At 46.3% G+C, this 281,793-nt stretch overlaps 14 protein-coding genes across 34 annotated transcripts; 3 read left to right on the forward strand and 11 right to left on the reverse strand.

Moving 5' to 3' along the window:
• The first annotated feature begins 1,349 nt into the window (after positions 1-1,349).
• Positions 1,350-4,866, forward strand: MARCKSL1 (MARCKS like 1). Its single transcript, XM_060142719.1, has 2 exons — positions 1,350-2,776; positions 3,597-4,866. Exons 1-2 carry the CDS (start codon positions 2,690-2,692, stop codon positions 4,104-4,106), a joined length of 597 nt encoding a protein of 198 aa, XP_059998702.1. The 5' UTR covers positions 1,350-2,689; the 3' UTR covers positions 4,107-4,866.
• Positions 4,867-5,059: 193 nt separating this feature from the next.
• Positions 5,060-45,417, reverse strand: HDAC1 (histone deacetylase 1). 4 transcript variants are annotated; one of them, XM_060140702.1, is made up of 14 exons: positions 45,308-45,417; positions 38,665-38,777; positions 22,705-22,822; positions 12,989-13,063; positions 11,118-11,256; positions 10,516-10,657; positions 9,319-9,411; positions 8,044-8,152; positions 7,822-7,962; positions 7,164-7,272; positions 6,941-7,071; positions 6,534-6,686; positions 5,948-5,996; positions 5,505-5,669 (listed from the first exon to the last, which is right to left on the reverse strand). In XM_060140702.1, exons 1-14 carry the CDS (start codon positions 45,354-45,356, stop codon positions 5,642-5,644), a joined length of 1,449 nt encoding a protein of 482 aa, XP_059996685.1. In that variant the 5' UTR covers positions 45,357-45,417; the 3' UTR covers positions 5,505-5,641. The 4 variants fall into 4 exon arrangements, with proteins under 4 accessions (XP_059996683.1, XP_059996684.1, XP_059996686.1 ...); XM_060140700.1 differs by lacking the exon at positions 5,948-5,996 and having other exon boundaries at positions 5,060-5,669; XM_060140701.1 differs by lacking the exons at positions 5,948-5,996; positions 12,989-13,063 and having other exon boundaries at positions 5,060-5,669.
• Positions 45,418-48,976: 3,559 nt separating this feature from the next.
• Positions 48,977-68,245, reverse strand: LCK (LCK proto-oncogene, Src family tyrosine kinase). Of its 2 annotated transcripts, XM_060142720.1 has the most exons (13): positions 68,154-68,245; positions 57,124-57,233; positions 56,745-56,826; positions 56,465-56,555; positions 56,120-56,218; positions 55,864-55,967; positions 55,516-55,665; positions 55,098-55,250; positions 54,777-54,956; positions 52,513-52,589; positions 52,268-52,421; positions 52,055-52,186; positions 48,977-49,615 (listed from the first exon to the last, which is right to left on the reverse strand). In XM_060142720.1, the coding sequence occupies exons 2-13, from the start codon at positions 57,226-57,228 to the stop codon at positions 49,413-49,415; spliced, it is 1,530 nt and encodes a 509-aa protein (XP_059998703.1). In that variant the 5' UTR covers positions 57,229-57,233; positions 68,154-68,245; the 3' UTR covers positions 48,977-49,412. The 2 variants fall into 2 exon arrangements, with proteins under 2 accessions (XP_059998703.1, XP_059998704.1); XM_060142721.1 differs by lacking the exon at positions 68,154-68,245 and having other exon boundaries at positions 57,124-57,254.
• A 1,810-nt stretch (positions 68,246-70,055) lies between these two features.
• Positions 70,056-71,628, reverse strand: FAM167B (family with sequence similarity 167 member B). Its single transcript, XM_060142722.1, has 2 exons — positions 71,165-71,628; positions 70,056-70,543 (listed from the first exon to the last, which is right to left on the reverse strand). The coding sequence occupies exons 1-2, from the start codon at positions 71,423-71,425 to the stop codon at positions 70,313-70,315; spliced, it is 492 nt and encodes a 163-aa protein (XP_059998705.1). The 5' UTR covers positions 71,426-71,628; the 3' UTR covers positions 70,056-70,312.
• A 3,663-nt stretch (positions 71,629-75,291) lies between these two features.
• On the forward strand, positions 75,292-85,203 carry LOC132514997 (myotubularin-related protein 9-like). Of its 4 annotated transcripts, none has more exons than XM_060140704.1 (12): positions 75,292-75,623; positions 75,766-75,913; positions 76,086-76,211; positions 76,327-76,500; positions 76,981-77,207; positions 78,518-78,679; positions 78,867-79,008; positions 79,090-79,310; positions 80,992-81,143; positions 81,225-81,518; positions 82,327-82,530; positions 84,545-85,203. In XM_060140704.1, exons 1-10 carry the CDS (start codon positions 75,439-75,441, stop codon positions 81,353-81,355), a joined length of 1,668 nt encoding a protein of 555 aa, XP_059996687.1. In that variant the 5' UTR covers positions 75,292-75,438; the 3' UTR covers positions 81,356-81,518; positions 82,327-82,530; positions 84,545-85,203. The 4 variants fall into 4 exon arrangements, with proteins under 4 accessions (XP_059996687.1, XP_059996689.1, XP_059996688.1 ...); XM_060140706.1 differs by having other exon boundaries at positions 84,621-85,203; XM_060140707.1 differs by having other exon boundaries at positions 75,295-75,623; positions 75,805-75,913.
• EIF3I (eukaryotic translation initiation factor 3 subunit I) lies at positions 81,585-89,796 on the reverse strand. Its single transcript, XM_060140708.1, has 11 exons — positions 89,726-89,796; positions 89,546-89,638; positions 88,176-88,263; positions 87,812-87,877; positions 86,508-86,657; positions 86,293-86,420; positions 83,386-83,496; positions 83,189-83,278; positions 82,795-82,868; positions 82,015-82,107; positions 81,585-81,885 (listed from the first exon to the last, which is right to left on the reverse strand). The coding sequence occupies exons 1-11, from the start codon at positions 89,726-89,728 to the stop codon at positions 81,804-81,806; spliced, it is 978 nt and encodes a 325-aa protein (XP_059996691.1). The 5' UTR covers positions 89,729-89,796; the 3' UTR covers positions 81,585-81,803.
• Positions 89,797-89,822: 26 nt separating this feature from the next.
• TMEM234 (transmembrane protein 234) lies at positions 89,823-102,520 on the forward strand. Of its 8 annotated transcripts, XR_009539008.1 has the most exons (7): positions 89,823-89,863; positions 90,153-90,304; positions 91,107-91,173; positions 93,657-93,749; positions 94,399-94,748; positions 99,164-99,256; positions 101,633-102,447. XR_009539008.1 is itself a non-coding variant. In XM_060140710.1 (5 exons), exons 1-5 carry the CDS (start codon positions 89,848-89,850, stop codon positions 94,581-94,583), a joined length of 513 nt encoding a protein of 170 aa, XP_059996693.1. In that variant the 5' UTR covers positions 89,823-89,847; the 3' UTR covers positions 94,584-94,785. The 8 variants fall into 8 exon arrangements, 3 of the variants coding, with proteins under 3 accessions (XP_059996693.1, XP_059996695.1, XP_059996696.1); XR_009539011.1 differs by lacking the exons at positions 94,399-94,748; positions 99,164-99,256 and adding an exon at positions 94,029-94,179 and having other exon boundaries at positions 101,633-102,520; XR_009539007.1 differs by lacking the exons at positions 99,164-99,256; positions 101,633-102,447 and adding an exon at positions 95,815-96,120.
• On the reverse strand, positions 95,098-99,457 carry DCDC2B (doublecortin domain containing 2B). Its single transcript, XM_060141950.1, is given in 12 exon segments — positions 95,098-95,144; positions 95,147-95,192; positions 95,468-95,571; positions 95,748-95,818; positions 96,029-96,114; positions 96,737-96,791; positions 96,896-96,950; positions 96,953-97,032; positions 97,342-97,473; positions 97,715-97,791; positions 98,204-98,255; positions 99,192-99,457. Coding segments are annotated over 12 exon segments (1,071 nt in total).
• On the reverse strand, positions 99,960-102,635 carry IQCC (IQ motif containing C). The gene is given in 7 exon segments (XM_060140709.1): positions 99,960-100,343; positions 100,345-100,421; positions 100,423-101,085; positions 101,202-101,320; positions 101,554-101,818; positions 102,039-102,182; positions 102,594-102,635. Coding segments are annotated over 7 exon segments (1,407 nt in total). The 3' UTR covers positions 99,960-100,246.
• Positions 102,636-102,935: 300 nt separating this feature from the next.
• Positions 102,936-107,344, reverse strand: CCDC28B (coiled-coil domain containing 28B). 4 transcript variants are annotated; one of them, XM_060140715.1, is made up of 6 exons: positions 107,214-107,289; positions 105,774-105,961; positions 104,466-104,632; positions 104,154-104,347; positions 103,908-103,930; positions 102,936-103,131 (listed from the first exon to the last, which is right to left on the reverse strand). In XM_060140715.1, the coding sequence occupies exons 2-6, from the start codon at positions 105,935-105,937 to the stop codon at positions 103,077-103,079; spliced, it is 603 nt and encodes a 200-aa protein (XP_059996698.1). In that variant the 5' UTR covers positions 105,938-105,961; positions 107,214-107,289; the 3' UTR covers positions 102,936-103,076. The 4 variants fall into 4 exon arrangements, with proteins under 4 accessions (XP_059996698.1, XP_059996697.1, XP_059996699.1 ...); XM_060140714.1 differs by lacking the exon at positions 107,214-107,289 and adding an exon at positions 106,993-107,207; XM_060140716.1 differs by lacking the exon at positions 107,214-107,289 and adding an exon at positions 106,993-107,207 and having other exon boundaries at positions 102,936-103,363; positions 103,880-103,930.
• Positions 107,345-109,897: 2,553 nt separating this feature from the next.
• TXLNA (taxilin alpha) lies at positions 109,898-125,538 on the reverse strand. The gene is made up of 11 exons (XM_060140718.1): positions 123,148-125,538; positions 122,399-122,608; positions 120,988-121,326; positions 119,583-119,674; positions 118,819-118,989; positions 117,222-117,416; positions 115,329-115,448; positions 115,019-115,093; positions 114,412-114,504; positions 114,001-114,096; positions 109,898-113,271 (listed from the first exon to the last, which is right to left on the reverse strand). Exons 2-11 carry the CDS (start codon positions 122,574-122,576, stop codon positions 112,945-112,947), a joined length of 1,686 nt encoding a protein of 561 aa, XP_059996701.1. The 5' UTR covers positions 122,577-122,608; positions 123,148-125,538; the 3' UTR covers positions 109,898-112,944.
• Positions 125,539-130,360: 4,822 nt separating this feature from the next.
• KPNA6 (karyopherin subunit alpha 6) lies at positions 130,361-177,091 on the reverse strand. Its single transcript, XM_060140720.1, has 14 exons — positions 177,032-177,091; positions 143,482-143,615; positions 142,589-142,681; positions 142,084-142,183; positions 140,770-140,864; positions 139,850-139,981; positions 138,242-138,330; positions 137,236-137,335; positions 136,559-136,722; positions 136,301-136,379; positions 134,600-134,725; positions 134,156-134,283; positions 132,952-133,130; positions 130,361-131,002 (listed from the first exon to the last, which is right to left on the reverse strand). Exons 1-14 carry the CDS (start codon positions 177,033-177,035, stop codon positions 130,815-130,817), a joined length of 1,611 nt encoding a protein of 536 aa, XP_059996703.1. The 5' UTR covers positions 177,036-177,091; the 3' UTR covers positions 130,361-130,814.
• A 2,887-nt stretch (positions 177,092-179,978) lies between these two features.
• On the reverse strand, positions 179,979-197,327 carry TMEM39B (transmembrane protein 39B). 2 transcript variants are annotated; one of them, XM_060140721.1, is made up of 10 exons: positions 197,216-197,327; positions 195,430-195,556; positions 194,699-194,918; positions 194,029-194,112; positions 193,555-193,709; positions 192,724-192,804; positions 186,481-186,817; positions 185,385-185,572; positions 181,951-182,071; positions 179,979-180,434 (listed from the first exon to the last, which is right to left on the reverse strand). In XM_060140721.1, the coding sequence occupies exons 1-10, from the start codon at positions 197,217-197,219 to the stop codon at positions 180,192-180,194; spliced, it is 1,560 nt and encodes a 519-aa protein (XP_059996704.1). In that variant the 5' UTR covers positions 197,220-197,327; the 3' UTR covers positions 179,979-180,191. The 2 variants fall into 2 exon arrangements, with proteins under 2 accessions (XP_059996704.1, XP_059996705.1); XM_060140722.1 differs by lacking the exons at positions 192,724-192,804; positions 197,216-197,327 and having other exon boundaries at positions 195,430-196,396.
• Positions 197,328-205,587: 8,260 nt separating this feature from the next.
• KHDRBS1 (KH RNA binding domain containing, signal transduction associated 1) lies at positions 205,588-240,793 on the reverse strand. Of its 3 annotated transcripts, XR_009539012.1 has the most exons (11): positions 240,270-240,789; positions 228,041-228,165; positions 227,300-227,416; positions 225,796-225,942; positions 223,087-223,220; positions 222,105-222,306; positions 221,567-221,634; positions 220,710-220,768; positions 218,263-218,455; positions 215,596-215,655; positions 205,588-205,898 (listed from the first exon to the last, which is right to left on the reverse strand). XR_009539012.1 is itself a non-coding variant. In XM_060140723.1 (9 exons), exons 1-9 carry the CDS (start codon positions 240,649-240,651, stop codon positions 218,358-218,360), a joined length of 1,332 nt encoding a protein of 443 aa, XP_059996706.1. In that variant the 5' UTR covers positions 240,652-240,788; the 3' UTR covers positions 217,109-218,357. The 3 variants fall into 3 exon arrangements, 2 of the variants coding, with proteins under 2 accessions (XP_059996706.1, XP_059996707.1); XM_060140723.1 differs by lacking the exons at positions 205,588-205,898; positions 215,596-215,655 and having other exon boundaries at positions 217,109-218,455; positions 240,270-240,788; XM_060140724.1 differs by lacking the exons at positions 205,588-205,898; positions 215,596-215,655; positions 218,263-218,455 and adding an exon at positions 218,496-218,630 and having other exon boundaries at positions 240,270-240,793.
• Positions 240,794-281,793: the final 41,000 nt, after the last annotated feature.

The raw sequence follows: 281,793 nt of genomic DNA on the forward strand, positions 1-281,793 counted from the left end.
CAGACACAGTCACCAACACAACCTCAAGGACAGACAGGCACATACCCAGAAAGACTCAGAAAGTCATCACAAGTCACCAAGGCTCTCTCTCTCACCCTAAATACACATCGCCAAACAAAGATGCAGACTCACACAACTACAAAAGTACACACCTGGTCACACACACATACACAGAGTCACAAAGTCTCTCACACACAGACAGATACCGAGCAATACACAGTCACACACAGAGAAAAACAGACACACACAGTTGCACACAGGCCCCTGGAGATACAGAACAATGGGCGCATTGTCTGGGCGGGCAGCAGCTGGGGAGGAAGGAGCCGAGTGTGGATGGAGGAGGCCGTGGGGTCTGCGATACCACCCCCACTCACACCCACAGCATCCTAAGCCTCTTCCCTCTTCCAGAAGCCGGATTCGGCTGGGACCTGGATTTGCTGAGGGATTCAGCTCCCAGGTGCCCCCTCCCCAGCCTCCTTCGATGTCTGGTGGGGGACGCTTGGGCTCCCCTGTGGACCAGCCTCCCTCTGGGGCTCTGGGGACACGGGATCCTTTAGCCCTGATGCTCCTCTGTCCTCCTGGAATCATCCTGGCGATTTGCCTCTCATCCCCACGGGGCAGCGCCTGGAAATCGGGAGCCTTAGCATCTGCTCCTAACCTCGGACTCCAACTCCTCCAGGACTCACACACCCTCCATCTGAGCCCTGCCAGCCGGTGCGGGCCGCGCCTGGCAGCATTGTGGGCTCCCTATTGTGGCCGAGACAGAGACGTGGGTCACAACGTCCATCCCTTAGTGGCCTTGGGTAGAGAAGTCACCGTCCTGTCAGTGAGTTGCCGTGGGGCATGGTGTCCCTTCCTCTCCCCAAAGCTAGCTCTTCTCACCTCCCACGCTAACCAGGCAGCCCCAGATCTCAACAGAGACTCCTTCCAGGACTTTCCTTACAGCCCCCAGCCCCTTTTTGCAGGTCTCTCCAAACTCTTAGCCTCAGCTACTGGTATCTGCTATGTGCCCTTGGACATGTCACTTTCCCTTTCCGAACCTCAGTGTCCTAGTCTGTAAAATGGGGGGTGCTAATGAAGCCGAGAGTATTCTGTAGTCTCAGAGTGGGGGTGGGGATGGAGGCTACAGGAGTGAGTTGGTATGTAGAAGCCACCTCAGCCCGCCCCGCCCCTCTGTTGTCAGATCTGTAGGAGTTCCTGATTTCTCAGTCCCTGGGGTGTCTCCACACCGCACAGCCTCAGGCCTCCCAGGAGGCCATACCTGTAGGAGGGAAGGAGCAAGGGAGCGACGTGCTGAGCTGTCCCGGACACAGCCTTGCTTTTGCAACACTTTGCTTCCTCCAGCCCCCATCCCCTTCCTCCTGGGGGCCGAGGGGAGGCAGCCAGACACACAACCGGGGCCAGCCAGGACTCTGGGATTCCCCCTGGCCTGGGCTAGGGGGAGTGGCAGGAGACTCCAGCTGGAGAGTCTCCAGCCTCCTCCCCCCTGCCCCTGTCCCCGGGCTCCCCTACTCAGGCGGGGCTGACGGCTGGACTGGGCAGCTTGGGGGCTGTCCTGAAGGGGCCATCCAAGGCTCCTCCTCCTCAGGAACTGGAGTGTTTTAAGGGTTGTTGAGCGCCCCCCCTTCGGGGAGCTCTGATGTAGGGGAGCAGATGTGAAGGGAGAGCACCGAAGTCAGACAGGTTATGTCCAGGTCTCTGAGCCTCAGGCTCCTCGGCTTTCAAATGGGGATGGAGATGCCCCTCAAGATCACGGCACCACCCCAGATGGGACTTTGTCATGGTTCAGGCTGAGAACAGGAGGGACCAAAGGTGAGCTTATCTGTGGGGGCTTAGTGTGACGGGCCACCAAGAGACTGAGAGGAGGGATGAGGCACGACCTCACCAGTCTGACCAGAGTGACCCTGTGGTGGGTCAAACCTCCCAAGCTGCCCTGGACAGGCAGGCACGTGGGCGGGACCTCGGACCGGTCTCCCGGCCTGAGGGGGCACAAAACCCAGCTGGGGCCCTGAGACTTCCATGACCATATTCTCTGGAGCATAATAACTCTGGACCAGCCGGCTGACGAGTCTGGGCATGTGAGCCCTTCGAAGAGTTCTAGGGGGAGACTGACAGGGGCTGCCAATGCGGGACCAAGGCGATGGGGGCCACTCCAGGAGCTGGGGCGTCCACCTGAGAGATGGGCGGTGAGAGGAAGGGACGACTGCTCTGTCCTCTTTCCTCTAGGAGCCCCCCTCCACCCAGCTCGCCTCTGGGCTCGCCTCTGGGCTCGCCTCAGGCACCCGCCTCTCCCCTTCCCACCCTGGAACCCACCTGCCCCCGGTAGCCGTGCGGGTTGGGGAGACCAGACCGCCAGCGTCGCCCACCGCTCAAGTGGGGCCCGCGACTTGAGCCCGCCTCCGCCCCTCGATTGGGCGCTCATTTAAATGTCCGGCCCCGCCCCGAGCTCCGGGCGCATATATATAGGCGGCTCGGCGGGCGGCGGGCGGCATTCTGGCGCGGAGCGGAGCGGCGGCGAGTGTTGCTAGCGGGTCCGGCACGGAGCGGGGGTGCAGCTAGGTTTCCCCCCGACACCCCTCCCCCTCAGGCGCGAGCCCCACCCCTCCGCCGGCCAGGCCCACCCGACCGAACTATCCCCTGCGGCGCGAGCCCGGGGCGGCTCCGGGCGCCCCCCAGCAGAACCCCCACCATGGGCAGCCAGAGCTCCAAGGCTCCCCGGGGCGACGTGACCGCCGAGGAGGCAGCAGGCGCTTCCCCCGCTAAGGTCAACGGACAGGTGGGTGCGCTCGGCACGGCCCGACTCGTCCCCCTCCTCTCGTACCTCGCCCCCTCTAGGGCCTCGGGCCGGGGCCGCGCGCTTTGTCCGGCCCGGGACACGCGGCGCCCCCTCCCCCGCCCGGTCCCTTTGTTCTCGGCGCCGCAGCCCCCGCGGGCGAAGCAAGGGGAGGGGCGGGGAGGGGGCGCCGGCCGGGTCCCGCCGCCTTCTTTGTTCGCGGCCTCGGCCCCCGGCGCTGCCCCCTGGCCGCCCGGAGTGCCGCGCGGGGAACAAAGGCGCTGCTGGGCCGCGCCAAGGGGGCGCCCGGGGGCCGCGGGGCGGGGGCCGGAGGGGAGGGCACTCCCCCCGCAGACTCGACCTCGATAGCCCACGGCTTTTTTTAGGGAGGAGCCGCGAGGTGGGGAGAGCCTGAGGTGGGTGGGGGCCGTTTACACAAAGCAGGAGGCTGGGAAAATAGGCCGTCCAGGTGTGGGGAACAGCGCCCCGGGGCGGCTTCCCGCCCAATATCGGCTGCACGGCTCGCCCGCCAGCCCGGGATCCGCGGCCGCGGGCGGCCCTGCGCGGAATAGAGAGCGCGCCCCGGGGGAGGTGGGTGGGGGCCCCGGGACCCCAGCGCCTCCTGTCGGCCGCGGCCCCTGCGCGCCTGTGCGGGGCAGGAGGGAGAGGTTTGACGGGATGCCGGCTGTGGGGTGAGGTTACAACCAGGCTCTGGGGGTGCGGCGGAACGAGTCGGGACCCCGTTGCGTGGAAGAGGTCAGAGGCGGGCTGGGGGAGGGGAGTAAGAGCCCCGGCCCTCATTGCTGTCTCCTCTGCCCTGCAGGAGAACGGCCACGTGAAAAGCAATGGAGACTTATCCCCCAAAGGTGAAGGGGAGTCGACCCCCGTGAACGGAACAGAGGAGGCAGCCGGGGCCACTGGTGATGCCATCGAGCCGGCACCCCCTAGCCAGGGCGCTGAGGCCAAGGGGGAGGTCCCCCCCAAGGAGACCCCCAAGAAGAAGAAGAAATTCTCTTTCAAGAAGCCTTTCAAATTGAGTGGCCTGTCCTTCAAGAGAAATCGGAAGGAGGGAGGGGGTGATTCGTCTGCCTCCTCACCCACAGAGGAAGAGCAGGAGCAGGGGGAGATCGGTGCCTGCAGCGAGGAAGGCACTGCCCTGGAAGGGAAGGATGCTGCCACCCCTGAGAGCCAGGAGCCCCAGGCCAAAGGGGCAGAGGCTAGCGCTGCCTCCAAGGGAGGAGACACAGAAGAGGCAGGGCCCCAGGCCGCAGAGCCATCCACTCCCTCGGGGCCGGAGAGTGGCCCTACACCAGCGAGTGAGCAGAATGAGTAGCTGGGTGGGGGCAGGTGGGTGATCTCTAAGCTGCAAAAACTGTGCTGTCCTTGTGAGGTCACTGCCTGGACCTGGTGACCTGGCTGCCTTCCTGTGCCCAGAAAGGAAGGGGCTGTTGCCCCCTAGCCACGTTCCCTCTCCTCCTCTCCCTCCTGTGGATTCTCCCATCATCCATCTGGTCTTCCTCTTAAGGCCAGTCGAAGATGGTCCCTTGCAGTTTCCCAAGTTAGGTTAGTGATGTGAAATGCTCCTGCCCCTGTCCCTGCCTCCTTCCCTGTCCCCACCTGTGCAGAAGGCAGTTGCTGGTTTTCTTCCCCAGTTCTTTTCCAAGTAGGCTTTGTTTACTCCCCAAATCCCTGAGCCAGAGGTGGGGGTGCCTACTCCCACGCCCTGAGTGTCCACCTTCCCCTGTTGTTTGTAGTCTCCTGTGCTGGGCCTAGTGGCCCCTGGGCTGGGGAGGACACTGCCCCTGTCTAGGTTTTTCTAAATGTCTTACTCAAGTTCGAACCTCCAGCTTGTGAATCAACTGTGTCTCTTTTTTGACTTGGTAAGCAAGTATTAAGCTTTGGGGTGGGGGGGAGGTATGTAATGTGAAACAACTTCTTGTTGTCTTTTTTTTTTTTTCCCTCCCATTGTTGTAAATAACTTTTAATGGCCAAACCCCAGATTTGTAATTTTTTTTTTTTCTAACTGCTAAAACCATTCTCTTCCACCTGGTTTTACTGTAACATTTGGAAAAGGAATAAATGTCGTCCCTTTAGTGGTGCTTTTTAATGAGTGGTCTTCTGGGGTAGGGTGAGAAGACTGGTCTACCTCAAACCTTGAGGGGGGACTGAGACAGGTAAGTTTGTGGGGTTCTTTTGTTTTTGAGGGGTTGCCCAGATCCTCATGGACACCAGAAGGGCAGGGAAGTGGAGTCGAAATGAACCCAGGGATACTACTAGGAGACAAGCTCAGGAGGGTGTAGAAATGTACCATTTTATTACAAAGATTCTCACAAAAATGAAAATAGTATCTCAAAAAGGAAACTAGACTACCAATCTTCATCTGCAGAATTGGGGGGAGGACAGAGAGGGCAGGCAGTGTGAGTTTCTTGGCTCACTGGGGGCCAGTGGGAAGGTATGAGAACAGAATCAATCTAAGAATGGCTGATGACAAGAGCCTGAGAACAACAGGGAGTCCCTGAAGACCCAGCCACCCCTTCTAAAATGCTCAATAAGGGCACCTTTTCAAAGCAGGCACTTCAAGATTTTGTCCTATGGCTGCTTTAAGTGTATCCCTTCCACCCAGACCTGGCATCCGTTATGGTTCAAAATTAAAGAGTTCGGGAGGGATGGGTGGCAAGGCAGCTACTAGAAAAGCTCACCTAACACGTGTGCCCTGAGCTCAGGGCCCTGGTTCCTGTCTAGTCCCTGGGGATATTTATATTTAATATATTTTTATATAAATACACAGAGAAATAGAAAATATAAAATCTGAGGGGTTGTGGGATAAAGGTGGGGAACTTGGCAAGAAGCCAGACTGGAGAGGTCTGTTCAGGCCAACTTGACCTCCTCCTTGACCCTGTGGAGAGAGCAGAGATTGGCATGAGATAACCCACCCTAGAGGCTTTAAGGCAAAAGTGTGGGTACAATGACTTCCACAGGACCCCGGCTGCCCAGGTGACTGCTAAAGGCTGGGGCTTCCTAGCTCTGCCTAGAACTGCAGAGACAGACAGACTGGTCCCTGAAAGAGGCCTTTGTAAGCTGGACCAGCTGTCCCTGCGCCTTCCCTCTCAGCGTGGTGGGACAAAGGGGCTGGTGCTCCAATGCCAGGGAGATGATAGACAGCTCCTTCCTCACCCTTTGGCTTCTTGCTTCTCCTCCTTGGTTTTCTCCTCTTCTGTGACTTCTAGAACATAAGAGTGCAGGGATGGCCAAGGGCAGCCCCTCTGGAAAGACCCATGGGATCTCCACTTTGAAACCCCTTCCCCAACACTACAGCTCACTGGACATACAAAAGAGAGAAAAGCCCATCCCAGGCCCTCCCAGCGAGCCCTGCAGAGGACAAACAGGTTGGACCGGTTTCCCAGCCTGCTAGAGCCTGAACCCGGTGGGTGGAGGCAGCCCCCTGGGAAACTGGGGTGAAGCACTGAGAAAAGGTCTTGGGTGGTATGTGAGAGCCATGCTCCCGACCACGGGGAGCCCAGGCATGTCCCTGGCTCTGGAGCCTGGCAGGGCTCAATCAGCCAGTGAAGATGACGAATTGAGTTTCATTCTTTTGTGGGCCCTGCCACTTCTGGGAACCAGTGAAAGGCCCAAGTAGCTAAGGAAGAGCCCTAAGGAGCTGGCAGGGCCTGAGTCAGCTCCCTCCTCCCAGTGCCCTACATAAATTCCTCCTCCAGGGCCTGGGGCTCAAGATCCAAGTCCTGGCCCAACCCAAACCCACCTTTCTTCTCTTCTGGGTCTTTCTCTTTCTCATCTTCTGTTTTGACTCTCTTGGCTTTTTTGAAGTTGGAAGAGTTCTTGCGACCGCCTTCTCCCTCCTCGTCAGAGTCGGAGAACTCTTCCTCACAGGCAATTCGTTTGTCCGAGGAACAGACTGGGAAGTAATGGAAAATATGGGTGGGAGAGCAGATTCTTTATCTCAGGGTCTGCCCAGCGCTTTCTTGCATGTTCCCCCAAAAGACACCAAGGGAAGGGGACCTGGACCCTCTAAATTATCCCTACAGGCACAGGTACTTGGGTTTCTCAACAGGTGGGCAGCTTGGGGAGAATGTGGAGCCAGGAACAGTGGAGGGAAGTCAGAACTGCCTGCGGAGTAGGAAGGTGGAGGCCCCTGGGTCTCGGTCTTACTTGAAATGCGCTTGTCAGGGTCTTCTTCATCCTCATCGCCACTCTCCTCTGGAATGGCATCCTCAGGAATGGCCTGCATTTGGACCCCAGGCGCGTGGGGCAGCATTCTCAGGTTCTCAAACAGTCGCTGTCTATGGCCAATGGTAGAGAGGTGGCTGGGCTCTGGTCAAGGACCAACCAGAGCCTGGAATGTTGTTAGGGGTGTGGGGGAGGATATACTCACTTGATCTTTTCCAGGTACTCATTAGTGTTCTGGTTAGTCATATTGGAAGGACTGATGTGAAGTTTGAAATCTGGTCCAAAGTATTCGAAGTAGTCGTTGTATGGAAGCTCTAATTGGGGCAGAGGGTGAGAGAGTTAAGAGACTGGCCACCATGGGACCCTGAGAAAAGCATCTGTAGGTTTATCTGGACCTGTGAGCCCAACTATCAAACAGAGAAGCATGCCTCCAAGATAGGGTGAGGCTTGGGTACCTATAGGATTTCAATTTTTTTTAAAGCCATTCTCCAGTGTCCACACCAGTGGTGTGTTTGTGTGCATACGTGCACGTGTGTGTGTATGAAGCAGGCTGAATCCCCTGGTTTAGAAAAATTTAGGCAATATTCATTGCGAGCACTCCCTCAGTCACTACCCCAGTTACCCTACAGAGTATGAATTCCAAAGCTATAGATAAGCACTGATAATTTTGTCCAGACCAGCAGCTGAGGGACAGGGGACAGGGTCAACTAAAGGACTCAGAAAAAAACTGACAGCTACGGTCTGAAAACCACAAGAGGATAGCAGGAGAATCAGACTCTGAAGAGGAGAGGTTGTAGAGCCAATGGGAAAGGGGCACGTGAGCTCCTGCGCTGCCCAGCCCAATCTGGCCCTGCAGCTATTACCATTAGGGATCTCTGTGTCCAGGGCCACAGCTGTTTCGTATGTCCAGCACCGGGCGACATTACGAATGGTGTAGCCACCTCCTCCCAGCATCAGCATAGGCAGGTTGAAGCTCTTCACAAATTCCACACACTTGGCGTGCCCTTTGGTGGGAGAAGGTGTGCCAAGTTGCAGGAGCACCCAGCAGGACCCTGCCCTCCCGTCTCTATGCTACCTGGCCTCACCTTTGATGGTCAAATTGAAGCAACCTAACCGATCACCAGACAAGGAGTCAGAGCCACACTGTAAGACGACTGCACTGGGCTGGAACATCTCCATTACTTTGGACATGACCTGAAAGGACACAACCTGGTCACTACCAGCCTCAAGAAAAGCTATTTGAGGTTCAGGCTGCAAAGTGTGGGTGCAGCACTTTCTTCGGCTCCTTATCACTCACTCCTACCTTTCCACTCTCCCTCAGAGAAAAGGGAGTACAAGCCTGGGCTTCTCATTTCCCCAATTTCTTCAGTTTTCCAATTTGAGAGGATCTCCAAGAGCCTTCTAGCTCTAATAAGGAGCCTAAGACAATCTCCTTATCAATTCCCTAAATCTTTCCCTCCTTTCGTTGCTCCAAGAAGCCCTTCTGATGCAGCCCTTAGCTGCATCTGCTCTACGCATTTGGTCCTGCAGACTTTGAGCCTTATACTGTGAGGAGGCACTTCACTTTTGTTTATCTCATTCTCACTAGATTCTAATGTAACTGAGGACAGAGACCATAACTTAGGCTTTTCTGTTGCCCTTACTACAAGGTACATAGTAGGCACCTGGTGTTTGCTAAACGACTACCTAACCTAACCTAACTAGGTTACTACTCTAGTAATGGTTCCTTATTGCTTACAGGTGAAGATTTAACTCCTCAGCATGGCATTCAAGGCTACCTTTGAAATACTGACCCCGACAAACATTTCCCACCACATCCTTCAACACTCCTCCCTCACATCATACTGGCCTACATACCACGTATTGGCACCTCTATGCTTCTGCTGGTGCTGTTCCCTCTGCTGAATGCCACCCCTCCCCTCCAGCCCCCGCCTCCTTCACATGGGTAACTCCTCATTTCTCAAAGTCCAGCTCAAATGTCACTACCTCTGTGAAATCATCTCTGAATACGCTTTCCCCAGCCCATGTTCATCCCTCAAAAACAGCACTGACCACATGCTGTCAGGGATGTGCTTGCCTCCCACACCACAGACTGTGAGGTCTTCAAGGGCATGGATCATGTCTTAGCTATTCTTATATCCAGCAGAGGGCCTGACCCACAGAAGGCATCAGTAAATATCTGGATGAATTTTGTTCCCCTAACTGGCCACACAGCATGCAATCCAGGGTTCAAACACATCTCATTTCCAGCCAGCCTCTCAGTGGGGAGACATCCCGAAGTACACTGGAGGTGTTTTGCTACCCCTCCCTTAGATCAATCCTGTTTATAGCCCAGTGGTGGATAAGCCTAAGCCACTTACCGGCTTGAAAATGGCCTCATAGGACTCGTCATCAATCCCATCTCGGAGCGGGTAGTTAACAGCGTAATACTTGCCTTTGCCAGCTCCAATATCCTAATCAAGAAGCACATTAAAGTAAAACTGAAAGATGATGAAGCTAGGAGGAAGTTCAAGGATGAGGGCTGGAAGGCTAAGGAAAGAAGCAGTGGTTCTAAGAGAGATAAGCTGGGCCCATGAGGTGGGCCAGGGACAGAGCAGGTTAGCACCATTCCCCTCACTGGTGGAACAAGTCTAGCTCACGTCTCTGGACACACCACTGAGTCTGCACCCAGGCTGAGAATCATTTATGGAACCAGAGACTGAATATCCTACCACACAGCATGAGACCTCTCCCCCTGGACTAGGTTAAAGGTGGCTGGGGGCTGGACCATAGAAATAACACCCACCCCACGACAACCCTTTCCTTTCCAGAGCGCTTTACTGCTCACTCCTCTACCCACCACTCTCCTCTCTAGGGAGGTGTGGAAGGAAAGCAGAAACGGAAGAAGAATTCTTCAAAATTGGAAAGGCTCAGTTATTATAATGCTTGCCACGGCAAACAACTGAATTAGTGCCACTTTTTCACCCAAGGGCCACTGGCATGGCAAAATGGCTGGTTTCATTGTATTCATGCTCTCACAAAGCAGAATAGTTTAATGAATCAGTTTCCAGGGATTCTTATCCTGAGGTCCATGGATGGGCTTCAGTAGGAGGAGGCATCTATTAACTATTTGATAACAAATGTAAAATTTCATGTACTTATGGGGAGAGAGTACATAGCTTTCAGTCAGATGGTCAAAGGGGAGGGTAACCTAAAAACATTAAGAACCCCTGAGATGGTCCATAAAGGTCCCAATTCCTAGCCCGTGGGAGAGAACCTGATGTTTCTAGCCTAAAATTCAAGCTGTCTGGGACATGTGAATAGTGTAATGCAACTCAGCTGTGGCCAGGAGGGAAGTGCAATAGTCAGGAGACCCCCATCCCTTCCAACCCTTTATGTACCATCATTCCCTTCCTCCAGAATAAGAGAGGGAAAGAGACCATGGCAGGTGTCCCAGGCTGGGGTGTGGTATTCTGAATGGCAGAAGACGCAGGAAGTGGTTTTTGGTGACATGAGATAGGAGAGTTAAGAGCTGGCAGCTGAGGGTGAGCTGGTTGGCCCCTGAAGGGAGTTCTCACCCGTAGGTCCCCAGTTCCTGGGAAGTACTCTCCATATTTATGAAAGGACACAGTCATGACTCGGTCTGTGGTATAGAAGGCCTCTTCCACGCCATCGCCGTGGTGAATATCAATGTCAATATACAGCACCCTCTGGTGATACCTAGGATCAGAAGGGGGTCAGGGGGTTCTGGGGGCTCTTTGGGAGTGGGACGCGCCAAGGGCGCCAGGTCCCAGCTTACCGGGCTGGCTGCCTCCCTCAGGTATCTCTAAGCACCAGAGACGCGGAAACTGGCTGAAGGAAGGTGGAAGAGCGGCAGGGTGTCTCCAGAGGCCTGACCAAGCCGATCAAGTCCGATCTTCCTACTCTACAGCCAGGGTCAACTCCAGCCACACAGGGACACTCTGGAGGCAGGATCTGAGCAGCGCCTGCCCCTGATCTTGCCGTGGGCTCAGATCAAATCAAGACCCCGTCAAGGAGAGGATGGCCAGAGACACTCACCGAACACATCCTAGCCAGCACACTGCTAGGAAAAGCAAACTAGGGAGGCAAGCCCGGGGGAGGGGGAAATGGGAACCTGGCCTAAGGTGCTCCTCCAAGAGACAAGGCCAGGAAGGCATACTTTAGCAGTTCCAGGATGGCCAAGACGATATCATTGACGTAACAGAAGCCAGATGCCTCGGACTTCTTTGCATGGTGTAGGCCCCCAGCCCAATTCACAGCGATGTCCGTCTGCTGCTTATTAAGTTTCACGGCACTTGCTGGACGTGGGAAGAAAGAACACAAGCCTGTTATCAAGCCACTCTCTCCCTTTCCTCCAAGAAGCCAAGGGAACCCAGTGAGAGGTAGGACCTGCCTATTCAACAGCTGTATTGTACAATTCACAAGCCAGTCCTCTCCCCCTACCCTATTCCAACAGGAATAAACATGATATTGGCTACTCTAAAAAAACTGTTTTCCAAACTGAAGGTGGTAACTCACTAGTAGGCCTTAAAATTGGTTTAGTGGGTTATGATTAGTATATATATTTTTAAATGAGACAGACTAGAATAAAAATATCAGAATAATAGTAAAGGTAACCACTGTTTTGTGAAACTGGCTTCAGAGTGAGAGAGGGTGTTGTGCACGTGCATGCATAACCTGGATTGCAAGTGTAAATACTTCTAAATGTGGTTCATGGTCAAAACGTTTTGAAGAGGGGCTTCCCTGGTGGCGCAGTGGTTAAGAGTCCGCCTGCCGATGCAGGGGACGCGGGCTCGTGCCCCGGTCTGGGAAGATCCCACATACCGCGGAGCGGCTGGGCCCGTGAGCCATGGCAGCTGAGCCTGCGCGTCCGGAGCCTGTGCTTCACAACGCGAGAGGCCACAGCAGTGAGAGGCCCGCGTACCCCCCCAAAAAAAAACAAACAAAAAAAAACATAGAGGGAATTCCCTGGCGGTCCAGTGGTTAGGACTCCACGCTTCCACTGCCGGGGACCGGGGTTCAAGCCCTGGTCAGGGAACTAAGATCCCCCAAGCCACATGGAGTGGCCAAAAATAAATAAATTAAAAAATTAAATAAATAAAAAGATTTACTGAGTAAAAAAGTAGGCACAAAACTATACATATATATGACACATTTTTTGTAAAATACAGATGTATATATGTTATGTCCAGATATATGCACACAGAAAAAAGCATGGATGTACAAACACCAAAATGGTAACGATGGTTATCTGTGGACAGTGTGATTGTAGTCAGTTTTTTTCCCTGTGCACTTCTTTGTTTTCTGAGATTACATTAGGAGGTGGTAGCGAGGGGGGAGGAGAAAAAACAATGATCATAGAAAAATAAACATTTGTTAAAAAAGGGTAGAGTGGGACTTCCCTGGTGGTCCAGTGGGTAAGACTCCACGCTCCCAATGCAGGGGGCCCAGGTTCGATCCCCTGTTGGGGAACTAGATCTCGCATGCATGCCGTAACTAAAGATCCCGCACGCTGCAACTAAGACCCAGTGCAGCCAAAATTAATTAATTTAAAAAAAAAAAAAAAAACTTCCTAAATTTTAAAAGAAAAAAAAAGAAAGCGTAGAGTGATCCTGGAGGTAATCTAGACATTACAAATGGAAGTGGGAGATGCGTGGGGAGTATTTCTGACCTCCAAAGGTAATTACCATACTCTTTTGTAAGACAGATGATGACACTTCCCATTTTTATAGCACTGTGCAGTTCACAAGTTACTTTTATGTACAGCATCTCAACAAGCCCATAAGGTCTGCAGAGAGTTCCTGTATATAGGATGTCTTGGTAGGAGAGGACAGCCAAGGACACCTGTCTGTACCATGTCAGATTGAACCTGGACTGGGACTAAACCAGGACATTTTCAAGACCTAAGGTAAAAACTCACAGGACCATTTTACATGGTCACAGGTCAGCCTCACTGGGATAGTGGCCTAAAAGACAGACCTCACTAGTACAACCCAGCACAGCCTTTAAGGAGGGATGTATATTCCTTACCCACAGAGCCACCAGTAGATAGCTGACAGAACTCAAAGAGGCCATCAAATACCGGACAGTCCTCACCAACGTTAACTTGAAAAAACATAGGAAAAGGTTAGTTTCCACAATTTCCTTTAGTTTTTGTTTACATATTTATGAGCTGATGAAAAAAATGCAGAATTTGGATTCAGAAGGCTTGGGTTCTTGTCCAGGCTCTACTACTTACTGGCTGTGTGACTGGGTCCAGTCACTTAACTTTGTTGAGCTTTCGTTCATTATCTATAACTAGCAATAATGACATCCACCTTACCCAATTGTTGAGAAGATTGATAGAAATCTTATATGGGGAAGCATTTAGCAAGTAAATACTTGGAAAATGTTGGTTCATTCCTGAGGGAGAAAAATACAGCCTCTTATTCCAGCCTGGGTTTGTTCCTGGACCTCACTCCAGCTGGCCAACAAGGAAGTGAAGAACAGAGACCTATACTGTCATCCACTGGATGCTTAACAACGTGCCGGACACTATGCTCAGTGCTTTAAGTACCTGGTGTCGTTTATCCTCACACACCTGAGGTAGGGTTTGGTCCTATTTTATAAATGGAGAAACAGGCTCAAAGAGGTGAACTGTCAGTAAATGGCAGAGGCGGTATTCAAGGATTGGTCTGCCTGTCCTAAAAGCCTACGAAAATATACTCTGGCCTCTTCCCCAGTAATTTCACATACACAGTCTCATTTGATCCTAACAAGCCCATAAAAGCTGGACGAGACAAATATCAACCCCACTGTGCAGAGGAACAAACAGATGTGGAGAAGCTAAGTGACTCGCCCAGGGTTATATAACCAGGCAGTGGTAGAACCAGAGTCCAGGTGTCCTGACTCCCACAGTCCAGTGCTCTTCTACTATACCAAGTGACAACTGGAGGAAAGTTATTTCAGGCCTAAGGGGTAAAAGTACAAACTAACACATAATGTGGAACCACATGCAAACAATAATGCAAATAAAATGAAAAAGACAGGAAGGGAAGCACACCTGAAGGCTGCAGACTCAGAGCTACAGAGGAACCTTATGGCTCCAAGTCTGCTCTCACAGAAAAGGAAACTGCTGAGATGTCAATGATATACAGAAGTTAGAGGCAGGGGTGGGGCTAAATTCTCGTTCTCTTGTCCCAGTCTTCCCATTGCATGCATTATTATCAACAGGGGTTCCCAAAGTAGAGCAAGGAGGAGGAGCCCTAGGATGAGGAGGGTAGGAGAGCCCAGCTTAGACTGTGGTGACCTCTTGAGACACAGCTGAAGCTCAAGGTTTGCAATAACCACAAGAGTTACCACCTCTGGCACTGCCCTAAACTTGGGAGGGTGCTCTGATCTGGTGCCCTGCCAAGCACAGTGCTCCGAGGAAAGGTGGCGTGTGTATGGGGGTAAGCAGTAGGTGGCTCTCTCCCCCACTTCCCAGGTAAACACTGGGAGGCTGTGTCAATAAGAACTTTGGTCCCTGAGGCCAGGCTATTTATTTATCCATCGGCAATTGATTTCCCTCTCTGGCTGCTTCCTCCTTCAGTGGGCTTGGTCTGTCTGGGTTCCCAAACCTTTGCTTATACTCCTGTTTGAGATGTGGAGCTCCCATGACAAGAAATTGGTATTTTAGAAACGAGAAAAAATATATTCCTTCAGGCCCCAAACCAACATGTGGCTCAGATGGCCAGTCCATTATTCCCAGCTCAAGGGAGCTGTGTGATTACAGATGGAAAAGGGGTAAAATGGGAGAGCAGACCCTCACTTGGGACTAATCTGTGAGACTAGGGAGGACTTTTCTATGGGTTTTCCCTCTTCCCACTATAAAACTTCTCTCATTCTTAGGCTGGCTTTAGACTGATGGGGAGCAATACTGGGTGAGAGATGGGGGAGCAGACGTAGGTCAAGAAGGCACTAAAAAGCATATACTGCAGCAAGAGACACATGGGATTAAACACTGACTTCAGGATAGTGCTTACACCTTGGTGGTGGTGGGAATGGGGTGGAGAGGGGAGTAGAAGAGGAAGGGCATGTGATCAAAGAGAGGTGCCCAGGAGGGCTTCAACTGTGCTGGCAATGTTTTCTTTCTTAGGCTGGTTGTAGGGACATGTTTGATCATTGTATAATTTTTTATAGTTTTGTGTGTGTGTCTGAAATATTTTATGTGCAACATATTTTAAAATAGTCCAGAATCAGGAAACCAGAGTTCCATTCTCCATTCCACCACTATCTTGCTGTGTTACCCTGGGACAGTCATCTCACCTCCCTGGGTTTCAGTTTATACATCTACAAAATGGACAAGAATGCCTCCAAATTTTACCAGCACAAGTCCCTTTTATCACGTTTCTACCATAAGCCTCATGTTTTGATAGACTATCTGCCAAAAATAAAAATCGCATTTATTTATGTTCCAATTTTAATTATTAAAAATTATGTCAGAACTTCTGCTTAAGATTCTCAAATTCTCAAAGTGACAATAAAGCATTTAAATTACATCCTAGCAAGAGCAAGGAAACCAGACTTATTTGGTCTTATTACATGTATTAACTTCCTAGGTTAGGTGTTGGTAAATACTGAAAAAAACTCAGCTCTTCATCCCTGTTATTGTCCCTGTAGACACCCCTGGTTATAAAGCACTGCACTAGTGACATCTCTCTGAATCAAGTCAGTAAGGTGCCTTGAAGTACTTAGAGAACCTCATCCTTTTTTTAAAAAAAATTTTTTAATTTAATTTTATTTTTTTATACAGCAGGTTCTTATCAGTTATCTATATTATACATATTAGCGTATATATGTCAATCCCAATCTCCCAATTCGTCCCACCACCACCACTCCCCCGTGCCACTTTCCCCCCTTGGTGTCCATACATTTGTTCTCTACATCTGTGTCTCTATTTCTGCCCTACAAACCAGTTCATCTGTACCATTTTTCTAGGTTCCACATATATGCATTAATATACGATATTTGTTTTTCTTTCTGACTTACTTCATTCTGTATGACAGTCTCTAGATCCATCCACGTCTCTACAAATGACCCAATTTCATTCCTTTTTATGGCTGAGTAATATTCCATTGTATATATGTACCACATCTTCTTTATCCATTCGTCTGTCGATGGGCATTTAGGTTGCTTCCATGACCTGGCTATTGCAAATAGTTCTGCAATGAACACTGGGGTGCATGTGTTTTATTGAATTATGGTTTTCTCTGGGTATATGCCCAGTAATGGGATCGCTGGGCCATCTGGTAATTCTGGTAATTCTAGAATTCTAGAAATCTGGTATTTCTATTTTTAGTTTTTTAAGGAACCTCCATAGTGTTCTCCATAGTGGCTGTATCAATTTACATTCCCACCAACAGTGCAAGAGGGTTCCCTTTTCTCCACACCCTCTCCAGCATTTGTTGTTTGTAGATTTTCTGATGATGCCCATTCTAACCGGTGTGAGGTGATACCTCATTGTAGTTTTTATTTGCATTTCTCTAATAATTAGTGATGTTGAGCAGCTTTTCATGTGCTTCTTCTCTCTTCTTTGGGGAAGTGTCTATTTAGGACTTCTGCCCATTTTTGGATTGAGTTGTTTGTTTTTTTAATATTGAGCTGCATAAGTTGTTTATATATTTTGGAGATTAATCCTTTGTCCTTTGATTTGTTTACGTATGGTGTTAGGGAATGTTCCAGTTTCATTCTTTTACATGTAGCTGTCCAGTTTTCCCAGCACCACTTATTGAAGAGACTCTCTTTTCTCCATTGTATGTTCTTGCCTCCTTTGCTATAGATCAGTTGACCATAGGTGCATGGGTTTATCTCTGGGCTTTCTATCCTGTTCCATTAATCTATATTTCTGTTCTTGTGCCAGTACCATATTGTCTTGATTACTGTAGCTTTGAGGTACAGTCTGAAGTCAGGGAGTCTGATTCCTCCAGCTCCGTTTTTTTCCCTCAAGACTGCTTTGGCTATTCAGGGTCTTTTGTGGCTCCATACACATTTTAAGATTTTATGTTCTAGTTCTGTAAAAAATGCCACTGGTAATTTGATAGGGATTGCATTGAATCTGCAGGTTGCTTTGGGTAGTATGGTCATCTTCACAATATTGATTCTTCCAATCCAAGAACATGGTATATCTCTCCATCTGTTTGTGTCATCTTTGATTTCTTTCATCAGTATCTTACAGTTTTCTGCGTACAGGTCTTTTGTCTCCTTAGGTAGGTTTATTCCTAGGTATTTTATTCTTTTTGTTGCAGTGGTAAATGGGAGTGGTTCCTTAATTTCTCTTTCAGATTTTTCATCATTAGTGTATAGGAATGCAAGAAATTTCTGTGCATTAATTTTGTATCCTGCAGCTTTGCCAAATTCATTGATCAGCTCTAGTAGTTTTCTGGTGGCATGTTTAGGATTCTCTATGTATAGTATCACGTCATCTGCAAACAGTGGCAGTTTTACTTCTTCTTTTCCAATTTGTATTCCTTTTATTTCTATTTCTTCTCTGATTGCCGTGGCTAGGACTTCCAAAACTATGTTGAATAATAGTGGCGAGAGTGGACATCCTTGTCCTTTTCCTGATCTTAGAGGAAATGCTTTCAGTTTTTCACGATTGAGAATGATGTTTGCTGTGGGTTTGTCGTATATAACCTTTATTTTTTATTTTTTCGGTACGCGGGCCTCCCACTGCCGTGGCCCCTCCCGTCGCGGAGCACAAGCTCTGGACGCGCAGGCCCAGCAGCCACGGCCCACGGGCCCAGCCGCTCCGCGGCATGCAGGGCCCTCCCAGACCGGGGCATGAACCCGCGTCCCCCGCATCGGCAGGCGGACTCTCAACCACTGCGCCACCAGGGAAGCCCCGTATATGGCCTTTATTATGTTGACGTAGGTTCCCTCTATGCCCACTTTCTGGAGAGTTATCATAAATGGGTGTTGAATTTTGTCAAAAGCTTTTTCTGCATCTTGAGATGATCATATGGTGTTTTCTTCTTCAGTTTGTTAATATGGTATATCACATTAATTGATTTGCGTATATTGAAGAATCCTTGCATCCCTGGGATAAATCCCACTTGATCGTGATGTATGATTCTTTTCATGTGCTGTTGGATTCTGTTTGCTAGCATTTTGTTGAGGATTTTGCATCTATATTCATCAGTGATATTGGCCTGTAGTTTTCTTTTTTTGTGACATCTTTATCTGGTTTTGTTATCAGGGTGATAGTGGCTTCACAGAATGAGTTTGAGAGTGCTCCTTTCTCTGCAGTTTTTTGGAAGAGTTTGAGAAGGATGGGTGTTAGCTCTTCTCTAAATGTTTGACAGAATTCACCTGTGAAGCCATCTGGTCGTGGACTTTTGTTTGTTGGAATATACATATATTTTTTAATATGTGATTCTTTTGTGGGTTTTTTTCTCATTTATTTTTGGCTGCGTTGGGTCTTCGTTGCTGCATGCAGGCTTTCTCTAGTTGCGGCGAGCAGGGGCTGTTCTTTGTTATGGTGCGCAGGCTTCTCATTGCAGTGGCTTCTCTTGTTGAGGAGCATGGGCTCTAGGCACGTGGGCTTCAGCAGGTGTGGTGCACGGGCTTCATTGCTCCGCGCCATGTGAGATCTTCCCAGACCAGGGCTCGAACCTGTGTCCCCTGCATTGGCAGGCAGATTCTTAACCACTGTGCCACCAGTGAAGCTCCTGTTGGAAGATTTTAAATCACAGTTTCAATTTTATTACTTGTGATTGGTCTGTTCATATTTTCTATTTTTTCCTGGTTCAGTTTTGGAAGGTTATACCTTTCTAAGAATTTGTCCATTTCTTCCAGGTTGTCCATTTTATTGGCACAGAGCTGCCTGTAGTAGTCTCTTACGATGCTTTGTATTTCTGTGGTGTCTGCTGTAACTTCTCCTTTTTCATTTCTAATTTTATTGATTTGAGTCCTTTCCCTCTTTTTCTTGATGTGTCTGGCTAAAGGTTTATCAAGAGAGCCTCATCTTTTCTTTTTTTTAACATCTTTACAGGAGTGTACTTGCTTTACAATGTTGTGTTAGTTTCTGCTTTATAGCAAAGTGAATGAGCTATACACATACATGTATCCCCATATCTCCTCCCTCTTGCCTCTCCCTCCCATCCTCCGTATCCCACCCCTCTAGCTGGTCACAAAGCACCGAGCTTATCTCCCTGTGCTATGCAGCTGCTTCACACTAGCTATCTATTTTACATTTGGTAGTGTATATATGTCAATGCCACTCTCCCACTTCATCCCAGCTTACCCTTCCCCCTCCCCACGTCCTCAAGTCCATTCTCTATGTCTGCTTCTTTATTCCTGTCCTGCCCCTAGATTCTTCAGAACCATTTTTTTTTTTTAGATTCCATATATATGTGTTAGCATACGGTATTTGTTTTTCTCTTTCTAACTTACTTCACTCTGTATGACAGACTCTAGGTCCACCCACCACACTACAAATAACTCAGTTTCGTTTCTTTTTATGGCTGAGTAATATTCCATTGTTTATATGTGCCACATCTTCTTTGTCGATGGACACTTAGGTTGCTTCCATGTCCTGGCTATTGTAAAAAGAGCTGCAGTGAACTTTGTGGTACATGACTCTTTTTGAATTATGGTTTTCTCAGGGTATATGCCCAGTAGTGGGATTGCTGGGTTGTATGGTAGTTCTATTTTTAGTTTTTGAAGGAACCTCTATACCGTTCTCCACAGTGGTTGTATCAATTTACATTCCCACCAACAGTGCAAGAGGGTTCCCTTTTCTCCACACCCTCTCCAGCATTTATTGTTTGTAGATTTTTTGATGGTGGCCATTCTGACTGGTGTGAGGTGATACCTCATTGTAGTTCTGATTTGCATTTCTCTAATGATTAGTGATGTTGAGCATCCTTTCATGTGTTTGTTGGCAATCTGTATATCTTCTTTGGAGAAATGTCTATTTAGGTCTTCTGCCCATTTTTGGATTGGGTTGTTTGTTTTTTTGATATTGAGCTGCTTGTAAATTTTGGAGATTAATCCTTTGTCAGTTGCTTCATTTGTAAGTATTTTCTCCCATTCTGAGGGTTGTCTTCTCGTCTTGTTTATAGTTTCCTTTGCTGTGCAAAAGCTTTTAAGTTTCATTAGGTCCCATTTGTTTATTTTTGTTTTTACTTCCATTTCTCTAGGAGGTGGGTCAAAAAGGATCTTGCTGTGATTTATGTCATAGAGTGTTCTGCCTATGTTTTCTTCTAAGAGTTTTATAGTGTCTGGCCTTACATTTAGGTCTTTAATCCATTTTGAATTTATTTTTGTGTATGGTTCTAATTTCATTCTTTTACATGTAGCTGTCCAGTTTTCCCAGCACCACTTAATGAAGAGGCTGTCTTTTCTCCATTGTATATTCTTGCCTCCTTTATAAAAAAATAAGGTGACCGGGCTTCCCTGGTGGCGCAGTGGTTGAGAGTCTGCCTGTCGATTCAGGGGACGCAGGTTCGTGCCCCAGTCCGGGAATATCCCACATGCCGCGGAGCGGCTTGGCCCATGAGCCATAGCCGCTGAACCTGCGTGTCCGGAGCCTGTGCTCCGCAACAGGAGAGGCCGCAACAGTGAGAGGCCCGTGTACCGCCAAAAAAAAATAAAAAGGTGACCATATGTGTGTAGGTTTATCTCTGGGCTTTCTATCCTGTTCCATTCATCTATATTTCTGTCTTTGTGCCAGTACCATACTGTCTTGATTACTGTAGCTTTGTAGTATAGTCTGAAGTCCAGGAGCCTGATTCCTCCAGCTCCGTTTTTCTTTCTCAAAATTGCTTTGGCTATTCAGGGTCTTTTGTGTTTCCATACAAAGTGTGCAATTTTTTGTTCTAGTTCTGTGAAAAATGCCATTGGTAGTTTGATAGGGATTGCATTGAATGTGTAGAGAGCCTCATTCTTTTTACCCCCACCTTCAATGACAAAAAAATCTCAGACCTCATTTTTCAATGCACAACTTTAGAATGCTGGTTTCAGGAAAACTGGAGCAAACTGGGAGCCAGAACCAAACCTGCGCACTCCTGAGGGCCTAATATGTCGTCTGTCATGATAGATTTGAAAATAAAAGCAATAAGTTATAACAGCAAAAGCTACTATTCACTGCTTTAAATACATTATCTTGGGCTTCCCTGGTGGCGCAGTGGTTAAGAATCCACCTGGCAATGCACAGGACACAGGTTCGAGCCCTGGTCCAGGAAGATCCCACATGCCGTGGAGCAACTAAGCCCATGCACCACAACTACTGAGCCTGCGAGCGTGCGCTCTAGAGCCCGCGAGCCACAACTACTAAGCCCGCATGCCACAACTACTGAAGCCCACACTACTAGAGCCTGTGCTCGGCAATAAGAGAAGCCACCACCACGAGAAGCCTGTACACCACAACGAAGAGTAGCCCCCGCTCACCACAACTAGAGAAAGCCCTCATGCAGCAACGAAGACCAAACACAGCCAAAAATAAATAAATAAATATTTTTAAAATAAATAAAAAATACAGTATCTTACTCATCCCCCCAAACTCCATTATGAAACAGGCACTACTGTCTTCCTTTTAAAGAAGGTAAAACAAGGCTCAGAAAGGCTAGGGGACATACTCAAGAACACAGAGCTAAGTGGCAGAGCTATGGGATTCAAACCAAGACATCAAAGCTCATTCTCTTGCTTTAATACCAAGCTGCTTCTCTAATGAGAGCCCTCTCTACTGAGAGTAGAGCCTTATCGCTAGAATAAATAAGTTATGGAACGGCCCTAAAGCCATCTAAAGCAAAGGAATGAATCTGTCTCACCTGAGAAGGAAATAAGACCCTGTCAATTCAGACAGTAAGTACCTCACTTAGATGGGGCAGCAGCTCCTGGAGTTGTGCGTGGCAAAGAAGCTTAATGCTTCATAAAAGGTCTCTGTGGTTCTCTAATCATTACCAGTGCACAATTATTGTAACAAATAAATTTCTGCCTTGGGAATCAGACTACCTTGTGGCCAGTAGCAACAAAAAAGTGCCATAGATTTCCTGGTATTTCAAAATAAGCTGTCATAAACTATTCAAAACTTCTTCTAGACAATACTGTTACATTGTTTTATTATGAGATCTTAGGTGCTAAGGGATAATTTCTAAAATAACACAAGTGAGAAATCAGGGATGATAGTTTCTTCCCAAATTTGAACATAATTTTTCCACACAGCTAAAACAATCCCCATAATTCCTATAAGCTGAGTGTGGCTTCTGAGATGTGACCTGTTCTGAGTTTCAAGTCCCAAGGGGCAGGGGCAGAATCACCTTAACTCAAAGATTACATCACCTAGAGTCTAAATGGCTGCTAAGTTCTTAACTAATACTCACATAGTGAGAGCAGTTACAGTTGCATGGGATGACATCCAGTCCATTTTACAAAAGAAAAATCTGAGGGGAAGTGACTTGCCCCAGTCAGTTAAGAGTCAGTGCCGGGACCTATATCACCTGTCTCCCCAACCCAGGTCAGTGCTTTTTCCATTACAACAATTACAGTTTGGTGGGGCGGGGATAATGTTGTGAACCTAACTGGACAAAGTTCAATCTATTTCTTACAATCAGGAAACAAAGAAAACCAGTCTTGAGACAAAAGAAACACTTTGGTACCCTCAGGAAGCAGGGAAAATCAGGTGTCAGCTGAATGGGGGATACAAGGGAAGGTAGGGTGAGTCTCTTCAACTTGAAGGGAGATCCAACTGGGGGCTTGACAGTAGGGAGGGAACAGAATGGACTTACATCTCTGCATCTGCTTGCTGTACTCAGACATGTTATCTGGGCGGATGGAGCGCAAGAATTTAATGTAGTCATCACTGTGGTACTTGGTCATCTCCTCAGCATTGGCTTTGTGAGGGCGCTAGAGGGCAGAGGGGAGAAAAGAGCATGTTATTCTTGACTACTGCCAGTCTTCACTCAGCACTGAGCTAGGTGCTGTACAGAATAAAAAGAAGTGACTGATTAGATTCAGTCCTCAAGAAACTCACAATCTAGTTAAGCAAATAAGATTATCAAAAGAGATTCCGTATCTCAAGACCTAGACTGCATCTCAAGCTCTATTGCCTAGGCAAGTCTATATTTTTTTTCTTTTTTTCCATTTTTTAATTTAAAAAATTGTTTTAAGTATTTAATTATGGTGGCAAGTCTATCGCTTGAGCCTCAATTTCCTCATTTACCAAATAGGGATAACAACATCTACTTCACAGGGAAGTGGTGAGAATTGGATGAGACTGTTAAATCTCTTTGTAAATTGTTTTACAAATCACTTTCTTTTTAATATTCAATATAACAATATATAATTATGGGCCAAATGGCTCTAAGAGTTCAAGAAGAAGGGGTGACTAGCAACAACTGAAATAGATGGGAAATCCTTTATGAATCATCATCACACCAACAATTCTGATCACATCCTCCCCATAATAACTTCCTTGACATAGTAATTTCCAGGTTATCCCAACATTCTGATTCAGCCTGTCCTCTTTTTAAAAATTCTCTTCCTCTCCTGCCTTAAAGGTGGGTCTCCTTCAAAGACAACCCTCTTCTTTTCTAATAACCAATACTTTTATAGTTTATAAAGCATTTTCAATACAGCTAACATTAATTATTTACTCTGTGCCAGTCACTGTTTTAGGCACAACCTTTTAAAGTCCATACTATTATTACCTTCACTTTGCAGTAAGGAAACTACAGCAGAGAGGGGTTAAACATAATTTGCCCAAGGTTACATGGCTAGTAAGCCGGAATAAGAAAGGTCTGGCTCCAGGGACTATTTGACTCTCATTTAATCCTCACTTAATATAACGAGAAATACTGAAATTGAAAGACTGATACTGTTTTATTAAAAAACACCCATAGAGGGCTTCCCTGGTGGTGCTGTGGTTAAGAATCCGTCTGCCAATGCTGGGGACACGGGTTTGAGCCCTGGTCCGGGAGGGCTGCAGAGCAACTAAGCCCGTGCACCACTACTGAGCCTGCGCTTAGAGCCCATGAGCCACAGCTGCTGAGCCCACGTGCCACAACCACTGAAGCCTGTGAGCCTGGAGCCTGTGCTCTGTAACAAGAGAAGCCACCGCAATGAGAAGCCTGGGCACCAAAACGAAGGGTGGCCCCCGCTCGCCACTAGAGAAAGCCCATGTGCAGCAATGAATACCCAACGCAACCAAAAATAAATAAATTAAAATGCATAAATAATAATAAAAAAAGACAGCTGGAGGAGCAATACTCATATCAGATAAAATAGACTTTAAAATAAAGAATGTTACAAGAGACAAGGAAGGACACTACATAATGATCAAGGGATCAATCCAAGAAGATATAACAATTATAAATATATATGCACCCAACATAGGAGCACCTCAATACAAAAGGCAACTGCTAACAGCTATAAAAGGAAATCGACAATAACACAATAATAGTGGGGGACTTTAACACCTCACTTACACCAATGGACAGATCATCCAAACAGAAAATTAATAAGGAAACAAGAGCTTTAAATGACACAATAGACCAGATAGATTTAATTGATATTTATAGGATACTGCATCCAAAAACAGCAGATTACACTTTCTTCTCAAGTGCACACGGAACATTCTTCAGGATTGATCACATCTTGGGTCACAAATCGAGTCTCAGTAAATGTAAGAAAACTGAGATCATATCAAGCATCTTTTCTGACCACAACGCTATGAGATTAGAAATCAATTAAGGGAAAAAAAACATAAAAAACAAAAACAGACGGAGGCTAAACAATACATTACTAAATACCAAGAGATCACTGAAGAAATCAAAGAGGAAATCAAAAAATACCTAGAAACAAATGACAATGAAAATACAATGATCCAAAACCTATGGGATGCAGCAAAAGCAGTTCTAAGAGGGAAGTTTATAGCAATACAATCCTACCTCAAGAGATAGCAAACATCTCAAATAAAAAATCTAACCTTACACCTAAAAGGACTAGAGAAAGAAGAACAAACAAAACCCAGTTAGCAGAAGGAAAGAAATCATAAAGATCAGAGTAGAAATAAATGAAATAGAAACAAAGAAAACAATAGCAAAGATCAATAAAACTAAAAGCTGGTTATTTCAGAAGATAAGCAAAATTGATAGACTATTAGCCAGACTCATCAAGAAAAAGAGGGAGAGGACTCATATCAATAAAATTAGAAATAAAAAAGGAAAAGTTACAACAGACACTGCAGAAATACAAAGCAACCTAAGACAGTACTACAAGCAACTCTATGACAATAAAATGGACAACTTGGAAGAAACAGACAAATTCTTAGAAAGGTATAACCTTCCAAGACTGAACCAGGAAGAAACAGAAAATATGAACAGACCAATCACAAGTAATGAAATTGAAACTCTGATTAAAAGTCTTCCAACAAACAAAAGTCCAGGACCAGATGGCTTCACAGGTGAATTCTGTCAAACATTTAGAGAAGAGCTAACACCCATCCTTCTCAAACTCTTCCAAAAAATTGCAGAGAAAGGAACACTCCCAAACTCATTCTATGAGGCCACCATTACCCTGATACCAAAACCAGACAAAGATAGTACAAAGAAAGAAAATTACAGACCAATATCACTGTTGAAAATAGATGCAAAAATCCTAAACACAATACCAGCAAACAGAATCCAACAACAGATTAAAAGGATCATACACCATGATCAAGTGGGATTTATCCCAGGGATGCAAGGATTCTTCAATGTATGCCAATTAACCAATGTGATGCACCACATTAACAAACTGAAGAAGAAAAACCATATTATCACCTCAATAGATGCAGAAAAAGCTTCTGACAAATTTCAACACCCATTTATGATAAAAACTCTCCAGAAAGTGGGCATAGAGGGAACCTACCTCAGCATAAAAAAGGCCATATACGACAAACCCACAGCAAACATCATTCTCAATTGTGAAAAACTGAAAGCGTTTCCTCTAAGATCAGGAAAAGGACAAGGATGTCCACTCTCGCCACTATTATTCAACATAGTTTTGGAAGTCCTAGCCACGGCAATCAGAGAAGAAATAGAAATAAAAGGAATACAAATTGGAAAAGAAGAAGTAAAACTGCCACTGTTTGCAGATGACGTGATACTATACATAGAGAATCCTAAACATGCCACCAGAAAACTACTAGAGCTGATCAATGAATTTGGCAAAGCTGCAGGATACAAAATTAATGCACAGAAATCTCTTGCATTCCTATGCACTAATGATGAAAAATCTGAAAGAGAAATTAAGGAACCACTCCCATTTACCACTGCAACAAAAAGAATAAAATACCTAGGAATAAACCTACCTAGGGAGATAAAAGACCTGTACGCAGAAAACTGTTAAGACACTGATGAAAGAAATCAAAGATGACAAAAACAGGTGGAGAGATATACCATGTTCTTGGATTGGAAGAATCAATATTGTGAAGATGACTATACTACCCAAAGCAACCTGCAGATTCAATGCAATCCCTATCAAATTACCAGTGGCATTTTTTACAGAACTAGAACATAAAATCTTAAAATGTGTATGGAGCCACAAAAGACCCTGAATAGCCAAAGCAGTCTTGAGGGAAAAAAACGGAGCTGGAGGAATCAGACTCCCTGACTTTAGACTATACTGCAAAGCTACAGTAATCGGGGCTTCCCTGGTGGCGCAGTGGTTAAGAATCCACCTGCCAATGCAGGAGACACGGGTTCAAGCCCTGGTCTGGGAAGATTCCACATGCCGCGGAGCAACTAAGCCCGTGTGCCCCAACTACTGAGCTTGCGCTCTACAGCCCATGAGCCACAACTACTGAGCCCACGTGCCTGGAGCCTGTGTTCTGCAACAAGAGAAGCCACTGCAATGAGAAGCCTGCGCGCTGAAACGAAGAATAGCCCCCGCTCGCCACAACTAGAGAAAGCCCACGCACAGCAATGAAGACCCAACGCAGCCAAAAATAAATAAATTTTAAAAAAAGCTACAGTAATCAAGACAATATGGTACTGGCACAAGAACAGAAATATAGATTAATGGAACAGGATAGAAAGCCCAGAGATAAACCCACGCACCTATGGTCAACTAATGTATAACAAAGGAGGCAAGGATATACAATGGAGAAAAGAAAGTCTCTTCAATAAGTGGCGCTGGGAAAACTGGACAGCTACATGTAAAAGAATGAAACTAGAACACTCCCTAACACCATACGCAAAAATAAACTCAAAATGGATTAGAGACCTAAATGTAAGACTGGACACTATAAAACTCTTAGAGGAAAACATAGGAAGAACACTCTTTGACATAAATCACGGTGAGATCTTTTTTGACCCACCTCCTAGAGAAATGGAAATAAAAACAAAAATAAATAAATGGGACCTAATGAAACTTAAAAGCTTTTGCACAGCAAAGGAAACTATAAACAAGACGAAAAGACAACCCTCAGGGGGCTTCCCTGGTGGCACAGAGGTTGAGAGTCCGCCTGCCGATGCAGGGGACACGGGTTCATGCCCCGGTCCGGGAAGATCCCACATGCTGTGGAGTGGCTAAGCCCGTGAGCCATGGCCACTGAGCCTGCGCGTCCGGAGCCTGTGCTCCACAACGCAAGAGGCCACAACAATGAGAGGCCCGCCTACGGCAAAAAAACAAAAAAAAACAAAAAAACGACAACCCTCAGACTGGGAGAAAATATTTGCAAACAAATCAAAGGACAAAGGATTAATCTCCAAAATATATAAACAGCTCATGCAGCTCAATATTAAAAAAACAAACAACTCAATCCAAAAATGGGCAGAAGACCTAAATAGACACTTCCCCAAAGAAGAGAGAAGAAGCACATGAAAAGCTGCTCAACATCACTAATTATTAGAGAAACGCAAATAAAAACTACAATGAGGTATCACCTTGCACCGGTTAGAATGGGCGTCATCAGAAAATCTACAAACAACAAATGCTGGAGAGGGTGTGGAGAAAAGGGAACCCTCTTGCACTGTCGGTGGGAATGTAAATTGATACAGCCACTATGGAGGACAGTATGGAGGTTCTTTAAAAAACTAAAAATAGAATTACCAGATTTCTAGAATTCTAGATTTCTAGAATTACCAGAATTACCAGATGGCCCAGCAATCCCATTACTGGGCATATACCCAGAGAAAACCATAATTCAATAAAACACATGCACCCCAATGTTCATTGCAGAACTATTTGCAATAGCCAGGTCATGGAAGCAACCTAAATGCCCATCGACAGACGAATGGATAAAGAAGATGTGGTACATATATACAACCGAGTATTACTCAGCCATAAAAAGGAATGAAATTGGGTCATTTGTAGAGACGGGGCTGGATCCAGAGACTGTCATACAGAGTGAAACAAGTCAGAAAGAAAAACAAGTATCGTATATTGACGCATATATGTGGAACCTAGAAAAATGGTACAGATGAACTGGTTTGCAGGGCAGAAATAGAGACACAGATGTAGAGAACAAATGTATGGACACCAAGGGGGGAAAGTGGCATGGGGGAGTGGTGGTGGTGGGATGAATTGGGAGATTGGGATTGACATATATACGCTAATATGTATAATGTGAATAACTAATAAGAACCTGCTGTATAAAGAAATAAAATTAAATTAAAAAATACTTTATGGGTTAAACAAAAATGTTTGAGGTGTTGAATTTATCTCATGAATTAATTGTACCAATCTACTGAGCACAATTTTACTAGCAATTCTCTAAGGGAATCCTCTCCCATCTTTAGGCCTTTGCATATACTACGGCCTAGAATACAGTTCTCTTCACACCCTCTATTCAATCTTTAAGTTGCAACTGAAAAGTTAATTTCCCCAGAAAGCTGTCCTTGACCCCCAGAGTCTCCGTTAAGTAACTCTCTGAAGTGCTCCCCTGAGAACCCTGTACTTCTCTTGTCATTCAAACTGCAAAGAAATTGTGCTTGCTTGCTCTACTCCGGGAGGCCAGGAGCAGGTCTATCTTTATTCTAAGAAAATAGCACAGGGGAGTTCACAGGTGGCTTAGTGGTTAGGATTCTGGGTTTTTACTGCCATGGCCCAGGTTCAATCCCTGGATGGGGAACTGAGATCCCGCGCGGCTTGTGCACAGATGCCCAGCACTTAGTAAGTACTCAATAAAAATCTGTTGTCATAATAAATTAACTCTCATTTGGATTATTTTTTGGTTTCCTAATTGGTTCCATTTATATCCAGCCTTACCCTGTTCCAATCCATCTTCCATAACGGTGTCACAGAAATCTTTGAAAAAGTCAATGCCCTCCTCTAGAACATTCAGGACAAAAGAAAAGATTCTAAAGACTAACATAGTAATCAAGGAACTTTGCAAGGTTCCTTTTCCAATCTAATTCTCCCCCTACCCTCTTTCATAATATTATACTCCAGACAAACAACTCTTCTGCAACAAGACCTACAGAGCTTCCCACCACAGTGACTGTAATCAAGCCTTCCTACTATTTGAAATTCATCCGTATCCTAAATCTCTGAAGGACAAAGCCCACCTCAAAAGCTGCCTCTTTTACAAAGTAAACACAAATCTCACCCTAAGAACCCATCTTTATCCCAGGCCACAAAGTTCCAAGAAATATGACCTCACAATCAAAAATCACAAAACACACAAGGAAACAAAGCACCAGAGGTAAGAGTCCATAGAAACAACTAATAGCAGAATCAGATCCTCAGGGACCTTGGAAATAAGTTTAAATAAAAAAGAACAGCACTGAATTTCTATACACCAGTAAGCAATTAAAAAATAAAAAATTCAGAAGATACAATTTATGATAGCATTAAAGAAATGAAGTACTTGGAAAAAATCTAATAAAAGATGTACATCAGCTTTATAGAGAAAATTACAAAACTTTATATTGATAGCCAAAATCTCAACTGCCCATCAACAGTGGAATGGATAAATATAGTATATTCTACAATTAAATAGTACACAGCAATTAATATGAATCAGCTACACACAAAAATGTATATTGTATAATTCCATTTATATCAAGTTCAGCAAAATTAAACTATATTATTTAGGGATGGGTAATTAGGTAATTAAATTATGATGAAGAGCAAGGAAGGATTAACAGAAAAGTCAGGATTCTAGTTACCTCTGGGGGAAGAGAAGAGGCTGTGATCAGGAAGGGACATATGTAGGTTTCTGAGGTACTGGCAATGTTCTATTTCTTGAACTAGTTTGTGTTTACATGTATGTTTACTTTATATCAATTTGTTAAACCGCATATTTGTTTTATGCACTTTTCTGTGCATGTGTTATATTTCATAATAAAGAAGCTAAAGGAAATCTTTATGTGAGACATTTAAAAAGAACTAAATAGGGACTTCCCTCGTGACACAGTGGATAAGGCTCCGCGCTCCCAGTGCAGGGGGCCTGGGTTCGATCCCTGGTCGGGGAACTAGATCCCACATGCATGCCACAACTGAGAGTTCACATGCCACAACTAAGGAGGCCACGTGCTCCAACTAAGACCCGGTGCAAATCAATTAATTAAAGACCTAAATAAATGGTGATATACCATGTTCATGGATTCAAAGACTTAATATTCTCAAGATATCAATTTTCCCATTTTCCCTAAGCTGAGGCACAGAGTCATTGAAATTTCAACAAAAATCCTAGTAGATTTATTTGTAGCACTTGATGAGTTAATTCTAAAATTTATACAAAAGTACAAAGCGCAAGGAACAAGTCACTTTTTTTTCTTTTAAAGAACAACAAAGTGGGAGGACTTAATACTAGATACCAAGACTTCATAAAAAGCTATTATAATTAAGCCACTGTGGCAATGGCATATAGGGCAATAAACAGACCAAGTCAAGAGAACAGAGAGCCCAGAAACAGACTCAAACATAGTACCTGGCACTAAGTAGGTGCTTAATAAGTATTTGTGGAATAAATGAATAAATACGGACATTTCAGACACAAAAGTGGTGGCACTTAGCGGGGAGAAAACAGACTTTTCAACCAATCAGCTGGGACAATATGGGGGAAAAAGTTTCAGTGGATTCCCTACTTCAAATCATTTTAGGGAACTCCCTGGCAGTCCAGTAGTTAGGACTCCACGCTTTCACTGCAGGTGGCACTCCTGGTCGAGGAACTAAGATCCCTCATGCTGTGCAGTGCAGCCAAAAAAAAAGAGATACATAACAAACCATATTACAAAATCAATTCCAAATACAGTACATATCTATATGTGAAAGGGAAACCTATAAAGATTTTAAAAGATTAATATAGGATCATACTTTAAGGGTTGGGAAGGATTTATTAAGACATAAAAAGCACTTATAAAAGAAACAACAAATATGACTATGTTAAAATTAAGAATCTCGGGACTTCCCTGATGGCGCAGTGATTAAGAATCTGCCTGCCAATGCAGGGGACACAGGTTCGAGCCCTGCTCCGGGAAGATCCCACATGCCGCAGAGCAACTAGGCCTGTGCACCACAACTACTAAGCCCGCACTCTAGAGCCCGTGAGCCACAACTACTGAGCCCACGTGCCACAACCACTGAAGCCCACGGGCCTAGAGCCCGAGCTCTGCAACAAGAGTAGCAACCTCAATGAGAAGCTTGCACACCATAACGAAGGGTAACCCCCTCTCCACAACCAGAGAAAGCCCGCGCAGCAACGAAGACCCAACACAGCCAAAAATAAATAAACGAATAAATTTTTTAAAAAAATTAACAATCTCTGTTCACTAAAGATACATTAGATTGAAAAAACAAAACCAAAGTAGAAAATACTTACAGCAATATACTGACAATGAACTATATATACCAGAATATATAAAGAACTACTACAGGGCTTCCCTGGTGGCGCAGTGGTTGAGAGTCCGCCTGCCGACGCAGGGGACACGAGTTCGTGCCCCGGTCCGGGAAGATCCCACATGCCACGGAGCGGCTGGGCCCGTGAGCCATGGCCGCTGAGCCTGCGCGTCCGGAGCCTGTGCTCCGCAACGGGAAAAGCCACAACGGTGAGAGGCCCGCGTACCGCAAAAAAAAAAAAAAAAAAAAAAAAAAAAGAACTACTACAAATTGTTAAGAAAAAGAAAGTCAAACAACCCAAGAGGAAAATGGGCAAAAGACATGAAAATACATTTCACAGCAGAGGACATACAAATGGCTAATAAACATATAAACAGATGCTCAGTTTCACTGGTCACTAGCAAAATGCAAATCGAGACCATAATTACATATTGTTTTTTTTACACCCATTTGATTAGTAAAATTTAAAGTCTGATTCTAAGTGTAGGAGAGGATGTGAATCACGGTATCTCTTATATATTGCCAGTTCATTCAACCACACTGAAAACCAACTTGGCATTTAATATGCACATATTCTACAGTCCAGCAATTCCACTCCCAGAGAAAGAGCCATAAGAAAATTTTGCCTATATGCACTAACAGACATGTACAAGAATATTCATAGTAACACTGGTCCTAACATTGAAAACCTAGATACAAATTCAGACCACAGGAGAATGGATAAATTGCAGTATACTGACATCATGAAATATTATTCAGCAGAGAAAAATTAAAGAATTATAGCTACATGCAACAAGGTGGATGGATTTTAGTAGTTATAATATTGTGAGAGATAAGCAAGTCCCCAAAGACTACATGTAGCATGATACCTTTTTTAAAGAATTCAAACACAAGTAAATAATTACTATAACTTGTTTAGGCACGTACATACATGATAAACATAAAAATATGATAAGCAAGAGAATGATAAACACGAAATTTAGAAGAGTGATTGGGTTGTAGGAATATGGAAGTTCACAGCATTATTAAAATATTTAAGTAAAATGAATGAATAAACAATAAAATAACATTTTTAAAAAGAAGACCAAGCATGAACCTTCTTTAGATGCTTATAAGCCAAGGATAATGATTAACCCAATTCTGTGTATCCAAGGTCCAATTAAAAGAGAAACAAAACAATAATCATACAATCAAAAAGAAAAATGGGCAGAAGGCTTGAATAGGAACTTCAATAGGGAAACCTGTAAAAAGATCCTCAACCTCACCAGTAACAAGCGAAACATAAACTGGCAAAAAAATTTAAATATAACAAAATCAAGTGTTGGCAAGGACTTGGAGCAACTGTAATTCTTCTACACTGGTGGCAACTGGAAACCATTTTGGCATTATTTAATAAGGGTGACTGTGTACCAATGTCCTGACCCAGCAATTCTACTCCTAGTACATCCCCTTCTGAAACTGTAGCATATATGCATCCAAGAAACATGCTCAAGAATGTTCACAGCAGCAGTGTTTGTAGCAGCTCAAAACTAGAAACAAACCAAATGCCCACCAATAATAATAAATAGACAACTTGTAGTATACTCTTTCAATGAAATACAGTGAAAATAAATACAGCTACATGTATCAACATGAATGACTTTTAGGAACATGTTGAGCAAAAAAGGCAAGTCATATAATACTGTATGGCTCCACTTATGTAACATTCAAACATGTAAAACATGTACTATTTAAGAATACATACGGGTAGGGACTTCCCTGGTGGTCCAGCAGTTAGGACCCCACACTTCCAATGCAGGGGGCCCAGGTTTGATCCCTGGTCAGGGAACTAGATCCCGTATTACCAAATCCCACATGCCGCAACTAAAGACCCTGAGTAACGCAACTAAGACGCAGCACAGCCAAATAAGATAAATAAATAAATATTTTAAAAAGAAAAAAAAGACTACATAATGGTAAATTTATAAAGACAAGCGAGCAAATAATAAATCCCAAGTTCACGGCAGAGGTTAACTCTGGGAAGAAGACAGGATCAGGGAAGGGCATACAGGAGCTTTAGCAGTCATGGAAATACTCCTTTTCTTAAACTAGGTGGTATTAATAATAATGTGGGGCTTCCCTGGTGGCACAGTGGTTGGGAGTCCGCCTGCCAATGCAGGGGACGCGGGTTCGAGCCCTGGTCCGGGAAGATCCCACATGCCGCGGAGTAGCTAGGCCCATGCGCCACAACTACTGAAGCCCGCGTGCCACAACTGCTGACGCCCGTGCGCCTGGATCCCGTGCTCCGCAACGGGAGAGGCCGCTGCAGTGAGAGGCCCATGTACCGCAATGAAGAGTGGCCCCCGCTTGTCGCAACTAGAGAGGGCCTGCGTGCAGCAGCAAAGACCCAATGCAGCCAAAAATAAATAAATAAAATAAATAAATTTATTTAAAAAAAAAAATAATAATGTGATTCTTTATACCCTACATATATTTTATAAAAATTCTTTCATATCTATTCAATATTTTATAAAAACATTAAAAAAAGAACAGAAGGCAATGAATAAGAAGACTGGGACTATACAAAATTAGCATCCAAGGCAAGGAAGAGAGCAGGATTTTTATTATGTAAATAGGAAGATACCTGGATGAAAAGTGAAGATTTAGATTCTGGGACAGATTAATTAGACGTGTAGAGACAGAATTGGAGAAGGAACCAAAGAGGGTGAAATTGTGTGAAAAAAACTTCAACGTGTCTCCTTCAGGTACAGAAACTTCTATGAGCAGTCTAGGGAACTTCTTTCAAGACTGACTCTCAAAAGCCATTAATTGGGCTTCCCTGGTGGCGCAGTGGTTGAGAGTCTGCCTGCTGATGCAGGGGACGTGGGTTCGTGCCCCGGTCCAGGAAGATCCCACATGCCGCGGAGTGGCTGGGCCCGTGAGCCATGGCCGCTGAGCCTGCGCGTCCGGAGCCTGTGCTCCGCAACGGGAGAGGCCACAACAGTGAGAGGCCGGGGTACCGCAAAAAAAAAAATAAAAAGCCATTAATTTCAGGACAGACACTAAAATAAATGGCTCTCTTTGTGCTTTGGGAAAGGGATGCTAGAATCATAGCCCAGAGAAAGGAGAAGAAAGAAGGGATGAATGCAAAGAAATACTGCTGAGGGGAAGAGGACTAACGATTCATACTCAATAAAGAGATAGAGCCAGAGAAGGAAAAAGATCACATGAAAGAGAAGGAGGTCTAGAGATTTCAGAAAGAGATTATACTAGGGTTTTGCTTTAGAAGTTTACAATAAGCATACCACACAGATGAAGTAATCTCCAATCATCTCTATTATCTCCTATGATAGCTGTTGGTTGCTTCCCAAAGAGCCATTCTTTCCCTTCTTTCTTGTTAAGAGATCTCAATTTGGTTGCGTGTACCCAGCCCCAAGAATCAAATTGCTGGTGAATGGTCTAAGGACAGCAAATGACCCAAGGAGATTTAAGGGGAAATCTGTTAGAAAGCTTCTAGGATGAGTTTTCCTCTTTAATAAAAAATAGAGTGTGGGGTGAGGACAATGGAGAGTGATCCAAATTAGGGTTGCTGTAAACATTAAGGAAATAACAAGTAGCTCTGGCTTGGTACCTAGCAATCACCAATAAATGTTAGTTAATTTTTCTTCTCACTTAAAGATAGGATCAATTTTTTTTTTTTTAATACTTTCTTGGGGGACTTCCCTAGTGGTGCAGTGGTTAAGAACCTGCCTGCCAATGCAGGGGACATGGGCTCAAGCCCTGGTCCAGGAAGATACCACATGCCGTGGAGCAACTAAGCCCATGGGCCAAAACTACTGAGTCTGCACTCTAGAGCCTCTGAGCCACAACTACTGAGCCCGTGCACCACAACTACTGAGGGCCACATACCCTAGAGCCCACGCGCCACAACTACTGAAGCCCGCATGCCCTAGGGCCTGCATGCTGCAACTACTGAAGCCCGCGTGCCTAGAGCCCGTGCTCCACAATAAGAGAAGCCACTGCAATGAGAAGCCCGCACACCACAACAAAGAGTTGCCCCCGCTCGCCGCAACTAGAGAAAGCTCACGCACAGTAACGAAGACCCAACACAGCCATAAATAAATTTCAAAAATATATATAAATATATATATATATATATTTTTTTTTCCTTGGCCGTGCCGTGTGACACGTGGGATCTTAGTTCCCCGACCAGGGATAGAACGCTTGCCTCTTGCATTGGAAGCCTGGAGTCTTAACCAGTGGACCGCCAGAGGCGTCCCAGGATCCATTTCTTTTTTTTTTTAATTTATTAATTTATTATTTATTTTTGGCTGCCTTTGGTCTTTGTTTCTTCGCCCCTTGGAGGGAGGGGGGGCTGGGGAGGCTACTTTACATTGCGGTTGCGCGGGCTTCTCATTGCAGTGGCTTCTCTTGTTGTGGAGCACAGGCTCTAGGCACATGAGCTTCAGTAGTTGTGGCTTGTGGGCTCTAGAGCGCAGGCTCAGTAGTTGTGGCATATGGGATCTTCCCAGACCAGGGCTTGAACCCGTGTCCCCTGCACTAGCAGGCGGATTCTTAACCACTGCGCCACCAGGGAAGCCCAGGATCCATTTCTTAATACCTCAATATCATTCATGGAGGTTGATATAGTCCCTGGGGTATGACAAGTACTCAACAAAAATCTGTTAAATGAAAAAGAGAGTGCTTAAGGTAACACTTGAAAATGAGTAAGATATAACTGGACAGAGTAAATAATCCTCCCAATCAGGATGGGGTGGAAAAAGGCAGAATCGGATCTGGCTGACTTGGAGAGGTTCTGAGGAGGGGAGTGGCAGGAAAGGAGGCAAGCTGAGGCCAGGTCAGCATGGTGTAGGTGTGCAACAGGAAGCGCCATAAGGCCTTGATGCTTACTATTCCACATTCAGGTAATGTCTCTTTATCTAAATGCTAGTCTGCTCCCTAGAGTTCCTGGAAACCTCTGCTACCTTTTATGTTTTTCATTCCCAGATGCCCTTCACACCTGAAAATGCTCTCTAGTTCCAAGATCCGTCTGCTCCTCTATCTACCTTCCTTCCTTGCTTCCCCAGCTGCCTCCTCCAGTGGCTCTAGAGACATGACACAGCCATCTGGGACAGAGTCTTATCTCCTTTCAGTCTCTGGAATGGTGAGGAAGGATACTGCTGTTGCTAGGTTACTTAAGCTGTCAGCACAGACTTTTAACAAGACTCTTATGCTCTAACTGTAAGACAACATAGGGGGCTTCCCTGGTGGCGCAGTAGTTAAGAATCCGCCTGCAAATGCAGGGGACACGGGTTCGAGCCCTGGTCCGGGAAGATCCCACATGCTGCAGAGCAACTATGCCCGTGCGCCACAACTACTGAAGCCCACGTGCCACAACTACTGAAGCCCACGTGCCTAGAGCCTGTGCTCTGCAACAACAGAAGCCACTGCAACAAGATGCCCACGCACTGCAACGAAGAGTAGCCCCTGCTCACCGCAACTAGAGAAAGCCCTCGCGCAGCAATGAAGACCCAATGCAGCCAAAAATAAATAAATTAATTAAAAAAAAAAAAAAGACAACATAGGCCTCCAGCCCCTCTTTATTTTCTCATTTGGACCCTTGTGACAGCCTCCTAACTGGCCTCCCTGCTTCTAAAATGCATGCCTGTTCCTATCTCTCATTTAAAATACTTCACTTGTGGAACCTTCTTGGTGGTGCAGTGGTTAAGAATCCACCTGCCAATGCAGGAGACACGAGTTCAAGCCCTGGTCCGGGAAGGTCCCACATGCCGCAGAGCAACTAAGCTCGTGCACCACAACTACTGAGCCTGCACTCTGGAGTCCGCGAGCCACAACTACTGAGCCCGTGTGCCACAACTACTGAAGCCTGCGCGCCTAGAGCCTGTGCTCCCCAACAACAGAAGCCACTGCAATGAGAAGCCTGCACTCCACGACGAAGAGTAGCCCCCGCTCACCGCAACTAGAGAAAGCCCGTGCGCAGCAACGACGACCCAACACAGCCAAAAATAAATAAATTAAATAAATAATAATAAATAAATAAAATACTTCACCTGCTCTTCACAGCTTCCAGAAGAGGTTCAGATTGGGAACCTCTGGACCAAATTTGGTCCACAGATATGCTCATGTGCTTTTGTTTGCACACATTTAAAACAAACAAACTTGGGCCAATATTTTAAACCTGAGAGATTTTACATAATAATCTAGAGTTCTGGCTTCTCTTTAAAAACTGATAGATGGGGCAAAAGTCATCAGATGGAGCTGAGTCAAGATGTTAGACAGTCCATACTCTCTAGTAACTAGAGACTTGGCATCTAGTTCAACACAGTTCCAATCACTCTTTTTTTTTTTTTCTTCTCCAGCCATTGGATTTTTTGACCCTGGTGCCACAGAGTTGCTTAGTACATCCAATCCTTGCTGACCTCTCCAGCTCTAGCTCCCCTCTCTCACACCTGTGAACTTTATACTACAATACCTGCACACTGAACTACTTATATTTTCCCCAAACACACCATATTGTTCTTACCTCTCTGCCTTTTTGTGTATGTTCTTTCCTCAGCCTAGAATGCCAGTCCCCTCCTGAACTCCAGGCTAAATTCTATTCAACCTTTAAAACACTGCTCAGATATCACCTCTAGAGAACATTCCAAGGCTCCCTTCCACCTTCACACCTTATTATCTCTGCATCTTATACATTGTTTCATTGTTGCACTTACACACTGTACAATTTATTTGTGTACGTGTTAGTCACCAGCACTAGAGTGAGCTCCTTAAAAACAGAGAATCTCTATCATTTACAGTGTCTGCCATGTAACAGTCACTCAACACATTTGATAAATGAGTAGTTGAAAAAATGAGATAATGAGTGACATATGGGGAACCAGAGCTGACGAGGTTAGGGAGGGGTGACGCTCCCAGTAACTCACATAGATTTCCATCTTTCGGTAAAGACCATAGTTAAGGAGCAAATTGTGAGTCATGCGGATTCGGTGAGGCTTCATTGGGTGGCCTTGTCCATAATAGTAATTTCCAACATCCCCTGAAGAAGAAAGAGTGACAGTTTCAGTGACACAGTTAGACATACACTTCCAGGAGAACACATGAATATTTACAACAAATTTCTAGGCAAACTCTCTTTCTGGTTCATCCTAGACTCCAAGATTCTCTCCCACCTCAAGGAAGGGTAACTCCAAAAGAAAAAACAAACAAAAAGCAGGGGACCTTGGTGAGATGAGCATTTAAGGATGTCTGTCTAGCCCAGTTTTTTCCCCTGGAGCCTACAGGCACTAGGATAGTGTGAGGAGGTCATTCCAAATCTACTGGGGAACAGTAGCGAGTGAGGTGACTCACCTCACTGTATCTCCAAGGAATTCATTCCCACAATAGAAAAATAACCATCACTACTTAGAATTACTGTAAGTCACAGTTCACCTCTTGCACATCATGACACTTTATGGTGTCAACGTACATTCGCATTCATTTTCCTACTGGATTCTCACAAAAACCCTGTAAAATAGTTAGGATAGGGAGTATTATTCCCAGTTTATCTATAAGAAGACTAAACTCACCATCTCTTGATTCATCTATAGCAATAACCTTCTAATTGGTCCCTCTGCCTTCAATTCAAACTATCTGCCACACTGTTACCAGTTATTTTCCTAATATACAGCTTTGATAACATCACTCGCCTACTCAAAAATCCTTAATGGTTCCCCATCCCCTACAGGATAAAGAATAAAGAACAACTTCAGTAGCCTGGCATTAAAGGAGTTTCTTAATCTACTTTTCCAACTTCCTACCACCACCACCTTGCCCCAGCACGCGCGTGTGCGTGCACACGCACGCGCGCGCGCACACACACACACACACACACATTCTCTCTCTCTCTCTCCCTCCCTCCCTCCCTCCCTCCCCTCTTTTTTTTTTTTTGCGGTATGCAGGCCTCTCACTGCTGTGGCCTCTCCCCTTGCGACTCCCCTACGCGCAGGCTCAGCGGCCATGGCTCACAGGCCCGGACCGGGGTACGAACCCGTGTCCCCTGCATTGGCAGGGGGACTCTCAACCGCTGCGCCACCAGGGAAGCCCTAGCTGCCTGTTTTTTGTAAATAAGATATTACGGCACACACAACGATGCCCATTAGTTTATATATTATCTATGACTACTTTCACATTATAATGGCAGAGTTGAGTAGTTAAATAGTTACTACAGATACCCACCCATATGGTACACAAAGCCTAAAATATTTACTCTCTGGCCCTTTACAGAAAGTTTGCCAATCTCTGCTATAAATGCACTAGATTATTACCAGCTTCCTGAACATGGCATTCATCTTCACACCAAAGTATCCTTTGTTCAGACTGTCCCTCTGACCTGGAATGTCATTCCTTCTCTGATGATCCTCATACTACAAAGCCCAGCTCAAGCTCCAACCATAGTCTTGATCAGAATAAATGGTCTTTTCCTCTGCATGCAATTTATATATGGCATGTAATTTTGTTTTGTATCTAAATTATTTACATATCTATTTTATGTCTACAAGACTAGCTCCTTGAAGGCAAGGACAAATATGCCCTGTACATCATAGAGGCTCAATAAAGATTCAAGGAACTGAGGTGAGACTCAGAGAAGTTATGTGCCTGCTCAAGATCACACAGCTAATGAATGATCTGGGAGCATTCCGAATCCGGAATGCTAAAAACTACATTGGGTTTCCCAGGTACCTGCTTCAGTTCGCACTTAATCTAAAGGGCTCTGTGAGTCTACTTGGTAGAAAGTTCCTGGAACAATATTTCAAAATCACGTGAATTGCACACCCAAAGTTCTCTCCTTGGAAGTCCATCAGGATGAGGCAGATCTTTCAGCACCAGTGAAAAAAAGGCCCCAACCTCTTAATCATTGATTTGGTAGTGCCAGAAACAGGCTTCATTCCAGGGAGCAACGCACTGTGGGGAATGCCACCAACAGCATCCGAGCCACTCCAATTCTCTTTGGCACAGACAGGGCCTGGGATAATGGGAAGCTTCTAAACAGTTGGATATTTAGGATCTCATCCTCTTCTCTCTCTTTTTAAATAAACTTTATTTTTTAGAACAATTTTAGATTTACAGAAAAATTGCAAAGAAGTACAGAATTCTTAGATACTACACTACTATTTCCCCACTACTAACATTTTACATTAATAAAATAAAAAGTATTTGTTACAATTAATGAAGCAATATTGATACATTATCATTAACTAAAAGTCCATACTTTATTTAGATTCCCTTAGTTTTCACCTAATGTCCTTCCATCCTCTTCTCTTAATCTTAGTGAGGCCTGTGCTCTCAACCAGAGCCACAAGCCAGAGCACAGCATGTAGTGGCATTCAAGAGGGACCATTGTCCCATACAGACACAGACTTTGAGACGCAGTAGCAGGGAAGGCAGGCAGAAGAGTTTGTTCCCAGGGCTCCTCAGACAACCTTATCAGCCATGGGGGGGGGGGTGGTGGGGGGTAGAACAGGTTCTCAAGGCATTGGCAGAGACATCCAGATGCAGACCCAATTTGTGGGCAGTCAGGAGTCGCAAGGTCATTACTATGTGATATAACTGGCTTCCTGCTTACCCATATCTCTGGCCTATCAACCCAGAATCCAGCCAAAGTTTAGACCTGGGGAACTAAGATAACTTATGTAGAAAGCTAAGGGAGTACCTGAGGGTGGGGTCCAAAGATACCATTTTCCTTAACAGTTTTTAATCAGGTTGCTGAGAGACTTTAAAAGAAATAATGCTTTTTGGGCTTCGCTGGTGGCACAGTGGTTAAGAGTCCGTCTGCAAATGCAGCGTACATGGGTTCCTGCCCCCGTCCGGGAAGATCCCACATGCCATGGAGCGGCTAGGCCCATGAGCCATGGCCGCTGAGCCTGTGCGTCCGGAGCCTGTGCTCCGCAACAGGAGAGGCCACAACAGTGAGAGGCCCACTTACCGCAAAAAAAAAAAAAAAAAGAAAGAAATAATGCTTTTTATATAGAATTGGCCATCCCCATCCACTAACCCTGGCTAAGGAAGGCCTACTATACTATGCAATTTTATGTAAGGAATTTGAGCATCCTTTTGATATTTGCACTGGGGTCGTGGAACCAATCCAGCTTTTTTAAACTTTTTAAAACTTTTTTAAAAAGAGCTTTTTGCACTGTTCTTATAGTTTCTCAGCTTTATAGGGGAGTGACCTGAGGCCCGGTAAGGTAAAATGACTTCCCCAATACTTCAAAGCTTCTGAGTGGTAGAGACAAATCTGAGCCCCAAACTAGTGACCTCACTGCAAAACTCACAAGTAGTTTCTCAAAAAGTAAGAAATCTCCCTTCTCTAAAGACTGATGTCTTTCCACTTTTTCTCTTTTTAAACTGAGAGTGTAGAGATCACAAAACTGTGCAAACTGATAAGGCTACAGAGTCAGACGCCAGCCTCAAATGGGCCCTCACCACTGTCCAGCAATCCTTCCAATTTTTTTTCCTGGCTCCCTCTTTCATAACAGCTATCTCTCTTCAAGATTCCTACTCTACCAACTGCCCTCCCCCACTCTCAGGAAAAGGAATATTCTCTTACCTCATCTTGAAAACTCCCTCCACTTTCTCCCCATCATTTCCCCTTCAAACTTACCTATCTCTGAACTTTTCCTTGCCACTTAACCTCTCTGTCCCGGAGGAACTTCCCCTTGCAAGACTAGTGTCCCTACCTGTGCTCTGGTTTCCATCTCACCTGGTCTCTTCTCAGGAATCTCCATCATTACTAGCCCCTCTCTCCAATATCTGGCTATTTTCCTTAAGAATTTGCATATACTCAACTCTCAGCCACTACATCTCCCCTTTATCAACAACCCTCTCTCTCTGTCCCAACAAGCTTCCTTTAAAAGATCGGCCTAGGGACTTCTCTGGCAGTCCAATGGTTAGGACTCTGTGCTTCCACTGCAGGGGGCACGGGTTCGATCCCTGGTCAGGGAACTAAGATCCCGCATGCTGCGCAGCGCTGCCAAAAATAATATATAAAAATAAAAAAAGTTCAACCTAATGTCTCCTCTTAACCCATCCATTCATTCTTCAATCTACTGCAATTCAGCTTCAGTTCCAAACCCTGCACAGGAAACAGCTGTTGCCAACACTTGGCCACTCCCTCCCTCTTTTGGCTACTGTAACCCAACACTTTTTGGTTCACTTACATCTCTGGTCGTTCCCTTTGTATCTTTATTCATTTAATCAACAAGTATTTCTTGAGAAAATATGTGCCTACTATGAGCTAGGCACTGTTTTGGGGACTGAGCATACAAAGGTAGACAAAACATGATCCCTTTCCCTAAGGACCTTACTGTCTTTAAGAAGTATGAACAAGTAAATGGGCAATTCCAATACACAGTGACAAATGCTATGGCAAGAGAGTGCAGAGCATGAAGAACACTAGACTTTTTCTCAGTCCACTTCCTTAGAATTCCGCCCTGGACCCTCTTCTCTTTTCACCCTATACAACTTCTTACATGGGATGCGAGGGTGACTGCATCCTCTCCTATAAATAAAATTATCACCTGTATGTATGTATTCTGACAATCACCAAAAATCTCTATCTTCTTGTTTGTCTTCTAAACTGCAGACCTGAATGGCCAACTGCCTACTGGACACCTCTACTTGGATATCCCCCAGACATCTCAACAAACATTTCTTCAAAAAACAAAACCCGGGGCTTCCCTGGTGGCGCAGTGGTTGGGAGTCCGCGTGCCGATGCAGGGGACACGGGTTCCCGCCCCGGTCCGGGAAGATCCCACACGCCGCGGAGCGGCTGGACCCGTGAGCCATGGCCGCTGAGCCCGTGCGTCCGGAGCCTGTGCTCCGCAACGGGAGAGGCCACAACAGTGAGAGGCCCGCGTACCGGAAAAAAACAAAAAAAAACGTAACTTCCCTGGTGGCGCAGCGGTTAAGAATCCGCCTACCAATGCAGAGGACAAAGGCTCGAGCCCTGGTCCGGAAAGATCCCACATGCAGCGGAGCAACCAAGCCCCCGAGCCACAACTCCTGAGCCTGCGCTCTAGAGCCCGCGAGCCACAACTACTGAGCCCGCGCCCAGAGCCCGAGCCCCGCAGCAGGAGAAGCCACCGCAGTGAGAAGCCCGTGCACCGAACGAAGAGTAGCCCCCGCTCACCGCAACTCAAGAAAGCTGGCACACAGCAACGAAGACCCAAAGCAGCCAAATAAGTAAATAAATAAATAAAACAAAACCCAAAGTTATTAACTGACCCTGCCTTCCACAAACACTCAGCATCAAACTGCCCAAACCAGAAACTTGGGATCCTTGTCTTCTTCCTTACTTCTCCATTCATGCGTTTAATTTCTGTCCCAGAGTGACAGTTCCAAGGTATAAATCTGATGATGTCACTAACCTGCATACAACTTCAATGATTCACAAGTGCCCTCAGAATAAAGTCCAACTTCCTTAGGGTGGTATGCCCAGCCTTTCATGATCTGGTCCCCATTTACTTCTCCAGCCTCATCACTTGCAACCTTTCTCTCACTCCTGCTCTCTACCTTCTAACACTGTGCCCTCAAATCTATGCCTCCACCGTTCTGCACATAGACCTGCCGTTTTTCAAACGTGCTGTCCTTTCTCTTACCTCTCAACTTGCTGTTATCTTTGCCCTGCCTGGGCCTGGCTAATAACTCCTGTTCTTCAGGTCCTAACTGAGACGGCACCTCCTTGCCTGACTCCTCAGGCTGGGCGGGTGCTTCTTCTCTGTGCTCCCAGAACACTCTGAGCTGTCCTTCCTCCCAGCCTGATAGTGGAGAGCAATTCTTTGTCATTGTCTACCTGCTCCTCCGGACTGAGAGGAAGGTGGCAAGTGCTTTGATCTTCCCATGGCCCCAGCCCCTAAATGCTACCTAGAACAGAGGAAGCTGCTGCTCCACAGATCTCTGTTCAACGAAAAAGTTTGTTCTAACAAGTTGCATCCTTCTCCTTCCAACCTCAGGGGTTCCATTTCCCAGCAGCAACTACAGGGCCCGCTGGGAGATGGGGAGGGATGCTGGTGACCTCTAGGTGGTGAGCTCTGATGGCCTCTCACCAGAAGAGATGAGGAAGGAAAGGGGCAGTGAGAGACCTTCGGATTCTCAGCAGTAACATGTAACCCTGCAACCTTCTCCACCAGATTCTGCCTCCCCCCTCGAACTCTGCCTCCCCTCTAGGAGGCCGCCGCAAACTCCACATCAGACTTCAGAAGTCCCCTCCAAAGTGACCTCAGGCTTCCCCAGGCGACCCTCTCAGCCTCGGACTCCTCCCTCAGCATCCCCTCTCAGCCTCGACCTCCTTCCCCTTAGCCTCCACCCTCAGGCTCCACCTCCTTTCCTCTTAGCCTCCTCCCTCAGCCCCAACCACCTTTTTTCAAACTCCGCCTCAGCCTCGACCTCCTTCTCTCAGCCTCCTTCTCTCAGCCTCCTCCCTCAGTCTTTCCCCAATGCCTCAGCCTTCCCCCTCAGATCTCCTCGGCTCCCTCTCCCAGATGCCGCCTAGCCCGGCCCCGCCCCCCACCCCGGCGCGAGGACTGTGCTCACCGTCGTAGTAGTAACAGACTTTCCTCCTGGTGCCCTGAGTCTGCGCCATCTTGCTCGCCTCCCGTCCCTCCCGTCAGTCTGTCCGTCCACCCTCCCGCCCGCCGGCAGCTCCGCTCAGCGTCAGACCCAGCAAAGAGGGGGCGGGCCTCCAGCGCGTTCCGCCCGTCCCCGCCCGGGCTCACCTATAGCCGCGCAGCCCGGGCACCGCTCCAGCCAATCAGAGGCGCCGGGACGGCCCGGAACTCGGCGGGGGGCAAGGGCAGCCCGGCGAGGCCTCGGAGGGCCCCCTGGGCCTGTACCAAGGTCCGCGACAGGGGGTGGGGCTGCCCCAGGACCGTACCATTCGTCCCGGGGGAAGAAAGACGGACTGCAAACTTCGCTGTCCCATTCGGCTTTGGGAGAGTGCTTGGAGATCAGAGACCAACTTTGTCATTTGACAGAGGCCTACGGTGGAAAGTGACTTGCGCAAGGTCACTCAGCTGAGTTTGGAGCAGGAGAAATAAATTGACAAAGGACAGGAAACTGCTGTAGGCCAAACGCTGTGCAATAGCTTTACCGACATTATCTCAGTCATCTCCATTATTCTTCACAACGGCTCTGGAGGGGGCCTTTTTATCACCATTTAACAGACAAAGATAACGAAGTTCGAGTTCGGAACTTTGTGGCTTCCTCAGAGTCACACAGTAATTACGTTCAATTTTCAATCGTAATTTTTTGAATGCCTACTATGCATCAGAGGCACATTAAAAATGTGTCAGAACCCAGCCTTTCTTACTCTAAAGCCTACGTCCCTGATGCAGTCACCTAGGAGAACTGAGTGCATTTAGATGGGAGGCAACTGATTGTCCCCTTATACTGGGAGCAGAGTTTCTCAGGATACTGAAGCTACTGATATTTTGGATAATTCTTTGTTGTAGGGGACCGTCCTGTGCACTGTAGGATTTTTAACAGCATCCTTGGCCTCTCCTTATTAGATGCCAGTAGTACCCTGACCCACCCCCAGCTGTGACAACAGAAATTGTCCTGGCAAAATGTCTCCAGGGCAAGGGGGAGGGGATTGGAGGGAGTGTAAAAGTGCCCCCCACCCTACCCTTGAGAACCACTGCACTAGATCAGTCATCAACTAATCATTATTGAAAGCTACAGACTGAAAAGCACTGTGATGCGCTATTAAAATAGCAACACAGGGCTTCCTTGGTGGCACAGTGGTTGAGAGTCGGCCTGCCGATGCAGGGAACCCGGGTTCGTGTCCCGGTAAGGGAAGATCCCACATGCCGCGGAGCGGCTGGGCCCATGAGCCATGGCTGCTGAGCCTGAGCGTCCTGAGCCTGTGCTCTACAACAGGAGAGGCCACAACAGTGAGAGGCCGGCGTACTGCAAAAAAAAAATAAAATAAAATAACAACACAGGGCTTCCCTGGTGGCACAGTGGTTGAGAGTCCCCCTGCCGATGCAGGGGACACGGGTTCGTGCCCCAGTCCAGGAAGATCCCACGTGCTGCGGAGCGCCTGGGCCCGTGAGCCATGGCCGCTGAGCCTGTGCGTCCGGAGCCTGTGCTCCGCAACAGGAGAGGCCACAACAGTGAGAGGCCCCACGTACCAAAAAAAAAAAAAAACTACAACAATATTAATATTTAGTGAGTGCTTACTATGTGTGAAGTAAGTTACTCGTAAGCCTATAGATCTATAGGATCTATAGATATATGCTTTATGCCTCTTTACAGCTTAAAGACTGCTTGGGCACTTGTGTTCCTCACCTGGGAACTGCATTTGGGCCACTAATTACAAACGTAACAGATCTAAGACTGGGCACTTCTATTATAGAAGCAGCAAAAGACCGTGGAATAAACCCTATTCCCAGTTCTGTGTTGCTGCTTCCTAGCCAGGAACCTTTCTGGGCCCCCATTTCCCTCTTAGTAAAATGGAGAGTGTAAGAAAACAAAGTTCACCAGCTCTGTGTCTGCAGCAGTGTCCAAAGGAGGAGGAGGGTGGGGATCAGATGAGGTCATGGGTGTGGCAGCATTTTATAAAATGCAGAACAGGAATCACAAACTCAGACGCTTTCAGAGGTCACACAGGTGATGTAAATGAGTGGATTTATATTTATATTGGTTTGATTCAGGTACTTTGCTTGTTTTTAATATTGGATTCTTTTTCACTTTCTAAAGAAATATGTTCTTCTCCCCATCTTTCTTCAAACACACTGCCATCTTCAGGGATCTTTAATTTTCCCACTTTTTAATGGAAATATGGGTGCAAAAAATTTTTCATTTTCCTCTTTTTATAAAAACAACAGCACGAACATGATGATAAATAACCACTAACACTCAGGTTCATTGTCTGGGAGCAATAGGGTGTGAAGGGGACTCTGGCAATGGGAGAGCTCATACCCCACCTGAAGGCATTAGCCACTTATTCAGCTCCATGAGGACAGGTAAGCCCAAAAGAGCCAAATCTTCCTATTTTTTTCAAGAGGAGGCAGAAATCTGGAGTTTTATGCAAAACTACCTCAGTTTTATAAACTGACTGCTAACTCAGTCTACTTTCAAGACAGCAGTAAGAGCCATCCTTTTAAAATGTAAGTCAGCTCAAGTCATGGCTCTGCACCCTGCAAAGTCTCCTCAAAATGGCTCCTGCAAAGGCCACAAGGCCCCAGGCCCCATAGGATCTATACCCCTCCCTCAGGCTACCTTTACCTCTGAGATCTTGCCAGGCAAGCTTCTGCCTCAGGCTGTACCCTCTGCCTGACTGCTCATCCTGCATACCACGTGGCTCACTCCCTGACCTTCAAATCTTTGGTCAAAATTCACCTTCTCGGGCTTCCCTGGTGGCGCAGTGGTTGAGAGTCTGCCTGTCAATACAGGGGACGCGGGTTCGTGCCCCGGTCCGGGAAGATCCCACATGCCGCACAGCGGCTGGGCCCGTGAGCCATGGCCGCTGAGCCTGTGTGTCCGGAGCCTGTGCTCCGCAACGGGAGAGGCCACAACAGTGAGAGGCCCGCGTACCCGCAAAAAAAAAAAAGAATTCACCTTCTCAATGAGACCTTCCCAGACCACCCTCTTTAAAACTACAAACCTCCCTCAAACATGACATTCCTAATTCCCCTTACCTTGTTTTTCTCCCCTTAGCACTATCACCTTGTAGCATACCATACCATTTACTTCTTTGTGATGCTTATCACAAAGCTCCAGAGATTTTATCTACTGCATATCCTATGAACCCAGAATCATGCCTAGCACACAGTAGATGTTCAATAAATATTTGTTAGGTGAGTGAATAAACTCAATGTTTAAAAACACCTTGAAGGTGAATCAGAACATATCTAAGGTCAAATATAGTCCTTGAATCAGTAGCTCTCAAAAATGCTGTTGCATTTATATAATGGGAGGGGGGAGTGTCTTGGGACACCTACTCTCTAGGAGGTTCTGGGTAGGGATTGCCCATAATCCTTTGGGGTGGGGGTTTGAAGGTGTTCAAAGAACCCATACAGCAAAGTATAGGGACCTCCTCTTGGCCCCCAACATCAGCAGGGCTGGAAAAAGTTCAGACATCCCTTCACCCCATCTTTCACCCCAATTCAGGGTGCCCCAGTTTCCATCTTCTGAACGCTCACTCCCAAGGAAAAGGAGATTGGAGTGGGGAGCAGAAAGATGTGCAGTCTTCACCGAGAGACATTTATTGAGCTCCTTATGGGTGCCAGGCACCAAAGAGGAGCGCACAGAGGTATTAGATAAGGTCCCGGCCCTCAAGGAGCTTCTTGATGACCAGGGGAAAAGAAAAGGGGGTGGGGAGAAGCTGGTGTCAATCACAGGCCTCTCTCCTTTCTTTGGTGGTCTCAGAAGTGGCCGGGCCCAGAAAGGGACAACTTGGACGAGTGTCCAAGACATATATGCACAGGCCACACATGTACAAGACACATGTGCAGAGCCCACCCAACTACAGAACCCGGGTACAGGATACGAGAAGTGTATGTGTCGCACGTGGGCGGGATTCACATGCAGAGTCCATATGTGCATAGGCCACATGGGTGTAACACAGGAACTGCATCTCCCCAAGCCGGGTTGGCTAGGTAGGGGGAGGGCTCCAAGCCCCAGCCAGCTAGGCTCCTCAGGGCTGCGGCTGGTACTGGCCCTCTGTGGCTGTGAAGAAGTCCTCCAGCACGCTGCGCAGGTAGTCAAAGGTGGGCCGGTCCTCCGGGAGCTCCTTCCAGCACAGCATCATAAGTTGGTACAACTCATCGGGACAGTTGTCAGGTCGTACCATGCGGTAGCCTTGCTCCAGGTTCTGAATCACCTCAGGATTGGTCATCCCTAGAGGTTGATGGGAGAACTGACATCAAGGCTCCAGGCTTTGGAAGCCCACAGGCAGGGGTGATGGTCAAGATATTTGACAACTTGTATAGTGTGAGCACCAATCCAAAGGGATCTTGGTCTTCATCAATGGTAAAGCTATACTTGCGGTAATTGCTAAATGTCAGTCGTGCCACTTGTAGTGTCTGCTATAGCTTAAACACTCAATAATGCACACATGTGGCTGTGAGACTTTGGGTGAGCCACGGCACCTCTCTAAGCCTCAGTTTCCTCATCTGGAAAATGGGATAACAGTAGCTCCTACCTCATAGAGGTGTTATCAGGATTGAAAGAGAAAGTGTATATATAGCATTGAGAATGCTGCCTGGAAGAGGAGATGCAGCATAAAGAGTACCTGTAATGATGATTATTTGGTAGGGAAGGATGGAGTGGTCAGGGCCCAGGGCAGGATGGGGGCCCACAGCCAGGACAATGGGGAGGCTTCTCCAGCTTTTAGAACAAGCACGTGAGATGCTGCATCAGGAATCCAGATGGACCCTGGACCCCAGCAAGGCAGACCCTGCATGGGACACAGAAGATTCACTAGGCACCTCCATGATCCAGATGAAATCATCTTTGGACCACTTCCTTCCCTTGGTGCTGATCCTGGCCCCCAGAGTAGGCTCTTTGCATGTAGACCCCCAAGAGGAGCTGCTCTGGAGAACTGCATGGTCACAGCAGAAATATAGCTCCCTGTTTCTAAATTACCTGTATGGCCTCTGGTTTCTCCTTCATTCTCCTGAGAAGAGACTGTGACAGGCAGTCCCCAGAGTCTAACCCCTAGAGGGTCCTAGCAAAACAGAAGTTTTACTTCTACAAAGCTTCAGACTGGACCCTAGTCAATAGAGACCTCTCTTCCCCAGGCCTTTCCCCAGGGGGGCCTCTAGCTATGTGTCACTCAGATTTCAAAATCAGGACACTGAAGGACATAGGCCAGGGAACAAGGGTACAAACCTATTGGCTACACCCAGCCTAAATACAGCCCACAGCCCTACTTTGGCTTGGCCCCTTATAGTGGTTTTTTTTTTGTTATTGTGTGTGTGTATATATATATATTTTTTTCTTTTTTTGGCATGTGGGATCTTAGTTCCCCAACCAGGGATCGAACCCGTGCCCCCTGCATTGGGAGCATGGAATCTTAACTGCTGGACCACCGGAGATGTCTCCCCTTTTGGCATTTTTAAACAATGTGAATCATCACCAATATTTGGAAATGGGAAAATTTTCCTAAAACTCCAAGTTTTGGCTTCTCTTGAAAAAACAAAGATCTGTTTTTTGGGCCCCCATGTCTTAATAGGAGCCATCTGCTAGAGCAGATGTAAGTTCACCCAGGTCCCCATTACTCCCCATAGTTTCCCTGACCCTGAAGCCATGTGTCAGTTGCCATTTATCATCATGCTTTCACTGCCTTTATTCTTCTAATAGAAAAATTCTCTAAGGGAGCACTGTGAACTCTTGGCAGGACAACGAGTGTGTTTCTAGCCCCGGCGCTGCCGCTGGACTCTGTGATGGGGCAAGTCCAGGGCAGGAGAGGCCTGCATACCCTCACCTGATTCTAAGGTGTCTTTACCTTCCCAGGAGCAAAGTACTGTGCACACTGATGGGGATGTAGGAAGCTTCTGCAAGTCTGGCCACTGTGCTCCATGACCTCCTTACCCTGTCTTTGTATCCTATTTCCTTTCCCCAGAGTTTCCTAGCAAGTTCCTTCCAAAAAAAATTTCATTCCTGTCTTGGCTGAATTCAGGGGTAAAGGACTGTCCAGGAGATAGAAGGAGGAATGGGAGAGGGTGGGAATTAGCTGTTTACACGTCTCTCTCACTCTACATGGAAGGCTTCAGAGGGACGGGAAGTCAGTGTTTAGTGAACACCTACTATGAATCAAGCTCTTTCACAAATAATCTTGTTTCTCATATTATGAAACTGAGGCTCAGAGAGGTAAAGTCACCTGCCCAAGTCACTTGCCCATAGTGATTAATAATAAAACCTAACACTCCTGAGTGCTTCGTATGGGTCAGGTACTGTTCTAACCTCACATTTTACAACTGGAGAAAAAAGGAATGATCTGATCAAAGCCAAACAGAAAGCATCAGTGGCAGACCTGGTAATAAGAAGCAGGCCTCTTACCTCGCAGGCCAGATCCTCTTCTACATATTAGGCTGCCAGTGTTAGAACTAAAGAAAAGAGCTGGGATTGTTGAGGGAAGAGACATCCAGAGACAGAGATGGAAGCCAGGCCTGGGAGATGTGCACCTAATTGGGGATGTAGGAGTGCCACCCCTGAGACGATGGAGGAGAAGCAGCTAGAGAGTTTCAGATTCTTAGCCTGGGAAGAAGTAAGTGGAAAGACATGAATTTGCTGCCCTTCCCCATCACCCTTTCAGCTCCTGCCCTTGACCCTGACCTGGGTAAGGGATGCGGCCATGAGTGACAATCTCCGTCAGCAGGATCCCGAAAGACCACACGTCCGACTTGATGGTGAATGTCCCATAGTTAATGGCTTCTGGTGCTGTCCACTTAATGGGAAACTTGGCCCCTGGAGGGAGGAAGTGCGGTCACCTGGGTCTGCTTGGCCAGACCCTGCAGGCCGCAGACTTCCCTCATGTCCCGTACCTACCCTCCCTGGCTGTGTACTCATTGTCCTCGATGAGGCGTGCTAGGCCAAAGTCTGCGATCTTGCAGCTCAGCGTATCAGACACCAGGATGTTGGCGGCCCTCAAGTCACGGTGGATATAATTCCGCTCTTCAATGAATGCCATGCCCTCTGCAATCTGCAGGCCAGGTACAGGTCAGCGGTCCTGGGCCCGACATCCTTCTCCCACTGCCCTGTGCCCATGCCCATCCCCTCCCCAGTCTCCTTACTTGCGCCGCCATGTCCAAGAGTTTGTTAATGGTCAGCTTGATGCCTGTGGAGGTCTTGAGAAAATCCACCAGGCTCCCTGTGGGCAGAAGCAAGAGCTGCTGACCCAAGTTGCCCCAGGGGAAAGCCCTCAGACCCTTCTCCCCTAACTGGGAGTCTAGAAGCAGTGTCTGATGTGTGGAAAGGAAGAGTAAAAGCTGAAAAAGGAGGAGTGTGTGTTCAGAGTGAGGATGCCCGGGATGTGTGATGCCCTTTTCCCGGGGACTAGGGGGCTACTTGGAGGGGTCTGCAAGCTTCTTGTCACCAATGGGGTGGAGCCCAAACTCTTCAGCGAGTCATCCAAAGCCCTGCATGGTCCACATCTGTAGTTTCTTCTCTTCCTTCCACTCCTGCCTCTTTTACTCCACCCACCCTAGACAATTGTGAGATTTTCCACATAGACCCCTGGGTTCTCACCCCAAAGTCTCTTTGTCCCATGTCTCATGCTAAAAATTCTTTTTGTTCATGGCCCAGCTAGACTATTCCTCTAGAAAGCCTCTCTAGATCTACCAAGTATAATAAATTACATCATCATCTTCCTTCTCCATGGTATACTGGAACTTTCCTATAGCACAAACTCTGGTTTTCCTAGTGTGCATAACTGATAGCAGCAATCAATCAGTGTTCCCAGCCCACAGTAAGCAGCAATAAATGTATGCTGAATGTAGTAAATGGAATCTGGAAAGAGGTGTCCTGGAGGACTGAGAGACCTCAGAGGGTAGCAGAGGGTAACTAGGAGAAGACCAGGGATGGGAGTGGCTGGAACAGAGCTAGTGACCGCTGGCCCTTCTCAAGAGACTAAAACCCTATGTGAAGATGACAACAACTTGAGTGTCTCCGCTATGAGTGCTGAATTAGTCACTGAAGGCAAAGACCTCACCCAGAGGCAGCAAATATGTGGACATAAACTGCCATTCCTTCATTGTATCCATGGCAGATGTTGCTAGCCAATCCCGGTACTCACTTCCAATGAACCTCAGAATCCTTCTCAACACAGAACTCCAAGCAACTACCAATTGAAGGTCGTCTGCTATTTGCCATTTCCAGAATCCATTAGCCAATTAACAGCTTTTTTCCCTTCCTGAAAGAGGGACAGATCTTATACTCCCAAAGAATCAGAGCCAGATAACAACAAACTTACTAAGCTGTTACTATATGGTAGGCCCTGTTCTAACTGCTCTATATGCACTAACTTTCATCCTCACAAAAACCCTATAAGGGGACTTCCCTGTGGTTAAGAATCCGCCTGCCAATGCAGGGGACACGGATTCGAGCCCTGGTCTGGGAAGATCCCACATGCCACGAAGCAGCTAAGCCCGTGTGCCACAGCTACTGAAGCCCGCGTGCCTAGAGCCCGTGCTCCGCAACAAGAGAAGCCCCTGCAATGAGAAGCCCACGCGCCACAATGAAGAGTAGCCCCCGCTCGCCTCAACTAGCGAAAGCCTGCGAGCAGCAACAACGACCCAACACAGCCAAAAATAAATTAAAAAAAAAAAGACCCTGTAAGAAAGTTGCTATTGCATTATTATCACCATTTTACAGATGAGGAAACCATGGCAGAGGGAAGTGAAGTGACCAAGCCCAAGGCCACACAGTCCTGAAGCCAGGATTCTAACCCAGGCAGTCAGACTCTAGAGCCCTTAATGACTACACTTATTTCTGGATAAGCCTGTTTAGATTTCTGCTGTTATTCTTGGGGGAACTGAGCATCAGAGGTGGCACAGGGACTTGGTCCAAAGCTGGGCCTAGAAATTCCTATTTACCTTCCTGGGGCTCTCAATCTGTCCGACAGTGGACTGAGGGAGGGGGAGGGGCTCACCCAGAACTGAAAAAGAGGGCTTTGGAGCACTCGCAAGGCTCAGGGGCAGAAGGGAGACAGGTGGGGCTAGGGACCTACTCATCTCCTGAGATCAAGCATCCTTAGATCAAGGTGGGGTTTGAAGAAGGCAAACAGGACTGACTGCAGGTCAGAGAAGAAGGGGGGCGTGGGGGGGGTGAATGCTCTTTCAGAGCCTGCCACCTCAAGCTGGGCTCCCAGACGGGGCTCGAACAACACATCCTCTTCTCCACACGCCCTATAGTCGCTCCTGGAAGTGAGTCTTTGGGGGCTCAGGAAAATTCCTCTAAAACACCTCAGCGCTGAGCCAGGCCTATCTCCTCCGCCCTCCAGCAGGGGCAGAGGAGACGGCAGTGCCTCCCAGCGGCCGCGCACGGAGGCGGCGCTCACCATTCTCCATGTATTCCGTGATGATATAGATGGGCTCCTGGGTGACCACCGCGTAGAGCCTGACCAGCCGCTGGTGTTGCAGCTGCTTCATGAGGTTGGCCTCGGCCAGGAAGGCATCGGGGGACATGCTGCCCTGCTTCAGGCTCTTCACTGCCACCTTCGTGTGCCCGTTGTAGTACCCTGGGGCAGGGAGGGGTTGGGGGAATCACTCGGAGCCCATGCCCCCAGAGCCAGGCAGCTGCCCCGAAACAGGGCACTGTCGTGGGACTCTCACGACCTTAGATGCCTCCCCTCCCCGCAGTCCTGGAGGGCCTCACTCACCCATCCACACCTCTCCGAACTGGCCAGCCCCCAGCCGCTCCACCAGCTTCAGCGTCTCCCTGGGAACCTCCCACTCATCCTCCCACCAGGGCTTCTGGGGCTTCTGGGTCTGGCAGGGGCGGCTCAACCTCGTGCACAGCCCGTCCGAAGAATCTGTGAGGATAAGGGAGGAGGGTAAGGCTGTGAATAAGGCGGGACTGGGGGTTGGGGCCCACCCAGTCCCCACCTGGGGAAATGGACTGGCAGGGGAGGTGTGTGGAGCTGTCACCTGATCCCTGGGGCTCCAAGGTACCGCACCTCACCCACTGAGGGGGGAATGAAGGCGCATACTGAGAGATGGATGGAGGGTACCCCGAGAGGCCCTGGGGGAGGCAGGCTGACAGGGCACAGGTGCTAACCCTAACCCTGCCGTGCTCACTCATGTAATGTCGGACCAGCTCATGCAAGCCAGGAAAAGTGATGCGGGGGGAGATGTAGAAGCCGCCTTTGTCCAGGTTACGGATCTTGTAATGTTTCACCACTTCTCCCTGGGTCTGGTCGAAGTCCCGGACGGACAGTGAAAACGATCCTGAAAAAAAGAAAGGATGAAGGAGCGCAAAAGAGGGGGGCGGTGGCCTCCAGCGAATCGCACCTCCGCCGACGCGCCACACACACACACCCATCCCACACCAACCCCGCGGGCTCCTCGCGCCAGGACCTCCGCTCGCTGCCCCAGCCCGCGGCCCCGCCCCCCGCCCCCCGCCCCCCGGCCAGCCCAGTCGCTCACCCGTGGTGCTTTCACTCTCTCGGATCAGGAAGGAGCCGTGCGTGTTCCCGGGCGCCAGGAGCTGCCTCTCCGCGTCCTTGCGGGTCAGGGTCTTGAAGAACCAGCTGAGCAAGGCAGAAGCGAGGGCTTCTTTTCGTCTGTTGGTCCGTTCTTCCTCCATCACCCTCCAGCATTCACACCACCCCAAGCATCTCTCCTTTGCTCCGAGGTCCCTGGATCTACACCCAGCCATCCCGCACGACGAGTCCCCACTCACGGTTCGGGCTCCAGGCTGTTCGCTCTGGCCACAAAGTTGAAGGGGATGTAACCTTCCTGGCCCGTGGTCACGGACTGCGCCTTCCACCACTCGCCGTTCCTGAGCGACAGCAGCGGTTAGCACGGTCTGCTCAGCCTTGCACTTGGCTGGAACCCCCCCTCGGAGCCCCCAGTTAGGCCATGCCACCCCACCCTTCAGCTCAACACTCCGAAGCCTCCCATTTTGTCTTAAGGGCACCCACTGCAAGCCAGATCAGGGGCCGCAGGGGGGCTGCAGTACCGGAGGTCCCCACTCCCTCACACTCTACCGCAGGGCAAGGATGGATGGCGTGAAGGGGACACTCACTGCTCCAGGATACGTAGCTGTTCACCCTTCTCGAAGCCCAGATCTCCATCGTGGGAAGGCTCATAGCTGTGCAGGGCGATAACCAGGTTGTCTGTAAAGACAGGGGGAGTCAGGGAGAACCTGTCTGGAATAGGCTGGGAGAGCGACTTCAGGAGTTACATGGTAGCCGACAAGACAGAGGGGGGAGGAGGAAGGACAGGGGGTGAGTAGGTGAGGAGATGGAGGCTGACAGCCAAGGATCCACAGGACTTCTCTTCCAGGCCCTGCTGGTTGAAGTCACCTTGCAGTGGAGAAGCTGGGGGGTTGGAGCCCTCGTAGGTGACCAGTGGATCCCGCACTTCAGAGCCATTCCAGATGGACAGCTGTGGGGTGGGGTATAAGTGGAGTCAGAAAGCTGGGGCTGGGTCAGACCCTGGCTTGCCTCCCCACTGCCCTGCTCTCCTTCACTTCAGCTTGGCTGGGTCTTATCACTGAATTTGCCGACCACTTGCTGCATGACCTTATGAGAATGCCCTTTCCCTCTCCGGGGTTCTTTTCCTTTCTGTTGCAGGGGAGAGGGCGCGCTGTTATCTCAAGGACCTATAGTGGTGGTCCGTTTCTCTCCTCCGGGTCGTACACCCACCCGACTCCCACACCAAGCCCCCTGTCTTGCCTCTTACCATGGCCTTGCCCTCCAGTGGAACTATGGGGTAATGGCAGTTCTCACACACATCGATGTTTTCCATCCAGTCATCTTCAGGGTTTGAGCTGCAGCTACAGCCCATGGTCCCTGGGGGAATGGAGAGGGCGCTGAAAGGGCTCCCCCAAGATCTACCCCTGCAACATCCGACATGCTAAGACCTAGCCCTGGGAACTTCCAGAAGGACCCGAGATCGGCAGCTCCCCAGCCCCCATTCATAAGCCACAGAAAAGCTGAAATGGGGTCCTAGCTCCCACCTGGGCTGGGCAAACCGCCACAGGCACCTTTGTTAGTCTAGTTGCCCACTTCCTGCCTCTCCCCACTCCCGCTCTCTCTGCCCATCCCCCAAGTTGGGGGACTTCCTACTAGAGATCACATACACTTCCCCAAGCCCTAGGGAAGACCTAAGTTTTGATCCTCCCCTACCAGAGGGGTGTGTGTGCCCCGCCTCCTAATTACAATTCCCCTTTCCAGACGAGGAAGCTGAATATGAGACCCTTTCTCCCGAATGTCAGCCATCAGGCTTCTGCTCCCCCAAACGCCCCCGCACACGAAGTCTCCTTCAGAGGCTTCTTTCTGCTTCTCCCCAGCAGAAAACACTCCAATGGCCCTCTTGGCCATACCTTTTACTTGTTTGCTTGCTTTAGCAGTGGAAACTTTTTGTCAGATGAAATCAAGCCGAACCTCACAGATCAAGCAGGTCAAAGTGGAGCTGTTCTGCCTGAAGCAGAATGTGGCGGGACCTCACTCTGAAGCTCCTGGAAATCCCTGCAGCACCTCCTCCCCCAGGGCTGCTCCTCAGGACTGCTTGGAAACAGCAGTCCTCAGGTAAAGTTTAATTGAATTTACTGTGCATTCAAGAACCTTTAATATCAGAATCAAATCCACCTCCTCGGTCTATTCTGCTACACACACACACACACACACACACACACACACACACACACACACACACACATTCACACAGCCTGTGCTCTGAGCTAGTCTTCCCAAAAACTTCTCGCTCTTTTCTTACAACGTGCCTTTGTTTATGTGGTTCGCCTGCCTTGGAATGCTTTTGCCCATCTGTTGAACTCTAACTCAACCTTCAAGCCTCAACTCAGATATCACCTTCTCTGTGAAGCCTTCCCAATGCCCAAAGCTCTTTGCTCCTACAGCATTCCACTTAGACCACAATCATCAACTTAGGCACTGAGTGCCATGATTACGCTAATTTATGTGTCAGTCCCCCTGCCTCTCCTACCCCCTTGATGAGATGGGGGGTTTTATCAAGAGCAGAAGCTGTGTTTTATTTGCCTGAATGTCCCAGCACCCGGAACTATTCTTGTTAATAAATGTTGACTGGTATGTGGAGGGTTGACGCACAGATTCTCCCATCTACAGAGGTCTTAGAAACCACCAGGTCTAACCTCTGACTTTAGATGAGCAAACAGAGGACCAGAAAGGCCTGCTTAAACTCACACAACTGTTTGGGGCAGAGTAAAGCTAGAGTTGCTAATACATGCTGGGACCAAGTAGAAGTGGGGACCAGTGGTGGGTTTTTGGTTAGCAAGACTTAAGATCCGGGGCTTCCCTGGTTGCTCAGTGGTTAAGGATCCACCTGCCAATGCAGGGGACAAGAGTTTGAGCCCTGGTCCGTGAAGATCCCACATGCCGTGGAGCAACTAAGCCCCGTGTGCCACAACTACTGAGCCTGTGCTTTAGAGCCCGTGAGCCACAACTACTGAAGCCCGCGTGCCTAGAGCCTGTGCTCCGCAACAAGAGACGCCACCGCCATGAGAAGCCTGCGCACCACAACGAAGAGTAGCCCCTGCTCGCCACAACTGAAGAAAGCCCGCACGCAGCAATGAAGACCCAACGCAGCCAAAAATAAATTAATTAATTAAAAAAAAAAAGACTTAAGGACCTATGTCAATTATATCTTAATTAAAGAAAGAAAAAAAAGATTCAAGGATAGGCCCTGGAGTTATGTTCAAATTCTGGTTCTGATAACTTACTGTGTCTCTTTGCTGAAATCATTCTTCCCCAGCCTCACTTTGCCTTTTCCGTCAACTGGGGATCGTCATCCCTTTCTCATAAGCTTAGATGAATGTTGGCTTGATTTAGAGCTGAGAAAGACTTATACCAGCGCCCATTCTGCCCTACCAACCCCTGCTTTGGAGGGTGGGAGAATGGGACTGGTAAATTATCCTCTTGGCTTTAAGCTCATGTTTCTTTTTTTTTTTTTTTTTTTTGGCAGTACACGGGCCTCTCACTGTTGTGGCCTCTCCCATTGTGGAGCACAGGCTCCAGACGCGCAGGCTCAGCGGCCATGGCTCACGGGCCCAGCCGCTCCGCTGCATGTGGGATCTTCCCAGACCGGGGCAGGAACCTGTGTCCCCTGCATCGGCAGGTGGACTCTCAACCACTGCGACACCAGGGAAGCCCTCTTTTTTTTTTAATTTAATTTTTATTTTATATTGGAGTATAGTTGATAAGCTTATGTTTTTTAAACTGAGATACTTATAACCTTTCATGGGTACCGGAAGTCACGGGTATGTACCTCCCAAAGCATGAGTGTCAAACACATAGTTAAACCTTGTTCACGTAGTTAAACAGACATAGATCTATTACAAATAGAGGAAAATACAAAATGTACATGGAATTTTAAGCCAAATCAAGAGACTTTCAAGGAAAGGTGTACACGCATATACTCTTTCCGCTACTGTAGGAGTCCTGGGGAGACATTTGAGAAATCTTGCTCGGCTCTGTGGCTGCAAATGGCTTTTTAATTTTTTTGATTGCTAATTTTATTATGGCTAAGAACTGATCAGCAGCAAAAGCCTCCAGAAAAGTACTGATAACAACCTGGAACCAGCCTAAGATGAGCCGAGCTGTCTAGTAAGGTCCTGAGCAGCACATTGTTTGTGATATTCAAATAGGCCTTGGAAAACCACAGGTTGGTTATATTACACAGAGAACACCAACATCAGATGAGGTGTCAACTTAGATCAGTAAGGTCCCTTCCAGGCTTGACATTCTCAGAGGCTTTGAAAAAGGGTAAGAGAAAGATGAGAAAAGTTTGGGGTTGAGAAAATGTGATGAACTGGGGTGCAGCAGTGACGGAAGGCTGGTAGACAGGGCAGAAGGAACTTTCTGAAGACTGAAGCTCGTAGGGCTGGAAACTGTACCTGTCCAGGCTGGGGTCACGTGGGGAGGGAAAAGGAGCCACAAGGCCTTGGGTCAGGGTCCAGGAGAGCATGCAGGCAGGACCTATATCCTGGATAAATCTCGGCCTGCCATAAAGGACTGGGGAGATATAAAAGAATGAAATATTGCCATTTGCAGCAACATAGATGGACCTAAGATTATCATACTGAGTGAAGTAAGCCAGACACAGAAGGACAAATATTATATGATATCACTTATATGTGGAATCTAAAAAATAATACAAATGAACTTATTTACAAAACAGAAACAGACTCACAGACATAGAAAAACAAACTTATGGCTACCCAAGGGGAAGGGGGTGGGGGGTAAATTAAGAGTATGGGATTAACAGATACACACCACTATATATAAAATAGATAAACAATGAGGATTTACTGTATAGCACAGAAACAACAAGGATTTACTGTATAGCACAGGGAACTATGTTCAGTATCTTATAATAACCTATAATGGAAAAGAATCAGAAAAAAATGTATATATGCATAACTGAGTCACTTTGCTATACACCTGAAACTAACAAAATATTGTAAATCAACTCTACGCCAAATAAATAAATAAATAAATGAAAGGACTGGGGCCAGGAGCGAGAAAAAGTTAAGCTGTGTTAAATTAAGCCAAAAGGTACTCAGTAACTCTGCTGGGTATCTGACCCCTAGTGTTTCCTCTGTGGCTTATTCAGTGCACCTGGAGCCCTCCAGCTGCAGGTAGCAGGCCCTGCCGTATACAAAAGTGTGAATTTTGGAGTATAGGGCCTGGCAGCAATCAGAAGACCCCAAGACCTGGCAATGCCAGATGTTACTTTGGTGAGTGGCTCTCAGCCACTGGGAGCTACATGCTCCTGTGAAGCCCAAGGATAATGTTGAAGGTTATTTCAATATTTCAAAAATCTGAAAGGAAATGGTACTATGATTTGTTTCTCAATATGACAAATTGCATTATCGTTTCTTCAATGCATACTTAAGTCTCTGATGAAAATTTGAACTAGAAAACAAGAAAATTAGTACCTAAATGAGGTCATTCAGTCAGCAAAACCCTCAAAATCATGAGATCCATGGGGGAAGAGGGGAAAAGTACAACAGGGGAAGGGCAAAGGAGTCCTTGGAGGGAAGAGTTGAGAAGTACTCATGTAAGTCACCAGCCTCATTTTAAAGATGGAGAAGGTGGCGGATCAGAGAAGGTAAGTGGTTTTCCCAATAGCACGTGAGAGCTCTTGGCAGAGGCGGGACTCCAATCAGGCCCCACCTCCTTTTTCAAGGTACTCTGCTCTATTCTTCCCTCCCTGGAGACTAAAGCGGGCAGGGAATCCTGAGAGGTCATGCAGACAATGGAGAAGGGAGGGAGGTCTGACAGAGTGGGGTCCACTCTCCATCAAGATGTGATCATTGTGCTGCTAACAAAGGCCTTTCTCTCTAAGGCAATTCTCCCTCTATTTGGAATGCATGTTTCTGAGTGTACATGTACCTGCTTGGTGAATACAAGTCAGCACATATGGAGGCATGTGAATCATTGAGCATCATGCTTATGTGTACATACCCGTGGGTATGTAGGAGCCCCTGTGTGCAGATGGATGTGCAACAAAATGGGGGCATGTATAGTTTGTGCGTGTCCCTATGTAATTGTGAGGTCATATATGCATGTATTTATTTGTACAAAATGTGGGTCCCATCCTAGTCTGATTCAACCAGGTTAATAAAGGAGGTCGGCAAAAAGAAAATCAAAATTAAAGCTTATGGGCTTCCCTAGTGGTCCAGTGGTAAAGAATCCGCCTTCCAATGCAGGGGATGCAGGTTGCATCCCTGGTCTGGGAACTAAGATCCCACATTCCGCAGGGCAACTAAGCCTGTGGGCACAACTACTATGTTCGTGCACCTCAACTAGAGAGCCCCCGTGCTGCAAACTACAGAGCCCACGCGCCCTGGAGCCTGCATGCCACAACTGGAGAGAGAAAACCCGCACACCACAACTAGAGAGCAGCTCACGCACCACAACTGGAGAAGCCCGCGTGCCGCAACAAAAGATCCCACATGCTGCAACTAAGACCCGATGCAGCCAAAAAGATAAAGAAAATAAATAAATTAAAAAAAATTAAAGCTTAATATAAATTTCTCATAGAAAGGAAGGAAGGAAGGAAGGAAGGAAGGAAGGAAGGAAGGAAGGAAGAAAGAAAGAAAGAAAGAAAGAAAGAAAGAAAGAAAGAAAGAAAGAAAGAAAGAAAGAAAGAAAGAAAGAAAGAAAGAAAGAAAGAAAGAAAGGTGGGAGGGAAGGAAGGAAGGAAGAAAGAAAAAGGAAACAGATCCAGAGAATCCCCAGGACTCTCAGAACCAGTAACAAAGGCAGATTCTGTGGTGAATGAAACAGGACATTCTCTTCCCCCAACTCAGGAATTCAAGGTCAATAGGAGGAATTTTGTAGATTCTAGACCTCGTCTGACTAGCGTCTGAAATGTTCTCAGTCAAACTCAAGATCTGTCCATGGTTCACAGAGCACCTTGTGCCAGTGATAAAGGGCCCCCCCTCCCTGGGGTTTCAAACTTGGAGAGTGGAGTGAGGGCTAGATTTCAGGTACCATCCCTCTTGTCTCTTTGCACAGAGCCCAACACACAGAGTGGCCCTTCTTACTCTATGTAGAATTGATCAAAAATCCCAGGCTGCGTGAAGCTCCTGGACTAGAGTTTCTGATCCCAGGGTTGTTTAGGAATCATATCACAATGAGCTCTGATTCTTGCCAACGTGTTCACTTTTATCAACTCCATAGACATTGTCTCGCCTGTTCACTTTTATCAACTCCATAGACATTGTCTCGCCTCATAGAATGTGTTTTGTCCCCTTAAAAAAAAATGTAACACTTTTCCTCCCCTAAACTGTAAACCGATTCGTTTATTGAACATTCTGTCCAAAATCTGTGCCACCTTCTTGCCTGGGATTCTTGGGCTAACGCCTTATGTCAAGGGCAGGCAGGCTCTTCAACTGCAGACCACTGTTGCACTCTGGGCCACCCTGTGGCAAAATCTGTCAGGAATAATTTAAAACATTTTCTTGGCCTTTTTCTTTGGCCAAGATTTGGTTACTGGCAAAGTTGCATGTGTTCAATGAATAGCCTTAGCTGTGGATGCCTGCACAGAACCCTCACCATGGTACTCGAGAATCAGGGTTGACAGCCATGGTAAATAATTTCTAGTGGGTAAAACAAGGATGTCTCCTGAATTCCCTCCTTTTTTGTGTGTTCCTCTTTGATACAATACCACTTTGGAATAAACTCTGTGAATTCACAGAGTTCACAAAAAAGAGAACAAAAAGATAAGCCTTCTCTTATGCAAACAAGATGGATTTATTCTCATAAACTGGGAGTGGTTTAAACATAGAACTGATTCTGCTGGTTAGTTATTGCCATAAACAAGGGCTATAGAGCAATTATTCTAAAGCTGGTATTTTTGGTAGAGGCCCTCCAACTAGTAACTTATATGTACCTAGTAATTTCTTTTATTGAGCCCCCTTCCTCATGTACCTCTGTCTGTATTTTGCATCATGGGGGTTTTATCAGGACGAAGCCTTACTTACAGTTTGGCAATCCACACCACTTTATTAAAGTTTCTGGAATTCTGCAGGTCAGGGAGGCTCAGCTCATCATATCCATATCATAGTGAACCAAGTTCATTCCCAAGGCCTCCCAGTCACTCACTGACAGAGGGCCTTTGGGCAGGTTACTACACCTCTCCGAACCTCCCTCAGTTCCTTTATCTTCAAAATGGGAATAAAAAAGGGACCTGCGTCTAGGGCTGTTGTGAACGTAATATGCGATATGTAGATGATCTCATATAATAAAGTACTTAACATGGTGCTTGGTACATAGTAAGGACTAAGTAAATGAAAATAGTTATTTGAGGCCTGCGTGGGTATTTCATTACCCCAGCCTTAAATACATTCATTTTCCTTTCTGATTTTTGGCACTTCCACGAACCACTTTTTCACCTTTAATATATTTACCTCAAATGGAAACTTCACTACCATAAATGGAAAACCAGAACATAACATTGTAAATCAACTATACTTCAATTAAAAAAAAAAAACAATGGAAAACCAGTATCACCAGCCATAAATAGAAATCTGTATATATTAAAATAAACACATACTTTAATACCTAAATTCACATTTGTAAATATTCATTCCTTACCCCCCTAAAGTCACTCACCTGCATCAATGATGCACAGGCCATATCTGGGGAAATGCCACACTGTGAGACAGAACTCTGGACTTAGGCCTCTGTTGGTAAGTTAGAGGAGACATAACTTTCTTCCTACTTGGCCAGCCTATCGACAAAAATTTAATGGGTATGTCTTATGTGCCAGGCTCTGATCTAGAGCTGGGGACACAGAGGTGAGCAGTCAGAGAGGCTCCCATCCACTTGGCCCTGCCTGCTGTGTTAGAGGTGGGTGCCCCTCTGGCGGGTCATTCCATTTTCACAGGAGGCAGTAAGGCCTGTCTTCAGCTCACTGATCGGTAACGTCTGTGACCCTGACAAACTGACAACAAAAAACAGCAGTATTTGCCAGGAAGTAGCATCTCAAGATCACCACCATTACCCACTAACCAAGTTAACGACATTTAGCTAAAACCGCTGAAAAGATGAGGTAGATCTCCATGTGTTGACATGGAAAGACGTCCCAGATACAACACGGCAAGCAAGTTACAGAACAGAATGTAGAGTTTAAGTCTGTTTGCATTTAAATATGGAGATATAGGGGATTCTTTTAAGCCAGGCTCTGTGCTAAGCCTTCATTTGCATGACTTCATGTAATTCTCATAATAATCCTATGAAGTAAGTGCTATTATTACCCCCATTTTACAGATGCAAAAATTGAGGCCCAAATGGGGTAAAGGTATTTGTCTGAGGCCTCATAACAAACAAATAAGTGGTAGAGACGCGAGCTGAACCTCGGTCTACCTGCCTCCAGAGATTAGGCTCTTAACCAGTATGCTTTCCAACGGCCACACATAGGAAAATCTGGAAGGACGTGCACCAAATTGCCCACAGTGAGCATAGCCCAGGAGTGAGATTGGAGGGAGCTGTATTTCTTATATGTCTTTGTATGTCTCTGTACTGTTTAAATTTTTTAAAACTGCCATGTGCTAATTTTGTAGTTGAAAAACAAAAAAACAACAAAGCCCCCACGAACACAAAAACTCTGCTAAGAGACACAAGCATTTGAGGAGAATCAACTGTACACTTGCCCTTCCACTCCTCTCCTTGTCTCAAGAGGTGTAGGCATGGAATAGGGGATACAGGAAAAAAGGTTCTGCGACCACAGAAGTCTGAAAAACACTGGGTTAGACAGAATCGAACAGCCACCTTCTCTGGGGAGACTTTCAGAGCTTCAACAAGCTAATGCTGATGGTGAAGTTAATGTGGGACATTTTGTAGCTTAGACCATGTTGATTTGGCCCCAGACCATTTTCTTTCCAGGTGGCTCATGGGACTAGCGTTCTTTAGAACAAACATTGGAAATGCAGCTCCAGGTGCTTTCAAACCAACACCTGGATGGTATCTTTGTCCCACCTGCCCCCATTCTACCCACATACTCAGCTCCCCTCAGCATTGCTTTCACTACGTTGAGCTTGGCCTTGAAGCCATCAGCTTGTGGGTGTGTGGATGGATTTGTAAGATCCAGTGTATGATGTATCTGTGGTCCCTGCCTCTGCCTCTGAACACACGTGCACACATACATTTTCCAATGATGATATGAATGGTGTTTTGGCTAGGGAGGGAGGGTTCATGTGTGTGTCTGTGTGAAGCTGTGTGTGGGACCCTCCTCTAAAACAGACCCTGTGGCCCAATCTAGAGTTCTCACACCCACTAGTACACACAGGAAACAAGCTCATTTGCAAAGCCACACCACAAGTGTGAGGGAATGGGTGGCTCACTGGCCTGCCCAAGATGCTGAGTAGGAGTAATTCTGGTGCAGACATCCCCCCCACCCTTTGGTACACAATTTGCAGGAGAAGGGGGTGCCTAACCTCTGTTAAGCACCTACTGCATGCCAGGAACCACCCAGGGCACATCACAGACATTATTTTCTCTTTGATTCCCCACAGGCACTCTGTAAGGAGGGATTTATTATTGCCTCTTTACCAATAAGTAAACTGGAGTTTGGAGAAATGAAGCCATTTGTTCAAGGAAATGGCAGAACTGGAACTGTGCCTGGGTCCACCTGGCTCTGAAATGCATGTCCCTCACGCTACACCAAACCCGCTGGCTCTCTTGTGTTTGGTCTTGCCCTGAGGCCTCTGCCCTCCTGGGACCCAAGAAACAACCCAGGGACAGTGACCTTGGCTTCATGTCCTAGGTACTCTGCAGAATGGGCCTTTATCCTTCTCAGATCTGCCTTGACTCTTCCAAGAAGCCTCCCGGATCACCTAAGGGAAGACTTCTCCCGTCCTCTGAACCCTCCGCCTATTCTCTTGCTCCATCACTCGGCCTTTTTTCCCTTAGAGAAGAATCTCTGTCCCTGAGCCCCGAGGGTGAGGGACCCTGAGTCATCTATCAGCACAGGCTGGGTGGGAGAGGGGACGGCTTATGCCGGTCCAGAGTCTGGATGAGGGCAGGGAGACCCAGCATGTTTTTCAGGCCCCACAAGAGGCTGCAGGCCTTGGAGCTGGGGACAAAAGAAAGGCTGGGACATGCTGACTCAGTGGAAACTGTGTTTCAAGAAAAACTCCAAAGGCGGAGAGGGAGGCAGGGGAAACCTGCAAAGTGTGGCTCAGGTGGGGATTTGCCCCATATACAGCAGGCTGAGAGCTAGAAAGTGAGGGGGTGGGCAGGGAGCTGACTCTGCTTCCCTGGGCTGCCACCACCTTCCTGGGGTTTGAAGCAGGAATCAGCAGGACCCACTGGCCCTACACAGACAGCAGCAGTGGGAGGGGGGCTAGAGCGGGAGGGAGCAAAGGGAAGAGGGGAGGACTTCCTGCGGACACAATGGCAACTTTCCAGATGGAAGTCCACGCGGTCCTTGCCCGGGGCCAACTGCACCCCTGTCCGGGATAAAAATAGCCCTTCCTCTTCCCGTCTCCCATCATTCTCTCACCCCCCAACTTCCCAGAGTCCGGTCAGATACTTCCACCCGGGAGGCCCCATGCCAGATGATAAATATCCCTTCTCATGCCCATCCGTTCCCAAAGGAAGACTCCTCCTTCTCTCACAAACTGTTGGTCACTGAGGCTGAAATCACTTCTCACGTGTCCATCTGGATGCTCTGGGTGACTCCTCTCTCTCTCTCTCTCAGGAGAGTCTTGTCATTGGGGTCAGCCCCAGCAACCGGAAGTATTCTTGGGACCCTTGACTCCAGCCTGCCCATCACCTTGCTCCATAGGGGGTGTGTGTCACACCCTAGGCCATCATCACCCTCTCTGCCTCTGCCTTGCTGACGGACGGCAGGGAAGGAGTGCTTTGCCCCAGTCTGGGCCTCAGGAGGCTCGTCCATCATGGGATGAGGGACTGGATTTAGGGATTTCTGAAGGCCTTTGTAGTACCTGACGGTCTATGTGCCACATCCCCAAAGAAAATGCTCCCAGTGAGGTGGGGCCTGATGGCCGGCAGTGTGACAGAGGCGGGAGGTAACAGCTACGCAGGAAAGAGGTCATCCGGCTGTTCTGCCTGTCTTCCACCTGACCTCCAGCCAGGTTTTTCTGTGTCCCAGCCTGAAGGGCTGCTGCATACCTGGGGAGCCTGGCCCCAGGCCCAGCTGCAGCCCTCTGCTATCAGGCCCCCCACCGCGGCCCCTAGACCCCTGTTCCCAGTACTCCTTACCTGCCCAGCCCAGGAGCCCTCTGGCCCCATTCACATGGCCTTCCTGGCCTAGCCTGGCTGCCCAGACACAGCTTCAGCTCCCCTCTCCGTCGTAGCCACTGCGTGTCTCCCCGCGCCCACGTCCCACCCTGACTTCCTGCCACCTCCTGAGGGCCCCAGCAGCCCAACCACAGGCCTCCAGCACCCCAAGCTTCCTGCTGCCATAGCCCCCCGCCTCTCAGCCCTCAGGGGTCCTATACGTCTCCAGTCCAGGCCCTACTCACCCTGAGGGTGGCACTTGGAGGTGAGGGAGGATATTTGATAGAACTTCCCCCCGCCCTCCCAGGGTGCACCTGGACAAGAGATTCAAGGGGAGCCTTGAAACCCCACTGAGCGGGAGGCAAACAGACACCACTCAGCTTGCAGTGAAGGGCAAGTAGCACTGCTGTCACAGTCTGAGAGCTGGGTGACCCTTTCATTACAGTCGGAGGGCAAAATAACATCACTTCAGAGTCAGAGGAGAGGACAGCATCCCTGTAACATCACTGGAGAGCAGACACCCGTGTTCCAGTCAGACAGATACCAGGCTCACACAGCTGCTAGACACAGCCATGCCATCTCAGGGCACAGGACAATAGTTTATTATATGCAGAGGGTAGGCTAACACCCCTCTTACGGACAGAACACTGGACAACAGGCTGTTTAAGAAAGCGGGCAGAACAACCTCTTGTCTTTAAAGGGGGCAGAGAAACAGCCTCTGTCGTGGGCAGAGGGCAGGACAACCCCCCCTAATTATAGTTGGAGAGTAGGGCAACCCTTCTAACCAGGTAGAGGCGAGACCACAGCTCCTGTCAGAGGCACAGGGCCTGACACCACCTCCTGCAACAGGTGGGAGACAGAACAGACACTCCTGCCCAGGCACCCAGGTGCAGGCAGCAGACTGGCCGCGCCTTCTGTTATAGGCAGGAGGCGGGGACCTTGTCACAGCAGCAAACAGGTCAACAATCTCCCTTTCTTCAGGGGCCAGGCTGAGGGTGACACCCGTCAGAGGCTGAGGGCCAGGTCACCAGCGTTATGAGGAACTCTAGGTGGCCTCTCTCAGGCCCAAGAGCTGGGCCTTGATCCCACCCGGCGGAAAGCATAAATATGTTGCCACCGCCTAAGCCTGCCCTGGGGGAGCGGGCTGGGGGAGGGGAGCCCACAGAGCATTGTTGGGGTTTGCAAGGCTGTGTGCACCTCAGCTGCGGAGGGAAGGGGGAGACAGGAAATGGGTGGGGGGAAGAGGAAGCCTGAGCTGGAAAGTCAGACAAAGAGGGTAACACAGAAACAAAAGCCGAGAAATACAAAAAACAAAAAACCTACCGAATGACACAGAGCCCAGAGTCCCAGCTGCGGGGCCCAGCTCCCCTTGCTGTGAACCTGAGCACTTCACAGTCCATCTCTGGGCCTCAGCGCAACAGCAAGAACACCACTGGGGCTAGTAATAATACATAATAATGCACATTTATTGAGGGTTTACAGTGCATTATCTCACTTCAGGTGTATCCAACCACTTGTGGAGTGAGAATTAGCATTTCCATTTTAAAGACAAAGAAACAGATGCAGGGGTTAAGGGACCTCCTCAGAGTCTCATATCAATAGAAATCAGCGGTGGAGCTGCCACGGAACCCAGGTCTACCAGATCCTGCGTTCTTCAGCTGCCCATTTACCTAAGTCACCTTCCATGGGGGTGATTTAGAATTTTAAGTTCTTTTCCAGTTCTGATCTTGATAAGATAGAGCAACAGAAGTGGAGCTGTGGGGAAGATGGGGATCCATCTGTCCATCTCCACCCCCAAGGTCAGCCTTCTCTCTGGCAGTAGAATCCCTGGTCCCAGCAACCACAGCCACCTTGGGCCTGAATAAATGACTGCAGAGACCTTGATGGGAAGCAGAGGTTTATTGAGAAGCCTGGGAGTCTGTGAACTCCTCCCCTTCCTCCACACCGTCCCCCCTCCCCCATCTGGGGCAGCAGGGGCAACAGGATGCAGGGGCTTTAAGCTCCCAGAGCTCTGAGCATCTCCCGGACTCTTCCCCCACCGGTCTCCAGGTGCTGGCTCCTCTGGGGCACCCCTCCTTTCCTTCTTCCCAGGTGGGCTGGGGAATGGGTAGCGGGTGGCGAGGCAGGCACGCGGGTGCCCCTCAGCAGAGGGTGAAGCGCCGGGCGCTGATGTTCATGCGCGTGAGGCCCAGGTGCCGCAGTGGCGGGGCCAGGGCCAGGCCGGCTCCCGGCTCCAGCTCCAGCTCCATCTCGGCCTCGTTCAGCAGCTCTTGGTGCAGGTGACAGACTTGGTCCACCTTCAGTCGGTGCAGCTGGGCCCGCAGCCGAAGCAGCTGCCCTGCCAGCTGCCGGTCCTGTGCCTGCATCTCCCGCTGCGGCCGAGAGGGGGCGTGAGCCTGCTGAACCTCCCATTTTTCCCTCCTGGTCAACACCCTGGGTCTCTGCACTGGCTATGTCCTCCCCACACCCTCACACCCCAGCTCTATCCATCCCATCTCATAGATCTTGCTCTAAAACCAAGCTAAACAAATACAGGTACCTGGGGCCCAATCCTAGATCAACTAAATGGAATCTCCAATTTAGAGGCTGGACATTTTTATATTTGCACATATTGGATTGAACCACCTATTCAACACTGGCCTCTTGTACAGCGTGGTCAGTACCTCCTTTGTATCTTTGGGGTATAGCAATTCCCAGAGTATGGGAGGCCATGCCTTCCCCAGCTATAACTGGTTGCCCCACAAGGGCAGACTCTGTCCCCTGAGCCACAGGACCACAAGGTCAGTAGATTGGATGGACTCCTTCTTCAGCAAGGCTCCCTGAATAAAACACTGCACAAGTCCATGCCTGGCTCCTCAGCCCTGGGACAAAGCCACAGGAGTGGGCATTTGCTAGAGGCAGGGTCATTCTCATCCCCTCCCCATACCAGTGTCTTGTGCCCTAAGGACTGCCCTCAAGGCCCTCTGCAAGGCTGCCCTCCCCACCAGACTCACCAGCTCCCGTCGGAGCCACTCAAGGGCAGAGTCCATTGAGTCGAAGCCGCAAATGGTCCCAGGTCCCCCGGGCTCGGGTCTGGCTTGGGCCCTGCGCCAGGCCTGGCTCTGGACCTGGGCCGTCCACTCCAGATATGAGGGCCGCCGTGTCTGCAGCTGCAGCTTGGCCGTCAGCGCCTTTACAGAGTCCAGGCTCTCTTCTTCTTCATCCTCCTCATCTTCTTCACCCACTGCCTGGAATTTCAGTGGCTCCATGGACATGGCTGGGGATGAGGGACAGGGCAAGTCTGAAGCTCTGGGATTAAGGGAAGCCTGGCAGTATTACCCAGGAAGAGATGGCAGAAGCTGAGGGTGAAAGAAATGTGCAGGGAGTGTGCGCTGGTGAATGTTCAAGGTGGGTCAGGGAGGCTTGAGTGTGTCGGGGTGGGTAGGTAGATGGGTGTGGGAGGCTGAGTGTGCAAGGGCTGGGATTTTCCTACACTGCTAACCCGGGAGCCACGTGATGCCTGTCCGGGTGGGGGCAGGAGAAGCCCTGCTCCTCTGGCCCCTTGGATAAAATTTATTGTCTTTGCCCAGAAGGAGACACCCAGTTCCCAGAAAGGAAGTTGCTCCAGGATAAGAAAAGCATCATCCACACCAGAGTCTTGGCCCTCTTCCCAAGACCCAAGTTAAGGGATTGGGGAGGGGATAGGAGGCTGACAAGCTGCCCCCTGTCCTCACTTATGACACTGGCCCTTCAGGAAAGGAATAGTGTCCAGATCCCTGGCTCAGGAGTCAGGAGAACTGGGTTCTGGTGCTAGATCTGTGGGACCTTGGACAAGTCACTGACTCTCTGTTGGGACAGATCAATGATTTCAAGCTATATTCTAAGGAACTTTTGGTTCCCTTGGAAATCCCTCAAGGACTGTGTGCAGGGTAAGGGCACAGCTGTGGATGGCCTCCTAGACCTTCCTCTCCCTGCCCCTCCCAGGGCTTCAACCAGAACGGTTCCCTTTTTAAAACTTTGTATTGAAATATAACACACACAGAAAAATTTACATGTCATAAATACATGGCTTGCTGAATTCTCCCAAACTGAACACACTTATGTAAGTGGTACCTAGATCAAGCAAAGGAGTATTACTATCATCCAGGAAGCCTCTTTTGTGCTCCTGGCCTATCACAACTCTCCTAAGGGTAATGTAACCAAGCATAGGGCTTGCTCATATGCCTGCAGCGCAAAAAGCCAAGCTCTGACAGGGTGTTTGCAGCAAAGTAAGGGTTTATTGCAGGGAGCCAAGCAGGGGAATAAAAGCCAAGCCTCAGCTCCACTCCAACTTGGTCTTTGAATGTTGGGGTTTTTTTAAAAAAGGGGAAGAAAAACAATTTTTTAATAAATAAAAAATAAAGTAAAAAAATAAAAAAGGGGAAGAACCAGACTTCCCTGGTTGTCCAGTGGTGAAGACTCCACGCTTCCACGGCAGCAGGCACAGGTTCAATCTCTGGTGGGGGAAGTTCTGCATGCCGCGTGGTGTGACCAAAAAAAACCCCCAAAATAACAAACAAAAAACAGGGGAAGAACAAAGAGGCTGAGATTAGCCATCATGTTGTGACGTTTCTGTGACATTTCGTAATCGTTTCTGTGACATTTCTTTTTTCTCTTTCTCTTTTTCTTTTTTTTTTTTTTTTTTTTGCGGTACGCGGGCCTCTCACTGTTGTGGCCTCTCCCGTTGCAGAGCACAGGCTCCGGACACGCAGGCCCAGCGGCCATGGCTCACGGGCCCAGCCACTCCGCGGCACGTGGGATCCTCCCGGACCGGGGCGCGAACCCGTGTCCCCTGCATCGGCAGGCGGACTCTCAACCACTGCGCCACCAGGGAAGCCCCTGTGACATTTCTTAATCGTTGTTTCAGGAGTCAGAATGTCTCTGGTTTATGATTATCTGGCCAGGGGTCCACAGCTAGGGGCTGATGAGCTGTTACCTCATCTTGTCTTAGAGAAACAACTTGAATTTGTATGTTAATGATGATATCTAGAATAGCAGTTTCAGTACATTAATGATGTTATTGACAGCAGCAATTTTAGACTTCTGACTCTGTGTTTGTTTGTTTTTGTTTTTTTGGCCATGCCACAAGGCACGTGGGATTTTAGTTCCCTACCAGTGATGGAACCCGTGCTTCCTACAGTGGAAGTGTGGAGTCTTTTTTTTTTATTCTATTTATTTTATTTTTGGCTGTGTTGGGTCTTCATTGCTGCGGGCACGGGATTTCTCTAGTTGTTGTGGTGTGCAGGCTTCTCATTGCAGTGGCTTCTCTTTGTTGTGGAGCACGGGCACTGGGCACGCGGGCTTCAGTAGTTGTGGTACGTGGGCTCTAGAGTGCAGGCTCAGCAGTTGTGGTGCACAGGCTTAGTTGCTCTGCAGCATGTGGGATATTCCCAGACCAGGGCTCGAACCTGTGTCCCCTGAATTGGCGGGCAGATTCTTAACCACTGCGCCACCAGGGAAGCCTGGAAGCACAGAGTCTTAACCACTGGACCACCAGGGAAGTCCCTGACTCTGGTTGATTAGTGTTCATTTAGCACAGGATTGAAGTCAGAGGGGACATAAAAGAGAGTAAAGTTTTAGATAGAGAGATTAATCATAAACTCAGTAAGGAATCTTGGTTTTAGGGGGACTTGGTTTCAGTAATACTACCCTAATTTGACAGCATAGATTAGTTTTGCCTTTTTGTATACTTTCTAGTGGTTCTCAATCTTTTTTTTTTTTTTAATTTATTTTTGGCTGCGTTGGGTCTTTGTTGCTGCACGCGGGCTTTCTCTAGTGCGGTGAGCCAGGGCTACTCTTCGTTGCGGTGCGCAGGCTTCCCATTGCGGTGGCTTCTCTGTTACGGAGCATGGGCTCTAGGCGCATGGGCTTCAGTAGTTGTGGCACATGGGCTCAGTAGATGTGGTTTGAGGGCCCTAGAGCGCAGGCTCAGTAGTTGTGGTGCATGGGCTTAGTTGCTCCACGGCATGTGGGATCTTCCCGGACCAGGGCTCGAACCCGTGTCCCCTGTGTTGTCAGGCAGATTCTTAACCACTGCTCCACCAGGGAAGTCCCGGTTCTCAATCTTTAGCATGGATCAGAATCATCTGGAAAACTTGTTAAAGTAGATTGCCCCATTCCCAAAGCTTCAGATTCAGTGTGTTTGGGGTAGGGCCCAATAATTTGCATTTCTAACGAATTTCCATCCCAGCTGATGCTGCTGGACTGGAATTTTATAATTTATACTCTTTTATGTCTGGTTCCTTTCATAGAGCAGTTCCAACTTTATGTTATATTATGGGGGGGCACCTATGATTCCATTATTTGATGGAAGGCTTTTGCACATACACAGAAGCCTGGAACCTAGTAGACCAGAAGGCTCTTTAAAGGCAGGAGTACATCTTATTTTTCTTAGTAATCAGCACTTAACACAGTATAGTCATCAGTGTTTAAGAAATAAAAGAATACTTGGATGGATGGGTCCTCCAGCAAATAGACTTAAACTCTAGTAATTTACCAGCTTAAGTGTGTCTCTTGCCAGACTGAAAATCCTGTGAACAGAACTTTCCTCAGCCATTCTTGGGTCCCAACACCCAGTGTAGGGCCCAGCTCAGTGTACAGGCAATTCATGTTTGGGCAAAGGATGGAGTGATGAGGGATGGAGCTCCTCAGGGCAGAACTATACCAGAAGTGGCCCCCATAGAGGGCGCCCTCAGGCAGGGACTTCCAGCTGTGGTGGGGGAGGGGTGCCTGCTACACAGCTGCTTGCATTTAAGGTGGACCAAGGGATTTCCCCCACCCAGCCTCCGATGTAGGGGGGATGCAGACAGTTCCCAGTTTCACATCCACCCTTTCCACCTCTTCCACCAGGGTACAGGAGAAGAGACCGTATTTTTCTTTATTTTTTTTTAATCGGTGAGAGTGCCAGCACCCCACAGTTAAAAAAACCAAAAATGTGAGTGCCTCCTGCGACCCAGGCAGGAGGTAAATGGCTTTAACAAGAATATTCTCCCCATTTCACAGATGGTGAAATTGAGGTTTCCTTAACAGGTTCTAACCCCGGGGTCTTCACTAAGAAGTGCTGGAAATAGGAGGGAGAAATTCCTGTGAAACTGTGCGATCCCTTCCTCCAAGGGGCCTCCTTAACAGCTGTCCTGCCGGCGTCGCCAGCTGCCCAGCCAGTTCCTGTCCCTTTCGGAGCCCGCGCTCACCCCGCCTGACGCTCCTAGAGTCTGTCCTTCTGCCGGGTCCCAGGCCCACCGCTGGAGGAATGGAGTTCTCGGAGCTGATCCGTACGGGCCAGGCCCAAGCCGAGCTCCTGCGGGGCCCGGAGATGCCCCCGCTGCGCGGCACGCTTTGCGTCACCGGCCACCACCTGCTGCTGTCGCCAGGACCCCAGGCGACTCCAGACCTGTGGCTGCTGCTGTTGCGTAGTGTCGACTCCATCGAGAAGCGGTGAGACGTGGCGGGGACATCCCCGTAGTCTGGGAACGCATGGCTCCGCAGGGAGAGGGGGAAGGGCAAGCGCAGTTGGAGCTGGTGCCCCCCCTGCATAACGTACAATCCTAAGAAACTCCTTTCTCCTCCCCTCTGGTAGAGGTCAGGGGACATTAAGCCTAAGTTTATCCATCCCCAGGGTCGCGGGTGACGCCGGCACCATCACGCTGCGCTGTAAGGACCTGCGAGTGCTGCAGCTGGACATAGAGGGCGTGGAAGCGACGCTGGACATCGCCCGCTCCATTGAGGTACGCCAGGGTTGCACCAGGGGCACTTAAGCTACCCTATCCCGTAACAAGGGGACTCAGCATCCAGCGTTATCGCGGATGCAGGGTGTTCTGGAGTGCGTGGAGAGGCGGGAGCTGCGGAGCGGAGGGCTGGATTCCGACCTTTCCCAGATCCCTTGCCTTCGTTCCCCAGGCGCTGTCCTCCCTGGAATCGGTCATCACCTCCTTTCCGTTCTTCTACCGTCCTAAGGGCTTGAGATTGGGCGAAGCCTGGCACTTCCACCCACCAGAACGCTACTACAAGCGAATAGCTCGCGAGGTCGGCGCAGTCGTGGGGGCCTGGGGATGTGGGAGAGCCGGGTCTGGAAGGGGAGCGGGGACAGGGCACTCACTGTGTGCCCTAGACCTGGTCTTCGCCCCTCCCTGTGCCGCAGACCAGAGCGTGGCGGCTGAGCGAGGCGAACGAGGACTTCAGCTTGTGCCCCAGTTACCCCCGCGCGGTAATCGTGCCTCGCGCCGTGGACGACGATGCCCTGGCGCGCAGCGCCCGCTTCCGCCAGGGAGGCCGCTTCCCTGTGCTCAGCTACTACCACGCTCCCCGCGGAACCGTGAGCCCCACCCCTCCCCAGAGCCCGCCGCTAGGACCCTCTGCGTCCCTCTTGGCTCTTCTCTACACTGGCCGGCCTGTTGGTTGCCCGGCTTCGGCCCGGGCTCCGGCCCTATTCTGGCCCCGCCCACTCAGCTCAACCCTGCCTTCATTGATCCTGACCCCGCCCCTCTCCCTGGTTTCCGAGTCTCGCCAATCTCTGGCCCCACCTCCGGCTGGTCTGGGCCCACTGAAGCCTTGTCCCTCTTTTGTCAACCCATGACCCGCCCACGTTCTACCCAGCGGGTCCCTCCCTCCTCTGGCCACAACCCACCCAGACCCGGTCCGACGCTCCCAGGGCTCCTGGGCTACCCCCCCAACCCACGCCCCATACAGCTCTAGACCCGCTCCAGTGTGTAAACCCGGCCTAGGGATCCCCTGAGCGAAGTCCCTGAACCGGGGCCTGGTGGGTACAGTTTCCGAGCTGAGTCCCTGTCCGCAGGTGCTCCTACGTTCCAGCCAGCCCCTGACCGGGCCCCAGAAGCTGCGTTGCGCTGAGGACGAGGAGCTGCTGCGAGCTGTGCTGGCGGAGGCTCGCCCGGGGGCCCGGGGCTTCATCGTGGACACGCGCTCGGCCCAGGCCGCCAAACAGGCCCGCATGACTGGCGGCGGCACCGAGGCCAAGGCCGCCTACCCGGGCTGGAAACGGCTGCACCGGCCCCTGGAGAGGTAAGGGGTCTTCCCATCCTCTCCTAGGTTCTTTCGTGCAGGACTCTTCACGGATGGGGGCAGGGGGAGGGCGGTCTTGTAGGAACTTCCAGGACTGTTAGGTCTTTCCTGGTAGCCATCCTGCCAGGTAGGCATGTCCCCACTGACAGAGCTCATTCCTCTCTAGGCACCCCAACTCTGCCTGGGTAGAAAAAGCACTTCTTTACATTGAACTGAAATTTCTCTTCCAGGAACAACCTCACCACACACACACACACTGCACTGGTCCCAGCCCTGCCCTTGAGGGCTGTACCCGCACAGTTGTTATCTGCTCCCTCTGTCTCCAGGTGCTGGTAGAACCAAGAGAAGGTCCTGAGGGACTTTTGTGCTTTGAGATTGGACTGCTCCCCTATCCAGAATATAAAACTCTGTTTATTCATTGATCCGGCCAACATTGACCCAGCACAGAGGCTGAGATGGTGGCCAGCCCAGACATGGTTGGAAGATCAGCAGTAAACGGGCAATTAGAATTCAGTGTGATAAGTAGCAGCACAGAAGAGGTGCCCCTCTGTTAGAATAGGTCATCCTAAGAAAGCTTCCCTGAGAACAGGTGAAGGCACTGCAGGTGTGCAGGAGCAGGGAGCCTAGTCATTTGTTGTTTTGGAACTGCAAGCACTTCGGTGAGGTGGGAGTGAGGAGTGTGATGTGGAGGCAGGGAAAGAGAGATGGAGGTAGAGAGGCTAAAGGGGTGACAGGGGCCAGAGCAAAGGTCTTGAATGCCATGATTATGAGCTCAGAGCTTATCCTAAAGGCAGTGGGGAGCCACTGAAAGCTTTTAAACAAGCCTGAAAAAGTCTCAATTAGATTTTCTGGCAGGAGGTTACTGGTGATCTAGAGCAGAACAGTTCCTGGGAAGTAGGAGCAGATACCAGAATCTCAGGAGTATTGTGTTTCTCGTCAGACTGGTTCTCCCCAGGGGGTACTGTGTTGCTCCCATCAGACTAGGGTACATCAAGGGTACTGTGACACCTTCATCAAATTGGGGTTTCCCAGGGCATTCTGTTTCTCCAGGGGGCTATGTGACCCCTCCCCAGGCATTGCTATGCTTCCCCAACAGACTAGGTCTCCCCAAAGGGTCTTGGGTCTCCTCAAGTTTGGGGAAACACTTCCATCAGATTAGGTGGGCTCTCCAAAGGACCCTGTGTCCCTCTTGTCAGGTGGGCTCCTCTGAGGGCTCTATGTCTCCCTCACTGGTCTGGAGCATTTGTTCCTAGGCTATGCTCACCAGAGCTTGGGCTGGAGAAGGGATGACCAGACTCCCACTTGTGCAGGGGGCGGCCCTTACAGGAGAGCTTCGTGCGCCTGATGGAAGCCTGTGGGGACCCGGAGCAGAGCATGGACCGCTGGCTTAGTCGACTAGATGGCTGCCGCTGGCTGTCACATGTGAAGGAGGCACTAAGCACAGCCTGCCTAGCAGCCCAGGGCATGGAGTGGTAAGGGCCCCCCCTCGCCGCCCTACAAGAAAGAGAAGAGGGCAGGGTGGGCAGGGCTCTCAATGTCTGGGCACAAAACCACATCTCAGTAAGCAAATACAGGTTTCAAATGGGCCCTTTCTATTCCTGGCCTGGCTACCCCAGGCAGGGAAGGACAGGCCACTGCTGATAAGCCCTGGGCCCACAGGGAAGGGGCCTGCATCCTGGTGCATGGGGCCGAAGGCACGGACAGCACCCTGCTAGTGACTTCACTGGCCCAACTCATCCTAGACCCCTTGAGCCGAACCATGGCTGGATTCCAGGAACTGATAGAGCGAGAGTGGATCCAGGTAAGTGGCCGCCCAGCCCAGCCCTAGCCCTCCATCCAGAATCTCCACTTCCTTGTGCCCATCGCTCTGCCCCCTCCCCAGGCCGGCCACCCCTTCCAGCTGCGCTGTGCTCACTCGGCCTTCTCCCACACCCGCCCCAAGCACGAGGCACCCATCTTTCTCCTCTTCCTGGATTGCGTGTGGCAGCTGGGCCGCCAGTTCCCGCTGTCGCTGGAGTTTGGGGAGGGGATGCTGTTGGCGCTGTTTGATCACTCCTATGCCTCCCCTTTCGGCACCTTCCTCTGCAACAGTGAAAAGGAGAGGTGAGCTAAGGGGGTGTCAAGGTGGGTCAAAGGGCAGGCACAGGACAGGGGTGGGTACCTGCTGCATTGGCAGCCTACTTTCTTAGAAGACATCTTCGGGAATTTGCTAGTGGACCATGGTTAGGACTTGGCGCTTTCACTGCTGGGGCCCGGTTCGATCCCTGGTTGGGGAACTAAGATCCCGCAAGCTGCAAGGCGCAGCCAAAAAAAAAAGACATCTTTCCCTTTCAAACGAGTTTCTCTCTTAGAAAAACTCGGAGGGTCCTCTCCTATCCTACCTCCAGAGCTCACACTTCCCCCTAACTTATGCAAAGCCCGAAATAAATGGGTCTATGGCCAATCCTTCAGACCTACCCCCCACTCTGTCCATAGCCAAGAACAAGTGCACTCCTAGCTTAAAAACAAAGACTGAAGGGGAAAGTTGCTGCCAAAGTCATTTCTGGGGCTCTCTACCACTTTGCAGGGTTGATTCTAGTGAAGCAATAGAGTAGAGGTTGAATGCTGAGTCAAATTGTTTGGGCTCAAATTCTGGCTTCACCACTCACCTGCTGGGCGATCAAAAGCAACCCTGAATCTGTTTCATCAGTAGCAAGCAAAGAATCGTAATAGTCACAATAGCCTAGAGGTGGGGTGGGGGCATGTGTGAGGATTAGCTGAGTTAAAATATGGAAAGTGCTTAGCACAGTGCCTGGCACACAGTGGGCACACGAGTGGTAGTCATTTTTATTATTTGGTTGGCTTGTTGCATATGCCACCAATGAGCTCCCATTAGCCATCTTTCTCTCATCAGACTGAGATGAGGGGAGGGAAGGTTCACTGCTAAGAAGGTAGAGCTCATATTTAGTTATCTTTTGTTGCCCAGTGGCCTCCTCTCCACCATGTTGTTTTTACTAACTCTGCTTATCATTCAGGTTAGAAACTTATTTTTACCTCCCTCTCCCCCATCCTTCATATTTAGCTTTTCTTCTAAGAATTTATTTTTTTAAAATATTTATTTGGTTGCGCCAGGTCTTAGTTGCGGCTCGCCGGCTCTAGTTGTGGCATGCGAACTCTTAGTTGTGGCATGTATGTGGGATCTAGTTCCCTGACCAGGGATCGAACCTGGGCCCCTTGCATTGAGAGCACGGAGTCCTAACCATTGCGCCACCAGGGAAGTCCCTCTACTAAGAATTTCTTAGCTTAGTCCTTTCCTGTCCAAGGCCCCTCCTACTACCCTAATCCAGACTTTCCTTTCCACGTGGACCACTGGAACAGCTTCCTCACTGCTCTTATTATCTCCACTTTCATCCTTTTTTTTTAAACTCATCAGTCTAGACCTATCAATATTCACCTTGGGCCCTTTCCCACTTTCTTGCTTTTGCTCCTGCAGTTCCCCCTAAGTATTTCCATGTTTTTGCACACCTGGTGAACTGTTGCTGCTAGACCCAGCTCAAATGGCACACTCTTAATTAGCCTTCCCTGATCCTTTCAAAGCAAAGCTAAGCAGAACTCCTTAAGAACTAGGACTTTGTCTTGTTCCGGCTTTATTGTAGTGCCCAGTTCAGGATCTGACTAGCTACTGTCATCTGCGGGAGAGGGTATCACTGCCCTGGGGGAGCTGTCACCCTACTAACCAGCGCCCTCACCTGGAGTCCCAGAGGGCATAGCTGAGTCTGGAAGCTCACTCTCTCACCCCCTCCAGATGCCTGTGTGAAGTGAGAACTCGAACACACTCCTTGTGGTCTGGGCTCAATCAGCCAAAAGAGCAACGAAAACTCCGGAACCCGCTCTACGTCCCCAATCCCTTGGCCATCTGGCCCTCTGTGGAGCCCCAGAGCCTGCGACTGTGGCAAGGTGACCCCCTCTCCCTCCTCCTCCCTGGGGGAGTTCTCCCCTCTGCTCAGCTTCCTTACCTGTCCTCCTCCTCTTCCTCAGGCCTGTTTCTGCGCTGGACCCATCCACCTGAGCCTTCAGAGGTAGCATGGGAGAAGGTGTGGCAAATAGCAACAGATCAGAAGACAGAAGGCTCTCAGCCAACAGATTCAGCCTCTGAGCCCCAACCCTAAGTATTGGTCCTTGGATGGTGGTTGAGATGTTCCTGAAACTTCTCCAGGCCCCTCAGCACCTTTGGACCTTGAATGACGGTGCCTGCAACCCAGCCTAGCCCATAATACTGAAGTTCCAGGTTTGAAGTGTCCAAAGTGTAGGGAGAAGGTCCAAATAATAAAGGTATCCATGATTGGTATGAGCTTGCTGGGGCATCACTGAGAAGGGAAAGTGTTGAAACTGACGAAATTTCTGACCAGAAACCATTTATTTCCAAACTAATTTATTTCTCAGAGTCCAAAGCCTTCTGTGAACCTGGCCCATATGGAGATCCGGCGTGTGTGTGTGTGTGTGTGTGTGTGTGTGTGTGTGTGTGTGTGTGTGTTGGTGTGCTGTGGTGTGCGTGTGCAGTGGAAGCTCGGAGTCCTAATCACTGGATGGCCAGGGAATTCCCAGAGATCCAGCTTCTTAAGCCTCAAACTCAAATTCAAAGTACTGTGGGTCGAAGTAGTGGATGCGGACATAACCATCTTCTCCACCGCTGCTGTAGCTGGAAAGAGACAGGCAGGGCCCGGTCAGAGGCCTGCCCTGGGGGAGGCAGGCCTAGTGGGCAGGGCATGGGAAAGGGGCAGAGGCAGGCAGACCAGGGCTGAGCTCAGCTCCCTTCACTGGACCCTACCTCTTGCCATCAGGATGGAAGGCAACACTGTTGATAGGTCCAAAGTGACCCTTGATTCTTCCAAACTCTTCTTCAAAGGCCAAGTGGAAGAACCTGGAGGAGACAGCGGGGTGGGAAGTGACAGTGCATTCATTTTCCATCTCCTTCCCAAACACAAACTGTAAAGTGGGGAAACTGGGAAAAGGGGAAATGAATGTGAACAGAACAAGACAAAGTTGGGGGAAGATTGGACCTTACTATGTGCTGGGCAGTGCTCTAAGAGGTTAACAACTATTAAGTCATTTATTTTATTTTATTTTATTTTTTTTGCAGTACGCGGGCCTCTCACTGTCGTTGGCCTCTCCCGCTGCGGAGCACAGGCTCCGGATGCGCAGTCTCAGCAGCGCTCCGCGCGGCATGTAGAATCTTCCCGGACCGGGGCACGAACCCGTGTCCCCTGCATCGGCAGGCGGACTCTCAACCACTGCGCCACCAGGGAAGCCCAAGTCATTTATTTAATCTGCACAGTTTTATGAGGTAAGTATATTATCATTGTCTTCATTATACAGTCAAGGGTAATTGGGCACAGAGAACTACAGTGATGTGTAGAGCTTCAGAGCGAGCCCAAGAGTTCATGCTCTTAACTGCTATATTATACACTTGTCACAGAAGGGCCACAAATCTGGCTGCACTTCCTAGCAGCCAATGAATTAAGGAAAGTCTCTTTAGTTTTATGATTTGTGTCCATCATGAAAGACATTTCATGAAGTTTCAGTTTGGAAGAGCTCCTTCCCCCTTTACCTGGCCTCGAACTTGCCAATCCGGGTGGAAGTGGTGGTTACATCCATTGCTTCCTGACCACCGCCCAGCACCACCTGAAGGGAAGAAGAAACTCTAGATAGGCCCAAAGGGCAGGCAAATCCATTTTCTGTTTTTTTCCCCCCACCCCATAAGCCTTTAATTATCTCCCACATCAGATTAGGAATATATTAAGGGTAAGGAACAAACATCCTTCAGCCACCTCCTACCCTGTCCCCTGGGGCTTCCCAATCATTCAGCCTTGTTGCTGCTCTGAGAATCTCCTCTCTGCCTGACACCATTTTCCCCCAGAGATCTTTTCTTAATTGCTAGACAAACAACTAGATCCTGGAAACATTCCAAGGCTTTAGCAAGAAGCTCGGGTGGGGTCCCTTACATGGTCATAGTTGGGAGAGAGGGCAGCTGAGTTGACGGGACGTTCTGTCCGGAAAGTCTTCTGGTGTTCAAGGGTTGTGGAGTCAAAGAGCTAGAGAAAGCAGGGGAGAAATCTGTAAAAGGAGCCTTCTTGGGGGGAAGTCGAGAGCCAGGCTGGAGGGTGGGATCAGCCCCACCAGACCCCTTGCCCGGGCTCACCTTGGCTGTGTTGTCCTTGGATGCAGTGACAAACATGGTCATGTCCCTGGATAACTGGATGTCATTGATCTGCCGGGAGTGCTCCTTAATAGTCACCAATACCTCCCCAGACTGCAAAAGAAAGAAGAGTGAGGCTCTGACCAACCTGATCCTCACTACCCCACTGCTCAGCCAGGGTTCTGGACTGTTTCTTGTTCCATGAAGGGGAGGGGTCTGGGTTGGGGCTGCCTCAGTGTCCCCTGAATCAACATTTACTCCCACTCCCAAGCCCAACCTGGCCCAAGTGTGCAGGTTTTGTAAACACTGCTAGTTTACCTAGGAAAACACACACTTATGGTGACAAATCTACAGACCTATTAATTAATCATCATGTAACAGTAGAGAAGTTTCCGTTTAATCCTTCCAACAAATATTTATTGAATGGCTACTATTTGCCAAGCATTGTGCTAAGCACTGAGCAACACCTATTTCCTTTAATCCTCACAACAATCCTATGAAGTATTTTAACAGAAAATTTAAAAGGAATAAACTAAGGTTCAGAGAGGTGATGTGACTGGAGATCCTAAAACCAGTCAGAGGCAGAATCCACTCGCATCTCCTTCCCTCGTAGGGTCTTGGTCACAGGTCACGAGGACCACTGCTCGTCCATCCTTTTCTTAGGTCTTTTCAAAAGGCCGTCTCATCTCCTGATTTCCCTTCCCACTAAAAGAACCTGCTAGACTATGTAGTACAGAGTTTTAGAGTCTGCCCTTAAAAGTACTTCTCTGGGCTTCCCTGGTGGTGCAGTGGTTGAGTCCGCCTGCCGATGCAGGGGACACGGATTCGTGCCCCAGTCTGGGAAGATCCCACATGCCGCGGAGCGGCTGGGCCTGTGAGCCATGGCTGCTGAGCCTGCGCATCCGGAGCCTGTGCTCCTGTGCTCCGCAATGGGAGAGGCCACAACAGTGAGAGGCCCGCATACCGCAAAAAAAAAAAAAAAAAAAAAGAAAAAGTACTTCTCTGTAGGAGTTCCCTGGCAGTCCAGTGGTTAGGATTCTGCGCTTTCACTGCCAAGGGCCCGGGTTCAATCCCTGGGCAGGGAACTAAGATCCTGCAAGCCAAGCAGCGTGGCCAAAAACAAACAAATGAAACTTCTCTGTGCCTCAATTTCTCTATCTAGAAAACAAGATTATTAAAAGCCCTGAGGGCAGACTTCCCTGGTGGCCCAGTGGTTAAGAAACTGCCTGCCAATGCAGGGGACACGGTTCACGCCCTAGTCCAGGAAGATCCCACATGCCTTGGAGCAACGAAGCTTGTGCACCACAACTACTGAGCCTGCGCTCTAGAGCCCGTGAGCCACAACTAATGAGCCCACGTGCCACAACTACTGAAGCCCAAGCGCCTAGAGCCCGTGCTCCACAACAAAGAGGAGCCACTGCAATGAGAAGCCCGCGCACCACAACAAAGAGTAGCCCCCGCTCTCCACAGGTAGAGAAAGCCCATGCGCAGCAACGAAGACCCGACGCAGCCAAAAATAAATAAATAAAATTAATTAATTAAAAAAAAAAGCCCCCAGGGGTAATTCCCTGGCGATCCAGTGGTTAGGACTCGGCCTCTCACTGGCATTGTCACTGCCGATCCCTGGTCCGGGAACTAACATCCCACAAGCTGCATGGCATGGCCAAAAAAAAAAAAAAAAAAAGCCCTCCGGGTCAAGGGCCACTGTAAGGATACTGGGACTGGGTCTTAACTGACTTTGAATGACAGGCACCTGGCCTGTGCTCTGTAAACATTTGTTACATGATTAAAAGGCCTCAAGCATTAGGCCTCAAACAGAGACCCTCAGAAGACTGTCATTTCCTTTCCTGAGTTACTTTCACCTATTCTGAGGGAAGAATGTATTTCTGTCTCCTCCATTAATTTGGACACATGGTAGGGATGTATCTGGCTCTTACATTTCAGGGAACAAGTACCAGCTTTGCAGTCAGGCCTATCTGGGGGCACAGATCAGCTCACTGTTTGCTATCATCAAGCGTTATTTATGTCTTTGCCCTTGGTTCCCATTCCCTTCCTGCAGGTAGGCCTGGTACTTTAGTGGGCCACAGTCAGTGCTTGTTGAGTGACTGACTAACCTTTATGGTATTACAGTCCAGTATTCTTCAGAAACCCAGGCACCCACAACTGAAATCTGAGACAGCCTGGACTTTACCCTTTGCTCTTGTGGGTCCATCTCATCAGTCACCTCTGAACGTCTCCTGACTGTCAGGTAGTGCACATCCCCATGACTACTGCCTAGAGTTTATGTCCATTCTCCAAACTAGCCTGCGAGAGTTTTCTAAAGAGAAAACCTGATCATCCATAACCATTTGAAGATTACCTCCTGCCTAAGGGAAAATTACAACTCCTTTGTCTCCTGACCCGCAAACTATCTAGTCCTGGTTCCTCTCTTCCGGCTTGAAGCTCCATTTATTCTTCACAGATTAATGTACATGCCACCTCCTCTGTGATAGAGGGCACTTTCTGTACTTGGCTGAGACCTCTGTGGTGGCAAAACTCACAATCTGACCCACGTGCTAGCTGTTTGCCAGTCTGTCTCCCCCGGGGCAGGGCCCGTGTCTGATTCACTTCTTTGTCCTCAGAGGCTAGCATGGGGCCTGGCACTCAGTAGTGGCAGGAGAATGCTTAACTGTGATCATTAGTAACATATCCTGAGTACTCTATGACAAGTTTTTCAAACACCTGATGTCATCTGATCCTTGAAACATCTTACAGATAAATAGGCTCCGTGAAGGTATGTAATATGCCCAAGATCACATAATGAGAAAGGGGTGAAATCTGTATGTGAATCCAGCCCTCTTAACCACTGGGCTTATCCTGCCTCTCATAGAGAATCATTCTGATGGGCTTAGGCCTTACCCACCCCCTTACCTTGGCGCTATACTGGTTGAGCTCTCCGCCCTCATGGCCTGCAATGATGCACTCGCCAAGGGGTCCCCAAACAGCACTGGTGATCTTGGAGTCGTTGCACGGGATCTTCATGTAGGGCTCGTTGTTGTCTGTGTGGGGCAGCAGATGTCAGGCCCTGGGCTCTGGAGTCGAGCCCTTCACCTCAACTCTAGTCCTGAACCCCAGCACCGGCTCACCAATCTGGCTCGGATCCCGCAGGTCGAAGAAGCTCACGAAGCACTGGTAGCCCATCTGCTTGTCCGTGGAGAACATGATGATGTTGCCCCCGAAGTCAAAGCCACAGGTCCGGACTGCTGAATTGGTCTTGACTAGGGCCAGCTGCTTCCCTGGAGACAGGCAGAGTGTGGGCTAGCCCTTGCCCACTGCAGGGAGGACTCTCTCTACACTTGCCTATTGGGATTTCCCTCGTGGCACAGTGGATAAGACTCTGCACTCCCAATGCAGGGAGCCAGGGTTCTATCCCTGGTCAGGGAACTAGATCCCACATGCATGCTGCAACTAAGAGTTCGTATGCCACAACTAAGGAGCCCACGTCCTGCAACTAAGGAGCTGGTGCAACCAAATAAATAAATATTTTTTAAAAGCAAAACAAACAAAAAAATACACTTGCCTATCGTCACGTTGCACTGTTTCTCCTGCACTACTGACTCTAGTGCCCTCCCCCACTTTTTTCCTCACTGCTGTGCTTTGGCTCAAGTCTTTTAACTTCTCCCCACAGTCCCTCCTCAGACACCTGCCACTGTGGCACTCACAGTGGACTGCATTCTATCTGTCTCTGCCTCAGAATGCACTCTTCCACAGCAAAGTCCTGCTCTAATTTCTCTGTGTGTCCCCAGTGCCCAGCAAAGACCTGGGAGATCTGGATTACCAGTAAACGTTTACTAAATGCAGCAGCTTAATAGGCTCCCCTGTCTTCTGTCTGTTCCTCCAATGCTCCCCACTGCTATCTGGGCTTGCTAAAGCTAAACACGCTTTTCCCTGCTCAGGGACCTCCATGGCATGCCAAATCCTACAGAACAAAGCCACGCTCCTGAGTGCATTCAAGGCCTGTTCTGGCCCTAGCCTGCCTCAGCTTCCCCACTGCTGTCTATTTCATTCCCCAAGAAGCAGGAACTCCCGCCAGGTCAGATGGCTTGGATATGATACTTGCCCTGCTTTCATTCCTGCATGTTCCAGAGCGATGACCTCTTTCTCATCCTTCAAGCCCCAGCTCATATGATATTTACTTTGGGAAACCTTCCCAGGCTGTTCCCACCCCCATTCCAGGCATTCAGTTGCCCACCTCCGGCCTTCCACAGTGCTCTTTGCTTCCTCTAACATGGCTTATATCTCACTGTATGCCTCTTTTCTCCTCTGTCTTCTTTATTTTCTTGTCTGTCTCTTTTTCCCTAGACTAAGAACCATCTCTGGATTTATCTCTATTTACCCAGAACCTGTAGGTCCTCACTGTTTGCTGTAAAAGTGAAGGATTCAGGCTTACCTGTTTCACAGTCCCAGAGACGACAGCTGTTGTCAGCTGAGCCGGTGAGGACATGCTTGGTGTCCCCTGAAGAGGGTGTTAAGAAGCATGACAGAGTTCACCCAAGCCCTTGTCCTCCTGGAAGGCCAACTGAATCACCTCCCTGTTCAGCACCAGAGAGCCTTCCTTCTTCTCTCATCCTAACCTCCTCATCCAGAACTGGAACTTGTCCTAAATGCTCCCCCAACCAATGAACAGACCAAGGAGGCAGGTAGCATCATTCTCTAGACCCACAAGAGCAACCCAGACTCCCAACTCCAAGTCAGCAGCCTCTCCATTGCTGGCAGACCCTGGGAGCACAGACTCAGAGCAAAGACAAGGATACAGTCAGCGTCCACACACCACACAGCTCCGGTATGGCCCATATAGGTGCCCAGCCTCTCACCATTCACAGAGTACCATACATTGACAATCTGGAGGTGTCAATGACAATATGACAGGGTGATAGGCATCTCAGGCAGAGCAACGGCCTCCTATTTTGCCCCAGGAGCCCCCAGCAGCCTCTACCTAGGCCAGATTCTGCCCTCTCCTGCTCATCTCTTGGGAAACAGCAGGTTGCTGGTAAAAAGACCAACTCCTGGATTCTCCTCCTTCCCAAAGGTAAGCAGCAAGGGAGTCAGGAGGCTTGCAAAAAGTCTCCATTTGCCACTATACCGGCCCTTTCCCAGACTCCTAAACCCTCAGAAAAATAAAAGGTCAAGTCAGGTGCGAGCCTAGCAAAACAGTAGCTTTGGTGTTCTGTCCAAATGGGAGCAGTTGGTAGTAGGGAAGCTTGGGTTCCCATCCCTGCTCTGCTACTATCTCACTGTATTATCTCAAAATTAGTGCTTCTCCCCTCTGAACTTCAGTTTTCCCATCTGTAAAATGGTCAGGACAGTAACGCCTTTTTCAAAGGGTAGCTCCAATAAAATACTGTCTAAGGAATTTAAAATATAGGTGACTAACATTAATTAGGCATTCACACACACTAAGCTCCTTACTTGAATAATCTCATTAATCTTAAAGACAATCCCAGAAAGAAGCACTATTACTACCCATATTTTGTAAGAAGGGACACTTTTAAGTTTATAAAGGTTAAACGACATGCTCAAAGTCACACTGCTAGTGAACGCAGCACTCAGGATTCAAATCAGGTCTGTTTGGTTTCAGAGCCCTCACTTTTAGGCACTCGAGTTAACTTCCTCCATATGGAGGTGTCTCAAAAGGCAGCACTGTGAGGGGCTGTCTGCAGTCAGTGAGCGGTAGGAAAGGGCTGACTGAAATGATACCAGGGACATCTTCATTAAGGCCTCTGTGTCCCTCGCCACCCAAGGATCAACTTTCCCTTTCTTCAGGTGGTCTGCTCCCCTATCCTTGTAGAATAGTTTTGTTCTTCCTCAGAATGGTCTCCTCTCCGCTCCCTGAGCAAGCTGACCCTCGTCCCCCTTCCCCTTCCACAAGGTCCCTTACTTTTCTTCTCCCCGGCTAGTCCTTCCTTCTACCAACAACTGAGTCCTTTCCCACCTCTCCAGGTTTAATGTTCTCGCCCTCCTAATCCCGGGATAGTCTCTCCCTACTTCTCAGAATGGGGCGCTCTTTGGGTTCTCTCTCGCGGCAAAACTGGCCTGTCCACCCTTCGCCCCGGCAGAATGAACTCGCCCCCTCCCGGGCCCCCTCCGCACTGTCCCGGCGGCTCGCCCTCCGGCCGACGCTCACCGGGTCCTTGGCCACCGTGAAGAGGAGGTCTCCCTCGCGGTTGTACTTAATCTGCGTAATGGACCGCTCATGGCCCTGCAGCAGGATCGGCTTCTGTGGGGACAGGACGGGAGTGTCAGCGCCCAGAATCGGCCCCGGCCCGGACCCCCAGGGCAACAACTCTAATTCATGGGAACTCACCATGCCGGCGGTGACGCGAGGAAAAACGCAACGCGAACAGAACCGGAAGAGGCTTTGGCACCACTTCCGGATTACGGGTCTCCGCCCCTTCGTTCCCGGAAGTGGAGAGGAGCGGCGTTGCCATGGCGGCGACCCTGGGTAGGCGGGCCCCGCCCCTCCCCAGGCTTCCAGACTCCCACCCGGAATTCATTTCTACTCCACCTCCATCACCTAACCCCGACCACTGCTGCAATCCCGAACCTGGGCTCCTGGATCCACCTCCCCGGCCTCCCGGGGTCTGTCCTACCCGCCAATCACACCTGGGGCGTTGGAGAGCAAAGAAGGGCTGTAGGGGCGGCGGGCTGGGGATGGGAGGCCGGAGGAGGGCTGGGGCCGTGCGGTGGGGCGGCGCGGCGGGGGAGGGAGTGTCACTCGCATCTCCATCCAGGGCAGGTGCTGGCTCTGGTGCTGGTGGCCGCTCTGTGGGGTGGCACACAGCCGCTGCTGAAGCGGGCCTCCTCGCACCTGCAGCAGGTTCATGAGCGGACGTGGGCCCGGCAGTTGCTGCAGGAGACGAAGACCCTCTTCTTGAATACTGAGGTGCGTCGGTGAATGACCCCTTTCTCAGGCGTAGCCGCTAAGAATTTGGTCTCTGGAGTCAAACAGGTCAGGGTCAGAATCTGCATTCCACCACTTACTCGCTAGAAGCTCTTGGATGAATTCCTTGTCTGCCTTGAGCCTCAGTTTCCTCATCTGTAAAATGGGAATAATGTAACCATCTCATGGGGCAGTTGTGAGTATTAAGTGAGGTGAGGCACATAAAGCACTTAGCATTGGGCCTAGTACATAATTAGGGCCCAAATCTATGATGTTTTGAGCTGCTATTATTAATATTTTATTATGGTGATCCTTCCAACAGACCTTTCCGGAGGGAGGGCTTAGGGCTCAAATTGGCCCTGGGGAGGCAGGATATGGAGAACTACCTCTGACCCCAACGCTGCCAGTCTAGGCTAGTGGGAAAGACAAGACATAGACACAACCGTCTCTTAGGACTAAGGGCTTTGAGAGAGGTACAGATAAGTGCTGCGTGAGTTCACAGGAGGGAGGCTGGAGCTAGGGGACCAGGGGAGGGCTTCTTGGAGAGAGTAACACTGGCATTCAGAGACTTGCAGAATGGGGAGGATAGGAACCAGCAGGGCTGAGGGGGAGGGCATTCAGGGCAAAGGCATGGAATTCACTCAGTGACATTCCCTCTGCCCTGGAAGGGTTCTTTTCAGAGGGCTTAGGCCCTAGGCCCTTATAGCTACCCCTCCCTCCGAGGAAAGGCATATCTCAAAGCTCAAAGAAGGCAGCACTGCTCAGTTCAGCAATCACACTGACTGCAGTTTTCTTCTGTTTCCAGTACCTGCTGCCCTTTTCCCTCAACCAGTGTGGCTCCCTTCTCTACTACCTCACCTTGGCATCAACAGGTAGGTCTCTGGGTTAGAACTACTATGCTTAGTGGTGGAGGCCACCCGGAGAGTCACTGTGGGGAGGGTGTCTAAAACACCCTTGTTGCCATGAGTGAGGGAGAGCCCCCTGTCTCTGGTTCCCGAGCTGCACCCTCTTCTCTGGGCAGTAGGGCACGGTGGGCTGGTTATGAGTATGCTGCCAGGCACGAGAGTTGGTTTGAAGCCTGGCAGTCTCATGCAGTGGCAGAGGAAGAAAGAAGGTTCATTTTGCTGTGCCAAGGGCTGGCTTTGACACTCTTGCTTCCACTGCTTGCTACCTGCCTAACCTTGAGCAAGTCCCTTATTTGAACCTTGATTTTTTACAACTGGCTTCATAACACTGAGAGCATTAAATTCAGTGTATGAAAAGCATTTGGCAGAGTACCTGGTGCGCACTGTACCAGGAGGAGCTCAATAAACATAAATTGCCTTTCCCCCACTGTTGTTGACTGCCCTCTACTGCGTCAGATACTGTTCTAGTTTTCACATTTTAAAAAATTCTCATCTCAACCCTATGAAGTAGGCATGATTGTCTCCACCTAGGAGATGAAGTTACAGAACTTTGGGCAACTTATTGCATCTCTCTTTAAGTCCCACTGCATGTTCGTGCAGAAGGACTTGAAGCCACATATTACTAAAGTTTATGCTCTTTAACTTTGCTATGAGAATTTCACCTCTCCTGGAGTCTCACCTAGGCCCCCCAGAGACTTGACAGAAATTTGGGTCCCAGGTAGCCCTGGGAAACCCCTCAGAGGCCATAGGAGGGTGAGCGGATAGGCCGACCTCCAGACCTGCCACATCAGCTTCAACTAGAGTCACTCCGCTTTCATCTGTCTTATATTTTGGGCTTCTCATAGACTTCATTTAAAGGAAAGTTTGAAAGCCTCTGGCACTCCCTGCTGCCCAGAATGCTAAGCCCTCTGGTCAGCTGACTGCAGTTAGCCATTTACCAAGTTTTGAGCAAATTGGAATTTTAGGATCCTATTATCTCACCACCTACTCTGTATCCTTTAACGCCCACCCATTCTAATAATCAGAACAGTGGTCTCTGTTTATTAAGGATACATTCAGCCAAGGATATACACATGTTATCATATTTCATCTTACAACCCTGTTGTAAGGTGATGTTATCCTGCTATCACTGTTTGTCATGTAGGGCACAGGCTCAGAGTGTTTGAATGACCTAACCAAGGTGACATAGGGAAATCTGGGTCAGCCTCACTCCAGTGCCCTTGCTCTTCCCTTGTACCGTGCTGCTTCCCTCCCCAATCTCCTGTTGCAAACCAGACTTTAGCAGCCACTGCACTCGATGTAAAGTGTGAAAGCTTAAGGAAGGAGCTCTGAGTAGGTAGCTGTTGTGTCAGTTTCTTGGATGGCTAATGCCAGCCTCGGTGGGGCCTCGCAGGGGCTGAGGAGCTGCACGGTTCTCTCCTCCGCTACCTGAAGCAGGTGAGGCCCGGGAGGGCTGGGAAAGAGTGTGCTGAGAAGCCAACATGCACAGTCTGCCTGGCAGTTATGAGTCTTGTAAACTAGTAACTCAGCTTCTGATTTCGTTTTGTTTTTTGTATGTGTTTAAGAGCACTTAACGTAAAATCTATCTTCTTAAAAAGCTTTAGGTGTACAAAATTTAAGTGTAATAAATTTTAAGTTAACAGTGTTCTTAACTCCATTAGTCTTTTTGAAGTTTGTTTCTTGCAAGTCAGTCCCTCGGGGCTTCAAAACTAAGGAACAGACCCTGGACTGCGGTGACCTCTACTTAAGGCCCAGCCTTGTGGGGCCTGTCCTGTACCTGGCTTCCTACCGCTGACTTTTTTTCTCTTCTGTAATTCCGTAAGGCCCAAGTCTGAGCTGAAACAGAAACAAAATGTGCTTCACCTGCAGTTTTGGTTTGTCCTTATCCATCTAAATAGATTCAATAAGGGCACAGGCTTTGGAGTCAGGCAGACCTTGGTTTAAATCCTCAATTTGCCTCAATTTATGTGATGTTTTTGAGCCTTTGATTCTTTTATCTATGCAGAATGATGCTAATGCTCTTCCTGCAGTGTTTTTGTGAAGATTAATGAGATGTGTGCACAAAGCACCCGGCACATAATGTATACTTGATAAACGTGTTTGGTGTTAATAGCTACTGCATCCTATGGGTTTTGGGTACTTGTCTGTCCAGATGTCCTTGAGATCTCAGAAGTTCTCTTTGAGTGCAAAGATCTCATCCTTACCAGCAAACCAAGGTGGTCCCAGACCTTATAGTTCAGATCTTCATGCTGGAATCCTGAGGGAGCACTGAATTTAGAGTCAGGAGACCTGAGTTTGAATCCTGAGCTTTGCTGTGACTTCATCTGGAAAATGGGGTCATGAGATACCCTTTTTAAAAGACTGTCTTGATGATGTAATGAAAGTGTTTTGTGCCTAGAAAGACTTTTTTTTTTTGCATCTCAGAGATTCTTTTCATTCTGATCACTCAGATCTGACCCTAGCTGTGCCCATCAGTAACTCTCTGGCCATCATCTTTACACTGATTGTTGGGAAGGTCCTTGGAGAAGATATCGGTGGAAAACGTAAGTCTGGCCACTGCAAGTTTGGGGAGCCACTACTTGGGCTTTGACACCCCTGGGTTAGTTTTTTCCAGAGCCATCTCCCTTGGCCCGGTGAGGAGAGGATCTTCCCCGATCCTGCCCCTTTCTTCTGCAGCTCCACTGCTTCCTTGTGGTCATCAGAGTTTCCTTCCTCTGGGTAGTCTGGGGACAGACCCTGTCTGAGCCCTTCCCTCAGCCCTGCACCAGCTCCTACTGACATGGCTGGTCTCAGAGCCTCTCAATTTCTCCCCATGATCCCAGGAGCATTCGCAGGCATGGTGCTCACCGTGGCAGGAATTACACTCTGCATCACAAGCTCAGTGACCAAGACCCAGGGGCAACCATCTATGCCTTGAGTGGACCAAGGCCACCCTCCGGCTCTGCTGTCTCCAGGAAGCCCCTGGGCCATGAGGTAGAGGCAGTGAGCATGCGGACTTAGCCCTCCCACCCCCTTCCACTCCCCAGCCTCAGCTTCCTCATCTCTTGGGATAATAGCTACCTCATGGATCATAATAAGAGAACAAAAGTGAAAGGGTTTTGTAACTTCCACGTGCTGTTCACCTGCTGCTCGGATTTAGCACAAGAGACTTCACACGCACCCTCACCCTCAGCAACCTTTCTGTCCCAGCAGCACACTTTCTGCTGTCATGTCAGGCCCCAGGCCCCAGGCCTGCCACTGTTCCTGTGCCTGACCCAGACTATCCCAGCAGCTGGTTGGTGGACCGCAGAACTCCAGCCGCAAGAAGAGAGCCAGCTATAGTCTTTGAGCCAGAAATGCAAACAGGAGGGCTCCAGGGCTCAGCCTTGGCTGGCTGAGGAGGGAACTGAGGGGAAGGTGCATAAGAACAGCAGACGTTGGGGAGAGGGGTTTGCTGTTAGCCCTGCCTGTCCCTCCTGTGAGGTGGGTGCCGGCCCCTCTCAAACCGATCGACATCTATGGGCCCCCGCACTGCCAGACCCCAACGTATGGAGCAATGCCAGGTGAGCGGAAGTCTGTAATAAATGTGTAGTAGACAGATGGAGGTTGGTAAGTATTCTTTTATTGGGACGACCCACTCCCCAGTTTGTGTTCTTTCCCTGAAGCTCCGTTGGCTACTCATCTCTCTGGCCAGAGAAGCTCATAAGGAAATGGCCTCTGTGGCTGGGCTGGGCTGCTCTGCTCGGAGCGGAAAGGAGGCTGGGCTGTGGGTTCAGGGGCAGAAGAGGGGCTGCAGCGCACCCTGTGAGCCTAGGGGAGGCCCTGCTTCCTTGAGAACCGGCCGCTGGAGGCTGAGGATAAATGGTGGCCGCAGAGTGGCGGTCCCCAGTTCCTGGCTGCAGCTGCTGGCTCTCAAGATGGCAGAGCAGGGGCCAAGGCCGAGAGAGCTGCCCCAGCTCTGGCTGGCTTTCCAGGATCAGGGCCTCTTCCACTACCTGTGCTGCCCTCTGGAGGAGGCAGAAGGCCACACAGAACGGAGCCATTAGCACCCCACATCCAGCCTCCAGTCCTCAGCCTGGGGTTTGCCCACCCCAAGAAAGGAAGAGACCAGAAATTAGCATCTGTCCTCTCATTCAACAAGGTAGGAAGTCGGGCTCTGAGAGGTTAGGAGATTTGCTCACAATCACAAGGGAGAAGAATCGTTTCCGGGACCTAGAGCTGCCTGTTTCCAGCTCAGAACTCCTGTCCCAACATACGGCTTCCGGCCCTGGCCCCAGCCCACCTGATCCAGGGGTGCCTCTGTCCAGGTGGCTTCATCATGTGCTACTCCCTGGGCCCGTGCTGTCTCCATCCTTGCATGGGGAGCCCCATACACTCCCTTGACTTCTGATGTGGGAAGTTACAGGCCGATGCCTAGGCTGAGGAGCCCTCACATTCTTTCCCTTGACCCTCTCTACCAGCCCCTCCCCTCCCCTCCCCTCCCCTCCCCTCCCCTCCCCCTCGCCCAGGACCTCAGAGGATGGCAGGTTAGCTCAGAAGCAGGCCTTTGGCCCTACCCCCACCCCTTCCAAATCCCACCCCCGAAATGTCATGGCTTTGAGTTTCCATGTGCTTCTTTTCATAAACCAGGTCCCTGTGAAGAGGCAAGGGACTGGCCGTGCACACGGGGGAGTAGGAGACAGTCGTCCTGAAGTCCGGACCAGCTCTGAACCTGGGCATTCTGCCCCCATGGAACTCCCTCAGCATAGCAGGGACAATCCTACGTCACTGTTAGAGGCTGGCAGAGAAGGCCTTGGATTCTTGGGTCCCCTCAAGAGAGTGGAGAGCATGCTGAAAAGCTTGCTGGGGGCTGGCATAAAAAGCAGATGGCTCAATTTGCCTGGCTTCCTTTGGAGAGGACTGGGTTGCCTGTGCTCTGTGGCCATCGGCCTGCGGAGGGAACACTGGGCTTGAGCCGTGGGTGCAGGCTGGCCTTACCTTCTCCACTCCCAGTCAAGGTTTGAATGCTCCTGGTGGGAGCTTGGAAGAGGAGATGCCATCCATCTTCATAGCCTGCCTCCTCCCTCCCTGCTCCCTCTTCCATCAGGCTGCCTTATCCAGGGACACGGCAGATGGTGCCTGGTATTCTAGATGCCCAGTGAAACCAGGCCGCATCCCCCTACCCCCCACTCAGTGCTCACTGGCTCATCTCTTGGGAGGGCTCAGGCTTGGGATAAGATGGGGAGTTGATAAGCATCTTTGGACCCTGTTGTGCCAGATTCCGTCTCCAAGCATCCAGCCTGGCATTAGGTCCAGCATCTCAGAGTCCTGAAGGTCTTCACAGAGCCCAGATAAGCTGGCTTCAGACCAGTTTCTGGTCTGGCCCCTGTCAATAACTGTGTTAACCTGAACGAATCACTTCACTCCTCTGAACTTCAGCTTCTCCTCTGGAAAACGGGAATAATAATCTCTGTTTCACAAGATTATTGAGAGGATGCAGTGAGATAAGGTCAGAGGCTGAGCTGGAAGAGGATTCGGCTAGTCACTCCTTTTCCTTCCCACCCCCCATGACCCCCTGCCTCACCTACCCCCTGCTGTGGAGCCTGGACTTTGGGTCTGGGGGTTGCCTGCAGTGAAAAAAGAGAAGGCTTGTAGGAGGCAGAGCAGGACATGGAGTCAGGGTGGCTTCCTCTGCTCTAACCTGCTACCCTTCCACCTCACACATACATACCAGCAGCCCCTGGGCAGTGAGGGACGAGGCACCAGATAGGGGAGGGCCTTGAACCATCCTCTCCGACAGCCACATAGTAATGGCCACTCACCAGAGCCTCCCTTGCTGACAGTGGGAGCCCATCCAGGGTGCAGAGTCTGGGAGAGAGGTGAGTACATAAGGGCCGGTGAACAAGATGTATCTTCATATGCAGCAGACTACAAGGGAGTGGGTACAGCTATTTCAAGGTGCCCTTTGGCTGCTGGCCCTCTGGGCACCAGGGCCAGTCACCCAGGCTCTGCCCTGGCTCCGAGGGCTGGGCTGGAGGGGCCTCTCCCTGAGGCACAGAAAGAAGTCTCATTTGGGGAAACATGGTTTCCTTTTGCCTTTTCATCCTCAAGGGCAGCGAAAAGCAGTAGGGAGGCTCCCTTTGGGGACATTCAGGTCTCCACAGTCCCCAAACTCACTTGCGCATAGCCCCGCTCTGTAATTTCACCTTCTCAGTCAGGAGTTTCAACACTGCTTCCCAGTCCGTGCTGGCAGCCTGGGACAGCTTCAGGCTAAATGGGGGGCTTAACAGGTCCCCATTCCTGAACACACTGGGACAAAGAGCAGCCTGGTAAGGGGAAGGGTCCCCAGAACTACCTACGTGTGAGAGGAAGAAGGATGGCACAGCGGCCAGAAGATGGTCCAAGAACCAGTGTGTTGTTTTTCACCCATTAAGCATGTTGGACTTTTTATATCCCAGTCGCCAGGGGCTCCTGGAACAAATCCACCCACTTTCCCTTGGTCTCCCTGAAACAAAAATCTCTGCCCCTGTTCCCCAACACGAGCACTCACTGGATACAGCAGGGGGAACCTGCAGGTAGCCGCTGTCCAAGGGCCCCATCACATGGCTGCTGAATCACAGGAGGGCCCTGAAACCCGTCAGGCCCCCAGATCAGGAGCGAGTTGAGGCCTTTTGTCAGGGATAGGTCAGTCCAAGGTGGGTAGGGTGAGGGAAAGAAACCAGACTGCGGCAGAAGAGGGGGCAAGGAGGGATGGGACTGGTGACGCCTTTCACCAAAGGGTACTTCTACCTCCCCTAGGTCACATTCTTAACCCCCTCCCATCCGTCTGTTTTATGGCTTCCTCTTTCCTCTGAGGACCATAGCCTGGAGCTAAAGTAAAGTAAAAGTTTGGGAACGGCACAAGGAACAGTGTCTTGAAATCCTGCACCCGAGAAGGCTCCAGAGCTCCAGGGCTCCTGACTTCCCAGACCAAAGTGGGGGCAGCCCCCAGGGGAATGGGAGAACAGAGGCCTGGGGGCTGGTCGGCCCCAGGACTTACAGGTAGTCTGCTGCTCTTCCCACCTGGATCCTCCCCTCTAGGGTGTAAAGAGCTGAAAGGACAGATAGGTCACTGGTCATCTTGGGGAGCCTGGGTCCTCAACAGCCCGGCAGCTGCCAGAGCGTGGGGCTGGGGCCCAGTTCACCAAGTCTTCCTTCCCACTGGAATAGTCTCAGTCATCTCGGTCTGGAAACAGATGCTGATACTTGAACCTGCCTCAGGTTATGTATCAGGCTGGACATCCAGTCTGGGGTCTCAGACCCAAACCACAAGATTAAAGGTCGACATCCTCCTGTATCTCAGAAATTTTCTCATTCATGATGTGTGCGGTTTCATCTCATTTTGTATGAGAACGAGGGCAAGTTAAGTGACTCACCTAAGCAACATGGAAGTGACAGAGCCCAGACTCTAAGTCTGTCTGGCTCCCAACTCCTGACTCCTTAACTCTCAGCAACCTCAGCTGAGAGCAGAGGAGGACCTGGAAGCCAGATCTGAGCTGGAAGCTCAGACACTCAAATTATTTATTCTCCCATCTTGGAAAGCATAGCCCCACCCTGTAAAGGACAATCCCAGCCTAATGGAGAGCACAGGATGCCTAAGCACAGCAGGGAGGAAGTGATGGATGGATTTAGAGTATTTAGTGGTGGTGGTGATGGGCATGGTGGTGGTAAGGACCCAATCAGGAACAGCCTTTGGAAAAAGGGGCTCAACCAGCAGAATGTTCTTCTTCCCACTGGTTGGTCCTGGCTGGATGGGCATGAACATCAGTGTAAGACTTTGACTGGAACTGTGGCTCCACGTGTTATTTATGTACTCTCAGGTAGGTTATTTCACTATCTTGATTTCCCCTTCCAAAGAATGGGGATAAGACCACCCCCTTCATAGGATTGCTGTATTCCGTGAGATACACAGGAAGTACTGAACACATGCTGTTGCTATCGCTATTACCTCTCTCCCCAGGCTCTTTGACCAGCCCCAGCCCACTCACGGGAACTTGCGGAATCGTTCAAAGCCAGCAGCCACATACTGCCCTCTGTTCTGCAGGTCTGCCAGGTCAGTGACAGGGTGGCCATGACAAGGCGTGTAGACAGCACGCACGGCCAGTGGGGCCTGCACAGCCGATGTCACATCACAGAGGAAGGTCTCCAGGGTGGGGAAGCAGTGTTGAGTCACTACCAGCTGGTGGCCTGGGGAGAAGGGGTCCCCATTCCGGGACACCACTACCCTCTTGGCTGCTGGACTGCCACCTGCCATAGCGTGTCCCCGGCTAGAGACGCAGAGCTGTTGCCAGGCAACTAAGGCAGGGCTGGGAGCAGTGCCAATCAGAGGTGGAGTCCTGCCCTCTCACCCAGAAAGGCAGGGAGAGCCTCCATAGGAGCATCTGTCTGCATTCAAGGTCTCATCCAACCTGCTCTTGGTGGGGCCTCACAAGAGTACGGTGGGTCTGATCACTACATATGAAGAAAGAGCCTGGGACTCAGTGAGAGAGGCAGTGGCAGAGATGACACTGAAACACAGATGTTCCAGTACTGGGTGGAGCGAGGGACTCTCAGCCTCCCTGCCACTCTGCAGCCCAAGGGCTGAGCTTAAAGGAAGATCAGCTTTGGGGGCTGTTCCCCAAGGATGGCTAGTCTGCTCCTGGGCTGTGGCTCCCAGCCAGCTCTGGGGAAGATGCCCCATGTCAGCAGGAAGTGAACAGGAGGGCCCAGAGTCTGTCCCGACCAGAGGCAGAAGATAAATACAACCAGGCTCAGAATCTAAGGAACACCTTTATTCTCCATCAGCCCCCCAACTTTGCTCACCCCAGGTGGCTCCTATCCCAAAATTTGGGTTGAGCCACAGGCAGAGGATGAAAGTATCCTCCTATCTCTACTGATGCCAGCTCTGTGCTCCAGCTTCTCTTGGCCTCATTAGCCACCAGTACCCACGGGCAGGGGCAGGAGGTAGAGCTGGTACCAGGGAGCTACAATGAGGTCTTGTCTCCCTCATTGCCTTTTCATAGAATCCCTCTTTGGAACCTGGTCTTCCCTGGTTCCCCAGGGTCTAGCCTGGTGGTCCTGTTTTCCACAGTCGCCCCCTCCAGTGATCCTCTCCTGTGTGGTCTGACCCTGTGGAAGACAGTTTCTCAGGTGGCCTTGATCCTCTGGTTTTTCCATCCTTCATGGCTAGATTCATTGGAGGTTCTATCTGTGGAGCTTTTATCACTAGGAGTCCGGCCCTCGGGGTGGTTTAGCCTTCCAGAGATCCAGGCCACCATGCTCTGCCAAAGTCCCGTCACAGATGACACGGTCCTCTGAGAGGCCCAACTCTCGTGGCCCAGCTCTTTGGCAATCACGCTCTTTTTGGCAATCACGCTCTTTTTGGCCTGGCCCTCTGGGAGAGTTGTCTTCAATGTCTGGGTCCTCACCGAGTGTGGGCAGCTGTGTCCTGGCCTTTCCAGAACAGTAGCCCCTAGATTTGAGGCCTTTGTGGGTCTCATCCTCTAGAAGTTTTGTCAGCTGCAGGCAGGTCCCTCCATAGGTCTGTTCTCCACACTCTGGCTCTTTGGTGAGCCTTTTCCCTATGGCCTGATTATCCCGTGGTGTGGGCAGCCGTGGTCCTGTCTGTCTGTAGCATAGGTCCCTGTACTTAGCCCCAGCAGTGGTTTTGTCTGTAGTGGCCAGTATTTCTGGGGTTTTATGGGGTTGTGATCTGAGTCTCCAGCAGGAGTCATCTATGTGGTCTGGCTCTCTAGTAGTTCTGTAGGACTGGTCTTCCAGTGGTGGGCCTGGTCGTGACCCAGCTTTCTCACAGCCCTGTCCCCCATGGTCTGCGCACAAGCTGGGCTCGTCTCTGGCCTGGTTCGCCTCTGGGGATCTCAGTGTTTGTTTGAGAATTAGGTACTGTTGGAGAAGAGAACACTGTACCAGGCAGGCCTGCTTGGGCATGGCAGGAGGCTTTTCCCTAACCCCCACCCTTGGCCCTAAATGTGCAGAGAGGGCTCCAAATTAGTGCCTACCTCCTTACGGCTATTGATGGCCTGTTGCAGCCACAGCAGCTCCATAGCCAAGTGGCTGCGGTGGTACTGGAGCTCCTGGAGCTCAGTCTGGCTGTGGGGCAGTCCTGGACCTGCAGCTTCTGTGAAGGAGGGAAGAATGAAGGGAGAAAGCCTTGAGGGGGCAGACAGTGGGCACTGGCCTAGCATTAGACCCTGGCACCCTCCCCCTGCCCACCCATGAGTTGCCCCCAACCAAGCAGAGGGAAGAAGGAAAGGGATGCAGCTTATCTAGCACAAGCCTTTCACTTTTCAGATGGGAAAGCTGACACCCAGAGAGGGTCAGGGGCTTGCCCTGATCTAGGCAGAGAGGTACCTGGGTTCTCCATCTTTGACATGTCTCTGGTCTCCTCTTGGCTCGGTTTCCTGGTCCTCCTGCTCTGCTCATCCTGAAGCCATGGGCTATCATCTCTGCAGGGAAGACTGCCTGAGTTTGCTGCGCTCTCTCCTGACTTCTTCAGTATCATCTCCTCCCAGATGGCCTCTTTCTCAGGCTCTTTACATGGGAAGCAGCTCCACAGTTCCTGCTCTGGATTTGGTACCCTCTCTCCAGCTTTCCAGGTCTGATGGGATTTTACCTTCTGAGAAATCAGTCAGAAAGTTATGAGAGCCCCAAGGCTAAACCCTCCAAGTGTCTGGGTGCCATGATTTAGCATACAAGTTGATGAGGATTAAGGACTGGGGTGTGAGGAGGTTGAGTCTGCTGCCTTTTCCAATGAGAATAGCTTGTCAGCATGAAGAGTGGAATCCCCTGCCCAGGTCCTTCTTCCCCCTCTCTTCTACCTCTAGGGTGTGTAGTACCTTTGGGAGAAATCGGGGCCTGGGAATCCAGCCCTCAGTCCACTGAAGCGTGCCCAGATCACCCTCGATCTCTCGTACAATAGCCTCATATTCAGCTCGAAGACTCTGGAACTGGCGTCGGACCAAGAAGCCCCGGACGCAGGCCTGGTGTGGAGAACGAGGGGAAAGAAAACCCTTATCACTGCAACATGGGGGCATCTTGGGGGATTCTTCTGGAGAGGTCTGCAAGAGAGGACCCGGCCCCCGGGAGAGGACAGGTGACGCTGTGTGTTGGTGCTCTGGGGGTTCGAGGGAGCGTGCTGGGCTGGATCCACCTCGTCGATTAAAGGCCCTTCCCTTCATTTCCCTGATCCCGTAGGAGTGTGTAATGGGAGTGGGGGGCGCGTGAGGGTCCGTGGGGTCCCCGCATTCTTCAGGCCGGTGGGGCTGGGTCGGTAGGTTCAGAGGTGGGCACGCGGGCAGGTTACTAGACGTGACAGCCTCATCTTGTCCAAAGGTCCCAGTCCGAGATCCCGTGCGGGGGAGGAATCATGCGCACCCCAGCCTGCCCCGCACCTGCAGCGCGGTCGCCTTCCGATCCAACCGTTCCCGCTCCATCCGGGCGCAAACTGACCCGCCCGGCGCCTGCGCAGTGCGTCACCAGTCTGCGCCGCGCTGGCCGGCTCAGGCCCCGCCCCGCCGTCTCCATGGCAACCTTTCGGCTCCTGCCCTGGGGCTGGACGCCAACTGGCACCTGTCCCCAACTCCCACTCCCAGAGCAGCACAGGGGAGTCCAGCCCCGCGAGCGGGACCTCCCAAACCAGAAGTTTGTTGCAAAGGGGCGTTCCCGCGAGAGCTGGGGCCCGGGCGCCCCTGCCGAGTAAAGGCGCGAGGAGAGGAGAGAGGACACAGAGCCGCTTTCTTTCTTTATGGTTTAATTCCATCCAATGCCCCCCTCCCCCATAGCACCTGGGGGGGCCGCGGAACACCCAATCGAGTCCGTAAAAAGTCACAGTTTGAAGGGAATGAGAAGGGGCGGTCTGAGCCTGGGTCCGACACCTACACAGCTGACGGCTCCTCAGGCTCGGCGTTCTCAGCCAGGTGCAGCTTCTGTCTGTGCCTGTCAAGGATTGTGATGCTCTGGACCCGGGTCCTTGCAGCCCTATTTTCCCAACCTGCACAGGCTCAGTTTCCCCGACTGCGCAAAAGGGCAGGGGCCAGGGACTCTGGAGTGCTCCGTGGTCTGGGGTTGCAGTCCTCACCTGTCCTTCTTGCTAGGTGCCTTACCCCCTTCGCTTTTGCTTTAGATCATGCAGGAGCGTGCACCCGCACTACTTCTGATAGAACTAGATGCGGAGATAATTTAAGTCAGTAAAAAGAATTGTTCAGTGCTGAAAGAATAGGAAGACATCAGACAAGCTTTGCCATGGATTGGTGTCGGCTAAAGTACTTGCTAAGATTTTTTTTTTTTTTTTTTGGTGGCCTCTCCCGTGGCGGAGCACAGGCTCCGGACGCGCAGGCTCAGCAGCCATGGCTCACGGGCCCAGCCGCTCCGCGGCATGTGGGATCTTCCCGGACCAGGGCACGAACCCGTGTCCCCTGCATCGGCAGGCGGACTCTCAACCACTGCGCCACCAGGGAAGCCCCTTGCAAAGATTTTGATAAGCAAGTAAAACATATTCCCTGCAATCACCTTTCTTTCTCCTAATATTTGGGGAATTCTTTCTGCACCCTCTACCTGGGTATGGGGAATTTGTGGCTAATTCTGTAGGACTGAAGATGTTGGTTATCTGTAAAGATTCCTGCAGGGTGGTGGGGAGGCCGAAGCTGATTTTATCTCTGGGAGGCGTGCACACACTTACACACTGTCAAGTCCCCTTGAAAGGATACATAGAATTACTGAGATCTTCCAGCTGTCAACAGAGAGAGAAAGGGAAGTTTTTGTAAGGAGGGGCACCTGGTCAAACTCCAGATGCTCTGGGGTTCATCTTCTGGTGTGGGGTTGAGAGGCCCAGAGCTTTGGGCTCCATGCACTCCCAGCTTTTCACCCAGGGGCCAGGAATGGTCTTAGAAGCATGTACCCCTCCACACACCCTCTGGTGCCCCCAGGAACTGAAGCACCCAGCCCTGACCCACATTGCTAAGCAGCTGGTCCAGGTTGCGGTCAGCCATCGTCTTCTTCTGCTCCTCAGGTAGCCCCTCAGTGACCCCGTCCTCCTCCTCCTCCTCCTCCTCCTCCTCTCCACACACGTCCAGGCTGAAGTGCAGCCGGGCCAGCTTCTCCTGCATCTCCCGCACGTGTTCCAACTGCTCAAAGGAGCATTCCTTCCCTGGACAACACCTGTCAGCTCTGGGAGCAAGCTTGGGACCCTGGTCCCAGCCACGCCCCAGATACCCAGTCCTCCAGCCCCACCTACATGCCCTCTAAGCCCCGCCCCCAGGACTCACCGAAGGCCTGCAGCCGGCCTGAGTGGAAATCATTGAGCAGGTTCAGCAGCCCACCTTCCATCTCATAGACATCGGTCACCTCGGTCAGGAACGAGTGCTGCAGGGGGGTGCCTGCAGAGCCACCCCCACCTCCTGCCAGCACTGGGCGGCATTTCTCCTTGCTGACCCTGGGTGGGTGGGCATGGCCATGGTTACAGGGTGAGTGGCAGCCAGGTAACCCCAGGTCTTCTGTGCCATCTGTCTATGCACTAATTCACCCTTCTATCCACCCACCAATGTAAATGGATGTTTCGCCCTGTTCTGGGCACCGGGATGGGTAAAGGGAAGGGAGTGGGTGAAGAAGGGTGAGGGTGAGAAGTCAAAAGAAGTCTTTTTCTGCCAGTGATACATCCAGAACCATGCCTGGAATGGGGCTCCTGGGTTCCAGTCTGAGCACCTCACTCATTCTTCCTGTGACCCTGGGTGAATCACTTGTCCTCACCGGTCCTCAGTGAACTTGGGGACAATTACTCCCGTATTACCATGAAAGCCATCTTACCTCTTCCAAAAATATCTTTCTGCCCCTCTTGTTTGTAAAAACCTTTTCTTTGAATTTTCCATTGCCCTCGGGATAACACTGAATGATCTTTCCAGCTTGGCCCCACTGCCTCTCCAGTTGCGTCTCCTACTATCCCTGCCCCAGCCCTGAGCTTCAGCTACCCCGACTTGGCCATCTCCCAACATGCCTCTCAGGCAGGTGGTGCCAAAGGCACAGGGAAACACAGTAATCAGAGAAAGAACGCATGGGTAGTGGAAACAAACACAGACACTATAGGGTAGGAGGCAAATTTTCAATCATTAAAAAAATTAAGCGGAGAATTCAAATTGTTCACCCAAGTATCCCCTCACCATTTCCTACCCCATGACAATCCAGGACCACCAAATCACCTGTGGTTCCTGGAACCTTCCAGGCAATATTTTCCTACCATACTTCTGCCAGGCAAGCCCCTCAGCTTAGAACATTCTCCCTCTCCAGTGTGCCCAACAGCCTTCTCTGACTCACTTCCTGGAAGTTTGCTCACTCCCTGCGCTGAGGTGCATCATCATACTGTGTGATGCCGGTGACCCACCTGGCCTTTTCCCAACACACTTGAGAGTAGGAACTGGGTCTGAGTTCTCAGGGGCCGGTGGGGGGTGGGAGGAGCCCCAGGGAAGGCATGGATTACTGCTTAGTAACGGTAGGCTAAGGCCCCCTTTACCTTCCTGCCCACAGGGCTCAGCCCAGAGTTAGGGTCCCTCCCTCCTTGCCCTCTTCCCTTCTGTACCCACCTCTTGAACTTGGCCCGCTGCTTGGGGGATGGCAGATGAGGGAGTCCCAGGGCCAAGGAGCCGCTGTGGCTGGTGGGCACTGGGACCCTGCGTAGTGTGCCTGGGGGCTGGGCTGGCTGGGTCAGGCAGGGCTTGGGACTCCTTTTCTTCTTCTTATCCTCCATTGGATGCTGGCTAGGCCTCAGGCCCTGGGAGGGAGGAGTCCCACTGAGATAGTGAGGGGCAAAGCCATCCCTCCACCTAGCAATCCCTGAGAGCTGCAAAGGATGGCCCCCAGACCTTCCTAACTCTCCCCTCAGCTGCCCAGTATGGGCAAGGCCAGGTGCCAGCACCTACTGCTGGGGTCACAGATGTGTATTTGAAGGAACTTCTGTGGCCCACCCCAGGTCCTCCTTGCCTTCCAGTTTTAGCCTGAAAACCTAGGCCCTGCCTCAAAGGGCTGGACCAGACACTATTTTCCTGTTGCTGCTGCTCCTGGGGTTTCCTGTCCCTGTAGCTGCGGGGGCGGAGCTGGCAGAGGAAATGTAGGGGGAGACAGGGTGGACGTGAGCTGGCAGGAGCCCGGCTGAGGATTACGAGTGTCTTAACTTGGCTCCGTTCTATTTATCAACTGCCTGGACAGACGCTGACAAACCTCAGCATGGAAGGTGACAGAGATGTGGATGGGATCACCTGGGAAGACCCCGGTGTCAGGCAGTAACCCCTGAGGATGGGCAGCAATGGCAGAAGCCGTGGCACGCTGGCAGGGCTCAGTGTGGTTTCCCCGCACTGGCATCCCTCCTCTTCCACCCCGCCCCCAATGGCAAACACCAGGAGACTCCCAGAAGTTCCCTGGGACAGACTTCCAGCCGCTTCACCCTCCCCAGTCAGGAAGTCCCCGCTTGGCTTCAGCTGCAGCCAGAGAGGGCCGCGTGGTCGGGCACGTAGCAGGCAGCCTGGGCCTCCAACAAAGGCTGCGCCCGAGGCTGGCACCGCTGGATCTCCCGCCCGGCCCCGCCCCTTCAGCCCCAGGTCCGCGGAGGCCGCCCCCCAGATGGAGGTCTGAAGACCCTTTACGGGGTTTCCTCAAGCTGCTTACTCCCAGTTTCCACCACCAAGCCCGACTCCGCACTCTGGGATGGCGGTGGCGCTGGGGGCATAAGCATTTAAATGGTACGAGGCTGGCTGGCACTGGTGTGGGACAGCGGTGGTGGAGGGGAGACAGAAGCGCGTCAAATGCCTGGCCCAGCAGCAGCTTGGTTCAATTAAGGACTCGATAGAAAAACTGCAGCGGGAGCCTCGGCTCCCCAGGAATGGCTGGGAGCGACCTGGGATCTATTTCCCACAATCTCCAAAGCCGTGTGCCGAATGGATCGCTCATCTCGGGAGCCAGGATCCGAAATGGAGCATCAGACCCGCGTCATTGAGCCTCTGCACCCACTCCCGAAGTGGGTAACTGACCTGGAGGTTTGGGGTCTGGAGCGATGCTTCCGTGGGGGTTCCCTCCGCCCTCCGCAGCACTCTCCAACTCGGGAACGGAAAGGGTGGAAGCTGAGCTCGCAAGAGGTAATTTGCATTTAAAGAGAAAGTGACCTTTTTTAGAGTGGGATGGAGTAAGATGGGAGGAACATCCCCACATTTATTAAGCTGTCCCTTTCACTCGACTTTACCTCTCCAGCTGAGCTAAGGTGATGACATTGGTTGTGTGATGGCAATCTAAAAAAAAAACGCTTTCACTTTCCTATCAGTTTTGGAGAGAAGTTACAGTCCCTTACCAAATGGTGGCAGCTTTGTCAGAAATGGAGGGGAGGAGGAGGTGGGGGGTAGAGAATGAATGAATATATATATATATATATATATATATATATATATATAGAGAGAGAGAGAGAGAGAGAGAGAGAGAGAGAGCATATAAGAAGCACAAGAAGCAGCAGCAGCAGGAAGAAACTGCAAGAGAAGACAACCATCTTTCAAGTGAGTCCCGGTCCCCTATTAAGCATTTTACGTACATTTAATCCTCCTAACAACCCTGAAGGAAGGTAGTCATTTTACTGAAAGTCAACAAGTCTTTTTTAAAAAATATATTTATTTATTTGGCTGCACCCGGTCTTCATTGCGACATGCGGGATTTTCAGTTGCGGTATGCAAACTCTAGTTGTGTCACATGGGATCTAGTTCCCTGATTACAGATCAAACCCGGGCCCCCCACGCTGGGAGCCGCTGAACCACCATGGAAGTCCCAACAGTAGTCTTCTGAGGTAACACCATTCCCCCACAGCACGCAGACACTCTTTGCTGGTAGGTGGTGAGGGCTGTATTCAGTCACTCATGAAATGACAAGACCAAGCCTACCCTCTCCCCACACCCAGGCCTAGGGGCCACGTGTGGGGAGCATCAGGTTAGAGCAAAACCAGTGTGATTACCCAGCGCTTGACACCAGCCCCCAGAGGGGAAACTTACGTGCCTGATGGGAGGCTGACCCAGCGCTGCTGGTGCCGCCCCAGGAGGCCAGACCAATGGGGCAGCTAACAAAAGACCTGGCAGAGGCTCCCAGCTCAGGTCCCCAGAGAAGCATCTGATGCAACAGGAGGCTGCCCTGTAGTCTCAGATAACTGCCCCGGGGCCAGCGCACAGTGACCCTACCTACCTTCCCCTCCCACTGGGCAGGAGCAGAGCCTCCCTGGGCCAGGGTCTCCCCGAGTTCCAGAGGGCTGGGCACTCTTTCCAAAGGCACCTGAACAGGGCTCTTTCCCAGATGCTTCCAACACCTAGACTGCTCCAGAAGGGGAGACATTACTTTGGGACTTCCACAACCAGGGGTCTGAGGGAGGGGTCTGCGTAGGTAGGCAGAGGGGACAGCTGGAAGTCCCTCTCCTCCCCTACCAGGGCTGCTAGAGAGTGGCACAAAGGCTCCTCCAGGAAAGTGGCAGAGAGTCCAGGAGCACCTCTAGGGTGAAGTTATTCTCAGAGCTGCTTTAATCTGGAGCTCCAAGAATTGTGGCAGTCTCCCTGGACCCCCTCCCCCCTCCAAAGAATATTTAACTGGAACCAACCCATGTGGCCGGCACAGAAACATATCAACCCATTAGGATCCTGGCCTGAAGGGGCAGAGGTTTTGTGGGGGTTGTCACAGCCAGCGTGGAAATGTCTGCCTGTGGAGGCCTGGAGGGAAAGGCAGTTTGCCTCTGCCATTTGGGGGGCATTCATATATAATCCTTTGAGCCAGATCAGCCCAGGGAGGGCAGAGAACAGGGTGCTGGGTGAGGCCACCAGTAGGATGTCTCCCTTATAGGAGTCTCAACTTTTACACCTAGCCTTGGGGTGGGTGAACAGGAGTTAGAAACAGCCCATTCTTAAGGACTACGTGCAGTTTGGGTCTTGTCATGGAATGACAAGGAAAGGAATCAAAGGAACCTGGGGGTTCCTGTGTATTCCCTTGGGTGGGCCAGTGCCAAAAGGATGCTATGCATGGCAGACAGCCCCCAGTGGCAGTGATGACAGTGTCCCCTCATCTTAATTTGGGCCCCCATTGGCCTATGCCCAACTCTCTGGTCTCCTTGCTTTTTGTCTTCCTCATGGACTCGACCGATTTCCTATCTAAACAACTTAGGCGGTTGCCCGTGTCTCCTGGATCTAGCACGAATTCCTTAACCTGGCACACAGGCTCGTGATTTGGCCCCTGCCTCATCTCCCACCAACCTCCTGTGCACCTGCATTGTCAACCACTTCCTCACTAAATGCAAACTTCCACTTGCCCTTTGGGTCCTAAGGACCTTCCAGGATCCAATTCTATCCCCTTGCTGAAGGGAACAGGACCTCTCCCATGCTCCCATATCACAACCAACCTTTCTGTATCTAAAACCACCTTTCCCCGTCACTAGCCTGTAAACCCTCAGGGAACAAGGACAATTCTTTTTTTGACAGGGACAACTTTTGATTGAGAAAAATCATATATATATGATGAGCATCACACCAACTTTGCCAAGGGCTCCACTCAGGCAGCTGAAGTGTATTTGCTAGTGTCCTGAGCCTGCGGTGACTGTTGGAAGGCAGAGCCAGAGACTTCGTAGCAGATGTGGACACATCAGTGTGGCTGGATGGACCCAAAAGCAGCAAATGACCACGAAGGTCAGGAGAGAAAAAAGTTAAGGCAACAGACTCTTTATTTAATGTGGTTTTAAAATACATCAAAATCAAGTCCCTGGCTGTTGTGAATACCAAACAGAGACAAAAAAAGGCCGTCAGCACAGCTTCAAACAAATCTGGACAGCCAGGTTGGGCCATAAGGGAAGCAGTTACAGGGACAGAAGGCAGCACCCTTCCCCCAGGCGGGTGCCTGGATGTCCCTAGGATGACCTCCTCTGTGCTGTGCAAGGTGGGAGGGCTGGAGCAGCAGCTGGAGAACCAACTCAGCAGGCCTCGGCCCTCCCCCATAGACACCAGGGCAGCTCCACTGGCCTTTTGGTCAGCACTCCGAAGGGCCACCAGGGTGGGGGTGGAGGAGGGGAAATAACCATTTTTACAGACATAACATTCTCTTATAGAAAGTGCCTGAGCGCAGCCCATGGTCCAAAAACCTCACGGAAAACAAAATTTTTTAAAAGTGCTGCTGACACCTCTCAGAATCTGGTGTACATGAAGCTCTCAGCTGGACAAGACCCTGAGCACAAATTACTGTCAGCAGAGCCTCACCTGCTGTGGTCCCCTGGAGGAAAAACTAGCAATCTAGGAAACCAACACAGCTCTTGGTCCTAAAACTGAGGTCATGGGCATGAGACCTGCCCCAGGGAAGAAGGAACTGGTCTTCACTCATGGATAGGTCACCTCTTCATCTGGCCCAGGACCCTGGCCGGTATGGGCAGCACCCAGAAACCTGGGCTGACTTTGGGAAGCAGAGCAAGCAGAGCAGCTGCAGTGATCGGTTAAGATTTGGTCAACGAACAGGAAGAAGAATGCGGTCCCCAATTATAGCCTGGCCTGGATGCCTAGAGACAGGCGGCTGGAGGTGAGAGCAGAGGCTCTACCCTGCACAGCTGGGGCCACCTTGCTCACTGTAGATCCTCAGCAGCTAGACTTGGTTTCCGAGGGCTGTAATTCCCCACACCACACTGGGCTCCAACAGTCCCCTCCCCACCAACACTATGGGCTTTAAGAGGTAGCTGAAGTGGGGCAGGCAATCATGTGGGTCACTGCAGGCCTTCCTGCTTGCTTTGAAGGGGGCAGGCAGAAACTTCTGTCTCTTCTCTGTACTTCCTTAGCTCAGCAAACCCCGTATGGGGTTGGCAGCTCTTACGTTCCTCAGCAGAGCAGTAGCTCAGCCAGGGATGGCAAATAGGTCTCAACACTCATACTGGTTGCTGGGGGAATCTTGAGAAATGATATACCAGGGATTTAGCAGGGAATACTCCGAAGCAGATTAGTGGTACCTACCATGGGGGGAAGAGGGGAAATGCTGTGCCATTCATTTGCCATCTCTGGTCTAAGTCCTAACATAATTCAGGAGTACTTAGCACTCTTCATGAACCTAATTATCTGAGGGATTTAAGTTAAGGGCTGAAAAGAGCGGGCTATTTGTGGAAGATGAAGGGACTTATAAGATAATGAATTAACTTCAAGGAAATACAGCAAGAAGCAAAAACTCAACCCTCCGATCCATCTTGGTCTGTGGCTCCCTCAGCTATACTGAAGCTGAGGCCCAGCTGGAGATGGGGTTATAGGACCCCAAACGCAGCGTAGCCCTGCTTCCTGACCCAAGACTCATTCTGCTGTTCCAGAACATTGTTCTGTACAAAGATTGACTAATACACTGGCAAGTTTGCCACCAGCAGGACTTTCAGAGTATAGAGTAGCATGTATGAGGGGTGGGAGTGGTGGAGCTAGAGAGGAAAACACACACAACTACCTGCAACCATTCTGTGGACTTCTGGGGCTCAGTCAATGACTGAGTCGCATTCTTACCCATTAGCTGTCACATAAGAGCTGGGGGCTCCCACACAGGAAGAAATGGGATGTCAAGGGGGACATATCACAGCTCTTACTACTTGGGCAACAAAATCACGGCAAACCTCAAAAGAATGCACATTGGTGGTGTGGGTGCAGGAAGCAGAAACAGACTCATGAGGCCAAAGGGACAGCTGGACCCGGGGCCCGGCAACTGCTGCATGGAGACAGTGGTGGTGGCATCAGCAGTGGCCTCCCAGGATTGTAAGCTTGTGACAAAGCCATCAGAAGCCCTTTCCTTTCTCTCACTATAAACAAACAATCTGACTTCATCAAGCAGGAATCCTGAGCACCAACATGGCAAAGGTGCCAGGTGGGGTGGTGAGGGGGTGGGGCACTGGAGGCCAGGAACCCAGGCACCACCACCATAGCACCCCTTCTTCCTCAGAAGATCCTCAAAACAAACACTGTCATGTGCAAAACCGAAACAAAACCAAGGCAAACAGAACAAAACCCAAAAACCTTCAGAAAGAATCCTTTTGGTGATCTCGTCAATCATTTGTGCAGGCTACAGAGGCACCTGTGAATGATAAGGCTACTGCGAAGCATCATTGGCCTGGTCCTGGCACTACCGGAGCGCAGGGGAAGCTGAGGGGCTCCCTACCAGCACATCATCCCGCACAGAACATGCTCCAGGTCCCTTGTCCTAGGTAGGGAAGCAGTCTAATCACTGGCTCTGAGTGCCTTGTCAATGCTCTGCCTGGCGACCCCTTTTCCAGATTAAGAGAAGCAAAGGAGCTTCCAGGAGAGCTAGGAGAGCCAGAGCTGCCCAAGTCCCACTAACAGGAGAACACAGTCATGGCCTGGGTGTGTCACCTGTCATGAGCCCTGAAGGTAGCAGGGAGGGAGGGGCTGAGCCTCAAATTGGGCAGGGAAACGCTCAAATCACTTCTCCTGCCAACTTACTGTGACGGCAGCCACAGACGACAACTCCGCTTTAAGACTCTTCAGCTCACAGAAGAGCCACTGACTTCATCTGTACACACCCCCACCTCTGATGCAAGCCCGTTTTACACTTACAGATATAAATGTATGAGGCCTTGCACATATGCCATATGTACGTAAAACTGACCCACAAAATCCAAAACTGCAAAGAGTCAGATGGCAGCCAGGTCACAGCACCCTGGGCCTCAGCGGCGGGAGCCTCACATGGGCCAGGCCTGGCTGGGCTGCTCGCTCCCTTCCCAGCTCCCTAGGCAGTGATGGAGGCGGGTTCCTGGGGCCCAGTTTGGCCTGATGCTTCCATGCTCGGTGCTCCGGGGCAGCAAGGAGCTTCTGTGACCCTTGGGGAGCTAGGTGCTTGGACCCTGGGCCCCTCGCCACCCTGTTCCTTGGAGGTATTGGCAGCCTCTGGCCTTCGCTCAGGGCCGCTGTCAGTGAGGGGAGCCTGGCCCCCAGCACTTAGGTCCTGCACCCTCTTGTTCAGGTCATTGCGCTCTGACTGCAGTGCCCGACACAGCTTCTCCAGCCGCTGTATTTTGACCTGCAGGCCCTCCAGCTCTTTGTCCCGGAGTGTTTTCTAGGGAGAGACATAGGGCCTTCAGTTCCATGTCATCAACGCCCCACCCAACACTGCCACTTAGTAGAAAACATTCACACTTTAACAACGCTGGGCACCGATCAGAGTAAAAAAGCTGGCCGCTTTCAAGTAAACAGCCCTGGTTTATGCTGAGACTTGGCTGTCGGTTGGGGGCAGTGTGGTGTAGAGAAGGGGCATGGCTTGGAGACAATGGATTCCTCTGTTTATCCACCAGATGGCCTTAGCAAAGTACTTGGCTTTTGAGCCTACTGCCTCATCTGTTATACTGGACTGCTAATGTCACCCTCACAGATCTCAAGAGAGCTCAATGAACCGGCACATCTGAACACTCAGCAGGGTCTGGCACACAGCAGCCTCTCTGTCAATTAGTTATTTTCTCCTCCTACATCTCAAGCCACAAAATCAAATTATCTGGGCAGCTCTGCAGCTGCATGCAAGCTATGCGCATCACTGGCACCCCTTGTTTTTTCTGCTCCTTTCCTCCTTTCTTCCATCTGCTCTCTTTGCTTCCCCTACAGACCTATCACTAAGCTCACCACCTCCCTCGGGGAGACAGCCGACAGTGCCTCTGGACTTGGATGGACATGTATGTGAATCCCAGCTCCACCTCATGGCAGCTGCATCACTTCTCGGTACAATGTACAGGAAAGGGCCCAGTACTCAAGAGCCGCACACCCCCAGCCCAGATGCAGGTCACACTCAGCCCACCTCCTCGGCCATCTCAAGCAAGGCCTTGTTGCTGCTCTCCCACCGGGACCGGTACATGGTGGTTTCTTTTTCCAGCTTCTTGATCTTCTTAGTCATCTGGGTTATGTGACACATAAAAGGAAATGGTCAGGGGTCCAGGCTGTCTGTGCATCTGTGTCTCCAAAGTGGGGAACGATCCCAAGGGGGCAAGGTATTACTGGGCGCAGTCAGTGCCCTCTGTGCCACCCCAGGGTGTCTCCAGTTAAATACAGCCCACCCAGACCCTACTTATGGTCTCAATCACACTATTACTGTAAACAGCTCCCCGTGAAGCACTCCAGGGAGGGGGCTTCCTGAAGGCAGGCCCAGTGTTCAACTCTGAATGAAGCTGCTTATGCCCCTGCAGCCACACCCAGTCTGGACCACTGTTACCTTTTCCATCTCTTGTTTGAACGTGGTGAACACCTCACTGCTTTTGGAAAGAGTGTTCTGGAACTCTTCAAACTTCTCCGTGTATAGGGCAAGCTGGGTGAGAAAGAAGCCCACAGGTAAGACTGGGTTTCTCTGGAGGGCACTTCTGGTCAACACACTCAGACTCACCCTTGGCCCTCTGACCCAACAACTCTCTTGAGATACCAGTTTTCTTTAAAACAAAACAAAAACCATATATTTGGAAGGATATAATCTAAAATGTTAAGCCTAAAAAGTAGGATTTGGGGGTGACTTGTATTTTCTTTTATGTTTGTTTTCAAACTTTTCTTCCAGAATGAAGTCTAACTAATGTAACTGAAATCACCCATTCCGTCCCCACCTCCTCAACAGCAGCACAACAATTCTGACTAGGAGCCGAGTACTTCGAGCTCACCTAGCCACCTGGTCACCACCACACAGGTGCTGGGAGGGTCCGGGGAGAACAAAGTCTTAGGAAGGTCACACAGGAGTCAAGGTGGTCCTAGAATGAGGGTTCCATTTCCCTCCCCACAGGATGGGGCTCAGCGTGGGGACCACGAAGGCACAGGGGGAGGCTATACAGTCTCACCTGCTGTTTCAGGTGGGTCTCCTGCTGCTTCATCAGCTCGCACATCCTCTGCGACTCCACAGCCTCTTTGAGGAGCTATTTCCGAGACAGGACCCCAGATTCCATCAGAAGCCCCCAGAGGCTACGTCTGGATTTTCTTCGCCGCACGCACCATAACCCATCAAGGCTTCCTGCTCTCAGACTGGTGTCTGAGGAAGCAGTGCCCTGGTCTGACCAGACAGCAACCTCTCCCGTACAAACTTGACTATAAGCTGAGCCAGAACCCAACCTGCCTCCTCCCAGACCCCCACCCCTGGGGCCTGAGCCTCACAAAATCCTTCTCCCGCTGGTGCCTCTCCTCTGCCTCCTTCAGCATCTCCTGGGCCTGCTGGAGCTTGGCGTCCACCAGCTGCTGCTGTAGGTCCTTGTGTTTGAAGACTTTGTCAATGTGCTGCAGGAAAGCATCATGAGAGGGGTCCATCTGTCAGGAGCTCCCTTTCTCAGGGAGACCCAGGGGCTGCAGGGATGCCCCATGTGCAGAGACCAGGGCACTGCCAGCCTACCACCTCAGTCTGACATGTTGGACTCCCACGTGTCCCACAGGATGTGGGACCCAAGTCCCTGGAAGGTCTACTGCCCAACCTCACCTTGTGTCTTTCCCACTGAGTCACTCTAGAGTGAGCACAGGGGTTTAAGGATGAGATCAGCTCCCAGGAAGCCAAGTAATAAAAATACTCCAATCTCTAGCCTTAAGAAAGATTACGTACTCCATTGGACTGAGAACCCTTACTTCTGGAGCCCAACTCCCTTGTAAATGAGAAGAAAGGGCAAACACGACTTCTCTACCAACATAACAGCTTAGCTCAGTTGGCAGGGATCTGCTGTATCTGTAGGTGAAGATCAGATGTGTGGATCCCAAGGAATGGCTGTCCTGACTGCTGGAGGAGCCCCGGGAACTGGAACCAGGTGAGAAAACAGTGATGGAGAGGTGGTGATGAACGTGAGTGCTACTTCAAAGGTCAAAGCAACTGAAAACAGGGAGGTGGAGAATGCGATATATTTTTTGGATGGGGGAAGAAAACGTGGCTTCGAGACACGTCTAGTTTGAGACATGATGAATTTCAGTCACCTGTGATCTACGGTTGGGAGGCTTGTGGGGCAGGATGGGAGTGCCTGAATCTGACTGGGGACGGGGTGCACCTCCACTCCCACAGGGAGAACCAGGGGGAAAGGAGAGGGAAGACGAAGAGGGGCCTCAGCTGCTTGAAGTAGGTGCCTCACTCTGGTGGCTCAGGAAGCCTCCATGTCTCTCAGTGCTGAGGGACAAGAACCAAACCAACTCCTCTCAAACCAGCCTTCATCCCAGAGGATGAAGCACAGGAAAAGAGGTGGGTCAGGGAAGGCCCCTCCAGGCCCTGCACACGTGATCACTACACTGGACTGTGAGCCCAAGAGGGCAGGGTCTTGCCCATCCCACCCACCACCACACCCACCACCACACCCCACGGTCTAGGAAGGGGCCTGGTCCAGCCCTGTAAGGTAGCTGCCAATCTCCCTGTTCACAACATTTAAGAAACAGAAGCCCAGAACGCCAAGTGACTGGCGTGTGGGGACCCAAAGAGAGGGATCTGAGCGCCTGGGGCAGCAACCAACACCAGCCAAGGGAGTGATATCCTGCCCTTTCAAGTGGCAAGGGCAGCAGAGCAGCAAGTAATCAGAGGACACAGCCCCTAGAGTCGATCACTGAACACAGTTCCAGCTCCTCAAATTCTAAAATACTCTGAAAACTGAAATTGCCCTAACCAAGCAGATAAACTTGTAAGGCTAATAAGCATTGTAAGGTTAATTATAAACCTAGGCGAGAATACTCAGAAGTTTTATTGCATAAGCATTAACATGTCTGATTTGGGGGTGCTGCCACACGGCCCTGCTGGGGGTGCTACGTAATACCCAGTCCATGAACATAACTCTAGTCTAAAACGTGGACAGTTCTAATTCCAAAAGACACCTGGCCCTACTGTTTAGGACGAGGTGCTGTGGACCCGCGATTGTGTGGCCACAGGCGAGTCTCTTCTCAACACCTCAGCTCTCATCTACATGAGGATGTACAACATCACTCCCCTCCCGAGGAAAGGAGGGAGAATGGGGGACGGGATGAAGCCTAGAAAGCGCTGCCTGGCACCGGCATCCACCCAGAACCCACAGTCCCCTGGCGACCCCTCACCTCCTCCCGTAGCTCGTACTGCTCAATCAGCTTCTTGAGCCTCTCAGCCAGCTCCACGTTCTCCTGGCGCAGCTTGGAATTGCGCTCATTGTGCTGTTCCATCTGCAGCTGGATGTCATTCAGTGTCACCTGGAAGTGCGAGGTCACCTCCTTGCGTTTCTCCTCCTCCTCCCGGGCCCGCTGCACGCCTTCTTCCTGGGCAGAGAAGTCAGCCCCAGCTCCATCATCCACTGTCCCCTGGCCAGACTCACAGGGCTCCCCCACCAGTTCAGGTATGTTCTCTCCCAGTAGCCCTCCCTGCTTTCCAAGTGAGGAGTAGCCAGGATCCAAGAGGTCATGCAATGGGGGCTCCTAATGGACCCCTCTGTATATCGGGTGACATCGAGCCAGAGACTCCCTAGAAAAATGCAGGCATACACGTAAGTGCCTTTCTAAAGAAATCTGGATTTCCTGAGGCCTACTCTTCCAGGCCTCAGAACAGGATTTGGAAGACCTATTTGTCTCAGTTTAATGTGCTTCTATCTCTGACCCACCCCCTCTCCCCTGACCAAGTAGTTAAAATTGAGTAATTCCCAGGGTTGGCAGGGCTGTGCAGAATTAGGCACTCAGACACTGTTGGTGGGAAGGCAATCTGGCAAAATCTATTAAAATTTGCATATTCTTCGACCCAGACATTCCACTTCTGAGATTTATCCTATGGATAAATTCCATGTAATTAGCCAGGGATATATATAACAAGAATTTTCACTGTAGCTCTATACATGAAACAGTGAAAAATTGGAAACGACACAAAACACATTAACTAGGGTACTGATCAGATGCAGCATATCCATACAATGATGCTGTTAAAAAGAATGAGAGAGGCTTATAAAACTGCTAGGGAAAGATAAGGCATTGTGTAAAGTGAGAAAATGGAATAGGCTATGAAACAATACATGTATAATAATTTCATTAAAAATACTTTACGTAAGCTTTTATATGTAGACAGGAAAGTCAGAAGGCTGCACTTAGACTTACATATAAGTAGGTTTACTTCCCATTAGTTTCTGCTGGGACCGGGACCAGGGTCAAGGAGGGTGGGTAACAATTACCTTTGATTTGTTAGACTTTTGTCACCTTTGTATCTTTTACATCACATTTATATTAAATTTGTAATGCTTTAAAAAATAAAATACAATTGAGAAAAACAAGTTGCAAAATATATTTACTGATGCAAATTTTTAAAGAAATATAAAGGATATATATACAAAAGCTATCTGGAGATCACAGTAATGACCAGGCCTTAACCAGACTGACCCAACCCTAGGAGAAGCAGAGGTTGGAGAAAGGCCCCAGCACTCCAGACTGATGACCCTCTCCACCCTCCAGCTGCTCACCTGGGACTGCTATGGGATGGAGAAACCTAAAGCCCTGCATCCAGGTTCCTTCAACACCTTAGCCTTTATCTCATCTAATACAAGTGCATGTCAAGTGGTTACAAGTAGCTCTCTAAAGTACGGCATCATTGGGGAAATCTCTTTCTATGCCGAAAGCCTGTGCTGCTTTTAGGGGGAAAGCCACCAAAGACAAGTGAGGTCAGGGAAAGCGGCTGGCCCACCTTGAGGGAACGGTTGTGGCGCTGTAGCTCTCGGCACAGGCTCTCGAGCTTGCTGCGGGCCAGGACAGCCTTGCTGTGCTCGCCACGCAGGTGGTCCTTCTCCTGTACCAGCTGGCTCTGCTTCTTCTGCAGGAGCTTCATCTGCTTCTGGGAGTTCCGGTGCTCCTCCAGCTGGGAATGGGGATGGGGACGGCAGGTAAGAGCCCCGTGGGGACCCAGGGTCTCCTGAGCTGACCCGACTCCAGCCACCACAGCTCAGGCCGGACACTATGAGGGTGCTTCACACACTGCCCCCCAATAACCCCAAGGGCCCCAGCTCAAGGATACAGAAATGGACGCTAAGAACAAGCAGAGGGGCACAGCCAGCAGATGCCAGTTTCTCTCTGAGCTTTGACTGCAGATTCAAAGCTCGCAAGACTCTCAGACCATGACACTCCCCCAACTCTCGGGACACCCATGCCCTCAGATGAGCCCACCTGCTACCCACCTCCTTATACTCAGCAACAGACCCTGGTTCACCATTTCTCTCCTCAACATGATTCCTAGAGTCAAGGTGGCCTTTTCATTATCGACAGATAATCCTTCTGGCTCCCTGGCTTCACAGACCCTCACCTCTTCCTCAGACCCTGTCCTCTCTCAGCTCAGGTCCCCTCCCATGAGCCTATTCGGCACTGTACAGGAGAAATACAATGCGACTCAGAGTAATTAAAAATGTGCTGACCTCCCAGGGCAGGGAGGGTACGAGGAGAATGGGGAGAACTGACCAGCTCAGCATACTTCTTGCACAGAGCCGCGAGCTTCTCCTCTGGGGTACTCAGCGTGTTCAACGTCTGCATCAGTAACGTGATCTCCTTTCCTGCAAAGCACAGGGAGCAAAGGCATGTACCCCCTTCTCTGGGGGCCCCCCTTCAGGTCTGGGCCCACTCTTCTGCCTTAAGGTAGCCCTCCCCTATTCTCCAGCACCCATCACAGATGACATGCTCAATAAATACTAATTAAATGAATGACTGAGTCTCTGTCAAATCCCCGTGGTGAGCACCACGAATGGGAGAAAGAAAACTGCCTACTCTACCTACAGGTGAAAGAAAGGTGTCCCACCTGCGAAGTCAGTGCTGTTTCAATGCAAGGAAGGCCCTTCTGAAAGAGGAAGGATGCAAAAGGAACAGGTCTCCTTAAGAACACTGCACTCCAGTCAACAGAGGCAGACAAGAGTGCACTTTAAAATGACTATCCTCCCCAATTAATAAATATAGCTTTCAATATTTGATCCTAAGATTAAAATAACTAAAAAAAAAACCCTTTAAATTAGGGCAACAGGTAGGGGGGGTGGGGGAGTAGCGACTAAGACATGGGTGTAATACCACCTTTGATTCTCTGACACACACTAACCCTCCATCCCCACCCAAGTGACTCCCCCATGCCTGTGACTGAGTCAAAGAGAGGGCCACCGTACATAGCACTGTGCCAGGCTCCTTAAGTGTCAACCCTGGGAGGCTCTGAGAGATCAATGCAGAGAATGCAAATCATGGGCACACAGGCCAAAACAAATCCAACCCACAGATGGGTTCTGTTTGGCTCCTATCCTATTAGTTGCCAACTATTAAAATCTAGAGATTTCACATAGTAACTCTAGATTTCTGGCTTAAAAAAAAAAAAAAGCCAGCTATAATTTTTACATGCTATCAACTCACTGGGACCAGGTGGCAGTCAAGCTTTTGGATAAAGGGGGCATTCTCTTGGTCTCATGGGGCCCTCTGGCTAGCTTGGTTTATTTGAATTTTCAACCCTGGTCTAGTCTAATTCTCTTACTGTGCAGAGGAGTGAAAACTAAGGACCAGAGAGGAGAAACGTCTTGCCCAAGGTCACACAGCAAATTAGAAATGGTGCTGGCGGGCACAGACTGCCAACTCAGGACTCCTGCTTTCCATCTCTCAAAGAGAGCAGGCTGGACTTCGGTTCCTGCTTGCTCCCAAGGCCAGAAGCCCTTGTGCAGTGAACAACCTGTACACCTCTATCTATGGCACCACTGTCCCGGCTTTGATTAAACGACGTAGTTTGACAGTTCTGGAAGTAGGGTTTCCTCTGAATCCTGGCAGAGCAGGCTAGCCCAGGATGTCAGGTCCAAATTCCCCCCCTCACCAGCCTCACAAGCAGCTGCCCTCTGCTCACCCAGACCCTTGGCTTTCTTCTTCTCCTGTGGCCTTCGGTGGTCTCGGTCCACGACCTCGTCACTTGCCCGGCTCTCGTCTGTGCCCGGCTCCCCCTTGGAAGTCTCTTTCTCACCATTGACTACTGGGGTCTCTGGCTCGGGCTCCCCATTCCTCGAGGCATAGGTCCTGGACTTCTCTGCATCTTCGGGTTCAACAGGCTCACCCTGTGCCCCATCCTCGCCTGGGCCCCCCTGACTGTTGTCAACACAGTATGTACTGAGGATGTCTTCCAGCTGGCGGCTCAGCTCCTCAGAGACATCCTGGAGGGCCCCAGACTGAGCAGTTTTGGCTTGTGCTCCTTCAGCAGGAGAGGATGAGGGGCAGAGAGAGAAATAAGATGGTTATGCCACTGGTTGGGAGTTTTCAGGCCCAAACGTACTGGTTTGGGTTGCCTAACTTCTCTAAGGCTCAGTTTATTTCCCTGTAAAACGATGTAACTATTTCTCACTACTGCCCAACCACGCTTGTTGTGGGTATAAAAGAAATCAAGTAAGTAGACCATCCAACACACAGGGGTGGCATCATGTAGCAGGAACTGTACGTCCAGTCCATCCCTTTCTCCTCCCCGCCAATGTCACCTCTTGCCATTAAAAAAGTTTCAGGGGGCTTCCTTGGTGGTGCAGTGGTTGAGAGTCTGCCTGCCGATGCAGGGGACAAGGGTTCGTGCCCCAGTCCGGGAAGATCCCACATGCCGCGGGGCGGCTAGGCTCGTGAGCCATGGCCGCTGAGCCTGCGCGTCCAGAGCCTGTGCTCCGCAACGGGAGAGGCCACAACAGTGAGAGGTCCGCGTACCGCAAACAAAAAAAAAAAAAAAAAAAGTTTCAGGGAATTCCCTGGAGGTCCAGTGGTTAGGACTCCATGCTTCCACTGCAGGAGGCATGAGTTCCTGGTTGGGGAACTAGGATACTGCAAGCCGCTGGCGCCGCCAAAAAAAAAAAAAAAAAAGTTCCAGAGGAGACACTGCTTTGGGAAAGCAAGTGTTCTCCTTACTTGCTGCAAGTAATAAATCCTTCCTTCTCTGGTGGGGAAAAAAAAGTCCCAGAAATGCCTCAAATATAAACAGCAGTTACCCACTGGTGAACGACGTGTTTGTAACCTGGATTTGCTGGTTGGGTGTCTCATTTGACTGCCAACCTAACTTGATCCTGTCAGAGCCTTCTCTCAAGAGAGTTCTGTCCCTGTGCTTAGAGTGGGAGCCTCTATCAACTCCCCAGCAGCCAGTGGGGACTGCACAGACTCAGCGCTGTCCTCTCATTCTACATTTCCTCCTTGCTGGGTAAACAGTGGCCTTGGCCTCTAACTCCAGAAGCTGGACCGGCGCACCACAAACTCCTCCCCCTGCCCGCTGGAAAAGCAGAGCTGGCACACACCCTCAGCCTTCCCTGGAGCCTGGATGGTGGAACCTTCAGCTTCTGTCGCAGGAGCCGACTGGCTGGGCCGCCCCTGGGCTCCCTCGGGTCCAGCTTCCGGTTGCCCCGGGGTGTTTTTTGGGTTGGAAGTGTTGCCTGATTGCTTCGCAGCCCCATTCTTTTTGTCTTGGTTCTTCATTGTGGTTTGCAATGTTAGGTTAGGAGCAGACCCTATAGAAACAAACACACTTGCTATTTTCCAGACTTTAAAATTCTTCGCAGCCTGGATCAGAAATCCCAACACCGGGCGCGCAAAGCTTCTTGAAACAAACCGGCAGGCCTTCCCTGGAGGGAGCCAGCGGTTCTCCCAGTTTCCGGTCCGTCACCGGCGCCTGGTGTGCCCAGGAGCGAGGGAGGAGCGGCCTCCTTTTTCCTGAAGCCACTTCCCGGCACAACACGGTCCCCTCACCACAGGCCGCGCGCGGGATACGTTCAGGGCCCGGGACTGACGTGGCGGGACGCTGGATTCCCGGTCCTTCCCCGCCCCCCACGCCCCACGTGCCGCTCCCCCCTCAAACCCGCGCGCAGCCACCCACGCCTCGCGCGCCCTCCAGCCGCGCGCGCCGGGCGCGCGCATGCGCACAGGCCTCAGCCCTGCCCCCCGGCCCGAGCCCTAGCACGGAATCCACGCGATTCCTCGCACCGGCCAGAAGCGTCTGGGACCACAGACCCTCTGCTCGCTTCGTACCCCTAGCCGACGCTGTACGCACCTCACCGCCGACGCCCTGACGGCTTCGCCCGCTCTGCCCTCGTACCGGAAACCCTGGATAACTGCTGCCGGCAGAACCTCCTGCTAGCGCCGCAGCCAATCAATAGCCGGCGCTCGCGCGAGGCTTGCTGGGAAAGATGAAGCGAAGGCGGCCTCCGAGGCGGGTGAGTTGGGAAGGGAAAGGACTACGCTTCCCTCCATGCACCGGGGCTGACCCCCACTCCCAAGATGCAATAGGGTTTTAGTCCTCGGAGCCGCAGACCCAGGAGGTCCGAAAGGAGCCAGTCATTCTGCACAAATACTCCTGTCAGCCTCGTTTCTGTCTCGAAGGAGCTATGATTCAGCTCCCAGAGCCTTGCGCCTGGCTGCTTTTTCCGGTACGCCTCCACCACCCCGTCCCTCCTGCTGTGAACATCTACGACTATCTAGGAACCCTGAGGACGAGGGAGAGAATACACTGGGCTGGGCATCAGGCCTGTATTCCAGTCCCAACTTAACTGATTTGCTATGTGACGGTATTCTTTTCCCTCCCAGGGCTTCAATTTCCGTATGCAAATAGAAGGTTTTAATAGTTTTTTGAACAATAGCTTTCCCGGTTCCTCGTAAATACTGTACTGTTATTGCCAATTTATAGCTGTGGACTGTAAGACAAAGGTTAGGTAACTTGTCCAAGGTCACATCGCTATTGAATGATTAGAGCAGATTCAAAGCTAGGAAGTCTGGCATCCATCTTTACTGGACTACCCTGTCCCTTACTCAGAAGAAACAACCACCACCGTAGGCTTTCCTTGAGGATGAATCAAAATAACTTGGGAAAGTAATTTATTTTTCCATCTTCATTACCAGCTTGAGCCCCTCTCTGAAAGGTGCTGAGGGGGCCCTGCAAGGGGGACTTTGGCCTCAGCAGATTCCTGAGGCTTTTCTGACTGGCCCACCCTCTACAAAGTCCCAGTTGCACTGGAGCTAAAGGGGAAAAAAAGCCAAGCTTTTCTCCAAGTGTAAGATCACAATTCTTTTTCTGTTTGTCTATAGATAATGGAATAAAGCCCAGCAACCCATGTGCCTGGAATTTAATGCCTAAAGGGTTTGTTTGGCTTCTGTTTCCAGCCAATCCTGCCCAATCCCTCTGCCTTTTTTGTTACATCTCTACTTTTACTATCTCCAGGATTTCCCAGGTTTTTGCAGGTGCTTTTCTACCTTCCAAAATTCCCTTCTTGGTGAAACAAAATCTTTTGAGGCCCACTGAGCTCAAAGTTCACTTCAGAACCTTTTCAGTACTCTGCAGTCTGTCCTAGCTCCCTGGGTCTAGACAGAGTTCTATTACAGCATTAGTGATGAGGTGTTGAAATTATTTACTTACAACTCCCTGAACGTTCAAGAACTGTTGGCTAAATACTTTAGTCCTAAAGCCTAGCAACAGTCTGGGGGCTGAGAATGTTTTAAATTGTTGTGCAAATTGGGCATCTTTTTAGGGCTCTTAAGATGTTAAATATTTCCCCTAGTTGAAGAGACTTCAGCGCAGTGCTCTTTCCCACCCCTTAGGCAGTGTCTACCAGGTAACACTGAGAGGCAATATTCGTATAACAGTATAAAGGTGGAACTCAAGCTCAGAAAGCGTTGGAATTCAAGTCTCTCAAAACCAAGGCCCTCATTATTTCCAGAAAAGCATGTGGGAAATCTCTTGAGGTAACATATGAATCAGGCCTTCGTGGATTTCCATAGGAAGAGGGTGTTCTAGGCAGAGATAAAGAACATAATATAACAAGGTACACATGGGATGAGAGGTGGAGTGGTGCACCAGGAAGGGTCAATGGTGGTCTCCAGGGGCCAGCTGGGTAATGAGAACAGACAGGCAAGGAATAAGAAAATTTGATAGAAACATGGGTTAAAAAGTTACTTTCTTCTTTGCTGTAAGAGAAAATGGCAACATTAGCGCCTGCCAGAGTAAGGGAGCCCTCTGGGAGTGGTGGTTGGGAATGGTGGTGATGATGATGGGTAATAGAGCTCTTGCAGGTTGTTTTCATGCAGAAACTCAGGCCCAGGAGTGCCAGATATTTTTAAAATATAGACACATCTTTTAATATTGGCAACGATTTAAAACTTAAAACGTACTGTGTCAGCCAACCAAAACCCTCCTTTTTGGGTTGTATCAACTTTTTGGCTGCTAGTCTGTAATCGCTGCTTTAGGAATTGATCTTAAACCAAAGTGAGGAGTTTGTGAACTACTTTGGGCTCAAAGGGCTGTGGAGTGGTGATGAAATGTGAAAATCTTACAGAAACTCTAGAAAATGCAAATTAAACCACAGTGAGAGCCAGAGCTTCCATCAGTGGTTGCTGGGGGTTAGGCAGAAAGGAGGGATTCCCAAGGGGCATGTGCAAACTTCTAGAGGTGATGGACATGTTCACTCTCTTGACTGTGGTAATGGTTTCATGGATGCAAATATGTCAACACTTAACCAGTTGTTCATTTTAAATATGTGCCATTTACTGTACGTCAATTATGTTTCAATAAAGCTGATTTCAAAAATTCTTTATAGCAGAAGCAGGCTGTAACAATTCTTAATTCCACTGTTAGGTCAAAAGTTTAAGCACCCTCACTTCAGTGACTTCCAAAAAATCCAGTCTAGGATCACTCCAAAGAACACGATTTAGAACTTTGCAACAGGTTTTTATTTTTGCTTTATATCTATTACAGTGTTTGAAACCTAAAGAAATACATTTTCTCTTCAAATTTGGATGTGTATATAAATATCATTTGTCTGGACTCAGCACACTCAATGCCATGGTTTCTTGGCCTGTATCTGCTCTGAAATCATCAAGCTTTGTCTGTCTACCCAGGGGCCCTGAGAACATGGAAAACAATAGCCAGAGTTTATAGTTCTTAAAAGCAAATAAATTTGGAAAGAAAAACTAGTAAGGGAAAAGGTTTGATTCACCTTCCTAGGGTCTATAGCTGGGAACCCAAGCTGTTTTTGAGGGATATCTGGTCTGTCCTGGGTAACTGGGACCTCATACCCCCTTTGCTTCTTTAGTGGTTCAATCAAAAGCAGTTCCCACAAATCTGGCTAAAAGAGCCAATACCCAAATCCAGGGCCTGAGGATTGTCACCATGGCAGAGTTTTCTCTTCCCAAACCCAGAGGCCGAACATCTGACCTACATAGGGGAGCAGGGCTAGAGTTTAGCGGAGGGGTTCAGGAATGTGCTAATGTGGACATCAGCAGTCAGGCTGGCCCAGAAGTAGTGAGGTGCGCCCAAATACACTGAAGACCTTTATCACACACTACACAAATCTTTCTCCTGGGATGTTCTGGGCCTCAAATTTAATGGTGCCTCTTCTAATTCACAGCCAGGTTTGATTCTGCATGTAGCCCAGGCCTGATGCAAAATGCCCTCTCAGAGGAAAACAGCTTTAATTAACAGACTTACTTGGTTTGTACTGACCTCAAAATTCTTCCCTTACCATGGTCTTCATCTGGGGGTGGGTCTAGGGAACAGCCAATGGGATGACTGAATCCTTTATGAAGGCCTTGGCCAAAGAGCAGCTATTGCCTACCACATGGATCCCCGCAGGGCCAAATTCTCAGCTTGTTGGCTTAACAAAAAAAATACAAAAGTTAAGACAGAAAAAACACTGGACAAGATTGGTCTAAAATGTGCAATCCTAAAACGGCTATGGAAAAAACCTACTCTGAGCAATTTGTCAGTCTCACATGCACTTATTTCTAGGATAGTCCTACCCGGAAGATGTTGCTACTGGTTGTGAGGCTTTCCTATGGTTCAGTGCACTGAGCCTTGCACCCTTCCCCAGCCTGCCAGGGAGGCAGACAGGCACACACAATCCTGAGGTCCCCAGCCAGCCTCTTCTCCCTATGGGTCCCTGTAGTGCCTGCAAGGACCTGGAGAATCTGGCTCCTTGCCTTCAATTGAGAATCCAGAAGCCAAGCCCACAAGATGAATCTACTGAGGAATATTCAAGATGATGGATACCAAGCTGAGTGAGTCTTGGGGAGAAGAGACATGGCCTGAACAAATGAGCTGAGGCCTTCAAAGAAGGGCCTGTGGGAGGAGGAGGGAAGTACTGCTAGGCGTTCATCTCCTTCCCTTCTATTTTGCTGGAAACGGGTAATTGTACAGTGTAGGGGGAGGGCAGGCAGACATGAGAAAATTGAAATCTAGTTCATCCTGCTAGAGTTTTCATATTAACCTGGTTTGGCTGAAGAGAAAATGAAGGTCAGTGCCTGAGAGCCTTCTTTCGCTCTTCCTTAAGTGTGGTATAGCAGCTATAATCTGTGCAGTTCAGCTCTAAATAGGGCTCTTGGAAAGAGGCTTCCAGGGAAAAGAAAACAGGAGTAGATCTAAAGGTTCTAGGTAAGGAGGAACACAAAGTCATCAACACGTTACTTGGAAGGGTCTTTTGTACCCACTGCCTCAAGTAACTAGGCTGGCCAGGTGAGGGTGGAACCTATGTGGTTCTAACAGAAGGTTGCAGCCAATACCATGGCCGGTCAGTCAGCGGGGATAGCTCAGAACTGAAGGCAGGCTTCTAAGACCAGAGAGCCTGTTAATACTAGAGAAGATGACATGGGGGTGGGACGCCCAGAAGGGCTGGCAATAAAGAATAGCTGGCACTGTTCAAAACAGTATTTGAACACTTGAGCTAAGAAAAAGGCTCCTTGTCCCCTTAATCCACACCTAAGTATCTCCAACCCACCAGAGATCTTAAAATGGACATTGCTATGTGCCAAAGTATTAAGATTCCAAACACAAGTCTTCTCAGGCTACTCCCTACAGCAGGTTGGGGAGCCCCTCCATCCCTTTAACATCCATTCAGAAATCTGTCAGAAAGCTCTGACTTCACCTAGGCCAGGGTCTGGAGTCCAGATGGGGACTGCCCACAAAGAGTGGCTGTCAAGCCTGGGCTAAAAAGAAATATTTTGCTTCCCAAGATGGCCAAAGGAGAGAAGGAGATACAAAAGATGATGTTACTGCCTCTGTGGGCTGGAAGAACTTCACCTGTTGACTGAAGAGGGGGTCAGAGGAATACAGTGGGAAAGCACAGTCTGAGGAAGACACTAACAAAGGAAAGCTCCTAGAGGCCATGTTTATCTGAAGAGAAATTTGTCCTCGTGCCCTGGGAGACTTCAGCCTTTGGAGTCCTTGTAGAAAACAGGCTTCGAGTAGTAACCCATGATCAACAGAGTCTTCTCTTTGGTGCATGGCCCAGATCTGAAGCAAAAGTAGATTTGGGAGGAACAGCTGGGGAAGCCAGGATGTGTATGTCTCACAATAAGAATTTGGTCCCAATGTCAGGGACTTAATTATTGCTAGAGATGTACAAAGTAGATCTTACTAAAATAAAATGCTCTGCCCTTTGGACAAGGGGTGGGGGGTGGCTTTCTTTTGAACTGTAGGAAAATGGTTTTGTAATGGAGTCGGCAGGCCAAGTGAAGAGGGTCCTGCGCCTTGCCTACCTGGGACAGTGGGGTTGGTAGTTATCATGCCCAACCTGCAGAGCAGCATCTGACTCACTTAGGCAGTACAGCACTGGTGTCACTTTTCAGTGATAGCCACCAGCCGCAACCACTTTTCTCAGAAAATGCCTCTGGAGTTGGATCTCAACACTGGAAAGAGAGGGCAAATTCAAGACCAGTGGCCAAAAACAACTGAATGTTTTATCTGTAAGCAGAGTGGCATGGATTTCACCTGAGCCAGAGGGGGATGTGTAGCAATGGGAGCAAGAATGGCATTGTTCCTGGGGAAGGGAAAATACAGTTTGGAGCAGGGCACCTCTGCCCGACCTCTGTGGGGAAGCAGGGACAGCGCAGGTTGTGCCTTCAGCTCCACCACTGGCCTACACTTAGCCAGCAACTTCCTCCACCCCACCCCCAACACCTGGGCTTTACTATCACATGTAGTCCATTGAAGCACACAGGCAAGCCATTGAGGCACTGCAGTAGCTCTACTCAAAGGGGAAAGAAAAGGCATTAGGATTATATTTGTCACAGGAAGGGTAAAATCCAAACCATGTACAAGGATCCCAATCAGGGAAGACATCAATCACTCTCAAAAAAAGTCCTGAGGCTGCTAAATATCTCGGATAGGAGACACGGCAGCCACCTGTGATAACTTATGTGGACAAAGGTGTTTGAGACTGAATCTGAGGAGGCAGACTGCTTTCTGGGTTTCCTGATGTAAGCAGGATGCTCAGTGGTAAGGACTAGAGTGGTAGACTTCACCGGGCCCTGGGGCCATCCTTGCTCCCTCCATTCAGGTACTAGGACAATCAGACCAGGCTGCCCTGCTATATAAAGGTTCCAGAGCTACGGGTTGGTCCCTGGTGGTGGCCCGGAACCCAAGCAGAGAGGAGAAGGATCAAGGTCAGGCTTCCTGAGCAAGAGAGCTTCCACATCTCTTTTTGGTCTTCCTCACAGTATCCTACTTACAGAAATTACAGAGACAGTTCCTCCTCTTGAGGCCAATTAAGGTTGACCTACGTAATATATAGAATATAAAAAAATACAGAACTTTTTTGACATTCTCTCCTTTGGAAATAAAATATACATGATCCAACTACGGAAGAGGAAGAAGAAGAAAGGCCAAAGGCAGGGATCCACTGGCTATCCCAATACATGACACTCTCACTCCAACCTCCTCTGCAATTTATGGGTCACCAGAGCAAGGACTTTCTCCTCAGGAGAAAGGAAGGACCACAGCCCTCTGTCACGTGCTTAGGAGAAAATACAGCTACCTCAGAGGTTCATCTCAACTCTGAGGGGAATTTTCAAGTAAACAAATGAAGTTGGGTCGCACCACTGGAAGGTGGGTAGGAAACATGGGATCAGTAGCGACACATGGGAAGCCCCGTCTGAAGGCCTGTGTTCCTCTCCCCTCACTCCCACTGGTGTACATGCCCCAGGAGAGTGAAGGGGATCTCCCAAACTAAAGAGGTCTGGGCAAGGGGTTAAAGGGAGGGAGGGGCCTTTGTCTCATGGTGACCTCCCCCTCAGCCTCTAGTCCCAGACAATGCTGGCAGCTGGGATTCCTAAAACCAGGAACTCATGGCTCTGGGAAAGAGCAATTGTAATACAAGAAAAATGTGCAAAAGAAAAAAAATTAAATAACGCAATCCAAGCATACAAGATTAATATTCTGTCCGAGCAAGAACACTTTGTTTTGGATTTCTCCCCTCCCCTCCCACCCCCGACCTGTGGAATATTCCATCTGCTCAAGTACCCAAGATAAGAGTTACAGAGATCAGGGCAGAGGACTGGGAAGGATGAAGGAAGATAAAACGGAAGGAAGTCACCACTAAAGAAAAAAAAATAAAAAATAAAAAAGGTGCAAAATTGATTACCTCAGTCCTCCTTTGTCTACCCCTGGGCTCCTGGGTTAAAGACATATGTGCAGCCAAAATCTAGTGTAAGGAAGAAAAACCCAACACGTCCCCTTCTTGTCACAAAACCCAAATGTGAGCCTCAGATGGTTCTGTCTGTCCAGAGGGTGCTCCCTCCAGGGAAGGGGGCGGAGCAGGTCAAGAGCACAGTTTCCAGGGCAGCAGAGGTGTGTGGTGGCTGATGGTGGGGAGGGCTGGTTTCCCGCCCACCAGAGGGCTGCCTTTCCGCTGGTTGGTGGTGCTTCCCATCCCCTCCCCTCCCCGGAGGCAGACATTATAGCTGGAAGCCCTCCATGGGGGCCTCAGGCTGCTGGAAGATAAACTGCTGTTGCGTTTCATCCACTTGGGGAGCCAGGCTGCTATCATCATCTTCTACGCCAAAGTAGTGCTCAATGAGGTCAAAGGCCTTCTGGTAGATCTCCTGGTTCTCATGGCTCTGGAGAAACTCAATTTTATCCAAGCCTATGGTGGCAAGAAGAAAGGAAGGAGAAGAGTAAACTTTGAGTGCTTTTCTCTGGGTCCATGAAACAATCTATTTTTTCCTTCCCTGAGTTATGTTAGCATTTATAAACACAAGTAATATGATCAGATCTCTCTTTGATCTGAAAGAGGAGAGCCGAGATCTTTACCTAAAATGACATAACACCAAAGGAAAAAGACCAAAATGTCAGTTATAAACCGGAGAGTCTAGTCCCAATTCTGCTTTTAACCTGGGCAAACCATTACTGTTCTGAATCTCTTGGAGATGAGTGATGAGTCAATCCAGCACTAACAGACCTTGCTAAGGAAACCATAAACAAAACTAAAAGACAACCTGCAAAATGGGAGAAAATATTTGCAACCGATGCGACCGATGAGGGCTTAATTTCCAAAATATACAAACAGCTTGTATAGGTCAATAACAAAAAAACGAACAACCCAATAAAAAAATGGGCAGAAGGGACTTCTCTGGTGGTCCAGTGGGTAAGACTCCGTGCTCCCAATGCAGGGGGCCCGGTTTTGACCCCTGGTCAGGGAACTAGTTCCTGCATGCATGCCACAAGTAAGAGTCTGTATGCTGCAACTAAAGATCCCGCATGCTGCAACTAAGACCCGGCGCAGCCAAAAACAAATAATAATAAATAAATAAATATTTTAAAAAAATGTGTGTTGTAGGTGTACAGAATCCTAAAAAAAAGAGCAGAAAACTAAATAGACATTTCTCTAAAGAAGACATACAGATGGCCAATAGGCACGTGAAAAGATGCTCAACATCACTATTATTAGAGAAATGCAAATCAAAACTACAATGAGGTATCACCGTATACCAGTCAGAATGGCCATCATCAAAAAGTCTACAAGGGAGTTCCCTGGTGGTCCAGTGGTTAGGACTCAGTGTTCTCACTACCGGGGCCCTGGGTTCGATCCCTGGTCAGGGAACTAAGATCCTGCAAGCCATGCGGTGCAGCCAAAAAAATAAAGTATACAAATAATAAATGCTGGAGAGGGTGTGGAGAAAAGGGACTCCTCCAACACTGTTGGTAGGAATGTAAGCTGGTGCAGCCACTATGGAGGTTTCTTAAAAAACTAAAAATAGAGCTACCATATGATCCAGCGATCCTACTCCTGGGCATATATCTGGAGAAAACTGTAATTCGAAAAGATACATACACCCCAGTGTTCATAGCAGCACTATTTACAATAGCCAAGACATGGAAGCAACTGGAGTATCCATCAACAGATGAATGGATAAAGATGTGGTGCATATATATAATGGAATATTACTCAGCCATAGTAGAATAAAATAATGCCATTTGCAGCAACATGGATGGACCTAGACATTATCAAACTAAGCGAAGTAAGTCAGACAGAGAAAAGACAAGTATCATATGATATCACTTATGTGGAATCTAAAAAATGATACAAATGAACTTATTTACAAAACAAAAAAAGACTCACAGACATAGAAAACAAACTTACGGTTACCAAAGGTGAAAGGGTGGGGAGGGATAAATTAGGAGTTTAGGATTAGCAGATACAAACTACTATTAACAAAACAGATAAACAACAAGGACCTCCTGTATGGCACAGGGAACTGTATTTAATATCTTGTAATAAACTGTAATGGAAAAACAAAACAAAAGAAAGAAAAGAACTTGCTGCTAAAAACTCAGCTGAACACATGCCTTCCAGCTCCTGATTCTATTATCAATTCTGGAGCTTTATTTTTGCATCTGTACCATAACCTACTTACTAGGTAGAGCCTATCAGAAACAGAACTCATCTACTGCTCCTCAGAGGAAATGGAACTGGTGGGATAAAACCTTGCATTCAATGATGGCCCCCTCAAAACACACACCCTCACATATGTATACTATTTCAGAGTTTCTCCCTACTTACGGCAGAGGTGAGGTTGGGGAGAGGGCACCTACCATAGGCTTCCTCGATGAGGCCACAGTAGGGATTGACCCCTGAGCCACTGCGCTTGCCCTCTTGCTCTCCGAGCCGAAGGATGTTCTCCAGTCCATTGAGGGCGACTTGCACAATCTTTGAATCCATCACAGTCAGCAAGTCGCACAGGGGTTTGATGCAGCCCAGGGAGACCAGGTACCTGAGGGGCAGAGACCAGGTAAGTTCTAAATTAAGACAAGGCAAGGGAGGTGCCAGGCAGGTGCTATGGGGCCTCTAGGTCTCCCTCACACACATCGATGCTCTCAGCAATTCACTCTGACTGAGCTTTCATAACCATCCATCCTTTATCTCAAACTCATCACCCTCCCAATGCTACTGGTTTAGTTCATTTCCATGTAGAAGGCTGCCATGGATTCCTCCTCTTTGTCTCTCATGTCTCCTTGCTGCAGTATTACCTACTTTGAACACATCATTTCCCTGCCTAAAATTTCTGTAGTCCCAGCTCTACAGTCACAACAATACAATCTGGCTCCTAACCTTTTCTAGCTTCCCCTCTCATTATTCCCTTCCGAGAATATTACATTCCAGTCAAACAGTAAAGGTCTCCAGGTTTCTGATTTTTGTACCTTTACTTATGCTTTTTCCTGTCCAAAATGCCATTTACAACCCTGTATCCTCAAAAGCTTCACTCAGTGGCTATCCTTTCTCCTAAGGTTTTATTTATACTGAATATATTCCCCTTCCTAAGCTACAAGCTGAAGGCAAGGCACTTCTCCAATTCCCATCACTCCTACTCAAGTTGATAATGGAAACCAAAATCAAAGAGCATCCTCGCACGAAATAGCTTTCCTATTTGCTTCTCCCAAGTATCACTGCCAAAAATGATTTCCCAAAGAAGCTGCTCTGAATGAGCCATAGCATAGTTCTCTTTCATTTGTATGGATAATTGAGAATTACATAGATTTAAATTCTCTTGAGGGTAGAAAGAGGCAGAGGAGAGAGATGTCTGTGTCGTAAGTTTCCATTCTCCAGGAGGGAAAAGAGGTACATGGTTTATAGGAATCTACTTCAGATTCCCATGCTACACTCTAGCAGCTTACCAGTTAAACCCTACTGGACAGGGGCAGACCTATCCCAGAAAAGGCAGTTTAGAGGTTACATGTAAACTGAGCCAAGAGGTAGAGTACACATATCACTCAAGACAATGGGAAAGGACTGTGATACCTGATTTGTTCAGGGGTTCCTCCTGATGTGGCATTGGTGATGGCCCAGGCTGCCTCTTTCCTTGTACGGAACTCTGCTTTCTGAAGGATTTCAATCAACACAGGGAAGATATTTGCATCTATGACAGCCTGAGAAGAATTGGGGGGTGGAGAGTGGGGTGTGGGGGAGGAAAGAAAGTCACTTCAAGAAGGATAAGCAAATCCAGACCCCAAATCAGCTAAAATTAAGACATCTTCCCCTTCCTCAAAGTTCTTTTCACATAGGTAAGACGCTACAGAGGAACCTGGCTTCTGTTACACAGAATCTTTGACTGATAGCATCCATTGACCCCAATTTCAAAAGGGAAATAAAGTTTTTCTTCTAGAGAGCAATATCCCACAATGTCTCAAGTCCCCAGGCCTTTCTACCTGCTGCCCCCCACAACTTCCCTCCTGCTTGTTCTACCTGTATCTGAGCCCTGTTGCCAGCAGTGATATTTGAAATGGTCCAACAAGCTTCCTTTCGGATTGACTCCTTGGAGCTGCTCAGCAAGTGGAGGAGGCAAGGGAGGGCTGAACAATTAAGAATGACCTAGAACACCAAAAGCACAGGCAACAAAAGAAAAATTAGATAAACTGGACTTAATCAAAATTTTAAACTTTTGGGTACCAAAAGACACCATCAACATAGTGAATTACACAAATCACAGAATGGGAGAAAGTATATACATATCATATATCTGATAAGGATTAATATCCAGAATATACAAAAAAAATTTTTTAAATGCAGGTGGCCAATAGGCACATGAAAAGATGCCAAACATCACTAATCATTAGGGAAATGCAAATCAAAACCTCAGTGAGATACAACTTCACGCTTATTAGAATAGTTATCCTTAAAAAATCCAGGCAATGCAAGTGTTGGTAAAGATGTGGAGAAATTGGAACCCGGTACACTGCTGGTGGGAATGTAAAATGGCGCAGCCATTGCACTGTTTTGTGTGCAAAACAGTATGGTGGTTCCTCAAAATCTTAAACATAGAATTACCATATGATCCAATAATTCCACCTCTGGATATATACCCAGAAGAACTGAAAGCAGGGACTCAAACAGATACTTGTATGCCAATACTCAATGCAGCATTATTCATACTAGCCAAAAGGTGGAAGCAACCCAAGTGTCTACCAACAGATGAGTAAATAAACCAAATGTAGCATATGCACACTTGGAATATTATCCAGCCACAGAAAGGAATGAAGGTGTGACATGCTAAAATATGGATGAACCTTGAAAACATTATGCTAAGTGAAATAAGCTGAAAGAAAAGGACAAATATATATGGTTCGGCTTATATGAGGTACCTAGAGTAGTCAAACTCCTAAGAGACAGAAAGTAGTATGGTGGTTACCAAAGGATGAGGGGAGGGGGAAACGGGAAGTTATTATTTAAAGGATACAGAGTTTCAGTTTGGAATGATGCAAAAGTGGTGGAGATGGATGGCGGTGATGGTTGAATAACAATGTGAATGTACTTAATGCCAGTGAACTATACTTAAAAATCGTAAAAACAGAAAAAGTTATGAATATCTGTACACACAGGCACATGCGTGCACACACAAACACAAAAGAATGACCTAGAAAATGAGTGTGGGCTTCAGTGAGACTGCTCACCTGTAAGAAATTTGTTAAGAATCCCACAGAATTATGCAAACTACTCAAGACGCAAAGAATACTCAGATCTCTAGCCTTTGAACAGAGAAACACTGTATACTGTGCTCTCAATGGAAGTGTTACTAACAGGAGAGTAACATGAGACATGGGATTCTAAAGGTCTAGGAAGCAGGGGTGAGGTTCCATAGCTTTTAGTATTTCAAAGGTACCATAACTCAAAATCTGTTAACAATTACTTTACAATGTCCCAGGTAGTGAGTCAGGTTATTCCATTTAGTTTTTCTTCAATAGCACCCAATGGATGATGACTTGCTTCCAATTTATAGAAAAAAGTGAAGGCAACCAAGTTGCCCCCAAATAATATAGAAAGTGGCAGAGCTGGAATTTTTCACTCAAGCCTATGCTTTCTCTCCTAGATCATGTTGCCTCCTACCAGGACCAAAGTCTGTGGCGGGGAAGGATTTTGTCCATAGACAGCTGTCCTCCTCCTCCTTACCTGGGTCTGGATGTCATCCCCGGTGACGATGTTACCCACAGCTCTCAGAGCAGGAGAAGCCACTTTGTTATCGTTGTGCCTACAGAGGAGGGCGATCTGATCAGTAGAGGGCCAGCACATGGCATTCAACTCGGCTGACCACCAAGGCCAGCAGCACTCATGGCTCCAGACCTTTGGATAGGGCAGCAGACTGCTGACTGCAGTTCTGAGTTGGAGAAGCTTAGGGAATCTGTACCCTTTCTAACTGAAATCACTCACATTAGAAGTTCGACCAATCTCCGGCAGACTCCAGAGTCTATGACTGCCTGGATCTTCTCATTGGGGCCATCAGACAGATAAGAAAGGGCCCAGCAAGCATCTGCCAGCAAGTCTGAGTCGCTGCTGAAGAGTAGGCGAGACAGCACAGGCAAACAGGGGGAGACCTGTTGGAAGCAGAGAGAGAGGGACTCAGGTGGACACGGTTACGTCATCTCTACCACTAACCCTAACATCGCTGAGCCCTCCTCTACTTAGTAAGTCTAAGACCTGGAGATTTCTACTACATTAAGCCATCAGGCCCACATTTTCACTTTACCATCCAGGCATATGAGATCACCTACTTCATTGACGACTGCCTTTTTCAGTTTCCCAAGGATGAGACTCTGAGGGTTCCCCAAAGACTTGAAAACTCCCATATCAAAATTCCTCCATATGAAGGAACCTGCTTTCACTCAGGAATTGGTAAGAAGCTCTCTTGGGACTTCCCTGGTGGCGCAGTGGATAAGACTCTGTGCTCCCAATGCAGGGGGCCCAGGTTCAATCCCTGGTCAAGGCACTACATCCCACATGCATGCCACAACTAAGAAGCCCACCTGCCGCAACTAAGACCCAGTGCAACCAGATAAATAAATAAATAATTTTTTTTTTTTTTTTTTAAAAAAGAGAAGTTCTCTTACCTTTGCAAACTCTGGGGGTGGGTTCTTGCCTCGGCACAGGTTTGACAGGGCCCAGACTGCATTCCGTGTCATTGTCAGTCGTGTGGACTTGGTAAGTAGCCTGAAGGGGACAGCAAAGCCAGATCCTGAGCAATCATGCTCTTTTCATAGAGCTGTTGCCTACGAACCCCAGGAGCAAATCCAATCAGACCCCTAAGACTCTAGAAGCCTGTTTCTTCCTACCCATAGATTTAAGTTAAGTGAGCCTGTTTGGCCCTGGAGGCCGACCTACATCTTCACAGAGGATTAGGACCAGCTGTGGCTTATTAAGACCATAGCTAATAAGGACAAACAGAGGGCTGGACTGTGAGTAAGCATGCTAAACGTTTAAGATAGGACATACTGTGCCCTTAACTGCGGCCACAAGTTCTAAACAAGAGTATTGTTGTCTTTGGAAATAAAAGCTGAAGGTTTAGTGTGAGGGCTTTAGCCATGCACTGTGGAATGATTTTCTGTGACAGGCCCAAGAAGGAGTTATAATAGTAGCCTATGAGATTGTGGCCTCTCAAGAAAAGCTCCTTCCTGTTTTGGTTTAGATGTAGCTCTATTATAAGGGTACAGAGGAAGGGATGGGAGCATCCAGATGACTCTGCAAGGGGTCTTAGATCTGTGGCTTACAACAGAGCTCTCCAATGTACTGGGCATAAACCCATAGCAAATCAATGCATTCCGTAGAGAAGGTTAGATTCTTCCAGATGGGCTAGTCCTTCCTCTCACCTCTGGCTCAACAATGAGACAGGTATGACCAACATGAGATTCTACAGTGCTACAAAGTGAGGAAGCACAAGACACAGACCAGTGACACAATCTTCTTACTCTCAAAAGATACTATCTTTTACTCTGGCAATGAGAATGCACTTCTATCATTTTTGTATTCACTCATCGTCTTAAGGTAAACTGCTCCCCAAAGATCTGCCACATGGCTGCCGGAAAGATACCCCAGGTGCAGATGATAATAATTACTCACGTTAGCAAAGGATTAAGGATGGAACAGTTCAAGACGTAATCTCGGCAGACGGAGCTGTCTCCAGCTATGTTTCCCAGTGCCCAGACTGCCTAAAAAAGGGACGATGGAACTGTCACCCACAGAGCCTAGAGGCTTCTGTGAGTACTTTATACTCACAACTACAGAGTGACACCCCCCAGTAACCAGGACAAACACCCCATCAAGACCTTAAACACACTAAATAAGCTCAGGTACCCTCCTTGTTAAAATTGAGCACTTGCTCTATTTTAACTCTGAGAGTTCCTGGTTCACTGGGGGAGGCAGGCTGACATTGTACTGCAGCCAGAGAAGCCAGACCAAGACCTCCTTGTCCCCACCCCCCAGAAAAGGAGAAAATGATGGGAAAATTGCATTCTTGTAGCCTCATAGGACCAACCCTATATGTAGTAATATAGGAAAAAACCCTAGTACCACTCTCCACTTCTATCCAACCAGTGGAAGAAATGGAAGTTGGGTTTTTATGATCTGTAGGTGCTGAGAAATGGGTATTGTGGTGTCTTTTTTCCAGCACCACCTCTGATGCCCAATGTGTGGAGTTTTTTCTACACCAACAACCAATTCTCTGATACCAACTGTGTCAATTCAGTTAAATTCTGACAGTAACTCGGAGTTAGGGCAGATCCCACAGGCTAGGGGCTCAGTCCCACAAGACTGCCCTCAATTTAGATACTAGCTGCAATTCCCAGGTGCTACCCATACTTCCTACCAACTGGCTATAAATTCAGGAGTTCCACAATCTCCTCCTCAGGTTCAATAATTCACTAGAATGAGTCACAGAACTCAGGAAAACACTTTACTTACGTTTACCAGTTCACTGTAATATATACAACTCAGGAAGAGCTAAACAGAAGAGATGCACAGGGCAAGGTATGGGTTGAGGAGTGGGGTTGCACAGAACTTCCAAGCCCTCTCCAGGCACGTCACCTTCCCAGCACACTGAGTGTTCACCAACCCAGAAGCTCTCTGAATCTCACTGTTCAAGCCTTTTTATAACCCAATCTCTAGCCCCTCTAACCTCCCTGGGGAGGGTGGGGTGGAGGGGTGGGAAGAGTGGGGGTGGGGTGGGGCTGAGAGTTCCAATCCTCTAATCCTAAATTTGGTCTTTCTGAGGACTAGACCTCCCTTCCTGAAGCTATCTAGGGCCCCACCCGGAGTCACCGCTAATGTGGTGACACAGAGACTCAAGGTGTGTCCCAAAGGGGCTCTTTAGGAATAACAAAAGACACTTCTATCACTAAGAAAATCCCAATGTTTTTAGGAGCTCTCTGCTCTTAACCTCTTAACTGGGGATAAAGACAAAATATACTTTATATTATACCACTGGTACCATCAAGAATTAAGCCAGGGCTTCCCTGGTGGTGCAGTGGTTGAGAGTCCGCCTGCCGATGCAGGGGACACAGGTTCATGCCCCGGTCCGGGAAGATCCCACATGCCACGGAGCGGCTAGGCCCGTGAGCCATGGCTGCTGAGCCTACGTCTCCTGTGCTCCGCAACGGGAGATGCCACAACAGTGAGAGGCCCATGTACCGCAAAAAAAAAAAAAAGAATTAAGTTAAATTTGGGCATTACCTGTTCCTGTACATCCTCAAAGTCCGAGTTAAGCAGCTCTATAAAAATGGGGACAGCCCCTGCTTCAATGACAATTTTGGTCTGCTGAGAGGTTCCAGAGGCAATGTTCGTTAGAGCCCAGGCAGCTTCAAACTGAAAGTGAGATTAAAGCCATGAGTGAGAGGTCATTCCAGATGAGCAGCCGTGCCTACTAGCTGGCTCAGCAATAAGCCTCCTGCCCCTGACTTAAAAACAAAAACAAAAAACCACACAAGCCTTTCCCTCTCCACCTTTAAATGATAGGAAGAGGTACTGGCAGTGATATAACACAATGGGGAGACAGAATTGGGCTTCCATGGTCCCAGGTCTAGTCTTGCAGTACCACTGCATCCATGAGTCCTTTGGCAAGTCACGTTTTTATTTGCCGAGCTTCACTTTATTCATCTCTGAAACCAGGATAAGAGTGAGATGGGTCTCTAAAAGTCCCTTTCAGCCAAGTTTCTAATAAGTTCCAATGGATTGACTCATTACCCATTTGTGAGAAGAGAGACCCAGAGAAGCTAAATGGTTCACCTCAGGGTTAGGAGTGGACTAGAACCTCTAGGGTTGGCCAAAAAGTTCGTTCAGGTTTTTCTGTAACATCTTACGGAAAAACCCGAACGAACTTTTTGGCTAACCCAATATATTTATATTTATAATTTAAAATATAACCTCTGAATAATCAGTCTGTCATATTCTGGTATCTTTCCTTTGAGATTGTTTTAGGGAAGAGTTTGTGGGTCTCTTATTTGATTGAGGTCAAGACCTCTGAGGTAACAGCATCTCTTAAATGTTCCCTCAATATCTTGTCTATATCCTAAGAGATGTGCCTGTAGAAACATGCCACTACAATTTCTTGGCAAAAGGGCTTTCATCTGGTAACTCTCCACCCCAGGCCTCACCTGTAATGTACAATTCTCATTCCTCTTCAGAAACTCCACAAACCGATCCACCACTCCTGGAGTATTGATAACTTCATCTATTGGAGGACTAGGTTCTGGAAGAGGGAGAGGAGAAGTCAGGAGAGGCTCTGACTAATGCTTTCACGGGGGTTAAGTCCACCATCCTTCCTAGATACTCCTGACCATCCTTCTAAACATTCCCAAACTCCCTTTTGGTGAGGTAGTTTTAACAATAGCTGGTCATGGGGCTTCCCTGGTGGCGCAGTGGTTGAGAATCCGCCTGCCAATGCAGGGGACACGGGTTCGATCCCTGGCCCGGGAAGATCCCACATGCCGTGGAGCAACTAAGCCCGTGCGCCACAACTCCTGAGCCTGCGTGCCGCAACTACTGAAGCCTGTGCACCTAGAGCCTGTGCTCCACAATGAGAAGCCACCGCAATGAGAAGCCCGCGCACTGCAATGAAGAGTAGCCCCCGCTCACCGCAACTAGAGAAAGCCCGCATGCAACAATGAAGACCCAACACAGCTAAAAATAAATTAATAAATAAATTTATATATATATATAAAAAAACAATAGCTGGTCATTTTTGAACTGTATAAAATAGCTGAGATGCCAAAGAGTAAAGCCAATCCTAATTTAACTATGCTCACCTTTGGCTTCCTAAACCTAAGCAAGTAACTAAACTTACTTACCTAAGCAAGTAAAGAATTAAGGGAGAGAAGACCAAGGGAGGAGCAACCCTAGTCTAAATGCTTCCCTTCCAAGACCAGCATTCTTTTCTTGGGAGGAAGAAAAGTCAGGGAATATTTTTCCCATCATACATCAAATTTTCACTGAGCACAAACTATGTGCCAGACATGGTTCTGGGTACCGAGGATACAGTAGTGAACAAAACCAAAAGTCTATGCCCTCGTAGAGCTTATATCCTCGTGATGAGAAATATCCTGGTATGTTAGAAGGCAGTAAGTGTAATAGGAAAAAAAAAGAACAGGTAGGGCAGGGTAAGGAGACTGAAAATGCTGCAGGGGTGGGGGGAGCTGCAATTTCTGATAGCGTGTCAGGGTAGGCTTTACTGAGAAAGTAGGATCCGATCATAGAAATGTAGCAGCTGTCACACAGTTATCTGCAAGTAAAGGATATCAGGCAGGGGAAATAGACAGTGCAAAGGTAAGAATGTGCCTGGCTTGTCCAAGGACACCAAAACCAGCAGGGCTACAGCAGAATGAGTGAAAGGGAATAGTTGATGAGGTCAGTGAGAAGAAACAAGACGCTAAAGTCACGCAGGGCCCCCTGCGGAAGAGTAGGCTTTGTACCTTTGGAGAGCAGTTTTCGGAATTTCTGTGTGGTTGCTAACTGCAGGTCAGAATCGTCAGAAAAGAGCATCTCCACCATCTCTCTTGTGATCACACTCTCCTAGAACATAAAACAGGTTCACGACTTTGCAAACCAATACTAGAGCCAGATATGAGCTCATAATCCTGTTTGGAATCCTCCTTTCTAAAGACTTGAGGGCAAGAGGAAGGGGTAACAGCAGGCTCAGAAGGTGTTTAATCCACAGCTGCTTTAAGCTGGAACATTTGGAAGTGATTCTTAACCTCTGAGGCAATTGATAGCTTCCCTTAAATGTTTCCTCTGGTGTTTCCATCAGAGATGAATCCTTACTGACTCCTTAAGTTGACCAGCTACAAAAGGGCCCATGGAATAAAGAGCTTAGCATGGTTGTTGGTAAAGCTAACGAGATGATGTGAACTGACCAATTTCTGTTCTGTAGAAGCAGGTACTTCCCAAGCTTGCCTGGGAAGCTTGCAGGGGTCTTACCCCAGTGGTAGAGCTCACATAGGAGTCCATGAGGAGACTATCGAACATGGCGGCTTCTTCATTAATCAGCTCCACATTTCTCCGTTTAAAAAGCTGAAAATAAAGAGAAGAGACGGTGGTAAGACTTCTTACCGAAACAAAGAAAACGAAGTATGACCCAATGTTAAATTATGGCGTAACTGTCAAGGAATGCTACTGTATGAGAAAATGCCAAGCTTAATATACTGATATGGAAAGATATTCAAGGGCTTTACTTTCTATGTTATAGATTGTTTACATTTTTGGAGAACATTTTTATAAGCAAAAAAAAATCTTTTAAAATTCCTGTGCCCTTTGTATAAAAGGTGATGCATATAAAAGGCTGTGAAGGAAAGAAATAATGGTAAAGCAAAAGGGTGGGCAAAAGCAGGTTAGCATCTAGACCTGGGCAAGGAACCAATTTGGTGGTGGCGTGTGGTGCATGGTGCGTGGCAGTGTAGACGATGAGGCATTAATACAATCTCAGTTCTAGGGAGACTTACAAAGAATGGACTCAAGAAAGAGAAGTAAGGCAGCCCAGATGGCTGACAAAATTCTTAAAGGGCCAGGCTTGGGGCTGGGCCTTGACGGCCAGATCTAACAGTGACTACTGGGTAAAAACAAGGGGTTAGCACTAGAATGTTATATTGAAGATATAAATGATGTCCAAGTTGTTCTAAATTATGGAAAAGGAATAAGGGACAGTTCTTTCTCAAAGCTTCCAATATTTCTTTACAACAAAGGAAGCTGGATGAGCGGCCCACAGAGATAAGCTACTTTCCCAAGAGGAAAGTGAGAGTGCAAGGTGGAGGTCAACCATGGTGGCTGGCCTGCCTCCCTGAAGAGCACGTTTGAGAATACTTGGGCTAACCCACTTGTTGCTCCCGTTTCTGCTTCCGGAGCTGAATGCCCTCCTCCTCTCTTCTTCGCCTCATTTCCTCAGGGTTTAGGGCATTGTTCTTATAGCTCTTCATTCGATAATTGTCTTTCCCTGGGCTCGCCATGGTCTCTGGAAGAAGGGAAGATACAAACATATTGGCAAAGGCTCTTAGGAGGACAGCATTTCCTTCTCACTGGCTTCTTTCCCTACCCACCCTCCCCTTCTCAGGGGGACTCACAGGTTCCCAAGGAGGCCTAATAATCTCGGTAACTGCACCTGACATCTCTAGTACCACCCACACACAAACAACAGTCTCCTTTAATCACAACAAACTTATTAAGTAAGTGCTATTATAGCAATTGATATAAGCAGAGGAGTTAAAAGGTGTAGGTCCTGGAGGCAGATTGTGTGGGTTCAAATACCAGCTCTTCTACTTGTTAGCTGTGCAACTTTCAACAAGTTGCTTTAACCTCTATGCCTCAGGAGCTCATCTTTAAAACAGGGATATAATAATTCCTATTTCATAGAGCTGTTAGAAGGATTATATAGCTTAATACATGAGCACGGAGTTGTTAGAAGGATTATATAGCTTAATACGTGCAAAGTACTATTTAGAACAACAGGCATATGGTAAATGCTCACAAGCTATGATCACTTCTATGACAAGACAGAAAAGTTATATGACTTGCCCAATAAACTCAAATATATTTAACCTACCCAGGTGATATACGTTATTGTGTACCCAATTCAGTGGAATACCATGTATTTTTTTTAATAACTCATGTGGCCACCCATCTATATTTTAAAGAAATTTAAAATTTTATTCTGTAATATTTGCTACATACAAAAAGATGAAACTTAATGTAAAGTTACCAAGCAAAATAATACAATGAGCATCTGTCAACTCACCGCTAAACCTAAGAATTAGATTATTAATATGCCTGAATCTAGTAGTAGGGTCTTCCCCTATCCCAGGCCCCTCCATCCCCACTCCAACTCCAGCCAAAAGAAAACGGCTATGATGAATTGTCATTATCTTTGCTTTTGTTTTTATTAATCACATATATGTTTACCCCTAAATACTGTATCATACTATGTTTAGTCTACTGAGAATTGTCGCCCCTCCACTGGGTTTTTTTTTTTTCTTTTTGCGGTACGCGGGCCTCTCACTGTTGTGGTCTCTCCCATTGTGGAGCACAGGCTCCTGATGCGCAGGCTCAGCGGCCATGGCTCACGGGCCTAGCCGCTCCGTGGCATGTGGGGTCTTCCCAGACCGGGGCACGAACCCATGTCCCCTGCATCGGCAGGCAGATTCTCAACCACTGCGCCACCAGGGAAGCCCCCTCCACTGGGTTTTTAAGATTCACCCATGTTTTTGCATGGAGCTGTATTTCCTTAATTTTTCCTATGTCATATTATTTTACTGTATAAACATATCATAATTTATTTGCATTTCCCTGATGATTAGTGATGTTGAGCATCTTTTTCATCAACGTGTTGGCCATTTATATGTTTGCTTTGTAGAAGTGTCTATTCAGGTTCTTTGCCCATTTTTAATTGCATTATTTGTGGTTTTTTTGCTATTGAATTGTGTGATTCCTTATATATTTTGGATATTAATCCCTTATCAGATATATGGTTAGCAAATATCTTCTCCCATAGGCTGCCTTTTCACTTTGTCGACCATTTCTTTTGCTGTACAGAAAAGCTTTTAAGTTTTCTAGTTCAAGATTTCTCGTTTATGTGATCCTACTTATTTATTTTTGCTTTTGTTGTTTGTGCTTTTGGTGTCATATGCAAAAAAATCATTGCCAAGACCAAGGCCTTTTTTCCTGTGTTTTCTTCTAGGAGTTTTAACAGTTTCAGGTCTTACAATTAAGTCTTTAATCTATTTTGAGTTGGCAAATAACATCTTAGTCTTCACTTCCCAGACCCTCTGAAATAGTCTGCAGATCATACTTTGAGAACCCCTGCTCTAAGGAATGAATTGCTGGGTTTAGGCAAGTAGATGTTAAACTTCACCAGATAGTACCACATTGCCTTCCAATGTGATGCCAATTCACACTAGCTCATCAATACGTACCAGGTTCCCACTGATGTATATTCTATTACTCAGAATTATCACTTTTGCCAATCTAATGAGTATAAGGTACTTCACTGGGATAATGATTTGCATTACTAATGGGGTTAGATTTTATGTTTATTAGTCATGTTTCCCTTTCTGTGAAAAATATCTGTTTATGGTACTTCGAATATTTTTCTATTGAACTACTTGTCCTTTTCTTATTGATTTATAGTTCTTTAGATATTCTAGTTATTAACCATTTGTTAGTTATTTGTATTACAAATATTTTTTAGGAGTTTGTATCTTTTCATTTTTTGCAATTTTCACTTTATGGAGTTCTTTAACAAGTTCTTAATTATAATGTAGTTAAATTTTTCTTTAATACTTAGCTTTTTCTGTGTGTCTTGTTAATAAATCCTTTCACGCTCCCAAGGTCAGAAAGATACCCTCTCATGTCTTCTGAAAGTTTTAAAGCTTGCCCTTTACATGCCAGTGTTTCATATACATGAAATTTGATTATTTGTGTATAAGCTTTAGGAAGTTAACACAAAGTCTGAACATTAATGACTTAGGTACACAGGTTAGGAAAAAAAAAGAAAGAGAAATCATACAGCAGAGAGAATCAACAAGGCAAAACTTGGAACTTTCAAAAGATGAAAAATAGTCAAGTCTCTGGTGAGATTTCTCAAGAACAAAAGAGGACACAATGTTAGGTAACTAAAGAGACTGAAAAGCGAATATGAACAACTTTATGCTAGCTAACATGTTTGAAAAGACAAATTCCTAGAATAATATAACTTGCCAAAAGTGACTCAAACAGAATGTGACTAGCCTTATAACCATTAAATATACTGAATCAGCACTAAAGAATATTCCCACAAAGAAAATGCCAGGTTTAAATGGTTTTACAAATGAGGTTTTAAAATAAATAAATAAATTTATTTATTTATTTTTGGCTGCATTGGGTCTTCGTTGCTGTGTGCGGGCCTTCTCTAGTTGCAGCAAGCGGAGGCTACTCTTCATTGCGGTGTGCGGGCTTCTCATTGCAGTGGCTTCTCTTGTTGCGCAGCACGGGCTCTAGGTGCGTGGGCTTTAGTAGTTGTGGCTTGCAGGCTCTAGAGCTCAGGCTCAGTAGTTATGGCGCATGGGCTTAGGTGCTCCATGGCATGTGGGATCTTCCCGGACCAGGGACCAGGGCTCAAACCTGTGTCCCCTGCACTGGAAGGCAGATTCTTTTTTAAAAAATTAATTAATTAATCAATTAATTTTTGGCAGTGTTGGGTCTTCGTTGCTACACACAGGCTTTCCCTAGTTGCGGTGAATGGGGGCTATTCTTTGTTGCGGTGTGCGGGCTTCTCATTGCGGTGGCTTCTCTTGTTGCGGAGCACGGGCTCTAGGTGCGCAGGCTTCAGTAGTTGTAGCACGTGGGCTCAGTAGTTGTGGCTCGCGGGCTCTAGAGCACAGGCTCAGTAGTTGTGGTGCATGGGCTTAGTTGCTCCGCAGCACGTGGGATCTTCCCAGACCAGGGCTTGAACCCATGTCCCCTGCATTGGCAGGTGGATTCTTAACCACTGCGCCACCAGGGAAGTCCTGAGCTTTCTTTTTTTTCCCATAAATGTATTTATTTTATTTATTTTTGGCTGTGTTGGGTCTCCATTGCTGCGTGTGGGCTTTCTCTAGTTGCGGCGAGCGGGGGCTACTCTTTGTTGCAGTGCACGGGCTTCTCACTGTGGTGGCTTCTCTCGTTGTGGAGCATGAGCTCTAGGTGTGTGGGCTTCAGTAGCTGTGGCAGGCGGGCTCAGTAGTTGTGGCTCACGGGCTCTAGAGCACAGGCTCAGTAGTTGTGGCACATGGGCTTAGTTACTCCGTGGCATGTGGGATCTTCCTGGACCAGGGATCGAACCCGTGTCCCCTGCATTGGCAGGCAGATTCTCAATCACTGTGCCGCCAGGAAGCCCCCCGGGCTTTCTTTCTTTCTTTTCTTTCTTTTTTTTTTTTTTTTTTTTTTTTTGCGGTATGTGGGCCTCTCACTGTCGCGGCCTCTCCCGTTGCGGAGCACAGGCTCCAGACGCGCAGGCTCAGCAGCCATGGCTCACGGGCCCAGCCACTCCGTGGCATGTGGGATCCTCCCGGACTGGGGCACAAACCCGTGTCCCCTGCATCGGCAGGTGGACTCTCAACCACTGCGCCACCAGGGAAGCCCCCCGGGCTTTCTTTTTAATTGCAGTGAGCAGGGCTACTCTTCACTGCAGTGTGCAGGCTTCTCATTAAGGTGGCTTCTCTTGTTGCAGAGCACAGGCTCTAGGGCGCAGGCTTCAGTAATTGTGGCAATGGGCTCAGTAGCTGTGGCTCGTGGGCTCTAGAATGCAGGTTCAGTAGTTGTGGCACACAGGCTTAGTTGCTCCACGGCATGTGGGATCTTCCTGGATCAGGGATCGAACCTGTATCCCCTGCACTGGCAGGCATATTCTTAACCACTGTGCCACCAGGGAAGTACCGGAAAGGACATTCTTTTGATAACAATACCAAAGAAGGATAATATGAGAAGGTCCTATACTTTTCCTATATCACTTATGAACAAGGATACAAAAATTCTAAATAATATTAGAGGGAGGTGGGGGAGAGATAAATTAGGAGTTTGGGATTAACATATACATACTACTATATATAAAGTAGGTACACAACAAAGACCTGTAGTTCACTGTATAGCGCCGTGAACTACACTCAGTATTTTGTAGTAACCTATAATGGAAAAGAATCTGAGAAAAAATATACATATATATAAATGTATAACTGAATCACTTTGCTGTACACTTGAAACTAACACAACATCGTAAATTAACTATACTTCAATAAAATAAAAAAGATAATGAAATAACATCATTAACTGTACTGAAAAAAACTGTCAAACTAGAATTCTATGCCCAATGAAAACACTTTCAAAAATGAAAGTGAAATAGACTTTTTCAGACAAAAGCTGAGACTCTGTCTCTAGTAGACCTGCACTAAAGAAATGCTAAAGTTGTTCAAGCAGAAAGGAAATGATACCAGAAGGTAACTCAGATCTTCACAAAAGGAAGAATACTAGAAATGGTAAGAAGTAGGTACATGTACAATAACTTTCCCATTTAAAAAATGTCCTTAAACCTAAGAAGATAAAATGAGAATTATAAAAAATAATCCAAAAGAAAGCAGGTAAAGAGGGAAAAAAGAACCAAGAACATATGACAAATAGAAAACAAACTCATTTCCAGAGTTACAACATTATAATATTCAAATGTCCAGTTTTTAATTTAAAGAAAATTACAAGGCATACAAGGAAAGAGGGGAGTATGGTCCATTCAAAGGCACAAAATAAATGGACAGAAACTTTCCCTGAGGAAGCCCAGACACTGGACAAACTAAGACAGACTTTCAAACAACTGTCTTAAATACACTCCAAGAGTTAAGGGGAAAATATGGACAAACAACTAAAGGAAATCAGGAAAACAATGCTGAACAAAATGAGAATATCAACAAATAGAAAAGGAACCAAAGAGAAGTTCTAGAGTTGAGAAGTATAATAACTGAAATGAAGACTTCACTAGAGGGGTTCAACAGCAGATCTGAGCAGGCAACAGACAGAAGTAGCAGGCTTGAAGACAGGAAAATTGAAATTATGCAATCTGAGCAGAAAGGGAAAAAGAATGAAGAAAAGTGAACAGAACCTAGGGATCCATGGAACTCCAACAAGCAAATCACAATATATGCATTTAGGGAGTCAAAGAAATGGGAGGGAAAGGGAAAAAGAATTCTGAAGAAATAATGACAGAAAATTTCCCAAATTTAATGTAAGACATGAATGTACCAATTAATCATGAGAAAAATTCAGACCCACATCTAGATACATAATCAAACTGTTGAGAGCCAAAGACAAAAAGAAAATCTTGAAAGCAGTAAGGAAGAAGTGACTCATCACATACAAGCCAACTTCTCATCAGAAACCATGAAGTCCAGAAGGCACTGAGATTTTTAAAGTGCTAGCAGAAAAAAACTGTCAAAGAATTCTGTACCTGACACTGTCTTTCAAAAACAAGGGAGAAACTAAGAAATTCTCAGATAAAAGCTGAGGGAGTTTGTTAACCACTAGACTTGCTCTATAAGAAATGCTAGAAGGGAGTCCTTCAAGTTGAAAATGAAAGGAAATGAAAGGACACTACACAGTAACTTGAAGCCAGTAAAGGTTAACTACATGGGGAAATACAAAAGCCAGTATTATAGGATTTTTGGTTTGTAATGCCACTTTTTATTTCCTACATGATTTTAAAGAAAAACATATAAAATAATTATAAACCGATGCTATTGCGCATACAATATATAAAGATATAATCTGTGACAGCAACAACATGAAGAGGGGATTGGAGCTGTACAGGAACAAAGTTTTTGTATGCTCCTGAAGTTAAGTTGGTATCAATCCAAACTACATTGTTATAAATTTGGGATGTTAAATGTAATCCCCATGGTAACCACAACCTCTCTATACAAATACATACACACACAAAAAATAAAAATTAAAAATATTCACAAAGGAAATGAAAACAATTCACTACAATAAACCAACTAAATACAAAAGGCAGTAATAGAGGAAGAAAGGGACAAAAAAAGCATAAGGCATATAGAAAAAAAAGAACAAAATGGCAGAAGTCCTTCCTTACCAGTAATTACATTATAGTTTTGTTTTTTTTTTTTTTGGCTGTGCCACATGGTTCAGGAATCTTAGCTCCTCAACCAGGAATCAAACCTGGGCCCCCAGCAGTGGAAGCACAGAGTCCTAACCACTGGACCACCAGGGAATTCCCGAGTAATTACATTATACTTAAATGGATTAAACTCTCCAGTCAAAAGGCAGAGATTGGCAGAGGATTAAAAAAACATGATCCAACTATATGCTGCCTGCAAAGACTTACTGTATATCCCAAAATGAAAACAAGTTGAAAGTAAATGGATGAAAAAAGATATTTATGCAAATGGTAACCAAAAGAGAGCTGGGATGGCTATACTAATATCAGATAAAAAAATTTAAGTCAAAAACTCTTACAAGAGTCAAAGGAGGACATTACATACTGATAAAAGTATCAATTCATCAAGAAGATATAACAATTATAAATGCACCAACTAGAGCCCCAAAATATATAAAGCAAACACTGACAGAAGTGAAGGGAAAAACAGTTCTACAGTAACATTTGGAGACTTCAATACACCACTTTCAATAATGAATAGAACCTAGACAGAATATCAATAAGGAAATAGAAATCTTTAACATTATAAATCAGGTAGACCCAAAAGACATATAGAATACTCCCACCCAACAACAGCAGAAAACGTCTTCTCAAGTGTGCATGGAACGTTCTCCAAGACAGACCACGTTAAGCCATAAAGAGTCTCAACAGATTCTAAAAGACTGAAATCAGACAAATTATCTTCCTTCACCACATGGAATGAAGCTAGAAATAAATAACAGAAGGAAACTAGAAAATTCACAAATATGTGGAAACTACAGATTTTTAAATAATAAAGTTGGAGAACTCACACTTCCTGATTTCATAACTCACTACAAAGCTACAGTAATCAAAACTGTGTGGTACTGGCATAAGAATAAACATATAGATCAATGGAATAGAACTGATAGAAAAGAAAAAAAAAAAAGAATTGACAGAATAGAACAGAGTCCAGAAATAAACTCACACATCCACAGCCAGCCAACTGATCTTTGACAAGATGTCAAGTCCATTCAATGGAGTAAGAATAGTCTCTTCAACAAAAGGTACTTGGACAACTAAATGTTCAGATCCAAAAGAATGAAACTGGATCCCTAGCTTACACCATACATAAAACTCAAAATAGATCAACAACCTAAATATAAAAGCTATGACTATAAAACTCTTAGAATAAAACATAGGGGTGGGACTTCCCTGGTGGCGCAGTGGTTAAGAATCCGCCTGCCAATGCAGGAACACGGGTTCGAGCCCTGGTCCGGGAAGATCCCACATGCCGCAGAGCAACTGAGCCCATGCACAACTACTGAGCCTGTGCTCTAGAGCTCGCGAGCCACAACTACTGAGCCCACGTGCCACAACTACTGAAGCCTGCATGCCTAGAGTCCATGCTCCACAACAAGAGAAGCCACTGCAATGAGAAGCCTGCACACTGCAAGGAAGAGTAGCCCCTGCTCACCGCAACTAGAGAAAGCCCGTGCACAGCAACGAAGACCCAACGCAGCCAAAAATAAATAAATAAATTTATACATATATAAAAAATATAATAATAATAATGGTCAAAATGGTGAATTACATTTTACACAAAAATTGTTTTAATTGCAGCATATGTCCTCCATTTAAATCTAACATACAATCCCGGTTTTAACATTTTTTTTTTTAACATTCTGTATTTGTTTATTTGCATTCATTCATCACAGGGCCAATTATATTAACTATATTTTCTTATTTTCTGTGTTCCTGATGTTCTGGCACTTGGGGGCCTTACAAACCCAGGAGAGACTGCCACTCCCACGGCTAGCTAATTCCCACAGATAACAGTGTGCCTAAGAGCATGCCTTTGCAAAGGAACCAATCCAGAGTCATATCTACTTTATCTTGCCTGTACACCCAGGAGGCAATATTCCTGTGCTTCAATCATCCCAGGGCCCAAAAAGTAGTAGGCAACTAGAGACTACTCTCATAGCCCAAAGCCCTCCAGAATTATTCAAATTAGCCAGTCCTAAACTGTTTACTCTGCCCTGCCTTCACTTTCCCTCTGAAGCTCCAGGCTCTGGCCTAAACCTTCTGCTTGCTCCTGCCCCTTCTGCCTCCTGACCACCCTGGTGTCTTCCTCTGTGACCCTGTGTGGCCAGTGGTGACCCACTTCCCGCCCCCTAACCACCCTGCCCCAACCAGACCTGTGAGTATAATAAACTTCTTCCTGACAAACCTCATTCTTGCTTCCTCCTGTGGCCTCAGTGACTTTATCATACCTTACTCAATATTTACATTTTAAAAACAATCTCATTATTTTAAAAAACTGATAAAAGTGAAGGTGATAATGTTGAAGTATGAGTAGAGGAAGCATTACCAACTTGGTTCTTTCTCCCTTTATAGGCATTTCTCATCCTCTAAATTTCTTATCTGAAACAGTTAATAAAAGTATTGCAAAAGGGATGAAAAATAAGCTTTATAGGCACACAGAAAGAGATAATTAACTCTAATATTGCCTCTTTTCTGGAGTGGTTGGGGTGATCATGATGAGAGTTGAAAAAGAAAGCTCCCAAAGGCAAGATTAGGGCTGGTTCTTCAAGCAGGAGATCACCTTGAGGACACAAATGGAATAAAGTACATAAATGTGAGGGGGAAGGGTAGTCTATAAAGAGAATCTGAGTGAAAAAGAGATATAGAATGGAAGTTGAGGAGAGAGCTGAAATAAGGAAATGAAACTTCAGAGAAGGTGCCTCTGTTCATTCTGCAAAGTAGCTAGGCAAACCAATAGCAGCAGCAGGGTCTTACAAGGTGCGAGTTTCCACATCCACTTGGCAAAGCCCAAGTCCATTTACTGTTTAAAAGTTCTAGGGGGCTGCAGTGGCCTCCCTCTGGGGTCCCTGATTACCCCTATGCCTGGAAACAGGCACAGGACAAATTTCTAAAGGGAGCATTGTGGACTGCTCTCCCCCATACCTGACACATGGTTTTTCATGACTCTGAGCCTGGGCTCTCCCAGAGGGCTCTCTTCCTTCAAGAAGAGCTGACAGTGAAGCTGGAAGGAGAACCAGGCTGTACTTCTTTAGTCACCATGGTGACAAGAAACTATCACAAATATGTGCTTATGAATTCACTGGAGAAGCCAAGCAGGAGGTTAGACTGGAAGGAGGAACATTTGCAGAAGCACATCTGGAATCAGCAACCAAAGGAATGCTGGACGCTCATTCAAGGGACTATCAGGCAGAGGGGCTTTTTTCATCATGCTCTCCCTTACTTGCTGAGCCCAGATCAAGAAATCCACAATACAAATATATCAATACCTTTTCAAGCATCTGACTGTCTCAGGTAGCCTTTGAGTTTTCTTAGTCAAGGAACTCTCTCAAAGTGAATAGTTCCCTGAAGTTGTACCTCTCATTTCTAGGAAATAACTGGCTAATGTTGCCATGCATTTTCTAAGCTTTGAGAACCAAGGAACTAGCAATAAAAATACAAAATAAGTACAGACCCTGTTATGGCCTGAATTGTACTCCATCCCCCACCAATTCATATGTTGAAGTCTTAAACCCTAATACCCCAAAATGTGACTGTATTTGGAGATAGCATCTTTAAAAAGGTGATTACAGTTAAATGAGGATACTGGAGTAAGGCGTAATCCAATATGACGAGTGCCCATATAAGAGAAGATTAAGATACAGATGCACTTAGGGGACAACACCATTTGAACACGAAAACAGCCATTTGTAAACCAAAGAGAGAGGTCTCAGAAGAAGCCAACCCTGCTAACATCTTGATCCTGGATTTCTAGCCTCCAGAACTACGAGAGAATAAATTTTTGTTGTTTAAGCCACCCAGTCTGTGGTACCTTGTTATGCAGTCTTAGCAAATTAATACAGGCCCTAATTGATAGATGAATAACCTGTGTCTCAAGTCACACACTAAGCGAATAGCCAGATTACTGCAGTATTCCATTTAATCAATGGTATGTTTAAAATTTTAAGATTCATAAAATTTTAAAAATTATGCAAATTTTCTTAGAAAAATGGCATACTACATAAAGCCAGCTTTCCTGTGTATGGGATGGGAATGATATTACGACAGCTGCTGGCTCTAGGACTTTGCAAACCAAAGTCTTACATTCATGGTCTGTATTTAACACTATGAAGCAGTCAGTCAGCCTTTTAAAATTATTTCTCAGGGGAATCCCCTGGCAGTCCAGTGGTTAGGACTCCACACTTTCACTGCCAAGGGCCCAGGTTCAATCCCTGGTCCGGGAACTAAGATCCCACAAGCCACACGGTGTGGCAAATAAACAAACAAATAAACAAACAAATTCTCTTGTCCTGGTGCTAAACTGAGTGGGGGCTCCTCTTTGCAGAGGGCAAGTTTCTAATAAAATGTACCTCCCCAGGCACAGAAAATGAGCTAAACTTAATGCCTCTTCCTTCAGGAATGTAAGAAACCTGATTCCTCCCAGAGTGAAATGGCTTTTTTCAGCCGGCCTCTCTTACTTCTCACTAGGCATTCTCTACCAAATGTGCATCAGTGTAAGATTCCTGAGTTAAAACACTGGCCACATGCCAGTTAATTAAAAAGGAAGAGCTAAGAGTGTACTGGGATATAGAAACTCTCTCTAGATATAATCTCCAATCTTCACAACAATCCTAAGAATCCATTTTACAGACGAGAAAAATGAGACTCAGAGGTTAAGTGACAAGCCAGGAAGCTAATAGTCAACCCTGATCTAGTTGGTCCCAAACTCCAGGTTCTTTTCATTTCCTGAAAAGGGAAGCAATTGGTGACAGCAAATCCATCTATATATGTGCTGCCAAAGGGAGCACAACAGCAAATCCATCAGAATTCTGGGTTGGGGACTGCTCTGTTACCAATAAACGAATCTGCTCCCATTCCAGAATTTCAGCTAACCACAAACTCAAATGCCTTAAAAGGTAAAGAATTTTTTTTTTTTTTTTTTTTGGCTGTGCTTCACTGCTTGTGGGATCCTAGTTCCCCGACCAGGGATTGAACCCAGGCCACGGGAGTGAAAGCACTGGGTCCTAACCACTGGACCACCAGGGAATTCTCAAGAAGTTAATGATTTTTTTTTTTGCGGTACGCGGGCCTCTCACTCTTGTGGCCTCTCCCATTGCGGAGCACAGGCTCCGGACGCGCAGGCTCAGCGGCCATGGCTCACGGGCCTAGCCGCTCCGTGGCATGTGGGATTTTCCCGGACTGGGGCACGAACCCGTGTCCCCCGCATCGGCAGGCAGACTCTCAACCACTGCGCCACCGGGGAAGCCCAGCTAATGATTTTTAATGGGACAGTTATAATAGGACAACAGGGATTGGGCTCACACTCAATTTTCATAACACTGTGCCAGCCAAACAAAATTTAATTTTAACAAGGGCTAGGGTGAAATCAGCTGTTAAACAGCCCTTGGTTTGAGGACAATTAAATAATTACATAAACCCCAGCGCCATGCTTCTCTTTTTAAAAAATGTTTTCTTACACAAGATCTAGCTGACCTCTACAACATCCAATGAGAAAGATTAGTCAATTAGGAGCATATCCACTTAACAGCTAGGGAACCAGGTTCAGAGGTACTGAACAAGATCATTTAGCTATCAAGTTGTGAAGCTGGGACTGAGATCTAGACCCTGTAATTCCATAGGCCTTCTCTTTTCATCCAACTTCAGAGAACAACTTCTTTTCATTCTCTGATAAGACACATAATTCTATTCAATTTGGCTCCTGGGCTCCTGCCCTTAGACTAGGTTCTATCCATCTTGATCTATTTACTCACAGTCATTTTAACTTAAGAATTACTAGGGCTTCCCTGGTGGCGCAGTGGTTGAGAGTCCGCCTGCCGATGCAGGGGACGCGGGTTCGTGCCCTGGTCCGGGAAGATCCCACATGCTGCGGAGCGACTAGGCCCGTGAGCCATGGCCACTGAGCCTGCGCGTCCGGAGCTTGTGCTCCGCAACGGGAGAGGCCACAACAGTGAGAGGCCCGCGTACCGCAAAAAAAAAAAAAAAGGAATTACTGACCACTGACTAATTTTCATTAAATTTTTATCTTGTTAAAAAAAATGAAATAACATAAAAAAACCAAACAGTTACTGGCAATCAATTTTCTAATTAGTGCATAAGAACCAGGAGCAACTGAAAACTAGTACTGGGACTTCCCTGGTGGTCCAGTGGTAAAGAATCTGCCTTGCAATACGAAGGACTTGGGTTCGATCCCTGGTCAGGGAACTACGATCCCACACACCGCAGGGCAACTAAGCCCGCGCGCCACACCACTGAGCTCGTGCGCCTCAACTAGAGCCCGTGTGCTGCAAACTACAGAGCCCAGGCCCTCTGGAGCCTGCGTGCCACAACTAGAGAGAGAAAACCCGCACTCTACAACTAGAGAGAAGCCCGTGCACTGCAACGAAGAGCCCACGAGCCGCAACGAAAGATCCCGCATGCCTCAACGAAGATCCCGCATGCCACAACTAAGACCTGACGCAGCCAAAAATAAATAAATCAATAAATCTTAAAAAAAAAAAACTAGTACCAAAGACGTTTGCCTAAGAGATTCCCCCCTCCACCCACCATATCTGACTTTTTAGGAATTCAACCTCATAATACAGGTTTTTCTTTTGCAGTGAGTTCTCTCCCTAGACCACAAATCCAACCAACCACAAAACTGAAGTATATCTGACCCTTTGTGAACACCTATACCATCAGAATTAATTAAATCAAACTTCCTCCAAAGTGGATGAAACCAGCTATGATGCTCGGATTGGAAGGGTAGGAAGATAACACACAATACACAAGTGACAGATACAGAGACTAATAAATGCAATCATTTTCAAAGATGTTCTTCTAAAACTTACATGGCTGAGTTTCTTATCAAAGATGACAACAAAGACTGGCTTAAATTTTGCCTGTCTTCTTGCTGGTCTACCTGGTAGATAACTGCTGTGAATGCATACAAAGTTGATGGCAAAATTTTGGTACATTTAAAAATTTTTTAAATTGAGGTATAGTTGATATACAATATTATAAAAGTTTCAGGTATACAACAGATTTGACACTACTGATTTATAACTTTGTTAGCTAAAATGAGCAATGTAGGACTAGTTCCAGGAATCTCACCACCTACCAATTCTTCGTACTGAGAATCAGCCAGACACTAATCTTTTCATTGACTACCTGACTCCCCAAGCTACTGCCCTATTTTTCTGTTCTAATGAATAGGAAAACTATTTTTTCAGCAGAAAAATAGTTTTTTTAATTAAAGAGGACTACCTGCCCTCTTTATTATGAATTATTTAAACACTTAAAGTTACAAATGTCATGACTTGGCACTGCACCCTAATTACTTTAGTAATTGTCTCATAATAACGACCTTCTTATATAACTACAATACCATTTCAAACCTAAGAAAATTAACGAAACACCTATTATCTAGTCCATATGCAAATTTCCTTACTTCAAAATGGCTTTTATAGCTAGTTTTTTCGCCCAAATCAGAATCTAGTCAAGTTTCAGCCCTGTATTTAGCCTTCTATTTAACATTTTATTATGAAAAATGTCAAATATACACAAAAGTAGACAGAATAGTAAATAAAATGAAACTCAATGCAACAATCATTCAGATTCAATAATCAACTAGCTGCCATTCATCTATGCTTCCATCTACTCACACACCCTGTATCATTTAAGGAAATTCCTGGCATATCATTCCAACAACATATATTTCAGTATGTAACTCCAAACAGTAAAAACGGTTTTTAAAATTACATAATTATTCCAACATTTGGTCACTTTTTATTTTTATTTTTTTGCTGTACACGGGCCTCTCACTGTTGTGGCCTCTCCCGTTGCGGAGCACAGGCTCAGGACGCGCAGGCTCAGCGGCCATGGTTCACGGGCCCAGCCGCTCCGTGGCATGTGGGATCTTCCCGGACCAGGGCACGAACCCGTGTCCCCTGCATCAGCAGGCGGACTCTCAACCACTGCGCAACCAGGGAAGCCCCATTTGGTCACTTTTAATCTACAATGTCCCTGTCCTCCTTTCCCCCAACCCTTTTATTTACTTGTGATATTGACTCTCTGAAGAATGCCTTAATGTCTTAAAGAATGCCCCACATTCTAGTTTTGTGCCATTAATTTATACCCCTATCCTGTGTGTTTCCTGCAAAATGGAAGTTGGGTCTAGAGGCTATAACAGATTCAGGTTAAAAATACACTTTGGCAAGAATACATATAGGTGATGTTCTTTGCTTCATACTACATCACATCAGGAGGAATCTAATGGCAGGTTGCCCAGATGATATTAAATTTGATGGTAATCAGATCTCTCTTCTTGAAAGTCATCTATGTACCCTAAGTCTCCATTCACATAAAATTAATGTGACATGTTTCTTGACTATTACACATTTTATGTGTAAGATATAATAACATAATGAAATAACCAACTTTAAAAAATAGGCATTGCCAATATTGTTGAATCTCTGTGTGCTCTGTTTCACTCTAACTCTTCAAATCTGACTTCCATTCCTTCTACTCCAAAGAAACTGCTTTTATCAAGGTCACCGATAACCTCCACATTGCCTTATCTAATGGATAGAAATTTCTGTCCTCTTCTTAACCCCTCAATAGTAGTTACTAATCCCTTCTCTCGAAACACTCAGTTTTCTTGGCACCACTGCCAACCTCATCCAATCTTCTCAGTCTCTCTTGATGGCTCCTCTTCCCTATATCTACATATTGGTTTCTATCTTCACTCTCTCAAGGTGATTTCACCCATTCCCGTAACTCCCAAATTTATGTCCCCAGCCCAGTCCTTTCTCTTGAGTTCCAAACTCATATATTCAACTACCTATGGAAATCTTCACTTTCGTATCCAAAACTAACTTAATTTCTTACACCCTCCCCCCACCCCCTGCCCCAGCAATACCAAGAGCAACAGCATTTACAAGTTACTTAATCCAAATCCTAGGTTAAAAAAAACCATCATCCTTGACTCCTTCCCTTCTCACACTTTTCTGATCTAACCTACTGACAAATCCTGAATGTATCTTGAATGTATTTACTTCTCTCTCACCCCATACAAGTCACTATCATCTCTTGCCTGGTTACTACGACAACCCACCCCCAACCCATCACCACACAACAAAATCAGAGCATAGCACTGCTCCCATGCAGAAGTAAAATCTTCACAATTTAAGGCGCTGCCTATATCTTCATCTCATCTCATTCAACTTTTTACCCTCAGTCATCATATGCTCCTGTCACAATGGCTCTCTCAGTATTTGGAAACTATCAAGCTGTTTCCGGATACAGTCTTCACATTTCCTGTTTTCTTTCTGTCCACAATGCTCTTCCCTAGCTCTTAGAATTGCTAGGTCCTTCCCCTGTCACACTAACCCAAAGTAAGCTACTCCATTTTTGTCAGAACACCTGTTTTATTTCCTTCGTTACACTATGTACAATCTGTATCTGTTCTCCTGTGTAAGTTCTACAAAAACTTCTGTTGTATCCCCAGCATCTATGATATATACAAATATTTGCTGACTGAATCACTGTTCAAATATCTAGTCAATACTTACCGAGCACCTACACTGTCCCAGACACAAGGTGTAGCTGTAACAGTTGCTTAACAAGTGTTTGCCAGTAAGTGTAGGGTAAGGGAAGAAATGTACAGCAAAGGAATCTTCCTTGTGACTGGAGTGGAGCAGAACTTCCAAAAGCAGATTTTAGAAAGATTTCTTCCCAGAAACGCAGAAAGCACAGGTTTCCTCCAGAATTGGTATGAAAAGTGAATAGAGACGCTCTGTTGTAAGGACACACACACACACACACACACACACACACAAATAAACAACTTAAAAAAAAAAAAGACTGCAGGACACAAATGGCTCAGAAAAAGACATTTTAGACAGCTACACCAGTGACCTTGTCAGTATTCATTCTATTTGACTTTCTAATTTGTCACTGATGATCACTTCTGCCTTCTTGAAACTCCACCCATGATTCTGAAGGCACCACCCTCTCCCAGTTCTCTCACCTTTCTAACCACTCCTTCTCAGGGTTCATACTGTGTTCCTCTCCCAACGCCAATCTCTCAATGTCAGTGTGTATCAAAATTCTACTTTTGGTCCTCAGCAGAAGCAGCCCCCTTTCCCAAGTGACCTCCCTTAGCTTCAACCTCCACTTTTACACTAAGTACCAAATCTCTGTTGTCACAACCTTTGCCTGTGTTTATTTCCAAATGCATACTGGCTATCTCCACCTCACTTTCTCTCTCCTTAAACCAGTTTCTTCTCCTAGGTTCCCTAGTTAGGAGTTAATGCCATTACCATTCATCTGGTCTTAGAGTCAGCCATGAACTTTCTATTCCCCAAAGACAACAGGTTGGCAAACTGATCTTCACCTGTACCAAAGATTCTCTCCTTAACCAAACTCTATCCAGGCTCCTCTGAGCCCTTTCTCAACTAGGTTCAACCTTGGCCCATCAAGATTTGAACAAAAAACACTAACATAGTTTCTAACAGCTCAAGGTCACATCACTAGATGACCCTAGCCCCCCTTAAAGTGCCTGCCTGAGAAAATCTCAAGGCTGCCAAATGAATTTACTGTTTCAGCCAACACCTGAATATAGGGTTCCTGTTTCCCAGGCTCCGTGGGAGGGTAGGAGACTACCTTCAATAAGCCCCAGTAGCAAACCCAGTTGGGTTTCATGTGGACCACCTCCCCCTTCCTTGCATTTTGTAATTTTTCATTTCCCTGACTTTACTGAGCTCTCTCTCACCCCCACCTCCATTCCCTCATCCTTCCTTTAAAACACCCAGTTACCTCTGCACAAAGTTGAAATCAGTTCACACTTTTCCCTATTGCAATGGTATATTACTGATAAAAATCTGTCCTTATCATTTTGGTGTCCAACTTTATCTGTGTTTATCTTTGTTTACCTGTTACTACAAACTGGTTCCCACTGACAACCTCCAATGGCCATGTTTTAGTTCACAACTCATCACCTCACTTCTAGATCATTAACTCTTTGAGAGCAAGAATGTGTAGCACAGGGCTTCCCTGGTGGCGCAGTAGTTCAGAGTCCGCCTGCCAATGCAGGGGACACGGGTTCGTGCCCCGGTCAGGGAACATCCCACATGCCGTGGAGCGGCTGGGCCCGTGAGCCGTGGCCGCTGAGCCTGCGCGTCCGGAGCCTGTGCTCCGCAACGGGAGAGGCCACAACAGTGAGAGGCCCGCGTACCGCAAAAAAAAAAAAGAATGTGTAGCACAGTGCACAGCACATACATGCTCTCAAATGTTCTATTCAACATTTTTAAACTTCAGTTTTCCAAAAGATCTGAAGTGGTTTACAATAAATTCAACAAAATAAAAATACCAAACCCAAAAATCTGGAAAAGGAATATACACATATGCACAGAAAATGGGGAAAGATGAATGCAGATCAGCAGAACCCAAGAGTCATTTAATTACTGAAACTGACTTGCATTTTGACATGTCAGCTACCTGTCAGCCAAAATAAAGCAATATGAGTGAGCTCTTACATAATTCTCAATATCCATGATGGTGTCCTTTGAAGCACAAAAGTTTTAAATTTTCACTAAGTCCAATTTATCTTTTTTTGGGGGGTGGGAGACTGCTTGTGCTTTCAGTGTCATGTCTAAGAAACTGCTGTCTAATCCAAGGTCAGGATGATTTACTCCTGTTTTCTTAAATGGGTTTTATAGTTTTAGCTCTTTACATTTAAGTTTCTGATCTAAGTTAATTTTTTTAATTTTATTTTTACTGTTTTATTTAATTTATTTTTTGGTTGTACCGCGCGGCATGCAGAACTTCCCCAACCAGGGATCAAACCCACACCCCCTGCAGTGGAAGCAAGGAGTCTTAACCACTGGAACACCAGGGAAGGCCCTAAGTTAATTTTTATATATGATGTAAGGCAGGAGTCCAACTTCATTTTTCTGCATATGCATACTTATTCTTTTTAGGCAATATATATATCAATAGCACATTAGGATAATCAAAATAAACCAGTGATTCACACAAGTCCTTTCTTAATGAATTTAGCATTAATTGAGATGCCTTCAAAGTTTTTATGATAGAACCAATCTACTAAACTAACAAACTCCTGTGATATATAAGTTCCTTTCCTGTGTCAAGTTACTTATTTCCATGTCCTGCTAGGAGACCTCCATCAGGCACCAAGGCAGGCAAGGATCATGATGCTCCTGCCAAAAAAATCACACATCTGTGTCCTTGCTGCTAGATGTGAAAAGAAGCAGTCTTCTCAAGTCCAGTCCAGAATGCTTTCCAAAGTCTCTGACCGTGGTGGAAAGTTTTTATCTACTAAATCCAGACTAAAAGCCTTTTGAAAGCTTTCAAAAATGCCAAAGTCAGGGACTTCCCTGGTGGTCCAGTGGTTAAGATTCCACACTCCCAAAGCAGGGGGCACTGGTTTGATCCCTGGTTGGGGAACTAAGATCCTGCATGCCACAGGGTGCAGCCTAAAAAAACCAAAACAAAACAAAAATGCCAAAGTCAATCTCTAATCTCTGCAGAGGGTATGTTCCCAGGGAAAATTCAAATTTGATTGGTAATGATTTAGAAACAATTTGCTTAGCTTTTAAGTCTAAGCTCATACAGAACCCCCATTTTATTTATTTTTTATAAATTCTTTTTGTAAATATTCATTTGTTTATGGCTGCACTGGGTCTTTGTTGCTGCACGTGGGCTTTCTCTAGTTGCGGTGAGTGGGGGCTACTCTTCATTGCGGTGGATGGACTTCTCACTGCGGTGGCTTCTCTTTGTTGCAGAGCACAGGTTCTAGGCACGTTGGCTCAGTCGTTGTGGCGCACGGGCTTAAACGCTCTGCAGCATGGGGGATCTTCCCGGACCAGGGCTCGAACCCATGTCCCCTGCACTGGCAGGCGGATTCTTAACTACTGCACCACCAGGGAAGTCCCTAGAACCCCCATTTTAGAGGTGAGAAAACTGAGGCATAACTTGCAGAAGGACCCAGCTACTAAATGGAAGACTCTAATCCAGATCTTTGAAGACTCTAATCCAGATCCTTCTGACTAAAGCCAAAGCTCTCTCTATTACATATACTCTGCTCAACAGCATACTAGCCACAGGGGTCTCCTTTGTTATTTCTTGGAAGAAGTTTGTCAATGTTTCTTCTTGGATTCTACCACCCTAACCACTGCCTGACTCAATCTGTCAATGACATGTGGTCCAGTTCTTGCCAAGAATAGGGAATACAGGGCTTCCCTGGTGGCGCGGTGGTTGAGAGTCTGCCTGCCGATGCAGGGGACACGGGTTCGTGCCCCGGTCCGGGAAGATCCCACATGCCACGGAGCAGCTGGGCCCGTGAGCCATGGCCGCTGAGCCTGCGCGTCCGGAGCCTGTGCTCCGCAACGGAGAGGCCACAGCGGTGAGAGGCCCGCGTACCACAAAAAAAAAAAAAAAAAAAAAGAATAGGGAATACAAATATCAGAAGATACCAACACAGGGACTTCCCTGGTGATACAGTGGATAAGACTCTGTACTCCCAATGCAGGGGGCCTGAGTTCAATCCCTGGTCGGGGAACTAGATCCTGCATGCTGCAACTAAGGGTCCGCATGCTGCAACTAAGATCCCGCGTGCTGCAACTATGACCCGGCACAGCCTAAATGAACGAATGAATGAATGAATAAAAAGGTATCAACACAGATATGAATGGAAGTAGAATTTTGTAGGGACTGGCAGTGGTTAGGTAGTCATTTGAAGGCTATTTGCCACTTCAAAGGAAAACCAAAAACAACCATTAGAGTTAATCCTCCCTGTTCTGGTGTAGGGTTTGAAAATCTTTTTAAAAAGTTTAACATTGGGGGCTTCCCTGGTGGCGCAGTGGTTGAGAGTCCACCTGCCGATGCAGGGGACGCGGGTTCGTGCCCCGGTCCGGGAAGATCGCACATGCTGCGGAGCGGCTGGGCCCATGAGCCATGGCCGCTGAGCCTGCGCGTCCGGAGCCTGTGCTCCGCAACGGGAGAGGCCACAGCAGTGAGAGACCCGCATACCGCAAAAAAAAAAAAAACCAAAAAATAGTTTAACATTGGGACTTCCCTGGTGGCGCAGTGGTTAAGAATCCGCCTGCCAATGCAGGGGACACGGGTTCAATCCCACATGTCGCAGAGCAACTAAGCCCGTGTGCCAGGACTCCTGAGCCTACACTCTAGAGTCCGTGAGCCACAACTACTGAGCCCGCATGCCACAACTACTGAAGCCCGCGCGCCTAGAGTCCGTGCTCCGCAACAAGAGAAGCCAGCGCAATGAAGAATAGCCCCCACTCGCTGCAACTAGAGAAAGCCCGTGCGCAACAACGAAGACCCAACACAGCCAGTTATAAATAAATAAATAAATTTTTAAAGAAAGAAAAGAAATACTTAGGCTGAGCGAAGGCACTGTGCTGGATAGAATATCAACAGGCACACTGGAATAGTGTGGTATTAGTGAAAGGAGCTACAAAGCCAGACAATCTGATTTCTGGTCTGCTACTTAACAAGTGTACAGCCTTGGGTGTCACTTATCTGTATCTCAATTTTGTTACCCTTGCCCTGTCTACCTCAGAGTTACAGTGAAGATCAAATGAGAATACACATGAAAGCACTTTGTAAATAGTAAAATGCTGTACTAGTAAGGTAGAATTAGGTTTGGTAATAGTTTTTCAAACTTCAGGAATTTCTCTCAGAGCTTTTTATGACCAAGAAATACTGCAAACAAGGAAACAGTATGAAACAGTTCTGATGGCATGAGGTTCTCAGGGTGTTTGTTATCTGTAAGCCTGTCAGAACTGTCAATAACCAAGACAATGGGAGAGACTTCTCTATGGACAACTGGATTAGTCCATAATGGGGCCATAATAAGGCTCCTCATATTCTGGCAGATCCTCACAAGACTGGGCTGAAGAATGATCACTCCAGGAAACAAAGCTGAATCTATAAATCAGGAGGTCTGGCTAAAAGATCATGTGGGAAAAACAATCTTCTGTACACACAACTATATATTCAAAGCTCAAGGCCTAAGTGAAGCATGGCACACTGAGATACTGCATCAACCAGATAGCTGATAGTCCAAGTTCTCTAATCCTAATTCTCTCCTAGGATTTACTAGTCCATTTGGCCCTTGAATCTATATATAAATGCAATGCTCAGACCTAGGAATGGGGAAGTAAGGGGTGGTGAGAGACATAGGAGAGGCCCAGGATAGCTACAGTCCAATTTTTCCAAAAGAAAAATTCCAAATATTCCTTGTAGACTGTGCAGAATCTGGAGGCTCTTACCTTCCTAGCGACACCCCATTGCCACTATCACTAGGTGCTACAAGGAACTAAAATGAATTACTTAAAGTAGGAAAACCAAAGCGCTTACCTTCCATTTCAGTCAATGCAAAAACATTCACTGAATATCTCCCAAGCACTCACACTGCTCAAGGAATCAAGGTGAAAAGAGAAATCCAAATGGTTATCTCCAAACTGACTCAAATAGACAAGTGATTTATTATTCATTTAATAAAATGTATGTGCCAGGCACTGTGCAGAAGCTTCTGCCTTCAGGAAGCTTTACAACCTAGTTTAGTCTCACAGCATCAAGAACAAAAAACAGGGCTTTCCTGGTGGCGCAGTGGTTCAGAGTCCGCCTGCCGATGCAGGGGACATGGGTTCGTGCCCCGGTTTAGGAAGATCCCACATGCCGCGGAGCGGCTGGGCTCGTGAGCCATGGCCGCTGAGCCTGTGCGTCCGGAGCCTGTGCTCCGCAACGGGAGAAGCCACAACAGTGAGAGGCCCGCGTACTGCAAAAAAAAAAAAAAAGAACAAAAAGCATAATGAATCTAAGTGTGCAATGATGTCAGAGAGTGGAAGTGAGAACTATTTTTACTGTGTGGTGAGTTCTGAAGTGGTCTTTGAAGGCTAGATGGTTAATATTTCTAAAGGTAATGGCGTAGGGAGGGACAGCAGTTTACCAGGAGCAAAGATTTAGAGATCAGAAAGCCCACGGTTGGTTTGAGGGACAAGATCAGTTTGGTTAGAGAGGTATAAATACAAAGGCCCACAAGCAAAATGTCTTTGGGATGTAACAGTGAACTGCTGGCCCCTATTCTGCAGCACTCCGCCCCTCCATCCCCAGTCTTCAGACAAGGAGGGTTCTGCATGGCCTGTAGGTGCATTACACAAATCTCTCTGACTGGCTCTTCATTTCAACCTTTGGTAATAGGAGAAATGGTTTTTCTAACAGCCCTTGTAACAAAATAAAAGCAGGATTTCTTTAACCTGTACATATTAATTCAAAAAGGAGCTAGATTTGGGATGCAATCTTCTGAGGAGCCCAGGACAATATGGGGAAGAAAAGCCAGACTGAGAGGCCACACAAAGGGAACCCTCTCTGTCCTCATTAGACATGCTATGGACAGACACTCAATGCTGCCCCTCAAACCTTGTCAGCTCCTTCCAATATGATGTAGTGAGAAAGAGCACTGATTTGAGAGTCAGGTGAGCTGGTTCCAATCCCAACTGAATAACCATGGGCAAATTACCCACTATTTTGAGTCTCTGCTTCCATTACCTATAAAATGAGAATAATAAACTTTATAGCCCAGTGTGATTGATGAGGTAACGTGAAAGTGTCTAGGGTCTAAATGCTGAATCAATGGTATTTCCTTTTTCTTCTCAGCACCTACTTTGAAAGCCTTCGATTCCCCATGAGGGCAATTTCCCAGAAGTCAGAGTCAAAGAGGACGACTATATTTTCTTGCTCTCCATTAGCAGGTGGTTTTTCCTCTTCCTTTCTCCTAACACTGTAGCTCCTTTCTCTTAACCTTTATCCTTCTATTCCATCTTCATTGCCTCCAAAGCTAGGCTGTAAGAACCAATAAGCCAGAGTTTTTTGTTTTGTTTTGTTTTTTTAGGCCACGCCGTGTGGCATGCAGGATCTTAGTTCCCCAAACAGGGATCAAACCTGTGCCCCCTGCAGTGGAAACATGGAGTCTTCTCTGGCAGGGAAGTCCCAAGCCAGAGTTTTCAGAAAGGGCCTGTTCTCTACCATTTACCTCACCCCAAGATAAGCAATTCTAACCACGTCTCATTACAATTATTGCTTCTTTGGAAGATTTAAAAGCTGATGACTTTCAAATCTACATCTGCAGTGCATATCTAATACTCAAGGGGTTCCTTCTATCCATGTTCCATAAGCACCTCAAATGCTTAAAAAAAATTTCTTTTTAAGTCATCATCTCCATAAACCTGCTCCTCATACATTCCTTATACATTTCATTATCCACAATCCCATATCTGGAATTCTGAAATCAAAAGAGCTCTGAAAATAAGAAGGTTTTTAGTATATATAACACAAAATACATTTAGCAACAAAACCTGAACAAAATTAACATGAGACTATTTATAGCCCTTATTAATCCCACTCAATTAATATTCAAATGATTTGCCTGAAAACATTAATATTATTTGACTATACAGGGCTCTATCCCAGACCCTGCTGGAGGTGTTATGCACTCAAAAGGGTGAAACTGGTTCATGGGGGAGGGGGAGAACTTAGATATTACAATGGTATGTGGCCCCCCAAAGCTCAACCTTACAAATAAAGACTTATTCCCTAGTATCTAATTTTTCTTGCTGGATTTTCTTGAGTATTACATGAGCAGCATTGACACTCACTTCATAAAAGGCAGACAAAAAGTATGCAAGAACTATACTACAAAGCTATGGCAAACAGACAGCCATGACTGGGGGACTTTCTCTTGACTGATGGCATATGACAAGAGGTGGCCTGAGCATGCCTGTTTTGCCCTGTGGATGTTATTTATGTTTGATCCTCAGTGCTTCTGTGTGTGACATGGGTTTTGATAATTAAATTAAAAATGTACATTTTATTATTTAATTCTACAAATTAAAATGTGTCCCAATTAATTATGCCAAGTGCTAAAAAGAAAAATGTTAACAATATCTGAACGACTATCTAGCAGCTAGTTAAAAGTTATTTTCTCATATCAGCAAAAGTTAAAAAGTTTACTAAAAATAATTTTAAGAAACTGATTTTTCTCTATTGTTTTGTTTTTGCTGGAAAATGAACAACTTTAAATGATTTTTAAAAATCTGATTACACTGTTTCTGTATTTATAAATACTAATTCGCATATGCAATTTGATACATTACAACTTATATAAGTAAATAAAAGTTACTCAGCAAATACAGCTATAAAACTTAGTTAAATGTAAATAGCTTTTTAACTTTTAACCTAAAAATCTTGTTTAGTCACTCTTAACCTTGCACTGAATAAAAAGCAAGCTTATGCTTACTCATTTTATGTATAAAGCACAGACATACTTACTGTACATAAAAAGATATAGAGTATATCTGCATGTTAAAATTTCATGGAGGGATGCATTAGGGAAAAAAGATGTCTAAAAAGGCTTCTTAGGAAGGTGATAATGAATGGAAAGGTTGAGGAAACAATGATATAAGGGATTAGGGAACTGTACCAGTATCTTCTCAGCTTTTCAAGTCAGAAACTTGGGAGTCACCCTTGACAACCCCTTTCCCCTTATCCCCATATCCAATCACTAGTAATGGTCAGCTTTATTTCCTATTTCTGGACTGTCTCTGTCTCTTCTTCTCCATTCCTACTGCCATTACCCTAAATCAGATCTTCATGATCTCTTGCCTAGACTTTATAAGAGCCTCATTAACCTGTTCCTTTTCTCTTTATTCCAAACTTCTTGAAACAGTTTGTCTCTCCTCTCTTATTTCTTAGCCCACTCCAATCTGCTTCCATGCTATCAAAACTGTTTTCATAAAAGACACTGATCAAGTGCAAAATGCTAAATTCAATAGACCTTTTCAGTCCTTATTTTTCTCGTCCTCTTGGCAGCACTCAATCTTGATAGCCATATCCTTCTTCTTGAAATACTCTTTTCCGTTGGTTTATGAGACATCAATCACTACTTGTTTTCTTCAAATTGTGGCTGCTGATCCCCTTCTTCCTACACATTAAAGCTAATGAAACTTGAGGTTCTCTTTTCAGCCCATCTCCCATGATATACATTTTTCATAGGCACTATCAGTGATTCCCATGGTCTTAGTTACCATATATAAACAGATGATGAATCCTCTATCTCCATCTCCAGACCCCACGCTTGAGCCCCAGACTTCTCTATCCAGTTGTTTTTTGGACAGCTTCCCTTGGAGGTCACAGAGATACCTCAAAAATGTCCAAATTTAAACTCAACTCAATTAAAAGCATCACTATCCACTCTGCTGCTCAAGGCAAGAGGTCTAGGAGTCATGCTTAATTCCACCCTGCCCCAACCACTTTCAGCCTCCAGATGAAACCAATAACCAAGCCCTGCTAATTCAAATTCCTAAATCTTATTCTCCACTGTTCCTACCTCAATCTCCATCAACATCTTTTGCTAGGACTACCACACTACTTAAGAACCAACTACTTCAAGAACCTCCTGGTTGGAATGTTATCGCAGTCTAATTCATTCTCCCCAGAGCAGTCAAGCAATATAAATAAATTAATTTGATCACGTCACTTCTGAGATTAAAACCTTTCAATGGCATTTCACTGTTATCAGGATAAGGTCCAAATATCATTCCCCCTATGCTACCAGCCCACCTAGCCTACCAATCTTTTGCTTGTGAAATAATCATTTCACTCTGCCACTGACAACTATCCATAGATCAGCTCTCATTAGCTTAAAGGCCTTCCCTGATCCCCCTATGCCGGGGTGGACCCCCTTATTATATAAATCCATAGTACTGCGGACTGCTCCACTCAAAATACTTATCATTTTATAATGGTATGCGATACAAAATCAACTGGGACATAGGAAGAAAAACATACACATATGTTGTAACTAACACACATATATATGTATATAAATAACATATACAAATGTTACATATATATAAAAATAATATATATGAATGTTACATATATATAAGTAAGGCTTACCTTTATTATGCATTAGCCTATTAATACTGGCAACTTTTATCTGTTGGTCAGGTGGCCAAGTTTTCCTGAAGGAAGACTGGGAGTTATACCAATCAGGTGAAGACACTAGTTCATTCACATTTATCATACTGCATGACACTGTAGTTTGTGTGCCTAGTTAAGTGGATTTACAAGATAGCTAGTTTTAACTAAATTAACATTCACAAAATAAACAAACAGCTTAGAGTCCTACCAAGAAACTGAATGGGGGCTTCCCTGGTGGCGCAGTGGTTAAGAATCCGCCTGCCAATGCAGGGGACATGGGTTCGAGCCCTGGTCCAGGAAGATTCCACATGCCGTGGAGCAACTAAGCCTGTGCGCCACAAATACTGAGCCTGTGCTCTAGAGCCTGCGAGCCACAATTACTGAGCCCACATGCTGTAACTACTGAAGCCTGCGCGCCTAGAGCCCGTGCTCCACAACAAGAGAAACCACTGCAATGAGAAGCCTGCGCACTGCAACAAAGAGTAGCCCCCACTCACTGCAACTAGAGAAAGCCCGCACACAGCCACGAAGACCCAACGCAACCAAAAATAAATAAATAAATTTAAAAAAAAAATGGGGCTTCCCTGGTGGCGCAGGGGTTGGGAGTCCGCTGCCAGTGCAGGGGACACGGGTTTGTGCCCGGGTCCGGGAAAATCCCACATGTCGCGGAGCGGCTAGGCCCGTGAGACATGGCCGCTGAGCCTGCGTGTCCGGAGCCTGTGCTCTGCAACGGGAGAGGCCACAACAGTGAGAGGCCCGCGTACCGCAAAAAAAAAAACAAAAAAAAGAAAATGAATGGAAGATAATGTTAATAATGCAGGAAGAGGAACAAAGAAACAGCAGAGCTGATGTCTCTGGAAGTAAAAGCTCCTAAGTACCAGAATTTCACCTGCCACATCACAATAAAACAAAACAAAATAACATAATGACCAGTTAATCAGATCTAAGTCAGCCAAAGATTTAAAATTATCTAGAAGATTATTTAAAATATGGACTTACACTCTCTCATGCACCTTACTCTGAATGTATAATATGCTTAAAAATAATACTTACTGAATACACAATGCTATCATGATCAGCAAGACATTTAAAAACACTTGTCTTGGGCTTCCCTGGTGGCGCAGTGGTTAAGAGTCCATCTGCCAATGCAAGGGACACGGGTTCGAGCCCTGGTCCAGGAGGATCCCACATGCCGCAGAGCAATTGAGCCCGTGCACCACAACTACTGAGCCTGTACTCTTAGAGCTCGCGAGCCACAAATACTGAGCCCACGTGTCACAACTACTGAAGCCTGCGTGCCTAGAGCCCGTGCTCTGCAACAAGAGAGGCCACCACAATGAGAAGCCTGTGCACCTCAATGAAGAGTGGCCCCTGCTCGCCGCAACTAGAGAAAGCCCGCAAACAGCAACGAGGACCCAACACAGCCAAAAATAAATAAATAAAATAAATAAATTTAAAAACACTTGTTTTCATCCTTTTATAATAAATACGGTATATATATTTTTTGGCCTTGCCTCACGGCTTGCGGGATCTTAGTTCCCCGACCAGGGATCGAACCCGGGCACCCTGCAATGGAAGCAGAGTCCTAACCACTGGACTGCCAAGGAATTCCCAAAATGTGTTTAGATTTTAAAAGTTAACTTGTAACATCTAAAAATTTTTAATCTGTTATGAAATCATATGAAAATTCAGATTTCCAACCTCAAGGGGGAGAGGGATTGTGGAAAGGGATGCGAAATTATGCAGTAAGGCAACACTAGACCTACATTCTGTCATGGCAACAACTGGCTGGACCTCATCAGATTGCATGGGACTCTAGTTGGCCCGCCAGTCTACATTTGGTTGATTTTACTCGATTACCCATTAGACTTTAAGCTCTAGGATTTCACTAAAAATATATACATATTTTTGTCTGTTTTGTTCACTGCTGTATTTCCAGGGCCTAGAACAGTAGCTGGCACACAGTAGGCATTCAGTAAACATTTGCTGAAATTAACAAATAACAGGTGCCTGCCTAATCCCTAAAAATGTTTCTGACAAGTATTCATAATATGTTTCTGCCTTCCCCTAAAAGACAAATTGATTTATCTTTTATATTTAGCACAGGGCCTGACATATACTAAGTACTTTATTTGCTCACTGTATGACTAATAGCAATTAGTTATCACTTACTGAGTACTCACTGTGTGCTAAACACCACGTTAAAACACTTTACAAACATTAGCTCATTTAATCACCCTAACACTCCTATGAGGCAGATGCTATCACCCCTGTTTTAAGAGATGAGGAAAATCAATCTCTGGAGATTAAGCAATTGGTCAAAGCTCTAACTGTATTACAGAATGAAATAACTGTAACACAAGATAAAATATGAAAAGAGCTATATGAAAGGCAAGAACAAAGTGCTACCGAATTCAGAAGGACAGTTCACTTCCAGTTTGGAAGGCATAACACACATATTTGGGAAAGGTCCCTGAGGGAGGTAGCATTTAAACTAAATCTTGTAAAAGGGCCAAGATTTTCATAGGAAAAGATGGGTGGGGAAGGGATTGCTTTTGTCACTTTCTCTACCAGGAAAGGTGAAGTACATACCAAGGAGGTAGTCTGAGTAGAATGTAGGATATGTGGATAAATATTAAATCGAACAAGACTAGTAAAGTCAATAGGAAGGCCTTGAATACCATACGCTATGGGTTATGATTTTATCCTGTAGACAAAAAGAAGTCCATGAAGGTTCCTAAACTAAGGAGAAGAGTGACAAGACCAGAAGGGTGTTTTAGCAACGTTGCTGCAGCAGAACTGGTCAGGGTAAGGAAGCTATATAGAACAGATTTAGAAGGCACCTGAAGTAACAACACCTTTACAATTTACAATATTTTCTGACACCTAGTACTTCACTGACACTTCACTAACAACATTAATAAATAGTATTATCATATTTTCACATCAAGGAGCCTGAGACTTAGCAATTTTAAAGACCACAGAATTAAGTCTTTGTGGGACTATGCTGTGAGAAAAACATACACAAAACAATTTAGGGAAGACATCAGTAACAGGATCACAGTATCCAACAACTGCCAACATAGGAAGGGAAGAAAAGAGTAAGGAACCAAAGATAGGTAAGATTTCTATCTTATGCCCTAGTGTCTGGGCAAGTGGTCCCACCATTGACAAAAATGTAGGAAAGGTACACCAGGAAGGGGGAGTGAGTTTGATGCTTGTGGGACACAGTTTAGTAGCTCTCTAAGTTGCTGTTATGAATTGTGGGGTGGGTGGGCAAGGCTGGAGGGAAACTAAGAAATGGGATAAATTACTTCCTGACCTGGAGGCATTATCAGAAAGGTTTTGTTACTTGCAGCAAACCAGAAGCAGCTTTTAGTATCCTAGAGCCCAGTGACAGGACAGTTCCAAAAACATCATGAAGAAATCAGATTCTTTCGAATCTCTTCTCGACCCTCACCCTTAGAACTGCCTGCTCTTATTCCTAAATTCTGCCTCATGATCCCAGCATTGCTAATGGCAATTTCAGAGTCAGAAAAGGGATCTTTCCTTTCCAGAGGCAGAACACAGCCCTTAATAGCCCATATTTTGGTTAGAACCATACTACCTGAGTATTTCCTCTATTTACTAGCTGTGACCTTGCTTAAGCTACTGAACCTGTCTGTGCTTCAGTTTTCTCAACTAGAATGTGAGAATCTGAGAAATAAACGAATTAGTATTACAGTACTTAGTGCCTAGCACATAGCAAGTTCTATGTAAGTGTTCGCTATTATAGCTTTCCTATCTCTCCATCTCTTTGAAGCTCTCACACTTTGGTGATACCTGGGTTAAAATATAAAGTGGCAAAAAAACAACAGAATAAAACTTGGCAAATAAGGAACTCTTTTCAGAAGTCCTCCAGGCTTCCCTTCACATTCATTAGCCAAAATCTGCATCACATGCCCATACTTAAATCAATCACAGCCTAGGGAGATAGAATTACAATGACTGGTTTAGTTTATATCAATCAAGACCTACCCCCTGGGGCTGGGAAGGTGCTGCCAGATTCCTGGTTAGCAGGATGGCAGGAACAGTGATAAAAATGACCGGTGTCTGCCAAGACTTAGTCTTGAGAGGCTGCGGTCTCTGCTAGGGAGGGTTAGAAAAAGTAACTTCCAGAGCTGCAAGCCTCAACCCCACAGGGTTCCTAAGAGCAATGAAATCACTGCAAAGGTCTGTTAAGGCTAGTGAAGTTTGGCACAGGAGAAATAGTATAGGATATAGGCCAGAGCTCGAGGAGCGTACTCTTGAGAGGCAGTGAAACACAGCAGGTTCTAGATTCATGGAGGTGTGACGCAGGCCATGTTAGTGTTCCCAGCCCTAGGGCCTAGATCATCCGCCTTGGACTTAATCACCTAATCTTCTCAAAGCCTGTTTACTCATTTATAAATGGGGATAACCCAAATTATCTCGGATTTGATATTAGGATTAAATGTAAGGATATATTTCACCCCGTAGTATAAGGATCAGAGAAAAAAACAAAAATAACCAACCCACACACAAAAACCCCACAAAACAAAAACCCCAATGGCCTGGTGTTCAGAAAGACAAGGTGCAAGGCGGGATGGGGGTGGCGGGGAGGTACCTGAAATGGAGTTGCAGAGAAGAGAGGAGGCTGCCTGACTCTAGACTAAAACTCCCCTTCAGGACCCTGGTCAGGTTCTGTTGCTCTATTGAAGAACTTTCATTTCAAAGTTTACCAGAAAAGGATTAAATTTAATCACACCTGAAGTCTTCTTAGAGGTTTATGTGCAGCAAAATGGATAAGAATCTCACTTCTGGCTTTGCTGTAACTGTGTTATATTCTTTGAGGTAGTTTCCCCATCTATAAAAACTGAGTAAATCACTGTCAAATTTATTTCACTGGGCTTAATAAACTAAATATTAGCCCCTTCCCTTTGAGGCAGCAGTGTTCCTGAAATTGAAGGCCAATACAAAATCTATAACATAAAAGCCCCTAAAAATTTTCATTGATACATAAAGTTGCAGCTACAAGGACAGGCCTATCAGTCTTAATGGAGGATTCTGGAAACCAGAGTACTTAAAGGAAAGGAACAAACATTACTGAAAACATTATTGAAGGTGGAAAAGAATCTGTTCTGATATTTATAGAGCCCTTACTAGTCTCCAAACACTGTGGTATCTTATTTAATTCTCAAACACCTCGATAACCCTGCCCCCTCCCCTTTCTAGAGATGAGGAAAGGAAGGCTCAGAAAGGAAGAAAATAACATTTATCGTGGACTGTACTGGATGTTTTCCACATGCATCACTGCATCTGACATTTAAGTGACTTCTCTGGATGAGAGCTACGAAGTAGCAGGCAGGATTATAATGCCAGATCTGATTCTAAAGTCACTGCCGTGCAGCTCAAGGGAGTAATTTATGTTTCCTCAGGATCAGGTTTCTTACAAAACTCAATCCCAGAATCTCAAGCCCCACCCCCAACACACCCACAATAGTTGGGGTTAGCAATTCACTTTGCAGTTTTCCAGTTTCTTTCAGATTAAAGATTTCAAAGTGGGCCCACTAGCAAAAATACAAAACACTTTTACAACTCTGCCTAGGATTAAAAGCTTTCTTTCCCCCTTTTCCAGCCCAATCACTTGGGGGCCAGGCCATAAAGAACAACAGCTATAAACTAGGGCTCTGGAGCGATCAACCTGGTTTAAGCCACTGACTGTGTGACCTTGGGTAAGTTACTTTACCTCCCTAAGCCTCAGTTTCCTTATCTGTAAAATAGGGATAATAGCAGTATCTATCTCAATAAATAGGTTGTGCATATTAAATAAAACGTGACATGTAAAGCAATCAGAGCAATGCCTGCACACGGGAAGAGCTTAGCAAATTTAATAGTTCTCATTGCTGGAGAAGAAGTACCACTGATGGTTCTGTCCCTAAGTCCAAAGACTTCGCCATCGTATTCTCTCTGAGCACAGGCCTTGCTACCTGGAGTCCCTTTAGAAAGAGCAACAGGTCGCTCCTTTTCTCCTAACCAGGGCCAGGCCCAGAAACCTAAAGCCCCCGACCTATACATGACTACGAGATCTTGGCACTGGTTTTCTACCACTACGAAGGCTGTCACTCTGAACCCAACCGAACCACCCCATTTCCGCCTCGGCTCGGTAAGTTCTCCCGGCCTTCAGCGGCCCAGGCTGCCTTCGGCATGGCTGCCTCTGGTTACAGGCCTGGAGCTGGCTCGCCTGGCGTCCCTTCGCCAAAGAACTCTCTCTGCGACGGAGGGAGGGTTTCCCTGAGTTCAGGGCAACCAGTGAATCCAGTTAAGAGGCGCGTCGGTCAGACACACGCCGGAGAGGGCTGCCTTAAACGCCTCCCGGGCCTGCCACCGGGAGCCCGGCCCAGACCGGAGGGTCAGCCCCTTTCTAACCTCCGGGAACGCGTGGGGTCCGGCCCAGGGCTACCACGTGGGGGCTCCAGGAGTGGCAAGGTGTTCCCGAAACCAGCCCCCAAAGACTGCTCCCCGCTTGGGCCCTAACCTGGCCCCAAACTGGCCTGAGCGGCGCTCCCGGCCTGGCTTCTCCCTTCAACCCTATTTGGAGGAGACTCAGACATCCTCTGCAGACTGCAGACAGGCTCTCGCCAGACTCCAAGCCCCGACACTGCCTCAGACCGAGTCCCCAATTGCCTGGTTTCCTTACTCACCCATCGCGGCTCCGCTCGCTCTTACTTGGCGGCGGCTGCGGCGGCAGCTGCGGCGGCAGCTTCGGCGGCAGCTTCGGCGGCAGCTTCAGCAGACAATATGGCGGATCGGCAGGACGGCAGCCCGAAACGGACAAACAACTTAACAATCCCGGGAAGAAACGCGCTTTCGGCCCCACCGCCTAGTTCACAGCGACGACCGCATTTAAAGAGACCGCAGCTACTAAAGGCGGGGAATAAGGATGGAATATGAAAGGAGTGGGTGGAGAAAAACTGGGAGGGATACCTACTAAAGAAAGTTAAGTGTGCTTAGGATTTCACAGCTTTTTCTGCTATTTCCTTTTTGTAGTGAGGTCTCCTCCCGTAGAAACTTTTTCTTCCAGAAAGGTATTCCTTCCTTTTGTAGTTAAAACCACCCATAGACCCTGAGCTGGATATATGAATAAGGAGTCATCTGGAAAGGTGAAGTGACTTGCTCAAGGATATAGCGATAAGGAAATGAAGAAGTCTAGAGTAAACCCGATTACAATCTTATTGGGAGATACAAAGTGGAAAAATAATGAGACCGGTGCAGTGCTTTATAGTTGACAGAGCTATTTCATTTAGCCTTACTGCAAGCTCTCTGAGGGCACAAGTCAGTTCTATAGTGTTCATCACTGATCTCCAGCACCTAGCACAGCATCTGGCACGTGGTATGTGCTCCATGAATAACTGTTGAATGAATAAACAAACGAATGAATAGATCTGTGAGTTACACAAAAAAAGGGATATGATCTCCCTTTTTAGAGATGAGGAAATTGAGGCTCTGAGGTTCATACATCTTTTTTTTTTTTTAATATTTATTTATTTTGGCTGTGCCAGGTCCTTAATTGCGGCACGCGGGATCTTTAGTTGGGGCATGTGGGCTTCTTAGCTGCAGCATGTGGACTTCTTAGTTGCGGCATGCGAGATCTAGTTCCCCGACCAGTGATCGAACCCACGTCCCCTGCATTGGAAGGCGGATTCTTAACTACTGGACCACCAAGGAAGTCCCGTTGTCGTGTGTCTTTTGAATCATGGAACTTATGGCTGGTACACATTAGCCCTCCCTTTTTGCATAATAGGATTCCGGTCCTTCTGTCCCCCAGCTCAACACACAGAGGAAGGCTATGTCTTCAAGTCACTGGTCCCAAGAGGGAGCTATCTTTTGGAAGCCCAGGTCCTGTCATAACAAATTGCCACCTCTAGTTGTGGACCTGGCCCACCGAGGGAAACAACTCAAAAAGCCAATTCTAGGACGCAGGGTCAGGAAAGGGAGTGTTATCTTTCTCTTCCTACTGCCACTTCTCAAGGTCAGACCTCTTCATTCTCTGTTGGTCTATTTTACCTGCCTCCTCACTGGTGTGCCTCCAGGTTCTCCCATTTGCACCCATTATCTCTTTAAAAGCAGAGACCTTATCATGTCCTCTGCTTAGTGATTTCCTACTAACGGCCTTAGGTAATGCCCAAACATTTCAATCTGACAGTTAGGCTGGTCCTTACTGCCTTCTTGGGCTACTCCCTGCCAGGCAACCCAGGCTCCATCCATATTTGGGGAACCACATTCCCCCAAATATGCTCCTATCTTCTTTTGTGCCTTTGCATATGCTCTTTCCTCTGCTTGGAACGCAATGCCCTCCCTTCCCCCTTGACTATGAGGTGAACTACTCACTTTCAAGACCGAATACAATTTTCACCTTCTTGAAAAAGCCTGTCTTTCCAGACAGAGTCAGACTATCTGTCCTTTCTGCTCCCCGGTGCCCTGGACACACATTTTCCTCAGCAATTGGCAATCTAGGTTGTTCACAAGGTGTCTCTCTCTCCTGGTTGTCTATGAAGGAACAGTATCTTCCTCATCTTTGTTTCTGTCCCAGTGCCTGGCACAATGCCTGCCTCAGCAGAGGTACCACAAACATTTGCTGCAGTGTCTGCCTCCTGTACACCACCACTGGAGCATCTGCATAACTTGTAGCCAAACAAGGGCTCAGGAGACACGGGCAGACTAGATGAATGGCTATGACCATGTCTCCTCTCCTGCCAGCCCCTGAGCCCTCCATCCTATGCTCCACAGGAGCCAGGTGGCCTTCCAAGCGGCCTTGTTTCCATTCAAGCCCTTGGCCTTGCTCACACACCCTCCCTAGCCTAGAGCCATGGGTCCTCCCTGATCCAGTCCCTGCAGACCTTTCCAGATCCAGCCCACCTCCCCGCAACTTTCCTTATCTTTCTTGCTCTAGGAACCACTTTCTGCTTACCTTCTCCAAATACCCCAGGATGCTACTGCTCGGCTTGAAGCGCCTTTACCCCCTCTTGTCCACCTAGGAAGTGGCCGATACAACTCAGACTATCCCCTCCTCCAAGAAGTCCAGAGAGCATTAAATGTTCTCTCCCCTGTGCTATTCTGTACCTTGTAACTGTTATACCCCTCCCAGTGTAGTGACTTGTTTGTTTCTGTGTCTTGGCATCTTCACCATCTACCTCGGCATCTGACACAGAGCAGGGTCTCAGTGACTGCGTGCCGGGAATCAGTACATCACATTCTGCTGGGATAGTAGTGTTATCTTTCAGAGGGTTTTGGGATCCAGCGCTACCACTTCCTAGCTGTGTTACCTTGGGCAAGTCAGGATACATAGCTCCCTGAGCTCCTGTTTTCATCTATAGGAGTGACAGCACCTACCTCCTAGGGTTGTCATAAAAACTGGATTAAGACAAGGCCTGTCATACACGTAGAGCAGCCTCTGGCACACAGCGAGCATTCAGCCAGCAGCAGCTACCATGCTACGGTGACCTCGGGTGTCTCATCTTTTCTCCACCGGAGAAGGCAGAGCTCACAGGGGCCCCAGAAGCCACACATGGGGTGTCCTGGCCAAGAATCCCACACCTCTGCTCTCTGCCTGACAGGCAAGAAAAGGAGAAAGAAATACAGGACACAGGCTTATTGGGAGTATAAAAATAGGACTTTTTTTTTCTCCTCATAATCACACAATTATCAAAGAAAAACAGTATGTAACAAAAATACAAAGCTCTGGTGGATTTTTTTTGTCTGTTTTTGTTTTTTTTTTTGCCCCCCACCCATCCCTCCCCAACAGCCGATTCCCAGGGAGCCCCTGGCTGAAGCCTGGATGCTGTCCCTGGGTCGCCCTGGGGCTCAGGAGAACCGGTGGTCTAGGTCCCTCTGGGGGTTGACCGAGTACGAGTAGGCCTTGCCCAATACCAGGCGGTCTCGCAGCAGCTTGAAGAAGGCGTAGTAGTTGCTGAAGAGGATGAGTGCCAGTGAGATGGTCTGGTGCCACTTATCAGAGGACATTAAGGAGTACAGCTGGTAGACGATGACAGCGCCCTCCAGCAGCAAAAGGATGTTGAGGATCCGCAGGGGTTTGCTGAAAAAGAACTGCCCAAGAAAGAGTAGGCATGGACTGGAAAGTGGGCTCCAGAAACCTGCCTCTTGGAAGGGGGTTCTGGGTAGGCCAGTGAAGGGGTCAAGTTCTTGGGCCCCATGCAGACTTGGGTGGGGAGGAAGACTTCGTAGGGTTGGGCGTGGACCTTGCCATCTCTCTGCCTTTGTTTGTGGTGTTCCTTCTGTCAAGACTACTGCTTCCCACAGAAGCTGTTTAAGATCCGGATCAAAAAAAACAAAAAAAAGATCCGGATCAACTTCCACCTCCTCCCAGAAGCTTTTCTTGAGAAGTCCTGCTTGTTCTCTCAAACTTTTGCTGGTCGAAAACCAACACCTTATTATATGTGACTTCCTGGGTACTGTCAGGCCTGAACAAAGTAGAATCTTATGACAGAGGCATGGAAAGTTATTATAGACTCTACAGCCTGAGTCATTTACTATTTCATGTGTAGCATCCCCCGCTAGGCCGGAAGCTTCCAGGGGACACGGAGACACATCACTCTTACCTGGTGTCTACAGGGCAAGGTAGAGTGTAGAGACTAAGAAAATTTTTCTGGTCAGTTTAAAAGAATGATCGATGTCCAGGGATCTTGATTCTGCAGGGGCCAAGGTACCTAAACCTCAAGAGCTGATTATAGGATGGCAGGAGAAGTGCCAGGAAACAGGAGTCTGAGAGACCAGCACGCCAGGCTCAGCTCTGCACCTGACAGGCTGCAGGACCTTGGGCAAGTCCCTTCCCTGCCTGAACCTCAGGTTTCTCTACTGGGAAAAGAAGAGGTTAGCCCAGATCAATGATTTCTCAAACCGTGTTCCTCAGAGCCCCAGGTTCCAGGAGGTCTTTTAGGGGCTACCACAGTGGTAAGCAGGAAGTGAGGGGAGTTCCAACCCTTTCAAACAGAGCAGCGCCATGAAGTCCTATATACTGAACTTTAGTTTGACTGAGTTGGAAAAAAGGATTTTGACAGTAAAATAAGTAAATAAAATGGAAACCACCAGCCCAGATGATTTTGAGCAGCCCTTTCCATAGTACTGAGTCCATGAGCCATTACCATTAGTTCCCAAGTTTCCCAGTAAGGCACCCTTGGAACAAGTTAAACTCTCTAAGCTGATTTCAGTACCTGAAAACCAGGACAGCCCTGGTATTTCTTTCATACACAAGGTTCTGGTGAAGACTGAATGGGAGGGTGCATGGGAAGTGTTTACCACAGTGCCTGGCACACAGTAAGGAATGACGAGTGTAATTATTTTCACCACCAACAACCCCTCCTTTTGTTGTATCATCTTTTCTACCTCCACCCAATGTTTTCAAAGATCTGGTACCAAGTGAGCTACAGTTATGAAGGGATCATTTGTATGGCTGTCCTTGGGCTGCACATGTGCATTGTCTTCTTTTGGATTTGGGAAATATTGAAAATAGCCGCCTCTTGCTATGGCATCGCCTTCCTGCCCCGCTGATCCTCCTGCCCTCTAGATCAGGCCCCACCCCTCCTTCCCAGGGGAGGAGACTCACGTGGAACCGGAAGTGGGAGACGTCGGAGGGGATGGCCACGTTGTAGTGGCCCACTGCTTTGTAGACGTTCTTGCTGTGCTTCACCAGCACGCCCTGTGGCCACATGCATTCTTCAGTCCACCTGGAGGCACAGCCCGACAAAACTCCCTTACGCCCAGCTCACCCACACAAGGGGATGTGAGAAGACTGAGCATGGGGTGACCACCAGGGCTCTACTCCCATTTCTATCACTTAGACACAATGACTTTCCTTTTCTGCGTCTTAGTTGCCTTTTCTGTAAAATGGGTAACTGTAAGAAATTCACTGCACTGGGAGTCGGAAGGTTTAGGGCTGACATTCATGTCTCTGAGGGATTTCAAGAAAACCCTTTTCCCTCCCTGGGGTCATTTTCTTCATCTAGCCTCCCATCAGTCTCACCTCTAGCCTCCCAGCAGTCCACCACACAGCTGCCCGAGTGGTCTTTGTGAAACACCAAGCCAAGCCTGACTAGTCTCTCCTCAAAACCCTTTGAAGGCTTTCCGGTGCCCCTGGAGTCAAGTCCCCAACAATGTGTTATGGCCTCCGAGTCCCAGTGTGGCCTTCCATGACCCCCACCACATAGCACCTGCTCAAGCCACCCAGAACTGCCTCTAGTTCCTCCAGCACTGCTCCTGTCTCTTCATAAGGTGCTCGCTCCAGCTGGGCTGCTCTTCCGGATGCCTTATCCCACAGAGTTCAGCATCTTTTAAATGCTCCCTGAATCTCCTGCTACCGGTCCACTTTCCCCAATGTGTTGTCACTTATTTATTTCCCTGTATCCCTCACTAGTCTGGGAGCACTGAAGGGGAAGGCATGGTGTCCAGTTCATTTCTGTGTCCTCGGAGCATGCCACAAGGCTTGGCACAGAGGCGCCCCAGAGAGCATGTGAATAAGGTTGTGGGACCAGTGAATTCTCTTCCATTGTTCTTTGAGATCTCCCAGGAAATCTAAGGGTCCTGGGCCAGAGGACTGAGAATAACTGTCCACAAGAAGCTCAATCTCATGCTCCTGTCCTGTTGATTCCTTCATGTAAAAAACAGTTACCATGTCATACGCAACAACAGGGATGAACCTCACAAACAATATGCTGAATGAAAGAAGCTGGACCCAAGAAGAATGTCTACTGTATGATTTAATTTACATGAAGCTGTAGAATAGGCAAAACTAACCTATGGTGAAATGAAATGAAAAGATGGTTGCCAGGGGGAGGGGGTCATTGGGAAGGGCCATAAGGAAATTTTCCGAGGGGCTGGAAATGTTCTGTATCTTGATGGGGGAAGGGTTACATGGGTGTGTATGTCTTTATCAAAACTCAAGGAATTGTACACTTCAAGATCTGTGAATTTCACTGTATGGAAATTCTACCTTAAAAAAAGCTCACATACAAAAAACACAAAAAATTTGCTGTTGGACCTATCACAAGCCAGGCATTTGCCAGGAGTGAGGAGATGGCCGAGGGCTTGACAGACAAGGACCCTGACCTCCAGGAGCTTTAGTCTTGGAATGACAGGCAAGTAACTAAGCAAACACAGCAGAGGAGGAGCACAGGCAGGGCAGGGACACTGAACCTATCCTGGGTGGTCAGGAAAGTGTTCCTGGAGGACGCAAAGTGCTAAACGATGAATAGGAATTAAACAGGAAAAGAAAATTGGAAAGGTCACTCCACGCAAAACATGCATCATAGGCAAAAGCCTGCATACAAAAGTACATATAGGGACGTCCCTGGTGGCGCAGTGGTTAAGAATCCACCTGTCAATGCAGGGGACACGGGTTCGATCCCTGGGCCGGGAAGATCCCACATGCCGTGGAGCAGCTAAGGCCGTGTGCCACAACTACTGAGCCCATGCGCCACAACTACTGAGCCCATGCACCACAACTACTGTGCCTGCACTCTAGAGCCCGCAAGCCACAACTACTGAAGCCTGTGTGCTTAGAGCCCATGCTCTGCAACAAGAGGAACCACTGTAATGGGAAGCCCGAGCACCACAACAAAGAGTAGCCCCCACTCGCCACAACTAGAGAAAGCCCGTGCGCAGCAACGAAGACCAAATGCAGCCAAAAAAAAAAAAAAAAGAACATACAGAATTGGAGGATCCGAAGAGGTTGGGTCTGGCTAGAGCAGAGTATGAGTTGGGGCATGGGAAGAGACAGAGCAGAAAGGCTGGTAGGAGTCAGTTCATCATGGGAAGCCACGTGAAGGATCCTGGATCTTACCTGAAGACCATGGTGAGCCATGGGCAGGTTTATCCTCATATTCAGCCATGTACTCTCTTTCTACTCTCCCCTGCCCTCAGAGCCTTAGGCTAAGCCAAGCCCCACTTCAGCCCATTTGGCAATATCCATCCACTCTCTGGACCACCTGGACAGAGCCTGAGAGGGACCCTGACTGGCATGGAGGGCCAACATCAGGAGGCTTGGCCTCTGCGGCCTGCCTTCGCATCTCTGTGCGCCTACCCCTACAAACCTGTCCTAGGGGCCTCTTCTCGGCTGGGCCTTGTGCTGGGCCCAAGACTCAGATGTGATTCAGAGATGGTCCCAGCCTTGAGGAGCTTCCAGTCTAATGGGGGAATACAGGCAGGAAAATTAGCATAACCGGGGTAAAAAGACGGTGATGAAGGGCTGTAGAAATGCTAGGCACCAGGAAGGATGGGTCAGGCTGAGGGGAGGACAGCCCAGCCCCTCAGGGCTCCTGAGCAGGGTGACTTCTGCCTCTGCTCTGAGTGCAATGCCATCCCGCAGCTGGGCCTTTCTCACCCCACTCATCCTAACTCTTTGTGTACACGGCTATCACCCGCACCAGACTGTAACTCCTCAAGGGGTCTCGTCTTAGCCATTTCCTCCCTGTGGCTTTTCTTCCCTGGCCAGGGTATGTCATCAACTAACACAGCACCATACCCTGTTACCAGACTGATGTTTCTAAGGCACACCTTGGAATGGGTCCCTCCACTGTTCAAAACCCTCCAGAGCTCCCCTCTGCCTATAGGTCAAAGTCCAAGCTCCTTTGTCCAATACACAGCACCAGGCCTGGGACAGCTTAGGTCGAAGTAAATGCTTTCTGAAAGAGTAGATTAGCCAATGATTGGATGGATGAGTGAGTGGAAGGAGGGAAGCAATGAGTGAATGCATGAGCAAATCAGCCAATAAGCAAGTACCTAAGTCAGTGAATGAGAAAGTCAATGAGTCTATGAATTTACCACCTGCCTTCCTCCCATCTTCAAGACACTGCAAGTTACCCAAGGACAGGAGACATGTCCTTCCTGGGCCCTGCCATATCCCACTCTGGCCACAAGGCCTAGCATACAAGACATGCTCAATAACTATTTGCTGATCGAATGAATGAGTTGATGAGCAGGGAGGTGAGTGACTCCAGACACTGACCGGGGGGGCTGGGGTCGAGCAGAGAAGGGCAGACTCACGGGTGCTGCAGTACATTGGAGCACAGTGCTGGGTCCACCTTCTGCCAGCAGCCCAGGTGGGCAGCGGCCTTATGCAGCAGGTCGCAGTAGCTGGCAGGCAGCAGGTGCTGCATGAGGATCACCGAGGTGCTGATGGACACCAGCAGGAAGAGCTCGCAGGACCAGCGCTTGTCATAGTAATGTGTGTTCTGGGGGCAGCGGGAGGTGGGTGAGACCTTGGACACCCATAACGGCCTCACTCCCTCCCCCATCCCTGATTCCATCTGTCTCGGAGATCAAGACAGCCCTAGAGAGACCTCGGGGTGGCCTGAGACGAAGGACTGAACACCTAACAAAGGTGGCTTGATCATGGGCTTAAACCCTATGCCCACTACTCAGTTTTCTACAAAGAAAAATTATTCCCACTCTGAGCCAGAGAACAGGCTCTGGGGTTCAACAGAAATGAGTTCAAATCTTGGCTCTGCTGCTTAGTCACTATGTGACCTTGGGCAAGTCATTTCACTTCTCTGGGCTAGCTTCCTCATCTGTTAAGTGAGGATGAGAGTAACCACCTCTGAGAGGCGTGAGGAGGATTATAATACTCATCAAAGCTCTAGCAGGTTGTAGGTGCCCAACGGACATGAAGTCCTCTCAACCCCCAATCATTCAGTGCAGCCCATCCTCAGAGAAATGTGTCAAGCCAGCTGGGGAGGTACCTTCCCACATGGCCATACAAGCCAGAGAGAGAGCACAGGCCTTTGGAGTCACTCAGATCTGGATGAGTCCTGCCTTTCGAACTTAATGACAAAGCAGGACACCGTGACATGCCTGTGCCAAAACCGCCACACTGAAACACCAAGTCACCGCCTTCCATTACCAAGTATTACAAACAACAATGCCATGTCCCCCTCGCTGGCTGGGGGACCTCGTGCGGGCCACGTGCATTCAGCGAGCCTTGTTTTTTCCACTCTAAAATGAAGGCAGGAGTCACTCTGGCCCTCAAGAGCACATATGGGAATCTCATCAAGAGCAGCAGAGTTATTTATGCGAGCAAGAGGGCTCCTGGGGGGCAGGCAGCAGGGTGAGGCCCCTTTCCTCCCTGGGTCAAGCTACGCACCTTCACGAACCAAACAGGCACAAAGGCCACGTAATAGGCGCTCAGCATGGAGCTGACCAGCACCTCCTTCATGCGCCAGTTGAAGTCCATCTTGAGGAACTCCACCTCACTGCGGATGAGGCTGGGCGACAGGCAGCAGGCGTGGGTGGGCATGGCGTCCGGGCCGCACAGCTGCCTCGTGTGCTGCTTCCACGTCTCCCGCAGTGTCAGCAGGTAGTCCCGGCTCCGTGCCAGGCCACTGACCGCCTCCCGGGGACCCATGGAGGCCATGTGGCTGAAGAGGTTTGTCTTGCGGAGGTCACAGTTCAGCTGCAGGAACGGAATGTACATCCCAAACCTGCTGGGGAAGACAGTGGTGAGGGCAGGCCTGCGCAAGGGCCAGGATCCCAACTCTTAACCACCAAGGGAATCTTCTTTCCTCCTGGGCTTTAGCTCTCCTGGCTGTTCAGAGGGGAGACTCTACCGGTCCCTCTAGCCATCCAGCCTCCCAGCCAATGATCAGTCATTCAACCCATGTATTAGCACTAAGTGCATGCCAAGCATTGTGCTGAGCGGCAGGTATACAGTAGGAAGCAAGACACGAGTCCCGGCCCTCACAGACTATTGCTGCCCAGCAGTAATCTTAACAGTCCACATTCACTGGGCACAACCAGTGCTCCAGATACTGTACTAAGTGCTTTACATGCATTCTCTTCTTTTGTTTCTCTTAACTCTGTGTTAGGTACTGTTAGTTTGTGCCCTTTTCAGCTGAGGAAGCTTTGACTCAGACAGGTGGAGTGAAGTCCGAAAGCTCACACAACTAGTAAGGAAGTAATAGAGCTGGGATTCAAATCCAGAACTGTCTGGCACCGGTGATCAAGACAGATACTCAGCAGATACTACAAGTAATTCATTAATTGAAAACATACATGGGGAAGAGATACGGGAACATATGTATATGTATAACTGATTCACTTTGTTATAAAGCAGAAACTAACACACCATTGTAAAGCAATTATACCCCAATAAAGATGTTAAAAAAAAAAAAAAGAAAATATACATGGTACCACAAAGGAGAGGTAGACATTGTCATGGGTGCACATGGGGGCAGCTCTGTAGCTTGCAGAGGAGGACAGTTCAGGAACAATATTTATTGTGTGTCTATTATGTGCCAGGCACTGAAATGGGCCCTTGAACAGTACAAACCACTTCCCCTGAGGAGTACCCCTAGGTCAGGGCTGGAGCTAATTAGTTAAGAGATAGAGTGTGTGGCTGATATCATTTAAGGAGAAAACTAGACAGACCCATAGCCCAGAAGAGTAGATCATTAAAGTGGGTAAGTGCCAAGCACAGTACATGGAACGTCATGATAGGTGCTCTTGACAGGCATTCCTTGTTTTAGCTTAGGGCCTCTCAATTTCCCCAGGCTCTCAGACGTAGCTCCAGAAGGGTCCCTGGGCTGCTGCCAGGAGCCAGACCCAGTGAGAATGCTACATTTTCTTATCTATAGTAATGTTCTCTTTCTTTATTCTGAACTTCCAGGAAGGGATATATGAGTGTTCTTGGGCACTCATATAATTAGCCTCTTTGGGTTTTTGCTTTCTGGCCTATAGAATGGGAATGCTTCCACTTCTCCTAGGGTAAGGTTCAAGTAAGATAACTTAGAGAATTCTGGTCAAGAGCATAATCTTTGGGGTCAAATAGGCTAGGATTAAAATCCCAGCTCTGCCACTTACTAATGCTGTGATTTAGGGCAAGTTATATAATCTCTAAGAGCCTCCGTTTCCTTAACTTGCCTTAAGTTACCTAGCTTGTACTGATTCTCTACGCTCAGTCAGGCATTATGCTAGTGTTTTTATAAATACTCTCTTTTAATCTTTGCAACAATGCCCAGCATGGTGTCTGGCCTAAAGTAGATCAATACAATTTTGTTTAGGAAAGAAAGAGGTCAATGATTCTGTGGGACAGAAAAGAACACTGAAATGGGATTCCCAAAACACTCTTCAGGGCACTTGGTGGGAATGAGGGCGTGGGGCACCTACATGAACATACCAGGGCTTCAGACTCAACCTTAAGGACAAGTACTTAAGAATCTTCTTGGCTTTCCCACTAAGAAGGACTGCCGATACAATTAAATTATTTGATAACAGCGAGTAGCTGCTCTGACAGGTCACAAGTTAGAAACAACTTCACATGCAAGATGGCAGACCCTCTTTCATCCTCTCCATCCTAGATGTGACAGTATCAATGTAGAAAGTAAATAAATAAAAGTAGAAAATAAATCCATATCAGCAAAGAGAATGGGAGTGAGGGTTATCAGTACATAAGTGATTCTGACAAATTTACACAGCAGATGGAAACATGTTGACAGATGAGGAGGTCATCATCTAGAGTAGCGCAGTCCAATAGAAATATGAGAGTCACACATGTAATTAAAAATTTTCTAGTAGCCGCATTAAAAAAAAGAAGAAATTAATTTTAATACTCTATTTTACTTAACCCAATATAGGCAAAATATTATCGTTTCAATATATAATCATTATTTATGAATGAGATATTTTACTTTCTTTTTTTGTATTAAGTCTTCAGAATCCAGTGTACGTTTTACACTAACAGCACATTTCAGTTAAAACTAGCCTGTTTCAAATGTTTAATAACAATAGGCAGCTAGAAGTTACTAAACTGGATAGCGTAGGTCTAGAATGTGCCATGAGAGGGTTACAACGGGGGTAGGAGCTTATCTGCCCAGAGTGACCCAAGAGAGACTGGCTTGAACTGGGCACATTTGATAGAGGGTAGAAGTGAGAAGCAGGGCTGAACAAAAGGGATTAAACACAGATCTGTATTCATTTATGAGTCACTCCCTTTATTCTCCTACAAACCTGACACAATCTGCCCTGAAAGATTCTTCTCTAAAGAAACTGAATAAACTGAGGAGAACTGAGGTCTCTAATGGGGGCACCCTACAGTAATACCCCCCTTCCCTTTCTGGTCTATGGGTGCACACAGCTTGACAATTAGCACCTCACTCACTCTTCCTAAAGCAAAGTCTACCAGTCAGTGTGCCCTGCCCACATACTTAGAATTCCCAGTCAAACCTCCCATTCACGTATACAATGGCAGAGGGAGAGAAAATGCATTCCAAGCCACTCAGTCCTCCACTCTTAAATGTAAACAGACAACCAAAGAAACTAACTATACTTAGTAAACTAGCAGCATGAAACAGAAAAATTGACCTAGTGGAAAGACAAAATTGAGGGAACGTAAGAGATCTTTAAAACAAGAACAGAATGCTATGAGAAAAGAACAATCAGAAATCCAGAAAGAGGACTTAGAAATGAAAAATATGATTGCTGAAAAAAATCTCAATAAAAAAGCTGGAAGATGAAGTTGAGAAAATCCCCCTAAAGATAAAGTAAAAAGAAAGAGAAAAAGATAGATAGAGAAAGAGAGAGACAGAGTCAGAGAGAGAAAGAAAGAGGGGAGGGAGGGATGGAGGGAGAGGAAGAAAGGGAGAAAGATGAAAAGTATGAGGGAAAATATGAGAGAAACAGATGACCGATCTATGAGGTCTACCATCCAATACAGAGAAGTCCCAGAGAGAACAGAAAAAATGGAAGGGAAGACATTATCAAAGAAATAATAGAAGAAAATTTCCCTGACCTGAAGAAATACACAAGTCTCCAGGTTAAAAAAGTCCTAGAGTACTGATAAGATGAATGACAAAAGTTCCATATCAGACACATTCTTGTGAAATTTCAAATAATCAAAAGATAAACAGAATGCTCCCAAAAGCTTTCAGAAAGGAAAAAACAAGTCATCCACAAAGTAACTGGAATCAAACTAGCATCAGACTTCTCATTAGAAACACTGGATGCTAGACACAATGGAGCAACATCTTCAAAATTCTGAGAGAATATGAATTTGAACTTAGAAATCGACATTTGGCCGAACCATCAATCAAGTATGAGGGCAGAATAAAGACATTTTCAGACATGCAAGGACTAAGACTGTATATACCTCCCATATACCCCTTGTTAAGAAAATTACCTCATAATGCACTCCAGCAAAATAAGGGAGAAAACCAAGAAAGAAGAAGACACGGGATCCAAGAAACAGTGGATCCAACCCAGCAGGGCAGGAAAGGAAGTCCCAGGCTGAGAGCTGTATAGCAGGCTTAAAGAGCAACCACTCCAGACTGGAGCAGGAGGATGGAGGGCTCCAGGAGGGATGTCTTTGGAGGGAAAAATGGACTCCAGGCAACAGGTAGTATGACTGACAGGCTGGATAAACTTGAGGATATGTTGAAGGCCCATCATTCTTTTGTCAACAAGAAAAAAGAAAGGCAATTAGAAACTCCAAGAAAAATAAAAAGCTATATAAGAAAGTTACAATCTAAATATGAAGCAAACTAAAATGTGGCATGGTTTTAAGCAATTGATGGAATATAAGAAAAGAGAAACCATTTGACCTTGACACTAGGAACATTCTTTTTTTAAGAGGCCCAAGATTATAATTCAGTAAATATAGAGAAGGAATATCATCTATGCACACTACTTGGTCCTGCAGTGAATAATATTTTCATACTCACAATAATATCAAGGCCACTTATTGGTTTTTAATTTTTAGAATTAGCCTTAGACAAAGAATGGAAGACTTAAATGTGGCTATATAGGAGAATGTGAATGTCAAGCATGACAATATAAGAGTACAGCTGCCAGGAAGTGATAGGAGGAAGAGGGGAGGAAAAGCCAATGGACAGGGCTCCTAATATTATGTTCTTACATAAAAGGGATTAAGACACTGACTATTGTTGATGGAATAAAAAACACAGGCATACTCATATTATTGAAAAAGAGGCCCAACAGAAAATTAAAAATAATAACAATTATCAAATACTAGGAACAGTATGGATAGAAGGTGAAGTAAATCTTCATCTGTCAATGCAGGGAATCAATGTATATGTGCATGTGTGCGTGTGTACGTGTGTGTGTGTGTGTGTGTGTGTGTGTGTGTGTGTGTGTGTGGTATGCTTGTATATGCAGGATATATAAGAAACCAGAAACATGGCGGTTACCTCGTGGTGGTTAGGTTCCCTTCCTTCTAAGAGTGGAAGGGAAACTGGGTAGCTGGGAGACAGGAGTCAAGGGAAGAATTTTTCATTCTATGCTCTTTTATCTGTTTTTCAGTTTTAATGATGTGAACCTATTACCCAATTATAAAATCAATAAATAAATGTGTAAAGAAATAAACAAAAGCATAAGGATATTAAAATTATGGAGGTAACTCAGAGAACACTTAAAACCAGAAACAGTAAAAGAGGTTGCTTTTGAGAAGTGGGACTAAAAATCTGGAGGGTGGGATTAAAGGCTGTTTCTCATCATAAGCTTTTTTTTTCTTTTGGCCACACCACACCTCGTGGGATCTTAGATCCCTGACTAGGGATTGAACCCACACCCTCAGCAGTGAAAGCATGGAGTCCTAACCATTGGACCACCAGAGAATTCCCATCATCAAGTTTTTTAGCACTATTGAATTTGATTTTTTTATGATATATGTGTCTTATATTAATAAAAATTTAAAGATTAAATAATATAAAATAAAGCAAAATATGAACACTGGGTGATGTCTGAGTAGTCACCAGAAAGTGTCAAATTAAGGCAACTGTTGACATTTCTAATCAGTACAACCTTGGAGGGCCATTTGTTGATATCTATCAAAAATGTAAAACATAGCTTTTGGTGCAATAATTCTACTTCTGGGAATCTGTTGTACAGAAATTTTGGACAAGTGTGCAAAGATGTATGCAAAAGAATGTTCCCTGCCTCATTGTTTCCAATAGGGAAAAGCTAGAAACAACTCAAAAGTCCACCAACAGAAGACAAACAAAACCAATTGTGAAAAGTCAATTCAATGGAATACTATGAGGCCATTTAAACAACTGAGGCAGACCCATATATACTGCCATAGGAAAATATCCAAGTTATATGACTATGTGAACGTGTAATAAATTATACATTATCATGCATAGAGATTAACCCTATTTTTCTGTTTTTAAAAAATGTATATGTGTGGGTACTTGCACAGAAAAAATTTAGAAGGACATGCTGCAAGATAATGGTTTTCTGGAGGACTGAGATTATGTGGGACTTCCATTTACTAAGTTAAAAGCTTCTGTAAAGTTTAATATTATTACGTGACACATGTATCACTCTTATAATTAAAAACTAGTTATAACTAAAGCAAGTGTGATTTGGCTCCTACCATGACAGTGACCTTTTGATCACGCAGGGGAGAGACGAGTGTCCAGTTCTGAAGCTTCCCAGGGAACAGAGGTGACCCAGCCTGAGGAAGTTCATGACTCAGAAAGCCCAGGGGTTGGGAAATGACTGTTAATGCCCAGGCAGCCAGCAGCCTGCCCCAGAAACAGCCAGAGTGGACATCTTGCCAAAGCTCTCCCCAATTCTAGTCTAGAAAGGCGCAGGCCTGTGCTCCTCCCAGACACTATCTTTCCATCCTCAACAATCTGGGTTCTGGCAAGACGGAGGAAGTGAGTGAGCAAAGCAGACACACAGACAGACATACGGATATGCATGTGAAGATACACACACACACACACACACACACACACACACACGCTTCATGCACAGACACCCACACAGAAACATGCGTGCACCCAGGTGCTTGCAAGCATACATACCTGGGGGAGGCACCGAGAGACTACATAAACACTAAGATATGCAAAGAGACAGAGAAAGAGAAAGAACCAGAGAGAGAGGAAAGGAAGAGGGAGGAAGATGAAGCCCGTGCATACCCCCTCAGGAGCTGTGGGATATACACTCAGATCTGAGTCCCCTTCTGACCTCCCCCTTGAGGGCACCTTGGGGAAATTATGCCTGCCGTCTCAGTTTCTGCTCCTGCAAAAGAAAGCTAATCGTCCTGATCTCAGAACGATACTGTCAGACAATGTGAGAGGGTACTGTTGCTGCCTGCCTGTGAGTCTACTGGGTACGGGGGCCCAGTGCCCAGCCACACTCAGGGCAGAGGTCAGGAACAGGTGCTGGGCAGTGAGGGGGTGGAGTGAGGGGTACTCACGGATAGCAGAGGAACAGGAGGTTCAGGAAGGAGTAGGTCCTGAAGAGGTGGATGAGGGAGCGGCACAGACTCCAGCCTGTTGCCGTGAGAACGGTGAAGCGGGTGAGGAACAGCATGATGGAGCGAAAGAGGGAGACCTTCCCCCTCTGAGAAGCCTGGGTCAGGGCGAGATAGGACGGGATGGGGCCTTGGATGGAGGTCATGGGGGCTGTGCCCAAATCCCACCCAGCATGGCCCGTGATCCCGCCCGGGGAAACGTGGGGCAGCAGGCTGGGCAGAACCTGGCAAGGTGAATCCTTTCCCTCGACGCCCAGGAAACTCCAAGAGCCGATGGGATGTAATACTCTTCAACCAAGTTCAAAGGGAGCCCCAAGGAAATGCCTCAGGGTTGAAGGGCTGGGCACACCTCCTTGGTACCCCCATGGGTAAAGGGGAGTCCCAGAGTTCCCCAGCCAGCCTCTGGGACCCAATCACCTCCTTCACGATGGACCCAATGAAGCGGCGGCCCAGAACAATGGTGGTCACCATCAGCAAGTTGAAGTCGATCAGGTGGAAATTCTGTCAGGGGGCAGAGGCCGGGGGTCACGTGGGCCCCCTGCCCATGTACGGGCTTTTCGCATACCCACCTCCCCCTGCCCAGTCCTTTCCATCAGGACTGTCCCCACTCTCTGACCTTCATAGGCCTCCAGCTGAGTCAGACCAGGAAAATACCTAGAGGAGTAGAACAGGACCCAGAGGAGGAAAGTGGGACAGTCCCTGGAGACAAGAGAGTGGTGTGTGAGCCCTCTTGCTCTGATCACCCATGCCCCTGCCCCTGCACCTCTCCTTCTGCACAGAGCTCTTTCCTCTCCTTGAAATAGCCATGTATGCCTGTGACTCACCTCCCCCACAGGACTTAAGACTCTGTGCTCCTTTAGACAAAATCTGAGTCAGATTCATCTCTGCTACCATTACACTGTGTAGTGTGGTGCTGAGCACACTAGGGGTGAGCGTTCAGGAATCATCAGTTTCCTGTTCTTTTTATACCTCTCATGCCCAGCATGAGGCCAAACACACAGGGTTCTGCGTAAGCTATGCTAAACTAAAACCAAACATGTCACTCACACACACACACACACACAGCGGGTCCTAACTGGGCACCTACCAGGGAGGTGTGGGAGGGCGGGTGGGAGGGCGGATACCACCACACTGTCTTGTAGATGTTGATGTAGTGGACGAAGAGGGCTATGAGCTGGCAGAAGAAGAGCTGCAACTCAAACAGAATGCTGGCCTGGACTGGCAGCTCGGGGATCTTGCAGTGCTGCAGGGGCACGACCGTCTGGGTGGCCAGTGGGGGGCTGGAGAGGCCCGTCCCAGAACTGCTCCTGGGGGTGGGAGGGAACAACATCAGGAGCTGACCTGAGAACCCTACCAAGAAGCACTTCTGGGGCACAGGATTGCAAAGCAGGACCAGAAAAGCAGCTTAGGGTAGGGATGGAGTCCTCCTAATCCTGCCTGTCAGACAAAGGAGATGACAGAGTCTTTTCCTATTCATAAGCTGATTCAGTCTTTCCAACATTCCCCAGGAAGGAAAGAATTATTAGGTCCACTTTACAGATAAAGAAAAGGAGGCCCAGAGAAGGGAGACAACTTGTCCAAGCCACCAGCAAATCAGAAGCAGAACTGTAACTGGAATCCAGGCCTTCGGGTTTATTACACTATGTCCCCCTGCATCTGTCCCACTGACCACCCTCTGGGACTTTTCTGCTGCTCCCCACCCTTTAAGCTCCCATCTGGCATCTAGGGTATCACACCCTAGAGCCCAGTCAGGGAGAGCTTTGTCCAGATTGCTCCTGAGAGCCCACAGTGAGGCACAAGAGACAGAAAGTAGTTTACCTGGTGCGGGAACGGACACTGGTGACTGATGCGCTGGAAGTGTGGCCCCCACCTGAGCCCCCAGAGGATCCTGGCTCACAGAGTGGATTTCGACAGTAGGATGTCCTGTTGGGACCTCTTCGTCCTCCTGCAGGGCTCGACATAAGGTAGATCCTCAAGCCAGAGGGCATATATCAAGGATAACAGCAATGATACTGGCTGCCAGTTACCTGCTGTCTCATTTTGTCGCTCAGTTACAGAGACCCATGATCTGGCCCCTGCCCACCTCTTCCAACTTATCTCCTACCATTCCCTGCCTAGCCCCCATGCTTCAGCCAGCCTGGCCTTTCTCTCTTTGAGCAAACCAAGCTTATTGCTACCTTCTGCACTTGCTGTACTCTCTGGAGAGCCATTCCCTGCCATTTTGTAAGTATCTGCCCCCATAACTCTCTATCTTATTTCTATATTTTTTCACAATTCACTCTTCATCTTATTCATTTGTTAACATATTTACTGTCTATCTTTCCCACTGGAATGGAAGGCCAGTGAGGTCACTATCCTGATCTGTCCTTTTCACTGCTGTATCCCCTCCTCCTACCACAGTGCCCAGCATGAAGTAAGTGCTCAATAACTGTTGATGAGGGAATGAATCCGGAAAGGTTCCACAGATTGGTAAACTCAGTTTACATTGTGTCACAGGTAGTCTGGGGGTCTGGGTCCTGCGCTCTTAGCGCTGGTGTACACTGCTCCTTTCAGATACTACAACTCCCTGTAGGCTTACAATTATGGGCACCCTTGAAGTTTTTTCTCCAGGACCCAAGATCCAGCTCAGTGGGCATCCTGGACTCTCACAGTCAGCACCCAGGGCCTGAGCACAGTGTCAAGGGAGAATGGTGTGGTTGTGAACCCAAAACTTGGACCTGCAACCTCTTTTTCTAGGCTTAGCAGTCTAGCCCAAGCTCCCAGGCATCACCCTGCACAAAAGTCCTGCACAAAGCTCCAAGGCACCACCCCAGTCCCAGTCAAAGGTATAGCCTTGTTCATACCTCCTCATGGCAGCAGAGCAGCCTCCACACACACACACCCCTTGCCCTAGCTTCTCAGCCTGTAAGTTTTTCCCACACGTCTCGGAAAAGTTCTTGCACGGGAGCTCTGCCCCAAACAGCCCCCAGCCCCAAAGCTCTGTTCATGCACTACTGTACCTGGCTTAGAAAATCCCACACAGGCACCCTCAGTCCAGATGCTCTGCCCACACCCACTCTCCTCTGTTTAGAAGCTCTGCACCCACATAAAGCCCCTCAACCCAGAAGCCCCGCCTACACACAATTGTCAGCTCATAAAACCCGCCCACAAGCCAATAAAAGCTCTCTGCCCAGAAGCCTCGCTCCAGAGTGGGCTCCCTTCTTCTGGAAGGTCTCCTTCCAGGCCCACCTCACCAGTACAAAGCCCCTACTGCCCAGAAAGTTTGCCCCTGCACCGGGGCCTACATCTCAGGAGCTCCGCCCTTAGCACAAAGGCCGCGCCCGCCGTTAAGCCTCGGCCCACTCTAGCCCAGAAGACTGGGTCCTCACCAAAGCCCCCAGGGAGCCTCCGCATTTGGAAGCCCCTCCCACCGCTCCGATGTCCCGCCCCCACAACAGAAGCCCCACCCGCAAAACGACAGGAGGGGGCGGGGTCCCTCTACGCCCACATCCCCTCCCCCTCCCCTCGCCGGGATCCTGTCCGCGTGGGGGAGCAATTAGCAGCTTGGCCGTCCTAACCCCCGAGCCCGCCCGTTCCCGGGCCGAGTTGGACCCGCGCCGCTCACCCATCTCCTCCCCCCGGCGCTCTCCGCTTCGCCGCCGCAGCTCCAGCGGGCAATATGTCGGAGGCGACGGCGGCCGGGAGAGGACTAACCGCCGCAGCCCAGTCCCCTGGTATCAGCTGCGCGCTCCCGCCTCGCCGCCAAATTTGCATACAAGGCGGGCTAGAAGCTGGGGGCGCGCTTCTTAAAGGGGCCGCTCGGACCAAGGCAGTCCCGCGCGCTCTTTGTCTCGCGGTCCCCCACGCGTTTCCTGCAGATGCTGCTGAAAAGCCCGAGAGGGAGGGGAACTCACCTTCTTCTCTTACCTTAAGTGCCTTCTCCCAGCACCTCTTCAGGGCCGAGGGAGGGGGCCGGAATAGCCTCTCGGTTCCTGCATCCATGAGTGTTCCTCCGGCGCCTCAAACTCATCGCGTCCCATGGGCTTTCATCTTTTCTCTTTGGCCTTAGTGCTCTTAGGTCCACCCCAATCAAAACCTGGGAGTTATTTCCCCATTTCCTTCTACCCCCACATCCAATCTTCCACCTAGTATTGCTGACCCTAAGTCCTAATTATTTATCACATCTGACCCTATCCGTCTTCCACCACCTTAGTTCAATTCCTGATTCTGCCAGTTCCAAGACTTGAAATCCTGTTTCTTGCTCTTTACTGGTAATATTCACCTTATAGGCCTTGGTGGCCTATAAGGTGAAATAATGCATGTAGAACAGAGTCTGTTTTTGTTTTTTGCAGAGTCTGTTGTAATTAATGTTCGCTGTCATTACTATCATGATACATGGCAAGCACTTAACACAGAGGAAGCACTCAATAAATGAGCTGCTACTAGCAACCGTTATGATTTCTTCCCTCATAAGACCTATAAGACGTCTCAATCGTCTGGTACCTCCGTTACTTAGCACAGTCTTTGGTACATAATAGACAACAATAGTTAATTAAATGATTTAGTAGATAATTAATAGATACTCACAGAGCTTACAGTTAAATGGGAGGAGATGGATAAAAAAATTAGTAAATTCTGCAGTATGTTAGAAGGGAATGGTTACTGTGGAGGAAAACAGGAAAGGGGGATGGGAGGTTGCAATTTTAAACAGGGTAGTCAGTAGGCTTCATTGAGAAGGTGACTTTTGAACAAACACTTGAAGGAAATGAGTGAGTCAGTGCTGCAAATGTCTGGAGAAAGCGGGCAGTCCAGGCAGAGGGGAAAAGTCATTGGAAGGGCCCTCAGGTACAAGCATGCCTGGTGTGTTTAAGAAACAGCAAGGAGGCCAGTGTGGCTTGGAATGGAATAGACATGAGAGTCAGACATGAGAAGGAATGGACCTGTGGCTTTTACTCTGAATGAGGTGGGAGCTAGTGGAGGGTTTGTACATCCATTTTTTAAATTAATTAATTAATTAATTAATTATTGGCTGCATTGGGTCTCCATTGCCATGTGCGGGCTTCTCATTGCGGTGGCTTCTCTTGTCGCGGATCACAGGCTCTAGGCGCACAGACTTAGTAGTTGTGGAGCACAGGCTTTGTTGCTCCGTGGCATGTGGGAACTTCCCGGTGCAGGGCTCAAACTACTGTCTCCTGCATTGGCAGGCGGATTCTTAACCACTGCACCACCAGGGAAGCCACCTGAACTTCCATTTTTAAAGAATCACCAGCTGCCCTGTGAGAATAGACTGTAGTGGCACAAGGGTGGAATCAGGGAGACCAGGATGCTTTGGCAGTGATCTTAGCAAGAGATGTTGATAGTTTGTACCAGACTGGGTGAGGTGATGAGACATGGTTGGAGTCTGGATTTGAAGGTAAAGTCAACAAGATTTGTTGACAAATTTGGATAGGTGTGTGGAAGAAAGAGAAGATCAGGATTACTCCGAGGTTTTTAGCCTAGGCAAATGGAAATATGGAGTTTAACACATATACATCTATTATAGATTTTATACCAAGTCAGGCCTTCCTTTCTGGGGAAAAAGAGGCCCAGGGAGAATGACTGGGTCACAAAGCAGATCACAAAGCCTGCTTTTTCTTTTTCCAGCCAAGGAAAGTCTGGTTAGAAGAGCTCTTTCTGACCTCTTTGGAGTCCTGAATTTGAAGTGTATCTTGTTAATTACTGAATCCCCAAAGCCTAACACCACCTGGCACGAGATAGGCATTCAGCTAGGATTAGTTCAGTTGAATTGAGGTAGTGGCAAACTGGCTCTTGAAAAGGCCAGTTGGGAAGGGAAGCTAAAGGGTTTCAGGAATATTCCATAGAAGACTGAGGCTGGGACATTCCTGGGAACTCATTTTAACTCAGGTCAGTAAACATTTCTGAGCATCTATTATATCTTGGGCACTGGGGATACAGAGATGCCACTCATCAGTGGGAGACAGAGAGGAGAATCAATAAATTATGACAGTGTGATAACAATAGCAGTATGTACCAAGTTCAGAGGTGAACGGAAGATGACTAACCCTGACGGGAGGTAGTCAAGAGAAGGCTTCATGGGAGAGGACATCAGAGCTGGTTTCTGAGAGATGAATAGGAATTTGCCTGTTATACTCCTCAGGGAGAAAGCAGTAGCTTGAGTCTGGTAATTGCCTTACTGGGGCTGGTGGCAGGGGACTGTCTAGCTGTGCATCTATTATATGGAAGGTACTGGACCTTGTACATGGCAAATACTCAGGAGACGTTTGCTGAATTGATTTGAGGGCATTTGTACAACCCAGGGTAAGAGGGTAAGGCCACTCAAATGGACCACTATGCATGTAACCCATGACCTGTGGTTCCTGCCCACCTTCTACAGGTTGACTACTGATTTTACCTGCCCAGCATCCATTCCTCTTTCTTCTGGTAAGAATACCAATTTTCCCTTGGGAATCTACCTTTCCTCCCACTCTCTCAGGCCATGTGGTTTAGTGCGGCTGCCTTACTCTGCAGTTTCAGTGTATGCAGATAACCCTGGCCTGACAAATCAAAGCATTCCATCCCTGCCACATCAGGCTACACTGACTGGTTGGGGTGAGGGTGGAGGTGTGTTAGTGACCCAAATTAGGCCAAATGAGATGCAATCCTGGGATCTTTGCTAGAACTACTGGGAAATAAATATTCCCCCCTCTGGGATGGCTAAGGAAATAAAATATAAACTTGAAGTTCTTGGTGGTTATCTTGCCACCTTTTGGGGGGAACTAGCTGACAATGAAAGAAACACAGAAAAGTCAAGAAGTCAGGGGGCTTCCCTGGTGGCGCAGTGGTTGAGAATCTGCCTGCCAATGCAGGGGACACGGGTTCGAGCCCTGGTCTGGGAAGATCCCACATGCCGCGGAGCAACTGGACCCGTGAGCCACAACTACTGAGCCTGCGCATCTGGAACCTGTGCTCCGCAACAAGAGAGGCCGCGATAGTGAGAGGCCCGTGCACCGCGATGAAAAGTGGTCCCCGCTCGCCGCAACTAGAGAAAGCCCTCGCACAGAAATGAAGACCCAACACAACTAAAAATAAATAAATAAATGTATTTAAAAGAAGTCAGGAGACACTTTCTTGATGGCATCATTTGATCTAGTTATACCTGAAGCCTTTATGGACTTTGCTGTTAACAAAAAGCCAGTTTGTGTTTAGTGTCTGACAACTGCTACTGCAAGAATCTAGAACAATATACACTTCTCAGTATCTACCAGAAACGTCTAGGGCCTTAATCCTTTTACATCTGCCGCCTACAGGCTCCCTGGGAAAATAATCATAAGATGGCAGGATGTTGGTTAGGTTCTTGTCCTCTAGATCTGTGGCCCCACATCTCAGCTGTTTTGTGACCTCGAAGCCCTCCCTTCCCTCCTGTATGTCTTCATTTCCTGATTAACTTGCTCTCTATTGGCTCTTCCAGGAGTCTTGAGTTTTTGAGGAAATGCCACTGGCTCTAGGCCAATCATGTGTCATTGGATATCAGGAATTGGGATCTCTTCCTTGGTCCTGTTATTCTGGGGCCAAGGCTGGCAAGTCTGATCAGTTTTCACCCTGGATTATGCAGACCTCTGGTGGTACACAGCAGGGGTCCTGAAACCGCAGGATAAAACACAATACTGCTTCCTGGAGTGTCAGTTTTATTCATGGCAATGTAAGGCAATATTTTCAATATTAAAAGTGTAGTTATCCACAGCACCTTCTCTGAGCCAGACTTATATGGAATCAAATCCTGGCTTTACCACTTACTAGGTGCACGACCTTAGGAAATTACTTAACCTCTCTATGCCTTAGTTTCCCCAGTGTAAAGTGAGGATAGTATAACTCACAGGTGTAGAGAACAAGCTAGTGGTTACCAGTGGGGAGAGGGAAGAGGAAAGTGGCAAGAATAGGGTAGGGGATGAAGAGGTACAAACTACTATGTATAAAATAAGCTACAAGGATCTATTGTACAGAACGGGGAATATAGCCAATATAAAGTTATAATAACTTTAAATGGAGTATAGTCTATAAAAATTTCGAACCACTATGCTGTACACCTGAAACTAATATTGTAAACCAACTATACCTCAATTGAAAAAAAACAGTGAGGGTAATATTAGTATCTATCTTATGAGATTATGATGAAGATTAAGTTAGTCTGTGTAAAGTACTTAGAACATACCCGGTGCCTGGGAAGTGCTATTTAAGTATCACCTGTTATCACCTGTTATTGTTATTAAAACATGGATATATTAAGTAACAAGAAAACTAATGTGAATTTAAGATCGGTGACTTTTGAAGAAATGTCACCTGAATCTCTGCCTCAGCTTCCCAGAGATTTGCTCTTTTGCCAGCAAGAATACTTACAACATCGAATTTTCACTACAAAAACCTACCAGAGAACCCAGATGTCTTCATGTTCTTTTAATTTCCTGGGCAATTCTCACTTCCACGTACATGTTAGTCTCCCCATCCAACCTTCCACATCTCAGGGACACTCACCCACCTGTTCTCACCCAGACATTTGTTCTCATCCATGTCTTATAATATTTGGTTATTACAAAGATAATATATGCAAGCTTGAGAAAATCCTGCATTTCTTTAGTTTTTCAAAAATGTGTGGATTTTGGTATGTAATGTACTGTGTGGGGGTGGGGGCAATGAAGATAGAGAAAACAGCATGAGCAAAGGTCCAGAGGCAAGCTATGTTCCAGAAGAGTAAGTCATTTTGGCTTGGGAGAATGGAATATGGGGCTGGAAAAACAAGCTAAGTTCCTATCACTTGAGGATCCTGAACACTACAGGCTACATGCAGTGAAGAGTTTGGATTTGATTTCACCTCTCTAATCCTGTTTCATCTGTAAAATTAGGGTAATTCTCATGTCATTGAATTGTTGTGAGGATTAATGACCTAGAGAAGCAAACATATGGCAGAGTAATCCTATATAGGAAATGGAATGGCTGTCATCAGGAGTTGGGGTCAAGGATTCTTCTTGGTATAGAACAATCCCATCTCTCAGGGCGGCCTGCAATTTAGTCTCGCTTGAGGTATTATTTTATGCAATGCACAGCTAAGCCACCAGAGGGAGCTCGACACAAAGGAAGCCCAGCTCCCAGCTCCACAGGAAAACTGGTGGGCAGGGCTAGGCAGGGGATGTGGAATTCTGGACCCAATCCAGAGCTTCTCGATGGTAGGGGTAGGGAGTGGATCCAGGCGCCCCCTCTCTGGCCCTCTTTTGTTTCTTAGACCCATCCCAAGGAGAGGAGTGGGCATGCTGCTGCAAGCTAGAGTTTAGCAGCTATTCAGACTGAAGAGCTCTAGGATGGAGGTGGGGGGGTGTGGTAGAAGAGAGTGAGGGCCAGATCCAGTTTGGGGGCCTGAATTTCTGTATCTTAATCAAAAAAGGCTTTCATCAACTCTACTCATAAGGGCCAAACTCCTTAGAACACCGTGGGCCAGGCCAGGGAACTTCAGAAAAGGAGCTGGGGCTACAGCATGAGGAATGGGGGGCGGGGAGAATGGGAGGCAGTGCCACATCTATCAGCCTTTAGAGTGGCATCTACATTGCCCTGGGACCCCAGCATGCAGGTCTATCAGAAAGGGCTGTGGGACCTAGCTGCTCCAATCATGACTTACTAACCAAACTTGTTTCATCGGATTTTTACAAAACCTCCTTTGACTTACCTTCCCCACTTACAGTGATTTAAACAGGGACTTTTCTGTTACAGATGTTAAAATCAAGGCCCAGAGGTATTTAGCAATTAACCCAAGATCAAGTGGTACTCGAGGGCAAAGCTGGGCCTGGAAAGCAGTAAGAACGGCTCTGCGGGGCCCAGGAAAGGGAAGGCAGGCAGACAGAGCAACAGCCTTCAGAATCGCTGCTGCAAGCACTGGCTCTTGGCCAGACTTCAAACCCGCCCCTCAAGGGCCAGCTCTGCTTCTAGGCCCCAGGCTGCCGAGCCCCGCCTCCACACTCCCACCCCAGTCCCCTGAGAGTCCATCACCCCGGCAACAGCCAGAGAAAGGCCCAGCTAAAATATTTATGGCTCAAAACAGTCCAGAGGCTTTGGATGGGGGAGGGGGAAAAGCTGATGTCATCCCTTCTCCGCTTGCAGGCGAGGTGACTGACATGCAGGGCAGCTGGGTGGGTGGGCCAGGCCCACTAGGGTCAGGGCTCTCAAAGGAAAATCCCTAGGGCTGCAAGTGGTAATGGGAGGAGGGAGTATGTGATAAGACTCGACAGGTGACAGGGCTGGGTAAGAAACACAAGCCGGAAAAGAGGAGGAAGGACACCTAAGTGTTGAGCAGTATTTGGATAGACTCTGTGTGAAGTATTTCACACACATTTCAGTTGCTTCTCAGATGCCATTCAGTGGATTGGGACGATTATCCTACTTTTACAGAGTAAACAGGCCCAGAAAAATACACATAAGTGAGGAGCTAGGATTTGAATCTAGATGTTTGGCTTTGGCCCTTGTGGACTTCCCTGTAATTCCATGGCTCCCAAGTAGGTATCCTGCATCTGGGGGTTGAAGGTAAGGCTGCCTAGAATCTAGCGCTGGCTTCTCAAATAGTGACCCAGGTTCTGCACCTCCATTTTTCCATGACCAGGACGCCATCTGATTCCCTAACTGCCCCCTGTCCTAAATTCCTCTCCTGCCTGCTGGACTGAAGCAGGTCCTCAAATGCTAAAGAAACTGGCCACAAGATGAGGCGTAGGTGACTAAGAAGTCAGGGAAAATGAAGCCTCAATGGCCAACTGTGGACTGAGTCTTAGTGCAAACAGACTGACAAACTCATCTCAGTTTGCCTGGGACTTTCCTGGTTTTAGGACTGAAGTTCAATACCCCAGGAATCTTCTCAGTCATGTAAAACCTGGATCGTTTGTCACCCTAAATAAATCTCTCAAACACAATGCTTTACTGTTTCAAAGTACTTGGTGGCTCTAAGAGGTACAAACAGGTCAAAAGCAGGGGCTATAGAGTCTGATAGCACCTTTCTTTAACCTTAGGCAAGTTATTTATCCTCTTTGAGCCTCTGTTTCCGCATCTGTAAAATGAGTATAGTGGATTGGAGGATTAAGTCAAATAGTACATATAAATGCTTGACATAGTGCCTGGTACAACTAAGCATTCAATAAATTATTAGCTATTATATATTTTAATCAATAGTGAAGATAAAAATGGGCTTAGAGGTTAAACAACTTGCCCAAAGTAAATGAACCGATTTCAAGGTCCCTTTACTGCTAAGAACAGAATCCAAAGCTCATTAGAATGCCTCAGGCACAGTCTGGATAGGTCTCTCCAAACTCAGCCCTTCCCCTGGTTCCCTTGTTGGGATAAATAACCAGAGGGCATTGAAGGAAGAGTGTAGTATTAGAGAGGTCCCTAACCTCTCCGGGTGCTCAGTGTAAAACCAGCCTATGGCATTGGCCACAGGAAACCAGAAGTCTAGGAAAGGCTGACTTTCCAATCCTTTAAGAGAAAATGTTAGGATAAATGGCTAGCCCAATATAGCTGGATAGAGAGTGGGAGTTAGACAGGGGACCTCCTTTGGCTCTCTCCCAAAGCTGATAAAAGCTACCGGAGTGGGACTATTCATCACTTGACTGAACCTTTATTGAGCTCCTCAGTGCCAGATGTTTGCTGGGGAAGGGATATAGTCCAGAGTGAAGTGGGAAAAGCCCTACCCTATCCTTCAGGAGATCTTTGGACGTTAGTAATCAAAAATGAAGAGAAAAACAGGCTCCGAGGTTAAATAACTTGCCTAAAGTACCCAAACCTTCTAACTTGACTTTCCTCAGCCTGTTACAGAGTTGGTGACCAGCCACTCTCTGGGAGCCCTCTGCAAGTGTTCAAGGCTGGCATCCACAACACACGTGTGGTAGGGTGGGAAATAGGTGGTGGTAGGGTGTTCCAGCCAGTGCTGCTGGAGACTAAGGGGAAGCAGGCAAACTGGGAATGACACGGTAAGAGCTGCCAGTTTATTCACGTCTAGGAGGCCATGCTGAGGATACTGTTAGTCCCTTTCAATTCTTTAAAGTCCTAAGCAGCTTTAACTGTTAGCATCACAGCCCCCTGTAGCCCTAAGGACTCCATTCTGGGCCTAGGGACTCTTAGAGGATTCTGGGTGGCTTTCTGTGGGTAAATCAGACAGATCAAGAGGTGGGTGGGAAAAGACTGTTGATCTCCTCTCCTGGGTCTCTCTGTGCTCAGCAAATGCCCTCAGGCCAGCCTTGACACAGCAGGCGGCTCTCCTGGTTTCCGGGAGTCCTCTGATGCTGCAAAGACATAGGCAGAAAATTAAGAAGCATGAAGTTGCTGTATCGGGGGCTTCCCAGCCTCCCATTTGGCTGGTCTGCCTCCCTCACAACCTCCCCACCCCACAGCACAACCCCCGTTGCTGTATTCAGGACAAGGTTTTTAGGTACACAGGTGGGTAGAAAACAGAAGTCCACAGCCTATGAGCTCCTTTTGCTATCCGTCAGGCAATGAAAATGGAGACTCACACCTCACACCTCCCATCCTTGGCCATGCCTGAGCTGAGTGATCTGGGGCAGAATCAACTAGACCTTTGGGGCCTTTAACTATACAAGCTTTGGGGCCTCCAGCTATATTAAGGGGAAAATAATCTCTGCTCTCTCAGAGATGTGAAAAAGATAACGATTGACAAAGAGCTTTAAATCTTTTGAAAGAAAGGGAATGGGGAACAGGAATCTTCTCGTAGCTATTATTAGTACCTCAATCCTAGGCTCCGGGGTCCACCTCTTCTGGCCTTATGAGGGGTTCTTCCTAGCCCCCAGTTCTCGGCGTTAGCCACAGGAGAGACACATCCTAAGCCTGGGGCACAGGTCAGAGCCCTAATCTTATGCCAAAGCCTGTAGCTGTGCTCTTTATCTTAAAAAAAAAAAAAAATGCCCCAGTTTTTCAAGCCAGTAACTTGGGGGCCCTCACTGGTACGTCCCTATTCTCCCACATCTAATCAATCATTCTATCTCTGAAGTTCTTGAATCCATTCATTTCTCCAGCGTAGGTCTTTCTCATTCATGTCTTTCCTCATAGGTCCCCATAACCCATTCTCCACTCAGCAGCAAGTGAAGTTTAAAAAGCAGAAATCTAATCGTGTCACCCCTCACTACTGGAATTCAGTGGTCTTCAGTGATGACCATAGCATAAGCCCCAGATTTCCACCTCACCTTGAACCTGCCTCAGTCCTACACTTTGCCTAGAATGTGTTTTCATGCCCTTTCCCCAAACCATCTCCCAAACTCTCTGCTTAGTTAACTCTGCCTTTAGATGTCAGCTTAAACATCATTTCTTCAAGGAAAACCCCAGAGCTAGGTTAGCTCCTGTTGTATACCCTCATAGCACCCGTTCCTTTCTTTCACAGCATATGTCACAACTGAGATGATTTATGCTATTTATGAGATTAATATGTTTAGTGTCTGTGTCCCCAAATACACTATAAGCTCCACGAGGTCAGGGACCAATTTTACCTTGTTCACTTGCCACTGACTCTCCATTGCCTAGCACATAGTAGGTGTTCCAATTTATAATAATGAATGTATTTTTTAAAAAAAGAATGAAAGGGGTCATTCATACTGATCTCTGCAGAGAAGCTTATGAAGAATCATATCAGAGCACAAGGTATTTCTATTTCTCAAAGGCAGATGCAGAACTTGTTTCCTACATTCCAACCCTGGAGAGCCTGAGAGATGGGGAGCACCCCATTTTATACCTAAAGCTGGGCTGTAAGTAGGAAGCACGAAGGCTGCAGGAGCCAGAGGAAAGCAGAGAAAAATTAGTTCTGTATCTAAACCCAAACTCATCCATCTCAAATTCCTTATGTGCCTGGTGAAGAGACTGGCTATCCTGAGGTGGGCCAAGGTAGGCTCCCAAGGTTGACAAGGGAATAGCTAATCCAGGCATCTTAATGCAGTATTAAGAACGTAAACAGTCCCCAATTTTCCAGCAATGTGTTCTACTTTGGTGATTCATCTGGGCTGACAGCCTGGCTGTACCTCACACTCTGCCTGGAAACATGTCAAACGCGCTGTCTTTCTTCAGGAGTCCCCACAACCTCTCCCAATCTGACCTGGAAATGACAAGGCCTCCTTGAAGTAAAAAGTTCCCTGGTCTAGTGGGGGGAAGCACTGTGACAGCTTGTGTACCTATCTGAGAACTCCTACCTGCCCACTGCTGCCTGAGATGCAGCCAAAGACAACCAGCACAGCTTAGGCTAGGAGGGAGAAGTACACCTACTGCTGAGAAGCTGCTGGATTTGTAGTCAAGGAATGTCAAGAAGCTAACCTCCAGCAGCACGGTTATGAAACTCAAATCCCTTTCAGATACAAGGCTCCCTCCTTTTAGAAGAGAGAGCTAGTGTTCTCTGGAAGAGAACACATCCTCAGCCCCAGAGCCATAACAGGCTATTGAGCAGAAGACCTCCAGCCTGGGGGTTAGAAGATTGATTTTTAGAGGTCAGTGAACATATCTGCTCATTACCTCAAACAAAAGGGTTTGGTCTACTACTTGAATGCAGCCTCATTGGGAGCCCAGGGGAGCTATCAGGCCACAATAGGACTAGGGTGCAGTGCCCACCATAGGTCTTTGCTCCCAAGGGCTGAGGCCAGGGAACAAAAGAATGCGCAGTTAGGCAGTGCACTGTGCTTCCTCCCCTTCCCCCCAGCAGCTGCTGTCTCCGACAACTGTATGCAGCCTGTCTGCTCAAGGCTATTAAATATTCATCAGATGCTTGCTAGCTTTAAACATGCAATGACAATTAATCCAGAGAGCAGGAGGTACATGAGGGTCCAGAGAGAGAGAAAAAGGGAGGGCAAAGAAGGATCCACTTCTTTTAACTTCAGGAATCTGGAAACCAAGCTAGGGGCACCATACATCCTGTATATCAAAGCCCGGAACTACTTTCAGTGTAAGCTGATCTTCTGGTGGCCACTGTAGGTACAGAGGAAAGACCAGGAGGCAGCTAAGTAGTAGCAGAAAGACTAGGGTCTGAACTCTAGTTCTTGGACCCTGTGGTCATCCTAACCTGTGCATGTCAGTTTCCCAGGATAATCCTCACTTCACAGAGTTGTGAGAATTACATGGGATGCTGCAATATGATACTCCCCGGAGAGTTAGCACAGAATTAAGAGCTTAAAATGGAGGCAGAGACTTCATTCATTTAAGACTTAAAAGTGGTGAAGCAAAGCCTTGCTTAATAATTCCTTAAGAGTGAAGTTTCCATCAGTGGAGACTCACAGAGTTTTAGTCTCTAATTCACAGGGTGGGTGAAAGGGATAGGATACAGGATGATGCCCTCAAGATATGGTGAAGGCCTAACACCCCACCCTCAAAGAGCCCAAATATCTAAGAGGAGAGAAGGTTATTCTTTCTGAAAAAGGTAAGAACCATATGGCTTTTAGGTAAGAGGGAGCAGAAGTCAGGCATGGGGAGGGGAGAACACCTCCTTTGCTCTCCCACAAAGGGTGGTGCACTTTATGGAAGATGATTCCCTTCTGCTTCCCTTACTTCCCCAATTCGCCAGCACAAGGGCAAACACGAGTGTGTTCAAGTCACTCCCCTACTTAAGGCCTTAAAATAGCTCCCTAAACTTTAGAATAGTGTCCAAATCCCTTGACTAAAATTTAGCTTTTCAACATCGGCAGTAACTTACTCTCCTAGCCTCTGTTTATAGCTAACATGTACTGACTGGGTGCTTATTACATGTCATGTTGAATGTTTTACATGCATTAATTCACCCAATCTTTACAACAATGTTATAAAATAAATGATATTATCCTCCCATTTTATAGATGATGAAACTGAGACTTGGAGGGGATAACCCATCTAAGGTTCCAAAGCTAGTTACACTATGTAAAAATGTGTTAAACTGTGTAAAAGTGGGATAATAATAGCTACTTTACAGGTGGAGCAGACAGTGCATGGTACACAGTAAAGAATGTTAGAATTGACAAAAATGCAATAATAGCTAAGTAACCTTTTTTCAGATTTTAACATTTCTGAAATCAGGACTCATCTTACACTTATATGAAAACAAAACACTGTGTCAGTTTAACTGGCAGTATTTTTTATTTCTTCGCAGTATTTAATGATGCATCTTATAATACATGGCCTCAGTGTCAATGAAATATGGTGTTCATCTTATAGAAGCAGCATGCTTTCAGCATAAAGAATGGGCTTTGGTATACAAAAATGCTGATGTGGACCTCCTCCACAACTTGCAATACAACTGTGGTAAATTACTTCACCTCTCCTAGTAACAGCTGCCTCATTTACAAAAACAGAGACACAGTAGACATGCAAATTAAATTTTCTTCTCCCTTAGCCAGGCAAAGCTGCCTATTTTCTCTACATCACTTTCTCCTTTTAAAAAAATGGGGTCAAGACCAATTAATGGGAATAGATAGAAAAGTAATAAAATGAGGGAAAATTAAAATGACTACTTAATAGTAACTCTGCCAGCTAACAGCAGCCTGTATAGGCTCACACAAAGCACGAGAACACAGCAAGAAAAAGGGAGCCCACGTGCTGCCTTATGAATTCTAACTCAAATGATCTTTGGGCAACATACAGCCGCAGAGGTTTGAGGTCAGGGAGGGATTATTTAAGCTTCAAATATCTGAGCAAAATATCCACCATCATTACCTTTATCCCCCTAGTTCACTTGGTTCGGGAGCACTCTGCATACATATAGGCAAGAAGCCTTATGGGTCCTAACTCTCAGGCTGCTGTTCCTGAAAAAAAACACAGTCTGAGTCTGCTTCATCCTTGCTGGCCAGAAAGCCCTAGCAGTTGCTGATGCATCTTCACCTACATTCTTAGCCTGGGACAGGAGGGGGAAGTGGTAGGAGAGAAAGCAAGAGTGGACAAACCCTAAGGCTATCTGAATACTGTCATATCCCTAGGTAAGGAAGGGTGAGAGAGTTCCCTTAGCAGCAAGTGTCATCTATAAGAGTACCCTGGAAACCCTGGAGGGAGATGCTGGGAGGAGCAAGGGAGGCTGATGGTGGGGGAAGGGCATGTAGGGCCTCAGCCTTTGAGCCTCTGGAGAACTACATATGGCCAGGCATAGCAGCTAGAACAGCCTCATTTCCACTTTAGCAGCCTGCAGTATTACAGACATGATTTGGGGTCACCCATACCTGGGATCAAATCCTAGCCCCACCACTTACTAGCTCTTATTGATGCCAAAATAGTCCAGTCAGCTATTATTTATTATTGAGTAGCTACTATACGCCAAAAATTATATTAATCACTTTAAGTAATACCTACTTCAAAGGGGAATAGATCTATACCTCTATAGTCAATTGATTTCCAACCAGGATGCCAAGATCATTCAATGGGGGAAGAACAGTCTTTTTCAATAAATGGTGCTGAGACAACTGGATATCCACATGCAAACGAATATGAACCCCCCACCTCATTCCATATACAAAAATTAACGCAAAATGCGGGCTTCCCTGGTGGCGCAGTGGTTGAGAGTCCGCCTGCTGATGCAGGGGACACGGGTTCGTGCCCCGGTCTGGGAGGATCCCACATGCCTCAGAGCGGCTGGGCCCGTGAGCCATGGCCACTGAGCCTGCGTGTCCGGAGTCTGTGCTCCGTAACGGGAGAGGCCACAACAGTGAGAGGCCCGCATACCGCAAAAAAAATTAATTAATTAAAAAAAAAAATTTAACGCAAAATGGATCATAGGCCTAAATGTAAGAATTAAAACTATAAAACTCTTGGAAGGAAAAAGGTATAAAATTTCAGGACCATGGATGAGACAATGGCTTCTTACCTATGACACCAAAAGCACAAGCAATGAAAGAAAATAACAGATAAATTGGACTTCATCAAAATGAAAAACTTCTGTGTTTCAAAGAAAATAAAAAGAGAACTCACAGAATAGGAGAAAATACTTGCAAATCTCATATATGATAAGAGTCCATCATCCAACTATATAATGAACTTACAATTCAATAATAAAAAGACAAATCGTCCAATTTAAAAATTGACAGAAGATTTAAATAAACATTTCTCTAAAGAAGATAAACAAAATGGTGGATAAGTACATGAAAAGATGCTCAATGACATTATTCATTAGGGAAATGCAAATCAAAACCACAATGAGATACCAATTCACACCCAGCAGGATAGCTGTAACAAACAAAAAGAAAATAGCAAGTGTTGGTAAGGATGTGGAGAAATTAGAAACCTCATACATTGCTGGTAGGAATGGTGTAGTCTCTGTGTAAAACAGATGGGCAGTTCCTCAAAAAGTTAAACAAAGAGTTACCATATGACCTAGCAATTCCTCTCCTAGGTATACATCCAAGAAATTGAAAACATATGTCCACACAAAAACCTGTACATGAATGTTCATAGAAGAATTATTCATATTAGCCAAAAAGTGGTAAATGGATAAATAAAATGTGGTATATGCATATAATGAAATAGTATTTGACAATAAAAGGAAGTACTGACAACATGCTACAACACGTATGAGGCTTGAAAACATTATGCTAAGTGAAAGAAGCCAGTCATTAAAGATTATATGTTGTATAATTCCACTTTATGAAGTGTCCAGAATAGACAAGGTGATAGAGACAGAACATGGACTAATGGTTGCTTAGAGCTAGAAAGGATAAGCTGATTGTGGGGAAATGGCTTAATGGGCACAGGATTTCTTTTCTGGGGTGAGAAAGACGTTCTAATATTGATTGTGTTGATGATTGTACAACTCTTGTATATACTAAAAACCCCCGAATCGTACACTTTAAATGAGTGAATAGTTTGGTATATGAATTATATCTCAATAATCCTAATATGCCTTTTAATCTGTATTAATAGAAGCTAACCAGCAGCTGCAACTGGCAGGTGATGGGCAGAATTTGGCTTGCAGCATATGTTTTACAGGGACTGACACAAACCTAAGCAAACATTAAACAACTGGCAGTACATAAAATCCAAATTTCTAGTTTTTCTTAAAAATCAGATCTAGCAAGTCTAACAAATAACTTTTAGAGCTGGGAAAGAAACATGAGTGAAAATGATCTTCAGGGACTTCCCTGGTGGTGCAGTGGTTAAGAATCCGCCTGCTGATGCAGGGGACACGGGTTTGAGCCCTGGTCCAGGAAGATCCCACATGCTGTGGAGCAACTAAGCCTGTGCACCACAACTACTGAGCCTGCACTCTAGAGCTCGCGAGCCACAACTACTGAGCCCTTGTGCCACAACTACTGAAGCCCGAGCGCCTGTGCTCCACAACAAGAGAAGCCACCGCAGTGAGAAGCCCACGCACTGCAACAAAGAGTAGCCCCCTCTGGCTGCAACTAGAGAAAGCCCGCATGCAGCAACAAAGACCCAATGCAACCAAAAATCAAAAAAAAAAAAAAAATCTTCAAATACATGATAGGAATCCCTTCAGAAGTCCAAAATAGAATCAGTATAAGCTACTAGAGTGACATTCAAAATGAGGGAAAACTTCTAATACTCGGAGCTGTCTTAAATGAAATGGGCTGCTTTGGGAAGTAATATTGTGTCCTATCACTATATGAAGTACTGATATGTACTATAACATGCGTGAACCTTGAAAACATTATGCAAAGTCAAAGAAACCAATCACAAAAGGCACATATAATATGATTCCATTTATATGAAATGTCCAGAATAGGGAAATCCACAGAAACAGAAAGTAGCTTAGTGGGAGAGAAGGGAATTGGGAGTGACTACTAACACGTATGAGATTCTTTTGGGGTAATGGAAATTTTCTGGAATTAAATAGTGATAATGCTCATACAGCACTGTGAATATTCTAATAACCACTGAACTGTGCATTTTAAAATGATTACAGTGGTAAATTTTATGTTATGTGAATTTTATCTCAATTAAAAAAGAAAAAGGTAGAGAGGACCAAATGAGATAGTTTTTATTAACTGCTTAGGATATTATGATGCACATAGTGATACATGTTAGCTATTATTATCAACTCCATTTAACGATAAAGAAATAAGACACAGACCTGCTATATAAAAAAAAATAATAACTAAAATAAAATTCAAATCATAAAAAGAAATGACACAGGGAATTCCCTGGTGGTCCAGTGGTTGGGACTCGGTGCTTTCACAGCCATGACCCAGGTTCAATCCCTGGTCGGGGAGCTAGGATCTTGCAAGTCGTGTGACACAGCGGGGGGGAAAAAAAAAAAAAAGATGTTCATTATGCTTAAAAAAAAAAAAAGAAAGAAAGAAATGAGACAGGGGGTAAGGGTTTTTTTCTGGTTGTTAAAACAAAGACAAGGGCTATGATGAGGCAGAGCCAGGACAGGTCCCCAGTCTTCCCTGGCTCTAAAACTTATAGATGTAATAAAGTTCACAGGTAGTGACAGAAAACACTGGGACCGAAACTGCACACCCAGAATAGGCAGACCACTGGCAGGCCTGGGTCTGCCAACAATGGAACTTGCCTTTCCAAGCACAAATTACAGGCCAAAGAAAGACGTTTCCCCAAAATTCTGCTCTTAAGACTACCTTAGGAAGAGTTGAGACTAAATTCTCTGCATTCAGGGACTTTCCCCTAAAATTTTCTAACCATTCATGTGACCAGTATCAAACTTAGGACTTCTGGATGCACAGAACCATGCTCAGTACACATGGTCCTCCTTAAAGCCTCCGTATCGCAGAGGCTCCTGGCCGAGAGGTGGGTGTGGAAGAAATGATCTCCAAGAAGGCAAATTTCACTGTCAAAGGACACAGTATCTTTGGCCTACCTAGTTGGATCCTTTCTCCTCAGTGCCCTCATAACCCTAACAACTTACTCAGGGGCAGAGAAAAAATCAATAGGAAGGCTCACTCAGTTGTCAGAGCCCCCAACTACCCAACCAGGGAGTTAAAATTTTTTAGGGAAAAAGACTAATATTTACTATGTATAGGGCACGGAATTGGTTGGCCTTATATATATTTGAACTCCTTCAGTTTGCCAACCACTGTGAAGTGTACATTATCACTGTCTTCCTTCTCAGATGTGGAAATAAGTGATGTGTTTTAGGTCACCAAACAAAAGATAGCTCATAGATTCAACTCCAGGTTTCTCAGGTTCCATGTCCTTTCTACTACACCACAATGTCTCTAACCAGGGGTCTCTTCTGCGTGAGAAATACCCCTTCCTTAGATTAAAAGTGGTATAGTATGAGAGGTAAGATGTTAGGTTCTGGCAACACATAAACTTGGGCTTGATTACCACCCACACTAATTATGTAATCCCGGGAAGTCACTTACCCTCATTAAGTCTCAGTTACTTCTGTAAAATACGGTTATTACTGAATAACTGTCGTTTGGTTGCTCAGTATCTATTTCTTTCCTAATAACACCCTGACTTCCTTTTGAGGAATTATTTTCTTACTGCATACTGGTAAAGTACGGGCATGTGACTCAAGCTAATCCAGTCTGACACTTTGCCTCTCTAGAACTTGAACCTTGAAACCAAACATGGCTAAGAGTGTACTTATTCCAGCAATAGTGTCCAAGGAGCTAATCCCAGCTTTAGAACCACTCCTGTGGTCTACCACTGCTGTCCCAGTTCGCTGTAGCCACTCTGGTTCCCAAGCAAGATTTTCTAGCCTTCACATTAAATCTGCGGACCCCTAATATCCTTCCAATAAATTCCCTTTCATTTACATGAGCCAGTCACTTTGTTGCTTATAACCAATGAACTCCAAATGAAACACCACCTTATCAGGTTATTGACAAAATACAGTGGGACTCAAAAGATGTAAGCTGACAGTCTGGTCATTACAAGTAAATTCAATATGGACTGTAAACCAACGTAAAAGCATGGTCAGGTTGTAAATATGGTACAAAGTACATACAAGCAAGATTTGCCCATTGATTACCTCCCAGGCTACCACCTGGCAAAACTGTTTTAGTTACGATAAAAGTCCAATATCCTTAATAGAAAGCCACCTTAACATACCTGACATGGGTCTTCACTACCCATTCTACTCCAAGAAATGCCTCAGGAGTTTTCAATCACCTGAAAATGGAGAAGTAAGAGATAAGTCTTTTAAAGAGGAAGTTCTAAAGACATACAAAATAAAAGATAGAGATCCTGCATGCAGTTTACACATTACAGGAGAGAAACATGCAACTTTCAAGAAATTTTAACTAACATTTCATTGTGAATATCAATATGGGGACCTATAGGGGCTCACATCCTTGTACATTTTAAAATAGCTGAGCAGAAAGCTTTACTTTGGGGAGCAGCAGGTCTAAACTACAGTCATTGAAATTTTACAATGTGTCATTTAAGATGTCAGACTTTGTGCCCAGGTTACATTACAGTTCACTTGTGATGGGCAGGATTATTAAGAGTTATGGCTAATTTATGCGGCAGCATATGGTTTTTCTTTTTACAGCTATTTTTATTAAACAAGTTTTGCAAAGTTTTAACATTAAAATTAACAGCTAAAGAATTGTTTATGCAAGTTGCTGTCACAGTTTATGTAAAAGAGAAATATGTGCTATTAAAATCAGACATTTAGGTTACCTTTGGTTTTTTGCGATGCATGTTAGCTTTACACATCCTGATTCTCTTGCGATAATTTTCCTTTAAAAAGGGGGGTATAGAGTGATCTCTTTTCATCAAAACAAGACATAATGCCCTGAAAGCTGACTTCAAACCATGGTTGAAAATTCAGTTATTTACACTTTATCACAATCTACAAATACATTTTTTTGTTGGTGTGTTTTAAAAAGAAAAAAAATGTCCATCATGCACTGCTGCAGGCAGCTTGGCACTTCATACAAGAGGATTTTTCACCCCCGAGCAGTTTAGGTGGCTCCCTTAGGGAAGGCATGAGAACCCTGAGAATTAATGTAGAGGAGTGGAAACAGGGTCAACCAATTCCATCATTTCCTCTCTTGGTCTCTCAGGAGGGAGGTTCAGAGCCAGGCTATCATGCCACATCCTGCCCCAGCCCAGTTGATTTATTAACAGCATTTCTGGGATTGGAAGGGAAACCCTTAAGGGCACCCAGGGTTTGCTGAATTGTCATTATCTAAAGGCAAGTGCTATCCCTCTCCAAGTTCACAGAGATTATTTGGTGTCACTCTTAGGGCCACCTACAGGCTCTACAGAAGGTGCAAACTAGGATGGCTGGAACTTTAAGTACTGAGGCCTATGTATGGAAACCAATCCAAGTTTCAACTTAGTTGGATTTTTCTCTCCAAAAATTAGAGCTTGTGATAAGGACTGGATAAAACTGCTTTCAACAACTTCCAGGGGGTGAAAAAGCTTTGGTTATTTTTAAACTAAAACTTAACAACTCATAAACTTTTTTTTGGTAAACTTAAAATAAAATACCCCCCCACCACTTTTAAGAATGTCTCCAACTTTTAACAAGCCCATTAACTTTAGAGTTAATTTAAGTTTATTTGAAAGAGAAAACTATTTTATTGTCCACCCAAAAAAATGACAATTCATCACATTTACTTTGATTAAAAAAGGACTAAACTTTATTGACAAACTGCTGCAGACATTTTGACATAAGTTTAAGCTACCTATTTAGGCAGACTTACACATGTAGCATTTAATCTTCCAAGAACAAAATGGGAGGACGGTACAAATCCAATTAGGACTTTAACTTATGTACAAAGTGGATTTTGATTCCTTTTTCATTCAGCTGCAGTGTCCCTTTTTATATCATGCTAGTGTTGAGACATACTTGACTAACTACCTTGCTAACAGTTCAATATTGACAACCGTCAACTTAAGAAAATCATCAGCTTTTGGCCCCAGTGTCCAAGTGAGCTTTTCATGGAGTGTAGAATCTCAGATGGACAAAATACTTTGCCTTTTTAAATACTGAAATGTTAATTATTAGTACTATTACTGAAAGGTTGTTCGTGACTAAAAAGCTCTGCATCAAATTCAAGTGGCCAGCCCCTCCTCCCCGTATCAACCTCTTCGAAACCTACTTCCCACTAAGTATCTCTCAACACTGTATGTCTGGGGCTAGATTTCAAAACCCACATAATGAAAAAGTCAGTTTTACGAACCTAATTTTGTTGTTGTTGTTTTTAAGTCAATTAACGTTAAAAATTGCATCAACTATTTAATTCATGAGGATCTTTCATATTAAAATTTAACCTTAATGATTCAACCGCCATGTGCTTTTAAAGGAAACATTTTTAGAGACGTCTGAGCTCACTTTTACATGGTGGCACCTACTGCCGTTAACGTTTGTGATTTTAAATCTTAAACAGCCCTGAATTTTGAAATGTAGCCTAGTTTGGGATTCTGCAACTACAACTTTACGGGATGCCTCAAGTCAAAACTAAGAGAAAGTTAACAAGCCTTAACTTCAGAACCTTTAAGCAAGCAATGTCACTTTTGAAACTAACAGGTTTGTGGTTTTTTTTTTTTACTCAACTTCTGTTTTATTAGAAAAGGTACATTTCTGTTTATATTTAAACAACAAAGAAAAAAAGCATCTACACACTTAAAAAATTAATTCGATATTCCTAAATCTATTTTAACTCATTTTAAAATACTACATACAGAAGCCAGAATGCAGAGTTAAGAATGGAGTAAGGTGGGGGAGAAGAAGGGGACCACGAAGAAAAACACTTAGACAATTACTTGTCTGTTGTGGGTAAAGCAACAGGAATCCTGGGAGATACAAGAAATCAGTAACAACTTTGCTCATAACTGATATTTTCCCCTCATGTTTGTTTTTAATAACGTCCATATGGGTGCTCTCTGTATGCTCCCTTCACCGGCCTAGCTGGAGGGGCCTTCAGCGACGGCCTGGTCCCATTCCAGTCATCTTGGCCTGTGGGGAAAAAGCAAGAACAGTTTTATAACCCACGTGCCAATGGCATTTCTAGATGGTCACCAAAAACACTGCTTTGCTTCCAATGTCTTGCCACCTCCTGGGTGGTCCTTACTTTTTTACTCTGCTTGGCCCTCCTGAGCAGCTTAGGCAATTTTCCAACTGTAGGACAGTTCTGAGTGGACAGAGGAAACAGTTCAGGAAGAACTTGGAGTGATGTCCAGGAAAGAAGCTGTCCATAGGCAACATAATCTATACTCCAGCCCCCAAACCTGAATAAACCCAACACCTTGCTTGGGACAATGAGGAAATCGACCTCAGTGGATCTGCAATGCTCTTTCCTGTTTCCAAAGCAATTTGGCACAGAGCCTCAGGTAAGGTGACAATTTCTGGAAGTCTTTCAGATTGGAAGCAGCAGGTAGCTCCCTTCCCATGCAACAGCAAGTCTGATTTCCCCGTGGAGAAATGTCCTCTGGCTCCCTGGGAAGAGCAAGCAATGGCCACGTTTCAGGAGCCCTCCACCAGCAGAGCTGGTTCACTGTTCTGGCAGTGGGAAGTACAATCAAATGTGTTAACAGCACTCATTAGGAGAATTCATTATCTCCTTTTTTGTGCCAATAGTCCAGAGAAGCCAGACAACATGACTGACATCCTCAAATGGTTTTCCTTTGTGACAGGGAAAAGCCTATAGGAGAGATGATCACTTACTAGAGCTGATCTCTTATGAACACGAGTTGTATTTATAAGCTTATTCTTCCCACTCACCCCCAGATGTTACCCAGGCCTGTTATTTCTCTAGCTCCTTGCATTCACAAACATCTGCTTCCATCAATATAGATCTAAAACTCCTTTATGGATGTTGCACAAAGCCCTATGCTATCTAAGCCTGTTTATACCTCTAGTAAAATAGATATGTCCATCACTTTCCAAGTGGCTTCTGGGTACCAACAAGACAGTTTATTTTTCTAACTCTGCTTATAAAGGCAGAAATCAGAACAGATTAACGGTGGCAACATCATACCAGGAGAACAAGGAGCAGCCTGCCTATTTCAGTGCAGTCTTTTCTCCAGCAAAACAGAAATGTAATTTAGTCAAACACATACAGAGGCCCCATTGTGCTGCTTCACCGATGAAGGGAAATACCCTGGAGCAATCATACCACCCTTCTAAATAGTGGCATATGAGCAGAGAGCAGTGCAGTGTTACGGATGGCAACTGTCCAGTACCATTTAGCTAGAACTGGTAAAAACTGTTTCCCGGGCAAGCAGCTGACTGGTTACTACATACTGTGCTGAGGAGTTGAGGAGTCTGTCTGTGGGAACCCTAAGAGGCTCTCTCTTTTCAGTTAGGGGTAAGGGAGACTGTCAGCTGGTAACTTAAAAGGTCAACTGCTGACCCCCTTGCCAAAGTCTCTGGACTTCCCTTGGGTATGCTGGAAACACCTCACATTTAAAAGGCTGCTCTCTCTGCATCTACTGCCACAGGGTACTCCCTCTGGGACCCATTAATACAGGGCCATAACTGGCTCTTGAGGATACTCTTGAGCAATGTGTTTTCAACCAAGCCTCAGGAAAGGCAGTTTGGTCCTGCTGCCATTCCAGCATCTATATAGCTCTCTTAGGATTATAGGACTGAACAGAGATGTCTCCAAGACAGTAAGGAGCTTGGTGCCAGTACTGCCCTGAATTGGCTTCAGCCCCCAGTTTCTAATCTAATGGACACTATTCCTGCCCCCAACCTGCTCTTGCCGTTTAGGTTTCTTTCAGCTAGCATTTCCTCTACACTGAGATTCTTCATGATGAGATCCAAAATTGTTTTTAAAAATGAGGTGGGGCAGAAGAATTGGATATGATTAAATTCTTATTATCCACCGCCGTGGCCTAGGTATCAGCAGCAAAGGCCCAGCAACATAACCCAGGCCTAGCCATCTCCCAGCCTAAAGTCCAAAAAGAATCAACATCAGCTGAAAAGCCTGCTGCTCCAACCAGGCCAACCTAGACCTGAGCCCTAGTTTAGGACACCTGCTTAGCCGTCCAAGAGTAATAGCAGACCTATCTCATTTCAGTAAGTCCTTCTTTCTACCGCACACCACACAATTTAAGAGCAGGACTCCTATTGCCACATCTATCAACATATTGGCCTTCTGTTAGAGGTTTCTCCTTAGATGCATGACTGACCCCCAATAATCCGGTCACCAGCATTCTCCAGGGCACTTACTTGCACATTTTGTCCCAACACAGAAATAAATACATACCATATGCTTCATAAGAATCTTGAACCTCCCCATGTCCATAGTCATAATATTCTGAGTCCCTGAAAGCCAAAGACAGAGTGTTAGAGCTATGTAGTAACCGTGTTTCAGTTTTACCTTTCTCCCCAATACTTCCATATTTCAGTCATTTTTTTGTGGGTATAAAACAAAAAGATGCTCATTTTACCCCATCTCCAAACCACAAAATATTTCCAAAGCATGTACACACTAGGTACTCATTTAAAAACTGTGACAACCATAGCAAAGAAAAACGAATAGCAACAATTTAAAGTGAAAAAGCTCAATCCAAAAGCTCAATCTTAACCACAGTGTACATACACATGTATTCACAGGGCTAACTGGAAGAGATTAAAGAAACATGAAAAGAACTGTTCTGTCCTCATTGTAGAATTATGAGACCTTTTCAATCACAGTTAAGATATATATATATACACATACACTAAAAATGTTTTTTAAAAAAAGAGCAGAAAAGAACCTGACTTACAACAGTGGGATTCTAGTATCCTTTTAAACTTTTATGCAACTTTAATGTGGCTGTGACATTTTGTAATAATAAATCAAAATAATTTTAAGGCCTCTTCCCTTTGTTTCCATGTAGTCACAGCTCAGGAATTTTTCATCTGCTAACCCCAGATTCTACACTATAATTTAAGATTCACAGTTATCCAAATTTGCAGATCCAAGTGTGTGCCTTATAGATGTCAAAAGCAGACGAGACACCCTCAAGAGAGGTGAGCCACCCTGCTCCTTAGATTTGTGCTGCCTAAATCTCTCAGTTCCTCCAACTCCCTCTTATCCATCCCGAGGACATGAAACAGCACTTCTACTGCCTGACTCACCCTTGGCTTTGGCTGTAATAGCCTTCGTAGCCTTCATAACTCTGTTCTGCATATGTATCATCATATCCCTAGAACAAATAAAATGAAATAGAAAGTCAGAATCACGGAAAGTAGGTAAGGTAATTATATCCCATGGGAGTATGGCGGGCTTCTGGATTAAGAGAACATGGAATTTCCCTCCAAAATGTTAACACCTGTTGTGGAATAGTCAAGAAAAGAAAGGACTAAAGAAAAAAAAAAAGAAACAATGTTTCTTTTGCACTTCAGCATCATCAGCAGTAGTAGTGTTGAGTTCCTTTAGTAACACACTAAACATCAAGGGACAACTTATTTCCTGTTTAATCTACATACATACAGTAAACCATGCTTAAAAATGGAAAACTCTTCTCATAGTTTAACATTCACTGCAAGAGAAGAGGGCAGATTCCAAATCTTACAGGCAGTCCCTGCCATCTACATCAAGGGCCAAGGCCCTGTCATTCAACTTCCTTTGGCAACCTGTTAGGTATTAGGAAATGGCATTGTCCGAATGTCTTACATATTCTTCATAAGTTTCTGGTGCAGGTGGTGGAGGCAAAGGTATTCTCTGGATGCCTGCTGTCCGTGCTCTTGGTGCTGGAGCACCCCTCACAGTAGGTGGGGGTGGCACTCCTCGAGTCACAGTGGCACCTCTGGTGATGGCTCCTCTCACTGGTGTACCACGCACTAAAGCCCCCCGAGGTGGTCCAACACCTCGGCCCCTGCAAAAAAGAAAGTTTATTTTAAATGGAGATTTTTATAAATAGGCTACTTTCATGTTCAGATTTGTTTGCAAATTCTGGAGCTAGACAGATTTTACGATGCCTTAAATAGACTATTATCAAAACACAGAGGAATGGGGAGTTCCCTGGCAGTCCAGTGGTTAGTACTTGGCGATTTCACTGCCGTGGCAAGGGTTCAATCCCTGGTCAGGGAACTAAGATCCCACAAGCCACTCAGCGCAGCCAAAACAAAACAACACAGAGGAATGTGTAGGTGGGTTAAGGACCCATATTGTAAGGCTCCCCAGGTCCCATGGTGGACCTGTTAATATCTCATTAGTGAAGCGTCTGCCTTGGAGAGTCTGAACAGTCTAAAGGTCAATCAGCAAAGGTAAAATTCTAAAGTCAAAGACCATTTAAAAATGCTAAAACTGTCCAAAAGTTAAAAAAGCTTTAGTCCTGAAGTCCTAAAGCTTCAAGACTGTTGTACCTGATTATAGTCAAAGTGACGAAGATCTAGAACTCCACTTTTTTTTTTTTTGGCCGTGCCATGCAGCTTGCAGGATCTCAGTTTCCCGACCAAGTATTGAACCTGGATCACAGCAGTGAAAGCCAAATCCTAACCACTAGACCACCAGGGAACTCCCTAGAACTCCACTCCTGATGCAACATACAAATCCTGAGACCCTTTCTAAGCTGGAGATAAGAGCACCAGTAAAACAGAGATGGTACCAGCAGTCAAATTCACATCCCATTTCTAGTTGTCTCCATTATTTATACCTGGGAACAGGTGGAGGAGGAGGTGCAGCTCCCCTGCCTCTCACCGGCACCCCACGTCCGCGAGAGGGCTCTGGTACTCCATTCAAGTAGGAGAGCTCTAGGAACTGCTCCTGGCAGATATCATCCATCATATCCTGTGGATAAAAGATAATGGGAAGGAGTGTTATTCTCTACCTTCTGCTGAGAAGTCACCTAGCTCATACGGGCCTTGGATGCTAAGAACGACTTTGAAAGCCCAGATGAAGTCTCAGGTCATTCATTCTCTGAAGTCAAATGGCACTCCACCTGTCACCTCTTTGAGGAAAGTCTTGATGGTAGACCCCTCATTATTCAGATGAAGTTCTTCATGATGTGGTCCCTGCCTAGCTCTCCAGATCACTTCCATCCTCTCTCCATGTATAACCTCCTTTCAAGCCATGCTGAACAACTTGCAGTTCAGAACATGGCATACTCTTAAACATCCATTCTAGCAAATAGTTTCCTCTTTCTAGAATAATAAAAACCACTACCATTAATTAACTTCTATGGCTGGGTACCATATAATAAACTTTATACAAGGTTTTCAGTTTAATCTTCAAATTAACCCTGAAATAGGCAGATCTTCCCATTTTACATTTGGGAAAACAGATTCGGGAAGTATAAAGCAATCAGTCTAAGGACACAGAGCTAGTAAGTGGCAGATTCTACATGTAAATTCAGAATTACCTGTCTCCAGAATCTAGGCTTTGAATCATCAGACTATGTTATTGCCTTTTTTTGTCCACCTGAGGGACTCTAACTCTCACAAGATTTAATCTAAAATATTACCTCACCTCTTTTGAAAAACTTTCTCTTGATGCCAACCCTTCACTCCCTCCTCTTTTCCCACAGCACCATGTAATTTTCTCTAAGCACTTACCACATCACTTTAGAATTGTTTGTATGTCTTTCTCACTAGGTTGTGAGCTCTTCAAGAGCCATTTTTGTAACTTCAGACCCAAGCATAGTATTAGGCACCTACCAGATACTTAACAAATGTTTGGGATGAACAAGGAACCTGAGGCTCAGAAAAGTGATATAATAACTTGTCCAAGATGATGCAGATAAAGCTCCCAGTCCAGTGCTCTTCCTACTGTACCAGGTTCTAAGGGGAAAACGGAGGGCTCTGGTCATGGACGCAAAAACAGGCTCACTTTTTTTCTTCACAGGGGGGAAGAACTGAGCCAAATGCCATTTGCAAATCTTTTCACATATTTCCTGAAGAGAATCATTCAGTCTTAACTTCATGCATTTTTATATATTCCAGGTGTATACAGCTTTTAGAAGATTCTAGTCACCACAGAGATGCCCCCCTCCACCAACTCTTCACCTCCTCTTACCGTACACATTTCTGCTGGTTGAGATTCACATTGGAGAATCAAGGGACCAATGATGGGCCATTTGCTCATATTCCTCTAACTGCCACAGCAACACTGAGGAAACCCAGATCTCCCTGGCAGGCTTCTCTTTTGAAGATCCACTTACATGGAAGCCTTATAAGCCTAGCCCTTTTGAGAAGTATGCTGAGACTAATGATAAAGAGGAGATGGGCATTCTCCTGCAGTCCTTCAGAAAACGGATGGCTCAGGATGCTTCAACATATACCTCAAAGAGTAAAAAGCATATCCTCAAGGGAAAATTTACGAGCTCTGAGTTTTTCCTAGGATATTTTAAATTGGCTGTTTCATGTTGAACACTCTAATGATGATGAGATACTTAGAAGCAAAGCAGCTGCTGAGACATTTAAGACAGTGTTGGAATCCTTGGAGCTCAGCATTACAGGTACACATGCCCTATAAATTTTTGCTCTACCAATTCTCACATGCTGATACAGTTCCAACTCCCTCATTTTACATATACAAGAAAACCAGGAACTATATATCACCTCCTCTTAGTGATGAAGCTATGATGCTTACTCAATTCTAGCTGAATAGTACTCCAAATGCTTCTTAAGGTTCCAGATTCATACTTGGTTATTAAATATTCAACAGTAAGTAGTTTTCAGAGTAACTCTGAAAACTAACAGTTCTTGCCAAATGGCAAAAATTCATCATTTTCTACTTACTCAAAGAATGAAATCTCTGACCAGGTAATAATAAGCAAGACAGGTAACCTGGTCTGTTCCAATTCTTCCAAGGCCTTAGTTACATTCTGAAAGGAGCTGTACACCAATCTGTTTAATATTATCAACAGTTAAGCCTACAATCATCATGCCTCTTTCAAATCATCTCTACTTGAGTAAACTCCTCCAGGAGAGAAAGCCCTGAATGCACTCAGGTCGGAATTCAATCCATTAACACTGGAGGCTAGAGGCTTCTTGCTGTTATCATCTAGACTCTCTAGAGTCTAGAATAAAACCCCCCTAAGTGCAGGGGATTATGACCACCTTAGTCAAATCTCTGTTAACCAGATGTTAAAATGCCAGACACACTGTGGATACAAATTATTGACAAGATACTAGTATACAACTAAAACCACATTAGACATGGAGTGGGAGAGTGGCCTTGGGGCACGGTGGTTTGAAAACCAGATACAAATAATGGACCACCTCAGAAAAATGAACATAAATGAAGAATTTGGTATATAATTTCAGGTTATGCAGACACCTTGGATAAGAAACCCTGCCTTAGCAATAAGCACAAGATCCCAGTTTTCTCTTGCTCAAAAGATACAGGATATAGATTTCCTTACTGGTACTAGAAACTTCTTGACTTCCTCCATAGCATGGGCCATAAGAGCATAAGCCTCACACGGGGGTCCAAAAACTTCAATGAAGACATGCAGATCCATATTCAAGTGGGCATATTTGGGGTCTCCACCTTTGCGCAGCTCTTCCTCCTGTGGAAAGATGCACAAAAACATCGCATCACTTGGACTAGGGAGAAAATGACACCTTTACCTCTAGGCCAAAGAGACATTGAGAAATGACCCCAACACCTAAAAAAATAGAAAAGTGTAAGAAAAAAGCAAAACAAACTCTGGAGAATAGTAATTTACACAGTCTGCTAAACCTGCAATTAGTCTGCTGCTCTTCTGTTTTGAATCACTGGTGTATTCACTGGAGCTCTTATTAGAAGGTATACAAGAGACAAACTTATTTCCAGTTTCCATTCAGATAACAGCTGTTTGCCAAGCATTCATCCATTCACTCATTTATTGCCAAGCATTTGCTTTTAAATCCCTGGTAGAGCTCTTAATTACCAGCTCTTCTTATCTGCTTATATGGTCTGGGAAGTTCTAGGGAAGGAAAAAAGTCAGGACAGAGAGAAGAAAATCTCATGTAAATCTCATTAGCTAGAATAACATACCTCAGCCCTAACTGTATTCATCTAGTGAGAAATGTGAGTGGACAAAAGAGGGTCTGAGAAAACATGTTTGTCTATTAGGCTGCATAAAAGGAGGCCTGGGGCTTCCCTGGTGGCGCAGTGGTTGACAGTCCGCCTGCCGATGCAGGGGACATGGGTTCATGCCCCGGTCCGGGCAGATCCCACATGCCGCGGAGCAGCTTGGCCCGTGAGCCATGGCCGCTGAGCCTGCATGTCCGGAGCCTGTGCTCCGCAACGGGAGAGGCCACAACAGTAAGATGCCCTAGAAGGCTAAGACTATTCTGTTTCGGTGGTAAGTTTCTCCATACTTACAAAGAGCATAAAGAGTATGGGGCTATGGCATGGAAAAAAAAAATAAGCATTAGGTTCTGTTGTTAGGATTACTCATGGTTCCTTTCGTAATATCTTCTTTTAGAAAGCCTCACATTCCAGCTGGCTATAAAACAAACCAGCCAACTAATCCTCAGACTCACCTGCACTCACAAGACTAGTGCTCTCACTTTTCCACATTACTGAAAAGGGAATGTGCTGCTCACATTTTAGTGTCTTTAGTCTCAGTAAGTTTCAGTACATCCAGCTCCCCTTCCAAGTTTTCATAGATAAGCTTACTAATGCCAAAGTTGCTACTGCTGTTTCCATTACTATGCAGTCAAAGTCAGAAAGAAAACAATTACCAGGGCACACCTAGGTTCTTCCAGCGTTGCCAAAGAAGTGAATTAACTGGTCTATAATCTCTTATATCCAATGCAAATTTAAGGGAATCACATTCTGTACATACGCAAGTGCTAACTTCCATAAGGAATCTATACTGGACTCTGGGCTACTGGAAGGCATTAGGGTGTTTTCTTGCCTCATTAATGTGAGCTTACCTTGGCCTTGTCTCTCATTGAGCCCTTTCCCAACACAGAAATCTTTGCACCAGTCTCTTCTTGCAGTCTTTTGATTGTATTCCCTTGTGGTCCAAGGATCTTCCCCACAAAATTGAACTGACAGAAAATAAAGACAGATTTCTAAACACATATGTTCCTATAAAATATTTTCACACGTATTATTTATCTTCAATAATCCTGTAAAATAGGTAGAGTATTACCACTCCCTTTTTACTGAAGTATTATACTGAGGCTGTACGGATAAAGTGATTAGCCTACGGTTATACAACTGGAAAGTGGCAATTCTTAGACTTGAATTTCCTGATGTAGTTTGGCACTCTTTCCATAATATCACACTGCAACCCTTCATACTTTTACATAAATATTTTAAAGCCAGTTACTTCAGAACAGAACAGACATATGGTACCCTCTGGTAGTACTGGTTTGATAAACTAAATGTAACTAGTTGCTTTCCAAAAAAAAAAACTTTGAGAAAAAAATTCTTTTTTTTTTTTGATAATAAAAAGATGATTATATTTCCGTCCTGGCTATAGCTATGCTATTAGGGACGGACTTGCATGTTTCAACTGCCAGATACATATATGGGACAGAACCTTCACCAGCTTAAGTTTCTGACACATCACAATCTCTGTAAGTCTTCTGCTACAGCCCACGCTACAAGACATACTACATACTCTCATACTACAAAGACAACTCAAAGTGAGGCACTCTTTCCCTTACCTTGGGATACTGCTTGACAGGTATCAGAACCCTCTCCTTCAGCTTCATGTTCTTGTGAGAAAATAAATCCAAGTAATTCTCCTCATCGTCCTTTTTTGAATCCCCTTTCTGAATCTTCTCAATTTCTGAATAGGACAAACAGAATTTCATTTAGTTTTTTCTTTTAAATAAAGGCAAAATTCTGAGTCTGCTCAGCTTAAAGCAATAACACAGAGTACTGTGTAATGAGAAAGTGCTAATTTCAAATGGAGACTGGGTGAAAGCACCAAAGCTAGATGAAGCTAACTAGGAAACCCAAAGCCTGCTTCTAATAAGAGCAGTCTGCTCTTCCACTTCTAGTGGAAACCTCTACAGAGACATTCAAATGTTCTTAACACAAAATGGATTTAGCAGTGAATTGGGGAAAAGGGGATAAACGAACTAAAAATATTAAAATCTGCATCAAGAAAAAAGTACAAAGTCATATCTTAATGAAGAGACAAAGTCAATAATTTAAATACACAACGGAGAGTCCCATTAAAATTCTGTAACAGTAGTGCTTTGGATAGTAGTAATCCTTAAGAGTCTGAAAGATCTGGTTTTTACTCTGCCACTCACCAGTTGTGTGAGCTCTGAAAAATTTTTTAATTGCTCTGAATTTTGGTTTCCTCATTGTAAAATGGAGGCAATATCTACCTCATGAGGTTACTATAAAGACAGAATAAAATAACATATGTAAACATGCTAATTAAAGCCCATTTCTTTCTTTCTTTTTTTTTTTTTCCTTTTGGCAGGTGGGATCTTAGTTCCCCGACCAGCAATCAAATCCGAGCCCCCTGCAGTGCAAGTGTGGAGTCTTAACCATGGGATCGCCAGGGAAGTCCCAAAAGCCCATTCCTCAGGAAGTGTTTTAATATATACTGAACACTATCTAGCCCAAATTCACTCAGTGTCCTAAAGGAAAAAATGCACCAAGATAATTTCAATTCATGGGTTAAGACAGTTTCATCAGCTAGAACCTTAGCAACCAAAAAGATTTTCTATCATTAGGGAACTTCATTCACCCATCCATCCATTCATTCAGTGACTGCAAGTGTTTGAGTGCTTCCTATGGAGAGGCACATGAAGGGACAAATACAGGTATGATCACTAACCACTATGGAAGACTTACTAAGAGCCAGGCACCTTGTCCTGTAAAGTATATGAGAAACAACAGAACAAGTCAAACATGGTCCCAATCTCCACTATGTTTATATACTAGAGTTCCCAGTCTATGAAGTCAGCAATGAAGTATAGTTAAATGCTACAACAGGAGTACTAACAGAGATGGGGGCCGAGTATGGAGGCAATGAAGAGCAGCAACTAAAAGGTTATATACTATGGTCCACTGAGAACAACAACAACCAAAAACATTATACTCCCTAAAATTAGTGGGACATTCTAACTAACACAGAATGTTCTCCTTATATAACATTTCCAGTGTTTCTTCTATAATTTTAAGGCAAGTGTTCTCAAACTTCATTGAATCACCTGGAGGGTTTGTAAAACTAGACTGCTGGGCTCCAATCCCAGTCTGGGATTGTGTTAGGAGTTTGCATTTGTAACAAGTTAGCAGGTGATGCTGATATTGCTGCTCTAGGGATCACACTTTGAAAACTACCAGTTCTGTATAAAGACATACGACTTCAAACACATACTGCAAATCTAAACCTTTAACAATTAAAAAAAAAAAACTGTTTAGACTAAGTCCAGCTGTAAAGTACACGGATGAAGGAAAGTTACTGACACTGACAGACTACAGAGTTCAGAATTTCAAACTGAAGGCTTCTGTTTATTAAAAAGCCTAATTTCAGATGTTACACTCTTATAAGAACGGTAAATGACAGTGCTCTTTGCACTCCTATTTTTCATTGCTTGGAATAGAAAACAAATTTAACCTTACAATCAACAGACTAAATGCTTCTTCATTCAACACCTATTTGTTTACTGTTTCACTGGTAGTGTATCCTGACCCCACCCCTTCCCACTTACTGCTAATATTAACTTTTTGTAGTCTCTAGTTTTGAGCCTACCACCTCTGAACACACCTCTTGAGTTTCTGGGCTGGGAAACTGGGCACTCAATCTTCCAAAGTCCACAGGAACAAAGATGCCACATTTCTAATCTGAAAACATCACTGAGGAGCTTCTAAATATGTGGAACAAATTACATGCTTCATTCATCTTAACTATGTCTCTCCGTGTGTCCTAATTGCTGCCATCTAGTTAGGCCCTTCAGCTGTACTTTATACCACTTTCCAGAAACTTTAATTGGTTAGAACAAGAAGATAAGACTCAAATCTGTTAATCTGTACTCCCATAGGAAGCAGGGATGCAAAAATTGAACCCAGTAGAAAGGTTTGTTTAATATCAATGTAATGTGCCCCGTGAATTTAAGACCTTTCTATAACATGGATCCTTCTGCTATATTTTGAACTAGGCAGATCTTTAATTAGGATCCCCTTGTCCACTTACCTCACAATTTAAAAAATAACGTTAAAGCATTTTCAGAGAATTCAGAGAACAATGATTTAAGTAAAACAGAACTGAAAAGATAAAACAATCAGGGGGTTAGCCTAGAAAGCAAAAGAAGCAGCAGCAACTTGAGCCTTCAAGAAGGGTGGTCTTCCATGTTTGGAAGGGGAAGGACCAAATATTTATTAAATGCCTACAATGTATCATACTCTATACACATATTACCTCATTTATCCTAAAAAGTAACTCAGTGAAGTAGCTGGTACTATCCCCATTTTATAACTGAGGAAACAAAATCAGAGAAGTTAAATCTCTAAGTCACAAAGCTGTTAAAGTAGTAAGAGAGTAAGGATTAAAACCCAGGCTTTCTCTAACTTCAAACCTCATGCTTTTATTATTGCCTTTCAGTGAGGAGTTGTGGGGGGCACTTTAAGCAAAAAAGAGCTGATTCTGTGAAGTTTTGGGAAGTACTGCTTATACCCCCAGACACTGTCATGCAGCTAAAGACAACAAGAGGGCTCTGCGTGTGCCTCAGATGTTCAGCTGCCTGATCTTTCTTTTCTTTTTCAATTCTTTTTTTTTTCTCCGTTTTTCTTTTTCAATTTCTCTTCTTGGCCTCACTTCTTGTGGAGGGCAAAGGAGCAGGCTGTAATGGGAAGAAAATAAAATCAAAGAGAAGCTTCCTAAAAATGCCTCACCCTCAGGCAAAAGTACTTTCTAGACAATCTTCTGAAATTGACTCCTTTACTTTTTTTTTTAATTTGTTTACTTTCGGCTGTGTTGGCTCTTCGTTTCTGTGCGAGGGCTTTCTCTGGTTGTGGCAAGTGGGGGCCACTCTTCATCGCGGTGCACAGGCCTCTTACTATCGCGGCCTCTCTTGTTGTGGAGCACAGGCTCCAGACGCGCAGGCTCAGTAGTTGTGGCTCACGGGCCTAGTTGCTCCGCGGCATGTGGGATCTTCCCAGACCAGGGCTCGAACCCGTGTCCCCTGCATTAGGAGGCAGATTCTCAACCACTGCGCCACCAGGGAAGCCCTGAAACTGACTCCTTTAAAAGATCTTTGCTTGGGCCTCTGGAGACCCTGGGTATCCCAAGAGTCAAAGAAAGAAACGCTAAGGTGTAAACAACACACAGAGAGGTGACCCATTTGCTTCAAAGTTAGATGCTGACAATAATCATATCTTACCGAGTGCCTTTTATGTGTCAGGAATTTTGTATTTATTGTTTCCCTTTGTCTTTATAACCAGGATTATCCCCACTTAACTAGTGAAGAAATCTTGTCCAAGATCACAAAATTAGTGACAGAGCAGCTATTTAAACCCAGGTTATTCCTTACGTCAGTCAGAGCAAATTCAACAAATCTCGTGGCTTTTCTTCTACTCTTTTACTATAACTTAATCTTTCCTTTTTTTGGTAGGTGTTATCACAACCAGACTGTTAGCTCCAAAGGATGAGAACTGTTTCTTAAATGTATGACTGAGAGGAAAGAACCTGAGTTTTGAAGCTAAACAGAACTGGGTTTGACTCCCAGCTCTGCTACATGCTTGCTGTGTGACCTTGGGCAAGTCATTAAACCTCATTTAGTCTTCCTTCTTACTTTTAAAAAGGATTTTTTTTAATGGATGAAAGATTTAAGGAACACAAAACTGTTAATACAAAAGAAGTTTGAAAAAAATTATATACAGATTTTATCAACTGGACTGGCTTAACTAAAAATGGCTATCATGTACATTCCATTAACTGAACATGTGATAAGGAGCAAGACAAGCAAGATTTTCTGACTAAGACATCCAGAGATAGTGCTTCTAGGAGGGCAAGATTCATAGGATATCTGCTCCAAAAGGTCAGGTGTCATGCCCTCCTCCAGACTATCAATGTATTTGGTTCATACATCTAACGACAGCACACCTTCCCCTGCTATGAACAATTTCTGGACCCTTGCCATTATTAAACTAACTGCAATTTATAGTACAGTGTCTACTAGACAACAGGCATCTATAAACATTTACCAAATTAAAGAAATGTACCATTAACACCCCCTAACTTCCCTTAACGACTCATATAACTTCATCATTCCCAAATTTATAGTTCTTTGCCCTGTATCTTTTCTGTTGGTAAATCCTTTTGGAATCACAAATCCAGTAAGTTCATTAATTTTGTATAAAACCACTCCATTTTTTTCATTTTTCAAATTATTTATTATTTAAAGCAAGAGCACCGAGTTATAGGTTCTTAATCTGGTTTGGGGTCATGAGCCCCTACAGACTAGCTCCCCAGAAAAAGATACCAACACAGTACTTCACACACAGTGTTGACTAAGGGTGGGTACTAGCTCAAAAAAAATCCCTCAAAGCCAGAGTTAAGAGCACTCTAAGGGGCTCAATTCCCACATTCCAGGATAGCGGCAAACTCTATTATGGCATATCGACCATAGTCTCACAAATCTCTTAGGGTACAACTTAAGAGTTTAAGCCTTTTTTTCTCTTAAAAACAAAACAAAACAACAAACCACTTTATTTTGAGATAACTGTAGATTTATATGCAGTTGTCAGAAATATGAGATCTCGTATATCCTTCACCCACTATTCTCCATAAAATTTTGCATATCTATAATATCATAACCAGAAAATTCACATTAATACAATCTTACTGACTTTACTCAGATCTCACCAGTTTTGCATGTACTTATGTGTGTGTGTATGTTTGCTTAGTTCTATGCAATTTAATCATGTGACCACCACCACAGTCTCAGTACAGAACAGTTCCACCACAAAGATCCCTCATGCTACCCTTTTATAGCCACAGTCACCTCCTTTCCTCTCTCCCCAACATTGGCAACCACTAATGTTCTCCATCTCTATTATTTTATCTTTTCAAGAATGTTAAACTAATGGAATTGTACAGTGTGTAACCTTTTGAGATTGGGTTTTTCATTCAGCATAATTCTCTTGAGGGAATTCCCTGGAGGTCCAGTGGTTAGGACCTGGCACTTTCACTGCCAGGGCCCGGGTTCAATCCCTGGTCAGGGAACTAAGATCCTGAAAGCCGTGCGGCCTGACCAAAAAAAAATCTCTTGAGATCCATCCAAGTTGTTGCATTTATCAATAGTTCATTTCTTTTTCTTGTTGAGTAGTATTCCATGGTATAGATGTACCACAGCTAAACTATTCATCAATTGGAGACATACGGGTTATTTCCAGTTTTTTGGCTATTATGAATAAAGCTGCTATGAACATTCACGTACAGGTTTCATATGAACATAAGTTTTAATTTTTCTGGGATAAATGCCCAAGAGTACAACTGCTGAGTCGTATGGTAAACACATGTTTAGTTTTGTTAAAAACTGCTCTATCACAGACCTATGCATGCTAACGATATTTTACTTCATTTTGCTAGTATTATGTTCCATAAAAACAGTATTGTAGGGCTTCCCTGGTGGCACAGTGGTTAAGAATCCGCCTGCCAATGCAGGGGACATGGGTTCAAGCCCTGGTCCAGGAAGATCCCACATGCCATGGAGCAACTAAGCCCGTGCACCACAACTACTGAGCCTGCGCTGTAGAGCCCACGTGCCACAACTACTGAGCCTGCGTGCCTAGAGTCCATGCTCTGCAACAAGAGAAGCCACCACAATGAGAAGCCTGTGCACTGCAATTAAGAGGGGCCCCCACTCGCCGCAACTAGAGAAAGCCCACGTGCAGCCACAAAGACCCAACACAGCCAAAAATAAATAAACTAAAATAAAAAAAATAAAAAAATAAACAGTATTGTACCATAGGTATGTAGCCTTATGGGATTGACTTTTTCACCTAACATTAGATTTCCAAAATTTCTCCATCTTGTGGCATTCAGCTATAGTTTTCATTTTCACTGCTGTATTAAGTATTTTATTTTGAGAATCTCACAGTATCCAATCAATGGTGAAACAAAGTGCACTATTTTATGAGTGAGACATTCACGGGCAAAAGTTTGAGTATATTCCTAGGAATAACCTTGCTCAATTTAAAGAATTTGAATGTTCAGCTTTCAAAGGAAATGCCAAACTGTTATCCAAAGTGGTTGTACCAATTCACACTTCTACCAGCACTGTTCCTTCTAATCCACATCCCCTCAAGCACTAAGTCTTGTTTGACTTCATTTCTGTCAATGTAGCAGGTTTTCATTATTTTCCTGTCTCCAAAATTTTTTTTTCCATTTATCTTCATTTACTTTTAGCTACTTAAAAATTTTATTGAAGTATAGTACATTTACAAAGTTGTGTTTAATTTCTGCTGTATAGCAAAGTGACTCAGTTATACACATATATATTCTTTTTCATATTCTTTTCCATTATGGCTTATCACAGGATATTGAATATAGTTCCCAGTGCTATACAGTACAACCCCTTGTTGTCTCTCTCTTTTAGCTACTTTATATTCAATATGTCAAGTTGAAAAAAATAAATCCAGTTTGGAATTAGTTTGAAAAATGCAAAAAACCAACATGTTAATTTAAAAGTTGTCATCTTTATAAGACTAGTTCCTCCTCCCACCAGGACATGGCATATTTCTTTTTATTCACATCTTCGCTTACCACTTTCAATAAAATTTTAAGTCGACAATATGTGATCACAATATTCCTCATCTGTAATATAGAGATAAAAATTCTTCCTGCGTCATAGAATGGCCATGAAGATGGAATTAATGAGTACCACAGGTCATGGCACATGTTATATGCTCTACAAAGGCTACAGATTGTTATTGTTTGTTATGAATATTCACATACATTTTGAATTGATTTTTATTGCCTATCCCAAAGTTTTTGCTATTCTAAAAAATGAGATCATTTTGTCAATTCTTTTCTAATTGGCTACTGCTTCTATATCAGAAAGCTACTGATTTATACATCTTTACCTTGTAATCAGCCACATCACTCACCATTTTCCTAGGTAAACAACCATGAAGTTGTTGCAAATAATGATAAATTCTGCCTCTTTCTTTCCTAATATTTATACTTATACCTACACAGTCATCCCTTGGTGTCCCAGGACCAAACTCCCATACCAAGATCCAAGGATGTTCAAGTCCCTTATATAAAATGACATAGTACTTGCATATAACCTACGCACATCCTCTTGTATACTTTAAATCATCTCTAGATTACTTATAATGTCTAATACAATGTAAATGCTATGTAAATAGTTGTAAATACAATGTAAACCAGCGCAAAGCCGATTCAAGTTTTGCTTTTAGGAAATTGTGGAATCCCTCCCACCCCCGAGTATTTCTGATTCATTGTTGGTTGAATCCACATATATGGAGAACCCGTGGATATGAAGAGCCATACTTGGTCTATAGTTCCTTTGCAATTCCACTTTCTGGTTTTAATAGGTCTTGCTAGCTCTGTAGAATGAAATGGGGACATCTAGGTGTATTTCCATAGTATACTGTAAATAAAATAAAGAAATATACTATTTTGAAATTTCCATAGATTTTTGTCTGGAAATATTCTGCACTGAGGGGTTTTTTTTTGGCTGCTCCACTGCGTGCGGGATCTTAGCCTTGACCAGGGATCGAACCCATGCCCCTTGCAGTGGAAACATGGAGTCTTAACCACTGGACTGCCAGGGAAGTCCCTGCACTGAATGCTTTTGGAAGATGAATTTCTGCGTATCTTTTCAAGATCATCTGGGGATTGTTAATCTACTGAAAATGTTTACTTATTCCTGAGTCATTTACACTAACTTGTATTTTCCTAGTTATAAAAAGTAGAAAAAGAACACTGATATACATAAAAACATCTTACGTTTATTATGTAAATATTTAACACAAATAATATGATAAATTATTTTTGTTTCAGAAAACAAGCATGGGTACCCTGAGAGTCTTTGTATGTCTGCAAACGCATTTAATTGTCATCGTGGTTGAAGATCAATTTGGCTAATATAGAAATCTATATTCAAAATCGAAATCCCTCAGAATTGCGTTATTTTTCCATTATGCAACGAGGATGAATATTCATTTATCAAATATTTAGTAAGAGGCCACTCTGTGCAGCACTCTTAAAGGAACAGAAGATATAGCCATGAACAAAGCAGACAAAAGATCCCTGCCCTGGTAGAGCTGACATTCTAGTCATAAAGCAGCAGCAGCCAACAATCAAACACATTAACTACAACGTATGGTGCATCAGATGCTAAGTGAAAAATAATATAAAGCTGGGAAAAGGTACAGGAAGGGCTATGTGGCTGGTAAAGAAGAGTGGTCTGGGTCTTGTAGCACCTCTTGGGAAACAGGCAGAGTTGCCTGGAGGAGTCACAGTCCTCAGTGCTAGGCTCTGCTCTCCTATCAGAGGGTTTCCCCCTCCTTCTTTGTCTTGCCCTGTGATCTTCACTGCCCTGTTGGCTAGGACTTTGATGTGTTGAGAAAATCTGATGAAACAGATTTTCTTTTAATATTTTAGCACAAAATTTATTTTTATTTTTTTGAGTACAATTTGTTGCAGGTACTATAGTGAGGGGTGGGGGGGGTGGGCAAAGAGGGTTAGGTGTGAGGATCCAGACTCAGACTGACTTCAAATTCTCCATATGCTGCTTACTAATTTTGTTACCTTAGGCAAATGATTTAATCTGTTTGCCTTGGTTTCCTCATGTGTAGAAGTAAGAATAATAAGACTAACTTCCTCATAGTATTGTTATGAAGACTAAACATTTGATGTAAAGTGCTCAGGCCAGTGTCCAGCATCCAGCATAGTGTTAGCTGTGTTTTTCTTACCTGTATCCATATCAGAGCTTAAATACTACTATTCCGTCTTCTCAATCTCACTTTCTCACAATTGGTTGACTTTACTATGACCACTTTTCCAGATCATTCAAAAATATCTTAAAATAAATCAACTGTATTTCAATTTAAAAAAAAATCTTCAAAGCCAGGTCCAACATATATCAAGACTTATCCATGCTAAGAAATATTCACATATCCTAAGTTAGTTTTCTCAATGAGCCAGCATTACCTCAATCCCATTTCTCCAATTAAAATTCAATTTGGTTAAAGGAAAAAGACATCAAAAAAGCCCAAGTTTAGAAGATGTGGCACATATATACAATGGAATGTTACTCAGTCATAAAAAGAAATGAAATTGAGTTATATGTAGTGAGGTGGATGGACCTAGAATCTGTCATACAGAATGAAATAGGTCAGAAAAACAAATATCGTATGCTAACACATATACATGGAATCTAAAAAAAAAATTGGTCCTGAAGAACCTAGGGGCAGGACAGGAATAAAGACGCAGACGTACACATAGACAGTGGACTTAAGGACACGGGGAGGGGGAAGGGTAAGCTAGGACAAGATGAGAGGGCGGCACTGACATATATACACTACCAAATGTAAAACAGATAGCTAGTGGGAAGCAGCCGAATAGCACAGGGAGATCAGCTCAGGGCTTTGTGACCACCTAGAGGGGTGGGATAGGGAGGGTGGGAGGGAGACGCAAGAGGGAGGGGACATGGGGATATAGGTATATGTACAGCTGATTCACTTTGTTATACAGCAGCAACTAACACAACAATGTAAAGCAATTACACTCCAATAAAGATGTTAAATAATAAAATAAAAGGTGTTAAGAGTGGGGGGAAAAAAAGCACCCAAGTTTAAAAAATGTAAGAAGGGTGAAAATCGGAAGTAACTTTTAAGGATCAATAGTTTTTGATGGCTATCCTAAGAAACCTTCTTTTACTAAAAAGACGAGCACCATACTGGACACTTGATGTGCTCAGAAAGGCAAAAAAAGCTTGCATTTTCATACCTTACTCAGTACCACGAATTTACAACTAGGAGAAAACTGGTGACATGTTATTATCTAATGATTACAGGTCAAAGGGAACTGTGCTGGTGCTTTTTACACAACATTTAATCCTCACAACTCACCATCCCACTTTACAGATGAGGTTACTGAGGTTCAGAAAGTTTCCCGGGAGTAGGTGACTAGTCAAGAGTTAGAATTTCAAACCCAAGCCAACACCTTAAAGTTCTAAAGTTCGTTATTTTATTCTCATTTAATATGGACTGATTAAAGACAGGAGGAAATAAAAATAAGACCCAGTCAACCTATACCATTTAGTCTGACGTTCCTGAATCTGCATGTACTTGCTTTCAAACACCTGGTGTTTGCTATATGCAAGACAATATGAAAAATATAAAGATTTAAAAGCATTCTTTGGGGCTTCCCTGGTTGCGCGGTGGTTAAGAGTCTGCCTGCCGATGCAGGGGACACGGGTTCGTGCCCCGGTCCAGGAAGATCCCACATACCGCGGAGCGGCTGGGCCCATGAGCCATGGCCGCTGAGCCTGCGCGTCCGGAGCCTGTGCTCCGCAACGGGAGAGGCCACAACAGTGAGAGACCCGCGTACCGCAAAACAAACAAACAAACAAACAGAAAGCATTCCTTGCCCTCAAAGAGCTTGCCAGAAGAACACAATGAACAGTAATGTTTCAAACAATCTGACTGTGTTATAGAACAGCAAAGCACAGAGTTGAAAATGTAAGCAGTTTATCTAAATGTTCTTATTCTTGACCACCTCAGGCTTTGTTTACTGTGTTTAAAAGTAAAGACCTCTAACCAACGGTGGGAGACAGAGAACAAAGGGAGGGAAATGATATTTTCATAACGGACGTGTCCATTATATCAACCCTGCCAAAGAGTCCAACTACTCATTCAGTGTTGGAATGCTGTGAATTTTTATTTGCTTAATAAAATTTAGGTATCATAAGATACACTTATTAAAACGTTTTAACTAGAAGGGAGAGCAAAACAGACGGCTTTAGGGAGAAATCAAGGCGACTAGGTGATGGCCAGTTTTGAGCAAAAAAGGAGCGCTAGTGTACACACAGAGAACAAAGACTACTATTCCTAATCTATTTCAGGACTGAAGCAAAAAAAGGGGGGGAGACCATGCAACTTCTTTCAATTTTTTCCCATCTTACTGGGAATGTCATGGAAACCATCCTGAATCTCCCTGTATCACCCCCTTTCACTGTCTCTAGGTTTGTTTTTCCCTTCTCCAATGACGAGCACGCGTTGTAAAATAAAGGCATCCAACCGTCTGGCTCTACAGCAATTGACCATCTTATCGGCCGAAGTCGGCAATCTGATTCGGAAAACCTCAAGCTCCGATTCCCACAGGTTGCTCCTGCCTCCGAGCAACTCAAGCTCCAGTTACCGCGAAGTCCGACCCGGCCCCGGCGGCCGCGGCGCGCTGGACAGGGCACCCCAGCCTCACCCCATCTCACCTCGGCCCTCCCTCCCTCCCTCCCGGCTCAGGCTGCCTTCACCTCCTACACCCTCAGTTGAGGCGCCGACCGCCACCCGCGATCAAAAAGCTTCCCCTTTCGGGGAAGCGGGAGATGAAGGTTCATTTCTGGAAGAATCTGAGCACTCGGAGCGCGGGGCAGCTGCAAGAGGTGGGAGGGGGAAGGGTCGGCAAGGGGGCGGGGAGCGCGGCACTATCCATCAAAATCTTTGCGCTAAGAGATCGCCAAGTTCCCTTCGGGCCTCCACTGCAGCCTAGGAATTCTCCCTCGCACCCTGGACCGGAATGGGAGTTGTAGAATCTAGGGTCCCGAAGACGAGGACGAGATAAGGGGAGTCCACGACTGCCTGGGTCCCCAGGGGGCGGTAAGGGAGAGGAACAAAGCCGCTACCACCCATGACCCCGGGTGGCCGGGCGACCCACAGGGACCCCGGAGGCGCCCTTACCTGCCGTCAGCAACTGCATGGCGTGAGTGAAGGACGGGTCGAGCGAGTCCTTCTCGGCCATGAGTTCGGGCAGGTACTTGTTCTCCGGCTCCATCTTGACCGAGGCAGTGGCTGAGGGGGGCAGCAGCGGGGTCGGCGCTGGACCGCCCACAGTCGCGTCGGGACCCGTGGCCGAGGGCGGCAGCAGCGGCGGCGGCTGCGTGGCGGGCGAGGCCCGGGCGCCCCCCCGGGACCCCCCTCCGCCTCCCCGGGACCGGTGAGGCAGCGGCGGCTGCCGAGACGGCGCCTGACGCACCGAGGGGTGGGCACCTGAGGGGTCCATGGAGCCGCTGCGGCCTGAGGACCGACTCATGCGCGCGGCGGGGTCGTCCCGGCGCTGCATTGTGGAGAATATGCGATCGAGGGATCGAGGAAGCGACCCGGCAGCGGTAGAGGCCCGACCGACGGTTGGCGAAGGTGGGAGAGCGGGAGCGACGGCGACCGAAGCCGACCCGAGCGACCCAGCGAAAGAGAGCACCGGAAATGAGGCGGCGCGCGTGCGCAGCCAGTACCGGCACCGCCCTTGGGTTTCTCCGCGGAGAACAAAGTCCCTGGTCGGGCCACGGCGCCTGCGCACCGCCGCGGAGCCCGAAGAAGTCGCCTCCCCGCTCCCCTTTTTCCTCCGAGCCCGCCAGGCCGGAGCCTTGTGCGCGTGCGCGGGTGTCCGCGGGCTCCGTTAGTTTCTTTCCCTCGTGACTCGGCGCTAGAGGGACACGTGTCTCCTCCCACTTATGGCCGAGAGCGCGGAGGGGGCGGGGGCTGTGGAATGTCTTTGTCTGCGCGCGGGCCCGCGGCTTGTGGGGCGGGAGACCTGATGCTCGCGGGGCCACGCCTCCTCCAACGGCTGAGCTGTGGAACTCAATGGGGTGGGGGAGGGGAGAGGGGTCACTGAAGTATGGAAATGAAAGAAGACCCGCCTGGGGGACGCGGGAGAGGAAGGAGAGAGAATTGGGGCTGTTTGGGCAGAAAGAGAGGAGGGAGAGATTAGCGTGGTGAAGGGAAGACTAAAGGAGAGTCTGACTCAGAGTTGAGGGGTGGAGAAGGGAAGCTTAGAGGGGGACATTGAGGAAGGACGGGTCAATGGAAAGGCTGAAGGCTATTGGAGGAGTTAAACTGAGAGGGAGGGTTCAGATCGGAGACCTGATATCTAGCCAGGAAAAGGGCCCCAGACCAAAGCAGGGAATCCAAGGAGTACGTATCCCATGGTTTCCAATATAGTAGGTTCTTAAACGTTAGCCGTTGTTGATCAGAGGAGTCGTCTTAAAGGGCGAAGCATTTTAGCTCTCTACACATAGTACTGCTTTCTGCAGACGTGTTTCTTCCACAAAAACATGGGGTAGAGGCCAGCTGCGTAATCATTAGGGTGGCGCCTTCTACGGATGTGAGTGCTAATCCTCCTGCCCTTCACGATGAATAAAACATTCCACACTTGCTCAAAGAGACAGACCCTTACCGCTGCTCTCAAGGCCAAGGTATTATAGTGGACAGTCTCCCACAGCGTTCTCCTCATCCTCGGGTGCTATATGCAAATGAAAGCTAGGTCTTTACTTTCCCATAAACTCTCAAACACCTGGTACCTTCTCTAACCCTTTCCTTCCCTCCACAGATTTTTGCTTCCCTCATTGAAAGCACTCGCTCCCATCCCTTCTCCTGGATCAGTTCCCCTAATAAGCCCACACTTTTCAAAAGCATTTCTGGAAATTGTCTTCTTGGTGCCTGGGAACTGCTGATATTTAGATCTGAAACTTAGAAGCCTTCAGCTAGGGAACATTAGGGGCTGGCTACCTTCTTGGGGGTAGGGAGACAAATCACCCGCAGAAATGAGAACAAAACACAAATCCCTCCGTAAATTATCACATATATGTTATACCTATTTATCTCCAGTGTCTAGGGCAGTACTTTACTTTGAGGTCCCATAGGTAGTTTATAGTCAAGTAGGAGGGGGAAAAAAAGAATGGTTTTGAATAATTGTAATGAAGAATGTAAAGTGACAGGTGTCCAAAGATAAATTAGGTGGGATTGGAGTTCAAAGTGGAAGATAGATTTCGGCCAGGAGAGAATGAGTTCCAGGCAAAGGGAAGTGTGAATAAATGAGCAGAGATGAGAATGTCACAAATAGTTTAAGAAATGGGAGTAATCCAGTTGTGGACTGTGAAGAAATCGGTGAGTTGAGAGAGCAAATGCCTGGAGGAGGGGAAAGGGGATGAGGAGGGTTTATAGCTCCCTTGCAACACATTTCTGCTGCTGTCCTTGAAACTCCTGCTTGGGTGGTGGTGTTACAAATGGCTGAAGTGTCCTTGCTCTGTAATGAGATGCCTAGATGTAGGTACCTTGAGCTGAGGCTAATAAAACTTTGATAAAGAAGTGTCTGAAAAGGCATTGGGTAGTGGTATCTGTGGGTTTCTAGACTAGACTCAACATCCTTTCCAGGAGGCTGCCAAACCTTTACGTACTTTGTCTAAAGGTGGGGTTGAGGCGAAGTTTGAGCTCTTCTTCCTAGTGAGACACACAAAAGGTAATCTCTGAGGTGATGGGTTGTGAGGCTGCAGTGTAGTTACCAAGTAGGTGAAGCAACAGCCTTCTGTTTGGGGGAGGGGGGCCTTCCCTGGAGTCAGGGGAGAGTAATTCCTGTCCTGAAAGCCTAGAGGTCTGGATTTCATTTTGTGTTGACCATGATATGCTGCCTCAGGTTCACCTGAAGGTATTAACAGCATGGCCTTGTGAAAAAGTGATTTTGGGGTGAGGCAGACAAATTCATAAGCCAGCGACACCTTGTCCTCACTGTGTGTCATTAGGAGAACTACAACCTGTCTGAGCCTTCGTTCTCTCCTATATAAAGTGGAGATAATGACATCTACCTTGCAGAATTGTTGTGAACATTAACAAATACCAGTGTAAACCTCCTGGACTTATAAGCAGAATAATAATTATTATTATTCCACTTAGTGCCTAATGCAGATTTTTGGGTGTTTCATGTTAGCTGTGGATCTGAAAGGCCTGTTCTCTAATCTGTCTCGTTTTCACTGACTATAGCTAGACTTTGTTTTGGGGTGGGGGAGGGAGAAGTTCCTTCTACCCTATTTTCTCCCTTAATTGAGTTACTGTGGTGTAGGATGCAGGAGCAATTGAGAGCATTGTGATTCAGATGGAGTTAGGTCCAAATCGGGCTCTTCCTCTTACCTGCTGGATAATTGAGCACATTACTCAAACTTGCTCAGCCTCTGCTTTCTCCTGCTTGATAAAAAAGGAGTCATAACAATCCTACCTTTGGACTGATAGAATTAAAAGTGATAGTATTTGTAAAGCACTCAGCACAGGAGCTGACAGTTAGTAGGTGCTTGATAAGTGATAGCGGCCATTGTTATTACTACACACTTTATTGAGTACCTTATTGCATACTTTCACTTTCATGTGAGTCCCTAACTGAGGGGCTGGAGGATTTTTTTTTTTTTTTGCCTGTAGCTGATTGTCCCGTGCTTGACCCACCAATGGAGGATCTGTAGCCCCGTCCGCCTCCCCTGCTTCACAGAGGGTTTCCAAGAGAAGAAGGGCTCCAGCCCTGGGCAGTTTCTCTTCTCGGAAGGAAGTGCCAAATATGTGGAGGGTGTGGAAGGAGAAAGCAAGACTGAGAATATTTAATTTTTTTTCTAAGATTTTTTTATTATAAAAATATATGCTTTGAGTATTTGACATCTCTGTGCTTCATTTCTTCTTCTATAAAATAGGGCTAAACTACTACCTGGGAATCCCCTGGCGGTCCAGTGGTTAGGACTCTGCACTTCCACTGCAGGGTGCACGGATTCGATCCCTGGTCAGGGAACTAAGATCCCGCATGCTGCATGTTGCGGCCAGAAACAGAAAATAAACAAACAAAAAACTACTACCTACTTCATAGGGCTCTTATGAGGGCTTAAAGAGTGCATTTATATAAAGTAATTAGAGTAATGCCCAGCAGATAATAAATATCAAATATTACATTTTATTATAAAAGATACATGCTTCTAGTTTTAAGAAAAATCTAACTATAAAAAAGGCATAAAGTGAAAAGTAAAATTCCCCTTAAATCCTGACCCATTCACTTGACTGCCCTTCTCTAAAGACACTATTCAGTGGTTGCTTGTGTAGCCTTCCAGACATTTTTATTGCATCTATTGTATATGTAAGTCTATCTTTTTGTGTGTGTGTGTGGTATGCGGGCCTCTCACTGTGCTCTAGAGCCCGCGCTCCGCAACAAGAGAAGCCACTGCAATGAGAAGCCCGCGCACGGAAACGAAGAGTAGCCCCCGCTCACTGCAACTAGAGAAAGCCCCCGCGCAACAACGAAGACCCAACGCAGCCAAAAATAAGTAAAAATTAAAACAATAAGTCAAATAGAGACATGGAAAGTATATTTTTTAATTAATTTATTTATGCGTTGGGTTCTTGGCACGCGGGCTTCAGTAGTTGCGGCACGTGGGCTCAGTAGTTATGGCTCGCAGGCTCTAGAGCGCAGGCTCAGTAGTTGAGGCGCATGGGCTTAGTTGCTCCACGGCATGTGGGCTCTTCCCTGACCAGGGCTTGAACCCGTGTCCCCTACATTGGCAGGGGGATCCTTAACCACTGCGCCACAGAGAAGTCGCCTCTACTTCATTTTTCATGGTAGCATATTATTCCACCAAGTACTTCTCAATCCGTTCCCTTCTGATAGAAATATAGGTTGATTCCAGCTTTTCAGTATTGCAAATGATGCTGCAATGAGCCTCACCATCTTTGTGCATTAATATCAATATATCTATGGGATAAATTCCTAGAAATGACACAGAAAGACTGTGCCAAACAGCAGGATAAGCAGCATCCTCTTCTCGTACCTCCTCAATCAATTCTGGGTACTCTCTTCCCATAGTTTTATTTTTTTTAACCTGATTTTATTTTATTTTTTCATGGAAAGGCATTTTATTTTAAATACAGCAGTGTGTGCATGTCAATCCCAAGCTCCCAGTCTATCCCTCCCCCACCCCGGTAACTGGTAACCATACATTCGTTCTCTAAGTCTGTGAGTCTGTTTCTGTTCTGTAAATACGTTCATTTGTATCATTCCATTGTGTACGTGTACCACATCTGCTTTATTCCCTGCCCATAGTTTAGTCTTTGCCAATGTGGTAGATGAAAATGGCATGAGGGTCAACATTGAGTAAGAGAGTTCATGCCCTCAAGGAGCTCACTGTAGAGTGAAGGGAACAAATATATAAATCAAGAGTTAGTAGTGTGAAAAGTGTTATCACAGAGGACTGTACAAAGAGCTGAAGGAATGCACCGGAAGGAGTGACTGGTCAACTGCCAACGTAAATGAGGAAAGTTGGATTTGGGGGGAAGATGCCAGGTGGAGTGGGGGCAGGGCATTTAAGTGTTGGCACTTCAGCAGAGCTTGGTCCCGTGCCTGTTCTCCCTCCTCCATGATCTGGAATGTAGATCTCTAACCCAAACTTCTGAGTTCCAAATCCAGGTAGCCAATTGCAGCCCTGTTACATCCCCATTTCAATGTCTCAGAGACCCATCAAACTCAACATGTCCCCAGTAGAACTCAAACTTCTGCCATGAGCAGTGCTGCTTCAGGGCTCAGATGACTTGAGAAATTAAATCCTTCAGTTAGACCCAGTCCTGCTCCAGCACCTCAGAGCATCAGGGCCAGCAACACTTAAGGAGGCATCCACTTTCAGGGCCATCTCCTTGCTTGCCTCACTCTAGTCCAGGGGTGTTCTTAGCGTTCCCACAGAAGGCACCCTTGGTAGGGGCAGTGGGCAGGGACAAAGGGGGTCAGAGCAGGGCTGATGTGCCCAATGACTTGACCCCACTGCTTAGTCACACAGTCATGTGTGAAAAGTCCCTAGAAATGTCCCAGAAATACTTGAAGGGAACTTTGCAGGGGCAACAACGGGAACTTGGGATGATTAGTGCTCATGTAGCTTTGTTTGAGTCCACAGGGTTATGAGGCCTGCGTGATATTTGGATTATAATAACTTTTTTTTCTGCCTGACCTGCCATCCAGAGCAGCTTGTGTGCCGGAACCACTTCTGTCTTTATATAGACAGAGGCTGGCACAAAGCAGGCCTTTGATAAATGTGTGTTGACCAAGTAAATACCTGCTAAATAATTAAACTCTCATTCTCCTCGTTGCCTTCACCTAACCTGCTTCTCCTCCACTGTTCCCTGTTTTAGGGAACAACACCCCCAACTTACCACACAGCCAGAAATCTGGGAGTCGTCCTTAACCTCTTTCTGCTGCCTCACCGCTCTATGCCTACCATACACAATCCATGCCTGAATCCTATTGTTGTTTACTTCATAAATGGTGCCCGTCGGTGTTTCTCTGTCTCCACTACCTGTGCCTCCATCTGAGGTTTCATAGTGCCTCACCTGAACTTCTGCAACCTCTGAACTGGTCCCCAACTTCTTCTCCTGCTCCTGCCCCTCTTCTCTACTCTCCACCCAGAAGCCAGCATAATGTTTTCAAAGTGCAAATCTGATCATATTTGTGTGTGTGTCTCTCTCTCTCACACACACACACATACCCTTAAACCTCTTCAGTGGCTTCATATTGCCCTTAGGATAAAAACCAAAACCTTTACAATGTCTGACCCAGCCCTGCCCGCATGGAGAGCTCTGCCTGGCTTTCCTGCCTCATCTCATGCCATTCTCCTCAGTTCCTTTGCTTGACAACCCTGGCCTTTTTCAGTTCCTCAAACAAGCGAGACTCCTGCCTCCTCCGGACTGTCTGGTTTCTTCTCCAAAAACTCCAGTCACACCTCCCCTCCCCCCACTCCAGTCCCTCCCTGCTCCACCTCTTTTCCTTAGATACTGTAATTCCTACACATCCTTCAGACTTCTAAAAATGTCGTTTCTTCAGGGAAGCCTTCCCAGATCCCCAGGGCAAGTCAGCTTAGCTCTCGTTGTTATATGTTCTCAGGGCTCATTCCCAACACTTACCACATTTGAAGTTTACTTCTTCATGTGATTATTTGAGTAACATCTACCTCTGCCACTTGAATGTAAGCCCCATGGGGGCAGGAACTTTGCCTGCGGTGCTAATGGTTATGTCCCCAGCAACCAGCACATATTGGATTGGCTGGATTGGCTGATCAACAAAGAGTTGTGGGCTCAGTGAATAGAAATAGGAACAGCACATGCAGAGACATGAAAGCATTACAAAGCTTGGCATGGCGCCCTGGAATGGCAAGTCACATGGTATGATCTAGACTGGGGGTGGAGGGAGGTGCATGGAAAGTGGCAGGAAATTTTTCAGGCCCCAGAGGTAGTCCATGTCTTGATGTTCAAGTAAGGAGATAGAATGCCCAGGGGGAGCATCAAGATCACATGGTCAGAGATGTACAACAGAGAAGGAAACCAGTGGCTCACAGCCCATATCTGGCCTGTGCATATGTTTTAATTGGCTTGCCTAATTAAAAAAAAATTGAAAGAGTTGCCAGTACTTGTACATTGGGAGATTTCACATATTTTTTTTAATTCTGCCTTTCTAGTTTTTCTCAAAACATCAGCTGTTCTAGAACACTGGGTTTGTACTCCTGCAAACAATAATTAGCTTCCACCTTTAGAAGGCACTGCCTCTAACTTCCCAGGCATTTTTTTTTCCTACCAGCCTGACTCTCTAAGCATTTGAGTTAGTGACCCAGCTCTAGAGGGATCATTCTGGTGGGCAGAATGGAAGAAGAGACTGGAGAGGGTTGAGCGGGTGGAGGAAGGGCAATGGCAGCGGGGAGGAACTCAGAGAACAAAGGGAGTTCATATTCAACTTGGAGACACCTAGGCCCAAGGGACCCTACATCTGGACTCAGTCAGCTGAGCTCAGGCTTGGGGTGGGGGAGGGGAATAATCTTCAGATCCTAGGGCCCTTCTTCCACCATCAGAATTTTTGTTTGGACCAAAGAGAAGATAAAAACAAAACAGGAAATCCACTGTGATCCTGGCTGGTCTGAGAGTAAATGAATGGAAACTTTAGAGGTTTAGCAAGATAAAAGCTACCTTCTTCTGGGCCCGCCCTTGTCCTCTCCACGTCTCAGAGAGATATAAGATAGATAAGACCATGGTCCTTAGTACAGAGGAAATTGACAGTCTTGTTGTGGAGGAAGACATTTAAATAACTATATAGTGCTATATAATAGAATAGAAAGCATTCATTCATTCCACAAATATATTTTGAGCCCCTACCATGTGCCAGATACTGTGTTAGGTGCTGGGAGTATAGTCATGAAGAAAACAGACACGGCCTCTGCCCTCATACAGTTTACACCTAGGTGGTTTGGGAGATCAGTGGATGATGGAATTAATTCTGAAGGATGGTAGCTCTTGAAGGGAAGCATTTGGGCTGGGCCTGGAAGGAATAATAAAATTTTGCTAGGACTTGGGTTGGAGCATAGAATGTCCATTCTAGTCAGAAGGAGGAACAGGAAGAACTGGTGAGAATGCATGAGATGTGTGAGGAATAGAGAAGTGTTGGGTTGGAATGATTTTTATAGAAGAGAAGAAAGCAAACTGTTTAGACCCCCAAGTTTTTTTTAATCTAAATACCAGTGGGTTGTTGTCTAGAAATTGAATTCTTTAAAATGGAACTATTTCAAAATAACTAAAACAAGAAACAAATCCAGAGGTGAAAACACCATTGTCCCACTGTATGAGGTTTCACCGTAAAATAAGGTAATCATTTAAAATTAGCATAACACTCCAGAAATTACATGTTGAAATCAGAGGTTTTGAGTTCCTCTTTTCAAATTGCCTTCAGAGCCTAAAGCTCATTCTTCTGACTATTATCAAAGCTGACAATTTGTTGTTGTTGTGTTCATGAATTTATAGTTGACTTTGAATTAACACATATGCAATTTATGCAGTAGCATGAATAGCATTTAACATTAAAGCTGACAAATTTTTATTCTTTTTATTTTGAACTTTAAAAAAATTTATTTATTTATTTGGCTGTGTCGGGTCTTAGCTGCATCATGAGGGATCTTCATTGCAGCATGTGGGATCTTTCATTGCGGTGTGTGGGCTGTTCGTTGCGGCACGTGGGCTTCTCTGTAGTGGCGCGCAGGCTCCAGAGTGTGCGAGCTCAGTAGTTGTGGCGCACAGGCTTAGTTGCCTCGCAGCATGCAGGATCTTACTTCCTCGACCAGGGATCGAACCCGCGTCCCCTGCATTGGAAGGCAGATTCTTACTCACTGGACCACCAGGGAAGTCCCCAAATTTTTATTCTTGAGGGTGAATTTAATTTGGGGAAACAGGTAATTCAGAGCCAAAGTTAGTAAATAAGGTAGTAATCAAATTGGGAGAAAAATTTCAAGTAAAGAATTGAGTGTGACTATAGAGTGGTGAATCTGATTTATTTGTGTAAGTTTTAAAGTGATCCTCAAATACTTTTGACAGATGATGGCACTGTCAGAACACACCCACCCAAAGCGTCTACTTCAAGAACAGCACTTGTTTTATTCACGCATGCATGCATTCATTCAATAAATATTCATTAAGTACCTACCTAACAGATGCCAAGTGTTGTTCTGAGTGTTGAGGTAAGTGGTGAGCAAGATAGACAGGGTCCCCGCTTTTGTGCCGCTTTCGAAATAAGGGAGATGAATAATCACCAAGCAAACTAACAGGGTTGAAAGAAGTTTCAGAAAGACAGTAAAGCAAGATACTGTGATAGAGTGACTGGGGGTTGCATACTTTAGGTGGGATAGTCCCGGAAGGTCTCTCTGAGGGGGTCCTGATGAGGGAGAAGGAGCCAGTCATGGCCCGTGCTGAAGGAACCTTGCTCTGGAAAGAAGGAACAGCAAGTGCAGGGGCCCTGAGGCAGGAACTGGCTGAGTGAATTCTAGGGCCAAATGGCTGGAGAATAAGTGAGCACAGGGGATAGATATAGGAGTGAAGTGGGTGAGGTAGGGAGGATCAGAATCCAGTATGGCCATGTAGGTTGCAGTAAGGAGTTTTCTCTAGCTTCTGTTCTCTGGAAGAACAGAAGCACAAAGACCAATGAAAAGGCTATTACAGTAAATACTCAACAAATATTTGTTTATTTAGTACAGAAATTAACCTGTGTTTTTTTTTTAACCTGTGTTTTATTGTTGTTATTTTTTCCTTCCAGTTTTATTGAGACAAAATTGACATATGGCACTGTATAAGTTTAAGGTATATAGCATAATGATTTGACTTATATACATCAGGAAGTGATTATCACAGAAGTTTAGTGAATGTCGTCTCATATAGATACAAAATTAAAGAAATAGAAAAAAAATTTTTCCTTGTGATGAGAACATTACATCCCTAGTACTTCTTTATCTTATAATTGGAAGTTTGTACCTTTTGACTGCCATCATTCAATTCCCTCTGCCCTCACTCCCCGCCTCTGGTAACCACAAATCTGATCTCTTTTTCTATGAGTTTGTTTGTTTGTTTGTTTGCTTTTGAAGTATAATTGACTTACAACAGTATGTCAGTTCCTGTTACACAACAGGATGATTGAGTTTTTCTTTTTTTAAAAAATAAATTTATTTATTTATTCATTTATTTAATTTTTGGCTGCATTGGGTCTTCGCTGCTGCACGCGGGCTTTCTCTAGTTGCAGTAAGCGGGGGCTACTCTTTGTTGCGGGGTGCAGGCTTCTCATTGTGGTGGCTTCTCTTGTTGCAGAGCACAGGCTCTAGGCACGTGGGCTTCAGTAGTTGTGGCACACGGGCTTCAGTAGTTGTGGGTCATGGGCTCTAGAACGCAGGCTAAGTAGTTGTGGCGCACAGGCTTAGTTGCTCTGCAGCATGTGGTATCTTCCCGGACCAGGGCTCGAACCCATGTACCCTGCATTGGCAGGCGGATTCTTAACCACTGCACCACCAGGGAAGCCTTGAGTTTTTCTTTTTGGCTGCACCACGTGGCTTGCAGGATCCTAGTTCCCCAACCAGGCATTGAACCCAGGCCATGGCAGTGAACGCGCCGAGTCCTAACCACTGGACTGCCAGGGAACTGCCCTGATATTTCTATACACTTCAAAATGATCACCGTATGTCTAGTTATGATATGTCACCATGTAAAGATATTACATAGTTATTGACTATATTCCCCACACTATACATTTCATAACCATGACTCATGTATTTTGCAACTGGAAGTTTGTACTTCTTAATCTCCCTCACCTATTTCTTTCCTTCCTCTATCCCCCTTCCCCTCTGGCAACCACCCATTTGTACTCTGTGTCTCTTACTCTGTTTCTGTTTTGTTATGTTTGTTCATTTGTTTTGTTTTTTAGATTCCACATATATGTGAAAACATACAGTATTTGTCTTTCTCTGCCTGACTTATTTCACTTAGCATAATATCCTCTAGGTCCATCCATGTTGTTGAAGTGGCAAGATTTCATTCTTTTTTTAAGGCTGAGTAATATTCCATTATATATATATATATATATATATATATATATATATATGACACATCTTCTTTATCATTTCATTTATCCATTCACCCATTGATGGGCACCTAGGCTGCTTCCATATCTTGGCTATTGTAAAGAATGCTGCAATGAACATAGGGGTGCATATTTCTCTTTTAATTAGTGTTTTTGTATTCATCAGATAAATACCCAGTAGTGCAATTGCTGGATTATATGGTAGTTCTATTTTTAATATTTTGAGGAATCTCCAAACTGTTTCCATAGTGGCTGCACCAATTTACATTCCTACCAACAATGCGTGAGGGTTCCCTTTCTTTCACATCCTCGCCAACACTTATTATGTGTTGTTTTTTTTTTCTTTTTGGCTGCGCTGTGAGGATTGCTGGATCTTAGTTCCCCGACCAGCGATTGAACCTGGGCCCTGGCAGTGAAAGTGCCGAGTCCTAACCACTGGACAGCCAGGGAATTCCCTATATGTTGTCTTTTGGATAATAGCCATTGTGACAGGTGTGAGGTGATATCTCATTACGGTTTTGACTTGCATTTCCCTGATGATAAGTGATGTTGAGCATCTTTTCATATGCTTGTTGATCATCTGTATGTTTTCTTTGAAAACAGGTCTATTCAGATCCTCTGCCCATTTTTAAATTAGGTTATTTGTTTCTTTGATGTTGAGTTGTATGAATTATTTGTATATTTTGGATATTAACCCCTTATCAGATACATCATTTGCAAATATCTTTTACCATTCAGGACGTGGCCTTGTCTTTTTTTTTGCGTTACGTGGGCCTCTCACTGTTGTGGCCTCTCCCGTTGCGGAGCACAGGCTCCGGACACGCAGGCTCAGCGGCCATGGCTCACGGGCCTAGACGTTCCGCGGCATGTGGGATCTTCTGGGACTGGGGCACGAACCCGTGTCCCCTGCATCGGCAGACGGACTCTCAACCACTGCGCCACCAGGGAAGCCCGGCCTTTTCATTTTGTTGATAGTTTCCTTTGCTGTGCAAAAGCCTTTCAGTTTGATGTAGTCCCATTTGTTTATTTTTGCTGTTGTTTTCCTTGCCTGAGGAGATATATCCAAAAAAATATTACTAAGACTGATGTCAAACAACTTACTGCCTATGTTCTCTTCCAGAAGTTTTATGGTTTCATGTCTTACAGTTAAGTCTTTAATCCATTTTGAATTTATTTTTATGCATGGTATGAGACCACTTTGATTCTTTTGCATATAGCTGTCCAGTTTTCCCAACACCATTTATTGAAGAGGCTGTCTTTTCCCCATTGTATATTCTTGCTTCCTTTCTCATAAATTAATTGCCCATATAAGTGTGGGTTCATTTCTTGACTCTCTATTCTGTTCCACTGATCTATGTGTCTGTTTTTGTGCCAGTACCATACTGTTTTGATTACTGTAGCTTTGTAGTATAGTTTGAATTCAGGGTCAATGAATAATTCTTGACCATCTCCTATGTGCCAGGAACTGTGCATGTGACTAGGGATATAATAGTGAATAAAATGTGGGTTCCTGTTCTTGGGTTGCTGACAACAGTGGGAGATACAGACAAGTAAACTGGCAGTTGCTTATTGGTATAGTAAATGCTAGAATAGGAGTAAGGTACAAGGTGCTGTGAAAGTACAGAGGAGGGTCACCAATCTGAGGGCTTAAGGAATGCTTTCTGGAGGAGGTGCCATTTAAGCTGAACTTGAAGGGCCTTAGGAATTGGCCATGGGAAGGGCTGGAGAAGAGCATCCCAGGCCTTAAGGGGGCGTAGAGGGGAGCAAGAACTTGGTGAAATTGAGGACCCACAAAGAGTTCAGCATGGCTGGGTCTTAGAGGTATACATCCTGTAAAAAAAAGAAATCAGCCTTAAGTTTTGTGTTTTTTAAATGTAACCCTTTTGAGTTTGCATAGGAAAGACTTTCAAAAGTTTTTCAGCAGCAGAAGGACATGGTTCAGGGGACTGCCCAACCCTCAATTGCTTCTCTTCCTGATATCATCAGTCATAATAATAACCTGTTGAGCTGTAACTTTGAACCTGATACACTCAGTGTTGAAAAACACAAAGCATTCTTGTTGAACACCTCTGGTTATCCCTAACTAGATGAAAAGGAACAGAGGAGGGAAAAATCATTATTCTCTGAGTAATGGAAAATACCTAGCCAGGAAACTGCCTCAGACCACTTAAATCCTATCATCTGTGAGGCCATAGCCTGGGGGTGTGCAGTGTGGCAAAGAGACTTAGGGCCTGCTTAAAGCTTTTTTAAGGACACTTGACAAATCCAGCTTATCAAAGGATGGGACCAGTCAGTTGATTCTGTGCTCCAATAAACTGACTCATTAGGTTTGTCCCTAACCTCTAGGGTAGTTGTGCATAAAATGATTCCTTATTGGCACAGTTGGTCTGTATTTCTTGGGATAATGGTTCACTGCCTGTATAATCAGACTTTTTTTCTGAGACAAGCTCACTAGGGCACTTTCAGATACCTTTTTTGATAGAATGGGCTGTTCTTTACTAGGACCTAGGAACTTGGAATCACAGAAATAATAATAGCCAACATCTACATGTGTTCAGTTTATTTCTCACAATAGTCCTATGACGCTGGTACTGTCATTCCTATTTTGTTGTTGAAAGAATAGAAGTGCAGGGAAGTTAAGTCACTTGCTCAAGGTCACCAGGGATTTGAACCCGGCAGTCTGACTCAAGAGCCCAAATTCTTTTAAAATGAATTAATCTGGGCTTCCTGGGTGGCGCAGTGGTTGAGAATCTGCCTGCCAATGCAGGAGACACGGGTTCGCCGTCCGGGAGGATCTCACATGCCGCGAAGCAACTAAGCCCATGCGCCACAACTACTGAGCCTGCACTCTAGAGACCATGAGTCACAACTACTGAGCCCACACACCACAACTACTGAAGCCCGCGGGCCTAGAGCCCGTGCTCTGCAACAAGAGAAGCGACTGCTCTGAGAAGCCTGTGCACTGCAACAAAGAGTAGCCCCTGCTCACCACAACTAGAGAAAGCCCACGCGCAGCAACAAAGACCCAACGCAACCAAAGATAAATAAATAAATTTATTTATTTAAAAAAATATATAAATAAATTTATTTATTTTTAAAAAGAATTAAAAAATAAAATTAATCTATTTTTTATTGAAGTATAGTTGCTGTACAATATTATATGTTACAAGTGTACAATATAGTGATTCACAATTTTTATTTTTTATTTATTTATTTATTTATTTATTTATTTATTTATTTATTTTGGCCATGCCGTACGGCTTGTGGGATCTTAGTTCTCTGACCAGGAATTGAAGCCATGCCCTTGGCAGTGAAAGTGTGGAGTCCTAACCACTGGACCACCAGGGAATTCCCTACAATTTTTCTTTTTCTTTTGTTTTCTTTTTGGCCGCACAGAGCAGCTTGGACAATTTTTAAATGTTATACTCCATTTATAGTTATTATAAAATGTTGGCTAAGTTCCTTGTGTTGTACAATATATCCTTGTAGCTTATATTTTCTCTTTTTTAACATCTTTATTGGAGTATAATTGCTTTACAACGTGTTAGTTTCTGCTGTATAACAAAGTGAATCAGTTATATGTATACATATATCCCCATATCACTTACCTCTTGCGTCTCCCTCCCACCCTCCCTATCCCACTCCTCTAGGTGGTCACAAAGCCCTGAGCTGATCTCCCTATGCTATGCAGCTGCTTCCCACTAGCTATCTATTTTACATTTGGTAGTGTATATATGTCAATGCTACTTTCTCACTTCGTCCCAACTTACCCTTCCCCTCCCTATGTCCTCAAGTCCATTCTCTTATCCTTGTAGCTTATTTATTTTATACATAATAGTTTGTATCTCTTAATCCCCTACCCCTATCTTGCCCCTCCTCCTTTCCCTCTTCCCACTGGTAACCACTAGTTTATTCTCTACATCTGTGAGTCTGTTTCTGTTTTGTTATATTCATTTGTTTATTTTAAAATCCACATATGAGTGAAATATACAGTATTTGTCTTTCTCTGTCTGACTTATTTTACTAAGTATACTACCCTCAAGGTCCACCCATGTGGTTGAAAATGGCAAGATTTTACTTTTTTAAGGCAGAGTAATATTCCGTTTTGTATATCTATATCTATATATCTTCTTTATCCATTCATCTGTTGATGGACACTTAGATTACTTCCATATCTTGGCAATTGTAAATAATGCTGCTATGAACAGTGGGGTACATATATCTTTTTGAGTTAGTGTTTTTGTTTTTTACAGATATATACCCAGGAGTGGAATTCCGGAGGCATATGGTAGTTCTATTTTTAGTTTTTTGAGAAACCTCCATACTGTTTTCCACAGTGGCTACACCAATTTACATTCCTACCAACAGTGTGTGAGGGTTCCCTTTCTCCACACCCTCACCAACATTTTGTTATTTGTAGGCTTTTTGATGATAGGCCATTCTGACAGGTGTGAGATGACATGTCATTGTGGTTTTGATTTGCTTTTCCTTGATGATTAGCCATGTTAAGCATTTTTTCATGTGTCTGTTGGCCATCTGTATTACATCTTTGAAATAATGTCTACTCAGGTCTTCTGCCTATTTTTTAATCAGGTTGTTTTTTCTTTTTGATGTTGAGTTATGTGAGCTGTTTATATATGTTGGATATTAACCACTTATCAGTCATATCATTTGCAAATATTTTCTCCCATTTAGTAGGTTGTCTTTTTGTTTTGTTGATGGTTTCCTTTGCTGTGAAAAAGCTTTTCACTTTAATTAGGTCCTATTTGTTTATTTTTGCTTCTATTTCCTTTGCTTTTAGGAGATAGATCAAAAAATATTGCTATGATTTATGTCAAAGAGAGTTCTGCCTATGTTTTCCTCTAGGAGTTTTATGGTTTCCAGTCTTATATTTAGGTCTTTAATCCATTTTGAGTTTATTTTTGTATATGGTGTTAGAGAATGTTCTAATTTCATTCTTTTCATGTAGCTCTCCAGTTTTCCCAGCACCACTTATTGAAGAGACTGTCTTTTCTCCATTGTATATTCTTGCCTCCTTTGTCATAGATTAATTGACCATAAGTGCGTGGGTTTATTTCTGGGCTCTTTATTCTGTTCCACTGATCTATGTGTCTGTTTTTGTGCCAGTACCATACTGTTTTGATTACTGTAGATTTGTAGTATACGCTCAAGCTAGGGAGTGTGATTCCTCTAATTCTATTCTTCTGAGAGCCGAAATTTTTAAGCACTACATCATAGATGTGACCAATTTAGGAATTTAAAGAAAATGATACAACCATAAACTCCTAAAATTATGTAAATTGGTAAATTTTGGCCTCTAGTTCTATAAAACTAGGTGTAATTATACTGAATTTGGTGATTCTACAATGGCGTCAATACAATGCCTATGAAAAAACATTTACAACACATAAAAACAGAATTTCTTTGTACCATTAAGTTGACCTAAACAAATTAATTTGTTCTCAAACTATTATAATATTAAGTTGCTATGATAAAGCTCATGTTAAACAATTGCGTTTTCTTTCTTAAAGTTTTAAAAATATTTATTTATCTATCTATTTTGGCTGCGCTTGGTCTTAGTTGTGGCACGCAGATCTTCCTTGCAGCATGCGAACTCTTAGTTGTGGCATGCATGTGGGATCTAGCTCCCCGACCAGGGATTGAACCTGGGTCCCCTGCATTGGGAGCACAGAGTCTTACCCACTGGACCACCAGGGAAGTCCCTAAGTCATTCTTTACTAAACATTTATTGAGTACTTACTATGTGCAAATTAGGTGTTGGGAATATAAAACAATTTTTTTTAATAAATAAATAAATTTATTTATTTATTTTTGGCTGTGTTGGGTCTTCATGGCTGCGTGTTGGCTTTCTCAGTTGCAGCGAGCGGGGGCTACTCTTTGTTGCGGTGCACGGGCTTCTCATCGCGGTGGCTTCTCTTGCTGTGGAGCACCAGCTCTAGGCGTGTGGGCTCAGTAGCTGTGGCACTCAGGCTCAGTAGTTGTGGCACACGGGCTTAGTTGCACCACGGCATGTGGGATCTCCCCGGACCAGGGCTTGAACCTGTGTCCCCTGCATTGGCAGGCGGATTCTTAACCACTCTACCACCAGGGATGTCCAGGGAATATCAAAATGCATGTCAGTTGCTGCTCTAGTATACAAGCTAGCTGGGAGGCAGAGGCGTTCACGAACTGCAGTGTGATAGGTACTCTCTAAGAGAGGTGTCAAAGTGCTATGGAACAGATTTGAAGTTTACTCATTTATTTCACAACTTGGATTTATTTTAATCCCCCTCCCCCTGACCTAGAAAATGGCCATTTGGGGGCATGTAAAATCTCAGAGAAATACAATTATTTTTTAAATTTTATTTTGTATTCTGTCATAGTATAGGGTATCAATTCCCAGTACAACAGAAAACGATCTGGAGGGATACCCACCAATTTCCAATTGTTACCTTTGAGAAGTGGAACAAAGAGAAAAAAATTTCATCACCACTTTACACCTTTCTATATCGTTTTCAGGTTTTTATTTTTTTTCTGGTCACGCCGCGTGGCTTGCGGGATCTTTGTTCCGTGACCATGGATTGAGCCTGGGTCATGGCAGTGAAAGCGCCGAGTCCTAACCACTGGACTGCTAGGGAACTCCAGTTTTTTCAATTTTTAATTAAAAAATTGGTTAAAACTCTATGCAGTTAAATAAGTAGTATAAGTGAAAGAAAGAAAGGAAATAATGTTTATGGCCTATCTCAGCAAGGAGGATATTGATTTGGGCTTAAAGAATGAGTAGGAGGGGGCTTCCCTGGTGGCGCAGTGGTTGAGAGTCTGCCTGCCGATGCAGGGGACACGGGTTCGTGACCCGGGCCGGGAGGATCCCACATAACGCAGAGCGGCTGGGCCCATGGGCCATGGCCGCTGAGCCTGCACGTCCGGAGCCTGTGCTCCGCAACAGGAGAGGCCACAGCAGTGAGAGGCCCGCGTACCGCAAAAAAAAAAAAAAAAAAGAATGAGTAGGAGGAATTCATGGAATAAAGAACAGGGAGAGAATAAAATATAATCACAGAATACCTGATCCTTTTTTCAAATTGGCGTAGTACCTCCTTCACACCTGCCCCTGTAAATTAATTTGTTGATAGCATCTTGTCAGAAAACAAATATATATTGAGTTCCTGCTCTATGCCAGGGTAATAGGTACCAAGGCAGTATAAGTCAGAGTTCCTGCTCTCAAAGCATTTACAGTCCCACTGGGGAATTAAGACAATCTCAGAACAGTTAGGGACAGCCCATGGTTAAGTGCCAACGGGTTTGGCCCATGAAAGAGTAGGAAAAGCTGAGTACACTGCCAAGGTTTGAACCTGGGAGCATTGGAACAGTGGTGCCATTTATAAAAATGGAAAGTTGGAAAAGAGAGCTGTTTTGAAAGCAGATATACCTATAGTAAAATATCACAGTCTATGTAAATTACTATTTGACTATGCAAACGAGCAGGGATGCATAACTAATGCTTAAGCTGAAGGGTGCCAGGAAATATAATAATCTCTACCTTTTATTGAATTAGACTGGGTGCCAGGCACTGTGCAGGGTTGTTTGCATACATTATCATTTAATCTTCACAACAAATCTATGAGGTCATTATGACTGCTGTTTTTCAGATGAGGAAGTGAGACTGGGAGAGGTTGGTCTTGCAACCAGTGGGAAAGTGATGTGTTAGGATTTGAACACGCCTGTCCAACTCCAAATCGCTATGACACTATGCTGTGCCATCCAGGAGGATGTTCGAGATACCAACTCTGCCCTCCAGTGTAAGTTGAAGGCATAGACAGGTGTCTCAGTAGGCATCGACCAACTGCTCAGACAGGTAGCTCTCCATCACCACCACCACACCATCAGAGGAAACTCTGAGAAAATGATAACTGTGGAGAATGTGGAGACGAAAGGTCAGAAGAATAAGGAGTAAGCCAAGGAGGTTGAAGAGCTGGGAAGAAGGAGAGAGAGAGAGAGAGAGAGAGAGAGAGAGAGAGATCAGGGGATCAGAGTCAAGAAAACCATGGGGGACAGGGAGGCGGTCTCAAAAAATTCAGAAGTGATCACCAGGGTCAAATAGTATAGAGATGGCTAGAAGAATCAACAGGGAATTTCCCTGGTGGCGCAGTGCTTGGGAATCCACCTGACAATGCAGGGAACATGGGTTCGATCCCTGGTCCGGGAAGATCCCACATGCCATGGAGCAACTAAGCCTGTGCGCCACAACTACTGAGCCTGCGCTCTAGAGCCCACGTCCCACAACTACTGAAACCTGAGTGCCTAGAGCCCGTGCTCTACAATAAGAGAAGCCACCGCAACGAGAACCCCGTGCACCGCAATGAAGAGTAGCCTCTGCTTGCCGCCAACTAGAGAAAGCCCACACAGAGCAACGAAGACCCAACACAGGCAAAAAAAAAAAAAAAAAAAAAGAAAAAGAATCAACAGGAAAGAGACCACTGGCTTTGATAAAATCAATATGCTGCCACAAAGTAAGTCACTTTGAGCAGGGTTTTTTCTCTCAGTAAAAACTACCGAACAGACTATGTGGAGGATGCTGGAAAGAGGGTGATGATTCTGTACCCATGCAGCTAACATTCCCTAAGCACCTTCTAGGTGCTCAGGCTCAGTTGATGGCTGGGATCTATCCATCCCATTGACAAGGTCGGTATTATTAATGTTTTCTTGGAGAGGGAGACTGAAGTTCAAAGAAGTGAATTAACTCTCCCAAGGCCACACAGTAGAAGTAATGGAACTAGGATCTCAAACCAGGTCTGCGTGGTCCTAAAGGCCTCCCCACTTTTCACCTCACCAATGTCTGTGCTGGAGTGTGCACTGATGGCTCCGTGACAATAAGATGAACATCTACCATTTAGTGAGCACTTTTTGGGCACTAAATAGTGTGCTAGTTTATGTATATTATTTTGTGACACCCTTTGAAGTAGGTGTTATTAATTCTATTTTACAGGTGGGGAAATTGAAACTCAGAGAGGTTAAGTGGCATGACCAAAGTCACACAGCTAGAAAGCGGTTGAAGTGGCCTATATATGAAGCTGTGGGCTTCTATTGCCTCTCAAGAATTTCTTAAAGGAAATTTCTACTCGGGACCCAATAGGTGACCAGCTAGTTCGCTTAAGTTTTATGTCATTAATTGTATCACACACTTCCTGGGTGATTTTCAGTGGCTCGAGTGCTGAACTTCTGGTGGCAGTTTCCCTCTATAGCATCCGTATAACTTCAAGACCGCTCTACTGAGTTGCAGTGCTTTCTCTTTATCACATTCCTTGCTTCACCCCAGGGCTTGAGGACTGTGTGTGGCTTTTAAATTTGCTTTTCATCAGGGATGGAGAAAGCCTTGAGAGTTCATCCTTTGCTTTAATTGTTAGAAGTGTTCCAGCAGAATCAGGCATTTGTGGCTGGTCAGTGCCACTCCCTGGCTGTTGCATCAGCCGGCGTCACTTTTCCTGTCTGAACTTGGTGGGAAGAGGCTGGCTGGGTCGATAGAGACGTCCACTCGGCAGTCAGGGCCTGTGAGACAGCTAATTCTTTCCCAGAACCTTCGCCCTGGCCTGGGCAAAACCTAGTGAAGGCACCATCTTAGTGACAGCAGCCTGCGGGGCGAGGAGGCAGACACGGAGATTTCCCTGTGGGGTTCTGGGCAGAAAGAAAGCTGGAGATGGGCTGACATGTGATTGGTGGGCCCGAGCAAGGAGGAAGCAGTAGGCCCAGTACATCTCTTCCCCTTAGTTGTTAGTGAGGGCCTCAGGGAAAATGTCAGCCTTCCTGATCTGATATCATCTCTAGCCCCTGCTGCATAACTTGAGCGATTCTCTCTCTGCACATGGTCTGCAGCAGATTTTTCTCAAGGTGAAAGCAATTAGGCCTTCATCTCCTCCTCCCCCTGCTGCTGGAAAGGAAAGGAAGATGCAAGGGAAGCCGTCTCTGCCCCTGCCGAGGTCAGCCAGGCTCCCCCAGTTGCTCACACCTCTCACAGGTTGTCCTGGTCTCAGGCATTTCGGTGTCCCTCAGGGCTGACACACTGAAGAGGGCAGAGCTGCTGCCTTTACGCTTCTCTCCAGAACAAGAAAGAGGGCAGCTCACGCCGCCCAGGGCAGAGAATTAGCTGGAACACAGTGAGCCGGGCCTGAGCAGCACACACAGGTGGGGCTGCCTCTCTCTGGAAGATTCAAAGCCAGGCAGGAGAAAACTCTTTGGAAGGTGGAAGAATTTATTCATCTGGTTAACAGCTATGCCAAGCACTCTGCTAGGAGTTCCTCGTCCCTGTCATCTTGGAGCTGCGGAGAGCACAGTGGGTACAGGAGGTAGAGGGGTGGGAGAGGTAGGGAGCAGGAATTACAAAGGTCTGAATGTCGCAACAGAGGAGGGCAGGATACCACGGGGATCTGATCTACTGTAGACATCAGGGAGGGCTGCTTGGAGGAAGAGACTTTTGAAAAAGGGATAAAATCTCATGATAAAATATTTAAAGGTAAAAAGGGGAAAAATTGAAAATAGAAGCTTCTGATTATCCGCCCCTCCCCCCCAGTAGTAACAGCTGTTAATACGGTACTTTTTCAGGAATCTTGCTTATGTAGCCAGGTATAAACACATATATATGGCACTCCTTTTAAAAAATGGGATTCTATTAAGCACCTACTCTGCTGGTTACTTTTCCTCACTTCACAACGTATCCTGTGCCTTTTTCCACGTCAGGACAAGCTTTGCCTCATTCCTTTTGAAGGCTGTGTGTGGTATGGGGAAGTGATTTTTGAAAAGGCAAAACCTGAAGAACGAGTGATGTTAGGAAGGCAAAGGGGTGGTGCTCTAAGGAACAGAATGTCGGAAAACAAAAACAACATAGTTCTCCCGAACCATACCTCCTAACATCTCCCCTCCTCAGGTTTTCAGACCTCCCTCCCTCTCCCTAGGGCCACATTTCCCCACTCTGATTTGCAAAGCTATTCAGCTCCTTTTGTCTTGCCTAGCCCTGGGGAGCTTCATTCTTCATGCCAAAGCAACTTATTAAGTATTTTCCTAAACAAAGATCCCTATACCCAGAGAAAAATTATGCCACTCCCCTAACAGACAAAAGTAGCTGCAGGCAGTTGTGGTTTTAAATAGCAATTAAGGGGAAAAAATCTGTTACATAAAGCACCTGGCAGGTTTTAAATGGCGGCTGTTGGTTACTATTATTATTTTACATGTGCTGATGGATGAATTCGCTGCTGCAAGAACCCTTCCTTCATTCTGGAGCACCCACCTCTTGGTTGGCAGCTTTTAAGGGCAGGGATGGTGTTTTATTTGTCTTCATACTCCTAGCTCTCAGCACAGGGCCTGGCACAGAGCAGACATGCCAGAAATAAGTGCTGAGTTGAACACTCAGAGGCTGGAGTGTGCTGCTCTGGGCAGACGCTGAGTCCTGGGTGCTGTGGGCCTGATGAGATCTGAACCCCAATATAGATGCTTTGGAACAATAGAGATCAGAATCCAAAAATGACTTCTGGCCCTGGGGGACTTCACTATCAAGCTGGGTCTGGGGAACTGTCATCTCATATCACAAACTGTAACATGTTGATAGTCCCTGGGTCAGTGCTATCATAATTTCTTTTGTCTTTTGGAGGAGGGGCTAAGCTTCACTCCTGGCTTTTTAGGTATAAAATAGATACAGTAATGTGCACAATCTTTTTTTTAACTCTTCTAAATACTTTATTTTTATTGAACTATAGTTGCTGTACAATATTCTATAAGTTACAAGTGTACAATATAGTGATTCACAATTTTTATAGGTTATACTCCATTTATAGTTATCATAGAATATTGGCTATATTCCCCGTGTTGTACAAATGCACAAATCTTAAATGAACAGCTGGATAAATTTTTATACTGTAAGCACCTTTATAATCACCATCCAGATCAAGATAGAAAACATTTTCAGCACCCCAGCAAGCCTCCTGTGGCTCCCTTTCAGGTGCATCTCCTCCCACAATAGAAACTACTGTTTCTGACCTCTATCACCATCAACTAGTTATACCTGTTTTTGAGCTTTTTATAAATGAAATCACCGTCTGGCTTCCTTCATTCAACATTGTAACTGTTAAGATTCTTCTATGTCAGTACTTAGTTCCTTTTTATGTGTATGGTGTAGTATTGTATTGAATGAACATATAACAAAGGACATTTGGTTTGTTGGCAGCTTTTGGCTCTTTTTTTTGCGGTACGCGGGCCTCTCACTGTTGTGGCCTCTCCAGTTGCAGAGCACAGGCTCTGGACGTGCAGGCTCAGCGGCCATGGCTCACGGGCCCAGCCGCCCCGCGGTATGTGGGATCTTCCTAAACCGGGGCACGAACCCGTGTCCCCTGCATCAGCAGGCAGACTCTCAACCACTGTGCCACCAGGGAAGTCATGGCTCTTCTTTTTTTTAAAAAAATAAATTTATTTATTTTATTTATTTTTGGCTGCGTTGGGTCTTTGTTGCTGCGCACGGGCTTTCTCTAGTTTCAGCGAGCAGGGGCTACTCTTCGTTGCAGTGCGCGGGCTTCACATTGTGGTGGCTTCTCTTATTGTGGAGCACGGGCTCTGGGCGCACGGGCTTCAGTAGCTGTGGCATGCAGGATCAGTAGTTGTGGTGCACAGGCTTAGTTGCTCTGTGGCATGTGGGATCTTCCTGGACCAAGGCTCGAACCTGTGTCCCCCGCATTGGCAGGCGGGTTCTCAATCACTGCACCACCAGGGAAGCCCTTTGGCTCTTCTGAATAATGCTGTTATGAACATTCTTTTACGCATCTTTTGGCGGACTTAAGCACTTATTTCTCTTGGCTATATATATATGTGAGTAGAATTGCTAGGTCATAGTGGATACATATGTTTTGCTTTAATAAATACCGCCAGTTTTCCAAAGTGGTTATGCCAATTTACACTCCTATTAGTAGTGTATGGTAGTTCTGTTTGTTCGGCATCCTTGCTAATACCCGATATTTTCATTCCTTTTAATTTCAGCCATTCTGGTAGATGTGTAGTGGTATCTCATTGTTTTCATGTGTTTTCCCTAATGAGTAATGATGTTGTTTTCATATGCTTATTATTGGCCATTTGGTTGTTCTTTTCAAAGAACATTTGAACATTTGGTTGTTCTTTCCCCAAAGTCTGATCAACCTTGATCCTCTCACCCAGAAGTGTTTCACCCACACTTCAATGACCATCCTTGTGCTGCTTCCAGAGGTTCTGCTCCTAAACTCTCCACCCACATATCCAGATGGCTCTTTGATATCTCTAACAGGATGACCCTCATGCTCCTCAAAAACACCCCAAATTGAAATTTTTTTTTTTACATACATCCACTCTTTGTTTTTAGATTCTTTTCCCATATAGGCCATTATAGAGTATTAAGTAGAATTCCCTGTGCTTATCAGTTATCCATTTTATATATAGTAGTGTGTATATGTCAATCCCAATCTCCCAGTTTATCCCTCCCACCCCATCCCCTGGTAACCATAAGTTTGTCTTCTACATCCGCAACTCTACTTCCAAACTGAAATCTTCATCTCCTCTTAACCCCAAATCAGTTTTCCTTCCTTTTTGCTCAGGCCCAGTTCATAATCTGGCCCATCGTCTTCGTTCTCGCTGTTCCTCTTACCGTTCAGGCCACAATCTCACATATCTCAAGAAACTTGCAAGACCTGTTTTCTCCTTTCCCCTTTCATGCCCCTCCTTGTCCTGAGACCTCCTCATGTCTCAGTTTACAGTCACTTCCTCTGGGTTAGGTGCTGCCTATGCACTCCCTTAGCCACTTCCTTCCCACCATGTCATTTATCACACTGTGTTGTAATGACCAGAATCATTGCCTGAATCCTTGGATCAACCGTCTGTTGTTTTTGCCTACTCAGCATTCATTCCCCTCTTCTTAGTACTGCAGTTTTCCGTGGGTACAATCCCTCCACCCTCAATCTGTGTGGTCTAGGTAGAGCTGCACAGGAGGGTGTGCCTGTCACTCAGGCCTGGTTAGTCAGCATATTCCATCCTTAAGCCCTATAACTGGGTCAGTGTTAAGCGTGGAATCAAGGTAATTGATCAGAGCCAATCTTAGGATTTTTACTGGAACAACTGGGAAAGAAACAATCTTTTTCAGGGGCGGGGGTGGAGGGATGGTACTGACAGGCTAAGAAGAAAACCTGGAGCGAGGGGCAGCCATCATGCCACCACAAGGAGAAAAGCTGCCTGAGAATGGGGGAAACCCAGAGGAGAGCAGAGTCAAGGTAGGAAGAGACTGACTCCCACTGACATTTTTGAGCCCCTGGATCAACCAGCCTGAAGCCCATCCTACCAACTGACTTTTCAATTAAGTGAGCCAATAAATTCCCCTTTGTTGAATCCAATTTGAATTGGTTTCTGTCACTTGCAACAGAAAATGTGCTAATATGTTCCCCCACTAGACTGTAAACTCCGTGAAGGCTGCAGTGCCTGGCATAGGATAGGAATTCAGCAAACAGGGGTTTAAGGAAGGAAAAGAAGGGGTCCTCTTCTTCACTTTGCTAGGTCCTTCCTCCCAACTTCCCCTGCCAGCTGATGCTCCAAGCACCATCCTCAAGTTTACCTTTGCTGGTCTGAGGGTTGCATTCTCGGCCATGGATCTCTGTTCCCTGATTCCTCTTTAAGCTTACCTGCCTGTCCCACTAGACACTCGGATGGCTGTTCCTCAGCTCTCTGTTCTCCAGATTTTCTTTGCTGGTCAGTCCAACCAGCCACACGTTCTAGGTGGGAGATCTCTCCTCTGCATTACTGGAGCACATGGATTCTACAGAAAAAGCCTCCTCCAGAGCATGTTTTTCATTTTTAGTGCCTTGATGGGTTTTCTAATAATCTCACTTAGCTTTATTGTTAAACTATGGAGTAGCAGTTGTTAAATGCATAAGTTCAGGAGGCTGACTCAAAGGGTCAAATCCCAGCACTGTCACTTACCATCTGTGTGACTTTGAGGAAGTTACTTAACCTCTCTGTGCCTCAGATGCCTCATCTATATAAAATGGAGATGATAACAGTGCTTACTTTATAGTGTTTTTGTGAGAATTAAATGAACTGATTACTGTAAAAAGACTTGTTTACACTGCGGGAAAAATACCACATGAAACATTTCACAAAGGAAGTGAAAACAAGGCCAATTTTCCAAGTGGCTAAAGACGGTTTGTTGGCAGTGGAAAATGGGGCAGGGTGAGCGTCTTACCAGTAACTCATAGTCGGTTCCTTTGCTTTCTCTATTCTGTCCTTAATGTGTTCTGACATCACTAATGAAATTTTCTTCAAGTGTTTGGCATCTCATTAGGGTTTGAGAGCCAGAGTGGTGACCAAGTGGGTTTAACCACAAAGGGACAATCGTGGTGTCTGCTGCAAAAACTTGGGAGATAGCGTTACTTACAGTGTACAGAGTATGTGCATAACAAGTTAGGTTCCTCGACTGTGATGCCAGCACATGTATATACATGTTAGAGAGAAGATTCAGGAACTCCTCCAGCCACTACCTAACGCTGGGACTGCACATAGCTGGGCTGTAGTAAAACATTTCGGTTTTAGGAGCTTGGGCTTCATAGCTGGTCATTCCTCCTGTTGCTTGCTTGTGTGAATTTAAACTAGTAATTTAATCCTCTCTGAGCCTCAGTTTTCTCCTCTGTAGATACGGATAAAGTAACTGCTTCTAAGGTGCCAATCTGAAGGGTGCCAATGACAACATATTCTATATATGGATAGCACCTACTTTACAAGGTGGTCATGAGGATTAAATGAGATGGTTTCTACAAGGCAATTAGCTCAGTGGCGTGCGCATAGAAAGCACTCGGTAAATAGGAGTTGCTATCGTTAGTAATTTTACATACAGAAGTACTTCAGGTAATAATCACCATAATAGCAGGAGAGTGTAGGTCAGGCAAGTTAATGAGGAAGGTTTCTGAGGAGATCCTAAGGCTTAAACTGGATTTGAAAGGTAGGGAGGAAACTATTTTGGCAAAAAAAGAGTAGGGTGAGTTGTTTTGTAAAAGAAGAAGAGGGAACAGGTGTCTGTGTGGCCAAAATGAGATACTTGGATGCCGCTCAGCCCTGTCCTTAGGGCCCTGTTGGGCCGCTGCCAGTAGTGGGGAATCCCAGAAGCTTCTCTGGCTTGGCTGCAGAAGGAAAGAGACATCTCCTATGGAGAGAAAGGGAAGTCACAGAGCTGCTGCCTCGTGGTGCCCGAGACTGGGGCCAAACCGGCCGGCGGACAGATTTCCATGGAGGCAAGGGAGCTGGCGGGGTGAGGGCACTACCCGCAGGCTCCTTTGCCTTCTGGCTTCTTGCTGGGCATGTTCAATGGGGAGTCTGTGGATGAGAGGCAAGAGGAGAGAGAGGTATTAGTGCCCCTGGCTCCCTCCACGGCTGGCGGTGTGCTGTGATTGACAGTCATTGCTCTTAAGGAGGCCTCTTCTCCCAAACTCCCTCCCTCTGGGTTCAGGTGACTATCTCTCCTCTGTCCCTTCAGGCCTAGGGGTGGTGACAACTCCTCAGCTGTTACTAGCCCTAGGTTACCACACTACCCCTTGTGGTTCTCCTACACCGTCTGTACCCTAGTAAATAAACCCTCTTCAAATAATTCTAATTTGAATGTGCCATCTACTTTCAGTTGGGACCCTGACTGATGCCTTTGCCAAGTAAGGATTCTTTTGGTTGTCTTAAGGGAGAAAGAGAGAATGTGAATTCTTGTCTTGCTATTGCCTCACGTACCTGGAGCTTGAGGTACAGACTTTAGACGTATCTGCTCAAGTGTTTAGGCAAGAGCTCCAAGTCTGCAGGCTTGAGTCTTTTTCCATCCTTCAGCTCTATTTCCTTTGGATTTGCTTGGCACTCAGGCAACCCCCAGCAAATCCAAGCTTATCTCCTCCCAATGTCAAGTCCACAACCAGGTTCATCTCTTTCCCAATGGATTCAACAAAGGTCCAGCATGCTCATTGACTCCTCATGGGTCACAAGTCCACTCTCAGATCAATTGCTGTGGCCAGGGAGATGGGATAAGCAACTGGCCAGACGTGGGTCACATGCTCTCCCCTGGAGCTTGAAACAGAGGTGTCAACTCCACCCAAATCACAAGGCCTAAGAGTGGGGGAGGGTGGCTCCCCAAAGAGAGTGACGGTACTTTAACCAAAAGAGGGGTGTGCATGCTGAGCAGGGCAAAACCATGAGTCTATTCTACCTGGCTGTGTGAATTTAGATAAGTAACCTAACCTCTGGAACTTTTATGTCCTCTTCTGCAAAAGTACTAAGAATAGCTAGTGATTATTGAGCAGTTCATGTGCGCCAGGCCCTACACTAAGGGTTTTAGATGAATCTTTGTTTAGTAGGGACCATTTTTCCTCCTCTCTACAGAAAGGTAAAACAGCTTTCCCAGGGTCACAAAAGCCTAGATGTGGCAGAGATGGAATTTGAGCCCAGGTTTGTCTGACACAACAGCATATACCACTATACCAAACTGCCTGTTAGTTTAGAGCCCAGCTTGTAGGGTTGTTGTGAGGATTAAAAGAGATAAAAATACAGCCAACGTTTATTGTGCTCTTACTATGTGCCAGGCCCTGGGCCCAATGCTCTAACATGGATTCATATTGAATTCTTGGAACAACTCTCTCAGTCCTGAAAACACCTAGCACAGCCCCGGGCCCAGTAGGAATTCAATGATACCTTCCCTCCCCTTATGCTCCTGATTTTCCCCTTCGTGTTGGTTCTAGCATCTATCTCCCCTGTGTTCTAGGTTCTTCAAAGTTGCACAGGGTCTCTGAGCTATTTACCTTCCTGCCTAGAAGCTGAGAAAAACCAGGCTCAGGACCCACAGAAGTTTGGAGAAGTCCTCATGGGGAGACAGGGCTCAATCAGAAGAGAGCAGGTGGGAAAATAGGCATGAGGGAAGTGATGTGACTAGCGTCACAGCATCTGTGTTTTTCCCCGGAGCAACTTTGGTCACTTTTAAACATCTTGGGGGATTGGGATTTACCCATTAGGGAAGTGAGAGAAGTAGATGTGAGGACCAGATATAAGTTCTGGTTTTCACTCCAATCCCCCGGACTGCTTTCATTCTGAGGCTACTTGTCCATTATCTTTGACTCTTCCTTTCTTCTCTTTTTCCTGTTAGGTGCCAGGACCCGATGATTCTCCCAAATGATTGTTGTTACCTGAAAGATTGTTTGTTGAAAGCTTTGACCAAGTTTTCTCCATTGGGATTGAGGGCAGGGACTGTATCTTTCATTGTTTGTGCTTCCAGCAACTAGACGCATGTTTAATTGAACTTCATATTAGTGATAATTTATTCAGAGCCTCCTGTGAGCCAGGTATTTTACTGATTATCACATTTTATCCTCACAACAACCTTGTGTTATAGCTACTGTTTTTATCCCTATTTTACAGAAGAGGAAAATGTAGCTCTGAGAAGATAGGTGACTTGTCTAAGGTCATGAGGCTAGCAAATGGCTAAACGGTAAGCCAATGAGTAGCTTGGACCTCTCTTTTGAACTCCAGACTCGCATGTCCAACTGCTTATTTAACGTAACTTCTTGAGTGTCCAATGGGATCTGAAAATTAACATGTCCAGGATTGAGTTCCTGGTGTCCACTCTCCCCAGCCCCCAATCAGTTAATTGCAACTGCATCTTTTAGTTGCTCAGGACAGAAACCTTGAGTTATCCTTAACTTTTCTCTCTCGTACACACTAGCTCCAGGCTATCAGCACACTTGGTCAGCTCTGCCTTCAAAATACCTCCAGATTTGACCCTTTCTCACTCTCTCTACTGCTCCCTTTCTTTCTTTTCTTTTTTTTTTTTTTGGCGCCACAGGGATCAGGATCAAACCTGGGACCCTGCAGTGGAAGCGTGGAGTCCTAACCACTGGACCACCAGGGAATTCCCCTCTACTGCTCTCTTTCTGGTCTAAGCCATCATCATCAGTCACCTGGATTATTGTAATAGCCTCCTCGCTGGTTTTCTTGCTTCTGGCTTTGCCCTCTTTAATCTATTCTCAACAGATTCAGATGTCACCCTTCTGCTCGAAAGCTTCAATGGGTAAATTGATGAGTAAAAGCTAAAGTCCTTACTCTAAGCTACAAGGCATTATCTGAGCTGGCTTCCTGAGACTTCTCTGACCTCATGTTCTAGTTTCCTCCTCCCTATCACTTCAGAGCCTTTGCATATGCTGTTTACTCTGCCTGGAAATCTCTTCCCCCAGATACACACGTGACTTGCTTCTGGATCTCTTTCAGGTCTTTGTTCCAATGCCATCTTCTCGTGAGGCTTTTCCTGGACATTCTACCCCAAATTTGACACCCTCCACTGATATTTCCTATTCTCCTTCCCTGTGCGATTTTTTTCTCCTTAGGACTTAGCTCCATCTAAGATAATATATACTCTGGTTTATTACCAGTCTTCTCACTAAAATGTACGCTCCTTTATAGCAGGGGTTTGGTCAGTTTTCTTCAAAGCTGACTCTCCAACTCCTTTAGCAATGCCTGGCACATACTAGATGCTTGCTAAATATTTGTTGAATAAACTTATGAATGAATGAATTTAGAAGGAGACATGAGGTCTGTTGACTCATCCCATTGCTTCATGCTACCTCTCCAAACTCAATGTCTCTGTGATACACAAGTAGCTATTTGATGGTGCTCACACCAGGCCCGCAGTGCTGTTGGGGTTCTTGGGGATTAGTCAGTAAATAGCACCCTCCCTGCTTGAAAAAGTTCTGAATGATTTGATAAATAAGATGAAGAAATAAGATATATGGAGACTAAAATAGCAGCCTTATTATTGATAAAACTGATGTTGGAGGTAATGGCTTATGTCTGTGGCTAGGTGTGCTTCCTAATATTGACCCCAGAATTAGACCAGCTAACCACGCTTCACTGGCAGTGCCTGCTGCTGTAGAGAAATAGACATAGAGAAATAGGCAGAACACCTGATGCTGTAGAGAAACAGACATAGAGAAATAGGCAGAACGCCACCTCCAGGAGGAAACGAGTGTGCAGAACTGCACATACCAGTCCTTTATCCCAAACTCAGATAGATTAAGTCACTTCTCTCCTTTAGGAGAGGAATGAGTTGGAGGCAGAGAGAAGCCAGGATTATTACGTCAATAGATGCCTTTCCCATGGAAGGGAAAGATCAGGAAGAAATTATGAGTGTTTCCCATTTAACGATCACCAACTCTTTTTTTTTTAAGCAACAGCTTTTTTGACATATAATTCACATACAATAAAACTCACTTTTCAGTATAAAACTTAGTGATTTTTAGTATATTTACAGAGTCGTGCAATCATCACCACACTCTAATTCCAGAAGATTTTCATTGCTCCAATGTCCTTTGAAGCACAAAAGATTTTTAATGTTTACAAAGCCCAGTTTATCTATTTTTTCCTTTTGTTGCTTGTCCTTTTGGTGTCATATCTAAGAAACTATTGCGTAATCCAATGTCATAAAGATTTGCTCCTATGTCTTCTTCTAAGAGTTTTGAGGTTTTAGCTTTTACATTTAGGTCTATGATATTTTGAATTAAATTGTTTATATGGTGTGAGTAGGGATCCAACTTTTTTCTCTTGCCTGTGGATATCCAGTTGTTTCCTTTGCACTCTTGTCTAAAATTAATTGAACAGGGACTTGCCTGGTGGTCCAGCGGTAAAGAATCTGCCTTCCAATGCAGGGGACACCGGTTCGATCCCTGGTCAGGGCACTAATATCTCACATGCCCGCGGAGCAACTAAACCCATGCGCCACAACTACTGAGCTCGCACGCCTCAACTAGAGCCCGTGTGCCGCAAACTATAGAGTCTATGTGTTCTGGAACCCATGCTCCACGCTACAGAGAGAAAACCCGCATGCCACAACTAGAGAGAAGCCCGCGCCGCAACAAAAGAGCCCACGTGCCGCAACTAAGACCCGACGCAGCCAAAAATAAATAAATGGTAAATAAATCTTTAAAAAATAAAATAAAATTAATTGAACATAAATGTAAAGGTTTACTTCTAGACTCTCATTTCTATTTCATTAACCGTATTTTTATTCATATGCTGGTACCACACACTGATTATTTTAGCTATGTAAGAATCTTGAAATCCCTCCCTGCCACACTTCTTTTGGCTATTCTGTGTCATTTGCACTTCCATATAAATTTTAGGATCAGCTTGTCAATTTCTGCACAAAAGCCAGCTGAGATTTTTTTTTTTTTTTTTTTGCTGTACGCGGGCCTCTCACTGTTGGGGCCTCTCCCGTTGCAGAGCACAGGCTCCGGACGCTCAGGCTCAGCGGCCATGGCTCACGGGCCCAGCCGCTCCGCGGCATGTGGGATCTTCCCAGACCGGGGCACGAACCCGTGTCCTCTGCATCGGCAGGCGGACTCTCAACCACTGCGCCACCAGGGAAGCCCCCAGCTGAGATTTTGATAGGCATTGCATTGAAACTGTAGATCAGTTTGGGGACCATTGCCATCTTACTCCCCAGAATGCCATCTGTTCATTCCAATCCATGAATAAATTTCTTTCCATTTAGGTCTTAGATATGTTTTGGGTCTTCTTTTAATTTCTTCTTTAATTTTTTCAACAGCGTTTTATAGTTTTCAGTGCATGTCTTATACTCCTTTTGTTAAATTTGTCCCTAAGTGTACTATTCTTCTTGATGCCATTGCAAAGAAAATTATTTTCTCAATTTCGTTTTCAGATTGTTCATTGCTAGTTATTATGAATTGAATGTTTGTTTGTGTCCCCACAAAGTTCATTCATTGAAATCCTAATCTCCAATGTGATGGTATTAGGAGGTGGGGCCTTTGGGAAATGATACGGTCATGAGGGTGAGCCCAGTGAATGGGATTAGAGCCCTTATAAAAGGGACTCCAGAGAAAACAGCTGTCTGCAACCCGGAAGAGGGTCCTCACCAGAACCTGACCATGCTGACACCCTGGTCTCAGACTTCCAGCTTCCAGAACTGTGAAAAATAGATTTCTGTTTTTGTTTTTGCGGTATGCGGGCCTCTCACTGTTGTGGCCTCTCCCGTTGCAGAGCACAGGCTCCGGACGCGCAGGCTCAGCGGCCATGTCTCACGGGCCCAGCCGCTCCGCAGCGTGTGGGATCTTTCCCGCACCGGGGCACGAACCCGTGTCCCCTGCATCGGCAGGCGGACTCTCAACCACTGCGCTACCAGGGAAGCCCTCTGTTGTTTTAAAGTCACCCAATTTGTGGTATCCTATGATAGCAGCCTGAATGGACTAAGACACTAGTGTATAGAAATTCAACTGGTTTTCGTGTATTGATCTTATATCCTGCAACCTCGCCGAACTCTACCAGTTCTAATAGTCCTTTTTTTGTGTGTGGATTCCTTAGGATGTCCTATATCATGTCATCTGCAAATAGAAATAGACTTCTTACTTTCCAATCTAGATGCCACAATCTCCAACTCTTACCCTGTCTTTCATTCTTCTCACACATAGCCTTTAGGCCAATCTGCCTAGTGTTTTGCTTTCAACTTAAAGTAGGAGTTGGAGACCCATGTTCCAAGCCAAGTTTTGCTGCTGATCTATTTCTGTTTCTTCAGGTACAAAATACTTTTGAAAAAATGACAAATTATAATGAGAAAATATATATGAAAATTGTAAATGTTTTTCCCTGCATCTATTTATGTACCAGGCCCTGTATTCAACAGGACCATCACAATGTTCATCCCTAGAGGGTGCCAATAATATAGAAAACAATGTAAATAATGCCATCTGGTAGTGTGCAATAAGATTTTCCCGATTCCAAATGCTTATCTTCAATCCTAACAATAATGCGATGAGATTGATGTTAATAGTTCCCTTTTAGAAATGAGAAAATCAGGGTTCAGAGTAGTTAAGTGACTTACTTAAGGTCATACAATTGGTTAAGTCTCCGAGTCTGGATTTGAACCCAAGTCTTTCTGATTCTATTATATGAAACTGTCTTTTGAAAAATATTATTTAAAAAATTTAAACAAATTTTATCTTAAAAAGTAATACCTACACATGATAAATAACTTAACAGTACAAAAGGATATACAGTGAGAGTAGGTCTCTTTCTTATTGCTATCTCCAGAGACAGTCATTATTATTAATTTCTGGTATTTCCTTCCAATGTATTCTATACATATCTAAATAGAAATGTATACAGTTATACAGATCCTTATTTAAGACACACACGCTCACATTTATTGATGGTTACATATCTTGCTTTTTTTTTTTAACTTAACAATGAATCTGGGAGATCATTCCACAGCAGCACATGAAGATCTACCTCATTCTTTTAAACAGCTGCATACTATTCCATTTTGTCCAAATGCTCCCATACTGAGGGATATTTAGATTATTTTCAGTTTTTTGCTGTTACCAACAATTCTTCAGCAATCATCCTTGTATGAATTTATTTGTACATGTCAAGCTGCCTTGGCAAATACTTGAAAACTAATTAGAACCATACAAGAACAAGAGCTTTTATAATTAGGATGATTGCATTTATCTTCTTGCAACCCTGTCTTCTACTTTCTCAAACCTCAAGTCCAGACCATCAGTGCTCTCTAGTGGGCAGGAAAGGTCTCCATCACTGGCTCAGCACCCCATCCTCAAACAGGCCATGACCTGGGCTTAGCCAGGCTGAGTCTAATGACTGCAAACCCATCTGGACAGTGCTGTCCATACCAAGCCAGAGACTCCCAGGAAACATTCTATTCCAACTGCTAGAGCAAGTGGTGGTGTGCAGCACACTGATGACTGCAGGGATAGCCAGAAGTCACGGCTCTGGGATGACCTTGGCCAGTCAGGATGCACTTGGTGTGCTGTTTAGCTAGATAAGGCTCTGACCTGTTCTGACCAGGAGAGGGAAGTAGTGAGCTGCCTAGCGTTTCTGCCAGACTCATGGAAGGCTATTCTCCCTGAACAAGGAGCTTCTGTCTGGAGCAGCTCCACAGAACAGGGCAGCCAGGTAAATCTCCCTGTGCTTGAAGAAGGAAGGTATGTTAGAGGTAACCTGGTAGAACATGCGTTGAGGACAATATAGGAGAAAATAAAATCAAGGTAGCTCCCTCCCCTTATGAAAATAGTTTTTATTTTTTCTCATAAATATAATGTACACGCATTATACAAATTTCAAACAGTACGTGAAAGTACAAAGAAGGAAAAAAAATGCCTGAAATCCCATGGCCTGAGATAACCATTGTTCACATTTTTGGCAATATTTTTGTAACCTGCTTTTTTTTTAAACTCGAAAAATGTTGTGAACACCCATCCTTGTCAATATCTTTAATGTCAGAGGCCTCAGGACTTGTACTTACATAAATGCTTCTTCAATTTTTCCATCCAAGTTACCCCAAAGGCAGAGAAGATGAATGCATTGCTGGGTGAGTGCTGTGTGAGACAGTGTGTGTGGTGCTGGAATATAAGGGAGTAGGAGAAACTTCTTTGAAATATCGAGCTTTTACCTTAAAATTTCAGACAAATTTTGCATTATACTCTAGAATATTTTGCATGCTACTCCATGTTTATTTTTATTTGAAAATATTGTGTCTTTTGTTCTCCTAATCTTTATAATACTCTGTTGTATGTTTGTACTATCATCTATTAACCAAAACAGTGTTGAACATTTCAGTCATTTCCAATTTTTTTCCAATGTAAACACTACTGCAATGAGCATTCTTATGCATATGTATTTTCTCTTGTCTGATTATATCATTAGAATAGAGTTCCAGAATGGGGATTTTTAAAAATAAAGATATTCTTTCCCTCCTCAATGCTTTTGAAAATTTGGTACAAATGATGAAAAGGGTGCTGATGGGGAGAGGGATTATCCCTTTAGCTTCCTTTTGTAGTCCTGGCTGGCATCTACTAGTGGCCTGGCTCTAGGCTTGGACCCAACCCCTCTTCTGCATTCAGCACAAAATGATTACATGGCTTCTTGGTGTCCAGCACTGTGCTAAGCTCTTCTTTCCACCTTATCTCTTTCAGTCTTAACAACAACCTGGTAGGGTAAGCATTATTATTCTTATTTTACAGAGGAAGAAGCCAGTTCAGTGAATCCATGTGTTTTGGCCAAGGTTACACAGCTAGTAATTGAATGTGTGTGTGTCTTGATTAGGAAGCCAGGGTCTTTGTCAGCCTAATAAACAGCCTTGGCTGTAGACTTGTTCCTAGGATGGTTGTCTAAAAATATTTTAGTTACAAGAAAAAACAAAACAAAACCCCCCAAAACACTAAAGCTATTGTAAATTTTAGAAAAGGCAGGGAGGGTAATGGTGGAGGAGACAATTATATGAACACAGAGAAATCTCTTGGAACCCAAAAGGAGAAGTAATTAGTCTCATGAGAGATCAGGGAGCATCTCTCTTTTCCGGTCTCTCTCTTCTGTTCTCTCTCTCTCTCTCCCTGAGAGGTCACAGCCTCTGCTTCCATGTGTGAGTCAACCTAATTCTTCTTCAGCAGATCAGTTTCTCTTCTTCCCCATGAATGTGACCTTCTCCCAGCTGCCAATTTACATCCCCTCAGTTTAAGCATGCAGCTCAGACTGAACTAGGATCTCTCGGTCCTAAACCCAAATCCCCAGGAGAGAGAATCTGATCTGATTATGCTGCAATACACGTCTACTTCTGGTCCAACCAGTTGTGTAGTTGGGGGGCAGGGTTCAGTACTAACATAGCTGTTAGTCTAGTCTGTCAATAGGGGCCAGTTCGTAGAGAGAGGAGATCACTGTGGGATGGGCAGATTCCTATAAAGGTGTATGTTTATGTCTGCTATGACTCCCTATCTATAGAATCCAAATATTAATCTGCTCTCTTTTGGATATGTGACAGGAACTCAACTCAAGATGACTTAAACAAAAAAAGAGAATTTACTGTCTCTAAGAGAATAGTCAAGGGCTTGGATTTAGGCACAGCTAGATCTACTTGCTCAAAAAATGCCATTAAGAACCTACCTCTTTTGGAGATTGGTTCAAGATGGCGGAGTAGAAGGACATGCACTCACTCCCTCTTGCGAGAGCACCGGAATCACAATTAACTGCTGAACAATCATTGACAGGAAGACACTGGAACTCACCAAAAAAGATACCCCACATCTAAACACAAAGGAGAAGCTGCAATGAGATGGTAGGAGGGGTGCAATCACAATAAAATCAAATCTCATAACTGCTGGGTGGGTGACTCACAAACTGGAGAACACTTATACCACAGAAGTTCACCCACTGGAGTGAAGGTTCTGAGCCCCACGTCAGGCTTTCCAACCTGGGGGTCCAGCAACGAGAGGAGGAATTCCTAGAGAATCAGGCTTTGAAGGATAGCGGGATTGACTGCAGGACTTCAACAGGACTGGGGGAAACAGAGACTCCACTCCTGGAGGGCACACACAAAGTAATGTGCACATCAGGACCCAGGGGGAGGGAGCAGTGACCCCATAGGAGACTGAACCAGACCTACCTGCTAGTGTTGAAGGGTCTCCTGCAGAGGCTGGGGGTAGCTGTGGCTTACCACAGGGACAAGAACACTGGCAACAGAAGTTCTGGGAAGTACTCCTTGGCTTGAGCCCTCCCAGAGTCTGTCGTTAGCCCAACCAAAGAGCCGGGTAGGCTCCAGTGCTCGGTTGCCTCAGGCCAAACAACCAACAGGGAGGGAACCCAGCCTGACCCATCAGCACACAAGCAGATTAAAGTTTTATTGAGCCCTGCCCACCAGAGCAACACCCAGCTCTACCCACCACCAGTCCCTCCCATCAGGAAGCTTGCAAAAGCCTCATAGATAGCCTCAGCCACCAGAGGGCAGACAGCAGAAGCAAGAAGAACTACAATTCTGCAGCCTGTGGAAGGAAAACCACATTCACAGAAAGATAGACAAGATGAAAAGGCAGAAGGCTATGTACCAGATGAAGGAATGAGATAAACCCCCAGAGAAACAACTAAATGAGGTGGAGACAGGCAACCTTCCAGAAAAAGAATTCAGAATAATGATAGTGAAGATGATCCAGGACCTCAGAAAAAGAATGGAGGCAAAGATCGAGAAGATGCAAGAAATGTTTAACAAAGACCTAGAAGAATTAAAGAACAAACACCTAGAATAATGAAAGAACAAACAAACAGAAATGAACAATACAATAACTGAAATGAAAAATACACTAGAAGGAATCAGTAGCAGAATAACTGAGGCAGAAGAATGGATAAGTGATCTGGAAGACAGAATGGTGGAATTCACTGCCATAGAACAGGATAAAGAAAAAAGAATGAAAAGAAATGAAGACAGCCTAAGAGACCTCTGGGACAACATTAAATGCAACAACAGTCGCATTATAGGGGTCCCAGAAGGAGAAGAGAGAGAGAAAGGACCCGAAAAAATATTTGAAGAGACTATAGTTGAAAACTTCCCTAACATGGGAAAGGAAATAGCCACCCAAGTCCAGGAGTGCAGAGAGTCCCAGGCAGGATAGACCCAAGGAGAAACATGCCAAGACATATAGTAATCAAATTGACAAAAATTAAAGACAAAGAAAAATTATTGAAAGCAACAAGGGAAAAACGACAAATAATATACAAGGGAACTCCCATAAGATTAACAGCTGATTTCTCAGCAGAAACTCTACAAGTCAGAAAGGATTGGCATGATATATTTAAAGTGATGAAAGGGAAGAACCTACAACCAAGATTACTCTAACTGGCAAGGATCTCATTCAGATTCAACAGAGAAATCAAAAGCTTTACAGACAAGCAAAAGTTAAGAGAATTCAGCACCACCAAACCAGTTCTACAGCAAATGCTAAAGGAACTTCTCTAAGTGGGAAACACAAGAGAAGAAAAGGACCTACACAAACAAACCGAAAACAATTAAGAAAATCGTAATAGGAACATACATATCGATAATTACCTTAAACGTGAGTGGATTAAATGTTCCAACAAAAAGACACAGGCTCGCTGAATGGATACAAAAACAATACCTATATATATGCTGTCTACAAGAGACCCACTTCAGACCTAGGGACACATACAGACTGAACGTGAGGGGATGAAAAAAGATATTCCATACAAATGGAAATCAAAAGAAAGCTGGAGTAGAAATACTCATATCAGATAAAATAGACTTTAAAATAAAGAATGTTGCAAGAGACAAGGAAGGACACCACATAATGATCAAGGGATCAATCCAAGAAGATATAACAATTATAAATATGTTTGCACCCAACATAGAAGCACCTCAATATATGAGGCAACTGCTAACAGCTATAAAAGAGGAAATCGACAGTAACACAATAATAGTGGGGGACTTTAACATCTCACTTACACCAATGGACAGATCATCCAGACAGAAAATTAATAAGGAAACACAAGCTTTCAATGACACAGAGACCAGATACATTTAATTGATATTTATAGGACATTCCAACCAAAAACAGCAGATTACACTTTCTTCTCAAGTGCGCACGGAACATTCTCCAAGATAGATCACATCTTGGGTCACAAATCAAGCCTCAGTAAATTTAAGAAAATTGAAATCATATCAAACATCTTTTCTGACCATAACACTATGAGATTAGAAATCAATTACAGGGAAAAAAACGTAAAAAACACAAACATGTGAGGCTAAACAATACTAAATAACCAAGAGATCATTGAAGAAATCAAAGAGGAAATCAAAAAATACCTAGAGACAAATTACAATGAAAACACAATGATCCAAAACCTATGAGATGCAGCAAAAGCAGTTCTAAGAGGGAAGTTTATAGCAATACAAGCCTACTTCAAGAAATAAGAAAAATCTCAAATAAACAATCTAACCTTACACCTAAAGGGACTAGAGAAAGAAGAACAAACAAAACCCAAATTTAGTAGAAGGAAAGAAATCATAAGGATCAGAGCAGAAATAAATGAAATAGAAACAAAACAATTGCAAAGATCAATAAAACTAGGAGCTGGTTCTTTGAGAAGATAAACAAAATTGATAAATCTTTAGCCAGACTCATCAAGAAAAAGAGGGAGAGGACTCAGATCAATAAAATTAGAAATGAAAAAGGAGAAGTTACAGCAGACACCTCAGAAATACAAAGCATCATAAGAGACTACTACAAGCAACTCTAAGCCAATAAAATGGACAAATTCTTAGAAAGGTATAACCTTCCAAGACTGAACCAGGAAGAAATAGAAAAAATGAACAGACCAATCACAAGTAATGAAATTGAAACTGTGATTAAAAATCTTCCAACAAATGAAAGTTCAGGACCAGATGGCTTCACAGGTCAATTCTAACAAACATTTAGAGAAGAGCTAACACCCATCCTTCTCAAACTCTTCCAAAAAATTGCAGAGGAAGGAACACTCCCAAACTCATTCTATGAGGCCACCATCACCCTGATACCAAAACCAGACAAAGATACTACAAAAAAAGAAAATTACAGACCAATATCACTGATGAATACAGATGCAAAAATCCTCAACAAAATACTAGCAAACAGAATCCAACAACACATTAAAAGGATCATATACCATGATCAAGTGGGATTTATCCCAGGGATGCAAGGATTCTTCAATATATGCAAATCAATCAATGTGATACACCATATTAACAAATTGAAGAAGAAAAACCATATGATCATCTCAATAGATGCAGAAAAAACTTTTTTTTTTTTTTTTTTGCAGTACACAGGCCTCTCACTGTTGTGGCCTCTCCCGTTGTGGAGCACAGGCTCTGGATGCGCAGGCTCAGCGGCCATGGCTCACGGGCCCAGCCGCTCCGCGGCATGTGGGATCTTCCTAAACCAGGGCACGAACCTGTGTCCCCTGCATTGGCAGGCGGACTCTCAACCACTGCGCCACCAGGGAAGGCCCAGAAAAAACTTTTGACAAAATTCAACACCCATTTATGATAAAAACTCTCCAGAAAGTGGGCATAGAGGGAACCTACCTCAACGTAATAAAGGCCATATATGACAAATCCACAGCAAACATCATTCTCAATGGTGAAAAACTGAAAGCATTTCCTCTAAGAACAGGAACAAGACAAGGATGTCCACTCTCACC

The sequence above is a fragment of the Lagenorhynchus albirostris genome, chromosome 2, assembly GCF_949774975.1.
Source record: "Lagenorhynchus albirostris chromosome 2, mLagAlb1.1, whole genome shotgun sequence".
In the NCBI taxonomy this organism is placed as follows: Eukaryota; Metazoa; Chordata; class Mammalia; order Artiodactyla; family Delphinidae; genus Lagenorhynchus; species Lagenorhynchus albirostris.

Excerpts from the sequence above, each read along its gene's own strand:
- MARCKSL1 (XM_060142719.1), top strand. The coding sequence starts at position 2,690 with ATGGGCAGCCAGAGCTCCAAGGCTCCCCGGGGCGACGTGACCGCCGAG. Across the intron at positions 2,777-3,596 it reads CCGCTAAGGTCAACGGACAG|GAGAACGGCCACGTGAAAAG; the intron begins GTGGGTGCGCTC and ends TCTGCCCTGCAG.
- HDAC1 (XM_060140700.1), bottom strand. The coding sequence starts at position 45,356 with ATGGCGCAGACTCAGGGCACCAGGAGGAAAGTCTGTTACTACTACGAC. Across the intron at positions 13,064-22,704 it reads CAGCAAGCAGATGCAGAGAT|TTAACGTTGGTGAGGACTGT; the intron begins GTAAGTCCATTC and ends TGTTTTTTCAAG. Across the intron at positions 6,687-6,940 it reads CCCTGACAAGCGCATTTCAA|TCTGTTCCTCGGACAAACGA; the intron begins GTAAGACCGAGA and ends ATTACTTCCCAG.
- LCK (XM_060142720.1), bottom strand. The coding sequence starts at position 57,228 with ATGGGCTGTAGCTGCAGCTCAAACCCTGAAGATGACTGGATGGAAAAC. Across the intron at positions 54,957-55,097 it reads GTTCGGAGAGGTGTGGATGG|GGTACTACAACGGGCACACG; the intron begins GTGAGTGAGGCC and ends TCCCTGCCCCAG. Across the intron at positions 52,422-52,512 it reads TCTTGGACATGGCGGCGCAA|ATTGCAGAGGGCATGGCATT; the intron begins GTAAGGAGACTG and ends CCTGGCCTGCAG.
- FAM167B (XM_060142722.1), bottom strand. The coding sequence starts at position 71,425 with ATGTCCATGGAGCCACTGAAATTCCAGGCAGTGGGTGAAGAAGATGAG. Across the intron at positions 70,544-71,164 it reads AGTGGCTCCGACGGGAGCTG|CGGGAGATGCAGGCACAGGA; the intron begins GTGAGTCTGGTG and ends TCTCGGCCGCAG.
- LOC132514997 (XM_060140704.1), top strand. The coding sequence starts at position 75,439 with ATGGAGTTCTCGGAGCTGATCCGTACGGGCCAGGCCCAAGCCGAGCTC. Across the intron at positions 75,624-75,765 it reads GTCGACTCCATCGAGAAGCG|AGGTCAGGGGACATTAAGCC; the intron begins GTGAGACGTGGC and ends CCCCTCTGGTAG. Across the intron at positions 78,680-78,866 it reads GCAGCCCAGGGCATGGAGTG|GGAAGGGGCCTGCATCCTGG; the intron begins GTAAGGGCCCCC and ends CTGGGCCCACAG.
- EIF3I (XM_060140708.1), bottom strand. Across the intron at positions 87,878-88,175 it reads GTGGTGTGTGGACGCTGACT|GGGACACCAAGCATGTCCTC; the intron begins GTATCCTTGTCT and ends CACCCTCTTCAG. Across the intron at positions 82,869-83,188 it reads TCTCTCCCAACTATGACCAT|GTGGTGCTGGGCGGTGGTCA; the intron begins GTAAGGGACCCC and ends TCTTCCCTTCAG.
- TMEM234 (XM_060140710.1), top strand. Across the intron at positions 91,174-93,656 it reads CCTCACCTTGGCATCAACAG|ATCTGACCCTAGCTGTGCCC; the intron begins GTAGGTCTCTGG and ends CTGATCACTCAG. Across the intron at positions 93,750-94,398 it reads AGAAGATATCGGTGGAAAAC|CACACTTTCTGCTGTCATGT; the intron begins GTAAGTCTGGCC and ends CTGTCCCAGCAG.
- CCDC28B (XM_060140715.1), bottom strand. The coding sequence starts at position 105,937 with ATGGAGGATAAGAAGAAGAAAAGGAGTCCCAAGCCCTGCCTGACCCAG. Across the intron at positions 104,348-104,465 it reads AGGCCGGCTGCAGGCCTTCG|GGAAGGAATGCTCCTTTGAG; the intron begins GTGAGTCCTGGG and ends GGTGTTGTCCAG. Across the intron at positions 103,132-103,907 it reads GAAGATCTCAGTAATTCTAT|ACAGAAGCTGCACCTGGCTG; the intron begins GTATCCTTTCAA and ends TGACAGGCACAG.
- TXLNA (XM_060140718.1), bottom strand. The coding sequence starts at position 122,576 with ATGAAGAACCAAGACAAAAAGAATGGGGCTGCGAAGCAATCAGGCAAC. Across the intron at positions 119,675-120,987 it reads GAAGAAAGCCAAGGGTCTGG|GAAAGGAGATCACGTTACTG; the intron begins GTGAGCAGAGGG and ends TGTGCTTTGCAG. Across the intron at positions 117,417-118,818 it reads GCCACAACCGTTCCCTCAAG|GAAGAAGGCGTGCAGCGGGC; the intron begins GTGGGCCAGCCG and ends TTCTCTGCCCAG.
- KPNA6 (XM_060140720.1), bottom strand. Across the intron at positions 139,982-140,769 it reads ATGAGAATTGTACATTACAG|TTTGAAGCTGCCTGGGCTCT; the intron begins GTGAGGCCTGGG and ends TCTCACTTTCAG. Across the intron at positions 134,726-136,300 it reads GGGATGACATCCAGACCCAG|GTCATTCTTAATTGTTCAGC; the intron begins GTAAGGAGGAGG and ends TTGGTGTTCTAG.
- TMEM39B (XM_060140721.1), bottom strand. Across the intron at positions 193,710-194,028 it reads TTGGGTCCATCGTGAAGGAG|GCTTCTCAGAGGGGGAAGGT; the intron begins GTGATTGGGTCC and ends GCCCTGACCCAG. Across the intron at positions 185,573-186,480 it reads TGCCTGTTTGGTTCGTGAAG|AACACACATTACTATGACAA; the intron begins GTGCGTAGCTTG and ends CGCTGCCCCCAG.
- KHDRBS1 (XM_060140723.1), bottom strand. The coding sequence starts at position 240,651 with ATGCAGCGCCGGGACGACCCCGCCGCGCGCATGAGTCGGTCCTCAGGC. Across the intron at positions 227,417-228,040 it reads CTGTCAAGCAGTATCCCAAG|TTCAATTTTGTGGGGAAGAT; the intron begins GTAAGGGAAAGA and ends ATTTTCTGTCAG. Across the intron at positions 225,943-227,299 it reads CAATGAGAGACAAGGCCAAG|GAGGAAGAGCTGCGCAAAGG; the intron begins GTAAGCTCACAT and ends ATCTTTCCACAG.